Below are 288,358 nucleotides of genomic sequence, written 5' to 3'. Positions count from 1 at the left end.
AGAGCATCTTCATTCCTGTATCCTAGAAATCATGGACCTTTGGGCATGTGTGAGAGGAGCACAGAGAAGGTGAGTACCAAGGGAAGCGTTTACTAGTTATCAATTTGTTACCGCTTAGGTTCAAAGTTCAGCCTTCATTAACTGATAGGCAAAAAATGAAGCTGGTCTACTTTTTTCCTGTCAGCCAGCATTATACTGCTTGTCAGTAGAGGGCGATGAAGAGACGCCACACGAATAAAAAAGCTCGCTCCTGCTGAAGCGTTCCTGCAGTCTAGCATGCTCTTCGAGGCGTCTTCTCCAGCTCGTTCTCAGTCACCACTGGGTGGCTTTTCCCCGCTCCTGAAGTGGAGGCTGGTTCGATAGTGTCCAGCTCTGCCTGGTACACATGCAGTTTTCCCAATACCAGGTTTTACAAAAGCTGCTTCCCACAATGCTCAGCAGCCAGAAGTGCCAGTGGTCAGAGCGCTCCTGTTCTCGCTGTTGGGAAATTTCATGAAAGAGCGGTTTTAACCATATCAGAGTCAGTGGCTCTCAAGATAGCACAGCAGTTTCTCTGCCGCCCGGGAATCTTGGCTGCCCTCCCCAGACCCAGGTCTCTGCTCTGGCAGAGGGGCTCTATTTTGGGTTGCCCTTCTCAGCTCTAAGCAGTAGCTATTGCTTCTCTTGTTTTCTTTTGAGGGGAAGGGGACAGGATTTATCTTTTTTTTAAAAAAAAATTGGATAGTTTATTTGTTTATATTTCAAATGTTATCCCCTTTCCTGGTTTCCCCTCTGTAAACCCCTGTTCCCCTTTACCCTGCTTCTGTGAGGGGGCTCCCCCACCCTTTCCTACCTCACCACCCTAGCATTCCTCTACACTGGGGCATCCAGCCTTCACAGGACCAAGGGCCTCTCCTCCCACTGATGCCAGATAAGACCCCTTCAGCTCCTTCAGTCCTTCCCCTAACTCCTCTATTGTGGTCCCTGTGATCAGTCTGATGGTTGGCTTCGAGCATCCGCATCTGTACTGGTCAGGATCTGACAGAGCCTCTCAGGAGACAGCTGTATCAGGCTCCTGTCGGCATGCACTTCTTGGTATCAGCAATAGGGTCTAGGCTTGGTGTCTGCATGTGGGATGGATCCCCAGCTGGGGCAGTCTCTGAATGGCCTTTCCTTCAGTCTCTGCTCCAAACTTTGTCTCTGTATTTCCTTTAGACAGGAGCAATTCTGGGTTTAATTTTTGGAGATGGGTGAGTGGTCCCATCCCTCAAACAGGGGTTGGGGAGCGCATTCCTAACCTCTGGATATGGTCTGGACAGGTACTCCCTCCTGTTTGTGGGGTATTTCAGCTAATGTCATCCCCATGGGGTCCTGGGAGGCTCTTGCTTTCCTGTCATCTGTGATTTTCTCATTGCTACCCCTAGGGCTACACAGCTCTGTTCAACTTCCCGACCCTCTGTACGTCTTCTCATCTCCTCCCATACTTGATTCTGCCCCCTCTTTTTCCCCTCCCCTTCCTCTCTTCCTCCCAAGTCCCTCCCACCCTCTATTTCCCTTGACTATTTTGTTGCCCCTTCTGAGTAGGACTGAAGCATCCACTCTTTGGTCTTCCTTCCTCTTGAGCTTCCTGTGGTCTGTGAGTTGTATCATGGGTGTTACAAGCTCCTTGCCTAATATCCAGTTATCAGTGAGTGCATACCATGTGTTATTCTGTGACTGGGTTACCTCACTCAGGATGATATTTTCTAGTTCAATCCATTTGCCTATGAATTTCATGAAGTCATTGTTTTTTTTTTTTTTGTTTTTTTTTTTTTTTCTTTTTTTCGGAGCTGGGGATCGAACCCAGGGCCTTGCGCTTCCTAGGTAAGCGCTCTACCGCTGAGCTAAATCCCCAGCCCCGAAGTCATTGTTTTTAATATCTGAGTAGTATTCCATTGTGTAAATGTACCACACTTTCTGTTTCCATTCTGCTGAAGGGCATCTGGGTTCTTTCCAGCTTCTGGCTATTATAAGTAAGGCTGCTATGAACATAGTGGAGCATGTGTCTTTGTTGTATGTTGGAGCATCTTTTGGGTATATGCCCAAGAGAGGTAAGCTGGGTCCTCAGGTAGTTCAATGTCCAATTTTCTGAGGAACCTCCAGACTGATTTCCAGAGTGGTTGTACCAGTTTGCAGTCCCACCAACAATGGAGGAGTGTTCCTCTTCACATCCTCGCCAGCATCTGCTGTCGCCGAAGTTTTTGATCTTAGCCGTTCTGACTGGTGTGAGGTGGAATGTCTCCCTGCTTTATTTTCCTAACTGCAGGGCTTACAGCTTACAACTTTCTTTAAAAATTTTTAATCTTTCTTTAAAAAATGTTTTTGATTATATTTTTTCCCTTTGAACTTACCAGTTTTCTTTATTTCTTTTTTTAAAGATTTATTTATTTATTTCTTTGTGAGTTATATTCAGACATGCTTTTTACAGATGGTTCTCCACCATGTGGTTGCTGGGAATTGAACTTTTTGAAAAGCAGTCACCAGTCCCCCATCTCTCCAGCCCTCTTATTTCTTATTATAGTCCATTAGTTCCTTATTTTTTTTTCCTGCTTAAATTATATGGTTTCTGTGTACTAGTTGGACCCAGGCTAGTCTGTACCTGAGTAGTTCCAGAATTGCTTAGTGGCTCCCCAGTGAGAACTCTGAGGAGAAACAAAACTGAGTTAGGCAGGTGTCAGCAATGCTTCAGTACCCTGGAGGCCCCACTCTCTTTGAGATTGTGCATACAGAATACTCCACCTCCCTTGTAACAATGCACTTGGCAGCCTAGTTCCTTCCCCGTGTGTAACAGGCACATACACCCCTCCGCAAACAACTCAGCGTCTTCAGAAGCCCCTCGACATCCCATCTGTGTCAGAGATACACTTACTCCCGTCTCTGGACAGCGTTTGAGTTCCCTTGCCACTTAGAACAGAGTAAGGCAGCTTCTGTCCAAGTACATTCCTAATATATCCAAATAAAAAGGACATAAGGGGGCTGGAGAGATGGCTAAGGGTTAAGAGCACTGACTGCTCTTCCAGAGGTCCTGAGTTCAATTCCCAGCAACCACATGGTGGCTCACAACCATCTACGTAATGGGATCTGATGCCCTCTTCTGGTGTGTCTGAAAACAGCTACAGTGTGATCATATGAATAAAATAAATCTTAAAAAAAAAAAAAAAAAAAAGAACGTGAGGGCTAAGCTGGCCTGACCTGGTGAGCAAAGCTGTGTTTTATAGTAGAGAGAATCCCCTATTTATTATCTTCTGTCCATGCATAAGTGGGCGTGTGTGTGTGGTTGCAATCAGAGGTATTAAGGGATGGGACAGGCATAGTAGAAAAATGAGTACATAACCTAGACTATCAACTAAAATAGAGAACGCCCAGGGGTTGGGGATTTAGCTCAGTGGTAAAGCGCTTGCCTAGCAAGCGCAAGGCCCTGGGTTCGGTCCCCAGTTCCAAAGAAAAAAAAATAGAGAATGCTTAGAAGTCACCCCTCACTCCCTTAAACCACCTAAAAGGAGACCGGACAATAACTCAGGCCCTGGATACTCCTACTCTTTGAGTGGCTCTGGGTCCATCTTGATAGTGTATATCTCCTTGGTCTGTTTTATCTCTTTGCTCCAAATAAAATTATCTCACTTCTTTTGCAGATCTATGTGAGCCCTTGTTTTCAATTCTTTAGCTAAGAGGCCAAGAAGCTAGAACCACCCAACCCAGATCCCACCACTGCCACAAACAGCCAGTTATCACAATGGTCCTAACCCATCCTTGGCAATGTTTTAAGCCTCCCTTAAGCTTATGCTAAATACACCCTTTATCACAGAGCCACACCCACCCTCCAGTCTCCTTTATGAGAACGGTAATCCCACTTATTCTCTACTCTCAGGAACCCCAAAGGAATCCCAAAGGCCCACTCTTGTCACCCTGGCAATTAGGGGCTCAACACACAAATCAGGGTGAGGGGTAACAGATATCAGGGCTGTGCTGTAGCAATATTTTTATTAGTGTGAAAAACAAGAGAAACAACCTTGATGTCTGAATGAAAGAAAGGAAAAGGAAAAGAAAGGCCGTGACTGCTTCTAGGAATGGCGGAGGAGAAAGTTTCCTGTAGATGTATGGGAGAACACAGTCAGAGGCAGATATGTCTGGGAGAGTCCAGAGTGGTTCCGACCCTGCCTCAACTATGTGGGAGAGGGGACAGGATGGGAGAGAGGGGATCCAAGTCCAGCAGCCCAGAGGCCAAAGGTCTGAAAAGGGGCAGGTAGCTAAATGTCTGGATTTTATATGGAAGAAGCTATGGGAAGGGCAGGTTGGCCCCTGAGCTGGAGAGTTAAGGGTAGAGGGCCGGAAGTGCCAGCCATACCCTACCAAAACAGGTTGGCACTGAGGAACTCTGAGAAAACCTGGAGGCCAGGTCCACTTTGATGTGTTAAACAGGCACCACAGCCACTTGTCCAGGGTTTGAAACTCTATCAACAAAGACATTGCTGAGAACACACCGTGGGGAGGCTAGCCAGGTAAAGACACACATTCGGCGGATTCGTCTGCTTCCGGGAGGCAGTGTGATGAGGACGATGGCAAACAGCCTTTCCCTAGCATAAAATGTAAGACTCTGAAGTGCGCGTGGTTGCTATGTTGTCCGTCCGCTAATGAAAGCCAAGCCGGTGTGAGTAAAGCTGCCCGGCGCAACGCCCTCTACCTACCATCCACAGTCCATCGCTGCCCCTTGAAAACCCTGCTTCCCTTTCTGCTTTCGGAGTCACAGTACGTTCTGCTTGAGAGCAGCTGATGGAGAACAGACCTCAGGGGTTTGGGGGTCCTCAGCTTTGCTTTGTCCCCAAACTTCAGGACTAAAAGGAGAAAGAGATCATTGCCAAGCTGATTAGGTAACCATACCACTAAAGATAACTACCAAACTTCGTATCCGCTAGTGAAAAACAAACCAAGGAGCCTCGGCCTCTTATGACATAAAAGAAAGAAAACTTAAGATTGTAGTAAGACAGCGAGCGGAGCCAGCCATCAATGGAACCCAATGTTTTGGGTCTGGGAAGATTCCTGGCAAACCCTGAGACCTCTAGAGGGCTCGCGTGGGAGCCAGTCCCTGCCAGGATGCACTCCCTGCCACAGCTCTTTTGCTTTTTACGTAGCTCAGGTTAAGACCATGGAAAACAAACAACGGACTCTTAACCTGGCATCGAATTCCCCCACCCCCCACCAGAGGAAATTCCTGCACTTGGTTTCAGCGCCTCTGTTTGGAGTGTGTTTTCTGGTATTTTAATTTTTAAATCTCTTAGGCCTTCCCTTGACTTTTAAGAAAATTACTTGTCGGGCTGGGGATATGGCTCAGAGGTTAAGAGCACTGACTGCTCTTCCAGAGGTTCTGAGTTCAATTCCCAGCAACCACATGGTGGCTCACAACCATCTGTATCTGTAATGGGATCCGATGCCCTCTTCTGTTGCGTCTGAAGTCAGCTACAGTGTACTCGTATACATAAAATAAATAAATCTTTAAAAAAAATTACTTGTCTTTTGTAACTTTACAGACTCCAAGGCTGTAGCCTTTAAAAGTCTCTCTGTGACTTAGGAAACAGGCATGAATGGTAAGGAAATTTTGGCGAGGGAAATTATGTTTTTCTTCATTCAGTGCTGGATGCGTGTAGGTCTGAAATGATGACCTTTCTGTGGCGTTTTATGTTTTGTTATTGTTTACTATTAGATTTCTGTTTTTAAAGGATTTATTTATTTTATGTATGTGAGTACACTGTAGCTGTCCTCAGATATACCAGAAGAGGACATCAGATCTCATTACAGATGGTTGTGAGCCACCATGTAGTTGCTGGGAATTGAACTCAGGACCTTAGGAAGAGCAGTCAGTGCTCTTAACCACTGAGCCATCTCTCCAGCCCCGAGGTTTCTTAATCTTAAGAAATAACCACAAAGCTTTATGTAGGGCTCATCAAGTTAAAGGTCAATATGAACTGTTATGTCTAAAATGGGTTGAGTCAGGGCTGACCACTGGGCAGCACTTCCTGTACCTGCCTATGAGCTCAATGTAGTTTTGTGGGGTTTTTTGGTTTTTTCCTTTATAAGCTGACAGAGAAAGATGCTCATCATTGTAGCCTGAGATAATTCTGAGCTATAACCCTGATAGATCAGTATCAGGGTGTGCATTGAATAAACCATTCCTGTCTGACAGAGATCAGTGTTTGTGTGGTTTGTGGGACAGCTCATGCACCCCCAAGGATTAATAATAATATTGACCTCTTTGCAACACAGTCTCATGTAGCCCAGTCTTGAAATCTCTATGTAGTTGAGGAGGACCTTGAACTTCTGATCTTCCTGCCTCAACCTCCTAAATACTAAGATTCTAGGCTGGTGCTGCCACTCCTAGTTTATGCTGTGCTAGAGATTGAACCCAGGGCCACCCGCGTACCAGACAAGCACCATGCCAACTTCTTGTAGCCCTCTGCCTTGCCTATAACACTAACATTTTAAAAATGTTGTTTATCCTATTTGTGTGTAAGAGTGTTTTGTTCCCACACACCTCTGCCTATCGCCTGACCACTGCTGGTGATGTTTTATATGAGAAGAGAAAGCACATTGCAGGGGCTGAGGAAACAGATCAGGGGGTAAAGTGACTGCTGCACAAGTGTGAGGGCCTCCAGTTAAGGCCTCCCTGGCAAGAGCTAGGAATTGTAGCATGTGTATGGAAATGCAGTGCTGAGTTAGGGGCAAAGACAGGCAGAACCCCAAAGCTAACTGACCAGCCACGCTGACCTGAGCGATGAACTCCATGTTCAATGGAGACCTGGTCTCAACAGGAAGGTGGGAGGCAATTTCTGAAGACCCTGGCTGTCAACCTCTGGCTTCTGTCACACACACACATGCACCTACATACATGCATCCGTACGAACATGAGCATACACACTCAGCACACGCATATGCACCAACAGTATAGCACATAATAAAAGTGCATGTGTGACAAGAGGCTTCTTGTGTGAAGTGCATGGGCGAGTGTGGCGAGCAGTGACTCTCCCAGGATCGTGGGTTGCCGGTTAGTGCCTGCTGTCTTAGTTTCCTTATGTCTCACAGTTTTGAATACGAGAATATATTATTTTCCCAATAGAAAGTTCACTATGAAGAAAGGCAGAGGAGGGAAGAGCTCTATTAACTGGAACAAAAGAAAACGAGCAAGGCTAGGTAATGGTGTCCCATGCCTTTAATCCCAGCATTCTGGAGGCAGAGGCAGGGGGATCTCTGTAAATTAGAGCTACCCTGGTCTACAGAGCAAGTTCCAGGACAGCCAGTGATATACACCCGGGTTTAGAAAACAAAGAAACAAAAACAAACAAACAAACCCAAGACAAGACAAGGAAAGGAATGGAAAGAAAAGAAAATGGGAACAGGGCCATCGACTAACTGATCTAATGTCTGAAATCCTCACTGACCCCCGTCCTCCTCCATGCCCTGAGCACCTGGCTTACAAGCATGCACCACCACACCTGGCTCAGAGGGGTTCTTTCCTCCCTTCTTCCCTTCCTCCTCTCCCTCCTTTTTATAAACATTTACTTATTTTTTGTTGTAAGTGCTTGGGTGTTTTGCGGACATCTGTGCACCACATACATGCAGTACCCAATGAGGCCAGAAGAGGGAGGGTGAGAGCTTCCTTGGGTACGGAGCTAGAGATGGTTGGTAGCCATCTTTTCTGGGAACCAAAAAGAAGAGAAGAGGACCTTAACTGCACTTAACTGCAGAGCTATTTCTTTAGCCCAGAGCAGTTTTGTTTTGTTTTTTTTCTTTTCTTTTTTCGGAGCTGGGGACCGAACCCAGGGCCTTGTGCTTGCTAGGCAAGCGCTCTACCACTGAGCTAAATCCCCACCCCACCCCTCCAGAGCGGTTTTTTATTTCTTTCTTTTTGATGGAAAATCAGATTTATTTTTCCCAGCATAAGACTTTCCGTAGTTTCAACAGAAACCTCGTTTCCTTATCCCACAGGAGGACCTGCCATTTTCCTAGGCTCCTCCTCTTTTCCCTTTTCCTTACTGGCTGATTATTCCTGGATCACTTTCCTGCCTCAAGACCATAGGACCTGGTTGTTCGCTTTGCTCGCACAGCTCTTATCGCAGGTACAGGAGCAGTCTCACGCTTCAGGAGAGCCGCGCATGCGCGTGTGTGCGCATGTATGCGTGCGTGCGTGCGTGCGTGCGTGCGTGCGTGCGTGCGTGCGTGCGTGCGTGTGTACTTACGCGTGTGTGGAAGCCAGAGGTCTATGTGAAGGTTTTCATCAATTGTTCTCCACAGGTCCTCTGTATTCTAACTTGACCTTGAACTTGTTTTACAGCTGAGGTAGATCTTGAACTCCTGATTCTCATTGTAGGAGTGGATCACAACACCTTCCAGTTTACTTTTTGAGACAGTGTTGTTCACTAAACCTGGAGTTCACCAGTTTGGCTGGGCAGGCTGGGCAGTAAGCCCTGCCGATCCATATGCCTCCAGCTTCCCATCTTGGGAATTGGAGACATGCATGCTTCTCTTTCTATGTGGTTTCTGGGGATCCAAATCCAGTGTTTCACGTTCGCTCAGCACCTACTTTACCCACCAAGCCTTCTCCTAGGCCCCAGGAATCTGTAGTTTACATATAGACTCAACATGGTTCTTGTGCTCCGTAGGAGTCTCTTTTAGGGGGGAACTGGGAGTGAATGAGGATTGGTCCTAGGCCCCTCCCCATGCTGGGCAAGTGTTCTAATGCTGTGCTACACGCATTCTGTGACTGTTGGTGAGTTTTTAAGATACAGGGTGATACCTGATTCTTAGTCATGGTTACTGTTGCTGCAATGAAACACCATAACTGAGAAGCAAGTTGGGAAGGAAAGGGTTTATTCAGCTTACACTTCCATGTTGCTGTTCATCACCAAGGGAAGTCAGGACTGGAACTCACACAGGACAGGAACCTGGAGACAGGGGCTGATGCAGAGGCCATGGAGGAGTGCTGCTTACTGACTTCCTTGTCCTACTTTTTTTTTTTTTTCCAGAGCTGGGGAGCGAACCCAGGGCCTTGTGCTTGCTAGGGCAAGGTGCTCACGACTGAGCTAAATCCCCAACCCCTTGTCCTGCTTTTTTATAGAACCCAGGACCACCTGCCCAGGGGTGGCACCATTCACAATGGGCTGGGCTTGATCACTACTTGGGAAAATGACTTACAGCTGGATCTCATACAGACATTTCCTCAACTGAGGCTTCTTTCTCTTTAAGAACTCCAGCCTGTGTCAAGTTAACACACAAAGACAGTCAGTACACCTGGAGACAAAGTAGTCCTCTGGGCCAAGATGTTCCTTAGGACCTGGGTATATAAGCTCACAGAAGAATAGAGCCTAAAGTTCCTCCAACAATGGCCAAGATGGTCTGTGGGTCAGTGGACCATGAGAGTAAGGTTGATCTAGGGGTTGAAGCCCCAGAGACCCACAAGGGGATGGCAAAGCTTCACCTGCTCCTGACTCCAGGCCTCAGTCGCAGAGCCACAGCTTAGGGAAGATTATGGCCGTCAGTCATGGAGGGGCAGCGCCCACAAGTCCCTCTCCATGTAGCTGAAGCATCTCAGGCCAAGCCAATAGGAAGCACCTGCTGTCAGACCCAACGGACTGTATATAAGACCCCAAACTGTATATCCAGAGCCCTGATGTCAGAATAGGGTGTGTGTGAGAATTATTCCATCTGTTGTCTGAGAGCATCTGTCAAAGAGCCGTAACACTGCCTGCGAAGAGAACGCTCTCCTGAAGCTTTTACCACCAGAAGTCTCCAGCACCCCCCTCAGGCTAGACAGCCCTCCACCAGCCCAGCTCGGCCCAGCATAGCCAGTGCAGCATCTCATAGCTGCAGGGGCAGTGGCACCAGCAACAATGGCGGCAGCAGCAGTGGAGGCAACAGAGGCAATACCCCCTCCTTGTTAGTGCTTTTTCCCCTTTGCTTGAACCCTCCCGCCGGGCCGGCCAGAGGTCTCCGTGGATAGCCTCTGGTACACAGACTGACAATGGTCACAATTAGGTGGGAGATATTAGCTATTAATACTAAGTTAAACACACAGCATATGAATTAATTATCCTCTCTTTTAAGGACAGGCTTGAAGACTGAACCAGAAAGCGTTCTATAGCGAGTAGACTCAGACACTTGTCTCAGCGACTTACTGCCTGAGAACGTGTGCTGGGAAGGCCCAGACTGAGGACAGACTGACCCATAGGGGACCACTTTGAAGGTCTTTGGGATTTTAAGTGACAGTCTCTTTTTGTATCAGTTCCTGTGCAACATGGTCCATGGGGGTACATGGCACCAGAAAGTGTGTTCAGGTCTAGCCAGTTGTATGAGGGCTGGCCATCCCCAGAGGAGCTGCTCACAGATCAAAGTGGTCTGTTTGGCTAGGCTTATTCGATATTGTTTGAAAATGTATCCCCGCCTGGGAAGTTTAACCAGAAATCAGGACTTTAGGGAGTCTGCAGCAAGGACAAGCACTGGGTCTCGTTGCTTTCTCTGTGCGCGCGCGGCCTTCCTTCTTTCTGCTTCCTTTTGAAAATCCTGCCCCAATTCCTGTGGTTCCAGAGGCTGCTGGTAAGGTGGTCCGTCTCCCTGGGTGAAGGCTAGTCCACCCTTAGAGCCAGGCATGCTCAAGATGTCCACCAGCAAAGGAGGCCTATGATAACAAAAACAGTGCTCCCTTGAGCTCGGATCCAGGGAGAGCGTAGACCTTCCAAGCAGCCTTCCAGTGTGAGCCTATGGATCTCCTGATGCACCACAAAGGTTCAGCTTGTTTCTCCCCTTGCCTCAGGGAAACATCTGACTCATCCACTGGCCTCAGATGGTTTCTTTGCTATTGTTCCAAGTCTCCAAATAGAAGGTGCCTTTTGGCAGATGATCCTCTTTGTAATTTAAGAGAAAGGCCCAGCTTGGAATGCAGTTCGGCGGTGGAACTCTGCCTAGCATGTGCAAGGCCCTGGCTTCTGTCCACAGCATGGCAAGATTTACGTGAGAGTATGTGCCAAGGTTGGACTGTAGACAGGCAGACACAGAGCTACAGAGCACGAGGCTTCTACGAATGCTAGCCCAAGTACGAGCCCAGTGTCGGCCACCCTCATGTGCTGTTCTAGAGTACGGCATGGCTCTCATCCCGTTCGAGCCGTCCAGTGGTTCACACTAGCCTGCGTTTCCCATACTTCCACACCCGTGAGAAGCCAGCACACAGTCTCCTCAATGTCTCATCGACCTGCGCAAACCTGTAATGCACAGGACAGTTTCAGAATGGCCGATTCGGAAATCGAGCTTACTAACTAGACATAACATTGCATATACATTGAGTAGGGCATCAAACCGAGGGTCCACCAACATTTTAGGTAAGTGATCTGATGCTAGGGCTACGTTCTCAGCACTTACAGTTCTTAATCTTTGAAAGCATTCGTGTGTGTGTGTGTGTGTGTGTGTGTGTGTGTGTGTGTGTGTATGTGCATATGTGTTATATGGAGACTAGAATAGAGTGTTGGATGCCCTGGAGCCAGGGTTGTAAGGCTCCATGTGAGTGCTGGGAAATGAACCTGGATTCTCTGCAAGAGCAGCCATCTTTCCAGCCCAGTGATCTTGACTGGTGTCAGTTTTCCAGTTCCTACTTCTTTATCTTTAATCTGAGTTTCTATAGGCAAAACAGCACCCTAAAGTTCCCTGTGCTGCCTTTTCCACACAATGCATTTGAACTAATCTGAACTTCATTGTCTTTGGTCTTATTTACACTTAAGAGATGAATTCTATTTCTTTTTCTTTTTCTTTCTTTTTTTTTTTTTTTTCCAGGGCTGGAGAAATGGCTCAGCACTTCAGAGCATTGGCTGCTCTTCCAGAGGTCTTTAGTTCCTTCCCAGCAACCACATGGTGGCTCACAACCATCTATGAGGGACTCGATGCCCTCTTCTGACATGCAGGTGTATACACAGATAGAGCACTCAGATAAATAAAATAAATAAAATCTTGGAAGGGGGAGATGTTTTTTCTTTTATCCTCACCTGTAAGTTTGAAACATTGATACAGAGTCTGAGAGTCGTCACAGTTTGTATCATTCGTATGTGCAGGAAAGCTGTCTCTCCTCTCTCCTCTCCCCTGGCCCCAGGCTCCTGCTCCTGACATCAATCTCAACTCCCTCAAGGCGACCAGTCTCATTTCCTGCTTTGTGCTTTTGTGTATCTTTAAATCATAACCAGATATATCTATGCCTTCCTTTCTTGCTTGTCCTTTCCACACTTTAAACATGCACTCTTTAGCACTCTTCTTTGTTCCGTAGAAAAGGATACACCCTGCCGGGGTGGTGGTAGCACATGCATTTACACTCGGGAGGCAGAGGCAAGCAGATCTCTGTGAGTTCGAGGCCAGCCTGGTCTATAGAGTGAGTACAAACAAACGAAAACACCGAGTGGACACCCCGGAGACCACCCACTGTCAGTTATGTAATGTCCTACCATGGGGCTGTTCTAGAATCACTCGATCATGCCGCGCTTGAACATCAGATTGCTTTTGAAAGTTATGCCCCAGTGAACACTCTTATACATAAGGAGTTTTGTGTGTATGGGTATTGGGAATTGAAACTAGGTCCTCATGTATGCCAGACAAGCACTTGGCCACACCCAGCCCTGCATAAGATTTCTGTTCAGTAGAAATATGTTTTTAGAAGAAATCTGCCAGAAGTTGTACTGCCTAATCAAAAGCTGAACAAGTGCCATTTTGTTCAATGTCTTTAGATTTCTCTTCGTGCATGTTTAGCAGTTTGTATGCCAGTATCCATGTATGAGAGTGCAGCTTCCCCACAGGTTTGCCAGCTAAATGTTTTGAGTGAAAGTTGTGAGGCTTGGGTGACACTTTATTTTCGTTTTTGTTTTATTTTTTTAATTTTATGTGCATTGGTGTTTTTTTCTGCATGCATGTCTGTGAGAGGGGGTCAGATCCCCTGGAACTGGAGTTACAGACAGATGTGAGCAACCATGTGGGTGCTGGGACTTGAACCTGGGTCCTCTGGAAGAACAGCCAATGCTCTTAGCCACCGAGCCATCTCTCTAGCCTTCCTCCTGTTTTGTAAACAGCCCTTTGATACAGAAAGTTCTTCGGGAGTTTTGATGGGAATTGTGCTACATTTCACATCGTTTTGTGGATGATTGACATCCTGACCATCCTGAATTTCTAGTGTCTAGACATAGCCGATTACTCCGGGTTACTCACCATCCTTCCTTAGTCCTTTGTAGTGTTTGGTAGATTCTTGGTATGCTTTGTAGAATCAGACTTCTTAAGCGTTCCCCTGAAGAGGGTCCTTTGTTTTTTATGTTTTATTACTCCCCTGAGCCGAGACCAAGCCCAGGACCCTAGACATACTACATGTGTGCTCTACACTAAGCTATCTGCTTATTCGTTCACTACTACATTGTTTTTCAGGGCAGGGTTTTTCTCCATAGCCCTGGCTACCCCGGAACTCGTTCTATAGACCAGGCTGGCCTTGAACTCAGAGATCCACCTGCCTCTGCCCCCCAAGTGCGGGGATTAAGGGCGGCACATGCCACCATCACCCGGCTATTTATTTATTTTTAAAGAAAAGTTCTCATGTAACCCAGGCTGCTCTTGAACTCCCTGTCTAGCTGAGGTTGACCTTCAGGTCCCATCCTTTTGCCTCTACCTTTTGTCTAACTTCTAACTTTGTATCGGGTTAGTATTAGCCTCACCACGTGGATTTTCTGAAGCGTCTCTGTGGAGCTCTCCCAGCAGGCAGCAGGCATGCACTCACCCGCACCTTAGCCTTCTCTTTTACAGCGCTACATAGGATGTGCCAGGGGATACTCTGTGTGCCTGGGGTTTCCCCTTTCAAAGATCTAAAACTATTGTTTCAGGACTACAGTGTTATACATTTTATTCATAATTTATCAAAGAATCTGACTTCCAATTGGCTCCTTTTCTCTAGTACTTGCTGGTCTTTATTACTGTCTTGCTGCTATTTCTGAACGTATGCTTTTTTTCCTTTCCTTCCTTCTTCCTTCCTTCCTTCCTTCCTTCCTTCCTTCCTTCCTTCCCTCCTTCCGTCTTTCTCTTTTTGAGACAGGTTCCGTGTAACTCTGGAGCTCACTCTGTAGACCAGGCTGGCCTCGAACTCAAAAATCTGCCTGCCTCTGCATCCCCAGTGCGGGGACTAAAGATGTGTGGCAACCTTGCCCTTTTCAGTTTCTTTTTGTCTTCATTTGAGACAGGACCTCACTATGCTGCATTGCTTGTCCTGGAACTCGCTGAATTGACAAGGCTGGCTTCAAATCACAGAAATCCACCTACGTCTGTCTCTGTGATCAAAGTCATGCACCACCATGCCCAGGAGGTGCCTATTCTGCCTATATTGCCCCTTGAATTTGTGTTGTTTTTGGCAGTGCTGGAGACTGAGCCCAGGACCTTGCACAGCCTCAGACAAGCACTCAGCCACTGAGCTATAGTCTCTGTCCTCTTAAGGGCAATTTTCTTAAGGTAAACTCTTAATAAAAATGTCATTAGCCTGGAGCGTTATTCTCTTAAGTATTCTGTGGTTGGCTCTCATAAATTTGGATATATTTTATTTTCACTTTTAAGGAGTTTGAAGTATTTTCTAGCTTCTTTTGAGGCTTCTTCTTTGACCTATGTAGATCATTTGGAGGGTTACTTCCCGAGTATCTGGGAGAACTTGATAGATTATCTTTCTGTTACTGATCTCAGTTGAGTGTTTCAGAGAAGTTGGAGTCTCTAAGACCGTTCTCAGAGCCAGCGAATTAGTTTTGATTATTTCTCCTGGTATTCTCATAATTAGACTTTCTACCACAAACAAACAACAACAAAATCCAAAAACCAAAACCAAAACCAAACCAGAGTGAAATCACCAAAGGTGAGGACTGAGGATGAAGGACTTGCCTAGGAAGCACCAAGCCCTAGGTTTGATTTTTAGCACTATACAAAAACAGAATCCTAGCTGCAATCCTAACACTAAGGACCAGAAGTTCAAAGTCATCCTCGGATACTTAGTAAAAGTTCAAGGTCAGACTGGAATATGTGAGATCTCATCTAAAAAGAGAAGAAATCAGCAAAGGTTAAAAGTATATAGGGCAGGGGTTGGGGATTTAGCTCAGTGGTAGAGCGCTTGCCTAGCAAGCGCAAGGCCCTGGGTTCGGTCCCCAGCTCCGAAAAAAAAAGAAAAGGGGGGAAAAAAAGTATATAGGGCAGAATCTAAAAGAAATCAGAAAAAAAAAAAAAAGAAGAAATCAGAAAAGCTTTGAGATAATCTATTCCACAAAGGCTGTACAGACAGTGCCTGAGTCTTCCAGCAATGGGTAGCAAGACGCAAACTGTCAACGGGGGGAGCTTACCGGAGTCCTGGAACCCAGGGTTTATTAGGGTTGGTGGACAGGGACCTTACTTGCTCAGGTTCAGCCCCTTCACAGATGATCCTGCCACAGTGTGCTCTACGACATCACCTTATAGTACCTGGTTTACAGGTCCTGTCTACCATGATCGATACTGGGAATACAAAAGTCCTCTTACCAGGCAGAATGTTGCAAGGGCTCAGAAGTTATCTCTCTCCTAACAAGCCTTCAAGGGCCAGTTCCTTTGGAATGTTCAGGGCTTGAATACTTGAAACTTACTGAGTTAACCTTTCCACTGTAGGTTTGATTCCATACTGGCAGAATCTGTAGTGTTTCGGTTCTTATCGGTCTGTTGGCTCTTACTACCCAGAATGCAAGCACTTGAGATGCTATACATGAGTGGGGTGGGAGAGAAGTGTTGTTCAGCGGTAGAAAGCATTTTCCTAAGTTACATGAGACCCCAGATTTGATACCAGAACCCTCAACCCCAGCACACACAATGGAAGGTGTACTCTGCTTTTGTATTGTAGATGTAACAACTGTATTTGGTGGTGTTCTGTTCTGAACAAGTCACTGCTTTTTTTTTGTTTGTTTGTTTGCTTTTTGTTTTGTTTTGTTTTTTTTGGTTTTTGTTTTGTTTGTTTTTTTGGTCTTGTTTTTTTTGTTTTTTGTTTTGTTTTGTTTTGTTTTTGAGACAGGTTTTCTCTGGGTAACCCTATCTGTTCCAGAACTCACTCTGTAGTAGACCAGGCTGACCTAGAACTCAGAGATCTGCTTGCCTCTGCCTCCTGAGTGCTGGGATTAAAGGAATGCATCAGCACTGCCCGGCCCAGCTTTAGTCTTAATTAGGTTGACTTTATTCTATATTGATGAGGATCCGTGGATATAAGCACACAACTTCTCCCTTTAAGTGTACTAAGATGCTATACTGTATTAATACATTTCCTAGCACTGAGCCAATCTTACATTTCTAGAATAAGCCTATTCTGTGCTGTTCTGTTATAATGGTGTTGGGTTCCGTTAGCTAGTATTCTCTTTGGTATTTTTGCATCAGTGCTGTTCAGTTATAATGGGTAAGATTTTCTTTGCTTTTCTTGCTACATAATAGCAATATAATAATTTAGAAGTGTACCTTCTCTTTCAACATTCTAGAGCAAGTTTTGGTGTGTTTGGTAGAACTAAACCTTTGAAATTGGAGGTTTAGGGCTGGAGAGAGAGTGGTTGAGAGCTGCTGCTCTTCCAGAGGTCCTGAGTTCAGTTCCCAGCAACCACATGGTGGCTCACAACCAACTGTAATGATGCCCTCTTCTGGTGTGTCTGAAGACAGCGACAGTGTACTCATATACATGAGATAGAATAAAATAAATAAAATTGAGATTTAAGGAATTCCCATGGAGCTGGTGTTTTCATGTGAAATAGGTGTTTATTTAAGTAAAATTCTGTTTCTTCTATAAGAATTAGGGATTCAAATTTTCTACTTCTAAGCCTGGTGTAGCTCTAGTCCAGTCGGGGTTAGAAAGTTAGATCAAGTCTCAAACAATAACAACAAAACAAGACAAGACAACACAACCCAGCTAGCTCCAAAGAAAAGAAACTTTGTAAACATGAAATTTTAAAAAATTATTTATTTTTATTTTGTGCCTGCATGTATGTCCGTGTGAAGGTGTCGGAACTCTCCTGGAACTGGAGTTATGGACAGTTGTGAATTTCCATGTGTGTGCTGGGGATTGAACCATGGTCCTCTGGGGGAGTAGCCAATGCTCTTAACCTCTGAGGCACATCTCCAACCTGTAAACCTGGAGTTTTTCAAAACTATTTATTTTTATTTCATGTGTACTAATGTACACCACGTGCATGCCTAGTTTCTTTAGGGATCAGAAAGGGGCCTCAGATGTCCTGGAATTGCTGTTACAGACCCATATGAGCTGCCGTGTAGGTGCTGGGAGTCCAACTCAGGGTCCCTCCGGAAGAGCAGCACATCATCCTAACCCTTGAGCCAGGCCCCTAGCTTCCTTGGAAGTTGTTTTTGTTTCTTAAGATTTATTTATTTATTATATGTACAGTGTATTGCCCATGTATGTCTGCAGGCCAGAAGAGGGCACCAGATCTCATTATGAGATAGTGAGTTGCTGGGGATTGAACTCAGGAGCTCTGGAAGAATAGTCAGTGCTCTAAACCTCTGAGCCACCTCTCCAGCCCCCTTTGGGGGAGGGTGGTTAAAAGGCAATCCTCCCCCCAAGATTTTCAAATGTATTAGTTTAAAGGCCTGAAACACTGTAGCTTTTGCTTTTTCTTCTTCTCCCGAACCAACCTTTATTCAAGCGCTACCACTCTAAATCCCCAACCCCTTTGTTTTTCTTCTAAAAATTTATTCTCTGTCTGTCTCTGTGTGTGTGTGTGTGTGTGTGTGTGTGTGTGTGTGTGTGTGTGTGTGTGTGTGTGTTGGTACTTTCTTCCCACAGCACACATACTGCTTGGTGGATGAGTCTCAGGGAATCCATTCTCTCCTTCTACTTGTTTTTTTTTTTCTTTTTTTCCGGAGCTGGGGACCGAACCAAGGGCCTTGCACTTGCTAGGCAAGCGCTCTACCACTGAGCTAAATCCCCAACCCCTCCATCTACTTGTTAAGAGACTATTTCTTTTTGTTTCTGCCACTCTGGGCACTCCAGGTTAGCCCAGTCGTGAGCACACAGCTGGTTTTCCTGTTTCTGCCTTGGGTCTCTCCTTAGGAGTGCCAGGCTTACAGATCTACATCACTGTATCTCTGGCTTTGTATGTGGAGTATGACCGGTGAGAAAGAGTCTTCTTACTATTTTATCCAGTCTTGAGATCAGACAATCTACCCACCATATATATGTATATATGGTGTGTGTGTGTGTGTGTGTGTGTGTGTGTGTGTGTGTGTGAGAGAGAGAGAGAGAGAGAGAGAGAGAGAGAGAGAGAGAGAGAGAGAGAGAGAGAGAGAACACTCAGGTCCTCATGTATGAGCAAGTCCTTCACTGACTGAGAGGCACCAGCCCGGGTTTGCTTTTCTCATTTCTCTTAGGATTCCTTTAACAGGAAGATTGAAAACATTCAGGTTGAAGAGTCTTTTTGTTTTGAAACTCTATTGAATTTGCAACAAAAGTTGCAAGTAGACCTAAGAGCCCTCAACTAATAATTGTGACAAGCATAACAAATTGTTGGGCAATCGCCAGAGGAAAAGTAGCAAAAACTGACTTCACATTTCTCACAAACAAGACAGAACAAGATACCATGGACCTAAATAACACACATATATAAAATGTTTTCTTTGAGCACAATGGCCTAGTGCTATTCAATAATTTTCTACCTCTTTCCCTACCGTTACCCCCACCTAATTTTATGGTGGGGGAGATGTTTCGCAGTACTGGAGATTGACCCTCGGTTCTATTGGATGTTTGGCTCCAGTTCTCATTGACTACCTTACAGATTCACTAAACACCTGTCATACTGTGCTGGAAAACCATACGGTCCTCATGCTATTTAGTCTTTACAGCAAGACACTCCTCATTAATCTGTGCGTGTGAGACTTAATGAAACACCTTTTGCAGCTGTTGAGCCTAAATGTTGCAAGGACAATTGTCCTAGTTTGGGTTTCCATTGCTGTGAAGAGACACCGTGACCAAGACAACTCTTATAAAGGCAAACATTTAATTGGGGCTGGCTTACAGTTTCAGAGATTCAGTCCTTTATCATCATGGCAGGAAACATGGCAGTGTGCAGGCAGACATGGTGCTGGAAGAGCTGAGAGTTCCTCATCTTGATCCTAGGGCAAATAGGAGAAACACTCTCTCCACACTGGAGGAGCTTGCATAGGACCTCAAGGCCCCACGCCCCCAGTGACACACTTCCTCCAACAAGACCACACCTACTCCAACAAGGCCACACATCTCAGTAGTGCCACTTCCTATGGGCCAAGCATATTCAAACCACCACAACAATATAAAAAGCTTTTCTTTTCCTTAACTCATTCAAAAGTATGACGTCAACTTATGTCTCCAGAACATCCCCACAGTGCAGGCATGAGAACAAGAAAAACCAGCACCACTCCCATTCCTAGTCTGTATCTGGCCCTTGTTCCTTTCTCCCTACCGCAGTCCCTAAGACCACCTCTACCTTCCTTGCCACCCTTTCTCTCTCAGAAGCACTGCTCATCCAGATGCTGCCCAATCCTTCTCTGTAATCCATGCTCCCATATACCAAGCCTTTTGTTTTATTTTGGTTTGGCTTGTTTTTTTGAGACAGAGTTTCTCTGTGTGGCTCTGGCTGTCCTGGAACTCAGGCTGTAGACCAGGTTGGCCTTGAATTCAGAGATCTGCTTGTCTCTGCCTCCCGAGTACTGGGGTTAAAGGTGAGTACCACCACCACCTGGCGTGTCAAGTTCTTGTTTTTTTTTTTTTTTTTTCTGTGTTAAAAAAATAAGAGGAAGAGCTAAGGATGTAGCTTGGGAGCAGAATGCTTGTCTAGTCTTCCTGAAGCCCTGTGTACAATCCCCAAAATTGCTAAAAAAAAATTGAGATAGAATTTATATATCACAAATCCAATATTTGCATGTATACAAGATAGCTATTTTTAGTGTACTATGATAGCAAATTTCACATGTTAACTTGACTACATCATTTATGGCGTCAGGATATCTGGCTAAACATTGTCTAGTTACATCTGTAAAGATACCTGTGGTTCGCTCCTTAAGGTTGGGTTTTGCTCTGTATCCTGGTCGGGAGGGTAGGGGAACAGGAGGAGGTCTGGGGGTGGTGTGTGTGTATGGGGTGCAGATTCTGTCTACCAGGCTTCCCTTGCTGTTTATGCACCTTCCTAAAGGCTCCCGCATCGAATGTTATCACACTGGGATTAGGTTTCACATTTGAATTCTTGGAACTGGAGCGGCCGTAAAATTACAAGGCAAGCATTCAGAAGTAAAGAGAAACGTATGGTCACCACAACTTTACCACACACAAGCTAGTACACATCACCATGAGACTCCCCCGTTCAATAGAGCCGCTGCAGTGCTGATTTTGGAGCTCCTAAAAGAGAGGCTGAAAACTGGCTTCCACATCGGTGGCTTGGCAGGGATTTGGCAGAAGGAGCCAGGCTCAACCATGACTATCTGCTAGCTTAGTGTACACGTGTGTTGTAGTGTTGCGTGCAGATGGTGTGTGGAGGCAAGAGATCCCCATAATTCTATTCCTCAACTGCTCTTTACTGAGTGTGTGTGGGTTCACACAGGCCAGCATGCACGCAACCCGTGCGTTCACGCCATGGTGTTTGCGCGGAGGTCAGAGGACAATTTGTATGAGCAAGGTTCTCTCCTACCATGTCTACCTCCAGGATCAAACTCGGGTCGTCTGTTTTGGTGGTAGGTACTTCTATCCGGTGAGCCAAATCGCCGGCCCTTTCACCTTAGTTTTGAAACAGGTTTTCTCGCCAAACCTGGAGGTCACGGATTCAGCTAGGCTGGCTGGCCAGCAAGCTTCAAGTCTCTCCCGTTTCAGCCCCTATCCAAACCCCATCCAGCAATAGACAGGTCCCCGCTCTGCATTGGTTCCTACATTTGCTGCAGCAGGTACTTAACCAACTGAGCTATCTCTCCGGTCCCATCCAGTCCCTGTTTGTTAGTTTCTGATGTGGCAAAGAGGACATAACCGGCATTGTCATTTAATTTACTGAAATTATCTTGTAAATGTCAGTTAAAGCAGATGGAACCCCCAGTCACCCTAGGAGATTAGAGAGCAGAGGGACGGAGGTGGTTTGGTTCCAAAATGTTAGGGCTTTTACAGCAGGCTGAAGATAGCATAAACTGTTGAGTTTGCAGAGTTCTTTTGTGAGGGGTTCATTTGTGGGACTCATTTCAGTTAAAGCTCACTGACACCAGCAGGCCTGCCAAGGTCCATTAGCATTGAAGGGAGAGACTGAGAAAATAAGAGAAGAAACTGGAAAGGGGGTGACCCTCACAGGGTTGGGTGTCTCCGTGACGCCAGGAGTTGCCGACACTGCCCTGTGTGGGTGCAAAAGGAGACAGAAAATTAATACTAGGCTAAGCCAAGTTTTGTCTAGTTTGGGACTGGGAGAACCGAGACAGCAAGTCCCTGATTATCTCCGTGAGTTGAATTTCACATCACACAAATGGACTAGCTCACCCTCCTTGTTCCCGAGTTCCTGGTTGGCGCTGTGTGCTTGGTTTGGTAGTGGGGGGTTTGTGGCGTTTGTGTGATGTGTGATAAGATGCAAGCGAAGAAAGCTGCTATTAACACTGATTAACCCCAACGCTGACCACCAGCACACACAACCATTGTTCCCACCAGAACCCTTTCCCGACAGGCTTTGTCTGGCTGGCTTTAGGAGGGACAAATGCCATTACAGGAGACCAAATAACTTCATTTGGGTGGAGGCTAGATAATAGAGACGCTGCAGGTATTAGCCTGGTTGCATTAGCTTGATTTGCTACTACTGTTCACCTTGTCCCGAGCTTTACTGGAGACAAAGGCCTGGAATTACCAGCCAAGGAGTTAAGCTGTGGATTAGGGCCTGGCTCTCGAGGGAAAGAGAATTCTACCCCAGCTTTGCATTTCGCTGGTTTTCCCCCTCCTCAAAGTTAACTTCCAGTTTCCCCGCTGAATGTTATTGCATTCTTTACAGATTTTAGCAATTTTAATTCCGAAAGTGTTACTGACTTTCCAGCAGATTTTAGCAATTTTAATTCCGAAAGTGTTACTGTTGTTTCCAGTAACAAAATCAGCCACTACCTTTCAGGTTTCTGAGTGGTCTTAAGGGAAGCACAGTGCCGATCTTGTGTTTTATCCTGCGTCTTGAGTACTCTCATGCAGTATGAGTTTGTTTCCTAAGAGTCATAATGAAACTGATATTATTACTAATGTTTAAAACCAAATGGTTTTATGTATACATCTATTTTTATTTTTATTCATTTTTTCTTTCTTAGTTTCTTTCTTTGTTTCTTTCTTTGTTCCTTTGTTTCTTTCTTTCTTTCTTTTTGATACATAGTTTTTGTGTATGTCTTGGCTGTCTTGGACCTTTCTATAGACCAGGATCCCAACCTCCTCCTTCCTCTTCCTCCATAGTGCTGGGATTAAAGGCATGCGCCACCACCACCCAGCAGATTATTATTATTATTTTTTTAAAGATTTATTTTATTTATTAGCACACTGTAGCTGTCTTCAGACACACCAGAAGAGGGCATCGGATGCCCATTACAGATGGTTGTGAGCCACCATGTGGTTGCTGGGATTTGAACTCAGGACCTCTGGAAGAGCAGTCAGTGCTCTTAACTGCTGAGCCATCTCTCCAGCCCCGCAGATTATTTACTTCAACTACAATGTAGCTTTTCCTGTAGTGCTTGGTATCAAGCTCAGGGTCATACACATGCTAGGTGAGTGCTCTGCTACCGAGCCCAGTGCTCATTCCATCACCATGCATTTGTAATTACTGTGCTACTGTGTTGTTATTTCTGCTACAAAAGCACAGTCCCGTCAGTTCTATGTGATTTAGTTGTAAGCCTTTCTGAGACTTATGGCCCGGGAGTCACTTTTACACATAGCATTGCTCGGGGACATGCAGGGGGAGGACAGTACCGAATCTGCTTCTTATCTTGTCGGACTTGCAGGCACACCAGCCTTTATGCTTTCTTTTTAAAGATCGTTAATCATTGGTTAATGTTTGTGAAGCTGTTTCATTTTCTTTTAGATTGTGAATTTTTTTTTTTTTTTACAGACCCCCTTGGCCTCTCTGTGAGTTTGGTGCAATTATAAACTGTAGTTTGGGTCTGAAGTCAAAATGTATGAAAAACACTACTTCTAAAGTGCTCAAATATTGATACTCAAGAGTAGTTTCTTGTTTTGTTCAAGATGTGAAGTTCCGTAAACTAAGCAGACATGAAGGAGAGAGAATAGTAACAGTGACACTGCAAGATATGCAGATTATGGTCATAATTAAATAAACAATAGCCCAACCAACCAAAAGCCAACTTGCTCATGATCTCTAAGATCTGTATTTAATGGTGGTTCTCTCTGAAGGCTAAGACTCGAGGGGGCTTCTACCTTAGCAGTACTACTAAATAAAAGAAAAACTTACTCATGTCCCATGGCATGCTGTTCCCTCCTCCTGCTCTGTTAGCTTCCAGCCATCAAACCCAACATGTTCATAGGAGCCCAGGGGAGCAAAGAAAGCTGCTAGTGGAGAAATGTTGGCTGGCGTGCTTCACAAGGACTGCTCCAACCATTTACTCCTGGTAGTAACCTGTTACTCTGGCGGGAGTGGCCCAGTCTTGCTCAGAAGCACTTTGACCCCCAGGCCTTCCTAGTGACAGACAGCTCTGCTCACCTCTCTCTTTCTCCGAGATCCTTCCCTGTTTGGGCAATAGTGCAAAAGAATGAGGAGTGTATTGCAGACTGAGTCCTGAAAAACAGAGCTCTCTGCCCCCAGTGTGCTGGCAGCCAATTATTTCACAAAGTTCTGAGTCAAGCTGTTATTCAATTAATAAATAAACAAATGCCCCAGAAACTGTGTAATGGATTTATAATCCAATGAAACCTTCCCTTTGCTGCTCACAGGGAATAGAATGCACAGAGGATTGAGAGATAGAAAAGAGAAGGCAAAATTCAATACAGGCAGAGGAAAGTGGGATCTGGCGGCCCTTGAACAGAGAGAGCATTCAAAGTAGCCTTGCAAAACCAAACTAAACCTACCCAGTTAGAGTTTTCTACTAACTAGAAAATGAACGCCTGGGGGTCTGCCATTGCTGTTTGCTTTCATTTTCAGGATTCCCTTCCTGCTGCATAGTTCTTGTTCCATCTCATGGGGCAGGTATGGTTTGTCCCATAGAAAGCACCCTGGTTATTTCCAGTAACAAGAAGACAGCAGCATGGTACTGAAGTATATAGTTATATACATAACTATACATATATACATGTTTTTGCTATACATATGTATGTATAAATATATAACATTTATACTTATATATAATATACTTTGATATAGGTATGTATAATACTTTTTTTTTTTTCCGGAGCTGAGGATCAAAACCAGGGCCTTGCACTTGCTAGGCAAGCGCTCTACCACTGAGCTAAATCCCCAACCCCTGTATAATACTTATGCTTATATACTTATATAAATTATATATAACTTATACTTATATATACAACTTAAATATAATAGGCATATATACTATATTTATATATGATAAGTATTAATATTAGCAATAAGTCTATGTAAGTATATATAATACTTACACATAAGTATTAGATAAGTATAGATATACACATATACATGCACATATACATATATAATATATATGTATATGAGCACACGCAAAAGACACTAGCATGGTACTGAAGTATATAGTTGATCAGAATCATTAAACTCAAAACAGAAACTAGACAACGACCACTCTCACTTAAAACAACACAAAAAGGTCATATGAAATGAATCTGAAAGCTGTTTGGAAAGTGTGTTTATTTGCAAATTTATTCATTTAAAAATGTTAGATACCCTTATTTATTTGTGTGTATATGCATGTGTGTGTGTGTGTGTGTGCACGCACATGCATGCATGTGTGTTCATGACGCACATGTGGAGATCAGAGGACAGTTTTTCAGTGTTGATTCTCTCTTTCAGCCCTGTGGGATCTGGGGAGTTGATGGAACCTGGGTCACCAGGCTTGGCAGCAATCACCTTTACCTTCTGAGCCATCACACCAGCTCTGCTGCTCAATTCTTTTTTGCAGTACGATACAGTGATGGGAATCTGAGAGTTGACGGTCCTATGTCTGTACTTTGCCATAATAACTTTAAAAAAAAAAAAAAAACAGGGTTGGGATTTAGCTCAGTGGTAGGCTTGCCTAGGGAAGGCAAGGCCCTGGTTCGGTCCCCAGCTCCGAAAAAAAAAAAAAACAACTTGAAATTGGTATGCTGTAGATTTGTCCGAGTGAATGGCCAGAAAATAAACAGAAGATTCCCAAATAACTCATTGTGTAATATAGGTGTGTATAGTTGTGTTTTAAAAATTATTATTATTATTATTATTATTATTATTATTATTATTATTATTATTACATTTTAAAAATACTTTGTAAGTTGTAACCAGCCTATGGAATCATTTAGTTATGAGCTCACTGATTTTAACACACATAGTAACTTATTAGATTAACTTTACTCACTTGAAAATAGTGATTGTTGGAGTTGGGAGGGAGAATGGGGGTGAATCTGGGAAGTGTTAGGGGAAGAAGAGTTAAATATAATTAAAATAGATTGTATATATCTGAAAGTTTCAAAGAAGAAAGTATATTAAAATACCTGTGATTTCTGAGAATGTTTATTAAAAATATATAGGAAAGGGGTTTTCATTATAACTAAAAAGGTCCAGATATAATATGTACTGTGCTAGAATCATAATTATTTGCAATATTTTCACAAAGAATGACAATATCCGGATTAGGCACAGGAGAGAAACCATAACATTTTAAGTACGTGGTATTTCCATAGATTTCTTGTGTTCTACACCTGGAAGAGAAGCCCACATGTATAATTTTCTACCTATTTCAGAAGATCTGGGTTGAAGGGCTTTTTTGCCATTAGAAACTGTGATTCTCTCCGGGACCGTTTCAGCTTTGCTCGACGATTTTGGAACCAAATCTAGAATCAGGGGAAAATAAAACAGTTCTCAGCCACATCACTACGTTATCATCAATGGGAACAACTGTGTTTGAACCCTACCTGGATTCTGTCCTCCTCTAAATTCAGCTTTTGAGCTAGGTCCTCTCTGATATCAATGCCAGGATAGCAGTTCATTCTGAAGACATTTTCCAGTACTTCGATCTAGAATAAAAAAGGAATTCTTTAAAGTGACAATACTCCATATGTCACCAAAATTGGGCTTTCATTCATGCAGATAAAAATGCACTTAAATTTGGGCAGCAATCTAAATGCATTTTAAACAAAATCGATTACCCAGAAACTGTTAAACTGTGAGTCCACCCTTTTGTTCATGCTACTCCTACACTGGGACCCCAGAGAACTGGCTTCTCCACCAGGGTATTGGTTAGAACATTTGTGTTGTCACTATAGGCTGAAAAATCTTCCCACCTGGTTCTGTGTAAAAGCGGTTCTTGGCCTTCGTCCTCTGTACCAACTCAACTCTCTTTTCAAAGAGTGTGTTTCTGAGGCTGAAAAGTAATTTTCATATTTGGGAACCCTTTCTTCTGGCATTGGGTGATCCACTGGGCAAGGAAATGAAGTCTCACTGGGAAGACCTGGGGCATGTAGACGTGGGTTACCATCTTTCTCTAAAATCAGAAGGATAAGATCTGGCTTAGATTGCCTGTGATCCACAACGTTCTGGAAAAAAGTCATTTCACTAACTTATTTTGAATTTTCCTAGGGAATTCTTCATGATTTCACAAAAGAATTGCCTCCCCCATCATCATCATCATCATCATCATCATCATCATCAACATCATCATCAACAACAACAACAACAACAGCAACAAAAGAGAAAAGGGAGGCAGAAGGTGGAAAGAGAGGAAAGGGAGAGAGACTAGGCAGACACACGCAGAGACAGAGACATGCACAGAGAGAGAGAGAGAGAGAGAGAGAGAGAGAGAGAGAGAGAGAGAGAGAGATGCTGCCTTTGTGATAGAGAACATTTTGGACTCTACCATTCATTTTTCAGCCAAGAGAGATTTAGAATGCCTGACATGGCACGTGTACACAGAGGGTCTTCTGAAGCAAATGCTCTTTCTCTCTGGGGGTGAGCCACCTACAGCAGGCATTCCCTTAGGACCCTGTGGGAGGCCTTTTATATTTACAGAACAGAACGAGAACGCGGCTTATAACCCCGTACGGTGTGAAATAAAGAACAAACGAAAAGGGCAAATGAATTTAGAAGTTAAACTGCGGCGTACCTGAGTCGCCGCAGGTGTCTGTCCAGGGTCTGTGGGGTCTTACTGACGTTGCGCAATCTTTTTTCTGGTCCAGTCCTAAAATGCTCTCAATTGAGAAGGAGCAGGGTGAGGGTTTGCTTTCCCGGAGCTGAGCACCTTCCCGAAGGCTGGGAGACATCCTCTTCTGGGTCGTACAGAGCTGGAGGGCTCCTGCCCCACGTGTGCAAAGCCGGGATCTTCCAGCAGTTCACCTTGTAGCTTTGCTGGCTAGGGGGCTGGGTTTCCAACGTCACTAATTAAAATCCTGTTTTAGAAAGTTTTAGCAAGTCAATGAACACTTGCCCAGCCAGCAGCTTAAGGAGTTAATTGTTTATTTGTTTGCAAGTAATTAGCAACTAATGGCTACACCAGGGGGCCACCTACAGGGACAAAAAGTGTTATCTCTCCTAAGCAGAACACAGACTTAACTTTCTTGAAAGAAGTGATGCACAAACACAGCACTCCTCTTTTATTTGAGACCATTAATGTATAAAATCGTGTTTTTATTCGGAAAGTTTGTATTTTCAAGGATTCTAGTTACCTAAATGTACAGGACGGATAGAAGAGCAGTCAAGTAATAAATAATCTGATTTAGTGAATGTTCTTCCAAGGAAACTGGGAAAAATAATAATCTCTTAATGCTATTACAGTAATTCTGATGAAAATGCCTGTTTTCCATATGCATGTGTAATGGGGGATGTTGTCAATGAAAACACCGCACTCTTTGGAGTGCAGCACACTGGAAAAGCCTGGTAATGTTATTAACACAGAGTGTAATTGCCTTCCAAGTGCCTTGGATTAATTCATAGGAACAGTTGCACCAGGTATTTGAAATAATTAATGGGCTAATTCCTTTCTTTCACTCTTTCTTTTAAATGAGAGAGATACATGCTTACATGAGGTTCATATACTACAGAGAATAATTTATTTCTATAAGTTATTTCAAAATAAGGTAAATATACTTTTTTTTTTTTTGAGACCAAGTCTCATTATACAGTTATGGAACTAACTCTGTAGACCAGGCTGGCCTTGAGCTGACAGATCTGTCTCTCTCTGCCTGACGAACACTGAAATTAGGGCTTGTCTGTGTGACTTGCTTTGGCCAGAGAAAGGAATGTAAGCAACAGCTCAAAATGTATCAGCATGATTGGTTTGCCTTGCTTTTTTTTTTTTTTTTTTTTTTTTTTTTTTTTTTTTTTTTTTTTTTCAATGGGGAATCGAACCCAGGACCTTGCGCTTCCCTAGGCAAGTGCTCTGTCTGAGCCAAATCCCCAACCCCTTTGCCTTGCTTTCTGATAATGCCATGACATCATCCTGTGGTAGTTCTCCCTACCCTTCAGCCTTCGGCCTAAGCTTTAACCCATTTTACAGGCTACAGTTAAATCAGCTGAGTCCAGCAAAGCTCAGTCAAATGCCAACTGGCCTGAGTGTCTCTCTTCTCTCTCTCTCTCTCTCTCTCTCTCTCTCTCTCTCTCTCTCTCTCTCTCTCTGTCTCTCTCATTTTTGGTTTTGTTTCTGTTTGTTTGCTTGTTTTTGTTTTTGAGACAAGATTTCTCTGTGTAACAGCCCTGTCTGTCCTGAAACTCCCTTTGTAGACCAGGCTGGCCTCGAAAATCCGCATGCCTTCCTAGTACTGGGTGTACCACCATGCCCAGCCTTGGCCTGATATTTTCTAAACAGGAAAAACAACTAGTTAAAGCCACTGACATTGGTGGGAATTTTTACATGTATGATCTTTTTATCTTTTTCTTAAACAATTAAAAAAATACATGTATTGCATATGTATACGTGTGTGCCTGAATTATGCATGTGCACTATGTGTGTAGATGATGGCTGTGGACGTCCTAAGAGGGCATTGGATCCCCTAGAAACTAGATTTACAGGTAGTCGTGGGCTGCCATGTAGGTACTGGGACTTTAACTTGGATCCTCTGCAAAAACAATAAGGACTTTTCAATGCTGAGCTGTCTCTCTAGTGGGACTCCCAACCCTTTATAGATAGAGTCCTGCCATGTAGCCCAGGCTGGTCCTCGGCCTCGCTAGTACACTAGTCACCACAAGTGAGAACAACCATACCTAGCAATTTAGGAAGAAATGGCTCATTAGCTGGATGTGAAAGTGAAGGAAAGGGGGCATTAAGAATGTTTCTGGCATTCCTGCCTGGCTACAGGAGGTGGCCTCTTCAAGTTCCATATCCCCAGTGCTGTGAGTCACAGCTAAGGCCATCCCCATTAATTCTTGGATGCCTCCCTTATCCCATATCATTGTATCATCCTGGAGATGCCCCCCAACTCCACCGCTGTCAGTTGCAGATTTCAGTTCATTCTCAAGGACATCTCTCCTGTCCTCCCTGATCCTGAACTTCCCATTCCTTCTCCATCCCTCTCCTTTCCAGTTCCTTCCTCTGTCTGCCTCCTTTGTGACTATTGTATTCCCCTGTGGCCCGAGAGTCAAGCATCCATGCTTGGGCGTTCATTCCTTCTTGTTTAGCTTCTTTGGGTCTGTGGAACGTAGCATGGAACCCCAGTGGAACCATAGGGGCACCAATCCACCCACAAAACTTTTGACCTAAAATGTATCCTGTCTGCCAAAAATGCAGGGAAGGGGGATAGAGCAAAGACTGAGGGAATGGCTGACCAATAACTGGCCCAACTTGAGGCCCATCCCATGGGCAAGCACCAATCCCTGACACTATTAATGATACTCTGTTATGCTTACAGATTCCTAGTGTGTCTGTCCTCTGAGAGGCTCCATTCAACCCCTGACATAGACAAATACAGACAACAACAACCAAACAGTGGATGGAGCTTGTGGGCTCTTATAGAATAGGAGGAAGGATTGTGGGTCCCAAAGGGGATAGGAACTCCACAGAAAGGCTAATAGAGTCAACCAACCTGGACCCTTGGTGCTCTCAGAGTCTGAACCACCCACCAAAGAGCATACACAGGCTGGACCTAGGCCTCCCTGTACACATATAGCAGACGCGTAGCTTGGTCTTCATGTGAGTCCCAAATTACTGGAGCGGGGGCTATCTCACAAGCTGTCACTTGTATAGATATGTTCTTTTAGCTGGGATGCTTGTCTGGCCTCGGTGGGAGAGGAAGTGCCTAGCCCCATAGAGACTTGGCTTGCCAGGTGGGGGGATGCCCAGGGGGAGCCCTACCTGCTCGGAGAAGGGGAGGAGGAGGGGGAAAGGACTGTGGGAAGGGGTAACCTGGAGGGGGGCGGTGAGTGGGAAGTAAGATGAATAAGTGATGATGATGATGATGATGATGATGATGATGATGATGATGATGATATAATGAAGAATGTTTCTGGCTGGTGGTCCTTTCACATGCTAATGGTTCCAGCACAGAGAGCTATACACAGAGAACCCCTGTCAAAAAAACAAAAAAACAAACAAAAAACCCCAATAAATCCCCACAAGGCCCCCAAAGACAAAACAACAACAACAAAAAGAAAGAAAAAAGAAAAAGAAAAGAAAGAGAAATAAAGGTTTCTGTCAAATAACCACTGAGTTTATGCTTTAATGGGCCTTATAAGTGACTATAAGTGAATCCATCTTTCTCTCTCTCTCTCTCTCTCTCTCTCTTTAAAGATTTACTTATTTATTATATACACTGTAGCTGTCTTCAGACACACCAGAAGAGGGCATCAAATCTTATTACAAATGATTGTGAACCACCATGTGGTTGCTGGGATTTGAACTCAGGAAGAGCAAGTCAGTAACCACTGAGCTATCTCCCCAGCCCCTGACCTTTTTCTCTTGCTGCTTTTAATATCGTTTCTTTAGCCTTTTTTTTTTTTTTTTAAACAGTATCCATTACTGGAGGTTGAGAAATAAGCTGGGGAAATTAGGAAGAAACAAAGAGCTCCAGTTTGGAAACAAAGTAGTTACTGGATGCAGACCTACGGGTGAGCTCAGGGCAGGAGCTCAAGGCTTGTAATTACCAGAAATGGTGTTGTCTCAAAAGTCATAGATTCATCTGTGATCACCCAGAAACTTGAGGTAGTTACAAGAAAGGACTCAGACTGAGACTAGGCTGCCCACTCTACTACTACTACTACTACTACTACTACTACTACTACTACACAACTACTACTACACTACTACTACTACACTACTACTACCACCACCACCACCACCACCACCACTACTACTACTGTCATGGCGTCTCTGTATGTAGCCCTGGCTCTCTTGTAGTTTACTATGTGGACCAGCCAAGTCTCAGACTCATAGAGATCTGCCTGCCTCTGCTTTCCAAGTGCTGGAATTGAAAGCATATTTGAACCTCATCGAAGATAGTGCTACTGAACCAAAGCAACTCTGCATGAAGCAATGACAAACGTTTGAAGAGACTTTTAAAAGAAAGAATAGAGACAAGAGAGAGAACAGAGCCAGGGACAGGATGCAGGCAATGGCACCCCTAGCAGAGTCTGCTTCCGTTCTGGAACCCCTGTGAGTTTCTCTCCAGCCAGCAGCTAGAAAAATCGTTGAAGACACGTCGGTAACTTCATATTGTCACTCTGCAGGAAGTGCTTTGTCCCTCTCAGTAAGTGTTAGATCTCTAGAAGTAGCCTTGGAGGCTTTTTCTTGCGTATAACTTCCTAAGTCTTCTCCGGTCGTTATAGCCACACACAGCAGGTGCCTCCTCTTCGTGAATGCTCGATGCACAAACCCGGCTTTAGACCTCCGCACGTGTTTTTATCGATATCTGAAATGCTTGTTGCTCCCGACCACTTCCTCCTTTTAGCATCTGCTCCAGTGTCGCCTGTTCAGCGTGGAGCTTTCCCCCACCCCTTCTTTAAGCCACGATCTTCTCCCCAGAGTAGGCTTCTTGCCCGCTCCCGTTTCCAGTCACAGCCCTCAGCCAAAGCAGCTCGTTTATGCATATTGTTTGCTGCCCATCTCTTCTTACTTTAGGACTTTTGTCTGTTCTCTTCAAACCCTGCTTTCAAGGTGCTGTTTGCCTGTGTCAAGGTGGTTAAGGGGTTAAGGCGAAGACAGAGAAGTGTCCATTAAGTTCCTTAACGAGAAAGTTAACTGGTGTGTTTGGCAAGCTTGAAACCCAGGCTTAAAGTGAATGGAATGCGGGGCTGGGGATTTAGCTCAGTGGTAGAGCCCTTACCTAGGAAGCGCAAGGCCCTGGGTTCGGTCCCCAGCTCCCAAAAAAAGAACAAACAAACAAAAAAAAAAAGTGAATGGAATGTATCTGATTTATTGATGTCTGGGCCACACTCCTTGAAAGATCCCCTTTCTAAGAAACCACTAGATCTAAGCAAAACCTACCTTAAGTGCGTTGCTGGGAGCTCAAAAGAGTTAAGGGCACTTCATTTGTTCATTAAATAAAGCCAAAGTCCAGATCCGACGACAGAGCACTGAAGTCCCAACTGGGAACACTGATAGTAAATGTGGGGTCACCTCCAAGGGCAAGTATCTTCAGCACCACTGAAAGTAAGAGCTTTCAGTAGTCCAGCAGTAGGTAAGGAGTTGAACAGAAGACAACCATGTTAGGCCAGAAACATCAACCTCTTGATCCCTGTCAGAAATAGACCAAACCATTTCTGGAGGAAAGTAGCTCTAAATTTAGCTTTCTAAGAGTTTAGGGCTGGGTGGCGGTGGACATGCTTTTAATCCCAGCACAGGGAAGGCAGATCTCTGAGTTCAAGACCAGTCTGGTCTACAGAGTGAGTTCCAGGACAGCCAAGGCTACATTGAACCCTACCTTCTCTCTCTCTCTCTCTCTCTCTCTCTCTCTCTCTCTCTCTCTCTCTCTCTCTCTCTCTCTCTCTCTCTCACACACACACACACACACACACACAAGGAATTAAAAAGTAAGAAAGTATAAACTCATAATTAAAGATTACCAAATGCCTGAGGCCACCCACCATCAGAAATAACCAGCAGAAGTAATGAGATCTTCACCCTCTACAGAGACCACTACTTCTCCGCAAATCCATTTATACGTCCTCAGCTGCAACAGAAGCCTCAAGGGTTAATAACTACATCTCCTAGACCACACTAATAATTCATGTGGTCTTTGGACTTTTCGCCTATCTTGTGAATAGGAGCAGAAGCAATGTGTGTAAAAGTTAAGGCCAGCTATCAGAAGCTAGAGCTCTTTCTATTCTGTCTGTCTGTCCACACTCTAGAGAAGGTAGTGGGAGGTGGTGAATCGTCGGGAGTAGTGTTTAAAGAGAGAGGGAGCTTGGAACTTGGAGTTACAGGCAATTGTGCACTGGTATATGGGGGCTGAGAACTGAAATTAATGTCCTCAGGAAGGGCAGCAAGTGCTTTGAAACACTGAGCCATCTCTCCAACACTTGTTGCTATTTCTTGATCCAGTAAGTGGGTGGTAGTGTCATGCGTTGAATCTGCAACCTTGAACACTCTAAGCATGTATGCATTACTAAGCTGTACCACCAGAGCCAATAAACTTTTGCCTTAGAAATCACATTTTAACATTCAAATATGCTGAGTCTCCTTTATAGTACTAGCATGCCAGGCTTGTTCTTCTCGTATCAGTATTTTAAAATGTTAAAATGTTCAAGGTTGCGGATGCAATGCATGGCATTGATTAATCAATCAATAAAGGTTTAGTTTTTATGGTTTGTGTCTCCTAGAATAATGTGAAGTATACATTCAGTAAATTTTAGCTGAGCTAGTGAATAAAGAGACAGGCGGTTAGATGGATGGGACTAGCAAGAGAATAACATCTGTAAAGTCGACAGGCAAGTTAAATACTGTGGGTGAGCACTTTACAACTGCTCTAATGCGGTAGGGCAGTCTCCGTTTCCTGTTCACCAACCTCCAAGGTTTATGTATTAATACAGGGCAGCTCAAGCATTAAAGGGCTTTGTGGGGCTAGTGAGGGGGCTCAGTGAGTAAAGGTGCTAACCACTCAGGCCTGGAAGCCCATTTGACCTCTGGAATCTCAGTAAAGAAGGAGACAGTTTCCCAGATCTACACACACACACACACACACACACACACACACACACACACACACCATGCATGGTACATACATGCACAACAACAATGTGGTCTTAGAGCACTCTGGAACCAGAACTTAATAAGACATGAAATGGATTCTTAATCTGCAGAATCTGTTGAGCAATTCCTGCCTTTGACATCTTGCAGTTGCTAGGGCTCTGGTCTACCACTTTTTGGTATTGGAGATACAATGTATCTTTTTCAGTGATTACCATCTTCAGAAAATTGGGCCCTGTTTCTTACCTTTATTTCTCCATGTAATCAGCATGGTGCCTACCATACAAAAAGATACTAAATGATCTTTGGAATGAGTTCAACTTACTTCTAATACTGACAAAATATCTTAGTCTTTGGGTTTCTTTGTCTACACGTATATTTATTTACTGTGTGTGTACATGTTTGCCTGCCCACTCCGATGGTGGCGACAGGGTAATTTGCAATAATTGGTTCTCTCCTTTACCGTGCAGATCCCAGGAACCAAGCCAAGCCATCGGGCCTGGTACTTAGTGCCTTTATTTTACTTCTAGCCTGCCCAGCCATTACTTTTCTCAAAACTCAAAAGTAAAGTTTGATATTTTTCATTTTCTTATTTTTTTCTTTGACATGGTCTTATTATATAGCCCAGTCCTGGGGCCTGGAATTCACTGTGGAGACTGACTTCTTCTTTGTAGTGATCCTCTTGCCATCCAGTGCTTGAATTTGCCTAGCTGGATAGTTTCATTCCTCTCTCTCTCTCCCTCCCTCTCCCCATCCCTCCCTCTCCACCCCCCCTTTCTTCTCTCGGATTATAGATAGAAACTTGACATAAAATAATCCAAATCACATGGATTTGGATTTTAAAAATTATCCATACATAAATAATCCAAACCACGTACAAAACTTTACTTTTGAAAAAGATTCATTTTACAGCGTTAAGGAGGACAATTTTTCAAATATCTCACTCCTACTTATTTACAAGTATGCTGCTACTTGTAACTCCCAGCCCTTGACTTTTTAAATGTCCTGATAGAAATAGGAAGATGTCCCCATATCCATGTGTTTTCATCCACATTGACTTTGTACATGTGCTTTTCTTTTCTTTTCTTTTTCTTTTTTTTCGGAGCTGGGGACCGAACCCAGGGCCTTGCACTTGCTAGGCAAGCGCTCTACCACTGAGCTAAATCCCCAACCCATACATGTGCTTTTCTGTGCTATGGCTGCTCTACCCCCGTTTAAGCCTATATGAGTCTGACTGCTGTTTTCAGTAACCATTGGGTACCATACTGACAAGGTGAATCTGTACCTACTGAACTGTACGTGTGATGCTAGCCATACAGGTTGTATATACGTCTTCATACACCTGCAGAGCAGCTTCCGTGGAAATATGCCTCTGAAGAGGAGATTATTTTTGGCGGATGCCTCTACATTTCCTTCTGTGAAGTCTTTACCAATGACCAATGCAGATCTTGCTATGTCCTACCCCAACTGACACTAGGGGCAAGAAATCTCGGGGCTCAACTAAATTAGACTCGGGTTTCTTCAGACTCTAAAGATCAACCAGCTTAGGAATTTTGGCTCCAAGCGGCTCAGGCACATTCGATGTTACTTAATCTAATCAGAGTAGATTAAGTTGGAGTTGTTAGTTAACCTAACCTGATAGTTACTCCTGCATTGTCTCTGTGAGATAAATGTTATGTGGCTTTAAACAACTTAAAAGCAAACCTCCGAATTACAACAAATATTCGTTAAACTCCGTGTTAGGGGTTGTGCGAGGCACTCAGAGCATAAAGACAAAATTATATCTATCTTCAAGAAACTCATGATTAAGCCAGGCACAGTGGCATATGCCTGCAATTCCAGCACTGTGGTAGGAGGAAGCAGAGAGATGACCAAGAACTTGAGGTCGCAAGATTATATAGACAGATCTCAAAAGGAAGCCATGATTAAGAGGATAGTAATTTATATTAGTTTATTAGGTATGATAGTATGTTTATGGTTAGATATTTAAATGCTCTTTTAGGGGATGGGGAGACGGCTCAGATGGGTAAAACATTTGTCACACAAGCATACCCGCGCAAACACAGCACATACATGTGCAATGCACACGTGCTCTTTTAAAATATATCCTACTAAGTATTTATGGTTAACATTTTAGAGCGTTTGGGTTTTGCTTTGAGGTACTTCAGGAAGGTCAGGCCTGGTGGTGGTGCATGTCTTTAATCCCAGAACTCAGGAGGCAAAGGCTGGAGGATCTCTGTGAGCTCCAGGCCAGTCTGGTCTACACAACAAGTTCTAGGACAGTCAGGAGTACATGGAAGATACCCTGTCTGAAAACAAAAATGACGACAGCAGCAGCAGCAGTAGCAGTGGCAGCAACAACAACAGGATACTTCAGGAAGACAAAAAGAAAACTGAGGAAGAAATAATTGAAGCAAATGTTCAAAGTACTGGTAAGCACTGGATCACAGTGATGACGTGTAGGCTTATTTCCTCCAATGAGTAGAGACTCTAATGTGGATTATTGGCTTCACGATTTTTGTATTTTTTGTGTATTTTTGTATTTTTTGTATATTTTATGTTTATATTGTATACATAAATACAACATAAGGAAATAAAGATATATACACAAGAGAGTATAGGAATAGAAAAGAATCCAGTATGCTGTGGTAAAATTAAACAGGATTGAAGGTGGGTCAACAGCCCAACCCTGGGCTGGAGAGATGGCTCAGAGGTTAAAAGCACTGGCTGTTCTTCCAGAGGTCCTGAGTTCAGGTCCCAACAACTTACATGGTGGCTCACAACCATCTGTAATGGGATCTGGTGCCCTCTTCTGGCCTTCAGGTATACATGCAGGCAGGTGGAATGCTGTATACATAATAAATAAATATTTAAAAAAAGAGGCCAACCCTGATGTTAGTTAGAGTTCCATCTAGTTTCAGTGTTATGTCTTTGCATAGATAACTTCCCACTTTCTTCTACAATGAGAAGATAATTGTGTACTTAAATAAAAATTAAATGCAAAAAAAAAATCTCTACAAAACCCTTGGTACAGTTGGCACATAGGAAAAAATTGGTAGTATTTGTTACTGTTACTGATCATGTTTAGAAGGTTTCTCAGAGGTTTATTTGTTTGTTTGTTTGAAGCAGAGATATTTTCTAAAAACATCAGAAACAAACAGCAAAACCTAAGCCCAAGCAGGGATAGAGTGTGTGTGTATGTGCTTCTGTGTGTATACACGTTTCTGTGTGTGTGATCGAATGTGACTGTGCATATGTTCCTGTGTCTGTGATAGAATGTGACCTGTGCATCTGTGCTCCTGTATGTGGATGTGTGTGCATGTGTATGTATACATGTGCTTGTGTGTGCATGCTCATGTATGTGTGTGATCAAATGTGACTGTGCATATGTTCCTTTATGTACATGTGCTTCTGTGTGCATACACGTGTGTGTGTGTGTTCGAATGTGACTGTGCATATGTTCCTGTGTCTGTGATAGAATGTGACCTGTGCATCTGTGCTCCTGTATGTGTATGTATGTGCATGTGTATGTGTACATGTGCTTGTGTGTGCATGCTCATGTATGTGTGTGATCAAATGTGACTGTACATATGTTTCTTTATGTGTGTGCCTGTCCATCTGTGCTTCTCCATGTGGAGGTGTGTGTATGTGTGTATGTGTGCATGTGTGTGTGTACATGTGCTTGTATGTGCATGCACATGCATGTGTGTATGATAGAATGTGACTGTGCATATGTTCCTGTGTGTGAGTGCCTGTGCATCTGTGCTTCTGCATGTGCATGTGTGTATGTGTATGTGTGTACATGTGCTTGCGTGTACACAAGTGTGATGAGCATATTGTGTATAAAAGGGTGAGAAGAAGGAAGCTAATGTAATTTTCATATTTCTCTCTTGGATAGCCAGGTGGGTTGATAGCACTGTTAATAAGGGAATTTGGACAAAGGAAGGATTGTTACCTGAAAATTATATTCTAGATATGTGCTTGCATGTGTGCCACAGCATATGTGTGTGGATGTCAGATCAACGAACAATTTCTGAGATACAGTTCTTTCCATTCACTCTTGGCTCCCAGGACGCAACCTTTTCCCAGCCACCACCTTTTCTCCCGGACCCATCTCACCTGTCCACTACCTGAATTTTGAGTGGTATATAGATCTCCATTCAAAACAGATTCTGTTTGAGGGGCTGGAGACATGACTTAGAGGTGAGGAGCACTGGCTGTTTTTCCAGAGAAGTAGTGGTTGTTGTGGTGGCTTAACAACCACCTGCAGTAACTCCAGGTCCGAAGACTCGGACGCCCTCTTCTGATCTCCACCGGCACTGACTGCATGTGGCAGGCAGACAAGCAGGCAGACACTCACACACATAAATTAAAAGCGAGTGAAATCTCCAAATATAAAAGATACAAGACAGATTACACTGACAGTGTAGAAAGGAAAGAACAGGAAGAATCTTCGGAATATTTAACTTTGAGTGTTCAGAGGACTCACTCTTTCCAGAACTAGCAATGTCTTCTAGAGTCAGGACTTCTGTTTATGACTAATATCTTTTTAAAAAAAGATTTATTTATTTATTATGTTTGAGTACACTGTCGCTATCTTCAGACACACCAGAAGAGGGCATCAGATCCCATTACAGATGGTTGTGAGCCACCATGTGGTTGCTGGGAATTGAACTCATAACCTCTGGAAGAGCAGTCAGTGCTCCTAACCGCTGAACCATCTCTCCAGCCTGACTAATATCTTTAAGAGTGGGAACATCTTAAGAAAAAAAACAACTGTTTAAAATATATCCATCGTTCTATTCATGATCACAGCTATGCATGTTTTCTAATTAGTTTTTGAAGCAATCTAAAATTTAAGGATAAGTTTCAAAAAACCCCTTTTCCTCCTCAACCACACGTGGGCAGTTGCTACCATGATACTTCACCGAGTAGTTGAATGTTTTTCCTGAAGAGACGTTCCTCTCCCACCACAACACAGACATCAAAGGCCGGAAATCAACACCGACACGCCACAGACGTGTAATTATCAAACCCCATGCAGGTTTCATCAACTGCCGTTCACAAATAATAGATCCGATCAGAGTGCGGCACTGAATTCAAGTGTGTGTTGAAGTCTCATTTGATCAGCAAGAGCCTCACCGTTCCTCCACACGCACGTAGGAAATTGCAGTTACTTTTTAGAGAGCCCTTTTGTTAAGACCATCTGATGTCTTCTCGTGATTAGGGTTAGGATGGATACTTGGTAGGACCAACACAGAAGCAATAACGTGTTCTGTTCATATTTCCTATCAGGTAGCATATGTTTCTGATTTGTCCTATTAGTGGGGGCACTAAATGCCGAGGGTTTAAGATGGCTTCTGCTAAAATCCCAGCATGGAGGGGGAGGGGAGCATGAAGATCCATCCCTAGCGGAAAAGCTATTGGCAGCCGCCAACAGCTGCTGGGGGAGCGAAGTCAGTTCTCTTTAAGGATGTGGCCTCCGGCAGGTTGACCATACTCAAGCAGAAGGTCACACATCTCCGAGCATATTGGCAGTACAGATTGGACTTACTGTGCTTCATAAAGAAGGAGTTAGACATGGAGTTGATAGGGAAGGGGTGGGGCTAGAACTTGCAGGAGTTGGGAGACAGGAAGAATATGATTAAAATAGACTGTTTTAAGTTCTCGAAGAATTAAAAAAGAAAACAAATGATGTCCCCCAGGCGTCTTCTCTGTAAAGTCACTGATTATCTTTTTAAACAATAGAGTGTTTCGTAGGGGGGATGCTTTATGGTTTGTACTAGAGATTGAACCCCAGGCTCTGTACTAGACAAGAGCTCCACCACTCAGCTTTTCTGACGCAGTCTCACTATGTAGCCCAGGCTGCCCTTAGCCTAGTCATCCTCCTGTGTATTGGTGAGATTAGCTGTACTGCTTTGTGCTCCCGATGGGTGGAGCGCCTCCAGTCACCCGCCCAAGCACTTTTTGGATCCAAGAATGAAAGACAAACACACGTTAGCTTATTTTCGAAACACCTTCGCTAGCTCAAAGGCTGGCTGTTCAAATCCTCCGTCCAACTATCATAGGTTCCCCCCGGAACTCCTGACTTAACACTCTCTAACTCTATGATCAGTCTTTGCTGCCATGTTCCTTCTGGGCGGCCCCCTCACCTTTGCTGCCCAAGACGCTTCTGGGCAGCCCTTCCAGGGACCGCATTCCTTCTCACCTTCATTTCGGATGATTTTCCTTCTGCAGCTCAATCTGATCGGTCTCCCCCTGAAACCTGGAGATTCTTCTCTCCTTCCTCCCATGTTCTAGCCCACATAAATCTAAGGGTCCCACACCATCTCCCTTTGCCCAGCCATTGGCCTCTGGCATCTTTATTGATCAATTACAAACTAATGGGAAGTCAAGATCTGTATAGATAGTGAATTGATTGTCTGTGTCCCCAAGCGTTCTATGAAAGAGGCAGGACCCATACTATGTGTAAGATATATACGTGGGGATACCTATATCTATTTCTATATACTCACTGGGACCTCTATGTTTACATGGATACTCTATTTTAAATCCAGCACTACAGGGTTTGTTCCAACTTCTCTCCTTTTCACCGTCATCATCATCTTCTCTGACCGTGAAAATCCTGACGTCCTTTTTATTCCCAGTGCATTTATTCAAAAGGTGTATTTGTATTTATTCATTTTTTCTATGCATATAACCCCCTGTCCCCCACCCCTCCCGTGCTCCGAAGCACTCCCCCATCCCACCTCCCACCCTACCCCCGCTGGTGTGAGATGCCTTCCTCCCTCACTTGAGTTAGGATCCGATGTCCTGGGTAGCCTCGCTGAATGGACACTTTCCTTAACTCATGTGAATACCAATAGCCTGGGCTAGCACAAGGTGCTCGGGCGGTTACAAGCCCTTTCTCCGTGTGGCCCTGCAGCCACTCTCTCTGTGGGAGCTCTCTTAGCTCATGTTGAGGCTTAGGGCTCCGATATCCCGTGCCGAGCTACTTTCTTCTGTGGATATTCTCATTCCATCTTGGGTTTTGACATTCTATGTCAGGCGCCTGCTCCCACAAAAGCCCTTCTCTTTTTTTTCAGTGTATGAACTGGAAAATTGCTTTCTCATGTACATTCCTCTCTCGTCCCACTTCGGCACTCATATCCTGCCCAGGCCATCTCTGTTCTGAAAAGGGGTATGTGGGAATACCCTCCTTGTCATAATTGGACTCAAACATCCTGCTTAATTCTACACAGATTTGGGCTGGAGAGATGGCTCAGTGGTTAAGAGCACTGACTGCTCTTCCAGAGATCCTGAGTTCAATTCCCAGCAACCACATGGTGGCTCACAACCATCTGTAATGGGATCCAATGCCCTCTTCTGCTGTGTCTAACACAGCTACAGTGTACTTACATATATAAAATAAATTAATTAATTAAAAAATTCTACACAGATTCCTACTTTATCTGGGCCCCATGTATTGGCTTTGGACTGAATTATGCAGGAAGGGGGAAGTACTATGGGCCCATCCTCAGATCAAACCATTGTCCTCCATTTTTTTTTTTTTTTTAGAGTTAGATTTTTTTTTTTTTTTTTTATTTATTTATTCATTTATTATATATAAGTACACTGTAGCTGTCTTCAGGATACACCAGAAGAGGGCATCAGATCTCTTTTACAGATGGTTGTGAGCCACCATGTGGTTGCTGGGAATTGAACTCATGACCTCTGGAAGAGCAGTCGGGTACTCTTAATCGCTGAGCCATCTCTCCAGCCCCCATTGTCCTCCATTTTTAAGTCACCCACTTTGTCTGTTTTTGGCTAAGCCACTAAAATAAAATTTTCCTTTAGATAAGTATATCCCATAAACTATTAAGTTTATTTAAAACAATATCGATTTCTCCAATTTGATTTCTTGTTTCACTCATTTCTTTCAAGTTACAACTTCTACTGAAGTGGGTTTGTTTTGAAATCAAGGTATATGCTGCTGAAGTCATCACACTGTCCCAGGATTTTACATGATCGAGACTCCTTCCTCTTCCTACCTGTTTCTCAGCCTGCCCGCCTTGATGTTTTCCAGTTTCCTTGACCTGTGCACTATTCCCGAGTCAGGCCAAGCCACTCCCGCCTCAGAGCTTTGGCTTCAGTGCTCACGGTCTCCCCCGTTGGGATGTTCTTTTCTCAGGTGTCCCCATGGCTCACTCTTGTGATTTCATGTTTCTGGTCTGATGTCACCTTCTCAATGAAGGGTACTTTAACAATCTTATTTAACACTGAGAGTGCCTCCCATTCCACTTTCCTGCTCCATTCTCACTGCAGTTTCTAACATAATAGATACTAAGTATCTTTTTTTTTAAAAACAGTCTTTCTTGTCATCACACCTTATAACCTTCTAAATAGTTCCACAAGGGCAGAGATTGTTAATTATGGAACAAATATTTGTTGAATGCGGACAGCCATTCCCTAAGGGAGTTTGAATTCCCAAACTAAACACCACCACCTAGTGCTTAGGCAAGGGTGTGTTCATTAACTCTGAGACTGACTTGCACTAACTGCGTGATGAAAGTTGTACTTTAGTCAATTCTCAGTTACCCTGTTCTGTTTTTAAGCCTCGCTTAGTGTTTTGTGAATCAAGACATTTACAGCTGTGAAACATTCACAGGATATATTGACTTTTCTAGTAGTAACTTCTTCCCCTTTCACCCAGTCTTCCAGAGCTCTGATGCTGGAAAAAGTATCATAAAAAATGCTGTAAAAAGCATCATAAAGGCCAGGACTCTTTTTCTAAACTTTGTATCCGTTCTTTGTGAATTTCACATTATGCCCCCAAATCCCACTCATCTCCTCCTGCCCTGGTACCAGTCCTTCTCTCTTGCAACCTCCCCTCCCCAGCAACAGAGGGGGAAAATCCCATTGTGGGAGCTGTAGTGTGTCACCTTTTGTACAGATTCCTTTGCTTGTAAATGTTCATTGCAGTGAGTCATTGGTCTGTTTTCAGGACTCTCTGACTTCTGTTACACTATCAATACTGGAACCTCACTGGGACTCTTCTCGGATATCCTGTTGTTACCCTGTGTCCTGGAGATCCTGTCATTTTGAATCTGTAGGCCCCTTCAGGTACTCCAGCAGTTTATCAATGAGGTAGATGCTGGTGTTGGTCAATTCAAAGCTCTAGATCTGGGCCTGAGAGGTATCTGAGCTGGTCAGCCTGCCAGCTCTCCTGCACCCACACCACCTAGAGGAGCTCTCCTGCCCTGCTGTGGCTGGCCCATCCAATGCCAGGTCTGCTCTCATGTTCTCGGGACTGGATTACCTGAAACTTGGGCAACCAGGCCAGCAGTTGCCGGGGCGAGGTGCAGGGTCTGATCTCCTGAGTGTTGCAGCTGGTGAATTCTCCCACTCTGGACCATGCATCTTTTTTTTTTTTTTAACTTTGAGGTAATTCCAAACCTCTCCTAAAACAAACAAAGAAAAAACATCAGATAGTCATTGCAGCTTTGCTTGTGGTACAGCCTTTCTCTAGAATATCGAAATTCAAATGCTGTAGTTTGAACATTCTCACCAAAACTCCTGTTGCAATTTAATCCTCATTGTGAGGTATTAAGGAAGGGGAAGGGCTGGTGTCAGCTCAGCAGGTAAAGTACCTGCTCTGCAAGCGAGAGGACCTGACTTTGGATACCTGGGACACACACAAAAGATGGACTTGGTACTTTACGTTTGTAACCATGTCGGTGGGGTGGGGGAAAACCAGATTCTAGATTTGCTTGCCAGCTAGACAAGCCAAAATAGCAAGTGAGAGACGTCATCTCAAAAGTATGGTGGAGGCCAAGAGACACATACTGATTGGACCTTTGGCCTCCATATGGGCTTTTATAAGCAAGGGCAGACATCCCATCCCATGAATGAATACACATAAAAAACACACATAGACTTGGAAGTGGGAAAAAGGAGGAGGAGGAGGAAGAGGAGGAGGGAGAGGAGGAGGATGACAAGGGAAAGGAGAGGAGAGAAAAAAAATTACTTAACTATAGTATTTGATGATGTGATTCTGATAGATTCAATGAGACCCTAAAGGTGAGACACAACTCTAACGGACTCTGGCTTTATAAAATGGGGTTTAGAGACGTGAGCTAGGATGTTCTGCCTCACCATGAATCCTGGGCTGCCGTGGGAACCTCAAGTGGCAGGCAAGGAGGACCTCTCAGACATGGCTGTGTTGAACATCTTAGTCTTCCACGAACCAAATAAATCTTCCTTCTTTACAGATTAATCCAAGGCACTGAGTTGTACCAGGAGAAAACAGACTAAGGCAGACTAAGAAAACCAAGGGTGGTGGTGGTGGACTTCTGTAATCTCAGCTCTCTGCACGTAGAGGTAAAAGGATTAGAAGTCAAGGTTAACCTGGGCTACAAAGGGAACTTGAGGTCAACCTGGGCTGTGTGAGCCCCTGGGGGGGGGGAGAAAAAAAAAAGAAGAAAGAAGAAAGAAAGAAAGACCCAAAAAAACAACCAAAGGAAAGAAAACAGGCTAAATACCTTATTTATTTTCAAATCTTAGTTTTGGCCACAGAAGCTTCTAAGTTACAGCAATAAAACATTAACGATTGCTGTGTTTTATAAAAAGAAAAAGAAGCCAGGGATATGTGTTTGGTAGAGGCGCGGTATTGGGGGGAGAGGGTGCCTCTGTGGGCCCATGTTGAGGCACCCCCCCCCCCAGGTACCAGCCACATGAGGTATAGTATAGAACAGAGTTTATTTAGGGCATGGGGAGGGGAATTGAGGGAGTAGAGTTAGAGAAAGGCAGAGAGAGAGAGAGAGAGAGAGAGAGAGAGAGGGAGAGGGAGAGGGAGGAGAGAGGGAGGGAGGAGGAGGGAGAGGGAGAGGGAGGAGGGAGAGGGAGAGGGAGAGGGAGAGAAGGAGAGGGGAGGAGGGGAGAGGCTGGATATGAGCACATGGATAGATGGGGGGGTTGGGGAGGATGAGGACAGAAAGGGACAGAGGGGGAAGAGGTAAGAGAGCAAAGGAGCAAGAGAGAGAGGAGAGGACGTGCAGCCCCTTTTATTCTGAGTCAGGCACACCTGGCTGTTGCCAGGTAACTGTGGGGGCGGAGCCTAGAAGAAATGCAATAGTTGTTTTGTTTAAAATGGTATTGGAAGTCCCTAAGACAATGAGCACAGTCTTCTGATTCAGAACACATGGTTTCTTTAGATAGGATAAAGGAAAAGTGTAGAAAATTCAAGCTTTGGTGTAAACAAAGCATCTTAATACTGAACAGTAGATATTGAAGAGGACAGGTACCTTTTTTTACTGATTGTTTATTGTGCTAGGTACTGCTTGAAGCTCATTGGTTCTTTTAGCAATTCTACAGTGTAGCTCTCTTTAGAAAGCCTCATTTCTCAGACAGCAGAGCAAAGACACAGGGAAGTTACTCGGCTCAAGTCACAGAACTACTAAGTGCTGGAGACAGGATTTCAAAACAGGTAGGTGGGCTCCATCACACCTAACCAAGAGCTCATAATCCAGGCTCTCTCCTGCCCTCCCTGTGAGAAATGCAAGGCAAAATTCCTGGTCTGAACAAAGAAATGAATTAATACTCTTTTTCTTGAAAGGCAGTTGTTTTTTTAAACCAAGTGGCATGATTTGAGCTTCCAAGTTTCCAATTCATATATCCAGTTCTTGAACTTGGCGTGTTCAGCTCAGCTGTGTGTTAAGGATCTGCCACCATGCCTTGTTGGGGAAACTTGCTATTAAGGTAGCAGTCCCCCAGGCCCGGATGGCTTTCTGAGCTTGTCACAAAATGAGCCTCCCTGTCTCTGCCTGTCTTTGTCTGGAGAGTGTCTCTGAATACAGGTGGCTGGCCTTGTTTGGCCTTGTCTGAAAAGTGACCTTGTACAGAGGTCTCTTCAAGGTGACATAACTTACCACACACGTCCCTCTCTGGCTTCTGGCCCGCATTGTTATTAGGTGCTGTAGTATATCTAATTAGCCCTTCCTGCTTGCTTCATGACATGGCATGACATGACATGATTAGTTCTGTCCGCCTATACTCCTGAAAAAGCCCTTACATACCTCATCCCCGAAACAATAATGTAGACTCATCTTGCTGCAGTGGTCTCTGGAGGTCATTCTGCAGGAATTCATGGTCATCTGAACCCTGGTCTCTGCCTCTGCCGCCTTTCTCCCTTCAGGTTGACCAACAGCCTCCAGGGAGAAAGGAGTGGGCGGGTGGAGGAGCACAATGTCTTATTTTCTGTGGTACCAGAGATGAAGCTCAGGACTTCATGCATGCTAGGCAAGCACATACTCACTAAGCTACATCTTCAGCCTTTTCTGCAGCTAAGGAACAATCTGTAAGTCCCACTACTGTGACACTCAAAAAGGATTTTGTGAGTGTGTGTGTGTAGCACTGGGATTACAGGTGTGCACCACTATGCCTAGCTTATACATTATACTTCCTTTCTTTTTTTTTTTTTTTTGGAGCTGAGGACTGAACCCAGGGCCTTGCCCTTGCTAGGCAAGCGCTCTACCACTGAGCTAAATCCCCAACCCTATACTTCCTTTCTTTAAAGATATATTTATTTACTTTATGTATATGAGTACACTGTAAATTCAGACACACCAGAACAAGGCATCAGATCCCATTACAGGTGGTTGTGAGCCACCATGTTGTTGCTGGGGATTGAACTCAGGACCTCTGGAAGAGCAGTCGCGGTGCTCTTAACTGCTGAGCCATCTCTCCAGCCCCACATTATACTTCTAAAAGGCTCATTAATCCCTTCAAAGTTCAGATGGAGGAGTCTTTGAGAGGCTATCTGTGCATAGACAGTTTCCTGGTTTTCAAGATGATCCCAGAATTGAGGTTCCTTTCACCATTCTGGCCATTGGGAATTACTCTTCTGTCTGTATTCGTGTTTTTTAAATGTTGGGCTGGTGACTGAAACCAAGGCTTTGCATATGCTAGAGACACACTCTGTCATGGAGTTATAACCCTGGTACTGGCTGAATAATTTCTAAACCACAAAGGGCTTATTTTGGGAAGGTGGTCCTGCAAAAGGCTGTTGAGAAGAATCCAACCGTGCTCTTCCTTTGCCGGGCTGAGGTGGGCGCGACATTCGTGTTTTTTAAATGTTGGGCTGGTGACTGAAACCAAGGCTTTGCATATGCTAGAGACACACTCTGTCATGGAGTTATAACCCTGGTACTGGCTGAATAATTTCTAAACCACAAAGTTATTTGGGGAAGAAGAGCTCATGCTCTGTCTCGTCTTTGACAGAAGTTTTCCCACATAGGTTCTCAGGTTTGCTCTGTACCCATAGCAGCAGTTTCTGTCAGGGTTAGGAATTTGTCTGCTAACAACCTTTCAGATGGTTTTTATATGTGCTGTGCTTACATTTGGAAACCACTAACCTAGAGGGATATATTTTGTTGTTGTTGTTATTTTTTTTTTCCAGACAGCATTTCTCTGTGTAATAGCCTTGCCTGTTCTGGAACTTGCTTTGTAGACCAGACTGTCCTTGAACTCACAGAGACCTACCCTCCTCTGCTTCCTAAGTGTGGACTACACACCTGGTTTAAATAATTGTTTTTTTTAGTTTATTATTTCATGTGTATGTGTGTGCCTGAACGCACGTCTGTGTATCGTGTGCTTGCAGAGGCAAAAAGAGGGTGTTGGAGCCCCTGGAAATAGAGTTACAGATGGTTATGAGCCACCATGTGGTTGCTGGGAATTGAACCCAGGTCCTCTGGAAGAGCAGCCTGTGATCTTAACTCCTGAGACATCTCTTCAGTCCCTAGGGGGATTAATTTTTAAAAGTAGAGCCCCAGCACCATTTGAGTTGTTAAATTCTTTCCTATTATAAACTGCAGACCAGCACTTTCAGGACTATCATGTAAAAACCTAATTATAAGAAGACCGAATACAACTTCAGAAGACTAGTAATTAATGAGTCTATTAATGGGATTGTATTTCTTTTTGTTGTAAATTGCATGTGTGAAACGTCTCAATAAATTACATGTGTAAAGTATCTCTAAGAATTCTTTGATGGGTGCTGCTTAATCCCGATTTGCTTTCCATAAAAATTACCAGCTGCCTCAAGTTTCCTAGCATGCATGAAGTTCCGAGCTTCATCTCCAGCACCTCAGGAAAGCAGGCATGCTGGCGATCCTGCTGCCTCAGCACACAGAAGATGGAGGCCAGGCATCAGAAGTCCAAGTTCATCCTTTGTTGTCTAGCAAGTTTAAAGCCAGCTTGGGCTACGAGAGACTTTCTTAAAAAAATAAAACAACTCCTCCCTCCCCCAGAAACTGAACAAAGAACTAACTTTTTGGTTATCAAAAGAAAATACAAAATCTTCAGCCTTAGAGCTGTTTTAAAATAATAAGTGAAAGTATACGTTTGAATGAACGGGTATATAGAGAATTAAAGTTATGGGCACTTTAAGTCTTTCTAATTTTATAATTTTGAAATCTGATTAAACTATGTCTTTTTTTTTTTTTTTTTTTTTTTTTAATTGCATGCGCCAGAAGAGGGCATCAGATCCCATTACAGATGGTTGTGAGCCACCATGTGGTTACTGGGAATTGAACTCATGACCTCTGGAAGAGCAGCCAGTGCTTTTAACTGCTGAGCCATCTCTAATTACATTTCCTAATGTAACTCATCAACAATCTGTTTTTAATTTTATAACCAGCTAGGCTCGGTGAGGATTTCTCGCCCTTTTAAGATAAAAGCATCTTGAGACCTCTCTGTAGAACAGCTCAGAAAGGCTAACAACAACATAAAAAATTATTTAGATATTATCACACTCAGATAATTCAGATGCTAAATATAATCTCTCTTCCTTCCTCTCTCTCTCTCTCTCTCTCTCTCTCTCTCTCTCTCTCTCCTCCCTTCCTCCTTCCTCCTCCTCCTCTTCCTACTCTTCCTCCTCCTCCTCCTTTTGGTTTGACCTCCTCATTATATACCACCACCAGTGTGTTTCTTGTTCTTTGATAATTATCATTCCTAATTATTATCCGTTATCTTCGTGCTCCTTTTTCTTTCTGTTTACAAATCACAGGTTAGTCAAGAAGGTCACGCATCTTGAAAGCTTTCTTTCTCTTTTCCCCCCATCCCCAACCCCTTTCATCTTTCTCTGGCATGGGGTCTCGATGTAGTCCAGGTCTCACTGTGTAGTCCTGGCTGGTCTTCTAGACCAGGCTTTCACCTTGCAAGGATCCTTGACTCTCTGTCTCCTGAATGCAGAGAATACTGGGAACATGGACATGTGTCAACACACCTTACTTGAAAGTTTCGTCTCTTTACAGCCAGGTGCATTGTGCTCATGGTAGCTAAGAAAGAAACATCAAGAATAAAATACCCATACAGTGGAAGAATTGGCTCTAAACTATCTTTCCTCAAAACTAAGGATCTCTTCAGGAGGGTGACTGTTTGATAGAGAATCTAAGGGGCAGGTTCTCATAAAAGGATCATATCACTGAAGATAATTCTGTGGAACTATATAATTGAAGTCTATCATAAGACTCCTGAAACATAGTTTTTAATCTTTCAAGAGATCATGGGGAAAATCGGGTAACTTTAGTCTCAAACATGCAGCCTCATCTTTATTACCATATTTGGATTTGCTCCAGGGTCTGCATTTGGTTCAGAGCAGCTGGAGAGCCAGGAGGCTAATACCCCTCTCTCAGCATATCATACTTTTTGAATGATAGTGGAACGGACTGGTGAATTAATGGGTAGATTTTTTTTTGAGGGGGGAATGTTAGTGATTTTGTCATTTTTCCCCTGTGTATCGATAAATACTACAGAGAAATAAAAAAAAAAACAAAAAAAAAAACCCAAAAAAACAAAAAAAACGTGTGAAGCAGGAGAAAAGGGTCCATCAAGGCTGAATCCATAAAACACAACAAAACAAAACAGGCCAAATCTCCAACTGTGTGTGAATTTCACTCTACAGTCAAGGAGACCATAAAAGCTATTTGAGTCTCTTCCATAATTTTTTTGGTGAAACAGAAATGCCAGTCGGTTTGTGAGAGAAGTGTTTTAACAATGGAGGTAAGTCCTCCAGTAATTGTATCTTTTAAATTTTCATTTAAAAAAAGTTTTCCTTTGTGATCTACAAGAAATAGGGTGATCGTATTTTCAGCACTGTCAAACTTCAAGGCCAGGTAAGAACTAATGATTTGTCAACAAAATCAAGGGTTTTAAACTGATGCTGATAGCCGGGTGTCCAGGGGGAAAAAAAAACAAAAACGGTTTACTACTACTACTACAAATTAACCGTAAACCCTGTTAATGACACAATTGCTGATTTCACAGATTTGTATGTAAGCACCACTTGACAGGAGTTAAGACTGAAAACTTCGAGCAGGTTTGGGAAGGTTATGGAGCCAGGCGTAGGGGTTTTTCTATGGCTGCTGATGAAATACTGTGCAGAAGTAAAACTGCCTCAGGTCCCCTCCAGCCGTAGTCAGTCCAAGCTCAGGTTAGCGGTGCGCCGGCGTGATTCAGACTACGTGCTCAAATACGCGCGCCCGACGATGGAGGTACACGCTCGCACACAGCACGGTCCGCGCGACCACTGCTCAGTGGAAAGCCCGCGGTCGGGGAGGAATTCCCGGCCAGCCCGGTAGCAGTGACAGGCGTCGCAGCGATCCAATGGTGCGCTGGAGGCGGGGCTGATGGGCATAGGGGGGCGGGATTTCCCGCGCGGCGGCCGCTGAGCTCGGGGCTGGGGCGGCGGCGCCTGCGAGAGGGCGGACCGGGTCAGCTGCTACAGGCGGGGCCGCGCGCGGAGCTGTGGGCGGCTGCCGAGTGTCCTGCCGCCGCCCAGCCTTCGCCACGATGCCGGGGATCGACAAGCTGCCCATTGAAGAGACCCTGGAGGACAGTCCGCAGGTGAGGCGCGGGCGGCGGCTGAGGACAGCGCGCGGCCTAGCGCGGGCTTGGAGCCTCAGGTGCCCGCGGCCCAGGTGGACGCCGCCGTTCGGGGTCGCTGTCTGCCGGGGCCTCGCCCTACATTCCCGGGTCGGGCTAGAGGCCCGCGCGTGCTCGCGCGGCTGGGCCACGGGCGGGGCGGAGACCCGGCGGCCGCCGCTGTCTCTGGTGGGGCCTGGCGCTTGAGTCCGCGCCGAGTCTCCTCTGCATTTCACGGGAGGTGCTGTTTTTATCGCGATGATAGGATGTGAGATAAGTCCTGGTCGTGGCGTTTTCGAAGGAGGCCCGGCATTCGGGGGGCCGCAGTGGCTAGTTTTCTTAGGAAGGGGCTGCGAGCAGGAGTGTGCAACGCCGGGTGGACGCAGGAGTGCGCTCCTTGCTCCCCATCGTGTATCCGTGCCCGAGTCTCAGGCTGGTGACTGTCACTTGAGCTGTGCACCGCGGGTGACGGAAGGCGCCTACGCTGCTTCGAGGAGGCTGAGGCTTTGGGTAGCAGATTTGGCCCGAATAAATTCATCAAAATGAAGGCCCCGTTTTTGTGTGTTTAGGGATGATGCTGGTGTGCTTGCTCTGACTGAATACAGTTTGTATTTCTTTTTCTGTACTGAATGAGATCAATTGTGTTTTAAAGGGTGTTGGGGCCTCTAACTTGTGTAAACTTCATCCTTATGCCAACCTTTATATATACTAAGATATAAAACTATGTTGCTGGTAGATTTTTTAAAATATTACTTGCTGAGAAATACATACTTCATATGCATTTGTAGTTTAATATGCCCCCCTCCAACCAAAAAGAAAAAGGAAAAGAAAAGGGCTAGCGTTTGTTTTCCTGGACGGCACTTTTGCCGTGGATTTTGTGCCACTTTTGATTTCCAAGTTGAAATTGTGCTCAGATTGTAGAATTGATTTATTCTTTTCTCTGAAGGCTATCTTTATAGGCCAGTTGCATGAAGGGATTCTTATCAGACTGAAAAAGAGAAGCCACGTTTTGGGTTATCTCGTAGTTTAAATTGTGCTTAATGATTTTCTCAGTGTAAAGTCTTAAGATATATTTATTTCAGATGATCTGCTGCAATTTTGTGGTTGTATTGGTCAGAATTTTATCGTTTTCCTTTTTAAAAATTAAGACTCAGTACGCTGTCTGAACTTCTTTTTCCCAGCTGACTTTTTATAGCTCAATAAAGACTATAAGGAGAATGAGTTATACAGTGCCCTACCTGTGACTTTCGATGTAGAGACAGCCCTGAGTGTAAGTAGTTTACAGCTTGAATCAGTCTTCATTCTGTGTAGCTCAGACTAGCCTCAAACATGAGCTTCCCCCTGCCTCTGTCTCCCTGAGTACTTACTGCAAGCTTGAGCCATAATTACTTTCAGTTGTTATTGTTGTCTTTTAATTTAAAATTTGTTTTTAGGTTTGTAGGTGTTCTATTTGCATGTGTTTAACAGAGATCAGAAGAGGGCGTTGAATCCCTTTTTACTGGAGGTACTGATGGTTGTGAGCCGTCAGTGCTGATAATTGAGCCTGGTTCTCTAGAAGAGCAGTCAATGTTTTAACCACTGATTTATCACTCCAGCCCCTGTTTTTTAATTTAAACAGTGCTTTGTTTGTTACTGGGGACTGGATCCAGGACCTTGCACTTGCTAGGCAAATGCTGTACTACTAAGATAAATCCTCAATTTTGCTTTTATTTACTTAATTTTTGTGTATATGTGTGTATTTGCATCTCTGTGTATATGTGCTTATGTGCATGGAGACCCAAAATTGGTGTAGCTTCCTTGATTGGTTTCTGATTATTTACCGACGACACACTGTCTTCCTCAGAACCCTGAGGGTTTGCAAATTCAACTAGTCTAGTCAACTGGCCCCCGGTATCCTATCTTTGTCTTAGAAGTACTGAGAGTACATGTGATCTCCATACCTGCCTAGTTTTTACAAGGGTTCTAGGGAATCAGGACTCTGGTCTTCAAGTTTGCAAAACCTTTAATCTACTGAGCCATCTGCCCAGCCCTATTAGTATGTGTTTATGTGTGTGCAAGTACTCTTGCATATGCACACGTGTAGAGGCTAGCGGATGACCTCAGGGTAGTTCAGTCTCAGCCTAGCTTGTTTTTTTTTCTTTCTTTTTTTTCTTTCTTTTTTTTTTTTTTTTTTAGATAGTATCTCCCTTTGAGACCTGGGTCTCTCATGGGATCGTGTTGGCTAGGCTGGTTGGGCAATAAGCCCCAAGGATCTGTTTGCCTTCCTGGCATTGGGATTACATGTACGTGCTACTGTAACCAGCTTTTTACATGGGTGCTTTATAGCTTAAATGTCTTCATAGTGTTCTTAAGTTAAAATTCCTAGACTGTATATTTCCTTATGTGAGTTAACAGACTTATCTTTTAAAAATGTTTTTATTAGCACATATTAATAATGAGTCATTATGACATTTCCATATTTATTATATTTGCCTCCCTTCCTTGTTCCCCCTTCCTCTCCCAGCTAGTCCTTTTACTTTCACGTCTTTAAAAAAGATCTTTGTTTTGAGAGGAAAATCTTGTGTTGCTCAGGATAGCTTGAGAGATCTGCCTGCCTCAGCTGCCAGAGTAGTTGCAACTGTTCCCAACTCCAGCATCTCCAGCTCCCAGTGTTGGACTTGGGGAGTTTTTCCAACAAATAGGGCTACAATTAATGCTTTGAATGTATATTCTTGTTTCAGTTTATCAAGAAAATAATCCAATCAGAATAACCAAGAATATGAAAACTCTCAAGCTCCTAATGTACTTTTTTTTTTTTTTTTTTTTTTTTTTTAAATTAGATCTTTCAATCCTAATCAAAGGGGAGCCACTGGGCTGAGGATGTAAGTCAGTGGTAGACCCCTGGTCTAGTAGTTAAGTAGACAGGATTGCTAGTGCTGTAGCTCTTCCAGTCCCAACAAAGTGGCCTGTTAACTTGGTGAGTAAAAAAGTTAGAGCTTGTATAAGACTTGGAAAATCCTGAATTATACTTACCTTTTTAAGATTTGTATTTTATTGTTGGGGCTTGAATTCAGCTATATTTATGGCTTGCTTGTTTGTTTGTTGGGGACAGGGTTTCTCTGTGTATCCCTGGCTGTCCTGGAACTCTTTGTAGATGAGGGTGATCTAGAACTTGGAGATCTCTCTACCTCCAATGCTGGGATTAAAGGTGTGGACCACCACTGCCTGGCTCTCTGGTCCTTTTGTTCATTCATTCATTCATTCATTCATTCATTCATTCATTCACTTTGCATCCTGATTGCAGGTCCCCTTCGTTCTCCTTCCAGAGTCTCCCTCACAAACCAATACTCCCTCCTCCCAATTACCAGAGAGGGGAGGTGCCCCATGGGTACCAACCTGCCCTGGCACATCAAGTCCCAGCAGGACTAAGCACATCATCTCTCTCTGAGGCCTGACAAAGCAGTCCAGCTGGGGAAGGTGCTCCAAAGGCAGGCAACAGAGTAAGAGACAGCCTGGTTTCAGTTGCTAGGGGTCCCACGTGAAGGCCAAGCTGCACATCTGCTACAAATGTAGGGGACCTAGGTCCCCTGAATGCTCTTTGGTTGGTGGTTCATTCTCTGTGAGCCCCCAAATGGGCGCAGGTTGGTTGACTCTGTCGATCTGCTTGCGGAGTCTTTGACTTCACTGACTCCCTCAATCCGATCCCTCACTCCTCCACAAGATCCCTGAGCTCCACGAAGTGTTTGGTCAAGAAACAGGCATGCTAAGCTCCTGTCTGCAAACATAGCAGTGTGTCATTAACAGTGTCAGGGTTGTCTCACCCTCAAGGGATGGGCCTCAAGTTAGGCAGTCAGTAGTCTGCCATTCTCTCATTCTCTGCTCCATCTTTATCCTGAACATCTTTTTGTGTATTTTGGGTCAGAGGTTTTGTGGGTGGGTTGGTGTCCCCCTGCCTCTACTGCAAGTCCCACCTACCTATAGTCTCCATATCCCCAGCTGCTAGGAGTCTCAGCTAGAGCACCCCCATATCTGGCTCTCGTTTTTAAGGTTTTTTTTCCACAATAAAGGTTGCACAGTCCAAATCTAACTAATCTAACTAATCTAACTAATCTAACTTAAGGGTATTTAAAGTTATATACCCCAAACACACCAGATCCGAAGGAGAAAAAAAATGTAAGCTTCTACTAGGATGTGCCTTGTTTGTGTTGTCTTGAAAATAGGCATCATAGTGAATCTTGTTAATTAATTATCAGTCAATCTTATTAATATTTAATTAATTAATTATTATTATTATTACTGATTTTTTTTTGAGGCGGGGTTCTCTGTATCCTTGGCTGTCCTGGAACTTGCTTTGTAGACTAGACTGGCTTCGAACCCAGAAGTCCACCTGCCTCTAGATGTCTCATGCATGCTGGGATTAGCAGCATGCACCACCACACCTAGACAGGGAATAGAACAGGAGAGCGAAGAAGAGTTTGTTACATCTGGCTACTAAGAGCCAGAGGCAGGATGCTGAGAGGGAAAGTAAGTCTTGAGAAGGAGAGTATGGAGACTGTGGACCTCATGTCACAGAAGGTCTTGTGCCATACTCCACACAGCTTACTGCTTAAGTTACTCCTTTGAATGTAAGAAGTTAGTGGATAAGAATATAAAGCCTGTCTTAGCTTACTACATCTGTAGTCTTAGCACCTCAGAGGCTGAAGCAGAAGGATCACTGTGAGTTTGAGGCCAGCTTGACCCTATCTTAAAATGAACAAACTATATGTGTGTATTGGGGTTGGGGGAGAAAGTGTCATCCTTTGGATTTTGAGCTTTAATTGTTCCTTTTTTTTTTCTTTTTTTAAATATGTCCTCCATGCGTTGCTCCTGTTCTTAGGTTTAACTGCAGGACTGCAGCACACCTTTGTTCTTCCTGCTTTTACTGCTACTTCATTGTTTGTTTTGTTTTGTTTTGTCTTTTGAGGCAGTGTTTCTGTGTAGTCCTGGTTATCCTAGAGCTCACTTGTAGACCAGGCTAACCCCAAACTCACAGACCTGAGTGCTGGGATGAAGGGTGTGTGCTACCATCTTTTATTAATAAAATGAAGCAGAATAAATCCTTTGACTTCTTGACATTACTATCAAAAGAGTTTAAATAGATGAAAAGTCAGAATTACTAGAGTTCTAGTATTTTACTGCTTTTAGAAAAAATGTTTTACCAGTTGATTTATATACTGATTTATGTAAACTTTTTTTTTTTTTACAGACAAGGTCTTTACTGGGCGTATTTGAAGAAGATGCTACTGCTATTTCTAATTATATGAACCAGTTGTATCAAGCTATGCATCGGATTTATGATGCACAGGTAAAGAACTAAAGGCTAACACAATACTGCTTAAAAGAGAATCTCAGCACATGAGGACAGACTTACTGCTACAAACTTCACTTGTTCTTAGGCACAGAGTAGTGTCTGTTGAAAGGATGAGTGAATACAAGTATATTACAGAACTCACATTTCAGTTAGATCTGTACTAAAGAGGGACAATATTGACGCATCCGTCCCATCTCTTCAAACATAGTGAGAGCCTTATTATTATTATTATTATTATTATTATTATCATCATCATCATCATCATCATCATCATCATCATCATTCTATGAGTACACTGTAGCTGTTTTTTAGACACACCAGAAGGGCTGGAGAGATGACTCAGCGGTTAGGAGCAATGACTGACTGCTCTTCCAGTGGTCCTGAGTTGAATTCTCACAACCATCTGTAAAGGGATCTGATGCCCTCTTCTGGTGTGTCTGAAGACATCTGCAGTGTACTCTTATAAAAAAAAAAAAAAAATCTTCAGCCTGTGTTCTATTGATGTACTTTATTTGGAATTAGTTAAGTGTATCAATTTTGTTTTCTTCTATTCCTAACTATTGTTATGATAGTTGTTTTTTCCTTCCATTGTGATAAGTTTTACAAGGCTTTATTCTGGCCAAGATGTTCAGTTAATAAGTGAAGTATTATTATATCGTGACTGACTAAAAACCCTGAATTAATCAAAATACCTTTCATCTGGCTTTGTTGCTTTGTTATGTCCTCCGTTAAACACATTGTGATGTTACTGAATGCTCATGTTTTCTAGATTGAAGAATACTCAATCATTCATATAGACTACAAATTTTGTTGACATTTTGTACAGTTTACTTCTAGCTTAAAATATATTTAATATTAGCTTTCACTAGCAGAGACCCTCAAAACAAAAGTCAGGTAAAAAGCACATATCTGAAGCTGGATGTGGTGGTATATGCCTGCAATCTCAGCAGTTGAGAGATACAAGTAGGAAGATCAGGAGTTTGAGGCCATCCTCAGCTACATAGCAAGCTTGAGGCTAGCCTGAACTATGTGAATCCATGTCTTAAAAAATAATACCTGGAACATTGCTTAGTTTTTTGACAGTGCCTCTCTTTTGTTTGCATTTTCTTTTGAAACACTTTTAATGGTAGTTCCTTTTCCATTGCTGAGAATAAAAAAAATGTGTATAGTATGAAGTAATAATAAATGAAGGTGGCTTAGATATTATCAAATAAACTATTTTCCCAGTCTGTAATATTGTGCTCATTTGATCAAATCCTGTTCTTTTTCCTTAGAATGAATTAAGTGCAGCAACTCACCTGACTTCGAAACTTTTGAAAGAATATGAGAAGCAGGTAAGGCTGCAAGGCTTTAAACATGATTCAGCATGGTAGCCATACAGTACACGTGTAGACACACTTTCACATGGTAGCCATACAGTACACGTGTAGACACACTTTCAACATGGTAGCCATACAGTACACGTGTAGACACACTTTCAGCATGGTAGCCATACAGTACATGTGTAGACACACTTTCAGCATGGTAGCCATACAGTACACGTGTAGACACACTTTCAGCATGGTAGCCATACAGTACACGTGTAGACACACTTTCAGCATGGTAGCCGTACAGTATACGTGTAGACACACTTTCAGCATGGTAGCCAGACACAGTACACGTGTAGACACACTTTCAGCATGGTAGCCATACAGTACACGTGTAGACACACTCTCATGCAGATGCTTCTATATTAGTGTTTCAAGCAAGGACCTCACCGTGTAGTCCAGGCTATTCTCAAGCTCAAGGTCCTCCTGCTTTGGCACTGCTTGAGTTTATAAAATACGCCACTGAAATTTCACTAAGTCCTTGTTAGTGACTTAAAGGTTGTCTGCTTTTCTATATTTCTCTTTTTGTAAAAAAAAAAATATGTTTTGAGACAAGGTTTCTCTATGTAGTCCTGGGTGTTCTGGAACTTACTCTGTAGACCAGACTAGGATCAAATTCAGAGATCCCACCTGCCTCCGACTTCCGAGTACTGGGATTAAAGGTGGGCGCCTTACCACCTGGCAGATTTTTCCTTTTGACTTACAAAGACACTGAGTTTTGTTCAACTTACACTGTTAGTTGTTGGAGGACCCTGAGCTTTGAAAGCCAAATCTTTAAACTTCTTCTACTGAGAACATTCCAGTATATGATTGATGTTAGTTGATCACTTAACAGTTATTTTAAACAGTGTATTAATTGCGAAGATTATTTTATTAAAAGGATATTTTTGGAGAATGCTAAAAAATTTAGAAATCTCTAAAGTTATTTAGAAGATTTGTGTTATTAAAAAAAATAGCATTGAGCGTTGATCTGGTCTGTATTTCTCTCTCGTTAGCGTTTTCCTCTGGGGGGTGATGATGAAGTTATGAGCTCTACTTTGCAGCAGTTTTCCAAGGTCATAGATGAGGTAAGCTTTGATCTTGCTTGAGTAGGTGTTTTTTTAACTAAATTATGCCAGTTATTCAGCTTTCTACTGGAAACTCTAAAGCTTTTTATTGCATTTTATTTATTGTGTACATGTGAGTGTGTGTATATTTATGTGGATGTGTTATGCATGTATGTGAGAGTGTGTGTATGTGTGTGTATGTGCATGTGTGAGTTTATTCTCATATACATATCTTTGTCATACATGGGGTTCAACCTGGGGCCTCGAATGAGCTAGATAAGTCCTCTACCACTGAGCTATAACCTAGCCCCACTTTTTCTGACATCATATAATAGCTCACTTTAGCAGAGTATTATCATAGGCAATCAGTGTTAGTAATGGTGTGTGCTGTTTTAGGGAGGGAGCTTAGTGGTAGAGGACTTGACTAGCATGTGAATAAGGGGGTCTGACCCCTTCACTTCAAAAAAACAAATGCTAGGGTTGGGGATTTAGCTCAGTGGTAGAGCGCTTGCCTAGGAAGCGCAAGGCCCTGGGTTCGGTCCCCAACTCCGGAAAAACAAACAAACAAACAAACAAAAAAAATGCTTATAGGAAATGGAATGTTTTCTAGCTTTTAAAAGGATTAAACATTCACAGTGTTTTATTTAGGCCAAGAGCATTTTTATCATCTTAGAAGTCTTTTTCCTTTTTATCTGTCACTTTCCCTGGAGTTTTTCCAGGTTCATGGCAATGATTGCATTTTGCTTTCTGTCTCTAAATTTGCCTGTTGTGGATATTTCATATAAATTAACCTATGTAATTTGTGGATTTCAAGGTGTATCTTCTTTCATTTTGAATATGAGTTTATCTGTGCGAGCTTTGTTGTTGAATAAAATTTCATTATGTTCATTTTGCTTATCAACTTGTGGGCATTCTGTTGTTTTTACCTTTTAGTTATGATGTATTCATATATGTATATATCAACATAAAAGTCTAATCCTTTAAACATTGGTTTTCAGTTCTTTCCTGGTATGTACTCAGAAGTGGGATTGCTTGGTTTTATAGTAATTTTATGTTTAACTTTTTGAGAAATCACCAGATTTTTTGTGTGCGGCCTGTGAACCGTGTAGGAGAGTTCTGTTTTTTTCTTTATCTTTGCTACCAAGTATTTTCATTTTAAAAATGATAACCATCTAGTGGGAGTGAAGTGGTATTTCATTTTCATTTTGACTTGCGGTTTTTGGATAATTAATACTACATTGAACTTTTTTCATGTAATTGTCAACCATTTATAGTCTTTGAGGGAGTGTTTGTTCAAATCCTTTGCCCACTCTTAAGTTGGGCTGTTTGTTGTTATTATTAAATTGTAAGAGTTCACTGCCTCAATGCAGGTTTCTTCTGTGATGGCGGTGTTGGCAAAAGCTTTCTCATTCTGTTTGTCATTTCTCTCTATGGTATCTTCTGCTGCACAGTTTTTTTTTTTTTGTTTTTTTTTTGTTTTTTTTTTTGAGCTGGGGACCAAACTCAGGCCTTAGCTTCCTAGGCAAGCGCCTACCACTGAGCCAAATCCCCAACCCCACAGTTTTATTTTAATAGAGACCATTTTATATTTAATTTTGCTGTTTGTGCTTTTGGTGTTATATCTAAGAAATTGTTGTCAAATAAAAGATCATTCTGAGTTATATTTTAAAAGTATTAGTTGGGGTTGGGGATTTAGCTCAGTGGTAGAGCACTTGCCTAGCAAGCGCAAGGCCCTGGGTTCGGTCCCCAGCTCCGAAAAAAAGAATTAAAAAAAAAAAAAAGTATTAGTCTGGGCATGATGGAACACACCTTTAATCCCAGCACTCGGAGGCAGAGGCCTCTGAAATTGGAGCCAGCCTGGTCTACATAGCTAGTCCTGGGACTACTAGCACTTATGTAGAAAGACCCTGTCTCACAAAACCAAAAAAAAAAAAATTTTTTTTAACCATATAATATTTTGTATTATACTATATAGTTTTGAGTCTCCATGAAGATATAACAAAGGCTATATATATCTAGCCTTTTAAAAGACTAGATTCTAATGTCTATAACATTAGTAAGTAGCTATGTCTAGACATTTATCAGTTGTGCCATCGTTTAGTTATTTGGTCTTTTTGGTCTTTCTTTTACTAGCTTAGTTCTTGTCATGCAGTTCTTTCAACTCAACTCGCTGATGCCATGATGTTCCCCATTTCCCAGTTTAAAGAAAGAGATCTGAAAGGTATTGAAGCCAACCTTATGTTTGTTTTCCTCAGCTGTCAGAAGATCGGTGCTAGTGCAGTCCATTTTATTTCATAGTAAACCAGTTCTGACCACGACATACTTTTACTTTAAGCAGGTACTAAACACTTACAGAAATGCTTGATAGATACTGAATTAGTTTGTAACAAATAATAATGTCCTTTCCTCTAAATGGAGATGGGTTCACACTGTGACAGTTTTTCATAGAGAGTGAGGTGCTATGGGGGCTCAGAGGAAGTGGTCAGAAAGGCTTCACCAAAGACATGACAAGAGCATTGAACAATGCAGGGAAATAAATTAAGAGAAAGCAATTGTTCTGTTAGGGAGAATAGAATGCACAAAGGTATAAGCTGTAGAAAAATATCACGTGTTTTGAGAATAATATAAAATCCAGGGCTGGAGAGATGGCTCAGTCATTAAGAGCACTGACTGCTCTTCCAGAGGTCCCGAGTTCAAATCCCAGCAACCACATGGTGGCTCACAACCATCTGTAATGGGATCTGATGCCCTCTTGTGGTCTGTCTGAAGACAGTGATGGTGTACTCATATACATAAAATGCGTAAATCTTAAAAGAAAGAAAGAAATGCGTTGCTGGATGTGGTGAAGCAAGGCAAGAGATGAATGTAGTAGATAAGATGGAGCTAAAACACGGGTAGGAAGAGGTCGGACCTGAATACGTGAGCAAAAGAAGCCAGTGGATTCTAAGGCTGAAGAGACACGCCCTTTTGTTCTCAGAGGTGGGCATAGAGTGGATTCTCACTAAGAAGTTGTGAGAATACAGTGAGAGAATAAAGAAGGCTGGAGATGATAGAGGCAGAGTAGAGGTTCATATCCAGATAGGCTGGGGAACTGGGCGCGGCACATCTGACACCTGTACTAGTTAGTAGATGTACTAGTTGTTAGGTACATTTGTTCCTTAAGGTTAGTAAGTGAGCAGATGACTGTTTTATAGATCTGGTTCTTTTTATAATTTATAAACTCAAAGCAGATAGAAAAAAAGTGAAGCATATCAGTGAGTGGTAAAGTTCTTAAATTAAAGCAAATGCCTTTTAAAGGTGGAGCTAATAACTGAAATGGTCTTTAAGAATGTCTAGCTTCAAGGTAGAACAAGAATTCACAACCTACGGAGACTGACTGCATGGCATACTCTTACACAGTATTTGATATTATTAGTCATATGTAAAATGAATTAATATGTTAGATTCTAATGTTGTCAGTATTCACATATCTTAGCATTTAAAGTGCATTTTAATATTTGTTTTGCCTCATAATTGTTATAAGTAGATTTTCTGGTAGTGCATTGCTAATTATTTTGAATGTAGACTAGCTGAAACAGTAACCTTTTTCACCTCAAACACAGTAATAGGAATTCTTGCTTGAGTTTAAGTTGTGATTTAAGTTGTGATTAATTAATTTCATAAATATGCTAAACTGAAATTATTTTTGAACTTTTTCAGAAATATTGACACTAAAAGAGGTATTTCAGATTGCTAGTAATGGTAAGCCTTAGATCTTTATACATGACATGAATTTCTTTTATTGATCTTCTTATCAGTATACATCATGGCTGTGTTTTTGTAATAATTTCTAAAAATTAGCTCAATTAAATGGTTAAGATAACATTATGTAAATCAGTGTTAATACTTTGGATATACTTTTAATAAAATTGTTTTATTACATTAAATGTTATATTAGTCTTACAATTTACTATCTTTATAATACCTAAAGAAGTTATAAAATATTTTACTTATTTTCTAAATATTCCGGGTTTCTTTTTTTCTTTCCTTTTCTTTTTCTCTCATTTTTTCTGTGCTAGGTCTTGAAAGTAGGGCCTTGTACATGCCAGACAGGTACTTCACACTGAGATGCTGAGATAAATCCTTAACCTCAGCCCTTTTTTTCCTTCTATTTTTGAGTTTTCCAAATTTGAATTAAAAATATTTTTTTTCCTTTAAACCCAGAACATGGGAGACAGAGGCAGGTGCATCTCTAAAAGTTCAAAGCCAACCTGGTCTACAGAGTGAGTTCCAGGACAGAGAAAACCTGTTTCGAAAAACCAAAAAGAAAAAATTTCCACTTCTCTTTTTATTTATTCTCTCATACAATACATCCCTGCTGTACCCTTCCCTCCTCTTAACTCCCAGTTCTTCTGCCACTGCTCCTCTCTCCCAGACCCACCACCCCTCCACTTCCCTCCAGAGATGAGCAGGCACTTTTAATAGATTCTAGTTTCTTTGGAAGTTAGTGTTTTCCATCAGTTTATACATAGTCACAGAATCAAGGGAAAGTAGGCTCTGGGGGAAGTTTGAACATAGTGATCATGTGGCAGAGAATTCTTACCTAGCTCTAGGATAGGTGTAGTCTTGCCAAGTACTACTGTACTGCTAACACTCATTTCTGTTTTCCAGATCATGATGCCGCAATTAATAGGTACAGCCGGTTGTCAAAAAAGAGAGAAAATGACAAGGTATGTTTATATACTCTTAAGAACATTTTAAAAGTATTTTTAATATGGATAGGTGTTTTGCCTGCATGTATATCTGTGTACTGTGTATATGTACCAGAAAAAGCAAGGAGAGAGAGTCAGATCCCTTGGACCTGGAGTTATAGATGATTGTGAGCCAATTTATTATGTAGGTGCTAGGATTGAACCTGGATCCCCTGGGAAAGCTGTGAGTGCTCTTAACTGCTGAGCCGTTACTGCTCTAGCCTGCATGCACTCTGTCAATATCAAAGATGACGACCATTTTATTAGGTTATTCAGTTTTTCCTATTGAAAAATAGAGCCAACAAACCATTGTCATGGTATTACTCTCATAATTTTTCCTAGATGTTCAAATCATTTCTGGTAATTGGTCTCTTTAAACAAAATGCTTCTCTTCTGCCAATAGTTGATAGTATAATTAAACATAACTATTTTAAAAGGATGACTGGTTCCCAATATATAAAACTGGTTTTTGTTTTACATTTTGATGCTACAGTAAATACATACAGTGACAGTGAACAGTTCAGGCTTATTGGAGGTTTAGGGAGGAAAGGGAGGACGAATGCTGCAATTATAATCTCAAATAGAAAAAGAGATAAAGTTAAGTTTTGTATTTAGTTGTATGGAAGTGTGAATATGAGTGTTTAAATAGGTATTCATGGTAACACTCTATGCTGGAAATTCATTAAAAATCTTGAATAAAACAAGTGAAAGTAAGTCACATATTTCAGTTAATGTCACACATGGAACTCAATGAAATTCTGGTATAAGGCTTTCTCTATTTAAAGGGAACGTTTATATCTTGATATTTTTTCAAAGAATGAAACCCAGAAGTACTACATAATACTTGAGGATGAATGCACTTAAAGATTAAAGAAGAGAATATTTACAAGTTCTGGGTGATTGAAGTCCTGAGTTACAGCTTATACCAATGCTTGCAAATGCGGTGACCTCTGCAGGACTTGGTATTTGCAGCCGTAGTCACAGCTGCTGGTAGAGACACAGTGACTACTTACGGAAGTGGACAACTCAGTAGGATCTACTGTGTAGGAGCCGCTGTGGCAACAAAGGAAATGATTCTCACACAGTGAGTGATCACTCCTCTAAGCTGCTTTCCATTTCTTCTTTTTTTTTTTAAAGAATTATTTATTTATTTAATGTCTATGAGTACACTGTAGCTGTCTTCAGACACACCAGAAGAGGGCATCAGATTTCATTACAGATGGTTATGAGCCACCATGTGGTTGCTGGGAATTGAACTCAGGATCTCTGGAAGAGCAGTCAGTGCTCTTAACCGCTGAGCCATCTCTCCAGCCCTGCTTTCCATTTCTAATTCTAGTTCCCAAGTTAACCAATAAACGTACACAATTTGAGATTTATAGTAGTCATTTTGCCTTAGAGAGGTACTTAAGGGTCTAGGTTATAAAATTTGGCATATTTATATTGCTTTTGGCTATTCCAAGTATTTTAAAAAGAATTAATGTTTTTTTGAATTAGAAAAATTACTGAGCATCTATTTATCAGGCAGTATGCTGAGTTCCTCAGGGAACAGTGTGAGTAGGGACCACTCCGGCTCTCTATTCATTGCACGCTTAGTGTGAATGCGTTCCAGAGTACAAGGAGGAGGATACTGCAGTGACATGACTTAGATGCACTAATAAAGATTTTTCTAGACAGAGTACAGATTGAGCCTGAGGAGATGGCATGTGCAATGTAGTTAAGTAGACAACACTTTGGGGATCGAAAAGGACTTTTTGTTAAAAAAGCCCCAAACCGAACAGCAAAAATTCCCCAAACCAAAATGGTCTCCCTGTAGAGGCATGCTCTGGAGTTTGAACACTGTGAAGGTTTAGAGTACTGGCTATGGAGTGAGATTTGGGGGACGTATCTGAGGCCTGCTCTTCCTTTATTTGAAGCCATGCACTAGTTACTTGGTTCCATGCCTTTCTTCTCTGTGCAGAAGAGGGACCCACAGAGCAGCAGTCGTGATGGTGAAATTAGGCAGTGAATGCAGAGCAGCAGTTTTCACTGAGTTCTATCATTACCTGACAACAGGAGGTGATCACCTCTCAGTTCTCAGGATGGGTTTGGGGAGAGGTGATAAAGTCGTTGGGGGCTGGGTGGTGTGGCTCTCACGTGTGATCCTAGCTTTTGGGAGGCAAAAGAAGGGGGATCCCTGAAACTTTGAGGCCACCCTGGAGTTCAAGATTAACTTGGGTACAGAATGAGACACTATCTTAAAACAGACCAACAAACCCATTTGTCAAAACCTAACAAGGAATAGTTTGGAGCCAGATTGCTGCATTTACCACCTTGAAATTTTGTTAAAGGAAGTGAATAGTCAGGGAAGGATTCTAGGTAGGTTAATAGTGCCATGCAGTTAGTCATGCTGTATAACAAAGCAGTAATAACAGCGTGAAAGGGAGAGTGCTAGAGAGATGCCAGTAGGGATACCAGACCTCCTTGCACAGTCACAAAGAAGATTGTTATAAAAGAATGCTTGGGAGACTTGTTCTTTATCTCTCACTAGGACCTTGTTAATGGTAGGCAAGCACTGAGACTCACTCCTAGCCCTGCTTTGGAAGAGAGAAGTCCTATAGTAGGAGGTGAGATCCACATTGACATTTCCTAGAGAGAGGAAAGAACAATAAGGAAGGACAGCTGCTGAAAGGAAGAAGCTATTTTCAGTCTGTGCATTCCCAGCGCACATAAACACTCATTCTTATATACAAAAGAACCCAGCCTTCCTTTGTCTGGCACTTGGGACAGGGACTGCCAGGGAGGAGGTACAGATTCACACCACCAGGCCAGTGTGCACTGATAATGTCGAAACTTGATAGGTATTCCAAGTAGAGAAGGAAAAGAGCCTACCTAATACATAGTAGGCTCTGTAAATGCTCAAAGAAAAGTCGTTTGGGTGAAATAACTTGGGAGCATATGTATTTTAAGTGTGAGTCAAGAAAAATAAGCAGGTAGAGAAAAAGAGTGGTAAGGAGAAAACCAGGAGGAGAGAATTTGTGCTGTGAGCTGATTCAGATCAGACATCGCTGGCTAAATAGTAACTCATACGGTGACTCTGTCCTGTTAGTGCAGATGCCTACATTTATAGTTGCACGCAGATACGTGTTTTGTAAGTGATATGGTTGGTATACAGAAAAATGACTTGACCTGGTATGTTAATGGGTTTCCAATCGAGTAGAAAACAGGAAGGCTATGTTTAGTAGTTATTGATTCTCCATTTTCCTTGAAAGACTCTTCTCCACTCTACTGAAGATAATTCAAAATTAAATAATATTTTACTCTTTTCATTCAAAGGTAAAATATGAAGTAACAGAGGATGTGTATACTTCCAGGAAAAAGCAACACCAGACCATGATGCATTATTTTTGTGCACTAAATACTCTTCAGTACAAGAAGAAAATAGCTTTGTTAGAACCTCTGCTTGGATACATGCAGGCTCAGGTAAATATGTTTTGGATTATATCTGTCCTAAAAGCCTTGTATTAAGTTTGATTTTTGTATTAACTATAGGGCTATAATAAACTGTTGTCAACAGTTTTGTATTGTGGTTTTACTTTATTTTTTTTAAAGATTTATTTACTTATTTTATGTGAGTACACTGTAGCTGTCTTCAGACACACCAGAAGAGAGAATTGGATCCATTACAGATGGTTGTGAGCCACCATGTGGTTGCTGGGAATTGAACTCAGGACCTCTGGAAGAGCAGTCGGTGCTCTTAACCGCTGAGCCATCCCTCCAGCCCCTGTATTGTGGTTTTAAAAAGTAATTTTAAAGACTGTCATGAGTGTCTTATTTTAAGAAGATTGGGCGAATGTTTTTTCTTGCAAATGAAGATATAAAATGTTTTAAATAAATGGAAGTGCATTGTAGTAAGACTTTTCCCACCTCAGTTGGAGACAGAGAGCAGAAAGCTAGAGGAATTTAATAACTGGAGATTCTTTTCATTAGAAACCTGAGAAAGAATGAACAAGTTTGAATTGGACATGTTGGTGGACAGCTTTAATCCCAGCACTTGGGAGGCAGAGGATCTCTTGAATTCAAGGCCAGCCTGGTCTACAAAGAGAGTTAGTTCTAGGACAGCCAGGGCTACACAGAGAAACCATTTGGAAAAACAAACAAACAAACAAACAAACGGATAAAGAATGAGCAGGTTTGCATCTGTCCCATGTTCCTCACATACTTCCTGAGTCAGAAATAGTAGATGAAGGGATGGAGAGATGTGTAAGAGCACCGATTGCTTTTCTAGAGGACCCACATTCAATTTCCAGTGTCTACATGGTGGGAGATCTGACCTCTAAGGGCATGTGTCACATACATGATGAACAGACATACACACATGCAAAACATCCATGTGCATAAAATATTCAAATGCCCAAAAAAGTATACATTAGGAAAGAGGCTAGAAAATTGAGTTTTGGGGAATATATTAGTTCTTTAAAAACCAAAAATTTGAATATCCTTTTAAGCATAAGAGTACCTTTTTTTTTTTTTTTTTTTTTGTAAAAAAAACTAGTCATGGTAGTCTGAGGTTAGGGAAATATTTGAGGTCACCCTGGATTACAAGTGAGACTTAATGTCAAATACAACAGCAGACGGCCTAAAATGTGAAAGGATATATAGTGGGATTGAATCCTGGTTTCCTTAGCGACTCTGTGTCTGGTAGACATTGTAAACCTCAACCTGTTATTTTACAAATCAAACAACCCACTGTCATTTCTGTGTAATTCTACCCTAGGAATTGTTGGTGTGATTTTTCTCTAAATATTTTTTGTGTGTATGATTGTGTTTTACAACCTTCTGTTCCTCTCCCACCTCAGATAAGTTTCTTTAAGATGGGTTCTGAAAATCTCAATGGACAATTGGAAGAATTTTTAGCTAACATTGGAACAAGTGTACAGAAGTAAGTATTTTGTCTTCACTAAAATGAAGGTGAAATTATGTCAGTAAGTTAATAACTAAATGCCATAAATATTTAGAACTTAATTTCCTGAGGGTTAGTTTTCCTGCCATGGAGTGTGTTTCTCAGCTTTATCGCTAAATTAGGAAATTTCTACTCTCTTTTCCCTAGAATGTAGGCTCTGGCTTTCACCCCACTGTGGAATTTGATGACAGCTTTAATGATAGAAAGTAGCTTTTATGTCTGAGTGATATAAAGACCTAACAGTGATGGTCCATGAGTACATTTTTCTTTAAAATTTCATTTGTCAACCTTGCTTGGAAAATTACTAAGCCAATCCTCTTTTCTAGGCTCTAGTGTTTAGAGAGAGGTCAGGTCCAGTTACCTGTGCTGTGTGGGAGCACTGCTGTTAGTCTGAGGCAAGGGAGAGTAGGGATTGAGGATTTTTCATTTTGTTTTTTGCAGTGCTTAAACACAGGTCAGTGCTATGCCACAGAGAAGTTTGACAAGTAGTCTACAGTTGGGTATCTGGTTACTTTATTACTGTTCAAATTTGATATTGTTCCCAAAATACCTTAAAAATGTTTAAAATGATTTTGTTACTTTAACCATCCTACGGTTGCTTCTTTAAAAAATTAACTCTGTGGACACATAGGATTGATAAGGCATGATTTGTTAGATGTGACTAATGGTAACTAATCTGTTCTCTGTATCAGTGTGCGAAGGGAAATGGATGGGGATGTGGAGACCATGCAACAGACAATAGAAGACTTGGAAGTAGCCAGTGACCCTTTATATCTGCCTGACCCAGATCCCACCAAGTTTCCCGTCAATCGAAATTTAACCAGAAAGGCTGGATACCTAAATGCTAGGAAGTAAGAGAACTATTGTTATTTTCATATTACACGTTGTAATAGCAAATCAATATAATGTATAATTAGTACTGTTTGCTAGATTGTTTTGGTTTTACTAAAGGTTGACACTTTTTAAAAAAATCCATTTTATTTATGTGTGTGTGTGTGTGTGTGTGTGTGTGTGTGTTCATTTTTATTTTGTGTGTATACATGCCATAGCACAGTTTAGGAGTGGAGATACGTGGACACCTTGCTGAAGTTGACCCTCTCTTCCCATCATGTGGGTGTTTGGGATAGAAATCCAATCACCAGGCTTGACAGGAAATGCCTTTAAGCACTATGACATCTTGGCAACTCAAGGTTGAAACATTTTAGTGGTGTTTATATAAGCTTATTGACACATGGAGATACATGAAAACTTTAAAAATCCTACCTTCATGTTTATTGAATTATTTGAATTTATAAAAGGGATGAAACTGATTTGCGTCTAAATAAGCCTATCAGAGCATGTTACTAAATATTAATACTTATATATGTGATTATATCAAGTAAACATTGAGTTTTCATTTGAAAATGTGCCAAGATTCCCCTTCCCCTCTTTATTCTCATCAATTCTCAGTGCTGGGTTGGAACTCAGACCTTTGAGCATCCTGGGCACACACTGTCTCATTGACTTAAATCCCTGGCCTTCACTTGATATGATGGTGAAATAGATTAATTAACTCAAGAAATAAAATTGAATTTTTTCCCTTGCGTACTGAGTGTAACTTGGATTTTTGATGTATCATTGTAACAGTTGAAACTTAAATGAATTCTAGCCTTGTTTTTGAAACTATAAACATTCACACCAGTGAGTCAACATGCCCAAAATCATTTTAGAGTAAGAAAAAGCGACATCTTCTTGACATCCTGGTGCCGTTTTGCAAGTTTTGTTTTCACACACTATTTCTTATGTCTACTAATGACAAGGAATTGTTTAGATGTTGTTACTGAAATTATCAATTACTTTCTTTAGTAAAACAGGCTTGGTGTCATCTACCTGGGATAGACAGTTTTACTTCACGCAGGGTGGAAACTTAATGAGTCAAGCCCGTGGAGATGTGGCAGGAGGCCTAGCCATGGACATAGACAACTGTTCAGTGATGGCTGTGGACTGCGAAGACAGACGATACTGTTTTCAGATCACTTCTTTTGATGGAAAAAAGTTAGTATTTTTCTGCTGCTAATAAGATATACATTTTAAAATGCTGAGTAATTCCTTTTTGTTTCATATAGACATTTAGAACTACTGTGAATTAAGATAATTTGCTTTCTAATACAGTTATTTTTGAAAGCATAAATATAAGTAGGAGAATGGAAAAAAACCAATAATTTTCTTTATAGCATTTTGTTTCCTTCTAGCTTTTATCCTGAGTACATTTTCCTTCCTTTCCCCTTCCCATTCCCTCACTGCTTCCCCTTGAACCCATGTCCTTGAGCAATCTAGGCAAGTCTTTGTCATTGAGCTACAGCCACAAACTTTGTGTAATGCCTTCAATTTGTCATTCTTTTACCTTAGCCTCCAAAGTAGTTTAGCACTGTGTGTTACCATTCCTGGTCTAAGTACATTTTCTTGAATTATCGAAGGATATTTTATATACATAAATTAGATCTGCATCCATTTAAAAAAACATTTTATAGGACTGGAGAAATAGTTCAACAGTTAAGAACAGGTGCTACTCTTACAGAGCATCCAGGCTTGGTTCTGAATACCCACCTCCAGTGGATCAGAACTCCCTGCAGGTCCAGCTCCAGGCCATCTGACACCCTTTTCTGTCCTCCAAGGGCACCTGCACTCGTGTGGTACACAGAAACTCACATATATATAATGAAATATTTTTTCAAAAAGTCATTCATAATGACTGCATTCTAATTTTTTAAAAACCATACAGCATAGTTTAAACATTTTCCTAATGCTAGATATTTAAGTTAGCTGAGGTTGATTTTGACCTTTCAACTTCCTTATTTACTTTTTAAAAGAAACTCTTGGATTCTCTGAAAGTCATTTTTCCTCCATCATATATATGTACATTAAGATTATCTTCTTCATGGGGTTGGGGATTTAGCTCAGCGGAAGAGCGCTTGCCTGAAGCGCAAGGCCTTCTTCCCCAGCTCCAAAAAAAAAAAAAAAAAAAAAAAAAAAAAAAAAAAAAAAAAAAAAAAAAGATTATCTTCTTCATAAAAGATAGCTTTGCTCACTTACCTTAGCTACACGGTTGGTGTTCCTAGTCCTTCTAGACAGACAGTGAATGTCAATGCTGTACATTAGAGTTCCTGTTTTCTGTTAGCACAATTAGTAAATTGCTAATATGTTACTACATTATTTACATCTTTGTATTTTTAGTTTTTGCTAATGCTTGGCATGGTTTCCCGTTTTTCCTGATAAGATAGAAAGTTAGTAAAATTGAAAATTTCTCTTAAAATACGACATTTCTGTAATGGTTCATAGGTTAGAATTTTTATTTAAACCTATTAAGGAAGAAACTATTAATAATGAAGTTAACATTCTTGGTTAGATCGCCAATAGAAATGCAGTAGGTTGAAGTGCTTTCTTCTTTTGTGTTCTGTCTTTTGAGAGTTGGCCTTGCCCTTTGGTTTTGCATGTTGGGCTGTGGATAGCCACTTGGAATCATAAGCCTACGTCCTGCTGCTGCTGCTGGTCTTCTTTCCCTAAAGTAATTATGTCACTTGTGTTTTTAATTTAATTTTAAAGTTGAGGCTAAAACTTTTCATTTTTTTCTTCCTAGATCTTCAATTTTGCAAGCAGAGAGTAAAAAAGACCATGAAGAGGTAAAAGTTTTTTATAAAATTAATTTGTTTTTTTGAGACAGGGTGTCTCTGTGTAGCCTTGACTCTTGTGGAACTCACTCTGTAGACCAGGCTGGAAATCTACCTGCTTCTGCCTCCTGAGTGCTAGTAATAAAGTTATTTTCTTCAGCAACATTTAAAGTTAATTTTATTTTGTGTTTTTTTTTTCTGAGAACAAATCGTATTAATGTATTTATACATTATACATTTATACATTAAAGTTTGGGAAAACCCTAGTTAATTAAAAATGACTTTTTAAGTCCTCTGTTCTCAAGCAGCATTCTTAGTTTTCTAACAGACTTTTATAGCTGGAGGAATCCTAGACACCATCTCTGTGCTGTTACTTGGTGACCTTCCAGTGTCACCTGCTGGCAGGCAGAGCACTGTGCGTTTTGGGAGCTACTTACTGCAGCTAGAACACAGGGGCAGCAGATGTGGTACAAGAGGAAGCAGTGCAGGCTTAGAGCACTTGGAAATGAAAGACAGAAAAACAGAGGTTTGGGAGTCTCTGTTCTTACTCACAAGCCTTTCGGTTTTGGCTCCAGTCTTCTTCTGTTATCTACATGTGGAGGGTAAGGTGCTATCCAGACTGAAACTTTCAAAATGGTTTTCAGAAATAATCTTCATTTTATTTGGTATTACAGTTTTATTGATAAAAGACAGAATTGGAAAGTCTTAGACATGTATTTGTTTCCCATGGGAAAGAGTAGTTTTGGTTTTGAGAGCACAGCTGTCTCTGCTCTCTGCATGGTTTACCAACAGAGAACTAACTTTACAAGACCTGTCAGGCACTGTAATCCAAAGGTGTAATCTATAACAGTGAAATAGAAGATGTGCACTAGTAATCCCTATTTTGAAAAAGGAAGATATATAAGGTACATTCCCCAGAAAGAATTTGTATTTTAATTTTTTACATAGGTATTATGGTAACTGAGTTCAGATTACCATGTTTGGTGGGAATTAAGGGAGGAAATAATATAAAACGATAAATATATGCTATTAAGTTATGATTTAACATGATTACTTTTTATTTTATTGCATAAATACATTTATTTTAAAATAATTCAACCTGAAGGTCTCTTTTTTTTTTTTCTTTTTTTTTTCGGGGCTGGGGACCGAACCCAGGACATTGCGCTTCCTAGGCAAGCGCTCTACCACTGAGCCAAATCCCCAACCCCTACCTGAAGGTCTCTTACATGCATATGTTTATAGTGGGTCTCTTGTTGTTGTTTTGGTTGTGGTGCTGGGGATTGAATCCAGGGACCTCACATGTTTTGTTAAAAGATGTTAAAAAGTATGTGCTCTCCCACTGAGTTATAGCCCCATTCCCAAGATGTTTTCTTGGGAATTATATGGTGCTTCTAATGGAAATTCTGTTTCAATTTAATATTTAATAGCCTTTCTTAATAGAGAGGCTCTATTGGAAAAAAAACAATAATAATGCTTATTTCTTTCCATTTTCAGTGGATCTGTACAATAAACAACATATCTAAACAAATATATTTGAGTGAAAATCCAGAGGTAATATTTTTGTTTTGTTATCCAGGACTATCAAAATGAAATAATTTTGTGGTTTATGTGGCTTAATATTAATTGACTCATTTCTCAAGTTCTGTAACTTCAAGTACAGAATGCATATGATTCTGTTTGGGTAGCTATGATGTACCATGGTGTATTGTCATCACAGAGCTGTTACTTCAAAACGTATTGAGATCAGTTACTCAGCTGGTATAGACAATTACCTTCATGTTGAGTGTTGTGGAGTAGGTAAAAATGTAGGAAAGACTGCATGGCCTCCTCTAGGAGTTACTGTAAGTCAAAGTGGAAGCTGTGTGATATTTTATGTATAATGTGATTAGAAGCACATGGTTAAAAAAAATACATGGTGATTACTTTTAGGCTTACATTTTGAGAATGTTAGGATTAGTGAGGACTTTGTTTTAGAGAAAATTCTGTAGAGATGATGGAATCCTGTGCTAAGATTTGCTTAAGGAAAAAAGGAGACACTGCAGACAATACAGTAAAAACTAAAGCTCAGACAAGGAAGTGACATGTGCATGGAACTAGCAGTGTAAATGAAAGTTTTTGGTGCAAAATAGACAATTAGAGTGTGCACTGAGGTCACGTGGAGATCGTATTCAAATATGCGCTGTGATTTTGGTGCATCTGTAATAATGCACCCTGAGCTTTCAGTCTGCACGTTACTCTTTTGAGTAGCAAGGGTTTCAAACAGAGTGAACCTCTGCTTGTACACTTAGCCATAGCTACAGTTCGAGCATGCAGATACAATCTGAGGGAACCAGTAGCTGTAAGAATGGAGTGAGAGAATGAACTGAGTCTATTTTGTATCCAAAAGGATTTGGTCCTAGACAGGATCTGTCTAGACTCCTGTTAAGATATGGGTTGGCCATGCTGTAAGCTCAGGTGTTTCTCAGAGCCAGGTAGGGATTTATAATTTCAGTTGAAAGTCTTAGTCCTAAGTTCCCCCCAAGCCTCTAAGACAGGGTTTCTTGGATCTGCTTGTCTTTATTGCTCCCAACCCAGATTAATGGCATGTGCCATCATCCTAGTTTAAGTTACTGTTGTTGTAATGGGGGATTTGATAGGCGGCTCTAGACTAGTTAGTAATCGACTGAGTAAAAGGTAAAGAAGAAAATGATAAAGATGACTTCCAGGTTTTAAAAGACTTTTATTTAGGGAAAAAGGAATTCTATTTTTGTTAAAATGCAGTACCATCAAGTATATAATAATGTTATAAATTAATAGTTATATTCTAGAAGAGTTCTTTTATATTTAAATGATTGGTCTACTAAATGTTTTTGTTCTATAAAATATTTTGAATGACTAGGCAGTGTACTAGGTGATAGCAGTACAAACCTTAATCCAAAGTAACTGGTAGTTAAAAATTAATAGAAAAAGAATATATTCCTGTCATGTTAGTAGAAAGAAATTAGAATTACAGGAATTAGAATTATCTTGAATTACAGGAAGTTCACAATGTTTGAAATTAATGTGCCTTACTAGTAAGGTAAGAGAATGGAAATACCTCACTCAGTAGCTTTAGTTTATATTTTAAGCACAACTCAAGAGCTTACTAACAGTTTTGAGAGTTACATCAAACATTTAGTTTCTTTCATTATTAATACTAACTCTTTTTTTTAAAAAAATAAACCAAAATAGGAAACCGCTGCACGAGTGAATCAGTCTGCTCTAGAAGCTGTCACTCCTTCCCCATCTTTCCAGCAGAGACACGAGAGCCTGCGTCCAGGAGGGTGAGTTAGTGTATGGGGTTATTTAAAGTGTTAGCGAACTCTCTGATTTTAACAGTACTACTTAGATAAGTAGTAAATAATTTCTGAATAACAAAAGTGTATTTTCAAATAAATTTACTAATAAGGGCACAGGCCAGAGGTTGATATGATGGAGAATTTTATTTTTAAGACAGAATCACAAACCTGGAGCTCATTGATTTGGTAGGCTGACTGGCCAGTGAGTCCCTGGAATCTGGCTGTCTCTGTACCCCTGTACTGTGGTTGCAGATGCATGCTGCCGTGGGGCAGCTTTCCCCCCCTTTTTAAATTATTATTTATTTATGAGTATTGACGATTAAAACCCAGGTTCTCACTGGGCGTTGGTGGCATACGCTGTTAATCCCAGCATTTGGGAGGCAGATGCAAGTGAGTTTGAGGCCAGCCTGGTCTACAGAGTTGTAAGACAGTAAGGGCTACACAGTAAAACTGTATTGAAAACCCCATCTCCCCAAAAATTTTTGTAAATAGGTTCTCCTGCTTAGACAACAGGCACTTTACCAGCTAAGTCATCTCCCTAGTCTCAGTTTATGTTTTTTTTTTAATTGGAAAGAAAGGAATCCTTTAGTAAATAAACAGCTAGCTGATTTGTGATTAAGTCTTTACTCTTTGAATCAGGGTCTTGTTTTATAGACCAGGCCAGCCCAGAACTTGTGATCCATTGCCTCCACTTCCTGAGTGCAAGGATTACAGAAAGGTAATGTTTTTTATTGGAGTTTGATTTATACTCTCATTGACTTAAAATACTCTTTTCTTGCAGTCTGCTAAGCATTGAACGTTTGAAAGAAAAAACTAAATTCAGTACCTTGTCTTTTTTTTTTTTTTTTTGTGGTTAGACAATCTCGACCACCAACAGCTCGAACCAGCAGTTCAGGATCCTTGGGATCAGAGTCTACAAATTTGGCTGCCCTCTCTCTAGATTCTCTTGTTGCTCCAGATACACCAATACAGTTTGATATAATTTCTCCTGTGTGTGAAGATCAGCCTGGCCAGGCAAAAGCCTTTGGTCAAGGAGGCAGGTGAGTAATGATGTCAGAAAGCCAATGTGCTATGGTCTATAAGATTTGTGGACCCATTTATGATACATTTCTCTATCAACTATGCTCTCTTTTGCATAATTGCCTAACATTTTCATAGTTAGGGTAGAACTATACAGGTTTTTCTGTTGGTCGTCTTTTTCTGTTAAAGGTGTTAGGATAATCAGATATCAAAAAATTTAATTTTGAATTGCTTATCAAGCCTATTACTTGGGCATTTGCCCTGTCAATTGCAGAAGTGGTAGTTTTATCTTTAGGTTGTGACACTATTTTAAAAATTCTGTGTCAGAACAAGGGGTTGGGGCTGTAGCTCACTTGGTAGAGTGCTTGCCTAGTGTGCATATGAAGCCTTGGGTTCAATCTCTAGCGCCACTTAAAACCTGGGCATGGTTACCTTATGCCTGCAACTACAGTTACTTGGGAGTTGAGAGTAGGAGAGTCAAAAGCTTCAAGATTTTTTTGGCTATCTAGCAAATTCAAGTCTGGTTTGAACTCTGAGATCCTTTCTTGCTGCTGCTGCTATTGTTGATGATGAAGTCCTGTCAGACTTAATTTTACTTTAGGGGACTGGGTGAGAAATGGCTCGGAAGTTGGAAGTTGGAAGTGCTCTCTGTTCTGCAGAGTCAGGTTCAGTTCACAGTGCCCAAGTGTGGCAGGCCACAGCTGCTTCTACCTCTGGTTAGATCCAGGGGATCTAAACCATCGTCTGGCCTCCACCAGTTCCTAAACGCATATGGTGCACAGTAACTTACACAGACAAACACACATAAACATAAAGAAATGAATCATTTATTATGGAGGTTGGGCACTTAACACATTAAATTTGGATATGACATAGAATTATGAAAACTCGTGTAAATATATTATGTATGCATAGTATTTGATATAATATGCCAAGCTGATATGAAAGAAATCAGTACTGGGCTGGAGAAATAGCTTGGCAGTTAAGAGCACTTGCTGTTTTAGCAGAGGATCCAGGTCTACTTCCCAGCACCCACATCACATGGTAGCTCACAGCCATCCATAATTCCAACTCTAGGGATCTGAGGCCATTTTTCTCTGCAGGCACTGGACACATAAATAGTGCATATTAATGCCTGTGGGTATTTACTATGCACATACAGTCAGAGTAAATGAATCTGTTTTAAAGAAAAGATCAATCTTTTGTGTGTGTGTGTGTGTGTGTGTGTGTGTGTGTGTGTGTGTGTTGGGAGATTTTATGACAGTGATTCTCTGTGTAGCCCTAGCCATCACTCTGTAGTCTAATTCAGAGTTCCATCTGACTCTGCCTCCCTGGTGCTGGGATTAAAGCCGTGTACCACTATTTTTAGTTGCTTGGCTTTTTTACGTAGGTTTTGGGGGGGGTTGAACTAAGGTTGACTGAACCATGTCCTTAACCCCTGCCCTGTTTTCTTAATGCCATTATTATTTTAGACTGCTTCTTATAAGGCTTCCTTTGAATTGACCCCCACCCCCACCTCATTGTGGTTGTGCAACAAGTGAAGAACAGGAATGGGGAAGTAGCTTTATCTTTGGTTTACTTTTCTTCTTGCGTTGGTGCTAAAACCTTGAGAAATAGAGTTTAGTTTTCTCTCACTTTGTGGTGCTGGGGATCAAACCCAGGCTTTGTGTGCATCATAGGCAAGCCAGTACTTATCTGTTATCTATTCCAGTACTATTATCTGTACCTGTAATACTTACATAGAGACCCAGGAAATACAGTTCATGGAAAAAAAGAAATACATGTTTTGAACTAGACAGTGTTCAGATCTTTATAGTTAACCTGTAATTTGTAAAATCCAGACTTGGGATTTTACAGTTCTAGAAAATTCCTGGCATTTTCTGAAGACTCCAATATTGTCGCCACATTGGTCTTCCTTTCTGTGGATTTGTTGTGTGCAGTTAAGTTTATACCTAATAAATAAAACACAGCAACAAAGGACTGTGGTAGATACATCAGTTAGTGTAGACACTGGGTCTGGCCTCCTACTCAGTATGAGAGTGAAACTATCTTTTTGTTCATTAGCAGAGTGAGACATTCTAGAGCTTTTCTTTGTAAACATGTAAAGTTTTGTGACTCAGTCTTTAATTTTGTTCTCTTCCATGTGGCCTTTGGTGACATTTATTCATTTTTTCCCCTAAACTTTAGGCGTACAAATCCATTTGGAGAATCTGGAGGAAGCACAAAATCAGAAACTGAAGGTAGAACAGACTGCAATATTCATTCTAGAGTGATCCAGTAGTAAGCTTTGAAGTGTGTCATTTGCATTCATTCTGCTGCTGTGCTCAGTTTTGATGTTTTCCTTCAGAATCTTTACTCATAGTATTTATGTATGTGAGTACACTGTTGCTCTCTTCAGACACATCAGAAGAGGGCATCGGATCCCATTACAGATGGTTGTGAGCTACCATGTGGTTGCTGGGAATTGAACACAGTCAGTGTTCTTAACTGCTAAGCCATCTCTCCAGCCCTCTCATAATATTGTTAAGGCAACCAGAACCTAATCCAGCTTGTGACGTAACTCATACGAGATTATAGAGTGTCATAGACATTTGGCCTCATTGTCAAATTCTTAGTACATAATCTATCTCTTAAGCTTTTTTGAAAAAATGTTTGTGTTTTTTTTATCTTCCAACCCCAAGATCCTTGATTTAACTAACTCTTGGCAGTGGCTAGGTTTCCATTACTTGGAGTGCTTTCCCTCTGGTTGAGTGGGTTTTAAGTCCAATTAGAGAACTGTTCCTACCAAGATGTATGTCTGCTGTTGTACATGAGGATTATCGTGCCATGCTGGTAGTGCTTGTGGTTCATAGGCATCAACGCTGGGATGAACTGTTGGTACATTTTGGAAGGAGTCTCTGGGCCGAACATTTAAAGTTGGTGTCTTCAGCAATAGGGGACCCACCTTCCACCTCTCAGGGGCAACCAAAGGCAATGGCATGTAATGTTTTAGTCTTTTGACAATTCTGACCAACAACTTGAAAGAGGGCCTTTCATGCTTGTTGGGGTTTTTGTTAGATGGTCTTTGGCTCTTGGAGGGAGCATTGTCAGCCCAAATGGAAAATTTTTATGTAAACTTTGTATGTGTATTTATGCTTAGACTTAGCAGTTTTATCGAGCTGTGGTTGTTGTTTTGTTAGCTATGTTAATAGTATGTTCCTTATGACATTTTCAGACATCCATATTTTGCCCTCCTCCTTCCATATCTCCTGCCTCTGTGACTAGACCCCCCTCCTTTATTCCCATTTCCCTGATGCTATCTATTAATTAATCCCCTATCTTTTCACCAATGATCCCTTTTTGTTTTCCTTGTTTCTGTAGTTATATATGCTCACCCATGAACATTAGGAGGTAGGAGTGCCAAATGTGAGAAAATGTAATGTTTGTCTTTTTGGGTCTGGGTCTCTTCACTCAATGACCAAGTCAGCTCAGTCAGTCAACAGGTTCTCCAGGGCAGGAGCAAGGATTAAAAAGAAAACAACAAACAAACAAACAACAATTAGACAACACTGTAGCATGACCCCAGTCAGCTTTGAGGCTGAAGAAGGTTTTTTATTTTTCAGTCTGCTTTTATACTACTTTAAGTACATGCAAAATAATGAGATCAGGTCTGGGTCAAGGAACAAGTAAGGCAAAAAACAAAATCCTATAAATACCTTTCTAAGATTAGTCAGGATGACCAAGACAAAAGGAAAGCCACATATGCCTTCACTGAGCCTGCTCTGAGCTTTGCTTTAACTGAAATGTAAATGTTCTTAATCTGGACCTATTTCCTTTGTCCTGGCCCAATGTCAGATTCCTGCCAAGCGTCTAAAAGCAGCCCCTCAAAACTCTCCACTTCGCCCCCTTTTTAATTTAATAGACAAGACTGTGCCTGTCTTAGGTTCTTCTGACAATACCTGTCATGGGCTATGCATTATCAAAAGCAATGCTGTTTATCTTTGGTTGTTAAGGCTCTGTGCAGAACTTAACCATTCTTGGCTGCCAACCTGTTAAATTAATAACTCTGTATGGGGGTCCATTTTTAGTTTCAAGCCATGTATTTTGCTGGCCAACATGCTGCTGTTGTTAAAGGCAGGCTTTATCACAATGGGCAGCAATAAAAGTATTCCCAGGACAAGAAGCGCTAGCGTGATCAAGCTATTTAATCTATCCTTGAAGCTTGACCAAGATGGGAATACTGACCTCAGGCCATGAATAATTTTATCAGTAATCAAAGCTCAGCAGAGCAGCATTCTTTGAATTCATTAACTCAGTATGCAAAGTCAAAACATCTAGAGAGGTGTTAGAATCATGCCAAGTACCCTGCAAGTGTATTTGAACTTTTCCCCAATTATAGTGACTGTCATTGTAAATTTTAGAAGTAAACAAATACATTAATATTTAGCATGACACTGGAGATGGCTTCTTACTCTTAAGCTCTGAACCTCCAATAATTTGAATAGTATCATTAAGAACATCAACCCAAAAATCCAAATGCCTATCTAAATCCTCTTGAATACTCAATAACATGTTTTGCTAAATGATTAACAGAAGTAGCTGCCCTAACTTCCTGTGTCAAAGCAATTGCAGAAACAGTGGTGCTAGCTATTAATGCAATTAAAGCTGCTATACCAGCAATGATCAAGCCCACTACACTCTTACTCCTCACTTCTTCCAGTGTTTGCAAGCCTCTTTCAGAATACCAAGGTCCTGTAATACAGGCAATAAAACAAAAGCTGATTGATAAACCACCATAACAGGCATATCAGATTTCAATACATTAACAAAATTAGAAGTGTACTATCAATACAACTTACATTAAATACTGCAGAAGAAACAAAAGTAATTTTAACATGACCAATTAATAAAAGATTAGGAGCCTTAACACATGCTCTACTACTTGTTCGAAGTCCAGATCATATGCCAATTTTATCCACTACAAATATAACTTCATTACCTGTACCATTATGTGGTACAGGAAGAAATTGAGGACATTGAGGACAAGTCTTTATAATTTGATGTGCACATTCTCTAGAAATACCAAATTGTTGTCTCAAGCTATTATTATTTTGATGATGTAAAGAATGAGATGGTTTGACTAACTGTTCCTGGGTAAGGCCTATAATCTGCCTGGTACACAAATCTGCTGTGGCACTGCCCTCACTAAGGGGTCTGGACAGTCCAGTGTGAGCTCTCAGTTGCCCTATAAGAGAATAGTATGTTCTCTTAAGATGAGTTGTATTTGCATAAGTAATTGCAAAATTTGAGAATTAGCAGTATCTAGAAAAGGAACAGTTTTAAGCAATTGTGAACCATGGGCTATATAATGGCTCTCAATATACAAATTAAAAGCTTGATTTTTTTTTCAGCATTTCAAAAACAGCAACTACAGCATGTAGTTCTGAAGCAAGGGGAAACTCAAGAGAATGAACATGTGATCCAGTTCCATATGCTGCCTTCCCATTAGATGAGCTGTTTGTAAATACAGTAAATGCATTTTCTATGGGCTGCATGGGCAAATTTACAGGAAATACAAAAGCATGTACAGAGGCAAATTGTAACAACTTGTGTCTTTTGGCCAAATATCAGTATTCTGCAATAACCAATTTAATTGCTATTTGGTATAAGGTATAAATATTTTATCAGGTTTTTTTCCCAAAATACTTTGGGAATTCTGTCCTACAATTCTGTATTAACACAGCAACAGCTTCATAATAGGATGTTAAAAGAGCAAAGGCTTGTAGTAAAACTCCTCCAGAGGGCTCAGCTAATAACATACCATCCATATAATAACATACACTGAAGGATTCAAAGTCCTAACTTGTATGAAGCAGTGACAAACTTTTTACATAATGTAGGGCTATTAGCCATTCCTTAGACAAAACTTAGCAGTGATATCTCTTCATGTGCTCTGCAAAATTACAAGCAGGCACACCAAATGCAAACCTCCCACAGTCACCAGGATGCAAAGAAACAGTATATAAAAACAGTGCTCCAAATCCACAATAATTCTATATGCATTTTCTGGATTGGCAGTTGGAGTAAGCAAGCCAGGCTGTAATGCTCCCACAAGTTCTAGTTTCATTAACCTTTCGCAAAACCTGCAACAGCCTCCACCTGCTCGATCACTCCTTTTAATTACAATATATGTGTGAATTAAAATCCCGAGCCTGTGATCGAACTGCAAACAGCAGCCAGTGGAGCACTGGCAGTTCAACCACAATCTTCAAGTTTCCCTTGAAACAGCAGAGCACAAGTATAACTTTGGAAAGCAAAACTCAACCTCCAACAAACAATCCAGTCTCTCCAAAATCCATACCAAGTGCATCATGTTACAAGGTTTGGCTGCCAGTTTCGGCACATGAACTCACAGCAGTGCAGCCTCCAATCCCTCACCAAAGAGACACTGCCCTAGATCCTGTTTTTGTAAGTCTGGTTTCTAGGATAAGAATGACATAAAATGCTATCCTAATTTAGAGATCTCTTTAGAGACCTGTTTGCCTGGGTAAGCTCATGCCGTGTGTTCTGAATGACTCCAACCCTGAGTTACCAGTTTTAAGCCAACTTTCTGTTACCAGTGTTACAGAGATTTTTAATCATACTCAATAACTTATAAGCCAATAATATATAACCAAAACTTAGAGAGCATATTTAAACATTTACAACCAGTCAGAGACAAACATGAAGTGGCTGCACACATCTACTTATTTAGACCAAAAAAAATTCTTACTTTTTCTACCTGTAATATCAAGGGAGGAGCACCCCTTGTAATGTATTATATTGTCACCTTGTATTGTCACCTGCTGAACCCAATAATCACAGAGATTTTTCGAGGAAAAATAGCCATCAGCTCCCTTACCACAGAAGCTCAGAAGCAGCAGTTGGCTCCTTAAGAGCAGCTTGTGCAGACAACCAGCTCCTGGCAAGGCTTCTCCAGCTGGGCTTGGCTCCTGGCTACAGGTGCAGGGCCCCAAAGGCCAATCGAGACTGCTTTTTCAGTTAAAACTAAATCAAGAGTTGAGTGACCAGCAGGTAAAGTTGTAACCATTTTTTCTCTTGAACATGAAACACAGAGCAACAAACAACAAAACGAAAACACAGACTTAACATAAAACAGTCAGTTTTGACAAACGTGGACAGATTAACATGCCAAGGACAGACAGTAGACAGAAAGGGAAGAGAACTAGATGATGTCCCACCAAAGGGACCCATATATCCTACCTAAGAGACCCAGAACCTCCAGTAGGAGGCAGAGAGGAGGCAGTACTTCTCCCATCTCCTCCTGTCCCCAAGAGAGTTCTGAAACAGCCTACATTCATTTTCCTTCTCTTTGGCCAAAGCATCCCCAGATATGTGGGAGGACTGCTTTTCTCAAACCCATTCTTTCATGTCTAGGGTGTAAACTATCTCTAATCAGGGCCCAAAGACTTAAAGCATCTATGAGAATTACCTTTACTTCTCTAAATTTTAGCATAACTCTAAATACATACCTATCTACACACACACACACACACACACACACACACACACACACACACACACACACACACACACACACACATTTTATCATTACCTCAGTTGTGCTTACCATTATGCTCAGTTGAGGAATTGCCTCCATGAGACCCAGCCCATTGTGGGTAGTCCCATTCCTGGGCTGGTGTTCGTGGATGCTATTAAGAAAGCAGGCTGAGCTACCCATGTGAAGCAAGCAATAGGCAATGTCCCCCATGGCCTCTGCATCACCTCCTCTATCCAAGATCTACCTTTTGAGTTCCTTCCTGTCCTGACTTGTTTTGGTGATGAACAGCAATTTGGAAGTTGTAAGCTAAATAAACCCTTTCTTTCCCGAAGGGGTAGGGGAAACATTTTGGTTATGATGTTTGTTGCAGCAGTAGAAGCACCAAGACAATATACGATGGGGTTTTCTTTTCTTGTCTGGTCCAATTGGTATACTGTGTGCCCTCATTTCCCTCTGTGTTGTGTTTTTAATTTTTTTCATATTTCTTGATTATCTGGTCTAAATTCTCTTACTTTATCTTCAAAACCTAATATTCTATTTTTTGCGTTTTACTTGTAAGGTTTTCTCTTAAGTCTCTAGTTGGTTTACTGGGCTTTTCAGATTCATTCTCATTTCATCTGAGTACTCTACAGTGATTCTCTTGATTGAATTCTGTTCTTAAGTCCTGGATTTTCTTCATAATTTCCACCAACTTTGTTTATCTTCTCTTGGTATCCTCAGGTGTTTGTTCTTCTCAAGTTATTTCTCAATTTCATTGAGCTGTTTCTTCTGTCTTAAGGTGTTTATATTATTTGATGTTTATGATCTTTTAAATTCTGTGTCTTGGGGTTCATCTTGGCAGACATTTTCTACAGCACTGGTAGGTTTTGGAGAGGAAATACTGGCTTGATTTTTTTTTTTCATATTGTTTGAATATTTTGCAATAAGATCTGGGCACATGGATTTCTTTTTTTTTTTTTTTTTCTTTTTTTTTTCGGAGCTGGGGACCGAACCCAGGGCCTTGTGCTTCCTAGGTAAGTTTTTTTTCTGAGCTAAATCCCCCCCCCTGGCACATGGATTTTTTTTTTTTTTTTTTTTTTTTTAAGATTTATTCATTTATTATATATAAGTAGGCTGTAGCTGTCTTCAGATACACCAGAAGAGGGCACCAGATCTCTTTACAGATGGTTGTGAGCCACCATGCGGTTGCTGGGAATTGAACTCATGACCTCTGGAAGAGCAGTTGGGTGCTCTTAACTGCTGAGCCATCTCTCCAGCCCTATTTCTTAAGTTTTATGCCAGTTGTGGACAGAGTATGTTGGGACACAAGAAAGAAAGTACAGGCGGTTAGCCCTAGAAGTAAGAGATGGCTTATATAGAAGGAAGTCAGGTAGGTAAAGTGGACTGGGCTGGTGCACAGATGTGTTGTAGTCTAAACCTGGAGTGTGAGGTAGATGCTGCTAGGTGGAGAGGTTAGAGATTGTGTAGGAAGGGCTTATAGGTTGGGATAAACAGGGCAGGTGTTGGTAGGGTCCTAGAGGTTGGTGGAGGCTCACATGGGCATGCCTAGATTAAGGCCACTTGACATGGGACCCAGGTGGGTTGGGTGTGGGGAGAGTATGTGGAAGGGTCTGTACAATTTTCTATTTCTCTTTTTCTTCCTTCATCCTTTTTTCTTTCAAGGTAGTTCTCAAATAACTAGGCTCCCTTCAAATTCACTATGTAACCAAGGATGACCTTGAATTCTAATCTTTCCCCCTTTTCCCCAAGTACTAGGATCACAGGTGTGTGCCACCATACCCAGCCAGTAGTTGTTTTTCTTGTTGCTTTTGGGTGTATTGTGTATGTGTGCATGTATATGAGGTGTGCATATACTCCTCTGTGTGTGTGTACACACTGGGTATCTTCCTCTATCCTTCACCTGTTTTTTGAGACATAGCCCCTCAGTGAATCTGGAGTTTGCTGGCCAGCAATTCTGTCTTTGTGTTATGCCCCTAAGCCCCGGGTTACAGACACCCACTATCTCACCTGCTCTTCCAGCCAGCTTTTATGTAGCTGCCGGGATCTCAACCTCAGGTCCACGTGCTTATGCAGGAAATACTTAACACACAACACACTGAGCCATTGTCCCCAGTCCCAGCAGCTAGTTTTCTTTTCTTTTTCTCCTCCCCCCTTCCCTTTCCCCTCTTCCCCTCTCCTCTTCCCCAACTCTTATAAAGGAAAACATTTAACTGGGACTAGCTTAAAGTTTAGAGGGTTAGTCATTATCATGGCGAGAGGCATGGTGATGTGCAGGCAGACATAGTGCTGGAGAAAGAGCTCAGAGTTCTGGATCCGGATTATTGTCAAGCAGCAGGAAGAGAGAATGAGCCACTGGATCTGGCTTGAGGTTCTGTCACCCCTACTTCCAACAAGGCCACACCTCCAACAGTGCCACTCTCTGAACCTATGGGGGCCATTTTCATTCAAACCACCATAAACCATATCACTGTAACATAACATTTTGCTACTTAAAACTGAGACCTTAATTTTCTAATAACTTGAATACTGGAGTAAGGATTATTTCTAAATTTCCTTTTTAGGTTTATTTTTCAGAGGAAACTTTCCTTTTTTAGGTTTGGGGAACGACAGGGGGTGGGGTTGAAAAATACATAAATCCTGAGGCAGAACGATGCCTGCTGTAGTGGGAGCATCTGGGACACTAAAGCAGGAGCATTGGGAGTTACGGCCGACCTGTGCTGCAGAGACTGAAAAGAGCATCTCTCATCGTGTGCCATGTTCTGTTACAGACTCTATTCTTCATCAGTTGTTTATTGTCCGATTCCTTGGTTCTATGGAGGTAAAGTCAGATGACCATCCAGATGTTGTCTATGAAACAATGCGTCAGATCTTAGCTGCTCGGGCCATCCACAACATCTTCCGTATGACAGAATCACATTTATTAGTCACTTGTGACTGTCTGAAGTAAGTAGTAACTCTCTCCAAACAAAGTTATAGGAAAAGTAATTTTTTAGTTTAGCCTAATTAAAGTTTTCCAAATCTTTAATTATAGGTTAATTGATCCACAGACCCAAGTTACAAGGCTCACAGTGAGTTCTATGTGATTAAAGCTTTATCATTTGTTCATATATACATTTTATAGTTTGATAATAATGTGGTCCTATGTATCCTGGTATGACAGTATCAGTAAGATTGGTCCTTAGGCTGTAGTTACATATGGCAAGTTCCAGAAAGTTACTGAGCACTTGTAAAGAGTCAACATGTTTTGGTGTTAACCCTCAAGATGTTTTTATCCCTAGAGAGTTTATGCACCAAAGAAATTAGCAGCAGTGATCAAAACATGAACATAATTTGTTTATTTTATAAGTATTTTTCTTTGTAGGTGCATTTGTATGTATTTAATCATTTATTGAATAGATCACTTTTTTGTAGTTAAATTTATATTGGTATTATGTTATTGAAAAACTCAGTATTTAATAACCTCTTTTTAATAAATTCCAAACCAAATGTGGCATTTGTCCCTAGATTTTTCTATTGAAAATTTGTCTTTAAAATTCTTGTGTGATAGTTTTAGAATCTATCGTGAGAGTTTATCATATGAATGTTAAAATGATGTGGAAGATCTCATATTTATGGTGTTTTTGTGGCAGTTTCCATTACCATATGTAGTTCTGTATGCTACGCACCAGGAAAATAAACGACTTTTTGGATTTGTTCTCCGGACCTCAGGCGGAAGAAGTGAGAGTAATCTGTCATCAGTCTGCTATATATTTGAGTCCAACAATGAGGGGGAAAAGGTACCTGGTTTTCAGACTGTTCATTTTATAAAGTACTATGAGAGCCGCGGTTTGAACCTCACATTCCTGGGAAAGCTCTTAGTTATGCCTCATCTAGCTGAGCGCTTGATGAGAGCATGCTTCTGCGGGGAGAGCCGAGCTGGCGGTGGAGCCTGTCAGGTGCTGTAGATTATGGACAGCTGATTTGGGCTTGCATCATTAACTTGGGAATGATACATTCCCGTAGTCATTTTTAGGTGTCAGTAATTCATACCAGTGTCATTACCTAAATCCTTCATTCTCTGCATGACCTACTATTTCAGAAATCATGTTTTTAAGTTTTTGTGTTTTTGCTAACTTCATAAATGAAAATGTATTTGCATCATTTCCTCTCCTCTCCCCTTTCCAACTTCTCCTGTGTCTGTCCTTTCTCAAGAATTCATGATTATTATCATTATTTGTGCGTGAGTGCAACTTACCTGGTCCATTTAGTGTTCCTCTTATGTTCATATGTTTAGGTCTGACCACTTAGCACTGGATAACCTACTGGGGCTTGTCTCTGGACAAACAGTCTTTTTCCTGTAGCTCTTCATCTGTGGGTAGGGCCTGTGAAAGTTCCATGTCAGTTGTTAGCAATGTTCAGGTCTTGTTTAGGCAGTCGCACTGCTGACGTTTCATAGATACAGCTTTCTTATGTCTAGCAGGCACTGTCTACCCGCAGGTGTTCTGGTCTCCTGGCTCTCTTACAGTCTTTTCAACTTTCTCCTTTTTAAAACCACTTACAAGTCTTCATTCACTAATGGGGTGATACTTTTCCTTTTCCCATGCTTTTCCTCCCATTGAGCTTAGTATATCATCTGTCAGAGGAAGGTTCTGGTGGCCAGGCACACCTGGTTTGCAGAAGGACCTCATCCCTCTGGGGGTTGCTGGTCTTTGTTGTCGGGAGCAAGGTGGGGAGGGACACTGGCCATCGGCACTCAGACCTCCATGATGTCTCCAGGGAGATGTAGGGTAGTAGGGACTGAGTGTAACCCCCATCCTCAGCAGCCTAGAGGGCCTCAGAGATCAAACTTCCAGGATGATAGCACCAGAGAAGCAATTCTGGGAAAGGGCTCTTGAGTGGTGGCAGGGCCTGGGGAAAGGTAGGGGGAGGAGTCGGTCGTCATTATGTAGGAGGAGGGGTCGTCATTATGTAGGCTGAGTGGGGAGAAGTGGGTGGCTAAATTAAGTGCTCTGAGGCACTGAGGTCTGCACTGGGAGTCACCCAAGTGGTGGCCTGTGGGTTACTATGTTGCGGGATCATTATGGTTTGGGGTCCTGCAGGAAGAGGGTCAACTAAATGATTTTCCCTTAGCCTTAAGTGTAGGGATTGTGCTGTAGATGGCAGGTCTGTCAGCTGGGCCTGGGCCTGCTACAGTTACTTTTGACCAGTAGCGCTCTGGTGATCTCTGTCAGTAGTGAGTCTGCTATAATGAGAAGTAGCGTGGACACATGGTAGGGAGAAAAGCCAGCAGCAGTACAAGGTCATCGATTCTCATCGATTCTGAAAGAAACATGCTGAGATTCTTTGGGGTTGAAATATTAAACTAATTCTTATTTGAAACAGTATATTGTCTTATAAAACTAGTTATGTTATCCATTTGGGTATTTGAAATTTGTAGTGTATATAAAAGTATTTAGTTTAATATAAAGGTTTTACTTTTCCTCCTTTTAGATTTGTGATTCTGTTGGATTGGCAAAACAGATAGCTTTGCATGCTGAACTGGTAAGAATCAAAGCCACTTAATTTCCAAGAATGTCTACGCTAAAGCACTGTAATAAAAGCTTTCATGGGGTTGGGGATTTAGCTCAGTGGTAGAGCGCTTGCCTAGCAAGCGCAAGGCCCTGGGTTCGGTTTCTAGCTCTGAAAAAAAGAAAAAGAAAAAAAAAAACTTTCATAATAGCAGTGAATAAAATTGTTTTGTAAAGAAGATTTAAGTAGGTGCTATTGCTTGCATAGCACTGAGAATCTGGAGCCAGGCAGTGTGTACACCTGTAATACCAGCACTTGGGAGGCAGAGGCAGGTGGATCTCTGTGTTCAAGGGCAGTCTTGTCTACAGAGCGAGTTCCAGGACAGCCAGGGCTATACAGAGAGACCTGTCTCGAAAAAACAAAAACAAAAACAAACACGCCTCAACCAAACAAAAAAAAAAATCTGGACTAATGTGTGTTGTAGAATGAAAATGGTATGCCTAGTAAAAGTACTGAAAAGTTACAAAACTCATTAATTGAAATGTGTAAAATTTAAAGTTACTATTTATCATATTTTATTTACCTCCTCCCCTTTTAGGATCGTAGGGCATCAGAAAAACAAAAGGAAATAGAGAGAGTAAAAGAGAAACAACAGAAAGAACTCAGCAAACAGAAAGAGATCGAGAAGGTATGTATGTAGTCCTTCATGTGGGATTGATGATGGCTAATTGAGCAGTGACTTTCAGATTTTAATTTCCAAATGGAAGTCCATTTCTGCTTGTTGATTCATTGCATAGCTGGAAAGAGCTGACATCCGAATTGTGTGGAAGCCACTGTGGCCTATCCTATAACTTGCTCTTAAAGCAACAAACCAGAATTCTCATATACCAAGTAGGGTTCTGTCTGCATAAGAAGGTCTTTTGAGAGACTTTAAGTAGATGTCATTGTCTGTGGAAAGGAGAAATAGTTATTAGGTATTAGCAAGAGTGTGATGATTATGCGTGTACACATGCACATGCATACATACATACACATAAACATGTGTATGCACACAGCATTCAGCACAGGTTGGTTCTGGAAACCTGACTAGGGCGACAGGAAATGAAGAAAGCCTAGATGCTGAAGACAGACAGCACTCACAGAGAAGCTGGGATGGTTCTCTTTCTGATGGAGGCACCCAACTGCTAGTACACAGCGACCCCCAAACTCAGATTTCCTTCTGTGCAGCTCTGGAGGTGGGGTAGGCGGTCTCGGTAGGTGTGTGTAGGGAGCAGTTTCAGTTGCAGTCGTTCCTGTGGTGGGAGGAGGAGCGGGAAGCTGCAGTTGCTAGTTTCTGCATGCAGTCTCAGCATCTGCACACAGACCAGTGGCTTTGCCACTCGCCATGGGTTTGAGACACTATAGTCCTTGAAAAGGCCATGCTCATGTCAACAGTGCACTCCCTCAGGCCTTCCTCCATTCCTCTACAACACACTTTTAAAGGAGTTTTGGTATTAAGGCTCAAACCTACAGAAGAGTAATTAGAAGTATATAGTGTTCAGAGGTGATCCATGAGATTATAGGAGCCTATCGAGGGGGTGGCGTCAATGATAGGAAAGGAGAGAGAAGGTAACTGGGGAGTGTGTGTGTGAAGAGAGCACTAGGAACTAACTGGGAGAGAGCTGGAAAATGGCCAGGACAGCACAGAAGTGCAGCTTAACTGAGGGAAGTAACACTCGATTTAGCAAGATAAACAGGGCAAGAGTAGAGAAAATCTGCAGGGGAGTGGGGAGTGGGGAGTGGGTGCAGAATGACCATGACACTTGGACTGAGATTACTTCTTACACGGTGTATGAGAGAAGACAACCAGAACTTGGTTATTAGCCAAAAGAAGGGCAGTGGGGGATTAAAAAAAGCTTTTGCTTTTTGGCATCATTCACATGGCGCCAAGATTGATGCTGGTGTCTCATTTGTTGAGTGTAGTCTTTCTTTTCATTAGGTTATCAGAATTAATGCGTGTGACGGGTTAGAGTAGCTCTGAAGCAAGCAAAGCCCAGCAGGGAGCTGCATAGGTTTCATGTGCCTGCTGACAATAACATTAGTTTCTTTTTTGTCTTTCCACCAGGACTTGGAAGAACAGAGTCGGCTGATAGCTGCCTCCAGTAGACCAAGCCAGGCTGGTAGCGAGGGCCAGCTTGTCCTTAGCAGTAGCCAATCAGAGGAGAGTGATTTGGGAGAAGAAGGAAAAAAAAGAGAGTCGGAAGCATGAACTTGTTGCTTTTTGATTTCCCCTTTCCCTGGAATGTGTCACACCGCATCCATGCTAAAGATCAAGGAAGAGATTACACTTTATATTTGCGTGTTCCGGCTTCATTTAAAAAGACTGAACTTAAAACAGGTTATATTGAGCATTTCCCCTTAAAAATAAAATGCTATGCATCATCCTCCAACTCTGCTTTCCTAAACAAGACCCGCTTAATTTCCTGTAGTAGATTACTGAGGAATTACACTTGCTCAAGATATTTTTCCTTTAAATTGTGAACATTTTATTTTACACTGTAATTGGTTGTCTCCATAAGAAATCATTTTTTCTTCAGATTCTGACGTTCATGTGTGTACTTTCTCCCTTTCATTAGGAATGTTTTATTGGTAGTGAGGGAGTGTTCAACTGAATGAGCTTCAAATCCTTTTTGTGGAGAACTCTGCAAGTTTGCAAATGTTCTAACAATATCGAGTGCAATAGCATTTGTATGAAATCATTAGGACGGCAGATGGTGCTGTTGACAGGATGGTTTGTGGCTTGCTCTGTTTCTCTAATGTACTAGATCATGGCAGGAGGAGAGCCCTCACATGTCTGTTGGTGTTGGTGCCGTCCTTGGTGTTTGTTACCGTCGTCTCCGCTCTCAGGTTGGGGCTTGACTCACTGCTGCAGAGCAGTAAGGGTTAGGCTGAGACTAAGAATTTATTGAGATTGTTGTTGTTGTTGTTCAAACATTTTATACTACAATTGACATGTAAAGGGAGTGTTGTAGACTGATACATTGTATTTTCTGTATTGTGAAATAATTTTTAATAAGTGACATTTCAAAAGATGTTCTATAACAATTATGTTTACTGCTTAAATAAAATGTGCAGTTTAGTTTAGAAAACATAATCTTTTAAATTTTAGACTGATAATCCCAGTATTTTCATAATCCCACATTTTGATAATGTATTGAATTGCCACTTTATATCCACAAAGGCAAATAACTAATTTATGAGTGGAGAATAATTTGCACTAATTATTGTAAATACTTTTACTTTTCAAATGAGTAAAAGATCTAATTCCGTGAAAGACTGAAAAGGAATGGAACACCTCATACAATATAGGACCAAGGAAGGAGTTAGCTTGCTACCGAGGTTGACATGTCCCTCCAGTCTGTCTTCTGTCAAGATTTCTTAGATTTTAAACTGTGTTTATAGATTTTATTTTCATGCGTTCTACATGAAAAGGTGTATATATACATATGTATACAAGTTAAATATATTGATTAATATTTTACAGTCATACATTTATAGATTTTCAAGAGGTTAACCACTAATCTCACAAGTAGTTTTCTTTGTTCTGAATTAGAAATGGTTTCTGTTGTAGTTTTCAGCATATAGCTCAGTTTCACACTCTGTACGTCCACTGTTTTCTGTAGGAACACGATAACAGTATATCTAGGATCACGACATTCTTTTTATCCATGTGCCAAATGGGACTGGTTATTTAATACTCTTTAAAGTCTTATGTTACCCAAACATGCAGTTAATAAGTATCAATTTATAGAGTGCATTTGACTAAAAGTCTGTTTGGGCTTACTAAAGGGAATGCTTTCATAGTAGTATTTCCTTCTTGTTAAACTATAAACTGCTGTGGTTAGAATTTGATTAGTGGTGGCAAGTCTTGATTTTAAGACTTTTTTTGAGATTGGTAAGGTTTCTGGTTGTTGTTGTTGCTATTGGTTTTGTTTTGTTTTTGATGATTTTGTCAGTGATAGGGATCAAACCCAGGGTCTCACTAAACTACCACAGAGCCACACCCCCAGCCCAAGTTTGCAGTTTCAGGAAGTCTTTTCTTGATAGAAGATGTCCTACTGACTTCAGAGTGTTGGTTGGTGCTTTGCGTGGCAATAAAAGACTGCTATTTGGATAGGAATTTAGGCCAGAGGTAAAATTTTCTAATTCTTTTTAAGTCGTGTTTCATAGGAATTCCCCCAGTCACATTTATGCCCAGGCGTCAGATGGATATGGGTTCCAATGCCCAGGACACGTCCTGCAAGGACCAGACAGTTTCAGATGATCTGACTTCTGTCCATCCCCATTCAACTGTGGAATTCTGCTTCTCAGCTTTAGTCAGCTCTCCTGCTTGAAGAAGGCGTCCTGTGAACTTCTTCCTAAATGTTAGTGCAGATCTTCTTCTGTTACACTCTCCTCCACAGTCTCTCCCAGCTTTTAGAAACTAACAAAATTGCTTAAAAAAAGAAATGTAGCCTACTAATTATATTCTGCATTCTGTTACCTATATTGACAGTATTTGCTTCACTGTGGTCCTAAACTCAATAGAAATCACTTCTATGTCCTTGCTAGAGACTTGCTATAAACTTGATAGAGATGGAAACCATCCATTTGAACAGAGTCGTTGGATCCCTGAGGAAGTCTTGTTTTGGCCATTATTTAATAATTACTTGGTCTTCTGACATAGGAATGAGATGAAATGAAAAAAATATTTGCTTTTAATAAGAGTCTGAGCATTTATATCACGCTTTTAAATATTTAAACACACCAGTGTATATAGCAAGCAAACTTTTAATTTTGTTTTTAGCAAATTTGTTTTATTTCTGAGATTTTTTTTTTTTTTTTTTTGGTTTTTTTTTTTGGAGCTGGGGACCGAACCCAGGGCCTTGGGCTTCCTAGGCAAGCACTCTTCCACTGAGCTAAATCCCCAACCCCTATTTCTGAGATTTTTATTCTACATTAATAACATAAAGATTTGAAACTAGAATCATACTGAAATTTTTTTTTTTATCCCAGCTCTCCTTTCTCTGACTTTCTGGGCCACTGCTCTAAGTTTCTGTCCATGTTTCTTTCTTTTCTTTTTGAGCCATCTTTCTTTCTACTTGGGCTTGCATTTTCCTGCATCTCTAGCCTTCCGATCAGCAGTGTCTAGCACTTCAGTCAGGCTCAGCTGACTTGGGCCACGTCTTCACTTCTGTGGACCGTCTGAAGCCCTCTTGCAGCAGCCGCCCGTCTCCTGGACTGGCACATACACCCTTAGATTCTTGCACTTGGAAATACAAGGAGGGGTTTCCACTGCTGCTGGTTGGTTACAGCCATCTTCCCAGGAGGAGAGTGCATTACAGGCGCAGGAGGAGAAGGTGGTCCCTGGGGAATTTTCTTAATTTTGGATTTTGGAGGTCCCATTGGATCTTTCTGCACTTCTACTATCTGAATAACCCTCTGATTTGCTCCAGAATTGAATGCTACTCCTTGCTGAGATGGTGTGTCGCTGGTGAGCACCATCTTATCTGAAGGAGGATTGAGACACCTACAAAAGAGGATTCTTTCTGAGATAGGTTTTCTCTGTGTAGCCCTGGGTACCCTGGAACTTTCTATAGACCAGGTTGGTCTAGATCAGATATCTGCTTGCCTCTGCCAAGTCAAAGGCAGCAAGGAGAGACCACTGTCTACACTGAACTGTAGTCTCTGGCTATACTTGTAAGTAAACAGCTTCAGTTACATGAACACTGGGGATTAAATGATAATTTATGTGTAAGACTGCTTTGTATGTTTTGTGATTTTTGTAATGTAAGTAAATTGATATCACTGATATTAACCAACTGTGCAGTGTACAATTAAAAATCATTCAGCATCTCTAAAATTGGATTTGTGATCATGGTGTAGCTTGTGGAGCAGAGGACTTATTTTTTCATTTGTCAAAATAGGTATTTACTGACAAGGCTTCAAGAAATATGTTGTTGGATTTTTTAAATGTATAATAAAAGTCCATGATTTTTACAGTATTTTTGTATGAAATATTTGATAGTTACTCTGAAGTTTTCTCCAAGTAAGTTCAGATGTTTCGGTCTGGGGCTGCGGCGATAGCTCAATGTATGCCTCTTCCAGAGGCCTGAGCTCAGTTCCAGTCCCACAGCGGATGGCCTGCAGCTGCAGCTTCAGTGGACCCATCCCTTCTAACACTGATGGCCACTGTGCTCACATGTACACACCCCACAGACACAAGCATACAGAGAACTAAAAATGCTAATCTTTTGTAGCACATTCTGACCCCATTGCAATTCCACAACAGGCAAAAGGGGAGACACTTATAAAGAAAAGTTTGTTGGCTTTTATAGCAAAGGAAAGAGACTTTAATAATTACTCCACTAACTTACTTATGATCTGTGCTTTATGCAGTTATCCTACTTGAAGAAATTCCCTAGTTAAGAAGGCAGGTTATTGGGTGGGAGAGATGGCTCAGGAGTAAGAGCACTGACTGCTCTTCCAGAGGTCCTCAGTTCAAATCCCAGCAACCGCATGGTGGCTCACAACCATCTGTAATGGGATCTGATGCGCTCTTCTGGTGTGTCTGAAGACAGTTACAGTGTACTTATGTATAATAAACCTTTTATAAAAAAAAGGAAAAAAGGTTATTGTTTGCTCTAGCTTCAGTAGCTTGGACCTTAGGTTTAATACTCATGGGTTTGGGGTTGGGGATTTAGCTCAATGGTAGAGCGCTTGCCTAGCAAGAGCAAGGCCCTGTTCGGTCCCCAGCTCTGAAAAAAAAAAAAAAAAAAAAAAAAAAAAAACCCTCATGGGTTTATTACATGTGCTTTGTGTAGTTTATTACGGAACTAAGCAAGAACTTAGAATTTGTATATTAATTTGAATTTTACAAAAATGTATATATACTTGTAGGTCAAGAGAGTGGATGAACTTAACTAGAATTTTATAATTTACTTAAGTGCATGTATGACCTAAACAAGTCTTCAAGTTTACTAGTATTGCAAAAATGTTAGTGTAAAAAAAGTCTGTGTTTACTCAAGTAGCTAATGTGGCCATGGGTCCCTTTATTGGAAATCAAAGACTGTTGTACCAAGATGGACTATACTGATGCTAAAAGTATTAAGACTGCTATGAGAGCGCCAGTGTGGTGGCTGACTGGGCTATGGCGAAATGGGGGGTGCTACCCTTCTGTGCCGTTTGAACAAGATGTAGATGTGGCCTAATCAGCACCTATATTCCTCAACTTTTTGTAGCAGCCTGTATATATGAGTAAAAAACTTAAGTATCTTTTACTTAAATACACTAGTAAAAGAATAACAACGTACAGACATGTAATACAGTATAGAAATGAAAACTTAAGGCTGGCATCTTCTGTCAGTAGTGAGCCTCCCTGTTGAGTACCAGCCTGTGTTGAGTGTAAAACACGTAAGTTCATTGATTTGAAAACATTTAAACTCCTTTGCTAGGGATCACATTAACTGGTAAGTGGAGAACTAACCAGGAGTTTCCAGAAAGATGGCTAGTGTTTTTCCTATCAGTGATAAAATTTCAATTCAGAGTTCTTAATACCCTGCCTGTGTGCTTAGCCATGAAGAAATGGTGGCAGAAGTTAAGTTGGCGCTGGGATTGTGGTACATGTGATGGGGCTATTTTACTCCGTTGAATCTGTAAGACATACTCTCTAAGATTACAGGCCGTCAGGAGGCGGAGGCAGGTAGATCTGAGTTCCAGGCCAGCAGAGCTGCCTAATGAAGAAGAAAGTGGTCGGAGTGACATTTGTTTTAGCACAAAGAAATTGCATTTATACACTTACTATAAGAGCAGCACGCTATTAGGACTGTGTGTGTTTCAGTTACTTGGAATTTGTATTAGCTCTTAAGCTGTAGTCTTGATTTGAAGTCCTCCCTCCTTACCTCCTAAATAGTTTGGATTCTAGGCATGTGCTGCTGTACTTGGATGAGTCTTGGTTTTGAATTTTAGTCGCCTTACAGTTTTAGCCACTTGTTGAGAAGCTGTGTTCAAAGCCACGTGTTTGTTTGTTTGAGACTGTCTCATACAGCCAAAGCTTCCTTGGATTCCCATGTAGCCATGGGTGACCTTGAACTCTTGATCCTTCGGCCTTGTTTCCCACAAGCTGGGATTATGGGCCACCATGCCTGGCTTCAGAGCTCCTTTAAAATTTTTAAAATTTATTGTTGACGTGGATCTATTTTGATTATATTTACTCCATCCCCATCCCCTTCTATTCCTGCCAAACCCTTTCTTTCCCTGCAGTACCTATCTACCCATCTGTCCAGTTCACTGGGTGGTTAGGGTTGCTTGCGTGACCGTGCAGCCAGGGCAGCACATGTGGCCATTCCATACAAGGGAATGACTTAATGGAGAATGAACAGCGTCCGGCACTGCAACACTGAAGAAAGTGACTCCTTTCCCTTAGCAGCTGCCACTTTCCAGCAGCTCCTCTTCAGGGAATAGTGGGGCCTCATGATCTCGCCAAGATCCATGTGGGATGTTTTTGTTTTATTTATTAGAAAGGGGGTGTGTGTATGTGCCATGGTGTGCACGTGGAGTTCAGAGGACACTTGGAGTTGGTTTTCTCTTGCCAGTGGGGGTCAAATCCTGGTCATGAGGCTGATGTGGCGAGCACATCCCTCTGGCGCTGTGGTGGGGTGGATGTTGATAGCCCAGTCTCGTGCAGTCAGCCACAGTGTTTGTAGTTCATGAGACCACGATGACCATGTCGTGTAGTTTTCATGGCCCTGTCCTCTGGCTCTTAGCAGTTTTTCTGCTCCTCCTGTTATGTGCTCTGAGCCTTGGAGTGGGAGATTCTGAATGTTCTGCTTAAGGCCGAGCACTTACCAGTTCTTTATTCCCGCAGTTGCACCAGTTAGCAGTCTCTGCCTTAATTGACACCACTAATAGTGAAACAAGTCTGTCCAAGGCCGAGATAACTCATGAGTATAACATTTAAAAGGCGGTGTCACGTGTTCATTCAGCAGAGCATCAGGAAGAGCTCCCTCCTAGGACTCAGTACCTTTGCAGCCTGGGGCTCGACACTCCTACTTCACCACAAGCAGGGTCCGAGTACCAGACAGGAGTTCCTCCATGTAGTCTCAGATCCAAGCAGTGTAGTTGATCAGCCCATCACAGTCGGGCACATTTTGCCTGGTAGTGAGTTACTGTAGCATGCGGAGGCCCCAACTGGGTAAGGCAGTGAGGAGTCCCAGCCACTCCCAGATGACTGTAAAACAACTCCCACAACTAGGAAAGCCAGCCGCTGGGAGGCTTCAGCTCCTTTCTTGATCTCTGTGTCCTTCGACCAGAATGTGTGATGTCTTCAGCAGTAGTGCCTCACTGGGCTGTGGTGTGCACTCAAGAACAATGATTTTCTTTTAAAGATGATTTATTTCATGTATGTGAGTACATTGTCACTGTGTTCAGACACAGCAGAAAGGGCATTGGATCCCATTACAGATGGTTGTGAGCCCCCATGTGGTTGCTGGGAATTGAACTCGGGACCTCTGGAAGAGTGGCCAGTGCTCTTAGCCCCTGAGCCATCTCTCCAGCCCCCAAGAACAATGATTATTTGTATTCAATAACAGTTCAGATAATGTATTATTTGAAAGGTTTCTGAAACCTCTGACCAACAGGTCACAGGGAGGTATCCTACATAGAACAGCTTTTGAAACAACGTTGTCTACTCTGAGACTTTAATTACTGAGTGAAGAAAAGGAAAAGCCATTGCCAGCAAGCGAATTGTTAAGAAGGATGTTGCAGCTTATACCTCTCCCTCCAGCAGAGCCCAGTTACCATGTGCCTGTAGAGCTTCCTTGTCCGTAAAGGTCATACTCCTTGTAAAGGACGTAAGCTTTTAAGACATTGGGCAGCGGAAGAAACGACATGAAGACCGGGCAGCGTAGACGTAACCGTCCCATGCACTTCCGGATCTTGAGGCGGCATAAGTGTTGTAGAGAACGGGGGTTTGCTAAAAAAAAAAAAAGGATAGCTTGGTTTTTGCTGACCCGAGGGTTTAGTTAGCAAATGTACTCGATATCTGTGTTAACAAGGTTTATACTTGGCATCCCTATCGGTAGGAAACAGCTCTTCAGTCCTCATCAGGGTCTCTTATATAGACAGTTTCAGAGCTACATTCATTGTGAGTCTGCCTTGTGAGACTCAGATTCTTCAAGTAGTTACATATCAATCTTGGGATTGGTTAAAGCTCAAAGGTCACCCCAGGAGAAACAAGATAGAAGAAAGTCTTAATTTGATCTTAATTTAATGTGGACAAATCCATATGGAAGTGCATCCTTTGATACACTACCGGCTTAGAACTTAGCTTCCCCCTTGCTCTTGCTGTTTCTAGCTTACAGTTCCTGGGTGTAAACTGTTTCATAGCCATAGGTTAAGTCGATCAGAGGGAAAAATGTGTTACCCACCTACAGAGTCATTAGATGTCATTTGCTGGGGAGTAGTAATGATAAGCACACATTAATTGTGGTTATGAATAGTACCATTTTAAAGGAATAATGTTTTTCTATTCTCTTTTAGGTCAACCATCTAATCAGAAAAGTTCTAAAAATAAAATAAAAACACAATTAGTGTTTTGGTAAGAATTTTCTCTAAGAACGATACTCACTCAAGATAACATGTATTTCTGGCCAGAGCTTTTGTTTTTCGAGCACGGCTTTCAATTTTGAACAGATTTGAACTTGGTCAACATAATCAAGCATCACACGAACAACTTTTCCTGAGAGGTGCTGTAGCCATGACAAAGTTATGACTTCGCAAAACTGTGAGGAAAACAAGCAGAAAGCAAATGAAAATCAGCACTGAGCACCGGGGTTGAGCAGGGAGATGAGTGTAAAGTGCCCCGAGCTCAGCTCTTTCACCTGATCTCAGTGTGGCCTCAGGACCTCACACGGGCAGTGAGTGGCAGATTGATCTGCATGTCTGTGGCTTGCCTGGCTACACCCAAGATGCCTTGCCTGGCTGTGGGGAGTCTGAGCAGCTACCCAGAGACTCAAGGAAAAGCAAGACCCAGGCCGGCTTCTGGAACGTGGTGTTTCTCCTGCTGAGCATGAAGTGGCGACTGTCTGCTTGGAAGATTACTCCTGGTTCTATAGGAGAAGAGGATGAAGCACTTTATCTTTTTAAAAACGTTTGTTTATGTGCGTGCGTGCATGTGTGTTCATGTGCTGGCATGTTCCAAGTTGGAGGACAATGTCACAGGGTTGGTTATCTCCTTCCATTGTGGTTCCAGGGATCAAACACAGTGTCAAATACCCTAACTCGGGGAGCCATCTTGCTAACCCTGTCTTTGCTTTTTGAGATAGAGTCTTACTGTGTCATTCAGGCTGGCCTCAAGTAATGACTCCTGAGCAGCTGGGACCACATGTGTGCCTCCTTGCCCAGATGCCACTTTATTAAAGCTTTTGTATTTTTTTTTGCATTTTCTATTATTTATAACCTAGATCTGATCCTGATGTTTGAACAATATGACAATTTCTGTCTTGTGCCCTTAGACAAAATGCCCAAATGAGAATTGAACTGTTTAGAAAATGATACCAGATGGTGTATGTTTAAATGCCAAGTTAGTGCACAAACTTCTGCCCCGATCACGTAAAATAAAACCTTTCACTCCATTTAACTGTTTCAGAGTCTCCCATTCAGCATCCTGTTTTCAAATTTTGGTAATATAAATTCAGGTATGTGTAAAACATCCATTACGTGCTAAGCACAGACCTAAAAGCCTAGAAGCAAGTGAATCAGAGCTGATGCTCATATATCTGTGAGGTGGCAAAAGAATTAAAGTGATAATTCTACATAAATGCTATAAAAGAACCGATCTCCACACTAAAAATGATTGAGAGGGAAGTACTTAAGGTGGCCAGGGAGGGGCCTCTGGGAGAGGACACTTGGAATGAGAGCTGGAGAGGAAGAAGTCATTAAGAGGCCCTGGGCAGGGCCGGGGCTGAGGAAGACGGCCGGCCAAGGAGGTAGGGCAAAGTGAAGAGACTGCTGGGGGGCGGGGGGTCTCTGCACATTAGAAGGATGGCCGGAGGAAATGGGTGATCAGATCTGAGCGCTAAAAGTGATAACCAAAGAGACCCAGTGATCACAGGTATGGGGAACTTAGAAACATTTTAGCTAAATAAATCAGTCAAAGACAAAGTAGCCAGAATGCAAGACTGTATCCATTCCTTAAAGCCTGGCTCTTAGGTTGAACTTGTGAAACATTCGCAGTTATGACTGAAGTCATTTTCTCCTCCGAGTTGTTTCTGTACTTCTTACTTCCCACTGTTGGGTTTAGTTATTTTATGGTATCAGAATCTTCCAAGCACGAGCTTTTCCACGAGCACATCGTGTTTATTGTTACAGTTCTGAGGCTAGAAGATAATAAATGTTTAGGGAGTACCACCAGTACTGTGGGCTTACCATAGTATCTTTAATAACGGTAGATGTCCAGCCTTCAAAAGTACAACAACGATGAACCCTTTCCCCATGAGGACAGTCAAAGCATCGCTCAGTGTCATAGCCATAGTTCAACAGCATCCTGAGCATGACTTCATCTTTCAATGTGTATTGCAGTGCTGATGGGAAATGCAGAGGGTTAACTCGGCAGAAGTAGTTGACGTTGGCCCCATGCCTCAGTAATAGGTTTATGAGCTCATAGTTGCCCATCCTGAGAGCTATCTGTAGGCAGTTGACTGGGTCTTGATTGGGTAGAGCCCCAGCACTCAGAAGCAGCTTAACTGAAGAGAGGTCACCATTTGAAACAGCAAAATACAAGGCTGACTTCCTTTGATCGTCATAATGTTTACGGACTCTCTGATCCAGCATGAAATTCACATCAAATCCAGCCCGAATGAGAAGGTCCAGGCATTGGGGGTGCGCCCCAGCTGCTGCACAGTGAAGCGGGCTGATTCCACTCCTCTTGATGGCTGCTATGTCTGTGACTGGGACCAATTCCTTTAGAGCTCTGAGAAAGGATTTCAAAATACACGTTAGGTTGTTACAGTGCAGAGCTACCCCGTTTATGATACTGTTATTCCTACACTGCATGCTGTCTGTTAATCCGGCAGTATTTGAGACCCCTAATGAAAGTGGGAGTTCCTTCATCAATAAACTCAGATGCCAAGTAAAATTTAGTAGAACTAAATTTTTAACTCTTTAGGTTAAAAACTGAATTAGCTCAGACATCTGAGACTCAAGACTTTCCGTATTTCCCAAGCAGGTCTTTAAAAAAAAAAAAAGCAACTAGTTATTATGATGATTTCCTGTTATTTACAATTACAGAATCGAACTTACAAGAAGTGGCCTTTGTCAGCTGCCACGTGGATGGGCAGGTGGCCTGAACTTTTAGGGATGTTGGCATCAGCTCCATACTCTAGCAAGAGACTCACAGAGTCAGGATCCCCTCCTCTAACAGCTTCAAGGAGAACGGAGGAGGAGTCAGAGGCCTGACTGTGAACGTCAGCTCCTGAAAAAAGAAGCCTCATCAGGCAAAGAATTCTTTTCACTGCATCCCTCAAGCAATCCTAATGCACCACTCCTTCTGCTGGAAAGAGGTTAGGGCTGGGAGAGGCCTCAGCAGTTGAGAGCAGTGGTTGTTCTTCCAGAGGAACAGGGTTTGGTTCCCAGTAACCACATGGTGGTTCACAACCATCAGTAATTCAACCAGTCCTCAACTTTAACTAGGAGGAATTAGGGTCTTCTACTATGAACAGTCTCGAATAACTTAAAATTAAAAAACGCCGGGGTTGGGGATTTAGCTCAGTGGTAGGGTGCTTGCCTGGGAAGCGCAAGGCCCTGGGTTCGGTCCCCAGCTCCGAAAAAAAAAAACCAAAAAAAAAAAAAAAAAAACAAAAAAAACAAAAAAACGCCCCTTTCATCAAAAATACCATTAGAACATGGCAAATATAGTTGCTTACTAGAGCCACTCTCTGTGCAAGGGTGTTACTGGTTAGGGTGGCTTTTACAAGACAGCCTAGAAAGGAAGCTAGCTTTTACCAAGTACTCCTACTGGAGTTCCAAGGGCCAATCGATACTAAATTCCTCTGAAAGCCAACAGAACCGTTATTTAGAACTACTTTTTTTTTTAAAGATTTATTCATTTATTATATATAAGTACACTGTAGCTGTCCTCAGACACACCAGAAGAAGGCATCAGATCTCTTTACAGATGGTTATGAGCCACCATGTGGTTGCTGGGAATTGAACTCAGGACCTCTGGAAGAGCAGTCGGTGCTCTTAACCGCTGAGCCATCTCTCCAGCCCTAGAACTACTTTTATCCCCTGCCTTTCTTCCCTAACTAGTTTATATAGGTAACATGAGAAAAGGGAGCACATATTTTATAGCATCTTTGACTCTTAGTGCTTTAATATAACACATGCTAATTGTTTTTTTATTTACCCATAAGTGTTTCCTCTACATGTATGTGCATCCCATGCATGTATGGTGCCCACAGAGGTCTGAAGAGGGCATGGAATCTCCTGGAACTGGAGTTACTGATGGTTGTGAGTAGGAACCAAATCCTGGTCCTCCAGAAGAGCAACAATTGCTCATAACTGTCGATCCATCTCTCCAGCCCCTAGCTTTGATAGCTGCAAGGGTCAGTGCACCTATGACTGTCAGTTGGAGGGTCAGTGTCCTCTAGATCTAGGGCAGGACTGGGAGGGGGGGCTGGGGGTGAAGAAAAGGAAGCTGTTAGAAGTCGCAGTGAAGCCGAGCACGTTCTGAAGAGCTTTACAACTCCAGGGGAAGGGTGTGCCTTTAGTTTAGAACAGACTCCTTGTCACAAGGGCTGCACAAGACCCTCACTCCTCGGGTGCACTAGGCAATCTAATTAACAGATTTTAATGTTCACTATGTCCTGGTCCCTTTATCTGTGTAAAAATTCCTAAACTGGGCTGGAGAGATAGCTCAGTGGTTAGAAGTGCTTGCTGCTCTTTCAGAAGACCAGAATTCACTTTCCAGTGCCCAGGTTGGGCGGCTCACAACCACCTTTAATTCCAGCTGTGGGGGTTCAGTGCTATCTTTCTAGCTTTCTTTGACACTTACGCACTCATGGAATACAGATAGACACGTAACTAAAAAAAAAAAAAAAAAAAAAAAATCTTAGCCAGGCATCGAGGGGCAGAGACAAGCGGATCTGGGTTTGAGGTCAACCTGGTCTACATGGCAGGCTCCTGGACAGCAAGAGGTACAGAGACCCTGTCTCAAAATCAAAGATAAACAAAAAGAAAGGACTTCTAAACTTTACAACCAAACTCAGAAGTAGGTTCTAATAGCCTCACTTAAAGGTGAAGCAGCTCAGATTTTCAGCTAATAAGCAAGAAAGACAATTAAGACGTGTGTGCATTTCTCCAGACCCAAGCTTACTCTCTTTTTGTTGTTTTGTTTTTGTTTTCTGAGACAGAGTTTTTCTGTGTAACAGTCCTGGCTATCCTAACTAACTGTGTAGACAAGGCTGGCCTTGAACTCAGAGATCTGCCTGCCGATGCCTCCAGAGTACCGGGATTAAAGGTGAGGGCCACGTAACTGCTGTGCCCACACAAGGTAGCAAAACAGTGTGATTTAGAGTCAGGTATGGCTTCGAATCCTGGCTCACTGGCAAATGGGCGCCCACCCAGCAAATGCTAGTTTATCTGAAGGGTACAGGGTTTAAGTTTGCCTTCCCTCCATATCTGTATTTACGTCGGTGACCGTAAGCAAAGGGTAACTCATCGGCTAGGGATGTAGTTTATTAGAGTTCTTGCCTAGAATACAGAAGACTTTGGTTTAACCCCCCCCCAAAAGCACAAGAGAGACAGACACAGGGACATGGAGACAGACAAGACCCCTTTCCTCAAAGACGATGGAGCTCCTGTCTACTTTCTGGTTTCCTAGTGAATAATTTCAGACGTCTCTTAGATCACCCGTTGGGCATCACGCCAAAGCTCAATGACATTAGTTGGAGATCTGCTTCCTGTATAGAAAAGAAGTAAGTGTACAAAGTACAGGACTGGCCTGTAACACAGGGGACTGTCAGGTATTGCAAACATGGACTACATATTACTAAAAAACAAAACTTCAGGACATAAAGATAAAGAAGAAAATTACATTGTTGAGTTTTCCTTAAATCTGGGTATAGGGTAGTTAAAAGCTATAGATACACGGTTTCATTGGGTATGTTAATGATGATTTCAGTGATCTATACATTGTCTGGGTTAAGTATTTACGCTAGTTAAATCACAGTCTAGAGTGGTCATCTTGTAACACAGTGCTGCCGTAAGGGAGAGGGGGTGTTGGAAGAAATGCTCAGCTGGTACAATCTTTGTCCTGATTCCTCAAGCTCAGGAAGGGTTAAAGGACTCACATGTTTAAGGGACTGCATGCAGCACTGCAGACACCTAACTGCCTGCTGGATACAAAGTACTCAGGAAGCATGAATTGTGCTTCCCTTCCCTTGGAGTTGGCTATACTCCAGCAGAGGGTGAGCGCTCAATTCAAAGACGTCAGGAGGGATGTGCTATAATCTTAGCAAGTTAGCAATGGGAGATTTGGTTTTCGTAAGCTGTGAGCAGCTACTGTCTACTGGTGTTTATGTGGCTGAGACAAACGAGGGGTGGTGAGAGGGAGAGGGAAGGGAAAGAACATGGATTGTTGCAGAGATTTTTGCAGGGAAGGAGAAGCAACACAAGAGTTTAAAGTTCTCTTAGTAGATGAGGGAATATTGGGCAAAAGTCATCTGCAGCCTCAATTTTAGTAAGATTGTGTCACAAGAAATTCAGTCTCCATGATGAGTTCAGGCTTTTTAATTACCAACATTCACACACAATTTTGCCAAACATTGGCCTGAATAAAATGTTACCTTCTATTATTTTGAAATACCCCATCACGAGGAACTCCAGGGGTCTGGAGAGATGGCTCAGTGGTTATTAAGAGCACCGGCTGCTCTTCTAGGGACCTGGCTTCCCTTCCCAGCACCCACATGACAGCTCAAAACTGTTTTAACTCCCATTCCAGGGCATCTGACTCATTTTTCTGGCCTCTGTGTGTGTGTGAATAGACAAACCTGCAGGCAAGATACATGCACACACACACACACACACACACACACACACACACACACACACACAGAGAGAGAGAGAGAGAGAGAGAGAGAGAGAGAGAGAGAGAGAGAGAGAGAAGCCCCACCCTTGGATCTCAGTACCCTGTAATAACCGTCGGGTAAGCCTTGCCTTTCTGCAGTAGTAGTTGCATGGTTTCAGTGTGTCCGCCTTGAGCAGCGAGGGCAAGAGGTGTGAATCCGTAGGAGCTCCGTGCATCTGGGTTTGCTCCAGAGCTCAGCATCAGCTTCACCATGTCCTGTCTGCCTAGCTTGGCAGCTTCATGGAGAGCTGTCCTCTCATTGGCACACCGAAGGTTGACATTCGCTCCGTGATTGATCAGCAAGGTGGCCATGTCGTAGGAGTCTTTCAGAACAGCTAGGAGATTGTGAAGTGGGCGTTATGACAGTATGAGGGGAATGCATATTCACTGGTGCCCTTTAGCTTCTTCTTTCTGGTTTTTGGGTGTTTGAGACATGGTCTCTCTGCATAATAGTGATGTTTGTCCTGGACTCTAGACCAGGCTGGCTTCGAACTCACAGAGATCTGCCTGCCTCTGCCTCCCAAGTTCTGGTATAAGGCATGCGCCACTACTGCCCGTTACCTGGCCTGCCTCTCCCCCATGCTCCGGCATTCTGTGTTTAGGAAGCACATTTTAAATGACACAGATACAAAGTGATGTTAGCACTTTTATGTCAATGGGATGTTTGGCTTTTGAAAGCTGTGAGCAGGGGTTGGGGATTTAGCTCAGTGGTAGAGTGCTTGCCCAGTAAGCGCAAGGCCCTGGGTTTGGTCCTCAGCTCTGGAAAACAAAAACAAAAACAGAAACCTGTGAGTAGCTATGTCTACTGGGTGTTTACATGGTTGAGACAAAGTTCAAGTTATTATCTTATTTTCTCTAGAGAATAGGAGCTCAGAGGAGAGGCTCACAAGCTCCGCCCCCAGGATCCTTAGGCAGTTAATGGGCACTGGAGGCTAGGAAATCACACTTCAGTGCTAGACCACTAATAGCTTGTCCATGCTCCTGCAAACACCCTCTCACCTATGGTTCTTTAAGCAACCCTAATCAAATTCATGGATCATCAAAAACAAGGACAGGAAGTGGGGTATCTGAAAAGAGGGAGGGGGTTGGAGGAGTGGGGCAGGAGAGGGTAAGGGGGAGTGAACAGGACAGAAGGACATTAGACAGATGTGAAAAAGTCATAAGATGGCATACTTACGTACAAAGTAAGCCTGCGTCACCACCTAAAGATTCACACACAGTATAAAGCCTTTCACGGTGTAGGAATGTTACAGGGACGCCCAGTGTTATTCGTAAATAATCTATGCTAACCTTTTCTTATTTTCTTCTAAGAATGAAAGAAAAGAGTGAGGCAGCCCGGCGCTTGCCGCCATGCCTGCCAAGCTACATTCCACCCCAGGCTACCCATAGCAGGAGGAGAGAACCAATTTCCTCAAGCTGTCATATGACCTCCCACGTGTGCCATGGCACGTGCACCCCCAACACCCCCACCCACACATGAGTACATACATGTAAAAATATTTTTAAAAAAGGAAAAGAAATGCATGCGAAATGCCTCAAGAGGCTTCAGAAGGACAGGGCACCAGGGCGAACCTAAACTTGACATCGCTGTGAAGTTGCTCCTTCACCGGTGACATGGAGAAGCGGAGACAAGTGTTATTTCCATGTTAATTCTATTTTTGGAATCGTTTCTCTAAACCATCTTTTATAAAAGTGTATTTTCAATGAGAGTCTAAACGAGAGCCTGAGTCTTAAGACACTGGTAGCTGCTGAGAAGGAAAACTTAACAGCAACAGAGCCCATCTCAGCAAACAGTTGGAGGACTTCGATGTAATTTAAATATGCAAAGGAGGATGGCTGAGCTCACAGGAAGTGGGGGTTTGGACCTGGTATCCAAAGTGTGGAGTACAGGATATTCCATGAGGTTCTTTGGGATTAAAACGGCGATGCAGTTAGCAACAACCGAAGCCAACAAGCAGGGTGCAGGGCAGGACGAGCGCAGCACCACGGTCAGGGTGAGTGAACAGAGCGGAAACCAGCTTCCCACCATGGCTGAGCGTCTTCCGAGTCTAACGTGTGCTTGTTTTTAACATGTGACGTTTACGCACGCTGTTATCACACAGGCGCCCGAGGTTTCAAGAGGGTGGCACTGACCCCCAGTTCTTGAACATCCTGTGGGGTACCGCTCTGTGGCTGTACACAGCCTTCTCAGAAGAGGCTCTTGGGCTCCGTGACTCGGAGCCGGGTGAGACAGTGGGCAGCGCTGTACTGAAAAGAATCGCATTTGTGCCAGGTTAAAGGACCAGATTAGATTTCCCTACCTTTCCCAGCTATCTTTGTTCTTACTCGGAGGATTTTTCTGTCTTAAATTTTTCTCCTTGGGACATGTCTTCAAAATGCTTTGACTCACTCTGTGATCCAGACTGGCCTCAAAGTCAAGAATGCTTGATTTTAAGTGTAAGTCACCACATCCAGCCATTTACAAGCTAGAGAGAGGGTTTCTGTGTCTGATCAGTGGGGGCCGAATTGTCAGTGTCACAATAAAAAGCATGTAGGCATGGAAGGGACCAAGAGTCCTGGTCAATGTGCGCATGTACCTGTAAGAAGAGGAGAATTGCCTTCAAAATTCTTAGCATTTGGATCGCAGCCATTGAGAAGGAGAAAATGGGCGTTTTCCAAGAGGCTACTGCTGACAGCCAAAAACAGGGGTGTTTCGCCGTTACGGGTGGTTTGTTCCCACACACTGGGTTTGGAAGCTGAAATAAATTCACCACACCACACAGGTTAAGGTGCACAAATACACTTCTTCCTCAGAAGCATCCCGAGGGCTGAAGAGGAATTTACCATGCAGGGTTACTTCTAAGATGTTCTTGTTTAACTGCACTGCCGCCTTGTGCAGAGGAAGCCAGCCACTCCCGTTGGCTTCATCAAAGGCGGGATGGTACTTGGCAAAGCTTGCCAATGCGTCTTCCTTACCTAGTAACGAGGAAAACAAACAGATTCACATTTGGCACGCACAGGAGCCCGCACCGCTTCTGAAGTCTACAGCCAAAGCCAGTGAGAAAGAGCAGAATCCAAGCACCGTCTTAAACGGAAGGCAAGTTTCAACGTCACAGGGCAAGCACTGAAGCTCTGTACCCAGCATTCCTCACCGCCCAGGCCCAGGAGCACCCCTAGCTCTGTCTAGGCAGGAACGCTGCCATTCTTTGATAAGCCCCTGGGCTGCTGTGGAACCTGTTTCCACGCTTTTGGAAGGAAATGCCATCACTACTGTACCTCACTACAAACTGGGACGGGGATAGGAAGAGTACTTAACTGTCTCGATTGCTTCAACTATCTTCTTATAGTCCTCACTTGAAAAAAGACTGGGATCTGCACAGGTTAAAAAAAAAAAAAAAAAAAAAAGGCAATTTTAAATCTGATGTTCTGATGGGAACCCAAGGTAGCAGCAGGCGCTCGGGTTGTGGTCCTGTCCGAGGCAACCAAGGAGGCCTAAAAGAGCACTCGCTAAAAGGTGGGCGAGCAGCTTAGCGTTAGAGCGCTAGGCTAGCATGCACAACACCTTGGGTTTGATCTCCAGTGCACACATTTTGTGCGCACGCTCACATGACCACGTACACACACGCGATTGTGCATGAGCACGTGGGGTGGAAGAGAGATATTCTATTTGTAAAATGTAGTATGTTGTTCCTCCACATTTTTTAGGAAAACTGCCTCTCCACACCTGCCGTGCCTTATTAGATACAGCTTTTGGGAGGCAAGGAAACAATTCTTCATGGGAGCCTAGTATATTCTGTCAATAAATGTTGCTGACTCAAATCTGTCTGAGATTGAAATATCATTGTACAACATGGAAAAACTGATAGCTACTCTATGATTTAAAAAAAAATACTGCTAAAAAGAATGCATAGCCAGAGTGTGAACTTTAAAATGTCCCCATAGTTGTAATTCTCTCTCAGGAAACAGTGATAGTTTAAATTATATTTTTATGAAAATACCTAAACATTAAAGCTTTGTATATGAAATTTTTAATGTTGAGATGGGGTTCTCACTGTGTAGCCCAGGGCTGCTTCATTTTCCCACCTCATTTCTGCCTCTGCAGGTACCACAGGCATGCACTACTGTCCGAATTCAATATATGAGTCCTAGATTATTATTTTCTCAGATTACTCAATGAATTAGGTCGAAGGGAATGAATTTTCTTAGACTCTGTGTCTTGTTCACAATGTGGTCAGTTGATTCTCTTTAATATTTAAGACTGTGTTAATGGGCTTGGTGCTGTGTTAGTGTCCATACGTTCTGTAAAAAACTACCGCACCCTTACTGACTTACAGGAGCACAAATCTGTTACCTTACAGTTTAGTTTTGGTTCTGGATTCTCCTCTGTGTGTGTGTGTGTGTGTGTGTGTGTGTGTGTTTACATGTATGCATGAATACTCATGCACCAGAGGTCAGCATCTGGTGACTTCCTTTACCAACAAGTGCCTGACCCAACCAGCAATCTTTCCTAGGTATCGTACAAATTTTGAAGTTTAATAAATGAAATTTGTGTAATGACTACAATTTCAACTTCTGTGAAACATTCTTATGCTGTACTTAGGCAAAATCTCTTACACTTTTTGGACTAAAATTATTAATTCAAAATCAATTACTTGGTGCATTTTAAAATCATAATCACAGGACAAGACAACCTAATAAGTCTGATTTCTTTGTAAAACCTTAAGCATTTATGTATTTTTTTAATCATCACCTTAAAGTGAACAGCAATGTATAGGAACAGTGTGGAAAAAAAAAAGCACAGAATTGGTGTCAGATTGCCTGGACTTTCATCGGTTGAGTGAGCTTGAATAAGTTATTCTTGTGCACCTCCCCATAGGGAAGTAATGAGACTTAATGTTTAAGTGAGTTAAGGGTTACACAATACATGGCATACTGTGAGCTCACCACAAGCTTGCCACATTTAGAAAACACAGTAGGATGCCTGGAGATGTGGCTCAATGGCCAAGAGCATGTACTGCTCTCGCAGAGAACCAGGGTTTGGTTCCCAGCACCCACAATGGGCGTTCACCCTTACCCATAAGTCAGCTCCAGGGCCATCTGATGCCTGTGGAAGCCATCTGCACCCACAAACAAAACTCCACACCAGGCACAGACATCCAAAATACAAAGTAAATCTTTAAAAATCCTACAGGTTCCATGTAACCCATCATTTCCATATGTAACTGTAAGATCATTTGAGGTTAGAAAACATCCTGTGGCACTGGGCAGGTAAATAGAGGTTGCCATGCCAACCAAACTGGGCTTGTCAGCCCAGGTGGAAAAAAATGGTTTCACCCTCACGGGCCAATGTGGGTGATTAGAGTGCATGCAAGTGGCTGTGACTGTGAACTGTCCGGACCCAGGTGACAGAGGCTCCTACACCATTTAGAGACCTACTGGCCGTTTCTACTCTAATCCACCCACCAGGCATTAGTCTTTTCTGAGGTTACCATGTGTCCTCTGGATTTGAGGAGATGAAGACTGAGCCCCCCTCGGCCACCTCACACAGAAGATGGTCTACGTGTCTGTCTCACTTAGATTCATGTGTAACTTAGACTCCACGGGACGGTCGTGATATGGTCCTCCTTGGCCCTACAGAGATTGGGTTCATTCCTTTCTCCTGGTTTCAGTGACCGTCTTCTCATCCAGATTGTACCTTCCAGCAACTCTTTATTATCTATACAGTATTCTGCCGGCACGGTTGCCTACGCACCAGAAGAGGGCATCACATCCCAGTACAGATGGTTGTGAGCCGCCATGTGGTTGCTGGGAGCTGAACTCAGGACCTCTAGGGGAACAGCCAGTGCTCTGGACTGCTGAGCCATCTCTCCAGACCTCTTAAAAATTCTTAATTTTCTCCAAGTTTTTTTTTTTTTCCTGTGCATTTGGGCATCATGTTTTCTTTTTTTCTATCTGTTAAGTTACCTGTTAAGTTACAGTTATTCTCTAGGAAGTGTAGCTCAGTGGTACAGTGCATTCCTCGCACTCATGTGGCCTTGGGGTCAGTTCCAATCACTACTGAAAAAGCAAAAGAAGACAATCCCCTGTCTTCTGTCCAACTTTCCCTTCTGCTCTTGTCACATTAACATTAAGGTCACCAGTCCTCTCAGCTGCTGAATACTGCGGAATGCTCACTGCCCGAGAGACAGACATTACCTCTCATCTTCCGGAGTGCGTCCAGTTAGTTCTGGCTTGTACGCATCCAGCAAACTTTGCTGGATGATGATCTGGGTGTCGAAGTCAGCGTCTGCATCCTCGTCACTGCTCTGCTGATCCATGGGACGCTTGGACAGCTTTATTTTCAGGTCAGGAGGAATTAAACTCGTTTTCCAGTCGTGAAAAGTCTTTTTCAACGCTTCAAAAAATAGGTGACATTTAGAAGACTGGAAACTTGATAGGATTGATGACTGCATAAAATACAATTTTTTTTTAAAAACAAAAGATACATTTAAAAATTCTCCATGATTATAAGAGTTTTCTGGATTGCCATAGAGTCAGTATACATTAGAAGTTTCTGTAAATAGACATTCATTTAAAGCTTATTCGAGAAAATCTTCCTTTTATATTAGACTTAGGTCATAAATCATTGCCAATGATATTCCAGAGATTAGTGTCTAAAATATATAAAGAACTGCAAAAATTAAATACCCAACCCCTCAAATGATCTAGATAATTAGTGGCCAATGACGTGTACAGACAGTTCTCAAAGAGAATTTAAAATGGCCAGAACCCTGGTTACATAGTGCAGAAGGTGCTATGCAGGTTTCTGGAGGAGGAAGGACATCAGAGCCTCATCCAGCGCTGGAGGCTGCACATCCCTACGACAGCATGTTAAGGAAGATGCTCTCAGGGGTGCAAGAACAAATCGCTTGCTGACTGGCTATGACGCTCGCACACAGGAAGGAGTTCATGCTTGGTGCCGTCGTTTCGGTCAGCCTGTTTGAGGACACGGATCATAGGTCCTTGGAGGGGCCCCGCTGCTGTTTTAAATGGATGTGCTGTCAAGCTGCTTTCTCAGTATGTTTGTAACACAGAGTTCTGCTGCTCTAATCTTGGCTACAGGAGCTCCTGTTTGCAACGAGTGGCAGTTAATACGGAGACTTAACAAATGGTTTAAGTGAGGGGTGTACGTGACTGTGAGTGCTCAGGAATGGGCGGGTCCTTTGTCCACGTGACTGTGAGTGCTCAGGAATGGGCGGGTCCTGTGTCCCCGTGACTGGGAGTGCTCAGGAATGGGCGGGTCCTGTGTCCACATGACTGTGAGTGCTCAGGTATGGGCGGGTCCTGTGTCCACAGTCCCCTTTAAGGAACATTGAGGAAGAAGGAGCAGAGAGGATATAAGAGCAGGCATTTGGGGAGGAGGGGTGTAAAGGCGACTTTTGGACATGGTATGGTTGTTGCACACATCAATGCATAGCAGGTATGGTTCTAGCACAGGATCTACATAAAATGAAACCAGTCTAAATGCCAGCAGAGGCGCAGGAGAGGCCCTGTGAGCTCCTGCATCTAGTGGAGGAAATTACTCTTTTAGAAATGTCGATTCTGGTAGGTTGCTCATGCTACAGGGGATGGGCCCATACCCATGGACATAGATGGGCAGGACTGATGGTATCTGGCGGGTTTGGGTAGCAGTAAACCAGAGGAGATGAAGTTTCTGGGAAAGGACACAGAGCGGGAGGTCGAAGGAGGGACTGAAGTAGCGGTAGGTGGATATCAAGATGGCTTGATGAAAATTTTAAAGAATAAATGAAAATATTTACAAGCCAAAAATTAACCAAATGAAAATGGTCAGTTACTATCAATTTCCTCAGCCACTGGGTAAACACAAGTTAAAACTGGTTTGTGAGGCTGGGGATAGGGCCCAGTTAGTACACAAACTCGGACCTAAGTTTGGATCCCAGCACCCACATAATAGCCATGTGCAGAAGCGCACATCTCTAACCCTGACATCCAGGGCTCAGGGCTAGAGATGGCCAGACTCCTGGAACTTTCTAGTCAGCCAGTCTAGACAATCGGTGAGCACAGGGTTCAGTGAGGGACCCGGTAACCAAACATCAGGTGAGGTAGATTTCTGTGGCCTCCAAAAGAACACAGGCTGTTGCCATTGACTGTGGACAAGCCCCCAAAACAAGACTCTCACTGCAGTAAAAAACCAAACCAAACCAAAAACCAATCGCAAACCAACCAGTAAAATTCGTCCTCGCTGGCTAGCTTCCACAGTGCCACATGCAGGAATTCACAGCAGCTGTAGAAACCTGCAGAGACGACACAGGATCAAACCCACCAGATCCCATCAGAGGTGCAACAGATGCTGTCTAGGTCCCATCCCTCACTGCAGAATGATTGCAGCTGATATTTTCTAGGGGAGTAGAAGTCATTTTATTAAAGATGTAACTACTGATAGGATTCTCGTGCTCCAGTGGACAGCCTCACCCCGCCCCAAACACTCACACATATGGGCAGTGCCAACTGGACTTGGCATGAAGCTTGGAAGGGGACATGTTGCGGGGGGGGGGGAGATGGACAACCATTTATGGGCATATGCACCTATTAAAAATGCAAAGAATGAAGGAAATTTAAAATAAAGTGGAGCACAATACAGTGTACACCCCACATCAGCCTCCTCCCTTCATACAAGTGCACATGCACACACACACACACACGTGCACAACACACACATGTGAATACACATACACACATGCATACACACATGCACACACACATAGGCTACATAAACGTAGAAAGGGGAGCACAGAGGAAATGGTCTTAAAAGAGGGAGGGGAGAGAAGAGAGCGAAGGGACATAGAATATGAAAGTCAAAAGCAGAACTATATAGGGAAGGAAGGGGCTCACCCAGAGAACAGGGGACAGAGTATAAGGACATGAACATATGAAAATGCTATACTAAAATCCATTTGCCTGCTAACTCCAAAACGTAAAGCAAAGATGTGTGTAAATGATGTAAAATAACAAACAGAAAACTCCCTATTTGTAAATAACTAAATGGAACTTTTAAAGGGATTAAGAAAAGAAGCCCATGTCATTTTTGCAACGTTGAAAGTGTTTATTATTTGTGACTATTGTGAAGGGTGTTGTTTCCCTAATTTCTTTCTCAGCCTGTTTATCCTTTGAGTAGAGGAAGGCTACTGATTTGTTTGAGTTAATTTTCTACCCAGGCACTTTGCTGAGGTTGTTTATCAGGCTTAGGAGTTCTCTGGTGGAACTTTTGCGGTCACTTAAATATGCTATCATATCATCTGCAAATAGTGATATTTTGACTTCTTCCTTTCCAATTTGTATCCCTTTGACCTCCTTTCGTTGTCTGATTGCTCTGGCTAGGAATTTGAATACTATCTTGACTAGGTAGGGAGAGTGTGGGCAGCTTGTCTAGTCCCTGATTTTAGTGGGATTGCTTCAACTTTCTCTCCATTTAGTTTGATGTTGGCTACTGGTTTGCTGTATATGGCTTTTACATGGGCTTGAATTCCTGATCTTTCCAGGACTTTTATCATGAAGGGGTGTTGAATTTTGTCAAATGCTTTCTCAGCATCTAATTAGATGATCATGTGGTTTTTAATCTTTGAGTTTGTTTATATAGTGGTTTATATTGCTGGATTTCTGTATATTAAACCATCCCTGCATCCCTGGGATGAAGCCTACTTGATCATGATGGATGATCATTTTGATGTGTTCTTGAATTTGGTTTGCAAGAATTTTATTGTGTATTTTTGCGTAGATATTCATAAGGGAAATTGGTCTGAAGTTCTTTTCTTTGTTGGGTCTTTGTGTGGTTTAGGTAAGAGTAATTGTGGTTTCATAGAAGGAATTTGGTAGTGCTTCATCTGTTTCTATTTTGTGGAATAGTTTGGACAGTATTGGTATGAGGTCTTCTATGAAGATCTGATGGAATTCTGTACTGAACCCATCTGGTTCTGGGCTCTTTTTGGTTGGGAGACTTGATAACTACTTCTATTTCTTTTGGAGTTATGGAGTTGTTTAGATGGTTTTCTGTTCCTGATTTTACTTTGGTACCTGGTATCTGTCTAGAAAATTGTCCATTTCCTCCAGATTTTCCAGTTTCATTGAATATAGGCTTTTGTAGTAGGATCTGATGACTTTTTGAATTTCCTCAGATTCTGTTGTTACGTCTCCTTTTTCATTTCTGATTTTGTTAATTTGGACACACTCTCTGTGCCCTCTAGTTAGCTTGGCTAAGGGTTTATCTATCTTGTTGATTTTCTCAAAGAACCAACTCCTGGTTTTGTTGATTCTTTGTATAGTCCTTTTTGTTTCTGCTTGGTTGATTTCTGCCCTGAGTTTGATTATTTCCTGCCTTCTACTCCTCATACCTCGGTGTGACTTTAACCAAGCAAGTGAAAGATCTGTTTGACAAGAATTTCAAGTCTCTGAAGAAGGAAATTGAAGAAGATCTCAGAAGATGAAAAGATCTTCCATGCTCATGGATTGGCAGGATTAATATGGTAAAATGGCCATTTTGCCAAAAGCGATCTACAGATTCAATGCAATCCCCATTAAAATTCCAACTCAATTCTTCATAGAGATAGAAAGAGCAATTTGCAAATTTGTTTGTAATAACAAAAAACCCAAGATATTGAAAACTATACCCAACAATAAAAGAACTTCTAGGGGAATCACCATCCCTGACCTCAAGCAGTGTTACAGAGCAATAGTCATAAAAACTGTATGGTATCGGTACAGAGACAGGCAGATAGACCAGTGGAATAGAATTGAAGACCCAGAAACGTACCCACACACCTATGGTCACTTGATCTTTGACAAAGGAGCTAAAACTATCCAGTGGAAAAAAGATAGCATTTTAACAAATGGTGCTGGTTCAACTGGAGGTCAGCATGTAGAAGAATGCAAATCAATCCATTCTTATCACCATGTACAAAGCTTAAGTGCAAGTGGATCAAGGACCTCCACATCAAACCAGACACACTCAAACTAATAGAAGAAAAACTAGAGAAGCATCTGGAACACATGGGCACTGGAAAAAATTTCCTGAACAAAACACCAATGGCTTATGCTCTAAGATCAAGAATCGACAAATGGGATCTCATAAACCTGCAAAGCTTCTGTAAGGCAAAGGACACTGTGGTTAGGACAAAACGGCAACCAAGAGATTGGGAAAAGATCTTTACCAATCCTACAACAGATAGAGGGCTTATATCCAAAATAAACAAGAACTCAAGAAGTTAGACCACAGGGAGACAAATAACCCTATTAAAAATGGGGTTCAGGGGGTTGGGGATTTGGCTCAGTGGTAGAGTGCTTGCCTAGGAAGCGCAAGGCCCTGGGTTCGGTCCCCAGCTCCGAAAAAAAGAATTAAAAAAAATGGGGTTCAGAGCTAAACAAAGAATTCACAGCTGAGGAATGCCGAATGGCTGAGAAACACCTAAAGAAATGTTCAACATCTTTAGTCATAAGGGAAATGCAAATCAAAACAACCCTGAGATTTCACCTCACACCAGTCAGAATGGCTAAGATAAAAAAAACTCAGGTGACAGCAGATGCTGGCAAGGATGCGGAGAAAGAGGAACACTCCTCCATTGTTGGTGGGATTGGAAACTGGTACAACCATTCTGGAAATCAGTCTGGAGGTTCCTCAGAAAATTGGACATTGAACTGCCTGAGGATCCAGCTATACCTCTCCTGGGCATATACCCAAAAGATGTTCCAACATACAAGAAAGACACATGCTCCACTATGTTCATAGCAGCCTTATTTATAATAGCCAGAAGCTGGAATGAACCCAGATGCCCTTCAACAGAGGAATGGATACAGAAAATGTGGTACATTTACACAATGGAGTACTACTCAGCTATCAAAAACAATGACTTTATGAAATTCATAGGCAAATGGATTGAACTAGAAAATACCATCCTGAGAGAGGTAACCCAATCACAGAAAAAACACATGGTATGCACTCATTGATAAGTGGATATTAGCCCAAAAGCTTGAATTACCCAAGATGCAATCCACGGACCACATGAAGCTCAAGAAGGATGACCAAAATGCAGATGCTCCCACTCCTTCTTAAAAGGGGAAAAATATCCATAGGAGGGAATACGGAAGCAAAGTTTAGAGCAGAGACTGAAGGAACGGCCATTCAGAGCCTGCCCCACATGTGGCCCATATATATAAAGCCACCAAAACTGGATAAGATGGATGAAGCTAAGAAGTGCATGCAGACAGGAACCGGATATAGATGTCTTCTGAGACCCAGTCAGAACATGTCAAATACAGAGGTGAATGCTAACAGCAAACCACTGAACTGAGAACGGGACCCCCGTTGGAGGAATTAGAGAAAGGATTGAAGGAGCTGAAGTGGTTTGCAACCCCCTAAGAACAACAATGCCAACCAACCAGAGTTCCAGGGACTAAACCACTGTCCAAAGAGTACACATGGACTGACCCATGGCTCCAGCTGCATACGTAGCAGAGGATGGCCTTGTTGGGTACCCATGAGAGGAGAAGGCCTTGGTCCTGCCAAGGTTGAACCCCCTGTGTAAGAGATTGTCAGGGGATGGGGTGGGAATGGGGGAGTGGTTGAAGAGGGGAGGGGGAGAGGATAAGGGGCTTATGGACAGGAAACTGTGAAAGAGAATAACATTTAAATGTAAAATATCCAATAAAAAAGTTAAAAAAAGTTCATTATTGATTTATTTTAGACACAGCTGGTGAGTTTTTCTCAATGGTTATAGCACCCAACACATGGTCTTTCCTATGCACAGTAAATGTGCTAAAAACACAGCATCGATCTAGTAAAAGCGATCTGAAAGCGACGGTGCTATGGGAAATATACTACCAAGAGTAGGAACGGCAGCAGTTAAAAACAGCAGTGTATTAGGCAAGATCTAAATGATTTATAAAGTATGTTACTCTCTTGATATAGAATAGGTTCCAAAGACAAAATTTTACCTTTTTTATATCCTCTACGGCTGCTCTGAAGTTCCCATGTTGCAGGTGTCTCTGGATCGCCTCTCCCCTCTGGGGACCATTATAAATAGCTTTGCTATAAATACTTGGTCATAAGACAGTCTGGCGTGCTCGCCTTGCTTTTCACATGTGGGCTGTGCTGTTTGGAAACGTGACGTCTTTTCTGCTTTGCTGGATTCGTCAAGTTTAAGAGCTTTTACCCTCTTTGGGAAATACAAAGTGTTTGCTGGGTGTTGCCCACGAAACCGAATCCATGTTTTTAAGACTTAGGCACATAGCCACTGGAAAACAGAATTTCTTAATTAAGAGGAACCAACAATTTTGCTCTGATGGCATTATCAAAAGTGACTTAGCGGCCAACCTTAAGGTGAGTTCATAGTTAGCCTGGGTAACTTAGTGAGACCCTTCCTCAAAATAAAAGTGTGCTGGGGCTGTGTTGTCAATGGCAGAGTGCTTGCCCCGCGTGCATGAGAACCAAGGTTAAATCCCAATGCCATTAAAACAATTAACTGGGCCACAGATTCATGGTGCATCTGCACCTACGTATTCCGAGCTGTAGAACTGCAGCCTTAAGCAACTTCTGAACCCTAAGGAGGGAACCATAATACAACAGAACTTGCTTTTAAAAGTGTGTGTGTGTGTGTGTGTGTGTGTGTGTGTGTGTGTGTGTGTGTGTAGGCATTGCACACATGCATGCACAGTGTGTGGAGGCCAGACATACACCTTGAAGTGTTATTCCTCGGAAGCCACCCACCTTTTAAAAGGTTATTTTATGTGTATACGCCTGCATGTATGTGTGTACCGTGTGTATGTAGGTGCCCTTGGAGGCCAGAAGAGGGGTGATACATGGCTGCTGGTCCACTTCTCCCCTTGGGGTAGCCAGTGGGACAGAAGCTTAGTTAGGCTGGGTGGGTGCAATACAGGCCTTGGTGGTAGTGCTCGGAAAAGAACACGCACGCTCTGGGCCAGCTTCACAGACTGGTTTGTTTATCGGGGGTGGGGAGGATTTATGCCCCCGAGGAGGTGGCCAGGGTCTGTGGGGCCCTGTACAATTGGCCAGGGCAGAGGTGTTGGGAGATACTTCTCATCTGCATACTCAGGGAGAATCTAAGGGGTTAAAAACCTTATAAGGTCAAACAAGGAGTGAGACCCGAAAACTATCGGAGTAATACGTTCTTACTAGGGTTAATGGTTGTGGAGCCCGCTTTCTGGCGCCAGGTTGGAAAAGGGAGCCAGCCACTGCTGTCCTCATTTGAGGTGTCTTGGGTGAAGCTTTCCTCAACTCTTCCTCCTTTAATTCTGGGCCATTAAGGACCCACAATGGATGCCCTAGAACTCCAGGGAGTACCAGGTTTTTGTGAGCCCCTGACGTGAGCACTGAGAACTGAACCCAGTTAGTTTCTCTGCCGGACAGAAAACACTGTTACCCACTGAGGCACGTTTCCGGCCTCCCTCCGCCTTGTTCGCTGAGACCTAGGGCTTGCTGACTATACAGGCTGGCCAGTGAGTCCCACGAGTCTGTTCCTCTGCGCTTTCCCAGCCCTGCAGTTGCAAAGTGCGGGTCACTTCAGTCATGCTTTTAAAAACTTGAGAAAAAAATGTTTTAAATTATGTGTGTATTTGGTCATCTCCGTGTGGGCTTCTGCAAATGAGTGAGCTGCCCACAGAAGCACGAGGGGGTATTCGATCCCTTGGAGCTGGAGTTACAGGCAGTTGTGTGCCGCCGGATGTGGGTGCTGGGAACTAATCTCTGGTCTTCTGCAAAAGCAGTCATGTCTTACTGCTGAGCCTTCTCTCTCCAGCTCCCAATCTAGAGTCTGTATACGGGTTCAGGGGGCTGAACTCAGGTTCTCACGCCTGGATGACAAGCCCTTTACCAACTGAGTGATCTCCCTCGCTCCGCAACATGAAACGATTTTGACTAAATCTTTTTGTTGGAATATTTATGAATTCTCCGTGTGTGTTAGTATTATCAGTGCACGATAAGTGGTAAGAACATCAAGTATTAGCAGCAACATAGGAGAGATGGAGTCACCAAGCTGGCTCAGAGGGGAAAGGTGCTTGGTGTGCAAACTTGATGACCTGAGTCCCAGTCCCCAGGAGGAAGAGGAAGCAGAGTATCAGCTCACACACACACACACACACACACACACACACACACACACACACACACACGCACACGCCACACGCACACTGCACACACTGTGGCATGCACACCCTCCCATATCTCTCTCTCTCTCTCCCTCCCTCCCTCCCTCCCTCCCTCTCTCCGTCCCTCCCTCCCTCCTTCCCTCCCTTTCTCCCTCTCTCTACCCTTTCTCTTTCTCTCCACGTACTACTACTACTACTAGTAATAAAACAAAATGAAAAAAAATGTAAAACACTTGACAGTTCCAATAAAAAAGTGAACTGCCAGGAGGAATGACGTCACTGTAGCCATGGGAACTGCACTAACCACCAGTCTGCTTTGCCATGTCCCTTCACTTCCTTGTTACTCACAAGGATACTTTGAGAAATTAGAATAGTATCTTAGAAGTATGAGAAACAGGCTTTGGCTCTTTGTCTTAGTATTTTCCTCGCCATGCTTCTGAGTGTCCGAGTGTCCGTGCATAGTGACTTCAGGTAGCTGAGAGGATGTGTGCAATGACTGGAGCTGGACAGGTCGGCCCTCGTGAGGGACATGCCCGCTAACATAAGCTCAATTACATCCACCTGATGCCAAGTCTTCCTATGTTTTATCAAGCTTTAAGGAACTAAATGAAATCTATAAAGACTTTCATATGTCTCAATGTAACACTTTGTTCCACATCTCTCTGAAGGCATCCAGCTAAACTCACAAGGGGATCTGGTTATGGAACTTTTCTAGTGAGGGATGAGGGGGCCAGACTGAACGCAGCAAAGACAAGTTCAAAGAAGACACCACAATACTCAGTTTGGGGATTTTTTTTTTAAGTAGGTGAAAAATTAAAAAATGATCAGACACTTTCTAAACTCGCTTGACTTAGTTATCCAACTGACAGAGCAGAGCCACCCCACGCTTGATCCAGTGTTGAGCAGGCAGTTCTGTCCTCAATAGCATTGCAATGACAAAGTTGGTCGAGTGTCCTGTCGTGGAAAGAGTTCCTTTACGTTCGCTTGTCTTGTAGAGGGGACAGACGTAGGCATCTGTCTTCACAATCCTAGTCTTTAGATCTTGAAAAATGAGAAAGAGACAAACATTCTCATTAAAGAATGAGGAAACAACCGTTTCTAAAATAATCCTCTTTACCTTGTAATAGAATGGCCAAGATCTTGAGTGTGATGTTTGGAAGATTTAAATTTAAATATAAACAGTTGTTATATCAAGGCAAGCACTTTCATATGGGACATGAGTCTAGGCCTAGAAACCAGGAGCTGACTGTAAAGTTTTGTCCTCTTATGGGATCGGAGAGGTGGCCCAGTGGTTAAGACACTGACTGCTGTCCTAGAGCCCCCAGTTCAGCTCCCAGCACCTGCATCTGGCAGCTCACAACTTTCTGTAATTCCAGACCTAGGAGATCTGACGCCCTTTCCTGGCTTCACAGGTACACAAAGACATGCACATAACTTAAAAAATAAAATTTTAAGATAATTGTGGGTATATGTGTGCGTTTTGTGTGGGGATGGGAGCACGTGAACATAAGTTCAGTTTCCCACAGAGTCCCGAAGAGGACACTGGGTCCACTGGAACTGGAGTTACGGGCAGTTGTCAGCCACCCAACATGGGTGCGGGGAGATTATTTGAGTCCTCTGGAAGAGCAGGGAGTGCTCTTAACTGCTGAGCCATCTCTCCAGCTACATAAAAACAAATCTTAGAAAAACAGTTTTGATCTCTTAGCAGGCATGAAAAACCTGTAGAGAGGATATGGAGGGAAGGGAAAGGGGACAAGTTGGAGAAGAAGAAGTCAAATATAGTAGTGTGTGGTAGAAGAGATTGAGGGAGAAACGACTTTGAACTCTAATAGGACTCTTTAGAACTGCACTGGACATCTTGATTTACAAATGAAGCAAATGCGAAGAAGTCCAGTGTCCATGCAGGTGTGAAGCCAGTCTACTCACAGCGTTATGCCTTGTCAATTAGAAGCAGCGGCTCGCTGATACGGAGAATATACCAACTCTGTAAACTCACAGCACACCCTGTGGGCCTCTCCTAGAAGCCAGATCTAAGGCATTAGGAGCCTTTCTAAGTGGAAGCCCCACTTGTCATGGTTGAATCCCATTAATAGGAAAGACATTTCATAGGTTGGGTGGTGAGCGTAGGTAGGTTGTGGATGTGTTTACCACTGTTATTTAGAAATAAGGGTGTATCTGCGTCAGTGGTGGAGCACTGGCCTCGTACGTGAGAGGCGCTAGGTCTGACCACATCAAAAAGCTAAAACTAAAAATGAATGAGCCTCGTTATTATTGTCATTAGTTCACTTTTAGAAAAACAATGATGGGCCTTTAACCCCAGCACTTGGGAGGCAGAGGTAGGATCTCTGAGTTCTAGGGCAGTCAGAGCCACACAGAGAAACCCTCTCTCAAAAAACCCAAACAAAACCAACAAAACAGCCAAACAATTAAAAAAAAAAAGAAAGGAAGGAAGGAAGGAAGAAGGGAAGATGAGGATGATGTGAAAGCAAGGGCCTCTCTTAAGAGGTGAAGCCAACCTAATAGAGTAAACAAGGCTATCTCAAGATGATGGTTATTTTTTAATTCACGTCTTATGCGTGTGTGTCTATGTGTATGGGTGCCAGGTGTGAACTTGTGTCTACACAGTGTGTGTAGAACATGCATGTCACATCACCTCGGCTAGAGCTACCAGCAGGCTGGAAGAGAATCTCAGGTCCCTGGAGCTGAGAGTTACAGGCTGTCAGCTGTGGGTGAGGGAACTGAACTCTGGGAAAATGGCAAGCACTCTTAGCTGCTGAGCCATTCTCCAGCCCTTAAAGCCAAGAGCATAAAGAAGCAGAGTGCTGTTCCCAAAACAATAGAAATGCCGCAAAATATGTACAGCACAGACAGTCCATATTTTATAAATCAAAAACTGAATTAAACCCTAAAAGGTTTGAGAAAAACAAGGGGAACAATGACCATTCACCATTGCTCTCTGTAAAACAAATGTACTTGTTACATATTTACTTGGTTTTATCCATATGATGGGCATCAGGTCAAACAGAAGTTTGGGATGTTGTTCAGTCAGCAGTCCACTGAAAAGAGAAATGGATGGACAATGTTAGTTACTGCTGAGGTCTGCTCATTAGAACAGAGTGCTAGCAGGACACTGGCCTTCATTATATGAGAGGACCAGAGATAGGGGGAAGATTAGACAGACAGACAGACAGACAGACGGACAGAGAGGCAGACAGACAGAGAGAGAGATAGACATAGCGAGACAGAGATCAGAAAAGAGACAGAAATGAGCGGTTATCTGGGAATGGGGTTTGAATTTGGAATCTGCCCAGTTGTTTTGGCCCCTGCTTTGCTCAGTCATCCCTCGTCACATCCCTTCCCTACCTAAGAATAGCAATGAATACCCCGTGTACATTGGAAGGAAGGGACCTGCCTTTGACTTTACAGGTAGATACACAGATAGCCATGAGTCTCAGAAGAGCCTCGGAACTGTGGACTCCTCAACAGCGTAGGACTGTGGCAGACTACAGGGACTTTTGAAGTTGGACTGGATACATTTGCATTATGATGTGGTCACAAACCTACGGAGGCCCTGAAGTGGACTGGGCCTCTTCATTACCCTGCCTTGGAATTATCTCTATAGAATTCCTGTATTGCTCCCTCACTGGCAAATCTTCCTGCCTCCAGCTTTTAACCCTGCCTTCGAAAATAGACTGTTTGGATAAATGAATTGTTAAGGACCAGGGTTCTAAGGGAAAAAACCGTTCTGCCTTTTTATCCCTACTTCTTCTAAACCAAGAAAAGCTTAGTGGTTTGCTCTTATGTTTCTCAAAACAAAACGGCAAACCTCTCTCTCTCTCTCTCTCTCTCTCTCTCTCTCTCTCTCTCTCTCTCCCCCTCCCCTGCCCCCCCCACAATCAGATGTAAACAGATTTCCTTTCCATAAATGGGAACTTCATTAATCTGTCATTTGTTTCAAATCGGTTCAGTCCCACACAGTACAGGACGTAAGGGAGCTGTCATCAAGTAGAAGCAGGAGACGACTGGAACATTAGCTAAAGTTGTTAGGACCTAATACAGTCATTCATCAACTGTCCCAGCCTGAACAATGACATTGTGTAAGGATTCTGAGGATCTGTTACTTCTTACAGAAGAGTTCCTTTGGGTTCAAGAAGGCAGGAGAGGGTCTGTCATCTATGGTGGCAGAGAGCCTCTCATTCAAAGTACCAACCTGGTCCTGTTCCAGCGTGCACCATCAAGATACAGTCCATGAATATAAACGCCGTCTTCGGGTGGATTGGTAGCGTTATCGGAAGGAATCACCTGAAGAGGTTAACACTACTATTAATAACCACACTATTAATATTGTTCACTACATACCTTCATGTCACAAGAAAACCCTGGTGGAATAGTCAGGATACATAGAAATAAAACTTGTTAGACTATGAGATTTTTTTTATCCATAATCTATAGGAATATATAATATTGTATAGCTGTTGGTGTGTGTGTGTGTGTGTGTGTGCAGTGTGCATACAAGGGCGTGCATTGGTGTGCACATGCAGGTGCAAGAGCCTGGATGTGCATCCGCGTCTGGAGGCCAGAGGTCATCCTTTGGGTGTCATTCTTCAGGAGACATCCATCTTGGTTGGCTGGCCTGTGAGCCTCAGGGATCCAGCTACCCCCCTCTCTAGGGCTGGGATTACAAACGCATGTCACTGCCCAGTGTTTTTACATGGGTTCTGGTGGCAGAAGTCATGTGCTCAGATTTCTGTGGCAAGCATCTTACTAGCTGAGCTATCTACCCAGCCGTGTACAGTTATTTTGAAGCATTTTATCAGGTTTTATTGTACCCCACATTAATTTTTGTCAACATAAGAATACTGAATTATTTGTATCAAATATTGAGATTATGAAAGTTCTAGATACAGCAAGACAAAATTTACATACTTTATAAAACACGAAGAATAAAAAGTAATTTAATTTGATTATATTTGGCTTTAACATGTACATTTTGCTTATTCTTCTTGCTCAAATATATGACTGATTTAATATCACTTTAACTGTTTAGTTAAAGAAGTGACCTTTTGTACCTCAAATTCGTAGCCTAGCAAATCAATAGGGACGGTGTATTTTCTGGCATAATTCTGCATAGCTCCAGTTAAAAAGGCTTGGGTGAAAAAGAAACCAGAGATCCAAAACACACTGGGTTTCCCCATAGTGAACCAATCCTGTAAAGAAAAACAAAATGCATTATGGCTATGTTTACAAAAGTGCCACTACACACAATTCCTGCTCTCATCTAGGCTGCCCCTACTTTCATTACAAGACTTTCCCTGACATCAAATGTTCTCTTCCCCCCTTGTTTTCTTCTAGTTATTCTTCTTGGAAATTCAAAGTGGTTTCAGCATTAATTTGAGTAACTTTAATTTGAAGGATTCAAATCTTCTACAAAAGAGAAGACGTAATTGTGAGTATTCATTGTGTTGCTTAGCCCAGTAAAGAGCCACCATCTTTAGAAATTTTACCCATCAGCTGAAGCTTTAACCTGTGCTATTCCAGATTGGGAGCCCTGGTGTCCCCGTGTCTGCAGGTGCACTGCCCCTCAGGATTAGGGCTCTCGGTCTTCTTTCTGTGCCAGTGTGCACAGTTCTCTTGCTCCTGTCTACTTAATATCTCAACAATGTCCCTGAAACTCGTCTGACTACATGGCTTGGGCCAGATTTGTCATCTTGTCAGCAGCCCATCAAAGTAAAACCAAACATTCTGGTGTCCTACTCAAGATCCTCTATGATGCGGCCCCAGAGAATATTTTCAAGTGTGCCTTTACTTTCAGGAATTCTTTTCTAATTAGCCAGGACTATATGGTGGTCCTGCCTGTACGGAATGAGCACTGTGTTTCTCTGTCTCTGGGAAGACACTGCTGCCCTTCCTCAGCCCTGCTGTACATCCAGTCCAACTTTCCTAGTGGTAGAACTCTGCCTACCAACTGGAGTGGGACATGTGACTGACATCTGGCCAAAGGCCATTTTCATGGTGGCAGATGACAGAGGGTAAGCCAAAGGTATGGCAGCACTTGGTACAACTTTTGGGGAGCACCCTACTCTCAAAGTATGCCTCTAGTTCTCCCCATATTGTACCTTCGTGTAAACATAGACTATGAAATGAGGAAGCAGAGGGGCCAAGGAAGAAAACCAGTTTCTTACCTTATACTTTCCTGTGCCCTGAACATCCCTGTGTATGTGCTCACACACATGTGCACATGTACATGCATATGCATGTGCACATGCTGGGGAAGGCCTAGGAAGGTAGATTCAAAGGATTTCTCCAATTTTGAGATAAAGTAGAAGAAAAGGCTTTCATTTTTAGACAAAGGACAACATTGTTAAAGTCTCGGGCCATTTTGTATAAAGTCACAAGGTACCATTAAACAGTAGTGTCTGGGAATCACAGACTAAGAACTTTCATAAATATAGATGTCACTTGAGTTTGACTAAAGTAAATGTCCATTTTCTGCTTCAAAGTGTGTGCATCTTATAATATTTGTATACTTGGTTACATAACCAGGAATTATCAATCATGTTCCATTCCACCTGGGGACATTGAAATGACCCCTGGTCAACAGTGGTAAGTCTATATTGTGCTACGTGGTCATTTGGGGCAACATTTGAATACATATTTTTCATTTGAAATAATGTATATTTTAAGCATAAAATGATCTATCTGTTCATCCATCCATCTATCATCTACTTGTCACCTATCTACCTAATACTTTACCTCTAGAAACTTCAGCCGGGTCAGGAAATCTGTGATGTAACTTCCAAGGGGCTTCAGACTTGGGTACGATCGCTGTGCCCACATTTCTGGAACCTTTCCAATAAGCAAGCTGCCAGAAAGTGCTTCCAATGCAGAGTCCATCACAACTACACCTTTAATCGCCTTTTTGAGGTCCCGCAGAGTATTACGGATAGTTATAATTAAACTGCAATGAAAGGAACTTCATCATCAACAGATTTGATAGAACAGTGTACAATCTGCCAAAGAAGAGACAGCAGGAGGCATGCTTTACGGGTGTTTCCCAAAGCATGGCTGTGTGCACTTCATAGGCGGTGAGGTAACTGGAGGTGCCATCTGAACAAGTATTTTTCAGCTATTACATACTTTTTTTGAGACAGGGTCTTACTATGCAGTCCTGGATGATTTGGAATTGGCTATGTAGACCAGATTGATCTTGAACTCACAGAGATCCCCCTGCCTCTGACTCCTGAGTGCTAGGATTAGAGGCATGCACCACCATAAGTGGTAAACCACTTTAAAATATAGACTAATACCAGTTATACCATTATTATTATTATTATTATTATTATTATTATTATTATTATATGTTAGTATCAAATAATATCGAATTAACTTCTGGCTATTATTTCCCAGGACCTAAATAACTCTAAAAATTATATATTGATAACTTGTAATTGTATGTTTATGGAATGCAAGGTGGTATTACAATTTTCAATATAATTGGAAATTTATATTAAACTCACTAACATGTTACTGCAAATATTGTCATGAGAACATTGGAAACTTACAGCTCTTTGGAATTGAAATGAAACACGTGCAAAATTATTATGTTTATTAGGCGTGCTGTGTGACTGATGTGACAGCCCAAGCTTTTCCCTTCTGTGTGGCTGAGCTTTTGCACACCCTGACCCCTATCCTCCATCCTCCCATCTCCCAGCTGCAGATAACCACCTTGTACTCTTTGCTCATATACGATTAGTTCCCGTCCACAAAAAATGAGAGTGTGTACTGTCTGTCTTTCTGGGTCTGGCTTGTTTCACTTAGCAAATGTCCTTCAGTTCTATTACTGCTGTCACGGATGAAAGAATTCCTTTCTTCTTAGGAATAAATACTGCTGTGGGAGTTTCTGCTGGGGGCGGGTTGATTCTATAACACGATAGTTGGGAAGGATGCTGCAGTGGGAGTCGGACCTCGCTTTGACACAGTGATTGAGCATCTTTAGGTGAATACTAGAAACCGAGACAGCTGGGTGGTATGCTAATATTTTTTTGAGGACACGCCATGCTGTTTTCAAGTAACTGCTGTCCTTGTGGGAGTGAGGGATGGCATTTGTTTACTTGCATCTCTAAAAGGTGCTGCTGATGGCCTTTATATGTTGCGTGACAATGTTCAAGATGCTTGCCTGTTGATCAATCACAATGTTTGCCTGATTTCTGTAAGTTGCATGGATTCTTTAGATATGTTTTATATCTCCCACCATTTGATTGCTTCCTTTGATATAGAGAACTTTTGTATTTTCAGACAATTTTATTTGTCTATCTTTGCCACCCACCCTGGGGCGGTGAGGTGGGGTGGGGTGGCATCAGATCTTAAAGAAAAAGAAAAAAATCACATCATCATCCAGACTAGAGTCCTACAATTTCCCTCTGTGTTTTCTTTCAGTCGTTTTATCGTCTCTGGTTGTTGGTTTGTTTGTGGTGTTGGTGACTGCACTCAGGGCCGTACGCATGGCAGGCTTGTAGCCTACAGTGGAACCACAGCCCCAGCATGGCTCCAGCATTGGGTTAAGTCTTGCTGTGTTTTGAGTTAGGTTCGCACTATGCCCGCCAGTCCCCAGCTGCAGCTCCTCCACTGTGTGTCACTGGCAGCAGGTCGCCAGTCGACTGTAAAAGCTTACCTTATGTTTTCTGCGCTCTCTCTTCTGTGCCATGCTTAATGTTGTTTCTGTTTCAACCACTGTATAAGGTACACTGAGTTCAGGCCGTCCCAGCCTTGCTTCTGCCTGTAGCTACATTAAATACTGTGACTCTTCCTAAGTCGCGTGAACTCTAGGACTATTCTCCCTACGGCTGTGAGATGTCACATTTGAACTCCCCTACGGGTTTCTTTGGATTTCTGGACATTTGGGAGGACACAATGGACGCAAGCAAAGAATCACCCAAGGAAAAATAAGGGTGAATGATGTCACAGGTAACGAGGTAATAAGGGTAAATGATGTCATAGGTAACGAGGTAATAAGGGTAAATGATGTCATAGGTAACGTGGTAACATAGAGACAGCTGAAAAGGGTAAGCAAACAGGATATGATGACATACACTGTGCTCTCCATGCATGAACCACTTAGATAGGATTTGTGTTTGAGGCTATACAGTGAGGTCAAAGACAGTCTGTGCTATAGAGCAAGGCCTTGTTTCACAAAAACCAAACAAGTATTATATAATGGCTGAAAATGGAAACCCTGTATTGAAGCATAAAGCACATATTGATTTGTACATTTTCAAACACTGCTTTCTACTCAGGCTCGACAGTTGAAATCACCATTAATATACCTTAGTGGATAAGGAAGCTTGATGAGCTGAGAGATTATGTATATATAATTATTATATTTACATAAGAAATGTTAAATTATGCTTGGAATTGTAGCTCAGTGGGAGTACATCTGGCTAGCATCTATGAGGTCTTAGGATCCAGTTTAACAAAGAGGCAAGGAAACGGACTCCATGCCCTAAAAGATTCCAGAGTTAAGTGGAGCAGCATGGTATTTTAATTACTTTACCTTAATATATTGAAGGGCCCTGGTTCTTACTAAGTGTAAGAGCTATTAACCTGGTAGAAAGTAGGTAGGTTATGGGGATGCTAGGGGCTTTTGCCAGTTTTACACACACCGCCTCAGGTCAAGATTAGGCCAAGTACCAGCTTCCCGCCTCAGGCCAAGGCCAGGCCAAGATCCATTCTCTACCCACAATTCTCAGGAAGAGCAGGGACAGGACATTTTTGAAGAAGCACAGAATGTATTGATGGTCACTTGACCCTCTGGTCCCAGATAAGAGTTCTAATACACGTCATATGCTTGCTAGCCAATAGATTCAAAGGTCAATATGCTTAGCTAATAAGTTTAAACTGTAACCTTGCTGATGCAACCTGTACCTCTAAAAAGTATAAAAACTGCTTGTTATGGCCATTCGCCTTCTAGTCACTTGCCACAAGGGGCTGATTGAAGGTTGTCCCCAACGCGCTGGAAAATAAACCTCTTGCATTTGCATCAAACTCCGTTCTCGTGTCTCACTTGGAGGGTGCGGGGGGAGGTCTCCCGGTAGTTAAGACTCACTTTGAGCCTTATAATATCAACAAGTCCAGAAAACAAGATAAATATAGAAATATTACAGAAAACTCACAACAAAACAACTTTCTATTTCTCGATCCAATATTGAATTACAAAAAAAAAAAAATCAATAGAAGTCAGAACAAATAATTTATTTAGCATGGTATACCTAATCCACTTCAGTAAGAAAAGGGAGCCAAGATTAGGACCACACACCTGTACTTCAGGACCTTCAGAGGTGGAGGCAGAGGATTTAGGAGTTCAAGGCCGGTGGGAGCTAATAGCAAGTTTGAAGTCAACTTGGGCTATGCTGTCTCAAAAACCAACCAAACAACAAATAAATGAGGTCTAATGGCTAATTGATGGCTAATCTGGGCCACAGCTCTTAAAAAAGAGAAAGAAAGCACATGCCAGTGTCAGAAACTGGCAGAAAGGACACAGAGACCCAGCTCAGGTTCACTCTCTTGTTTGTTTTTTTTTTTTTATTTCTCTTTTTAATTATGTGCATGTTTGGTATCTGTGTATGGGTACCGTTGCATGGAGGCCATGGGAGGGAGTTGGAAACCGTGGAACTGGAGCTACAGGTAGTTGTGAGCTGTCTGATGAGGCTGCTGGGAACAGAATTCAGTCTGCTGGAAAAGCAGCAAGCGCTCATAACGCTCATAACTGCTGAGCCATCTCTCCAACCCCATCTTTACTTTGGGAAGAGGGAGGACAGTAACAGATGGGAAGTCACGTGACTAAAGACTGTTTCCAGTCATTGGATCTCTTTGTCATCACCATTTTTACACGATACAGGAATTCCTTGCCTGGCAGTGGAGGCGCACGCCTTTGATCCCAGTACTTGGGAGGCTGAGGCAGGCAGATCTCTCTGAGATGGAGGCCAGTCTGGTCTACAGAGCAAACTCTAGGACAGCCAGGACTATACAGAGACTCTGTCCTGAAACATCCCTCACCCCCAAATTCTCCTGGGGCCCAAGGGTATGGTATTTAAGAAAAAAAACAAAAAACAAAAACAGAAACAAAAAAGACAAAAAAGGAGTGTTTTAATACTTTTAAAAAGATTTTTAAATTCAATACCAGCTTGTCATTTTACCAGTTTTGGTTGGTTGCTCTCTGAATTCCTGGGGATTTACTTACTTGTTGAAGCGTTCCATTTCTTGCACTAACACAGTGTTCATGCTCTCTTCGTACCTCACAGGATAACTCCTTAGTGCTGCTTCAATGTCAAAATCGTTTGGGAGCTGAAAGAACAGATGCTGAAAATCACGAGTTGCTCTCAGAGCAGACAATAGGTTTCATTCCACTCTAAGGTCAATACTAGCTAACACATAGGTGAGCATTGTAATTCCCACTTTACAGATGAAGACATTATATTTCTAAGAGGCTGTACTGTTTCTTTTTTTAAAACTAAGTCTTGTTCCCCACTGATAAAATTTATTCACAATTTTATAACGGTTTTATGTTTACTTATAACCAATTATCACTGGTTAACTTACCCTCCTATCCAATAGCCAATCCTGTAAGTGTAAAAATGCTCTAGGGCACAGGGAGAAAGTAAGGGGTTTCAGTTCATGGACACTCAGGTGACGCGATGACAAGGCCTGTGGAATGTTGACAAGTCCTGAGACATTGGAGCTCATGCTCCTCAAGCAGCCGTGGAGCTTCCCAGCCCGGGAATGGTTGAACTGAGAGTCAAGATGCCTTTCTCGTCCCAAAGTTATATATATATTCTTGGTATTAAAGACTTTGACTCAGCCTACTTCCCTTACCCCAAACAAGTCATAAATCTCCTGCTGGGTCCTTCTTGGGGCTCTTTTTTTTCTCCATCTTTATTAAATTGGGTATTTCTTATTTACATTTCAATTGTTATTCCCTTTCCCGGTTTCCGGGCAAAAATCCCCCTAACCCCCCTCTCCCCTTCTCTTTGGGTGTTCCCTCCCAACCCTCCCCCATTGCCGCCCTCCCCCAACAGTCCTAGTTCACTGGGGGTTCAGTCTTAGCAGGACCAGGGCTTCCCCTTCCACTGGTGCTCTTACTAGGATATTCATTGCTACCTATGCAGGTTGGAGCCCAGGGTCAGTCCGTCTATAGTCTTTGGGTAGTGGCTTAGTCCCTGGAAGCTCTGGTTGGTTGGCATTGTTGTTCATATGGGGTCTCAAGCCCCTTCAAGCTCTTTCAGTCCTTTCTCTGATTCCTTCAACGGGGGTAACAGTTCTTATTGGAGAGAGCACTTGTGAAGTCAACAGCCTTTCACCACAGAGGCAGATTGCAGAGTCAGCAGTGTGGAGGCTCTGACTGACGGTTGTCTTCCCGCAGGGTGGCAAGTAGAGCCATGCCCCTTCCTACTTTAGTGACCATAGCCAGGATTACTGAGGGAATCCTGTGGTGGTACAGCTCATGGAGTCTGGAGGCAAGTGGACTAGGGGCCAGATATGTATGGCCGTATACCCAGTGTTTACATCACAAGGGAACTATAAAGATGGCTGTGAGGGTTATCATCTGCTGGACTTTCCCTCAGGCACTCTATTGACTTGAGACAGAGTAGAGGTGACAACACAGCACCTCTCTGCAGTACCCAGAAGGCTGAGTGCACTGGGCTGTCCTGTGGGATGTAGATGCTGGCCGAGCACTGACATCACCTCCTTGTGCCTTCCACCTCCCCTCCCGAGGTATAGATAAAAACCAGATGCTCCTTGAACCAGCAGGTTCAGAACATTCTATTTCTAAAAAATCTTTTATTTAGAAATAGAAATACACCATACGCACATTAGTTCATCCACAACTGTAGTTACTAAGCACTTGGCTATGTAGTAGGCATTTTACAAACTATTTTAAATTAATTTCTCAAAAAAAAATTAAGTCCTCAAAAAGAAAAGCCCTTACAACAACTGAAATTATTCTCACCACCTAGCAGATTTGGAACTAGTGTTTGGCAAGTAAAGAACTTGCTAATCTTCTCCCGCCATGTCATGGCACTCCCAGGACAGACCACATTTCCATCACAGCACGTGTGCTGCATTTAAGCCAAGCATTACCTGTGTGAGGATATCCTCAGTAATTTCTAACAGGATCTGGTCAGTGCTTCCCGAGGAGCCTGTCTGCTTGACGCCACCCTGGGTGAGGAGCAAGGACTCAAAAAGGAGTTTTGTTTGCTGAAGATCTTTGGAGATATCAACGTTTTCATGTAATCCAAATATCTCGGGTTCCTGAGTAAACGGAAGTTTCTAAGGGAAGACATGAAGCACGCATCACATACTCAGTGGGATCAGGGTGTGTCACTCCACAATACACTGCCTTAGCGGAACAGTCACTTTGAGCTAAAGGTTATTTAATATGAACGGGTTTAGAGTCTTCATCCTGCCCTAATCTGCCTAACAACACGGTGTAAGTTTCCCCTTGTGCTGTGCCAAGAGGAGGAGGGATTTTCTTCTTACTGGAGACAGAAAGCTGTCTATCAGGAGTCTGCAGACTTCACTGAGGTAACATTATTCTCTCTTAGTCATCGTCTCCCCCCCCCCGCCCGTCCCCTGCAAATGTCGAAATCCCTTTCTCATTGTTTAGCACCCTGTAGGAGCCAGGGTTTCCCCTTTGTGTATTCAGTTTTCTATAGTCGCTGTGTATTTAAATGGATTTATAAATGCCAAAGTAAACTGCTTCTTTAGGTTCTCAATCTTTCACTAAAGCTCCTGTATACATCAAATATTAAATTAATACAAATTATGTGATTTTTTTCTCCCATTAAGCTGCCATTCATCCAGATAATGCCACAAGGACAGAGGGAAGCAGGTCCTTTTTTCTTTTCCTACTGAAGCATTAATTCATATGGCAGATATACAAACAATAAGGTGTTAAGAGTCAACTAAGCATCAAGTACCACAAGTTTTAGATTTCCTGATGTCCAGTAATTATACGAACAAAAAAATGAGTCTGAAAGGTCATTAAAATCTTGCTTGCCTAAACTTGTACATTACAGGGTACTACTCACCATTCACTTAAATCTCTCCCCCCCCCCTCCCCTCCCCCCTTCCCCTTTCCCCACCTCCATCTCTCTCCCTCTCCTACCTCTCCTCCCTTCCCCCCCCCTCTCTCTCTCTCTCTCACACACACACACACACACACCTGTCTTATCCAAGCTTCTGGACACAATTTACCTTAATGAATTCAATGTACTCATCATAAGTGCCTTTGGGAGGCGCAAAGTAGTTTCCACTGGGAGAGAACTTGTAGTGAGGGTTTTCAATGATTGATGAGTTGTAAAAGTCAGCCAGCATGGTTAATAGGAGGCGCCGGTCCCAGTCATCTGTCACTCTCCCTCCATAGTTACACTCCCCAGTCAGGTAAGAGATGGCTTCGAATGGGATTGTGTCATATTCGTTTATAAACAACTGAAGCAAAGATAGAAGTGAGAAAAGAAAAATTTAAACCTTTCACTTCATTTCAATGTGAAAATGGCAGTCTTCTTTTCTTTTCCCACCTATGCAGAAATGGGGGGTGAAGAATTATTATGGGAGCTAGGGAATGTCTGGTATTCAGTATTTGATTTGGAATTACTTTTTCTCCATTCCCCATTTTTTCTGATATATAAATCTATTGCTATTTATTTACTCGTATGCTATAGTCCTGGCTGGCCTCAGACTCATGCTAATAGACCTGTTTCAGACATTTATTTGCTGAGATGGCAGGAGTGACCACCATTCCTGGTGTATGTTAATGTATGTGCATATGTGCACGTGTGTGTGTGTGTGTGTGTGTGGGCGCGCGTGTGTGCGTGCTGCAATGCTATGTTACTGGCTGAGAGAGTTTTGCCTGTCTCTGAATTATAGAATAAATGGTTGAGCCCAGTTAAAATAAGTCTTGTTTAAGATTCCCATGTTTGCAGGGGAAGAGAGTTGTGAAGAGATTTGAGAGAGGACTGAGAAAGACAGAAGATTATTCTTTGAGGGAAAGAATTTTGTAATATGTGAAAATATTTTCCCTTTAGGGAAGGACATATGCATGTTTGTTTGGGTCTCCCCAAGAGAACAGAATGTTAAATTTGTACCATATGCAGGAAATGGAGACACTTTCCTGTTGGTTACTCACTCAGCTGTGAGTTCTGGTTCTTTGGAGAGAGGCCCCTGATAGAATGACCAGATGAGGGTGGTTTAGACCAGTCTCTCCCAGTCTCCACCCCTAAAGGTGTGAAGGTGGATCTAGCTGGTGCCTGTGGACTTCAGTGTTGGTGCTGGGGAGATTGACCGCGGGAAACGCTCTCTGCGGCCTGGCAGACGTCCAGTTCTTAGTCGGTTGCTTACAGGTTGGGTGGCAAATATTTTAAGTAAAATATTCTCTGCATTGACCGCTAGTTTCAAAATCAGTGTTGAAGTCAAGGTCTTTCGGCACGTATTGCGATTTGCAAACACAGGTTCCCGATTCAGCCTACATTACAGTTTGAAAGTGGGGATTTCAGCAGCTGTATGGATTCTCACAGTGCAGGACTTAGTTCAGGAAGGTTTCTCATTCGTTATTTTTAAAAGATTTGATAAAATACTAACAATTTATTTTTAACTCTTTTTTCCCCCTCTCAGTGCTGGGGACCAAACTTGGGGCCTCATGTATATTAGGCAAGCATTCTACTACTGAGCTACATCTTCAGCTAAGTATTAATAATTTCTATAAAATAATCTTTATTATAATGTTCGGCATAAATACCGTTAACTGTGGCCAGGGGCTGTTAAGCAGTGATCTTCAGAAGTGCTGGCTCTGTCTTATCTTACCTGCAGCTGCCGGATACTGATGCGTAGGTCAGACTCATTAAATCCATATGGAATATTCCAGCCTAGAGGACCGAATTTCTTTCTCTCTTGAACAAGGGCGTGAAAAAAGCAAACTCCAAAAAGCAATTTCTCCCATGCCTTAATGCAAAAATTGTACAAGAGAAAAATCTGATTAGATTTCCATCAGTAAAACTAGAAAAATAGATGACCTTTTCATTACCAGGGTCTATAGTCAGATGTCCTTTCAGACTTCTATTTTAAAAAGGCATGTATCTAAAGACATACTTTCTATAAAAGCATTCGTCTTATGCTTAATTCAAATATCTAACACTAAGCAAATTATAATAGTAAATGCTACTAAAATACAGATAATTAATATTTTCTAAATGTGTTGGTTAATGGTACCTGATATTCACAGCTGTCTTTAATCCCAGCAGTCAATATTATCTTGTAGATTTGTGGGCATGTGCTTCAGACTATAAGTGCAAAAGAATGACTAGTGAAGAGAATGTGACTAAACTCCAATGTACAGTTCCCAGTGTTGCTTCTTTCCTTTCAGAGAGCCTTGGTGAAAGCATTAGTTGACCTATTCACGCTGTCTTCCAGTATTCATTATGGATGCCAAGTACATGCCTCCTGTACCAGCGCTCTGTGGCATGATCACCATCTCTTTAGAACCCACACAGTAGATTGCAAGCATTTGAAACAGAAACCTAAGGGTTCTTTGGAAAGTCAGTTGAATGGTGTTTTGCTGGGGCAAACATGTGAAGGAATGTTTCATTAAAGTGGACACTGGAGTGACATGCTAGCGACATGCATGTACTGGTCCGCCTTACACTGCATAGTTGAGCTGCATTTGTTAAAGTGGACACTGGTGTGACATGCTAGCGACATGCATGTACTGGTCCACCTTACACTGCATAGCTGAGCTGCATTTGTTAAAGTGGACACTGGAGTGACATGCTAGCGACATGCATGTACTGGTCCGCCTTACACTGCATAGCTGAGCTGCATTTGTTAAAGTGGACACTGGTGTGACATGCTAGCGACATGCATGTACTGGTCTGCCTTACACTGCATAGTTGAGCTGCATTTGTTGGGACTCCATAGAGAGAAACACACCAAAAACTTCCTATGGTGTGGTATAGTTTCTTGCTGCTTCCACAGACTCGGGCTGATGGACAGAGTGATGTCAGCTGAGACAGAATTGTGCCGAGACAAGACACATACTGAGGCAAGACCCAAGGAGGGCACGTGATGTTTACGGGGTATGAATAGGACTTCATGAATAGTACATTGTCCACTGAGCATATTTCCCTCAGACCCCCACTTCTGCTTCCCATGATCCTCCCCAGCCTGTTTTATTCCCTTTTATTTCCCTAGATATCTTTGCTTCTACTTTGATGTCACAATTTATTTTATAAAATAGAGGAGACCAAATTACAGAAAAATTTTGATCTGGCTTAGTTTACTTAGTATGTTTATACATTGTCTATCCATTTTTCTGCAAGTGACACAACCTCACTCTTCGTTATGGCTGAAAAGCCCACTGTGTCTGTGCACTGCAGCTCCACAACTTATCTATTGAGCAGTGTTGCAGTAAACATGTGTGCAGCTGTCTCTGTGATGTGTTGACGTGGAGCCCTTTGAAGAAAGATCCACATGTGTTGTATGGTAGAGCTACTTTTATTTCCTTAAAAAACATTTTTCTTAAAAAAAAAAAGACTTATGTATAATGTACGTGTCTGCTCCCCTGTATGTGCAGTGCCCATGAAGACCGGAAGAGTCCATTGGATCCCCTGCATATGGCAGTACGGGTGGTTGTGAGACACCCTGTGTGGGCGACTCAGTTGTTCCCCAGCCTTTTGTTTGTTTTCTAAATGGCTGCCATTCTAACTTGGGTCAGAGGAACCCCTAATGTAGTTTTAACTTACGTGTCTCTGATAACTAGTGAGGTTGTGCATGTTTTCATCTTTATTGAATGTTTGCATTACACCCTTTGTCCATTAGATCATTGATTGACTGAGTTGTTGAATTTCTTGTTGAGCTTTCTAAGCTGTTTGTATGTTCTAGATTCATTCTGTCAGCTACGTAGTTAGCAAAGGTTTTTCCCACTCTCTAGGCTGTCTCTTCAGTTAGCTGTTTCTTTTCTGCTTTGATTCATTAGGAGTGGGTTTTTGTGGTTGATGTAATTTAAAACTCTTTTGGCCTTTAGTTTATAAACTAAACTATATTCACTCAAAAATTATTTCAGTATTGACTATGTCATAAGCAGAAGGTAGACCATGGGGGATAAAATGATGAATCAGGTAGAAACAATTTCTACTGCACTAGGAAACACACCCAGTTTAGAAAACACACTAAATAAAAACCTTATATCAACATATTTAACTACTATAAGAACAAAACTGGAGAGTGTTGAAGGCTGCACGTTACCAGTTCTTTGCCGGGGCATCCATTGAAAAACTCAGGATCAGAGATTGGATCAGAGAGATATGACTGAAGGAGGTTCAGCCGGAGGCCAGTGGGGGGCTCATTGGTCATCTTCACGCCGTTCTGTAGAATTGTTACTGGGAACTATGACAAAGCAAATGGAGAGTATTATGCAAGACAACCGTCTGGGGCCATAAAAACGCACACACCAGTGCATTAAAAAATAAGTACAGGTTGCGGAATATATGCAAGTCTCTACGGTTACGAGTTTAAAACTTAACTGAGAAATACAGTATAACAGACAGCTAAACAAAGGAACTGGACCTCGTCACAGGAATTAAACATACTTTTGGAGATGGATAGCTTGTGAGCCAAAGCCTAAAGGTTGGATTGCAGATTTCAGGCGAAAAATCTTCACAGATTTTTTCCAATGTGGGCATCCAGGAGACAGCGAGATGACAGTTTTGTAGACAAACCCAAGTTCCTTCTTCTATTGCTGCTGTAATCATTTTTGTTGCTACTGGTCCTTGCCCTTGTCCCAGTGAAATCGCTTGAAATTTATTTCCGGACATAGATTTATCATTTGCAAATTTCAGCAGGCCTGCAAAGGGCAAAAATAGATGACGACTTCTTCTTCCTCTGTTCTGGCTTATAGTTCCTGAAACTTTCTGCCTACCTTTACCTGAACACCACACTTGCTGATGAATTTACAGTCACGTAACAATGTATATTGAACAAAGTATTTTAGTTATATCAAAGACTAGAATATATGCTGCATACACACGGTGCATTTATACAGTCGCATGCAAAACATACACAGAGACTAAACTCTGTGTGTGTGTACGTGTGTGTGCATGTGTATTTATGTGTGTGTGTTTGTGTGTTTTTGTGAGTGCTTGCATGTGTGTTTGTGTGTGTGTGTGTGTGTGTGTGTGTGTGTGTGTGCGTGTGTGTTAATTATAGTACATATACTTACTGGCCATTGGATCTGCTCCAGGAGACAGCACAAAAATTAAAGGGATGGTGCAATTTGAATCCAAATAACTCTTTGTCAAGTCAAATGGTGGAGGCTCTACAAATTTCTTCCCTAGTTTGTCAGTCACATAATTTGTAATAGCTGGGGTTATCTGGGAATAGAGAAGACATGGTCTTTTGAGAATGTTTTGCTGCATAGCAAAGATTTATTGAAAAACTCAAAATGTTAAAATTCAAGCATAATTGCCAAAGGCATGCAATGTACCATAAGAGCACTAATTTCCCTGATGTGAAAAGAAATAATCTGTAGATTGACAGGACGAGGAAGACATTCTAAAGGACAGTGGACAAAGGCGAGAACCTGTTTACAGAGAAAGAAACACTAGTAAATCTCAAACATAGGAAGACCCGTCTCAGGACTGGAGAGATGGCCCACAGTGAAGAGTGCTTGCTTGTCTGCTTGTCTTCCAGAGGACCTGAGTTCTTTTCTAGCATCGACATCTGTCAGTTCACAGCCATCTGTAACTCTAGCTCCTGGGGAGCCAGCACCCTCTCACCCTCTTCTGGTTTCTACAGGCAAACACACGCACACACACACGCACACATACACACACACACACACACACACACACACACACACAGTACACACTCTCTCTCACATACATATGTAAAATATTTTTTAAAAAACCCTTAAAAAATAAGATCTTTTCATTTATGGCAAAAACTGAAAACTCTCAGTCATTTTTGTGTTCTTTAGGTAATAGTGCCCCATGTATTTCTCAGCATTTCTTCTGGCTAATGTCACATATGACTGTTTTAGGTAGAAAGACACAAGTATAAATTACTACTATTGTTTATTTTATTTTATATACTTATGTGTTGTTGTATATGTATTGTGTAGGTTGGAGGATAACTTGTGGGAACTAGCTCTCTCCTTCCACCGGGTGAGTCCTAGAAATCCAACTCAAGAGCACTGGGTTTGGCAGCAAATGCCTTGCATTACTGAGTCATCTCATTAGCCCACAGGTAAAAATTACATATATTATTGCCGGACCATAGTTTTATAAGGATGTTTGCTTCAATGCCTTCTTCTCACAGATGTAGTGTTCATGAGGAAGCTTCAATCTTGCTGACAAAGAGGCTTTTCTAGATGAGCAAAAGAACCTGAATTTCTAGATGATCTTGAAAACAAAGTAAGCCTAGCAGGGTAGCCCCAGAGGCAGGGACCTGCTGCGGTTCCAGAGCAAACAGTCTCAAATAAGAACAAGTAGAGGCAGAGGACTGGCTTAGCAGTTAAAAGGACTTTTCACCTTTGCAGTCTCCTGGGTTTGGTTCCCAGCACATACATGGTGGCTCACAACCACCTGCAACTCTAGTTCCAAAGCATCCAACGCCCTCTTGTGACCTCCATGGGCACCAGGCATGCACACAGTGCAAATTACACATCATACATGCAGGCATGCACACAGTGCAAATTACACATCATACATGCAGGCATGCACACAGTGCAAGTTACACATCATACACCAGGCATGCACACAGTGTAAGTTACACATCATACACCAGGCATGCACACAGTGTAAGTCACACATCATACACCAGGCATGCACACAGTGCAACTTACACATCATACATGCAGGCAACATGCTCATGTGCATAAAATAAATAGGAAGGAAGGAAGAAAAAAAGGAGGGAGCTAAATACAAGCAAGTACATTAAGGGGCCTTTCCATTTGTCCTGGGCTGTAGAGAGAGAAGTTGATCTCTAAGCAGTTGTATTTCGGTGTCTTTGTTAGAGTGGGTTATTTTACACTAATAGTTATTATGATAAAGTATAAATTATAACCATACTTAGATCTATTATTTTGCTTCTCATGCTGCTGCATAAACAAGCAAATGACTTCTTTTAGGGCCATAATACCCAAGCATTGGTCAGATAGTAGTCCACTCTTTGTTACTAGGACATTTAGCAAGATTAAGATTTAAATCCGTAGATTAAATAAAGCTAGCTTCCCACTATAGTGTAACATGGGTAGGCCTCATCCAACCAATGAGATAGATTAGAGGACAGAAAGGCGCGGGGACAGAGATCTTCTCAGACACCTCGTGTGTCCGAGCAGCATGGTCAGTGCCCCCCTGTGTCTTAGTTCTCCCAGGACCCCTGCTGAGCTGCCTGCTTGATCCCCTCCTTAAATTCAACCAGTTTCTCTCCACCCTGTGGGTTCTGTGCTTTCGGAAATTCCTACGTGACACATGTTTTAACTCAACTTTGTTCAACCCAGTTTGTAGAAGTTGATTGACTGTATAATACTCGCCATGCAGCACTCTAAGTCTTGGAGATTTCCAGGAGAACAAGCTGTGGGCTCCCGGCGTCACTAGTTCCCTTGTCTTGCTAGGGAGACCCTAAGAAATAAGCAAGTATTGAGTGTTCTAGGGGGTAAGTTCTAGGATGTGGGACTAACGCCAGTGCCCACCAGAGAGCCAATCAGCTAAGCACAAATGGGTGTGGCCAGAAGAGTCTTACGGGGTCAGTTCAGCAGAGTTTTTTGTTCTTCAAGAAGAAATTGCCCTTAGTTTACTTGTTAGCTTTATGAGTTTACACAACTTTTAAATATCTTAGCACTTAGCTTACATAGACATTGCACAGCATTAAAAGACAAACATTCTAGCACTTAGCTTATGTAGACATTGTACAGCATATAAAGATACTTCCTTTTCCATCCTAATTCTATATGCTTTCTGCATTTAAATTTTATAACATTTCTCTTTTTATTTAGGATTTTCGAAGCAAGGTCTCACTCTGTAGCCCAGGCTAGCCTGGAACACATAGTGGTTTCTCCTGACTCCCTAGTGCTGAAATCACATTTTCTATAAGCAAGACCCAAAAACATGAGTTTTTACCCCCTATTCTTTCAACTCTGGCTAAAACTGTAAAAAATAAAGAAAGAAGGAAAAAAGAAAAGAAAAAGAAAAAATACACTTCCCTTTGCTTATTTCTGTCTAGATTTTCAGTACCAGTAACAGAGGAAGAGTCCAGTTTCACTATTTTTCGGTTAAGAGGCCCACCATAGACTACAGTATCATTACGCAGCACAGAACTACTGTGTCTAGGACTGGGACGTCATAAACTGCATTGTGTCTGGATTTCAAATCTGTTTTTTTACCTTATCAGGCCTTAGACAGCGAAGAATTATTATTTTCTGCAGCTCGTTCAGCGTCTTGTCCATTGATTCTGGAAGTTTCATATTGTGCGGCTCTTTACTGTTGTAAATATCCTCCCACTCATGTATGTGATTACAAAAATGCTCCCTAGTAGGAATAAAAGAGGGCTTGTGTTCCACTGAGAAATATTTTGAGATGATTGAGCAAGGGAAGGAATAAGGCAGCAGGGGCCCATGTTAAAATCACCAGGCTACAGGAGTTGTTTTGAGGGAGGCGGAGAATGACTATCTAGGAACAGACAGACACAAGCTTCCGGGGGAGGAGGAGAGGATGAGGGAACAGAAGCCGGAACCCTTGGATCAGACAACACAGATGTTGAGAGTTAGGGTCTGGGTCTCCGATGGCCTCTGCAGGTCGCTGGCCCCAGGGCTGACAGATTCGGCTGAATGAAGTCAGAGGCACCTCAGGATTGGTTCAGTCCTGAAAAGGACTGCCACTTTTTCCTGCTCTCTGGATATAAGCATTATAATATCCCCACAAAAGAAGAGCATCAGGTTTGAAGAAATGGAGAGAGAGGAGCAGAGAAATAAAATAACCAGAGCGGTTTTGTTTTTGATTTTCATTGTCATCAGTGACTAGCCCCTGTGCTGAGTTAGAAAGGCCCAGAGTCAGATCCCAGGTCCATCTGAACTGGCAAGTGACCAGTTTAACCTCACACTGGCAGACATCACCCCCGACCAGCTTTCCTCAAAGAAGAGACTCCAAGGAGATGACAGTTACCTAAAGAGTTCTATGTTCATCACACGTGTACATCAGCACCTCTGCTTCATCAACTTGGAATGCATTGTGTTCTGGGTGTCACTGGAGCACTTGGATGTCCGTGCTCTATTGTCCTGGCCTTCGCAGATGATGAGGAACTTTACTGCTAACTTGGGATTAAAAACCATAAAAGGGGAGCTGGAGAGATGGCTCAGTGGTTAAGAGCACTGACTGCCCTTCCAGAGGTCCTGAGATCAATTCCCAGCCACAACATGGTGGCTCACAGCCATCCACGGAGGGATCTGATGCCCTCTTCTGGTGTGTCTGACAGTGACAGTATACTCACATATGTATAAAAAAGGGTAAAGCGACTGAAAACAGACAGTCACTCGGGGTTTAACTGAACTGGGTGTGAACTTCCCGCAGCAGTGAGACCATTACAGGTCTGAGAAGTGTTGCCGCTCTAGAAACCAAGAGGTGAGTTATAGTTCTAAACCTGCAGTCCCCTTCTGTGTGATGTGGACTCCTGCCTCCCAGATGAAGGCAATTACCCATGAGGGCCAGGCTGCACGCCGAAACTGAAGTACTCGTTCGTCTCCCAAAAACCCTCATGAAGATTTCTTTGGACCACGTTGCAGGACTGGAGCAATGGTTGGGAAGACACACCTGGACCCACAGTGACAACAGGAGACAGGGGATTGGTCAGGTAGTGTAGGACAGGGACCTTGGTTTCTGTGTACGGTCAGAAGCTGGAAACAGTGTTGGCTCTGCTCTGGCTAGAGGCCAGGAAAAGGAGGGTGGGCTTTCTTCCTGCTTTGGTTTCTTACCTTCTTTTTCCTAAGTGCACACTGTTGCCAGGAAACTGTGAGGCATCTGGAGACACTGAGGCTGAGTGGACTGACCAGCTAATCTCTCACTGTCTCAACATCATTTCTTCTACAAGCCGGATAAAATCCTCCTGGGCTATCAGTCAACAGCAGCCTGTTCCCTGGGGGTCTGCTCCTGCTGTTCAGGAACCCTGCCTTCTTTCTGTTAAGATCCCCACTAGGGTCTCCCCTAAAACTTCTAAGGCCCCTTCTGGGACTAAGGAATTCCATTTTTCAAGTTTACAAGACAAGAACCTGGAACCACTGACTCTGGAGAAGTCTGTGAGCTTATTTACCCTGAGGCTAGGATGCTCTGTCACACTCAAAAACCCTTCCTTTTGACCGGGTGACTGGGTCTTCACCGGCCCAGTGTCACTGGAACTAATTAATTACACACACATCTTGTCCCAAGTCTTCCCCCGTAGACCTAGATCCCGTATCAGTGCTCTGAATAATGACTTGGGAGGGGAGCTACTGGACCCCTTTGTTTCTCTTCCCAGTGTGGCCACACGGTCGGTCAGCTCTCTCTTTCATTGGTATATTGGGATGACAAAGCTGCAGGAGACCATGGCTTTGTGTGTGAAGTGTTACATTATGTGAGGAGCCCGACTTTCTACTATAGCCAGTAAACCAGATAGAATCACGGAAAACTTTTAGAATACAAATTTTTAAGTCACCATTCAAAGCTAAGTGTTGGGAGCCATTTTGCTGATTCTCTGAAGCAGAGAGAGAGAGAGAGAGAGAGAGAGAGAGAGAGAGAGAGAGAGAGAGAGAGAGAGAAGTGTCTGCCTGCCAGGCAGAGCCGAGGCAGGTCAGAGGCATGGAACGACTAGAGGGTGCACGCCTGAGGCTCAGGACGAGGGGCTGAAGATTCTGTTGACCTTGTGGAAGGAACAGAGGCTTTGGGGTGGGAAGGGATGTCTCGGGTACACTTTAGTAAATTGTTTGCTGGCTTTGTGTGGCTTTGTTTTTCAAGACAATGTAAAGCCTAAGAGAATTAAACTCAGGGCTGCAGCAGCACTGACTGGGCAGCCCTCCGGATTTCCAACCTTTGTCTTGGAGTCTTCCTTTCTTTCTTTCCCGTAACCATCCTCACTCCCCCCTCAGAGGACCATTCATTTGGTACTGGCCAGACACAGACAGTTAAGTCACCAAATGCACACGGTTTACCTGAGTCCATGGAAGACTGGGAGTTCACTTGCTCGACAGATCTCCTCCCAGCTTTTATCCTGTAGCCAGTTTGGATCAGGATTCTTTTCAGCACTCTTAAGACTTACTCCTCCAGTTAGAAGAAACATCAGTTCCTGGTATTCAATATCTTTCTTGGCCCTGTGTTCCCAAACAATAAGCTGTTGTAAACTGCTGATGTTCACATGGGACACTATCTTCATTCCTGTGTCAGCCTCAGAAATGCTTTCTGCCAGGGGCCCTCAGTGGCCACACTGGGTTGGGACTCAGTAGGTTTTCACTAGTTCTGGCCCTCTGCTACTCTTAGTCCTATAGCAGCCTGCCTGCGGGAGCCCCTCCTCACCCTACCCCCACACCTCATAGTAGACACTGTGCTTGGCTAGGATCCAGAGAAGGCAGCAGCAACCATGGAACAGAATCAACATCCAACCAAGACTACATACCAACCCAAGTGAAATTAAACCGGAAGTGGGAATTTTAGGATGTCAAAACCAAGAGGAATGGCTCACCAGAGCACAAGACACAGAAGAGAGGATCTCAGGCCTTGTAGGCAAGGTAGAGGGAGGATAGCTCAGCCAAAGAAAATGTCAAATCTAAAGAAACTGAGGCACAAAACATCTAGGAAACATGGGACACGGTGAAAAAACCCAAGCCTGTGACTAACAGGAAGGAGGAATGAGATGAAAAGCAGGTTAAAGGCAGAGAAATACATTATTAACACATAAAAGGAAAACTCCCCAATCTAACAAGGAGGTTACAAGAAGCATACAGAAGGCCAAGTAGACAGGACCAGAGGAGAAATTCCCCAGGACACACCATCATCAAACACTGGGTGTGCAGAGCGAGGAAAGGATGGTGGAACTTGCTAGAGGAAAGCAGCAGCATCTAAAGGCAGAGGAACACCTGACTTTAATGGGTAGCACCATGTGGACTAAGGTAAAGCATGGCGTCTACATAGGTCCTGCCCACAGATCTTTTGCCCCTGGCTTAGTCCTAAATGTAAAGGGAAAATAATGAAGTTTAAAGGTAATTATGATTTTTTTTTATAATAGTTGACTGACGGCAAAGATCTTCAGTAACCAAAGACTATAAACCAGGTAATGTTAAAATTAAGAATTCGTGTTAATTAAGAGAATTAAGAGAATGAAAAGCATTCTAGATACTGAATGACAATGACACATGGTTAGTAGGCTTGGATCTAGATTATATGAAGAACCATGGAAGTCAATTAGACAACAACAAAATCCCAACCGAAACAAAGGAAAGTGATACAAATAAATTTCAAAAAAAAACAAAAAAACAAAAAAACCCAAACCCTATGTGTGTGTGTGTGTGTATGTGTTGTGTTTGTGTGTGTATATGTGTATGTTTGTGTATATGTGTGTTGTGCTGTGTGTATATGTATGTGTTGTGTGTGTATGTGTGTGTTGTGTTGTATATGTGTGTGTGCTGTGTGTGTATGTGTTCTGTGTTGTGTGTATATGTGTATGTGTGTGTGTTGTGTGCATATGTGTGTTGTGTATGTGTGTGTTGTGTTGTGTGTATATGTGTATGTGTGTGTGTTGTGTGCATATGTGTGTTGTGTATGTGTGTTGTGTTGTGTGTGTATGTGTATGTGTATGTGTGTGTTGTGTTGTGTGTATGTGTATGTGTGTGTGCTGTGTGCATATGTGTGTTGTGTATGTGTGTGTGCTGTGTGCATATGTGTGTTGTGTATGTGTGTGTTGTGTTGTGTGTGTATGTATATGACTTGACATCATTAATCATCACAGAGATCATGCTTAAACAACAAGGAACAATGCTTGTCACATACTAATATGTATTTTGAAAATGACAATAGATGACACATACCCATAATTCAGCACTTGGGAGACTGAAGCAGAAAGGTTGAAGGTTCAAGGCCATCTACTTAGGATGAGTATTAAAAAGAGTATTTTGGGTGATATGCACTTTTGGTGCAGACCTACAACAATAGGAGCTTGCACTGTTAATGGGATATAAATGGGAACATCTTGCAAGTTTCTTTCTAACTCACTTCAAAAAAGAAGTGTATGCATGAGAGCCCCAAGGCCTTCATACAGCAGTGTTTGTGGTGCTGTTATTTATAACAGTGCCAAACTGAGAACAGCTCAAATGTCCACCAAAACCTTAATGTATTCTTACAATGGAACACCACAAAAAAAACCAATGCAAACAATAGGTTCCCAGATGAATCTTTTTAAAGTTATGTTGATGGACCAACAAGATGGTTCAGTGGAAAAAGACACTTGCTGCCTAGCCCAGTGACCTGAGAGAGATCTCTAGGTCTCAAGTGATAGAAGGAGAGAAAGAACACACATACACACAAATGTAATAAAAACTTTGAATGATGAGGAAAAAAAACCCCTTCAGACCATCAAAGTCAACCTGGACCCTTGGGGCTTTCAGAGTTTGAACTATCAACCAAAGAACATACCTAGGCTGGACCTAGGCCTCCCGGCACATATGTAGCAGATGTGCAGCTTGTCTTCAGGTGGGTCCTGAACAACTGGAGCCGGGGCTATCCCAAAAGCTGTTGCCTGTCTGTGGAATGTGTTCTTCTAGCTGGGCTGCCTTGTCTGGCCTCAGTGGGAGAGGAAGCATCTAGCCTCTCAAAGACCTGAAGTGCCAGGGTTAGAGAGATACCTGGGGTTGGGGACCAGCTCAGAGGAGAAGGGGAAGGGGAGATGGGGGAAGGGTCGTGGTAGGGGGTGCGTGGGAGGGGGGCAGTGTGCAGAATGTAAAGTGAATAAGTAAAAACAATGAAGTTAATAAGGGAACACAAGTCACTTACAGGAGAAGATTAGCACATAACAAAAAGGAGAACAGCAGCTTGTCTTTCTCGAACAGAGATCGGCATATGTTACAATATAAGTTGTATGTGAAGTGGTCATTTAGATAGCGCAGGCGTTTTTCCAAAATTTTGGATCTGTTGCTAAAAGGCCAAATCAGAAAAATATGTTATTAAACAAGAATAGGGAAAGTAAAGTGACCTAGATTAACCTATAACTGTTCTAATTTTATTCAAGTTTTCATCACTAGAAGCATTTGCAATCACTCACATACAAATGTAAAACTTGCCACATGTGAGTAATTTCTAACTGTTCTAATTCCTCCAAGTCATCATGAAATATGTAAATGACATTTAAATTCCTCAGCCTGACCTTCCTCCATCATTACTCTACCAGGAGCTGACACAAAAAGAGATTTCTCATGGTATACATGTGGGTTCAAGTCACATTTTAATATTCCTTACCAAGGACAGAAGTTACTAAATGCAAGGCATTGTTCTCAACACTTTGAAAACATCTCACTTAATTCTCAGAATTACCAGAGGACATAAGTATAATCATCATTTTTGCTTTTATACAGATGGATACCGAGGCAATTACAGAAAGGGTAACTGACTTTTCTAAAGTCTTGTGGCTGGTATCAGGCAAAATGGAGATTGAGTGATATCAAAATGTGTATACACTCATTGTGACAGTTACACTTGCTGGTTAACTTGATTGACTCAGAATCATGGTTTAAGAATATCTGTGAGGGTTTTTAGATTAGGTTAACTGAAATGGTGGCATCAGTCCGTGGCTAGAGGAGGAAGAACTGAGCACCGGCATCCATCTCTGGCTTCCTCCACTATGGACATAATGTGACTACCCACCTCACACCCTTCCACCATGCCTTCTCCTCGCTGGACCATCTAAGTGAAACAACACAAACTTCCTTTCTTAGGTTGATTTTCCCAGGTGTTTCGTCCTAACAACAAGGAGAGTAACTAATACATTTATTAACCCATTAAAGTGAAAATCTCTAGTGAATGACTATAAATGTGGCACAGCCTTTTAGACACCTTAGAGCTGGAGAAAGACATCAGAATTTCAGCACAAAGAAGTCTTGAGCATCATTGGAGTGTTTAAAAGACAGAAAGAAGAGCCAGGTATGGTGGCACAGAGACAGAAAGATTGCCTCAAGTCTGAGCCTAGCCTGGGCTGATAGCAAGTACTAGGTCATCCAGGACTACACAGTGAGACCATCCCTCCATGCATAAATTTTAGGTATATGAAACAACTTTTTACAGGGGAAACTTTAGTTGTCTTTCCTTTGTTCTGTTTTTCCTTGTTTCCCTCAGTGATCTACCATGGGAACTCTAGAGCACTAACTAGAGACAATAATTACTTTTTCTAGTGGGAAGGATAGTGAAGAATCCAACCTGGGGAGACTGGAGGAAGCTGGGGGTCTGCTCACCTGTCGTGAATGGAGTTGATGTACAGGTTCACAAACCAGGTGAGGGAGTACTGGTACATAGGATCGATGTTGGCCAGGTCTGCAATGCTGAAGAATAACACTGACGAGTGTTTGGCGATGGGTCTGTACCCTTCTCGAGACTCTGCTATTTTGAGCTCTGTTTTTTCTGCAACCTGGCAGCAGAGAAGAGCCAAGGTGAATGAACAGGGATGGTCTCCATTGTGAGCTTTTCTTACAATGAATTTTACACACATTTGAAAAGCCCTTAACGCAACGACAAATTATAAGAACTTAATTCAAGTACATTCTACAGGAGAGGGGTTTCTAGCTAAAAGCTAGGGGGAAAAAAAAAGGAAAATGAAGGCTGAGGAAACTGAGAGGTAGGAAAGAGGGAAGGAAGAAAGACAGATCTTACACTCCTCTCTTGGAATCTTCATTAAATGGTGAAATAAAAATGTAATTTTTTTTTTAATTTTAGCTAGCCTGAATAGAGGTCTGTTCTTTGTGGATAAAATAATCGCAAATGACCTGAAAGTTCTGAACTTCAGCCCTGTCTGTAAGAAGGAAACAAAGTCAGCAGCAACTGAGAATTAATAGTGTTTTGTGGAAACCGTACTACTCCTACTTAAACCTTGGCCCACCTTTCCTTCCTTCCTCCACCCGCCTCTTTCTTTTCAGCGAGGCCACACGTGGGCAGGTGCTCCTGTGTTGTATAAGAAACCAAGCTGAGCAAGCTATGAAGGGTAGGGCACCATGCTCTTGGACTGCAACCTGCGAACCAAATAGACCCTTCTCTTCCCGTGTTGGTTTGAGGCAGTTTCACCACAGTAAGGGAAAGTAACCGGGGGTGTTTCTCCTCTCTCAGGATCATTTTTTTGAGGGTACAATGGGAAGTTCACCAGCGTTTCCTCTGCTCTGATGAACAGGAATTGGGAAGACAGACACCAGAGAGTATCTCAGACACGCTCTCGGGTATGGGCTGCTATAGAGTATTTCTCTAAGACACTGTCTTCTTTGGTTCTTTAAAAATGTCAAAAATGGGGGGGGGGATGACATCTGACAGAGAGGATCTTCACCAACGCATTATTACAAAACTGAATCTCTTAAAATTCTTGTCCCGGAGTGGAGCTGGAGATGCTGAGTGACCGATGCAGCCTCTGTTTTGGTTTCTTTAGATATAAGGATAGAGTGATAGGGGCTGGAGGGGTGGCTCGGTGGTTGTGAGCACTGGCTGCTCTTGCAGAGACCCTATTCCAGTTTCCAGCACCTAGACAGCAGTCCAAAACCATCTAACTCCAGTTCCAGGGCATCTCCTACTTACTTCTTGCCCCAGAAAAACACGAGGCATGCATGCAGTGGACAGATAGATATGCAGACAGAACACTCGTACACTCACGAAAATAAAAACAAAACTTAAAAAATTAAAATCATCAAAAAATATTTTTAAAGGAAAGAGAAAAAAAAAAAAAACAGTGAACGGATCAAGTAGTAAAAGCACTTCCTGCAACCTGGATTCCCTCTCCAGAGCACATGCAAAAAGGCAGCTGAGGTGGCTCCCAGCTGTAAGTCTAGAACGTCTATGGCAAAATGGGAGGCAGAGACAGGAGAGTCAGCTTAACATTTTTTTTTCCAGGAAAGGGTTTATTTGGGTTATGCTTCCATATCACTATTCATCACTGAAGGAAGTCAAAACAGGAACTCAAAACAGGGCAGGAACCTGGAGACAGGAACTAATGCAAAAGCCATAGCAGAATGCTGCTTACTGGCTTGTTGCACATGGCTTGCTCGGTCTGCTTTCTTATAAAATCCTGGACCAGTCAAGGGATTGCACTACCTACCAATAATGGGCTGGGCCATCTCCCATCAACCACTAATTAAGAAAACGTCCTAAAGGCTTGCCTACAGCCTTATCTTATGAATGCATTTTTTTTATCTTTATTAACTTGAGTATTTCTTATTTACATTTCAATTGTTATTCCCTTTCCCGGTTTCCAGGCCAACATCCCCCTAACCCCTCCCGCTCCCCTCAGCTTAACATTTATGTCAGGATGCAGCAGCAGAAAGCAAGGAAGATTTGGCTTCAGTAGGGTGGAAGGAGGGAGCCAGTGCTCAGAAGTTGGCCCCTGACTTCCACATATGCACTGCTGGCCTTTGCTTCATGTCTCATCTCATAAATAAATGTTCAGGGGGGTGGGGAAGAGATGTGCTATAAAAATAGTGCTCGCCTGTTGGATGAGTTTGGAATGTATCATTGGCTGTAGACCATCTGGCACTTATGTCTGTTCTCTTCCCCCTTCCCCTCTCTCCTCTCTCTCTCCCTCCCGTCCCACCTTCTCCAATAAACACACAGATGACAAGCTGGTGTCAGAACATCCCCTAGTGGTCCCAAGAACCACTCGGTGCTCAGGCACTCAGGACTTAATCTCCACACACCTCAGAATCCAAACACTAACTGGGGTAAGACAACTTTCAAAGCGCAGTTTCTAGATGAAGGGTCAACTAAGCAATCCTGACTGTGCTGCCTTCTAGCCAGTCAAGTCATTTCGCTTCTTCCGTGTATAGATAATGTATAGACTGAACTAGACGTAGAGAAATTCAAAGGTAAGACAATTGTCTTCTGAATTTAACATTGGTTTTGCTGTTCTCGAAAGCCTACTGCAGCGTTTCCTCAGGGACTAGAGACAAACTCAGATGCTAGGATCCAAACATTTCTAGGAGTCTTTATTTTCACCTGCTGTTTCTTCGTGATCTCATTCGACATCATTTTGGCAGAGTCTAAGACTTTTATCGCACTTTCATCTTCCAGAATGTTCCCTTCAGAACACGACAGTGTTTCTAAAATCCTTGTCTCGATGTCTTTGAGCTGCTTCTTGTTAGCTGCAGACTGAAGAATGAGAGCATTTCGCTCCTCCTCTAACTCGGGTCTAAAGAAGGATACAAACATTTACTGTAAATATGTGGCCTTCAACCTAACTTCTACCTAAATATTATGTATGACATTTTGTGAATATTTGACCTATTATATAGATGTAAAGAAAATGAATCAATTTTACTACAGTAAGGTGGAAATAGTTACAGCCTGTGATGGTGAGTTTTAATGGTTAACGTGATATAATCTAAACTTGCCTGGGAAGGGATTCTTAGTGAGGGATTATCTAGACCAGGCTGGCTACCACTTTATGGGTGGGCCCCTGAACTGTGACAAGGAGAGAGGGAGCTGAGAGCTGGTACACATATATCTATTGCTCTCTTCCCATAGCAGGTGTCACGTGACCCGTTCTCTCATGCTTGCTCCTGCTGCTGGGACTTCCCTGCTAAGGACTAAAAATGGGAACTGTGGGCTAAAATAAACCCTTTCTCCCACAACTTCTTTTTCGTCAACATATTCAATCACAGCAATAGATAATGAAAAGGCTCATACAAATATTGATTTGAGAAGCTTAAGCAGAGAAAATTCATTTGTATACTTAAAATGCGACAGCAACTCTAAGGACGTGTTGGATTATTCTTGTGGTTTTGCTGGTTATATATTGGAAAATAAAGGACTCCAAGTAGGAGGTTTCTTATCAATTCACAGGCTTTGTCACCAATAACTCTTCTAAAGTAACAGCCACCAGAAGGAAGACTGGTCTGACTGGCTTTTTAAATGAAAAGCAAAATTGACATTGAGCATCGGTGAGCAAAAATGGGGTAAAACTTCAGAGTAACACCATCTGCTATAGAGAGTACTGTAACATAGGTCTGGCTTATTTTTAAATCTTGGAAGTAATAAAGTTACTTTTATAACCTTTTAATTTGATTTCACTTAACAGACCACTTAATAAAGTCATATTAATATTCAACTCAAATCAATTATTTTCTTCCAGAAGCAGTTCTTTCTTGTAGCTTTTCTGGGTTTTGTTATTTTTTTCTCATTTGTAAAACAGTGTATGTTTAGTAATGGAAAAATACAAAACAAACCAATAAAACCATAAAAATTACCTATGCTCTTATATGTTAGGTAAAATAACTGATAATATTCAGGTATATTTCATCTGAATCCTTTCTTTTTTCATTTTGAACACAGATTCACCCATCATTTTTTAATACAACCTTATTTATAGCACATATGTAGTTTTATCTCCTATCTTCATACCCTCTCCTGAGAAGTTTCTAAAGTTAACATTCTGTATAGAAGTCTCTGAATATGCTTCTGATTTTACCCAGGGCCTGTGTTACTGTGGACAAAGTTCCTAGCTCAGTCTGACAGAAGTTATGGCATGTATTGTGAATCTCATTACCCATAATAAAAGACCGAAGTAACAAGACTTGGCTTAAAGGTTATTACTGAATGGCTATTTTTAATGACTACATAATTATCTAATGTATAATAACAAGATATAAAATTTTTCATTTCAATTCATTTCAAAATAGTCCCCAAACAAAAGTATGACTGGCCTGCAGATACTCTAACCCACATGAAGCTTCTGAAAAATACAAACCTCTCCTTGGCAACAACAATGCCTAGTAGCTGATCTTCCAGCCCTTCCGGAGTTATCATGAAATTGAGCAAAGACACTTTTGTAGCCAGTTCTGGCATGTAGTGTGGATTTCTCAGTTTTGTGGTGATATAAAATTTAAAATCAAAAGAATATTCAATAATGACTTCACCAAGTCTGATGCAGTCGATACCACCTATATTCCAGAAAAACAAAATAGATAACAAGTGAACCAAAGTTACTTAGTCTCTCTTCCTGTGCACTTCTAAGCCTTACCTAAGTTATAAGCAAAGAGTCTTAAGTAATTTGAGATAGAAAACCCGCTGTGACAAAAACCACTTCTGCAGAGGCAAATGTGCAAGTACATTCAATAGAACGCACTCTGTTGAAACATAGGACACTGTGTCAAGTGGTCATGGAACTTTAGAATCAAGGTACTTTTTGAGTCTGGCAGTGGTGGCACAGACCTTTAATCCCAGCACTTGGGGGAGGCATTAGTAGGAAGATCTCTGAGTTCCAATCCAGCCTGATCTACAGAGTGAGCTCCAGGATAGCCAAGATGTCACAGAGAAACCCTGTCTTGAAAAACCAAACTAAAACAGCAACAACAAAGAAGATAGCTTTTGAATTTTTTCTATCAGATTTCCAAACTTTGTATGTGATTAAAGCTCACCAAAGTGGCAGAGCTTGACAGAGATCAATGTTCATCAGCAGGAACACATATGTGGGTAAGGTTTACCTAGATTCAACTCTGGCCTGCATTCCTGTTATTATTCATAATTAGTGAACTTTCTGAGATCAGTGATTATAAGACAAGGGGATTTCAGACTGGCTTCAACTGTCTCACACTCTCGACAGAGCTAAATAAAATTCAGGGAGTGGTCAATAGGGCAAAGAGGACCGAGCAAAGTCCTTATCTGAGGATGCTGGATCAAGGTTCAGTTCTGAAAGCTGGCTTCAGATTTCTTCCCATACATAACAATGACATGCCAGTTCTAAGTTATTGTCATCATTATTAAATTTATTTTTCTTTCATACTTCAAGATAATCCAACCATCTTTCAGTTTCTACCTTGTTTAAAAGTTTGTCTGAGTAACAAAGGCTCCAAGGAGGGATCCAAATCTTCACCAACATTTTCCAGGAGAACTGGAGTTCCCAACTGAATGCAGTTTTCCAAGGTTCTCATATAGTCTGAGTCTGATAACTTAATAACACTGAGCTGATTATCTTTCTCAGAGTTTTTGATCCACTTATTTGCTTGACCCTGGGGGTCGATCATTAAAGGCCTGGAAATTAACAGGGAAATTCCAAGAGGGACACATAAATGCTGCAATTTCTTTAAAATATATGCAATTTAAGTGAATGTTCAGTCATCAGTTGTTACAAATGCAAAGTATTTTACATAAAGATTTATCTTTTAAAGGTCCTAGGAATGAATATATATATATTTATGTTATGAAGGGAGGTTACCACTGGAGGAGTTGGGGGGTGAGGGGAGAGTGAGGATAGAAATTGTATAAATACAGTATTCATGCATGCAAGTCTCAAAAATTAGAACTTTAAATTAAAACAAAAAGTTAAAAAAAAAAATTGTTCCACAGAGCAAAAAACAAAAGACATGAAAGTACAGTGGGAACTTGATGGGAGGAAGTAGGGGGTGGGGCTAGGGATGGTGGGAGGAAGTAGTGGGTGGGGCTAGGGATGGTGGGAGGAAGTAGTGGGTGGGGCTAGGGATGGTGGGAGGAAGTAGTGGGTGGGGCTAGGGATGGTGGGAGGAGGCCACAAGAGGGTAAAAGGATGAATCTGACCAGAACACTTTATATACCCACAGGAAACTGTCAAAGGAATAATTTAATTTAAAAAATAAAAAAGAATTTTATTCTTCCAAATGAGGAAACTCAGCTCACATTTTTACCTTAAAAATACATAAACTAAAGTCGATCTTTAGTCAACAATATGCATACTGAAGCGGCTAAGGGGGAAGTGCATGTCTGCCCCTCATCCATAAGCATGCTTAGAAAGATGAGTTGGGGGGTTGGGGATTTAGCTCAGTGGTAGAGCGCTTGCCTAGCAAGCGCAAGGCCCTGGGTTCGGTCCCCAGCTCCGGAAAAAAAAAGAAAAGAAAAGAAAGAAAGATGGGTTGGCAGAGAAGTAGCTGGATCGGTGATTAAGCAGCAAATCGGACACAATACTAACTGCAGAATGTAGGGGAGGCCATTACACTGGTTATTTCTTGTCAGTCTTTCAGCTTTTATATATGCTTGAATAGTTCCAAATGAAACAGGAGGAGACTCTATGTTCCTTACCACCGCCTAGAATTGTTAACGATCACACCATTGTCTATGGAGAACGTGTCTGTTGGTAGCCCAGCAATATTCCAAGCTCTAATTTTGACTGGATCCCCCAAGGTTTTACTCAATGAGAACTCCTCTGAACACGGGAATTTTTTCTCCTGTAAGAAATAAAAGTCCAATTTTTTTCATCTTATTAATTGAAACAATCCTTAAGTTAAAATACATATTTCATTGTCATGACATATTTCAGAAATAAAACTGCATTTTATGTTAGACTTTGGGAGTATTTTACAAGTCAAAGAAGAAGTGGAGGGATGGAGGCTGGGGACAGAGAGGGAAACAAAAGGACTTCCCATTGTTCAGTGTGTTTTCTTTTGATGTTCTCATCACTGCCATATTTTCCAACATACACTTTGAATGTTTTTTTTAATGTTCTAAATCAAATCTTACTACCTGTAAACCACATACCTTGCACAGCTTGCTCCAATCTTCCGTACATTCTTGTCGAAATCCAGAAGTGAAAGCACCAAGGTAAGCTATGACTCCTGCTGACACCAAGACGTCACCAGTTAGGTTTTCATATGTTGCTTGAAGGTCATTTGCAGCTTGAGACCATCTGTGTAACAAACCAAAGGTGAAACAGCAGATGACTGTATGGGAAAGGCCAGCTGGAGGGATGGCTTCATCGTTAAGAGCACCGACTGCTCTTCTAAAGGACTGGGGTTCAGTTTGCAGCACCCACGTGGTGGCTTGCAACTCTCTGTAAAGTTCAGGGATCCAGCATCCTCCTTAGGTCTCCACAGGCACCAGGCATGTAAGTGGTGCACAGACATACATGCGGGCCAACAGTCATATACATAAAACCAAAACAATAGAAAAAGAAAGTGCACGGGCCTTCTTGTCTAAATCCTATAAGAAGAGGCTATGCCATGTTAGGCCTATGTGTAAAATGAGTAGATCAGATCCCTTTAGATCTGCTACTCTGCGGTATATGAATGTCTACACTTCAGTCTTAGGGCAGTAGCTTGTCCAGTAGTATTCTGCCTTTCTAACAACCACAACCCCAGCGTTTTTGCTTCAAAATCTTCTCTAGGATGATTTTGTGCTAGTGTTTGTTTCAGTACTTCTAGATAATAAGAACCGGAAACATTGTAAATTTATTCCAGAAATGCTATTTTGAAGCAAGACTATTTGATACATATTAAGTTACAAAGTTTAGATTCTGCAGAAAAAAAAAGCCATGACAATAGAAATTATTACAAAATCATCTTACCTGGACTAAACTACTACATCATGCAATTCCTGGAATAAACATGATCAATAATGAGATAGCTGGCTGTGCAATCCAGTTTAAAAATATGTAGTAAACTGGGCAAGAATGCCAATAGCACTTTGAGTAAAACACTGCACTCTCTTTTTCTCCTCTTCTCCCTCCTTTTGTTTTCCGTTTTGAAAACAAGTTATCAACTCTATCCTCAACACTAGTCTTGCTCCCTTGAAGAATCCCAGCCATGTGCTTTAGAGAAGGCCTCAGATTCCCAATCAGCCACTGTAAAACCAGATGCAGCTGTGACAAGCAGGCGAGGACAGTCGCATGCTCAAGCCTGTTGCCCTCCGGCCCTCAAGAAGCGGCTGTACCTTGACTTTTCTCCGCCTAGCCCTCCGATTAGCTTGGTGGCTCGTTCTAGCTTCTTAGCGCACAGCTCCACCTGATCCTCCAGAGCTGCCTTTTCCTCCGTCTTCTCTTGAAAAGTCTTCTGTAAGTTTTCCAAATGATGCTCTACTTGGGCCAGTTCAGCCCTCTTCTGATTCAAAAGTTCCATTGTCTCTGCCAAGGACTTCTGGGCCTCCGCTAAACGAGCTTTCTTTGGAGCAACCACCTGTTAGGGGACAATACACAGATGTTTTGTGTTCTGTGGAAAAGATGCTATGGTCAGACATGGGGTTTAACAATAAATTACACATGATAAGCACTCAAATCTTAAGCAAAAACACCTACATAATTCATATGACAGACAAATCATTTGGATTTCTCGACTATGGTATACAAAATAAATTATTCTGGAATAGTATAGTTTAATGTAGAGTAAAAATGTCACAATATGTAGCAAAGTGTTTTAAATTAATGAGAGGTTGCCGTTCAACTGAAAAGGAGGGGTAAAGCCCTGTGGTTCCGTTTCTGCCTTTTGTTTTATTTCACTTGTTCTTTTGAGACAGGCTCTTGTTCTCTAGTCCTGACTGGTCAGGGAGTTCAGGTGCTCATGGATTGGTAGGATAACTATTGTGAAATGGCTATCCAAAGCAAAGCAATCTAAGGACTTACTGCGATCCCCATCAAAAGTCACCATTCCACACTTCAGGTTATACTTACAGAGCTGTGGTAGTAAAGCACTGTGAGACTGCCCTGCAATCAGACCCACTGGTCAATGGAATAGAACACATATGACATACCCATTCTAGAGCCACTTAGTTTTTTTGTTTTTGTTTTTCATTTATCTATTTTGTAAAGATTTACTTATTCATTTTATGTATGTGAGTACACTGTCACTGCCTTCAGACACACCAGAAGGGGGCATCAGATCCCATTACAGAGGGTTCTGAGCCACCATGTGGTTGCTGGGAATTGAACTCAGGACCTCTGGAAGAGCGGTCAGTGGTCTTAACTGCTGAGCCATCTCTCCAGCCCCGTATTCTTTCATTCGCAAATGTTTATGGTGGTACATCAAAACTAACTTTCAGAGACAATGGATGCTATTACTTAAGGTGTCACCAGTCTTTATAAAAGGGAGGCATGGGAATTGTTTAAATGATGAATTACTTGAGAATGTTAGCAGAATAGTTCTTCCATGGGATGCTATTTCAACAGTGGTTTTAGTCTGCATACTTCCAAGAGTGTCACCATCTCCAAATTGTCAGCTAGAGCTACTTTAGCACCCCCTTATTTTAGGAGAGCATTGCCTCCAACTTCCAGGCTAACTGACCGGATTTCCCCACCCTCTCCTTTCATGCCCGACCTCCCAGTACTGTTGCCTGGAGTGCTTTTTCTTGAGATTATTCTGGAGCACGAGGCTACCCTTTGGTTGCAGTTTTGGTTATACTCCTTTCAACCAATACTCTGTCAAAGTTGTCCTACAGTGACACCCCAACACAGCCGGGACACTTGTCATTTGGTTTTTGACAAAGAGGCCAAAAATACACACGGGAGAAAAGACAGAATTTTCAACAAATGATGCTGGTCGAATTGGAGAGCACGTGTGGAGGAATGTCACTCGGTCCGTATCTCTCATCCCACACAACTCCAAATGGGCCAAGGACTGTTACACAGGATCTGCTGCCCTGAGCTGGGTAGAAAACAGAGGAGAGCACACACGTGATCTCACTGGGGCAGGAAAGGGCTTTTGGGACAAACCCTGATCACACAGATATTAACACCAAGAATTAATAAATGGGACCTCCTAAAACTAAAAAGCTAAGGACATCATCACTTGAGCAAAGAAGCAGCCCACAGAATGGGGAAAATCCTGACCAGCAATATGTCCGCTAGAGGGTGAGTATCTAGACTATACAAAGAAGGGAAAGCCCTAAACACCAAGAAACCAAACACTCCAATTACAACATAGGGCACGGAATGAAAGACATTCTCCAACGATGAAAAACAATCCTGAACAACATTAAAAAAAATGTTCAACATCCCTAGCCACCAAGGAAACGTAAATTAAAATTACTTTGAGATTTTTTTTTTGTCTTACTCAAGTCAGAATAGATAAGATTAAAAAAAAAACCCAAATTATGACAAATTCTTAGGTAGAAATATTGCTGGGGGCAGTGAAATCTGGTATATCTGATAAGGAAGTCAGTGGGAAGTTTCTTCAAAAACCTAAAAATGGCTCTCCCACATGGCCCAGCCACACCACGCTTAGACGTCCCCAAAGCTCACTGTGGAGATGCCTGGTCCTCACCAGACTCACTGCTGTGCCACTCACAATAGCAAGGAAATAGACACGGCCTAGATGCCCATCAGTTGATGAGTCAACGAGGAAACTGTGGTGTTATTTACACAGTGGAATAGTATTTGGCTTTTAGGAAAAATGAAGTTATTTAATTCACAGGTAAATGTATGGAGCTGGACACAATCATTCTGAGGAAGGTAACCCAGACACAGAAAAATAAAGGTCACTTGTTTTCCCTCATTTGTGGAGGTTAGCTTTGAATTTTCAGACCTGTATGATTCATTTGGAATACCCACGGGGGTCTAGAAATTGGTGAGGTAGGGTAGGGCTTTCAAAGCAGGGATGTAGAGAGGTTAAGGGGATTAATGAAGAAGGAATATAAGAAGTGATAATTAACTCTAAAAACTTAAAAAAATCATATAGGAACCTTACTACTGTAAAAGCTTACACACACACACACACACACACACACACACACACACACACACACACACTCTTGTGGCTAGACAGATCCTAGGTATTAGGAAGAACCTACTACTATAGTCTGCTAAATGAACAAAGTATTAAACTGACTCCTAATGACTTATTAACATATTCATGGAGTACTGCATCTCTCAGCCTTCAGCTGGGAAGCTTCTATTCACAGTAGACGGTGATTAGCAGATTCACGAATGGCCGTGGTACAGAGAATAAGACCCTGCAGAGTTCCTTGCCCTAAATAGTCATATATACTGACTGTACCTGCCCCCAAAGCTCAGGGATCTAGGCAGAAGAGGGAGTAGAAAGATTCTAAGAGCCAAAGAGGGTGAGCGAGTACAAGCAGACAGTGCCCTCTAGACACAGCAGGGCGGCCGCATCTATGCACTCACAGCCCTGTGGCAGCATGCATAAGCCCACTCAAACTCAAGCAAACCCAGAAAGGACAGGGGAGGTGGAAAGGAAACCCCAGAGCTGAGGAGCTACTGGGAGTCAGGGTTGGGGTTGGGGGTTGGGGTGGGGGGTTGGGGTTGGGGTTTGGGGGGGGGCAGACTGTCAGTTCTCTTTAAGAGTGTTGCCATGACTCACTAACCACTCTCCAGTAGAAGACCACATGTAAGAATGTAGGGGCACCAAGTCCAGATTAGACTTGGTGGGATTAAAATTCAAGGCACAAAGTTGGATGAGTGGGCAGGGAAGTGGGGTGGATCTGGGAGGGACTGGGGAGAAGTGAAAACAGTCAAGTCTCACTGTATGAAATTCTGAAAGAACTAATACAAAATAAATTTAGAAATTTAAGGAATACGGTTTTATTTCTGAGAATATTTTAGTAAGAAATGGATACGCAAATCCTAAAAATACCTTTGCAACTCTGTCATACACTTCCATAGCCATGATCCACTTGCACAGACCCTCAGCAGCAGAAGAGGCTTTAGCGACCTTAGGGGGATCAAATTCAGGGTTCGTCAAATATTCGCTACGAATCTTCTGCATAACAGCCACCTATATAACAAAGATTTAGACTTTAAAACCATAGCATGCATCATATAATCATAAGAAAGTCATATGTAATTTGGAGAAGTTGAGATGATTTATTGGATAAAGACAGCAAGCTTGATAATCTGAGTTCAAACCCTGTGCTCACAAGATGGAAGGAGAGACCAGTTACCCTAAAATGTCCTTTGGTCTCCACCTGAATGCCATGGCACATGCACCTGCACATAACACACACACACACACACACACACACACACACACACACACACACGCATGCACACACATACAAGCTAAATATATGAAATAATTTTTAGTTACGTTGTTTTTAAAACTCAAATATTTTGGGATAGTTTTAAAAGTGCAAAGACACCGATATCACAAATGATCCAATTTTAAAAATGGATGCAAATCTAAACAGTAAATATTTGAAAAGGGAATCTTTAATGGCTAAGAAACACTCAAACATTCAACGTCCTTAACAGTCAGGGAAAAATCAAAACGACTCTGAGATTCCATGTTAGCCATCAGAATGGCTAAAGTCAAAAAATTCAAGTGACAGCGCGTGCTGGAGAGGATGTGGAGTAAGAGGAACACTCCTCCATCGTTGGTGCGAGTACTAACTTGCACAGCCACTTTGGAAATCAGTTTGCCAGTTTCTCAGAAAACTGGTACTTGATCTCAAGACCCAGCTCCACTCCTGGGCATACACCCAAAGGATGCTCCACCACACCACAGGGACATTTGTTCACCTATGTTCACAGTAGCTTTGTTCATATTAGTCAGAAACTGGAAACAATCTAGATGTCCCTCAACCAGAGGATGGATAAAGAAAGTGTAGTACATTTACACAATGTAGTATGACTCCACTGTTAAAAACAACGACATCATAAAATTAGCTGACAAATGGATGGAACTAGAAAGGATGGCCCTGAGTGAGATAACCCAGACCCAGAAAGGCAAACATGGTATGTACTTATTTATAAGTGGATATTATCCATAAAGGATAACCATGCTACAATACATAGACCCAAAGAAGCTAAGTAACAAGAAGGGCCCAAGGGGGATGCTTGTATCTCATTGAGAAGAGGGGGGAAATAGAGAAGACATTGTGGGTGGATGGGAGGGTGGGAGTCAGGGTTGGGAGGCATCTCTGGGATGAGCTAGAAACCTAAGGAAATGAAGCTCCCAGTGTGACCCTAGCTAAGACTCCTAGCAATGGAGGATCTAGAGTCTGAACCCGCCATCTGTAACTAGGTAAGACTTTCAGTGGAGGATTGAGACACCAACCCAGCCACAAAACCTTCAATCTACAATTTGTTCTGTCTACAGGATATTCTGGGATAAAGACAGAGATATCGAGGGAGTGGTCCAGCTTGGGATTCAGGCCATGAGAGGGAGCCTATCCCTGACATTGATGCTAAGGATATTCTGCTATACATCCAGACAAGAGCCTCGCTTGACCATCACCAGAGAGGCTCACCCCAGCAGCTGATGGAAACAGCTCGGGAAATCCAAAGGAATAGGGGGAAGAAGCATTGTCGGAGGCAGAGATGTGAATACACCACAGGAAACCCTACAGAATCAACTGACCTGGGCCCACAGGGGCTCCCAGAGACAGAAACACCAGCTAGACAGTCTGCACGGGACAGACCTAGGCCCTCTGCACATATGTTACAGTTGTGCAGCTTGGTCTTCATTTGGAACTCATGCCAGCAGGAGCAGGGGCTGCGTCTAACCCTGTTGCCTGCCTTTGCGACCCCTTCCCCCTGCCGGGCTGCCTCCTCTAGCCTGAATAGGAAAGGCAGTGCCTAGTCTTACTGCAACATGATTTGCCATGTTCGGTTGATAACCATGGGAGGCCACCCCTTTTCCAAAGAGAAACGGAGGAGGAATGGGGGGGGGATGCTGGGGGTAAGGACTGGGAGGAGAGGATGTAAAGTAAATAAATATTTATTTAATAAGGCAAAATTATAATTATAGAAGAAACAAATATCCCTGATAAAAACCATAAATGTTAAAAAAGACTCCGTGGATTGATAGACTGTTTGAAAATAGAATACAAACAATTACATGTTAATAAGTAGCAATTCACATGAAAAATCTGATACCTTCTTATTTTATGTAAATATGAATAATATTTCCTAGAAAAGAAACTATTACACAAAGATATTTAGAGAACTTTTTCAAGTCAACAGTACACCAAAATAGCAATTTATTAAGTCTCATCTGAAAGCAAGTTTTTATTTTTGCATTATAGCTGTTAGTAAATGACCTTCCATATTGTGACATCACACTTAGAGAAGAAAATCCCACATCACTCACTGGAATGTTCTCCTTGTCATACTCCCTCAAATCTCGGAGAAAATTCATATCTCCCAGGAGTTTTTTGCTAGGTCCCCAGTAATCAAATATCTACAAATGAAATTTAGGGAAAAGTATTAGCTGTAGAATTAAAAGTGCACATTAGTCAGAAAAAAATGTTTATATCTTAAAAATCTTAACTTCTTTCTGAAAACAAAGACTCGTTTCCTGCCAGATGTGGTGACACATGCCTGTAGTTCCAGCATGCTAACTAGAGGAGGTGGACAGATCTCTGTGAGTTCAAAGTTAGCCTGGGTAACTTACAGTGTTCCAGGCCAGTCAGGGAGATATGTGAAACGCTGTCGAGTGGAGAGGAGAGGAGAGGAGAGGAGAGGAGAGGAGAGAAGGGAAGGGAAGAGAAGAGAAAGGAGAAGAGAAGAGACTCCTCTCCTTGAGAATATGTTAAGTAAATAAAATATGAAGTATTTTAAACATGAATAGACATATTAAAATTTTAATCAGTGAAAATAGAGGTGATTATTTCTTTTGACAATTAAAAAAAGCAGTTACTGTGGCCATTATGATAACAGTTTCATGTAAGAAAATACACTTTTATTACTTCAGTCTTTTAAAAACCTTCAACCTGTAATTTGCCCTTCTTGCAAGATGTGCTAAGGTAAAGGTGGCCCAGACTCTGTGGGAGTGGCCAGCCAATGACTGGTATGACTTGAAATCCACGCCTCATGAGCGGGCCACACCTGACACTACCTGGATGACTAGGACCCAGAGATTGGATAACAGCCAGAGACCTAGACTAGAACCACATGACTGAACCAATAAATAAATAGATAAACAAACAAATAAATAAAAGTGATTCCTAAAAATAGTCTACTATACTTGTAGACCAAAGCCTAGTATAATCGTCATCAAAAGAGGCTTCATCCAGTCGAAGAGCAGATGTCAAACATTAGGGAGAGCTTGGGAAATCTTGTGAAAAATGGGGAGGAAGGATTGTAGGAACCAGAGAGGTCAAGGACACCACAAGAAAATGACCCACAGAATCAACTAAGCAGGGCTCACAGGGGCTCACAGAGAATGAAGCCACACTCAGACAGCCTGTATGTCTGACCTAGGCCCTGTGCATCTGTGTTATGGTCGTGTAGCTTGGTGTTTTTGTGGGACTCCTAACAGTGGGAGCCAGGTGTCTCTGACTCTTTTGCCTGCACTTTTCTGAAAGGAAACAGAGGAATAGTGAATTTGGGGAAGAGGGGAGGTGATGGGGGTTACTATGAGAAGAGAAAGGAGGGGAAACTGTAATCAGGATCCAATAATATACAAAAGAAGAATAAAGAAATAAAATTTAAAATTTTTTATTACTTTAATTTTTTAAAAGATTGGTTTTTTGTTTAGTTTTATTAAGTTTATTTAGTGTCTGTGCAAATTTGAATGACTAGACAATGTCTACTTATATGTTATCTTAATGGAAAATATAATTTAAAAATTAATTTAGGAATCCAAGCCCAGGTGGAAAGAAAGTATCTGTGAATTCAGTGTTGAACACCTGCCTTCTGAGGGACTCATGCCTTGAGTTACATTGGCAATGCAGGCCACGTTTATTGTGTGTTTGCTGTTTGTGGGGCTTTCCACAGAAGAACTTGATGTTCCTTAGCCAAGATCCTCTGGCTTTGTGACCTGGATGCTTTGATGATCTTTTGAATAGAGTCACCCAGAGGTGAAGACAATTCGTCTAGAGGTCACGTGGTCACTGGGGCCAAGGGTTAAGAACGTGGATGTTGGGAACCAGAGCCCTTGCTCTTATGTTATTGTTTTACAGACAGACTCACCCTGTGCTCAGGCTGTCTCTCAACTCAACATAGAGCCCAAACAGGCCTGGAGTTCACTTCAGCTTTCCTGCCCCAGCCTCTCACGTGTTAGAATTAGGTCAGACACAACACCCTCCTTCCCCGGCCCCTTTTTTTGAGACAGGTTCTGCACAGGCTGCCCTTGAATGATGACCTTGATCCTTTTGCCTCCCCTCTAGAGAGCTGGGATCACCGGACGTGGTGACACACACTGTGGTGATTTGTTTGTTTGTTTTCTTTTACTTCGATTCTCAAAAACCACATCAGTATGTTGTATGTCACACATTCTTAAAAATCTTAGCTACAGAGCACAGGCCTCAGCACACACAGCACCACAGCAGGGGAAACCAGAAGCAACTGGAACTGAAGATACCTGGCTGGCACTATATTTACTAGAACAGATGCAGACCCTACTCTGGAGAACAGTAAGTACTTTTCCCCTGGATTATAGGCTGTTAGTATTTAATTTGATAACAGTCGCTGCAAACAGGATCTGTGCATTAGTGGATGTGGTTCAAATCAGTTCTTACCTTGCCTCCAGTTCCTGAAGGATCTGAAATCTTTTCTGGTTTTATATCTTTCATGACACAGACAGCAGCCATGACTAGTTTAACCCCAGCTGGAGGATTCTTCATTGATTTTACAATTGTAATATCGGCTGGCTATAGTAAAAGACAACAAGACATCCTTACACAATAGTTTATCTTTAAATAATGAGAATGTAAAAAAGTAATGTCAGGTCCAGGCGTGGGGTTATTCATTAGTCTCAGCACGCAGGAGATGATGGAAAGGGTGATTATGAGCTGTGGCTAGCCTGGGCCACATGGTGAGATGTGATCTCAAAACAAAAAAGGTTATTTGGGGAAATAATGAAAAAAAATGAGTATTTTTGGGTTATAAAAGAGAATTAGGAACAAAGAACTGATCACTGGGCAAGCTTAATTCTCAAATGTTTGAGGGCTCCTAAGTCCTTACAAAGATAACATGTTTTCTCCTTATTAATTTCCTGACATTCTAGGTTATTCTAAGAGATAACAATATCTAAAGATTTGAAACTAACATCCACAACTGAGGGAGAAGATATGATGTTTGTTCTTCTGGGTTTGGATTGCCACTCAGAATGATTGTTTCCAGTTCTATCCATTCCTTCCCTCTGGCCCGCGGGCAGAACGTCTTTGGACTCACAAAGACCATTCATTCCAATCCCACTAAAGTATTCTGAATGAAAATTATACCTGACATAGGAAAAACAAATGTGTAAATATAGCATTGTATCAAAGAAGACCTGTTAGATGCAAGCTTCATTTAACTTGACAACTAAATGACATAGACCACCACAATACAGTGTGTCAGATCAATCAAAGACCTCACATTGTTTCCTTTTCTTGATGAAACCCCAGGGCAAAGCCAACACTTTCCTTAAGGGTGTCTAGTGCAGACAGCGCTGCTTCCAAGGCTGGAATGGCCTCCGCCAGGTCACTCTCACACTCGTTTTTCAGAGCCTGGGCTTCCTCTGCCTTCCCGCTGGCTATTTCTTCATCCAACTTCACAATCTTTCTTTTTGCTTCTACTTGTGCAGATTCTATCTCAATTATCTGAAGAAAAGAAATGTGGGGAAATGGAGACAAAATTTCAAGTAACCCATTGTTTCTTCATGCCTAGAGACAAAAGACTACTTGAATGTTAGGGAATTCAACGTGCGATGGTGCATATTAGAAAGGTTTGTTAAGAAAATTGTTATGAAACTTGAAGGCAAGTGACTAGAGCTGGACACAGTCATTCTGAGTGGCAGTCCAGACCCAGAGAAACAAACGTCAAATCTTCTCGTTTAGTTGTGGATGGTGGCTTTGACTCTTAGATGTGTTTGTCTCAGAATACCCACAGGATCAGAAAATTAATAAGGAGGCAGAGCAGGAACAGGCTTCAAAGGAGGGAAGACCGAACGCAGTGATGTAAATGGGAAAGGGGAGTGATGTGGCAGGAAGGGTTACATGGGATTAGAGGAAGAGATTCAAGGGAGAACAACTAACACTGAAGACTTTCTGAGAAAGAAAATTTTTGCTGCAAAAGCCTCCTCAGATATCTACACACATAGGGAACTTGAGTGGAATTATTCTTAACAATGTCCTACTAGACACTACAAAGAGCCCAGTGTCAGAAATGTGTTACCTCTATCTATAGGACTTGCTGACCAGTAAGTTTCCATAGACACCTAAATATAATAGGCCATGACCATTGCTCTGGGTGACCCTCCAGAACTAAATGATAAGACAGTGTCATTGAAGACATCACACACTGGAGAAGACCTAGATCATGGAGAAATCAAGGTGGCCTTTAACTTGGAAGCTTGACCCCTACTGGCTAGCTGCCATAATGCTGATGCTATGCACGGTACCAGAGGAGAAAAGTAATTATCAGTCTTACCGAGCTGTGAACTGGGCCGGCTGCCATAGAGACCTGCCTGGCCAGAAATCCTCACTGGTGCAATGGTGGAATAGATGGAATAGGGGTAATGAAATACCTTCTAATAAGATTTAAGGCCTCGATCTCAAGATGCAACCCATACTTGACACTGTTTTGTGGGCCAAGAACCACATGGGTTGGTTGTAGGCGAGAACCATTATTCTGCTGAGTCCTAACAATTCCTTGTTATAACCAAAGATTAATGTAGCTCTCAAATCTCATCCAGAAAGCTTCTAGGTCACATCCTTCTCCTCACAGGGTTTGGGATCATGATAGAGGAGGGAGTAGAGAGGCTTTAAGAGGCAGAGGCAGCAGATGACTGCAAGGAAACAGGAGAGCTGAGTATGTGAACCCAACAACTAGGCCAGTATGCAGTGGGCCCCGGGGAAGCCCACACAACAACCATCCCTAGCCGAAGAGCTATTAGGAAGTGATCGCTGTTGGAAGAGAGGGAATTGCTTTCTCTAATGGCACAGCCTCTGGCAGATCTAACATTCTCTAGTATTTAGGAGTATATATGTAACACTAATGGGAATCAACGGGGTAAAAAATGAAGGCCCAAAGTTGGGTGGGTATAGAATGGGGAGTAGACCTGGGAGGAGATTAAAGATGACTAAAATACAGTGTGTGAAATGCTGAAAGAACTAAGAAAATGTTTTAAAACAAAAGGCCAGTTCTAGAATAAAACAAGAGGAAACATAAGTACAAGTCACCTTATTTGGAAATGGGTTTCATGCCACCCTTTAAAAGGGACAAACATGAAGAATCAGCGAGACTCCCAGTCGATAGGAGAGCATAAACTATTTAGGTTCCAGTGACAAAATGTTAAGAGTTACTTTCAAAACTAGTTTTACAGTATTTGATTGTCCCATGAATCAAGAAAACACTGATACCCTACCTGCATCATACGTGCATTTTCAACTTTCGCTGCCTCCAGTTTGGGCTGTAACTCAACCAGCTCCAGTTTCATTTCGCCAACCTACACAGACAGTTTGTCGTTAGGGTTTTAACCTACGCAGACAGTTTGTCGTTAGGCTTTTAACCTTCTGGAATAGCGGATATAGAAATCAGAAACTTAAATGCATCATAAAATTCTGGACATGAAAAATCTTAATCTTCCCAGTTCTTCGCATGGTTAACAGTATCATGAGAGCATATTTGGTTGTCACAAAAGGCTTTGAATCTTTAGGTATTTAACAAGGCACGGGGAAAAGGTGGTGGCCATGGAAGAAACACACAGGCAACCCCATTATTCTACAGTATACAACAACAATAGTAACAACAACAACAATAGTAACAAAACCACTAGTAACTATTAATAGCATTGAACTGGCTAGAAAAAGTCCATTTTATATTTAACATCTGTTAAAATGTATTTATTATACTCTTAAATGACAAGTTGAGAGTTTGTGGTTTGGGCCACCTTAAAGAGTTTCTGTAAAAATAATGTGTTGGTTGATTTTATAATCCAAATAATTTAGTGACTCTCCTCCTTATATTTTTTTCTGGAGCAACTGTAACCCCACCATGGCAGAATTCTTTATGTTACCTTAAACATACTTTCTAAAACATCTCTGTCAAACCAGCCAACAAAATGTCATCCACATAATGATGAATGACAGACCGAGGACTTGCTTTCAAATTGTCTCTAATGCTTGTTGCATAAAATACTGACATGAAGTTGGACTGTTGAGCCTTCCCTGTGGAGGTACAACCCAGCAGTATCATTTTGTTGGTCATTTACTCATCTGTAAAGTGAGGACATGGATGATGAATACCTTGTGTAGTTGCTAAAAGAGTAACTGAAACAGTGCGTATGATATACGGGACACAGGCCGTGTACATAACACACCGTCAGCCAACGCTGCTCTTACATTTCTTACATTCATCACTATGTTTTCTTCTTTTTAATTTTTTCTTTTTTGTTTGTTTTATTTTGGTTTTGGTTTTTGGAGACAGGGTCTTTCTGTGTAGTTCTGGCTGTCCTAGAACTCACTCTGTAGATCAAGCTGGCCTAAAATACACTGAGATCTGCCTGCCTCTGCCTCCTGAGTGCTAGGATTAAAGGCGTGTGCAGCCACCACCCCTCCCCCACCCCCGCTCAGAATATTTTATTATTTTGAACAGCTTATGGGCTTTACCTGAGACTCAGCGAAAGCTAACTGGTCAAGTCCGTTCACATAGCGCTGTTTTGCTTCCATGACAGACTGCCGCTTCTTAGTTAAAAGCTGCCGAAATGAGCCAATCAGTTCAAGGTAAGAAGTAGCAGTAACATAGTTATGTCGTCCCAGCTCTTCTAAGAACCTAAAGGAGTCAGGCAATAGACCACAGCATTAACAATGGATTTCACTATGGTGTTAATTCAGCAAGCACTGAAGATAGGCAATTAGGAATAAAGGTCAAGGGTTATGTAGAACATGCTAAGGATTTAACTTCATGGAACTCTACTAGATATCTACATGCAACCATATCCAAAGTTTTTATCTGAAAAATATCAGACAATAGTGATGTGTTGAAAAAGCACAAATCAAGAGTGCCTATGAAAGGTGAACTACAGCAAACAAAGATACAGTCTTCATTTTTCTATGTGTCATATGCTGGGAGGCTCTAGCCTTGTAAGACACTCGAGCTATTGTATGAGGTAGGCAAGCCTCAGGAAAGGAGACTGCAGATGGGACAAAAATGAGTTATATGGTGTGTTACATGCTGACTGAATGTACAAGACCAGCATGTCGTCTATGTGGAGGGACATACAGGGATATCCAAGTATGCAGACCTCAGCACACCGCTTGTCTCCACTGTCCAAGCCAAGTATGCTGGATAACTGACTCTATGCGGACAACCTAACAAGTCAAGTTCATGACTCTGTGGTACAAGGGTAAAAGATCGGTAGTTTGAACACACACAGCGATGCAGATCAGAAAACAGTTGTGTGTTTTGATCAGAGTCTAACTTCTGCTGCTCATTTTCCAGGTCTTCGTGAGTGAGGCACTCTTGGATCTTCATAATAAATTCTTCCTTTCTCTTGTTAGCTAGCTGAGGGTTTAAATTAATTAAAGTAGCCGGTAAAATTAGAAGACAAAGAAATAACATCAAAACATTGGGCGTATGTGGGAAATACAAGGCATTTAAAATACAAGGAATTTGCATAATTTAAAATATCATCATTATTAACCTTTCTGAAAGATTCATAATGGAAGTGTGAAAGTGTTTACAGATTGGGACTATCTCTTGCCGCTCCACCTCAGTGAGCTCCACGGTTTCTAGGAAATTCACAGCTACACGTTCCAGGGCATCTTCAGGCCACGGCTGGAAAGAGGAAGAAAAAATGGATTAAAGATGAAGCAGCCTCAGTGCAAGCGTGTAAGTTGTGACATCACATAGGGGAAGAGTTTAGGGTTACGAAGTTGAAACTTTTATGAGGAAACAGAATCAAGCAGACTGAGGGCCTGATGTTTAGATTTTTTATACATTAAAATGAAAACAAGCATGCACGGTGAGGACTCATGGCGGGTTGCATATTAAGGACATAACTACCCCCTTCTCCGCCCCTCTGCATGGCCGTCCATTAGGTATCTCGATTTAGCATGTTTGCTGTAGATGATGCTGTCTGTCTGCTCAGTACCTACGAGCCCTTTCTCCCATATGAGGAAAAGGGAAACCCCTTTTTAATTTGGATTTCTGTCACTGGAAAGTGCCTCACAACCCCTATCATAACACACAAAGCTGGCGTTCTGGGTATTTTTTCCACCAAAAGTCCTTTTTGCCCATCTTTCCTGCCTCAGTGGTGCTTTCTCCTGCTTTGTCCTGAACGACGCCAACTGTGATCTTGCTCCTGGGCCATTTTCTTGCTGTTTTCTCTGACCAGAGCAATCTCCTCTCAGACATTGATGTAGTTCCCTTTCTCACTTTCTTTATGTTTATGTCCCAAACTACCATACAGTTCTTCCTAGAATGCTCTTTCTAGAACAACCTTCTTTCTGTTATTATCCTGCCTCTGCTGCGAGAGTCATCTTCGGAACTTACTACTTAACACCGCACATTTCGTTCACTCATTTATCTGTTGCTGGCTTCCGTTCCAGCCTTGACAGAAGAAATAAGAGCCCCGGGAGCGAGGAGTGCCTAAAACGACACTTGACACCAATATTCAAATATCTAAGTAAACAGTTTATGCTTCTTTACTTTCCTTAGAATGTTTCCCAGAGTTCCTTTCACTCATCTTCAACAAGATGCTTGTAATTCTTTCCTTTTAGAGCAGTGCACACTTTAAGATCCTCCTTCTGGGGGTTCTGGAGGTTTCAGGATAGGGTTTCTCTGTGTGGCTCTGGCTACACTCCTCTGCCTCAGCTTCCCAAAGGCACAACCCACCACCCTCACGTCAGCAGGCCTCTTTTAATCAGAAGTCCTGAACTAAAGAAAAATGTTGCCCTTCTTCCAAATGAGGAGCTGTTTACCCTCTCTGACTGCCCTCAGGCTGGAACATTGGCTTTACTGGGAATTCAGAAGATCTCAGATCCTGAGCTCTTCAAGGTCATGACCTTCACGGCCTTCATACTGGAACTGTACCACTGACTCTCCAAGGCCCCAGTTTGTGCACTGAAGATCTTAACAACTGCAAGGCTCCATAATCATGGGGTCCAAACCCATTCATAGTCCTTCTACAACACAGACATACACAGACACACACAGACAGACAGACAGACACACACACACACACACACACACACACACACACAGAGTCACACACAAATACTATCCTATGGTGGTTCCACATCCATCTTTTTATGCAACTGATTCATCTCCCTACTTTATAAACTCTCTTTCTTCCTTAGTGTATATTTTGCATATCAATATTATGCCTTTTCCTTTTCCAGCCTATTGTCTTTCATGTCTTCTAGTCTAGACTATGAACTCTTCCTGGGAAATACATTATCTTATCAGCTCCTAGTAAGTACGTACTATAGCTCCTTCAAGTCCATTATTATACTAACTGATCAATGAATATTAGTCATTGCTAATGACTAATTAGCAACGAATCATTAGCCAACCAGTTGCTGAATATTAGTCAAGCTTAAACAAAATTTTGATAAAATTCTTAGAATTAACAACTCTGTTCCCTCCTTATAAAACAAAACAAAATAAAACAGACCTGAAACCAATCAATAGTACAACAATTGATGAGGGATGGGAATTGTCTCAGACGATTTCGGAAGGCATCTCCTATAGGGCTGAAGGCCACCACGACGTGAAGATTATCTTTGCAACGGTTCACAAAGAAGGCAAACAGGGCTAAGGGACTGAGTTCACCATGTTTATTGCCCACCTGAGCTACTGGACGGACACCCTACAGAAGAGAAATCGAAACCTTGTAAATAAACAGATTTACTATAAGGAGATTATCAGCTACCAGGTATTAATATATCAGTTTTATATTAACTATCATTAAAATTTTATCTTTATATTCATAGGAGGAGATATGGAGACAAAGTTTGGAGCAGAGACTGATGGAAAGACCATTCAGAGCCTGCCCCACCTGGGGATCCATCTCATATGCTGCCACCAAACCCAGAAAATATTGCTGATGCCAAGAAGTGCATGCTGACAGGAGCCTGATACAGCTGTCTCTTGAGAGGTTCTGCCAGAGCATGACAAATACAGAGGCGAATGCTAGCAGCTAAGAAGCAAAGTTTCATAGATGTGAAAAACAAAGCCGTAAAAACAAGGTTCTGGGAGATACATCTGACGTCAGGATGCCCAGTGAGATGACAAACTTGTGACCTTTCTGAGAGATACATCTGACGTCAGGATGCCTATGACAAACTTGTGACCTTTCTGAGAGATACATCTGACGTCAGGATGCCCAGTGAGATGATAAACTTGTGACCTTTCTGAGAGACTAACATCTGGTGGTCAGGTTGCCTAATGATATGACAAAGTTTTGGTGATCAAGGTATTGAGTCAGAGTGACCAGGCTAAGATCAGCTAAAATAATAATAACTGTTCTCAGAAGAACTCTATACCGCTCCCTGTGGTAAATTCCGAAAATAACCACGAGATTTCATCCTGACCCCGCACAACCACCCAGACCCTCCACCCCCCACAAGGGACTTTCCAACTTAGCCCTTTCCCAGTGATTTTTCCAAGGCCAGGTGTAGGGCTAGATGAGGAAATTGACTGACTAAGCCAAGAACAGCCCCTTGAGCAGGGCAGCCAATACCTGACCAGATCCTTTGTCCTGTGTTCCACCAATGAGAATAAGTCAACTAGCCCTGTTGCTGAGGTCTGCCCTCTGTAAAGTATAAAAGTTGTATGCTTTTTGAGTTTGGGATGAGCAACCCCACGTACCTGGATCAATAAACCTCTCGCCATTGCGTTGATCTCTTCGTCAAGCTGTGTTCTGTGGGTTGTGACCTGAGCTAAGACCACCTCGGGGGTATTACAACACAGTCAACCATTGAACTGAGAATGGGGTCCCCATTGGAGGAGTCAGAGAAAGGACTGAAGGAGCTGAAGGGGTTTGCGACCCCATAAGAACAACAATACCAATCAACCAGAGTTCCCAGGGACTAAACCGCCACCCAAAGACTATACATCAACTGACCCATGGCTCCAGCTGCATATGTAGCAGAGGGTGGCCTTGTTGGGCACCAATGGGAGGAGAAGCCCTTGGTCCTGCCAAGGTTGGAAATCTTCCCCCTAGTGTAGGGGAATGCCAGAGTACAGAGGTGGGAAGGGGTAGGTGGTTATGGGGGAAACGCCTTAATAGAAGAAGGGGAGGAGGATGGGACAGAGGTTTTATGGACAGGAAACTGGGAAAGGGATAACATTTGAAATATAAATAAAAAATATCCGATAAAAATTTATTTTTTTATAACAAAGGGATGGTTTCGATACAATTTATGCTTACAAAAATCTCTGCCTGCACTATAATTTTACAGTTTAAAATCAAATATCTGTCAAGAATTTACCAGACAAAGTTAATCAGAAAAATTCATCAAGATTATATCCAGGCCTAAATGCAACATTCAAGAGGAAAAAATAGAAGCTACTGCAATATCCAACAGTAAGGGACTAACTAAACTCATAAAACATCCTTATAACCTTTATTCTGGGTTTCACACAACTTTTTAAACCAGAAATTAAAAGCAAACTCAGAAAGACAAATATTGAATGCATGCTTTCTCTCATAAGCAAAACCAAGATTTTACATACGTGTATATATTATACATATATAATAAATAGATATGATATATATGATATACAATAGAAATGTGGAGAAAGGAGACTACAGAAAGGCTGAGGAGAATGAGAAGACAGTAAGAGGGAAAGGAAACGAGGTCAAATACTGAAAAATTTCTCTCAAATGTAGAACTTAAAGTAGAAAGGAGAGATTCTGGCAGGGAAGAGAAGGTGCAAAAGGAAGGAGATGAGCAAAGTACAATGTCATAAGAAAAGTCTGTTCTTTTGTACGCATACTGAAATAACAAAAACACAACTATCAAGATGTGCTATGGTAAGATCGTCAAAATAAAATGAATGAAAAAACCCAACCAAGTAATGAAAGAATACATAGAATCCAAGTCCCTTGTGTTAAGTTTAAAAATATGAAGGCCAGGTCTGCCTGCTGGTCTAAGAGCAGCATGGCTGATATGGGGGTAACCAGTCACTCTCTGATTGGATCTGAGGCCTGCTGCTCAGGAGGGATTCACTCCTGGTACTTAAACCCGGTCAGAAGCCATGGCTCATGAAACCGTACACCCTGGGGGGAAGCCGGCTGTTTTGTTAAGTGGAACTGTTGTCAAACTACCTTCCAAATATGTATGTTCATTTCCTAAGTCATGGCTGCTTTCGACCTTGATCAGAGAAAGTTCCTTTTGGCAAGATATCACCAAACACATAAAACTGTACTAACAATTTTAAAGTTTTGGTTTCTTTGAAAAATATAGAAATATAAGAATGTGTTTTGGTTTTAGTGCCAGGTGTAGGACATGGAGCTGCTTCAGATTATCCACAGCAGCTGACTGTGATTGGCCCGGTGCTCTAGCAGGAGCGTGATTTTGCCAGATAGTTTCTGCAATTGTGTGATACTGGGAATTCTAGGGACTTTTCAGTGGGTACATAAATGTTAGGGCCCGGAGAAACAGGGTGGGTGGTTGGATGGCTGGTGGTGGTGGTGGTGGTGGTGGTGGTGGTGGTAGTGGTTGCTGTTGGACATGGTTTGTTAAGAACTCATGTGCAAAGAAGAAATAATAAGAAATTAGATATCCTAACAGTGAAGATCAAATTTGCCCCAAGGAACTCGGCACTCCTAACCAGTAGGAAGTTGTCTAACAAATAACATCACCCCCTTTCCATGGTACCCTTTTTCCTTCCCTATCTAGTGTCAGGGGGTGGAAGGTAGAAGAATCTACAAAGTAGCCAAAGCCTGGCTACATAAAACCATTGCTATTTTATGGAGGTAATAACTATAAAACAATTTCTCACAGGTGTGCTAGAATTTAAAATTTACCAAAATGATGTATTAAATTAACATCCTGTAGACCGCGTGAGGTACGTTTAGTTGCGTAGTTGTGTGAGTTATATTTATCCTGAAGAGCAGAACAAGGTTTTCATGATGAAGAAACCCCTGTGCGGAGAGTGGGACCCCACCCCCCGGCCCTCCCACCCCCCAAGGGCGCTCACCTCCATCACTTCTTGCTTCTCGTCTGCTGCAAAAATGTTAGGAACTTCGCCAGTGTTGAGCACACTGTCGATGTCCTCCAGGAAGGCTTCCTCCTTGATCTGAGTGTCTGTGATCAGGAAGACGGTCTTCTGGCCTTTCACACCAACATTTCTCAACAAGGACTTAAAGAGAAAATGTAGTTATGAGAAGAACGCGGCGGGCGCGGGCTGGGTTTGCTTCCCCCTTCTTTTCACCCTTTGATGGAAGGGTGCTTTGATTCTGCTGGGGCTGTCAATTAAGACCTCCATGTCTCCCACTGGTGGGCAATCCATACTACCCTGTGCCCTCAAGTTCAGAAGGCATGGGATCAAGAAGGACTCAAATTGTTAGTTTGAGGACTGAGATGGACTTAAAATACAGTCCTTGTTGTACAGAGAAGGGTGCTTACAAAGGCCAGTGAGTAGTACTAAGTACTACTGTGTTGCCTCATGGAATGAACCAGCTGGAGAAGGAAGACAAATGCAGAACACTGCCAGGGAATGTAGAGAAACTGCTCTTAAATTGAATCCTGTTAAATGACTGTATGAATGAATGGCTTTGGTTTAAATCCTGTAAACCAAAACCTTCCTTTATTTCTTAAGTTAGTTTGAGCTATTTTTGTTTGTTTGTTTGTTTGTTTGTTTTTGGCCAATTGCAAGCAAAATTCCTGAAATAAAAATATGGGCTTAGTAGTATGATAGAGCTGATTTGCTGTCTGTTAAAAATGACTCTTAAAATTTCAACAACTTTTGAGGAGATTGTTAGATACAGGGTTAAAGTTAAGTGACACCACACTGTTCTTCCCAGAAGCCTCAGGTTATTAAACAAAAAGCCCAGTGTCTGGGATGAGTTACCTCCGTTGGAGTTGTCAGGCATGGGCTTCACAGCGATTTCCTACACGCGTGAAGGGGAAAACACAGCAGCACAGGCTGCTGCCACTGCTCTTTAACACTTGCCAGCCCTGACGGCAGCCCTTGTAATGACTGGACGCCCCTCCCCCTGCTAGATAGCCTTCACAGTAATGCCCAGTGCTGCAATGGCATGAATATTATGGGGTGCGGGCAGGGGGACAACCAATCGTTTTATGATTGGTTTCAAGGCCTGATCTACCTGAGGGATCTCATACATGGCACGGTAAACTTGGCCAAGAATCCTTGCTAGGGAAGGTGACTTCTCCTGAGGGAAAACAACCTAAAGGTATTGTTTTTGCTGAGTGGATATAGTGTTCGTGCTGGATAGTTTTATGCCAACTTGACACAAGCAAAGTCATCTGAGAGGAGAGGACCCCAATGAAGAAAATGTCTCCACAAGATCACGCTGTGGCAAACCTGTAGAGCATTTCTTAATTGGTGGTTGATGTGGAAGGGCTTAGTCTATTGTAGGCGGCAGTACCACGGGCTGGTGGTCCTGGTTTGCAGACTGAGCAAACCATGAGAAGCAAGCCCATAAGCAGCAGCCCTTCATGGCCTCTTCATCAACTCCTGTCTCTAGGTTCCTGTCTGTTCGAGTTCCTGTCCTGACCTTTGATGATGGACTATGCTGTAGAAGTGTAAGCCAGATAAACTCTTTCCTCTACAGCTTGCTTTTGGCCATGGTGTCCCGTCATAGCAATAGAAACCCTACCTAAGATGGCATTAAACTTCCTAATAAACACTTACCCTTTACCCACACAGATTAGTCCGACTCTCTTCCCTCATTAGAGGATTTTCTTACTGTTGTGGATGCTCATTAACACAGACTCACAACTAGAAAAGCTGCAGAGAGTCAATGACTGTGTAATGCTCAGCTGCAGACAGAAAACCTTCTCCCCCCCTCTCCCTAGGCTCAGGTACCATCACAGCACAGAGGAGGGATCAGAAAGACTGCAAGAGCCGGAAGTTGGCAATGGCTGGTGAGATACTGTTGTTTTTGGATAAGATAGGGCTGTTGCTCTCATGAACTCAAAGCAGCTGTGGTTGTCTGTACAAGACCTTATGGAAAGCATATAGCCAGGTGAAATATATCTTCTCAGACGAGGATAAAGACAGAGTGAGTGGCCACTGTGATAAGTACTCACTAGACAGTATTAGCACAAGTACTCACTAGACAGTATTAGCACAAGTACTCACTAGACAGTATTAGCACAAGTACTCAGTAGACAGTATTAGCACAAGTACTCACTAGACAGTATTAGCACAAGTACTCAGTAGACAGTATTAGCACAAGTACTCACTAGACAGTATTAGCACAAGTACTCAGTAGACAGTATTAGCACAGTAGACAGTATTAGCACAAGTACTCACTAGACAGTAGCACAAGTACTCAGTAGACAGTATTAGCACAAGTACTCAGTAGACAGTATTAGCACAAGTACTCAGTAGACAGTATTAGCACAAGTACTCACTAGACAGTATTAGCACAAGTACTCAGTAGACAGTATTAGCACAAGTACTCAGTAGACAGTATTAGCACAAGTACTCAGTAGACAGTATTAGCACAAGTACTCAGTAGACAGTATTAGCACAAGTACTCACTAGACAGTATTAGCACAAGTACTCAGTAGACAGTATTAGCACAAGTTATTAGCAACAAGTACCAGTAGTCAGTATTAGCACAAGTACTCACTAGACAGTATTAGCACAAGTACTCAGTAGACAGTATTAGCACAAGTACTCACTAGACAGTATTAGCACAAGTACTCACTAGACAGTATTAGCACAAGTACTCAGTAGACAGTATTAGCACAAGTACTCACTAGACAGTATTAGCACAAGTACTCACTAGACAGTATTAGCACAAGTACTCACTAGACAGTATTAGCACAAGTACTCACTAGACAGTATTAGCACAAGTACTCACTCACTAGACAGTATTAGCACAAGTACTCAGTAGACAGTATTAGCACAAGTACTCACTAGACAGTATTAGCACAAGTACTCACTAGACAGTATTGGCACAAGTACTCACTAGACAGTATTGGCACAAGTACTCAGTAGTCAGTATTGGCACAAGTACTCAGTAGTCAGTATTGGCACAAGTACTCACTAGACAGTATTGGCACAAGTACTCACTAGACAGTATTAGCACAAGTACTCAGTAGTCAGTATTAGCACAAGTACTCAGTAGACAGTATTAGCACAAGTACTCAGTAGACATAGCTACACAGGGCAGCTCCCCTTTACTAGTCAAGGGATCCACTATTTTCATTTTTCACTGAGGTATCTTCATAATTTTACCTTAATATCCTCTCTCCACTCATTCATGCCGTAACTCTTAGAAATTTCTGGTTGGAAAATCTGCATTTTTGCCATAGATGTAGCCAGACTAGTCAGAGACTGCCGGCCGCTTCCTCCAAGCCCAATGAGCAAAGCATTGCCACCAGACTGCTTTAGGATGCGGCATATTCTTGACAAATGTTCCAGAACATACCTGCCAAGAGTAAGGGTTATTATCCATAGCCGAACACATGAAGATTGACCTGTCACTTTATTATACATATTTTACAACATCATGTTCAGTATATAGATACACAAAACTTCCTGAGGGAGTAGACCGTGCAGCAAACCGAACAACTTAAATCTGACTCTCCAGAGCTCATATTCACTTCTAGAGGTAACAATGCAAATGTCTGTGATCCCAGAATGCCTGTGTGGGGGAGGGGAGCCACAGACCTGAGACTCTCCAGAGGCTCATGGGGCCACCTTGCCTGGCTTACCCAGTGGCAGTGAGGTCCTGTTGTAAACAAGTGGAAAGATGTGGACAGGCACCTCAAGGATGCCCTCTGACCTCCATGCTCTGTCTAAAAGCATGGGAGTTTCTTTTTAGTATTACAAACTAAGGAGAGGGCAGACCGAAATAAGAACCTAATAAATTACTGCTATTTTATATGGTAATATGTATGTTTTGTCTTAAATATTTCTTGAAAATTTATAAATAAAAGTTTTGAGCACATACATAAATGTAAAAGAGAGGTACCTAAACACAACAAGATTCATTCTTCTTTTGTGAGTTTGATTATACTCATCTAAACACTGGTCAACAACTTCATTAAACTGGTGAATATTCAGAATTTCAATATAAACCCGATCATCTCCTTCTAGATCAGGATTCATATAATCCCCAAACATGAGGTTTCGTAAGTCTTCTTCATTTATCTGTTGAATAGAAATTAATTAAAAAATAAATTTAAAGAAAAAATATACAAAAACTTATTTTATGTCATAGTTGACTATTATCTAATCTTTTAAACATTGAGATAGAAAATAAAATGATAGGTTTGTATAATAAAAAGGAAGGTTTTATTGCTTTTGCTATAGTCTGGAAATCAAAAGATTTATCTTTATTTTATGAGTGCTTTGCTGGTATGTATACAAGTGTTATCATGTGTGTGCTATGCCCGAAGAGGCCACAAGATGGCGTCAGATCCCCTGGAGCTGGACTTACAGGTGGTTGTGAGCAGCTAGGAGAGTGGTAGGACTCTTAACGCAGGTCCTCTGCAAGAGCAGCCATTGCTTTTAACTGCTGAGCGTCCTCAGACGCCTTTTCTGTTGACTGGAAACTCATCTTTCTGACTTTCTTTGTAAAAGAAGAGTCTCTGAGAAATGGAACCATGCTATGTGCTCTGCACCATCTCATCACTACCTACCACAGAGGGTTTCGTCCTCTGTATCACTTTTTTTCTCCTTCTACAGACTAATCTCAAAATAAGCAGGTGCTCATAAGAAAAGTAAGAGAATATGTTCAATAAAAGCCACGTGCGTTTTTGTAAGTTAAGCTCATTAATTACAACAACTGCGACTGAAATTCTATTCTATCCTGACATGTTTTTAATTTTTAAGCATACTTACGGGGGAGTTCCCTCTCCTCAGATGACTAAAGACATTTTCAAGTGTCTCCTTAAAGTGGTCTTTTATAACATTCTTAATTAATAGGAAGAGCCAATTCCGATCTTCATCATTAATAAGACGATCATAAAACACGCGGAGAACCTCATGCACAAACAGGCGGATCATAGTGTGTTTGGTCTCATGGCCTCTTTATCAATGAGTAAGCAGCCCCGGATGACACGTGAGAAATCACGCAGGTTAAAAGTATAGTGAGATTTTGCAGGAGTGGGCAAAAGATTTCCCATAGATTGTTTATATATCTGTGAAGGAAGAAAAGCGCAGCTCAAAAATAAAATGCTTATGATTAGAGCCCTGACGAAGTGGTATAAACAATATTTCACCCATCCTACTAGATTCTATCACTTTGGGACCACGTATCTACTGAGCATAGCATGGCGTACATGTTCATTTTGCTCTATAGCAGTAAACCAGGTACTGCGATGTTGGGTGAACTTAATAGCCCCTTAACTTGGATTCTGTTCAATCTTACTTTACTCCCCATTTGTTATAATTGTTCCACTACAGATGACCTGAAAGCTAGCAAGCAGCTTAAAATTCACTAGAAATTAAAACCAGGTAGCTCATTCCACAGCACTCCAAATAATGTCTTTTAAATTACAAATAACATTAGCCAGGCTGGTTCCTCGTCTTCCTCCTATCTTAACTGGCATAATATAGAAACAAAGTATATTTTTTCCTGAGTGCTGCAAAGTAAGAAAGTTAATACTCTTTTTAAAGAAGGTTAATTAATTTCAAAATATTCCTGACAAAAAGAATGACATTATTTTTCATTTGGATGAGTTTTATAATTTATCACCTGTCCCAACATCTACTTATGGTAGGTCTCTCCACTGCTCCAACAAGAGAGAAAAAAAAGTATCTTTTCTACCTGGCCAAGGTCCAACAACTCACTCCAAGCAATATCGGAAATATTACATTTTACAAATAAAAGCACTTTCTTGTGGTAGAATAATTCTTCTACCCAGTCATGGTTTGAGTCTGAAATGTCCCCACCCATGGCTGTCATGTTTAAAGGCTTGGATGGCAGAAGAAGGCTTAGATACTGGGAGCTCTGATCTGATGATGGACGCACAGCACAGTGGCATCATCAGGAAGTTAGAGAAATGAGAAGATGTGGCCCAGTTGGAGGCCCATGTGGGCGTGTCCTTGAAAGATATTCCTTGTAGCCAGACCCCCTCGCTATCAAGCTTCCCAAGTTTGGTGAGGTTGCCACTAAATTTCCTTTGGGTGCATTTTCCCTTTTGACACTGGATATGAGGCTGTTCTAGCTTCTGAGTGAGGGCACCTGAGCACATCAGGAGGTCTCTACCATGGGGGTGAGGGTCTTTACTCCCATCCTTGATGCTCTTATATTTCATGGCAATGTGTTGGTCTGAGGAAAAGTAATGTGTATAAAAGCTTAAGCTCTCTCTCTCTCTCTCTCTCTCTCTCTCTCTCTCTCTCTCTCTCTCTCTCTTCCCCTCTCTCTTTAAAATTATGAAGAGCAAGAAGGAAGATAGATAGAAAAGAGAAAATGCAATAACAAATACCACAGTGTAACCTAACCACCAAGGAAATGCTTACGATGTGGCAGGCACTGGCTATGGGCAAATTCCTTACCCATGAATTATATGTCCTTTCAGTGATTAAAAAATTGGGCCTCCAAAAGGAGATCCACCTAGGGACAGCAGCCAGGGCTCAACGCCAGTTAGACTCTCTGCTTCCAAATCCATGCTCTTGCTGCCAGGCTCTCTGAGTGGAAACCACAGATGGCTAAGGGAACAGCGTGTGTGTGTGTGTGTGTGTGTGTGTGTGTGTGTGTGTGTGTGTGTGTGTGTGTTACTTACTCACCTCCATAGTCGCACTGACTATTTGGTGTCCGAGTACAAAGTACTCTGGAGAAAAATCGTGAGTCCTAAGGTAGAACATCATGATTGATGAGAAAATTCGGACCATAGTTTCGTCGCTGAAGGAATTGATGGTGCAGATGTTGAAATGTCGGATGAAACGCGGGGTGACGGCATTCCTTCCGCCGCCTGGAGGCCCCATGGCAGCTATGAGCTCTATATCAACCAGTGTGATTTTGGTGGTGTCCTTAAGGTCATACCTGGAGAGCACAGAGAGAAAGAAAGGGAAGACAAAGGAACACGGCAGCCTGAGACACTCAATCTAGTTTTAGTTCCATAGAAGAGAGCATTTAAGCCACAGCTCCATCCGTCCTCTCACAGACGCTGATCCTGTCTCCCCTCCCTGACTTTCCCTGTATTTCCATGCTTCCTTACAATCTGATTCTGTTAAATTTTCCTTTTCTTCAAGACCAGAATTCTGGACGAGTGTTCCCACAGTGTATTTGTAGCTGGTTATCGTTAGGGGTGACGGTCCCGCTTTGCCTAAAGTGAGCCCGGTCTGTTCAGCTCTGTCTCAGTTTGAATGATACACCACACTGGTTATAGTAAAGCCCTGATCTTACCATCCTAGGTTACATCCTCAGAGTGATTAATAATAATCTAAATATCGCCAACTCATGTTTTACAGAGAGAGAGAGAGAGAGGGGCTCCATTACGGAGAAATAAAACTTCAAAGAAGTTCTAATTAGATATCAAAATGACAAAATTAGGTCGACTATTTTCCACAGGCCATCAAGATCTTTAATATTGAAGCTTTCATACGAAGGTCTGAGGAGTGGGGAGTTGGGTTCAAAGGTCTTGCCCAAAAAAATGGTGTTTTTTTCATCAGGTAGTGCTAGGACATCCGCATGTAGAAAATAAAACACCGACTCTGTACACCTTCTACAGTATTTAATTCAAAGTGGATCACAGACCTCAACATTAAGTGCAAAACCATCAAAGTCTTAAAAGATAACTCTAGCGAGAATTTTGTTTTGTTTTGTTTTTTGAAAAACACAGAAATAGAAGAACATGCTTGTTTCAGTCCCAGGTGTGGGGCATGGGGCTGATTCACACTGTCTCCTGCAGCTGACTATGATTGGCCTGGTGCTCTAGCGGGGGCGTGATTTTGCCAGCTGCAGATAGTTTCTGCAATTGTGTGATGCTGGGGATTCTGGGGACTCTTTTGAAGGTATATATATTTTGGTGAGCTGTTGGCTGCAGTTTAAGTAGTTGTGAACAAAGATGAAACAACAACAAGAAACTAGATATCCTAATGGTGAAGATCAAACTTTCCCAATCAGCAGGAAGTAGTCTAATGGTGACATCACCCCACTTCCCCTCTGCCCTTTTTTCTCACCTAGCTAGTATTAGGGGTTGAAAGGGTGAAAGAAGAGGGGTGGAGAAGGGTGGAAGAAAGAAGAACCTGCAAAAGAATAGCTACAGATAACATTTGAGAAAAATCTAAATTTAGGTACAATAAGTTTTTAAGTTATGATAACAAAAACTCAAATTGTGAAATAATTGAAAAAGAGGTCTTCATTAAAATAAAGACTTCTATTTGTGAAAGTCAGTAAAGAACATAAGGCATAGAACACACACACACACACACACACACACACACACACACACACACACACACACTGGTTTTTACTTTGTAGGCCTCCAGCTTCAGCCTCCTGAACTGCTAGGATTACAGATGTGTTTTACCATACTCATCTTAAAGCTAAACATAATATTACCATAATAATTTATGAAGGCCAGTCTTTTTATTTTGGATAGTACTTGATTTATTTATTAGAAGCACAAAAACCAAAACTGGGTGGGTCCTATATACAAGAATAAGATGGTTTTTTTTTTCCCCCGAGGGTTAAAAGCACTCTAAAAATTTAAGGTAGGAACATGGATGACACAAAGTTGTTTCTCTCAGAAACACATGATCAAATATGCACACAGCTTTATCATGCACAGATCCAGATCATATAGGACCACAATGGGCCCACAGATGCTGTACCACATCAAAGCTCCAACATGGCAGACACGGAGGATGGTGGAAATATGTGTCTGCATTTGGGCATAGAAGTGATTTACAATTCAGACCCAGATGTGTAAAGTAGAAAACTTACTTCCTTGTTACAATTCCAACAGAATTCAGCCACAAAGTAGACACATAGCAATCTGGTATACTGAGTTACAGAACTCAGGGTAAGACAGGTAAATAATCACAACACAGATGTAATCCTCACATCTGGGCTCCAGCACATCCTCAGCCTCCATTTGCCACAGGCACCTCAGCGCCAAGGTGGTATCACTCTGCCTGACTCCCGGGACCCCCGATGCCTGCAGCCTGGCCTCAGCACTGGCCAAGCCCTTCTTTCCTGGGTAGGAGCAGGGTTGCAGAAAGCCATGCAGACTGCTGGTATTATCAGTGGTCACATACAACTGGGCTTTGAGTCACATACAGCAGGAGCGGGGAGGGTTTGTCCTTACTGTTTCCAGGGCTGGGACTCACCATCACAGGTGGCTAAGGTGTTTGGGGAGCAAGCCATCTATCTCACGGCCTCACTACTCACCCATACATACATACATCAAGAATAGGACAGTCAAAATGAATATGTGGAATCACTTTTTAGAGCCATGATTAAAAGCCAGCCTGTAGCTCTCATATGAAGGGGTTTATATGGACGTTAGCATCCCCCAGCAACTGGATCCTAGATGACCTGGGCTCAGCTGAGCTACAGAGCCAGTAGCCAGATTCCCACACCAGACAGGGGTGGTTGGTTAGCCATTTGCTAATTGCTGTGCTTTGGAGTGTTTTCTAATTACAGGCCATGACTACAGCATTCAGAGACAGCGTCTGGCCAGGGACCCCTTGTCCCAGTGGTATCCCAACACACCTCAACCACATTAGCACTTCCAAGGTGGATAGGCCTATCTCCAGGCCTGAATTTGCACTAGAAATCGTTAACAGTGCCAGCCCCTGTCTCTGACTCTCACAGGGATGGTTAGAACCAAGTATTTACTCATCTACCATACATGCACTGAGAGCACAGAATTGTAGCTGCAAGACTGAACGACATTTTCAAAAAGTATTTCTTACAACACTTTTAAAATAATTGACAAAAAAACCTACAGAAAATGATGTACCAGGACACATTCATTAAATAAAAATGTCATTTGAGGTTAGTGTCCATATTTATACAGAGGGACTGCATGGAAGGGACCCAATCTTGCTTTAGGATTCCCTTCTTACACACACACACACAGAGGTATGCATGCACACATGCATGCAGACAGGACATGGACACTGATTCCCATGGCTATGGCAAGAGCCATGACATGCCTATTACAACCTGAGGCCTTTACTGCTCACCGTGGCACTGCCCCCATCCTCCACGGAAGTGTCACTGAATTCACTGGCATCACTACCCAAGGTCTCGTGGTCCTGCTGTTCCCTGCCAACACTGTGCTGACATCTCAGGTCTAGAACTTTGTCCTCAGAGCCAGAATTCCTCCTGTCCTGCTGTCTCAGGGTCGCCTGAGCCTTTGGGCTCGGCCAGTTCAGGTGAAAGCGCCCTCCCCCAAACCCGCACGCACTTCCAACCTCGGCACCCGTTTTGGCACAGCTGGGCACCTGACCCAACACACTTTCTGCTATTGCAGTCTGGGCTCCCTATAGGCCATGGTCTTTGTGAACGTTAGCACTTTTCCTGCTTAGTGGAGAGGCTTTGGCAGAGTCGTTCCCGCTGGTGTTCTTGCATTGGCCCAGGGCAGTGGCCTGCTCAGCACGGAGGGTGCCCCTCCCAGTCTGGCTGGTTGCCGGTGTCTTAGTTCTCTCTGGGCCTCTTCTTCCTTCGGACAACTGAGGGGTGCCGCTGGCTTTTTGGCTCCGTGTGCCCACTCCACGCTGCAACCCCAGAGTTGGCTCTTTCCTACAGGGCATCTCCGGCTTGGCAGGGCCCCCTTGTGGTTCTGTGTTGCGTACAGACTCCTTGGCCTTTTCTGCCAAAAACTTCCTGATCTCCAGCTCAATGCTGTCATCACTGTCCACTGCGCTGTCCTCGGATGTGGGGCTGGAGGCTGAAGGAGGGTGGCCACTGCCTTCTGCGTCCTTAGAGGGAGGACCCCCTTCTGGACTTTCCCTCCTGGGGAGAAAGGTGGGGCTTGCACCCTCGGCCCCTGGGCTGTCTTTGTTGTCCCCTCTGCACTTGGGCAGACAGCTTCGTAGGGCCTGCTGTCTGTGGTCCTCCCAGTCCCCACACCGGGTCTCTGTGCTGCCAAAACTGACCTTACACGAAGCCCGTGAGTCTCGGCACCTCTTCTTAAACTTCCGCTTAGATCTTAACAAGTCCTTGATGGCCATGTCCGAGTCCGTGTCACTGTCCTGAGAACTGTTCTTATCCTCGGAGCTCTCTTCCTCACTGACCTTCCTGAGGGGCCCGTGGCCTTGTGATAGGTGTATATCACTGAGCCCAGCTGTCCTGGAAGGAACAGGCCGGTCCTTGACTCCAGCCTCTCCTCCTTGGGTCTCTGTGATTTTGCCCTGCCTGACAGGTTCCCACCCATCATGGCCAGGCTGAACCTTCCCCCAGATGTGGCCACCGTCCTGGGCACTTTCTCTACCCTCCTTTATTTTCTTGGTCACTGTAGTGCTGTCCCCACCTCTCCATTTCTGTTTGCAGCCCAGAAGGAGATCTGGTGTTTTAGCAAGAGGGGCCTTGGGGACACCAGGATAGTCAATGGGGCCAAGTGAGGACAGTGGACCCTGAGCAGGCTGAGGACTCCCTACTTGTGCCTTGAGGGCCAAAAACCTCTGGATCTCCTGCTCAATGCTGTCATCACTGTCAGCATTGCTGCTGTCACTTTCAGAGCGGAGAAGCGTGGGTTGGGGACAGAAGAGTAGGTTCCTGGATGGTGGCCTGTCACTGCCTTCCATGGGGGCTGACAGGATGGTCTTGGAGATGTCCAGGATTGCTTCTGAACACATCAGTTCGATGGATGTGTGTGCTAGGTGTGAGGCCTGGCGCATAGCTTCACTCTTGGCAGCTGTATGTCCAGGAGGTATGGAGGCTCTTGAATCTGTTAGGAGCTTAGAGAGGGGATCAGGGTTGAGGCCCCCCTGGGTGGTGTCCATAACCTTTGGAACTGCTAGCTTTTTCTTGCTAGGGGGTCTCCTGTGGGCTTCAGGTAAGGCACTTGGCTGGGTACTACCAGGGCTTTCCTCTTTGGGCTGGGCTCTCAGAGGTTGGTCCCCACTGGCCTTCTTCCTGGCTTTCTCTAGCTGGTACAGATGGATGGCTTCCTCAATGCCGTCGTCACTGCTGGAGTCCGATGCCTGGTGCACCGGGGCTGAGCTCCTGATGTGCTTGCTGCGCCGGGCAGGCACGCCTCTCTTCGTCCCACCCCTGCTCTGGACAGCCTCTGGTCTGTGGGCGGCCAGCTTTGTGCTCGCTGGGGTCTCAGGCTCCGTGGTGAGCTTAGGCTGTGAGTTTCTCGACTGTGTGCTCACCTTTGTTAGCCCGGGAGGTTTTCGGAAGATGAACTCCTTACCGGTTCCTATCAGAGCTGCCCTGGCTGAGGCTTCTCGGTTTCCTCTAAGTCTGGCGGGGCTCTCATTTGGGTCTGATTTTTTATCCACAGACCCACTGCACTTCGGGTGTTCACGCTGTCTTTTCTCACGAAGAAACTGTTCTATTTCAGCTCGGATGCTCTGTTCAAAGGAGTCCTCGCTGCTCACGCTAGCTGGGGAGGTGGAGCCCTGGTCTTCACTGGCTCCCACAGGAACACTGCCTGAGCCAGGAGTGAGCTGTGAGGGACACGGGATGGGCAGGGCACTGCTGTGGGCAGGCTCTGGGACACAAGGGACCCCCTGGGACACAGGTTCAGAAGCCCCACCCTTTGCCTTCAGGTACTCTTGGATAGCCTCCTCAATGTCCCGGTCCACCGAGTCATCACTGTCAGAAGTCAGCTCTAAGGGACCATGTCTCCCAGCTTCATCTTTCTCCAGGGTGCCGCGGTTTGCAACAAGACCACAGGTAGGGAACTCTGGCTGCTCTTTGCACACAGCAGGCTTGGGGGCCAGCCTGGTGTCCCGGGACCTCTCTGCACGTCGGCCTCTCTGTGTGACACGCTCATAGGTCACCCCCAGGGCAGCCTTGTCTCTCTGCAGCATGCTGTACCCTTGTACTCACTGAAGCCCTGGAGGTGTCCTGACTCTGAGAAGCAGTCTGGAAAGCAGACTCTCCTGGGCTGACCAAAGGCCTCCTATCTGGATTGGAACTCCACCACTGGAGCAGCGTTCATGAGGAACATCCGAGCAGGCAGGCTGGGTGCTGAGAGGCAGGGCTTATCAGTCAGCCTGTTTCCTAGCCAGCTGCCGGGTATAGCTCTTAATTCTTCCAGGCTTCCTTGATGCCCTCTGCCTCCCAGAGATTGCAGAACACCTGCACGGTTGAAAGTCTCAGGTGCAGGCTGATGTTCCGCAAGGCTTCAGGGATGAGGTCTTCACTGTTTCGCTTGCACTTCAAAACATCTTCCACCAGCTTTTAAAACCTGTGAGGGCTGGACATGGTGGTGCACACTTTTAATCCAAGCACTAGGACAGCCTGGTCTATACATAGTGAGTTCCTGGATAGGTAGGACTGTATGGTGAGACCAAATTGTCTGCTCACAGCTTATAACGATGGACCCAGAGCTGGGTTTCTCTGACAGTCTTAACGGTTGTTGGTCCAACTGCCTGGTCAATCTTGGGAGCTGTCATTCTGGGCCAGACCTGCGCCAGCTGTCTCTTGAGGAACGCAGGGCACGACACGTGCCAGGCAAATGCGTGAGGTGCCTCCAGGGGGCCGTGACCTTCTCCCATGACAGCAACCAGCCCCAGGCACCAACCCAATCCCCCCTCCCACCTCGGCACCGGGGAGGAGGGGAAGCACAGACATAAGTGTGCCTGGCCCTCTCTAATCCAGTGCCCGCAGCCATAGTGGAGTCCCATGGGGACTCAGGGGCCCAGAGGCGCACTGTGGGAGCAACAAGCTGTGAAGGTTAGTCTTAACAATCAAAATCTAGAATTCCCTAGGAGTTGGGCCTTTGAGAATCTCTATGGGAGAGTAACTTAATTGTATTGAGGTTGGAAGACTTGTACATTGTAAGCGGTACCATTTCCTAGGCTGGGAATCCTGAGTTATATAAGGGTAGAGATAGCAAGCTGAGCTGTAGCATGCCTACATTCTCTTCTGACTTAAGACAGACTGTGAATAATTAGTTTTGATGCCCTGGTGTCTTAGTTGGAGTTTTACTACTATGAAGAGACACCATGACCAAGGCAACTCTTATAAGGACAGCATTTAACTGGGGCTGGCTTACAGGTTCAGAGGTTCAGTCCATTATCATCAAGGTGGGAGCACAGCAGCATCCAGGCAGGCTTGGTGCAGGAGGGGCTGAGAATTCTACATCTTCATCTGAAGGCTGCTGGCAGAATACTGGCTTCCAGGCAGCTAGGATGAGGCTCTTAAAGCCCATACCCACAGTGACACCACTCCAGCAGGGCCATTTCTACTCCAACAAGGCCACACCTCTTAATAGTGCCACTCCCTGGGGCCAAGAATATACAATATACAATATACAATATACCAATATACAAACACCCGGTGTCTCTCCATCATGGTAAATTGTGACCTGGAAGAGCTAAAATTAGCTCCTTCTCTGTTGTTGCTTTTGGCAGAGTATTTTATCAAAGCAACAGAAGAAAAAGACACTAATTACACTAGTTATTTTTGTAGTTGGTATTTACCTATGCAGTTTGAAATATATCCACATGAATTTTCATACAACTGTTGATAGCAGTTTTAGAATTAATAGTTGTCAAAATCTGAAAGCAGTCTGAAGGTGTCCTTCAGCAGGAGAGTGGCTAACACAGTATGGAACATGTACACAGAGGGACAGAAACTCAACACCAAGAAGACATGGAAGAAGTTTAAATGTGTGTTGCAAAGTGAAAGAAACCAGTCTAGACATGCCATACATTAACTGATTTCAACGACGTGGTGACTACAATTTAGATCTGGAATGGCCCCCAAAGACCCACAAAGGGAAAGCTTGACAGCCAGCCGAGAAGCAGAACACTGGAGACGAGGTCCAGTGGGAAGCATTCAGGTCCCTGGAGACAGGCTTTGGAGAGGATCGCAGAAACCCAGTCTCTTCTGTTGTGCTTCCCAGTTATAAGATAAGCAGATTTAGTTTCCACAAATTCCCTGCCATGATGTATGGACTTGCCACAAGCCCCAGAACAAGAAGGCCAGCCAGGGTGAGGTGAGTCAGCATGAACTCTTTCTTTTGTAAGTTGATTGTCTCAGGTATTTGTTCGGGCAACTAAACGTTCACTAGCACAGTAATATTATGGGAAAGGCTGAACTGTAGAAACACTATAAGGATCATTGGCTGCCAGGGGCCTGTGAGTGTCAGGGGAAGTGGAAAACAGTGCAGAGCATAAAGCTGTAGAGAATTCTCCAAATTATGGCATCAAAATTATGAGTGAGTGACACCGTACATTTTCTACATTCATAGACCATATTAAACAAAAAGCGAGCTCTATACTAAGAACTCCGACTTACAATGGAGTATCGATTCATGCTTAGGAACTGGGAGGCGCCTGCCATCTGCAGAGAAGGGTGGTGAGCAATGCATTTGTGAGGGCAAAAGATACACGAGAAAAATCTCTGCACTCTCCCAGGATGTATTATGAAGCTGAGACTCAGCTATAAGCAGTTTCACAAGTGTAGAAGAAATCCTTCCACATTTTCTATATATACAATCTGACCAATAATCACTTTCTGTAAATAACTTGGGAAACATCATTTTGCTTTGAAAAACTAAAGTACAGAATGAGCTATGACTTTAGCATGGCTTATTAAAACTTTAAATTATTTACCAATGTCCACAGTCAAAAAACTGGCGTAATAACTCGATAGGAGGTTGGGCTCCATACTTCTCCAGTGAAGGCATATTCATATCATCTATGAACACTACACACTTCTTTCCCATAGGTGGTCCAAATACTCCCTTACGCCTTTTGTCCAATCTAGCCATAATAATGTTCTAAAAATGTAAAAAGACAGAGGCATAGTTACGTATGACAGTGTGACAGCCTCGCTGTTGTTTCTATTGTCTAAGACAATATCGGAACAGTGTCCACGGCATGGAGTCAGTAACTGAGCACAAGCATTGTTACGTGTGTGTTCCTTATGAGTTACTCTTACTTGATACTAAATTGTAAACCCAGCATCATTTTAGATGGCATCTGTTGAAACCCTTCTCTGCACTTTGAATTGTTGTGCCTCCCAAGTGCTAGGATTTGGGCGTGTGCATTATTCCAGATATTTTTTTAAAAAAGCTTGCTTGTCCATTGTAAAACTGAATACCAAAAGTCTTTACTTAAAAAATTCTACAGTATTGTAACTTTGCAAGACTTTGTAGTTAGGGCAAATCTATTGGCTGGGATCAAGAGAAATTGAGCTGGACCAATCCTGTGAGCAGCAAGTGCCCCTAAAAGCCATAGAGTAGAGTATAGAAGGAAGTGACAAATATTAATTAAGTGCTAATATAAAAGTGTTATCTTTTGATTCACAGATTTATAAAGTTTCGTGGTTAATGTGGAGCTTTGAATGCTTTAATATTTATCAAATAAGATAAAGTATAATAACTATAAGCCCAATTTTCTGGCTTTATACTCACCTGAACCTGATTGGCACTGGTCCGTGCGGAGAAATTAACATAGAAAGGAAAGTACTTTCCCTTTTCCAAGTGATTCATTAGCTTATCCTTCACGTACACTGACTTTCCTGTGCCAGTGGGACCCACAAAAAGCAGCGGCCTTTATGGAAACAGTAAGTGACATAGTCCAAAATGGTAGAAAAGCATTTTTATGGAAGGAAACTCAAATACATATTTTAAAAACCTTAAACAGTAGTCAAGTCATTTCTTTCTAATACTCCCCATGCTTACAGCAGTGCATGAGAGACCAGTAAAAGAAGGGCCCAGGAGATGGCTCAGCAGGTAAAAGCACTCGCCATGCAAGCCTGAGGCCACTGCCCTCCTAGCCTGGAGGCACTGAACCCGTATGTAAAATATATAAACTTGTGGTGTGAGTGGGTGCGTGTGCATGTGTGTGTGTGTGTGAGTGGGTGTGTGTGTGTGTGCACGTGTGTGTGCACGTGTGTGCACGCTCCTGTCTGTGCACCCTTCTGTGTAAGTGTATATTGATGAGTAGGTAGGCACGGGTATAACATGTATGGAGCTCAGAGATAACTTTGGTGATATCCTAGGCATTTCCTCCTTTTGTTTGAAACAGGGTTCTTCCCTGGAAGTTTGTCTAGGAGCTACAAGAAGCTAGCTGGCCCATACGCCTGTCTGTCTCCCGTCTCGCTATGGCTGTGATTACAAGTGTGCACCATGCTTCTGGCTTTATACCAACCTGAACTCACTGTTTTTTATATGGAGTCTGGTTCCACATGCTTATGAAATAAGGATTTTCCTGACTGAGCCATGTCCTACCCAAAAGTATAAAGCTTTTCAGTAATAGCACTGCAAGTGAGTTTTGGTGACTTCAGAGGCAATGAACTATCGTTCTGTTAAAATCTTGGAGTAATAAAAAAAAAAAGCTGAATTCTAGGTTCTCCAATAACACTAGATGTCATTTAAAACATGTTAATTAGCTCCCAGACCCTGTCTCAGCTGCCTGAAACTCAGTAACCATGACTTCAAAGTTTGCTCTAAAACAGGCTGACGTTTTATTGGAAAGGCACTGTTACATTTAGAACTCATGTTTAGAGTTTCTTACTTTGCATGGGAAATGCTCAAATCCATTAGGAAAGTATATCTAATCGTGTCCATTGTAGGGACTATAATATCTTGAATCTTGGTACGTCTGTCTTCTATATCAGAACTTTTAATTAAGTCATTCCAATGGATCCAGCGACCTCGGTTTCTTAACTAGAAGAGAATATGTTTTGAATACTGTAACTGTACAGTTGTTACATCTGAAAGAATCTTTCCAACATTTAGACCATTTGCTATCTAAAGCTTGAGCCTTAGATAAAACTTGGCATCTATAGCACACAATGAGTTTTTATCAATTGACGAGGAAAAGTTAACTTAGTTGAAAGATGGGGAAAGGAAAAAACGTGTAGTTTGTAGAGGGATAGATCCAAATGGGCAACAGGCAGCTGCTCAGTAAAAACCTGCAGCTTGAGACAACATGGAGAGGACATACACTCATAACCAGAGCCGATGTTCCTGGATCATTAGCACTGGAAAAGGGACTTACTGTGGCTTTGAAAAGTTAAGTTTTATCAGAAATCCTAAATCAGGGAGAGATGGCTCAGCAGATAAGACCTCTGGCTGTTCTCCCAGAGGACCCAGATTCATTTTTCAGAGCTCATCCGTTGGCTCACAACTGTAACTCCAGTCCCAGGGGATCTGTTGCTCTCCCTTTACTTCTGCAGACACCAGGCACGCACACAGCACGTACACATTCGTCAGGCAAAACGCCAGTACACGTAAAAACTTTAAAATATTGTAAATGAACCCTCAAATTAAAAATGTTAGTGTTTTCCTCCTTTATAATGAAGTATCATAAGCCATATAAAATATAAGTAATATCTTAAGTCACAAAGCAGATTAATAGATAAGCATGAATCTACTACTCAATTAATACAATTTTAATGATAATTCAAAGAATATAAATATCAGTCTATCACAATTCAAAGAATTTAAATATCAGTTTATCATAAACTCAACAAACCTAATTATGTGTCCTTTAGGCTTTGAGATAGCCCTGCTATGTAGACCAGGCTGGCCTTGAACTCAGAGATCCACCTGACTCTGCCTTCTGATTGCTGGGACAAAAGGCATGCACCACAATGGCTGGCTGAATTTATATCCTCTTACTATCTAATCATCCCTAAATGCCTTTAATATGGTCTTTTGCATATACTGAGTACTTCAAAGTCATCCTAGTGTAACTTAAGTTACAACTTGCTAGATTTTGGTTTGTATCTTTCGTGTTTTTTGGAGTAAATGAACAGCACTCTAAGTAAAAATAAAACATCATTTGAGAACTCTGTTTGTTTGCCATTTTGTTTCTTTGATCTAGGCTGCTGTTCAGCTAAGGTAATCAGCAGATGGAATTAACAAGGAAAGTCTTGAGGTTCTCTTGAACTACCGGCTGACTGTGCTGCGTGCTTTCTCGTCAGTAACAGCTTCAACTGTTATTTGTCTCTCCTGAAAGTCTTCTCTTCCCCCTGTCGATGCCCAGGTCACCTATCAAATTATAAGAGTTAATTCCTGGCAAAGCAGTAGGTGTCTAGCACCTGCTCCTGGGTTATAGCTGGCGCTAAGAATTTATTTCTGGTGTTCTATCAGACGCCATGACATGCATGTGAAGATTCGAGGACAGTTCTGGGGAATCCATCCTGGACGTCCTCTGTGGGACACACAGGGCAGAACTCGGATATTCAAGCTTGTGTGCCAAGTGGTTCTACTCATTGGCTTCTCATTGGCCGCCTAGTAACTCATTAAAAAAAAAAAAAAACTTTTAGGGTCATACTAAAGTTTTAGAAACATGTATTTTCGAGTTAAAAGTTTTATTAATTCAAGAAAATGATACCAGGTGTGGTGCATGCAGGTAGATCTCTGAGTTTAAGGCCAGCCTGGTCTACCAAGTAAGCTCCAGGATAGCCAGGGCTACACAGAGAAACTCAGTCTCGAATAACAAAACAATATAGGTTAAGAAAACGAATAGTTCTCCACTTCCACTTTCTCTTTCTCAGTGGCAATTACCTATTTAAACTGGATTTTGATATTTACTTTCAGTTTTTAGAAAACATGCTTGTGCTACTGAAATATTCACTGTTTAGAGATTATTTCACTGACTTTCTACTAGCACTAATCAAGATAAACTTTCTGATCAAATTCTTAAAATTCTGTGTTTGCAGGTGAACGAGTTAGTTCTCCACTGCTGGTTGGGTTTGAGTTCTGCCTCCAGATTTCTTTAATTCAGGTAGAATTATAACCGAGGTTCTACTTAAATCTTATGGTTGTAAAATTTAATTTGCATGAATAAGATGACAGGTGAAATGTTTTCTGTTTGAAAGAAGGCTTTGATGAATTCTTTTGGAGTGGAAAAGTGCTCTAAAATTGCACACGGCATCATAAAATACAAGTACGAGTTCTACAAGGAGACGTAAGGAGACTGGACTAAGCGTCTCTCCATGAGAGTCCTAACCCTCTGATGAAATCCCAGATGCTGGGCATGCAGGCGCTGTGCATGCAGGCGCTGTGCATGCTGGCGCTGTGCAAGTCGACCCAGACTTTCGTGGTTCACATTTTATCTTAATACATATTTAGGTCATACCTCATACATGTAGTCGTAGACCAGGCCCTTTTCATCAAATGGGCATTCCCATTTATTGATGGAGACTGGCATTGGGGCTTTGTCATTTTTTCCTGTTACAAGTAACCGTAGGAAATTATCAAAAGCAAGACGACCATCTGTATCACAACTTGCTCCAACTGACCAAATCAAAGAGAATACAAAGGTGGCCTGTTGGTGGAAAAGATTATAGCAATTACTTTTCAAAGAACATTTAGGAGAAACAGCTAAAATTTAATATATTAAGACCTGTTTAAAGTACTTGACAAGGTCATGCAGAGACAAAAAAAAATAGAACTGAGTATAGATAAGTCTTATAAAGAATTGTTTCTTTGGCAATAGTGCTAGAAAACTTAAATGCCTACACAAATGGCCTAGGGACGTTTATTTAATTTATCCTCAAATAAATTTCTACTAGTGACAATGACATATGCATAAAATATTTGTTACATTACTATTTCTTCAACAGGCATTCTGGTACTTAGAGTATGCTACACACACTCTATAATGTATATACAGCTCTAAAAAATGATGTAACTATCATGCTGACATGGAAAAATCAAGATACACAGCAAGTAAGGTGCAAATTAGTAAATATAGTAAATTGGCACATATAAAGTACACACACAGGAAAGACTATATATGTAAAATGTCATTACAGGGCTATGTGAGGCTCTAACAATAGTTGCCTTGAGGGTGGCTGGAGGACTGCTTTGACTGGAAAATATCCCTTTTGCCTTGTATTCAATGTATATGGTAAAAAAAAATCTGGCTAAAAATTATCCTCAAATTTTCATTCATGGATCCATCTACATAAGTCATAAAATGATTCTGAACCATTGTTGGGGGGTTCAGGTTTATCAAGAGAACAAAAACTTTCTGGAGGTACAGAAATTTACATATAGACAGACTATTCCTGGAACAATTATATAAAAGCAAACAATGATAATGTAGAAGAATGTGAAAAGAAAATTCTGAAACGACAACTCCAAACATAAGGAGAAAAGGGATAAACCAACCTGACATAACACCTTGGTGAAGGGTGGAAGGAGAGAAGGCAGGCAGAAAGCAGGAGGTTAGATTTGGCTGGAAGTCGGGGACAGGAGATGTCTGAGACAGAGTTCTAGAGTTAAAAAATCATATTACATTTTAGTTATCTGTTTGCATATAAGTGTGTGTGTGTGTGTGTGTGTATGTGTATGTGTGTGTGTGTGTGTGTGTGTGTGTGTGTGTGTGTGTGTGTGTGTGTGTGTGTGTGTGTGTGTGTGTGTGTGTGTGTGTGTGTGTGTGTGTGTGTGTGTGTGTATGTGTGTGTGTGTGTGTGTGTGTGTGTGTATGTGTGTGTATGTGTGTGTGTGTGTGTGTGTGTGTGTGTGTGTATGTGTGTGTGTGTGTGTGTGTGTGTGTGTGTGTGTGTGTGTGTATGTGTGTGTGTGTGTGTGTGTGTGTGTGTGTGTGTGTGTGTGTGTGTGTGTGTGTGTGTGTGTGTGTGTGTGTGTGTGTGTGTGTGTGTGTGTGTATGTGTGTGTATGTGTGTTTATGTGTGTGTGTGTGTGTGTATGTGTGTGTGTGTATGTGTGTGTGTGTGTGTGTGTGTGTGTGTGTGTGTGTGTGTGTGTGTGTGTGTGTGTGTGTGTGTGTGTGTGTGTGTGTGTGTGTGTGTGTGTGTGTGTGTGTGTGTGTGTGTGTGTGTGTGTGTGTGTGTGTGTGTGTGCAGAAACAACTTCCTGAACAAAACACCAATGGCTCAGGGTCTAAGATCAGCAACTGATACATGGCACCTCATGAAACTGAAAAGCTTCTGTAAGGCAAAAGACAATGTCAATAGGACAAAGGGGCAGTCTGCAGATTGGGAAAGGATCTTCACCAACCCTATATCTGGCAGAGGACTAATATCCAAGATATACAAAGAACTCAAGAAGATAGACTCAACAAATGGCCCAATTTAAAAAATGGGGTTCAGAATTAAACAGTGAATTCTCAACAGAGGAATCTCAAATGGCTGAGAAGCACTTAAAGGGATGTTCAATGTCCTTAGTCATTGGGGAAATGCAAATCAAAACAACCCTAAGATTCCACCTTATACCAATCATAATGGCTAAGATCAAAAACTCAAGCAACAGCAGATGCTGGCAAAGATGTGGAGAAAGGAGAAATACTCTTCCATTGCTGGTGGGATTGCAAACTGGTATCTGGCAGTTTCTCAGAAAATTGGAAATAGTTCTACCTGAAGACTCAGCTATACTGCTCCTAGGTATATACACAAAAGATGCTCCACCATACCACAAAGACGTGTGCTCCACTCACCATGTTCATAGCAGTCTTATTTGTAATAGCCAGAAACTGGAAACAACCTAGATATCTCTCAACCGAAGAGTGGATACAGAAAATGTGGTTCATTTACGCATGAATACTATTCAACTATTAAAAACAAGGACATAATAAATTTTGCAGGCAAATGAATGGAACTAGAAAATATCATCCCGAGTGAGGTAACCCAGACCCTAAAGGACTCACTGATATGTGGATATTAGCCATAAAGTACAGGATATCCATGAAACACCCGGCAGACTCAAAGTAGTTCAAGAAGAAGGAAGACCCAGTCAAAGATGCTTGAATCACCCTTGGGGGAGGGACAAAATAGTCACAGGAGGCAGAGGAAGGAAGGGAACTGGTGGGAGAGGGGAGGGTGTAGAAACAGGTATGGGGAAAGACAGGAGCGAGCGCCGGAAGGCCAAGAGAATGACTTGAAATCTGAAGCTGCCGGGGCCAGGCATGGGGGATAGGGATCTCGGGAAAGTCCCAGAGACCTGGGATGGGGGAGGCTCCCAGGAGTCAATGTGGCTGACCTCAGCCGAGATGCCTAACAGTGGGGACTTGGAACCTGGAGAGGCCACCTCCTGTAGCCAGGGAAGACCCCCTAGTGGAGGGAAAAGGATACCCCCCCCACAAAACTTTCAATTCAAAATGTGTCCTGTCTAAAGGAAATGTAGGGACCAAGATGGGGCCAAGACTGAGGGAATGGTAAACCAGTAACTGTCCCAGCCTGAAACCCATCCCACGCGCAGGCGCTAACCCCTGACACGATTACTGATGCTCCATGGTGCTTGCAGACAGGAGCTAGCATGGCTGTCCTCTGAGAGGCTCTACCCAGCAGCTGACTGAGACAGACGCAGATGCCCACAGCCAAACACTGGATAGAGGCTGTGTGCTCTCACGGGAGAGTTGGGCGAAGGAACTGAAGCCCCTGAAAGGGATGGAAACCCCACAGGAGGACAACAGAGTCAACTGACCTGACCCTGGGAGCCCTCAGGGACTGAGACGCCAGCCAGAGAGCACACGTGGGACAGAACAAGGCCTGACGTGCAGCTCGGTCCCCATGTGGGGCCTCCCAGCAACTGGAGCAGGGGCTCTCTCTTAGGCTGTAGCCCGACTGAGGTGTTCATTCCCCTTGTCTGGGGGCTCCCTTGTCTGACCTCAGTGGGAGAGGATGCACCGGGTTCGGGGGATACTCAGGGGGGCTCACTGTCTCAGAGAAGAAGGAGAGGGGGAGATGGAGGGAGGACAGAGTTTGGTATGTAAATTAATTAATTAATTTTTTAAAAGATGTGGAACTAAAGCAAAACATTTTTTTCTCTCTCCTTGGTAGCTTCTGTGCAGTACTGCCATTGTCTTTGGTCTTCTTTGAACTCCAGGCATTAACTAACAAAGACTACTGCTGCTGTGTCCTAAAGAATTCTCCATGGGTTCTGCTGGTATCCACCTATCTGGTTGGATATCTTCCCCCAGTCTTTCATGGGTAGTTTCTAGGCTGCCTATATTTCTGCTTAGCACTAAGACAAAAATCAATTACCCCAAAGCAAGTGAGTTTAATCCTGTGCCACCTCATCAAGGACAGCCCCCATACGGCATTCCATAAAGAATAGCACAGTTTGATCCACTCTGACATTCTTTACTTTCTTTAGAGTTGCTTTAGACTCAGAATACCAGCTTGGGCCAACCTAGTGCCCTCAGCTGCTCTTTAGCGGTCATCAGAACCTGCTCTGGGTCTTTCTGCACACAAACATTATTTTCTATAACCATACTTTATTTTGTGTTTAAAACTACTTGAAATATAAAACCAACCATAATCCAGACACGGATGTGCTTGCTACTGGGATCATTTTCCACCACAGTACAGAGCAGGATTTCAATGAGGCGCGTGAGTGCCACAACCGCATTGATGTTACCTGTAGGGATCAATTCCTGCAAAGGGAAAATAATGAAATTTTTTAAAGTTTTTCCATCTTACTTGGAGGAGAAATGAATGAAAATATTTCACTTAATAAAAATAAATAAGAACATATACAGTATTGATATGTTTTTAATGACATCTAAACTTACAGAAAATAAACTGTGGGCACAATAAAAACATTTCTCAAAGATTTTGAGTTTGGTTTAGTGTATAATAAAGTTGTACATGATGTATTCTTATCCTCAGTCCTCTGACAAATGGTAACATGGTTTACAAGAGAATAAATGATGTTCTAAGAGTAGCAGAAATGAAGCCTCTTAGAGCCATCCATTCAGTTATTTATTCTATTGATGAAAGACTAATCATATACTTAGTCATAGAGCAAGCTGGGAGAAGTAGACATACGAGACACGGTCCCTGAAAAGGAGTGGCTCTAAGACAAAACAGGAAAAGCATAAGTGGGATTATTATATAAAGGAGCCGGTCTCAGAAGAGATATGTTGCTGTAGCACTTGGGGTAGAAATAGGCCCAGAAATTAGTTTCAGGGAACCTGAGAAAAGAGAAGCAGCAGCAGCTGAACTGAATGTTCAAGGTAAATAAAGGTTAAGTAAATAGAGGTGGGCAGAATGTGTAAGGCAGGGTATGTCGATACAGACTCCTCAGGAGATCCTGCAGGATGTGAAGGCGGGTGACGACGTGGGCTGCAGTGCATTCATTTTAGAAAGAAACCTCCAAAGGACGACTGTAAGGTAGGGAATAAGCAGGACGGGTGAGCACTTAGTCTTCACTCTCATTGTAAGATGTAGACTGCACCAGATCAATGCTCTCCAACGATTCAGGCAGGGGATGAGGTCAGAACTGAGGCTACTCTACAGGAAAGGCTGAGGTGAGGAGATGGTTGGAGAACAATGGAAAGACACATAAAACCATCACCGGGGAGAAAATAAACCATGTGCACTTTAGAACTGGCCACATATAGAAATCCTGACAGCTGTGAAAAGAGAATCCATCACCTCACCTGTTACCTGCAAAGATGGAGTTATTTTGCATTATTTATTTCTACAGTATTAGAGATTTAAAACTGATATACTGCTAAGAACTTTTATTTTCTCTATGAAGTCACCATAAATAATCTTTGTAATCTGAACTGTCTAGTTTGGTAAATTCCATAGCTTTCCTCTTTTTAAAACCATATTTTAAGATGAGAAGCTATTGAGTATCTTTCTGCATCCAGTATATTATTTTAAATCTGGCTAAGTGTGTTCACTGTTGCGGAATGCTGGTCTTTCAAGACTCTTCTATATTATAATACCAAGAATTTATGACGAAAGATCTATGAAGATGTGGTTGAGAATCTGGAGATGAGGACATCATTATGTACTATCCAACTGGTAGGAAATGCTAGACCCCAAGTGCCACAGAGAAATGCCATGGAGAGAAGGCATGAGAAGTGGAAGGAGGGATTGGAGTTACGTAGCCATGAGCCACAGAATGGAGCCACCAGAAGACTTTTTTCTTAGTATTTCCAAGGAAGCACAGCTCTGCCAACACCTTGATGCCAGTTCTAATCTCCAGAACCACGACAAAGTAAGGTTCTGTTATTTAAGACTCCACATTTGTAGTAATTTGTTTTGAAAGCCTTAATAAAATAGCACAGCATAAAGAGAGTTTGTAAAATACCAAACATTCATGTGAGTGTATAAAGACATGTGTTTAAGATATTTTAAAATCTATGTATGCTATAGTACGTGTTGCTAGTATCTGAGTGTAGGTGAGCATCAGAACCCCTGGGGCTGGAGTTATAAACAGTTGTGAGCCACGCAATATGGCTGCTGGGAACTGAATGTAGGTCCTCTATAAGAGCAGTGTGTATTCTTGACCACTGAGCATCTCTCTAGCACTTAAACATTTTATAAAATATAGGAAGGATCATCCTTCTGGTCTATACCTCCACCAGAACAGAACATATGCCAAATACAATGCCTGCTCCCTACCCCACAGCCTACCTGACTCCCATGAGGTCTGCCATAACCAAGAACACAAGTGAGGTGGAAGACAGAATCTCAGGCATAGAAGATGCCATAGAAGATAAGATACCAAGCAAATGGTCCCCACAAAACCAGCTGGAGTAGCCATATTCTAATATCCAATAAAATACTTTCAACCAAAAGTTATCAAAAGAGATGGGGAAGGACACTTCATACTCATAAAAGAAAAAAAATCCACCAAGATGAACTCTCAATTCTGAACATCTATGCCCCAAATGCAGGGGCGCCCACATTTAGAAAAGAAACATTACTAAAGGTCAAAACACACATCGAACCTCACACAATAATAGTGGGAGATTTCAACACCCCACTCTCATCAATGGATAGATCATGGAAACAGAAATTAAACAGAGATGTAGAGAAACTAACAGAAGTTATGAACCAAATGTATTTAACAAATATCTACAGAACATTTCACCCTAAGACAAAAGAATATATCTTCTTCTTAGAACCTCATGGTACCTGTCCAAAATTGACCATATAATCAGTCTTGTATCAACAGATACAAGAAAATTGAAATTATCCTGTGCATTCTATCAGATCACTACAGACTAAGGCTGGTCTTCAATAAAAACAAAAGCAATAGAAAGCCAATATACTTATGGAAGCTGAACAATTCTCTACTCAATGATAACTTGGTCAGACAAGAAATAAAGAAATTAAAGACTTTCTAGAATCTAATGAAAATGAAGGCACAGCATACCCAAACTTACGGGACACGATGAAAGCAGTGCTGAGAGGAAACTCATAGTACTGAGTGCCTGCATAAAAACATTGGGGAGATCCTACAACAGCAACTTAACAGCACACCCGAGACCTCTAGAACAGAAAGAATCAAACACACCCAGGAGGAGTAGACCGTAGGAAACAACCAAACTCGGCTGAAAGCAACCAATTAGAAACAAAGAGAACACTACAAAGAATCAATAAAATTAAGAGCTGTTTCTTTGAGAAAACCAACAAGATAGATAAACCCTTAGCCAAACTAAAGGGCACAGAGTCAGAATCCTAGCTAACAAAATCAGAAATGAAAAGGGAGACATAACAGAAACTGACGAAAATAAAAAAAAAATTACCACATCTTACTACAAAAGCCAACCACTGGATTGAAGTCAGGGATCCCTACTGAAAAGTTTGGGGGAAGGACTGAAGGAGCTGAAGGGGATGGCAACCCCATAGGAAGACCAACAGTACAACTAACCTGGAGCTCTGAGAGCTCCCAGAGACTAAACCACCAGCCAAAGAACATACATGGGCAGGTCTGTGGCCCTGGCACATATGTAGCGGAGGGCTGCCTTGTCTGTCCTCAGTGGGAGAGGATACACCTAATCCTATAAGGCTTGATGCCCCAGGGAAGGGGGATACTGGGAGTGTGTGTGAAGGGGGTCAGAGGGGAGTATTCTCCCAGAGGCAAAGGGGAGGTAGATGAAATGGAAATTCTGGGAGGAGGGAACAACATTTGGAAATAAAAATATAATAAATAAAATAATTAAAAATGTATAGAAGTATTTGGGATTTTTAAAGGTCCAGAAACTATGATTTAATACAAATATTCTAGCTAAATTTAAGCTTTTAAGATATTTGTAATTTAAGCATTATAAAAGCAAAGAAGGCTGGGTAGATGGAAGGAAGGAAGATGCTTATGACCTGGAGTTCGGGAGGTGGGGGCAGGAGGATCAGAAGGTCAAGTTCTTCCTCAGTTACATAGTGGGCTCAAGGCCAAAGTCAATGAACAAACAAATAGTAAATAAGTAAATAAATAAAAAACAAAGATAGAGAAAAACTGACTTTGTTCATCCCAGCGTCGTGACTGTAAATTTAATTGAGTAGAACAGAATCTTCAGAAGATAGAGTCAGACAGAGAATTACCTTGCATTTCTTCCTGCGAAATTCTAGAGAAGGCTGCACCAGCCAGTTGAAAAGCTCTTTCAGCAGACTCTGGTGCTCTAGTTCATTTAGAGGCTCGTTCAGTGAGTTCAACCATGAGGCCACAATTGGTTCCCATCCTAACTGTGAAGGCTCCAGATAAATCATGCCGCAGCGACTCACGGTGGCTGGCTGCAGAAGAAGCACGCATTTCCTTTTCCATTTGCAAAAACGATCGCTTTTCCATGAGTGGTCCCTGACCAGTGTAGCGAGTACGTCCACGTCCTTTCAGGATGTTGGTCATACGTGCCTGTTTTTAATACTCTAAAACATGCTACGTGTTTCCAGTACACAAAACTATTTCTCGTCAGGTCCCTAGGCATCTTGTACCTATTCGTGTTTAGACATCTTCCGATCATGATTTGAAATAGCCAAACCTAACTAATCTCCCTGAAGAAGTCTTGAATCTTCTGCAAAACTAGGTCCAGCAAAACATCTTCTGAGGTCTTCCTGTTGCCATGGCTCCCATGGATACTCAGTCCCCGCCCCATGCTCTGAGCACACTTACATGTAACTGTGTGTTCAGATTATTCATTAGCATGTGCTCCTCCTTCTTAAACATACACCATCCTAGCCATCTGTCTATCCAGTGCTAAGTCCATCTTAGGACACAAAATAAAATACTTTGATTCAATAAACGAATAAACAAACTATAAACTGAATATTATATATATATTACGAACTTACCGAAGCCTGTGAAAGGTCCATTGTTTCAAAGATGAGGCTCATTTGAGGGGACATTTGAATGATTTCTCCGCTCATAAGGCAAAGCTAAAGGCAAATATTTTTCAAATATTTTAAAATTTAGATAGAATTGATCTGTTTACAGATAAAAGATGTGTTGAGATGTAAAGGCATGAATGGATGGAAGCCAGAAAAAATCCTAGTCTAGCCCTGTGTTTATGATGCCTCCCTAACTTCTTTACTCTAAAACATTTCCTGTTCTATCAAATATGTTCAAAACCTGAATTTACCAATTACATCCTATCTCTCAAATTCTTTTCTTTTCCTCCTCCATCATCATCATCATCATCATCATCATCACCATTAAAACTACCTTATCTCAAGTTCCTTGGCTTAGAGATCATTACATTTAATACTATTAGTGACTATTATTATTGACTATTCTTGTAACAAATTAATTTCACTACAAAGTCTCAACCACCCCCCTTTCTCTCTTGTTTCCTCTCTGCTCCTATAATCTTCATTCTAGACTTGTGTTTACTCTGTTTAGTCATATGCCAACAATGAAGCAGCTAACATTTCTGGATTCAGCTCTTTAGGTATAAAATAGAGTGGCAAAGAGTTGTATTGCATAATACGACAGCTGCTAGCTGTACAGGGCTATTCGGATTTAACTCACCAATGTAAAATTAAACACAGTTCCATTCTTCAACACCTTTGTTTCCTTGCTGCACAAGATGAAGCAAGGGCCTTATTCATGCATGCCAGCCAGCACCCTACTTCTAAGCTATCTCCCTACCCCAAGTTCCGTTCTTCAACTACACTAAGCAATTCTGCAAATGTGTTGACAAGCCACAAGTGACTGAATGATGTCTACCTTAACAGTGCAGAGTTTCCAGAATTGTAGAAAGTACCACTTGAGAGAAGTAATCCAGAATACTTTTAAATGTGTATCGGATGACACTGTGAACACTGTTCTACTTGCTCTGGAGTTAGGAAGTCACACCAGCATCACCCTCACTCTGCTGCGCTGCCACTATCAAACGCCGATCGTGGCAAGCCTCGCTTTTGCTGCCGCCTGCTAGGCCTGGAGGATTTTCTCACCAAAGTACTCCATTCCTGGCCCAGTTTCAGACTGGGCCAGTGTTCGTGAGGTAAGCGTTTCAGAGGAATAGCATCTTATGGTCCTAACCATCCTGTCTTCACTTATTTTGACTTACTCTGCTCCAGACATTCATTCCATATATCTGGAAATTTATCTCTGCGGGGAAAAAACCCTACGTAGTTCTGAACGATTCGATTCAAGCATCTTAGCTCTGCCCACAGCTCCATCCAGTTCTCTTGCCCGTTAACATCGGATACTCCTTTTTTCCTGTTATTAGAGAAGGGTTTTCCTCCTAATGCATCCTGATTACGGGTCTCACCCCCTCTTGCCTCATCTTGCTGAGAAATGTATTCTCACAGCTGCTTTTACTTCCTTCCTTCGGTAAGTTCTGCTGTGCGCACAGTGCTTCTACTATGCTCATGCCGTTAGCTTGAGAGTCTGGGTGTATTTTCAGGATCACACCATTCCTCTACCTATGCCCAGGCTGCTTGTGTGCAGCGAATATTTAGCAAAGGCAGCCCTTGGTAGAATGGTGTGATTCTAGCCTTTTAAATTAACCCGGTCCTCAGTGCTACCTACATATGCTTCTGTGTTCAGTAAGCCAGAAGTTCTCAGCCTTCCTAAGGCTGCAGTCCTCTAACACAGCACCTCATGTTGTGGTGGGCCCTCAACCATAAAATTATTTTGTTGCTACTTCATGACCATAATTTTGCTACTGTTATGATGCTATGTAATACACATTTCTGATAGGCAGGATCTCTGATAAGTGACCCCAAAGGGGTCTCAAGTTGAACCCACAGCTTGAGAAGCACCGCTAAGCAGATCTACTTCCCAGCTTTCACCTTGGCTAATTAAAATGGCTTCGTTTCTTCTGAACAGAACTGAGGCTCACCACTTCATGAACACAAGTCAGTAGAAGGACTGTATTTTATTTGTCACCACCAACTCTGTGTAGCCAAACTGTGTATCAGATGACACTCCCTGCATCTGATGTGAGAGCAGCCGTCTGTGTGAGTTTAAATTCTTACATTTCATTCTGCGGATTAAGCCTCCTTTCTGAATCATCAACACCTGTCTGTTTACTTTTCTCTCTCACTGCGATCAATACTACTATGCGATCAATGACAACTATGACCACAATGATAAAGTGCTTAAACATACATTTGAGTACTAATTAAATGAACTCACTATTTAATAAGATAGTCTTTTCATATATTTATTTAAAAAATCTTGGGTGGGGGAAATGGCCCAATGGTAGAGTTCTTGCTCAAACGTCTGCCCAAGGATTCAGTCCTTAATGCTACAAACTTAGTACGGAAATAAACGGAGACATCACAGAGTAGATACTAATACAGACATAAGAGAGAATAAGGAATAAAGTAGCAAACAGCACAGACACCTTATGTACATAGATCAAATCAGGAGAGAACTAAAGAATGAGTCCACTAACATGAAATTCAAAATGCGCTAAAACCAGTTATTACTTATTAAGCGATGACTTCTAGAAAATATACTGACTTGTAAGGTCCATGAGAAACCTTTGGGTGCAGAGAATTTTCCGCATCTTTATTTTGGTAACAGCTGTGAAAATGTTCAAATCCATTAAAATCATAGCATCCAGGTTTTGGAATTTTATGTCCACTTATTCTCAATTAAAAGAAACATCATAAGACTTCCACTGTCAAGTTTTTGTATACCTCTCATGTCCCAGGGTAGCATTGTACAGATAAACACTAAAGTAGTATTTAATGTTTTTTAAAAGAAGAAATGAGACTTTATGTTCTTCTCACTTCTATAAGCGTCTATCTGAAATTATTGGGTTGAAGTAACTTGAATTACTCTTTTTCACGTGTCTGAGGTTTATGCTCACATGAGCATCTGTCACCACATGTGCAGTGACAGTGAGTGAGCAGCAGATCAGGCGGGTGCTGGAAATTGAACACTGATCCTGAGTCCTCAGTCCTCTGAAGAGTTGCCAGTGTTCTTAACAGCTAAGCAATCTCCCCAGCCCAACTTAATATTTTAGTGGATTACTATGGTGGTTTGATTAAGAATGGCTCCCATAGGCTCATATATTTCAATGCTCACTTACATATATTTGAATGACTGTGTCACCAGGCTCTATTTGAAATGATTAAAAGGGTTAAGTGTGGCCTTGTTGGAGGAAGTGTGTCACTGGATGTGGGCTTTGAGATTTCAAAATCCCACGTCAAGCACAGAGTGTATCTCTCCCCCCCACTCCCGTCAAAGATCACTGTGCAGTTCTCAGCTATGGCTCCAGTGCCTGCCCACCTCCACTCTCTCTGTCACAATGATAATGGTCCAGCCCTCTGAAACTGTAAGCAAGACCCCAATCAAATGCCTTCTTTTCTAAGAGCTGCCTTGGTCCTGTTGTCCCTTCCCAGCAATAGAGCAGGGACTAGCACAATTATCTTGTTAACACGGTAGCTTTAATATAACACGCATGTATTCCATGAAAAACAGAAGACTACGGCATAATCTTTGCTGAGAAGATAATTAATAAACGTATTCAGTTTTTATACACTTTAGTTTAAATATCTAATCCTACAATGGCTTAGTTTTATGTGAACAAGCTGTGCTTTAAGTAATAGCGATTTACCTTTTTGTTATCATCCAGTACTGTATTCATGCTCTCTATCCACAGAGTATCAATGGGGCCATCAAACACAACCCATTTCCGGTCAGGTGATTCCGCTAAGGCAAATTCTCTAAACGTGTTTGCCACGATACCATCCGTCCACTGAGGAGACAGAGGAAAAGCTGAAAAGCTTCCTTCATAAAATAAATTGGATTTACCTCTTTTAAACATAGAAATACTTCTAACTACTTGCTTTAACATGCACTGTTTATAGAAAAGGTTAGCTTGTAGATTACCTCATGAGACACTGGGTCAAACTGCCCAAAAAGTTGGCCCATAGTAATTGATTTGGGGTTTACAGTCCTATACATGACCTTTTCTTCGTCTCCATAGTTGCGTTCATTCATAAGAGTTAAAGTGTCAGCCAGAATATGCAGCACTTCTGTCTTAGCAGCAAAAGGCTCTCCTACCAACATGAAACTATGAGAGAGAATTATACGGGCAGATGGTAAAAATATGACCAACCAAATTATTTGTACCCACATAGAAAACATCACTCTGTGGTAATCCCCATATTTTTTTTTTAATTTCTAAAATGTTTCCCCAGATATGATGAAAATATGTCTAACTTCTAAACTGATCAAGTCTACACTAAATTTTCCACATTCATAACCCTCAAAGATGGCATATAATAGAATCTCTCTAAATGACAGTAAAATTTTATTATCTCTATATTCTTAAAATAAAAGCCATGAGAAGAATTGTTTCTAAAGCTTTCGATGGCTATGGTGATTACAAGTGCTCTTTGCCATAGATTTCCAGACCTCCTCCTGCCACACAGGCCTCTTTGCCACTCCTATAGAAACATCAGGTGTCTAATTCCAACCAAGGTCATTCCCGGTAGATAATTGCCAGGAAGGGAACCCACAGAGCTGTCTCCCCTCTGGCAAGAAGGGGACCGGCGGGATTGAGATGTGGCTACCTTTTGTGACTAGGATAAACAGAGTGCGCCCTGCTAACCTATGAATGGACATACAGAACGAATGACAGATCAGCCTTGGCATTGTAAATAACAGTGTCGCTTAGCACATCAGGGAAGAAAACTGAGACATAACGCACTGGCTTAGAAGCCAGGGCAAATTAACCGTCCCCAAAGGACAAATGATTGACCATTTTGTGCAATGGTAGAATGTTTGATAAATCTAATCATTCAGGTAAATTGGAAGACATGATCTAGCTGGGGAAGGGGAAAGGGTAGTGAATACAGTGCTGTTAGGCACACTGGAAAGACACCTGCATTTTAACAGGAAACTGTAAAGATGGAGCCCAGGGGCCATGAGGGACAGGTCTGTCCGCAAGTGGGCGTGGAGGAGAAGGAAGGGAACCTGTGGGGTCCTCATCTACGCCGGCAAACAAGAAAACTTCCAACAATGAAAATCTAGAAGGTATGAAGGATCAAATCAAGGACAGGGCTATTTTATCACAGTATTAAAATCTGTGAAGGATTAATATGGGTCTCAGGATCGAAGCCCCCATCCTCTGGGAGTTGGCCAGTAGATACCCCAAACCACGAGCACTATAGAAGTGCATGTACTACTGTGTCTTTTCTTGCACATTCAAAACTATGACGAAGGCTAATTTATAAATCAGACATAGTAAGAGACTAGCGGTAGCTGGTCATAAAATGGAATAATTATAATAATGTACTTTGAGAGGATTTTATGATAGTGCTCTCTCTCCAAACGTGAAATTGTCCCTTTGTGTTTTCAGACCGCGGTTGATCGACTGTGGTAACCTAAGTGTAGAAATGGGAAGTGCAGGTAAGGAGGGCTGCCACAGCCATTTCGGGAGGAAACAAGACTCCACGCAAACTGGCTGGGGGTGTAGAGTCGACTAAGCCGGTAGGGCTAAGGTTACCTCAAGGATTTAGAGAAGCAAAGCTGTACTTAGGGCAGATGGAGGATAAAACACATAAAAGCTGACTATAATTCTTGGAAGATGGTGACTGGTTTCTACCTCCTGAGTCTGGGCTAACAGCGCATATGTGTGCTCAACCCGGGATGCATGAGGACTGGTTTACTATTCCCTCCTTTTAGTATGTGTTTCCAATTTTGCATAATACAAATGTTTTTATTTTAACTTTTCAAAAACAGTGATTATTAGACCCCCCAACTTTCAGAAAACAGGAAATGGCTGGAATCATTCTTCAGATACTAAAAATAACATTTTTTTCTTGTTACTATATGCATATTGAGGAAAAAGACATAAATAGGAAGAACGACCTTCCAAATGTTAAGTCAAGTCCTGTGGAAAACAGCTGATTAGAAAGACCCTCCAGGAAACAAAAATCAAGCAGAATCAGGTCCATGATATTATGAAGAACATCAAGTTTACACATTTTAAGAGTTCTTTTAAGAAAAAATATTCATATAGTTATGAATACAAAATTACATATCCACCTTACAAAATAAGTTATATACATATTATAGCTGCTTGGATGGTTCCCTATAAAGACAAGGTCCTAAAGTTTATACGGCATTAGTTTCACAGTAAAACCATCTCTGAAAATGGGACTATCAGGTGCCCAAGTGGATTTCAGAATTGTTACCTAACAATGTAAGCTCTGTTTGCTTCAGTTTCTGAGACAGGATCTTCATATACAGGCCAACCTGGCCTGGAATTCAGGACCCCTGCCTTGATGCTCACAAGTAGGAGTACAAGTGTGCATGTCCTCTCCCACTGCTTTGTTTTTTCCTGTAAGCTCCTGAGAAGCAGCTCCCTAGCCTTCCTAAAAAGTTTATCGCTTCTTTTTGTTCTTTAGTTTAAAACAACACTAAACTACGACAGATAATCAATAGTCTTACCCATGTCGAACAATCATCATTTCATATGTCTGAATAATTTTTTCAAGAAAAAATTTAACAGGCTGAAGATTTTGTGTTTCGCAGGCTTCATATGCACATTCCAAAAATTCCTGAAATAAAATAAAAATGTGTTTTATAAAGTGTTATTATCATACAGGAAGAATTTTTCAAATTAAAAAGAATAAATAAAACTGAAATGCTTTTAATATAACAATAAGTTATTAATGATCGTCGCGTTGGATATTTGTTTAAATAAGAACCATTCTTTTTAATGGTGTTTGCCAAAATCTGTTTTTGGTTCAGAAACAAAAGAATATGTTAGATAACCCCTCACACCATAGCAGCTATGAATAAGCAGAGAAGCTAAAATATCGGTAGAAGTTAAAAAGCCACAGGCACTATTGCTGCAAATCATCCTGATGGGACTTAAGTCAGAAATGGGTTAGTCTCTCCTGAATGTCTCGGCAGGCTTCATGTCAACTCAACTCAACCCAAACTAGTCATCTGAGAGGAGGGAACCGCAATTGAGAAAATGCCGCTATAGGACCAGGCTGCAGGCATGCCTGAAGGGCATGTTCTTACTTAGTGATTGATATGAGAGGGCCCAGCCCACTGTAGGTGGTATTGCCCCTGGGCTAGTGGTCCTGGGTTCTATAAGAAAGCAGGCTGAACAAGCTGTTGGGAGCAAGCCAGCAAGCAGCAGCCATGGCCTCTGCATCAGCTCCCGCCTTCAGGTTCCTGTCCTGTTTGAGTTTTTGGTCATGACTTTCTTTTGATGGTGAATTCTGATATTAAATGTAGGTTAAAGAAATCCTTTCCAGCTAGATGTGGTGGTGCATACCTTTTATCCCAGAACTCAGGAGACAGAGGCAGGCAGATCTGAGTTTGGGATCAGCCTGGTCTACAGAGTTCCAGAATAGCCAGGGCCACACAAAGAAACCGTGTCTGAAACAAACAAACAAACAAATCCTTTCCTCCCCAAGTTGATTTTGGTCATGATGTTTCATCACAGCAATAAAAACCCTCACAAGATACTGGGCAAACACAACTACAACTATGTTATGTGATATCATGTCATGACATGTGATATGATGTCATGTTATGTCATGCTAGTATGGCCTCTTTAATGTTCATACTTTTAATCCCAGCACTTATGAACAAAAGCACATAGATATAAATCTATGAGTTTTAGGCCAGTCTGCTCTACATAGTGAGATCCAAACCAGCCAGGGATACACTGTGAGACCCTGTCTCAACCTACCTCTCCTCCCTTCTGTTGAAGGAAAGGACCTATAATATAGCTGGATCGCACACAACACAAGGAAAAAGAAACCAATACCCCAAGATCAAGCTATGCCACTCTTGGGCATATACCTGGATACTTCGTTCTATCACAGAGACATCTGCTCAACCATGTTTATTGCTGCTCTGTTCATAATGGCTAGAAACAGAAACAACTTAGATGTCCCTCAACAGAAGAATGGATAAAGAAAATGGGGTACATTTACACAGTGGAGTATTTTTAAAAAATGAGATCATGAAATTCATAGGTAAATAGAACTAGAAACTAATCATCCTGAGGGAGGGATCCCAGACACGGAAAGACAGCGATGGTACTGTGCCCATCTGCTTATATGTGGATGTTAGCTGCTAAGCAAGGTTGCTACCAACTTTAAAGAGCAAGCTATAAATATGTTTTATGCAAATCCCAGTATATCGCCTTCAAACAACAAAGAAAACAAGGGAAAAAAAACAAATTGCAAAGAAAACAATGAAAATAACATGAGTTACACCTTACATATCAATAATTGATTTGGGTCTGACTCAGCAGATAAGGCACCTGACACCCACCAAGCCTAACAACTTGAGTTCAGTCCCTGAGAGCCACGTGCTGGAGGAAGAGAACTGACTTCTGCAAGCTGTTCTCCAATCTCCACGTGAGAGCCGTGGCATGCATGTTCGCATGTGCACACACATGCACATACAAAAAGTAATTTTTAATGGCTTTGAATGCAAATGGATTACACGGTCCAATAAAAATGCATCAAAGGACTGAACTGATTAACAAACACAAGACCAAAGTATTCACTGTGTGTTTCATCTTATAGGGCACTCACAGAGCAAAACCACGTGGATGAGAAAGATAAGCTGTGAAAATAAAAACACTTATTATAAATAGTAAATAAATATTTACAAATAGTAAAAGGCCAAAAAGACAAAATAAGCTGAAAACTATAAAAATATTTAAAAATTAGAAAATAATAAAAAATAATAAAACATACAAAGTGTTCGACAATGACAAAGAGGATAGATTTTCAAAAACAAAACAAAACAAAACAAAACAAAACAAAATGCCAAGGCAGTTATAAAAGTACAGCCAGCGCTGGGCACCTAGTCATACACAGCAAACACTAAGGTTTGCAGCAGGCGTGGATTACGAGACACCGATAGTAAAGGGTGCTAGCATTCTCCTTCCATTATTTACCAGACAAGCCACATCAATTGGATTCAGAAACAAACTGAATTACACTTGAGTCCAAGTAAAGCTAATAGATCTCAACACTCTTCCCAAGTAGCAATAGAATACAAATTCTTAGGCATACATGGAAACTTACAAAATGGACCATGTATTAAGCTACAAACTAAATCTTAACAGATTCAAAATAAAAGCATACTAAGTATCTTTAAAATTTTTCCCATTTCAAGTTTGGTTTAAATTTTGTGTACTTCTGTGGTCATAATAATCACAGGGGTTTTGCTAAATCTTTTAAAAACTAATATTAATGCTTCTCAAACTCTTCCAGAAGTTTTTGAAAAATAAGGAATGACTGCAAAGTCCCCTCCAAGACCATCCACACAGACTGAGGCCCCAACTTAATATCAGTTTGTAAATAATCGCACTATCGGTTGGATTTCTGTACGGAGTAAATGATTCTCATGGGTTCACTTACTTGGTAGTCAGCTTCAGGAAGCTTAATACCAGGAAATAAATCACTAGTTATTCCATTAAATAAAGGTATGTCGTGTGAGAGAAACTTTGGTTCATTTACATCTTTAATTGATCGAAGAAGCTAAAATCACAAAAGGACAATGTAATTAATCGCCTGCACTTACACACACTTAGCCAAAGTCGGTTGATTTTACATTGCTCCTAGAATCCCCACAATCAGAAACCTTGCTTATCAGAGCCAAGGGCCGTTACACAAAGCATAAAGTACACTAGACAACCCAACTTACCATTTCAGTCTCACCTCTCAATTGCTTGTCACAGCTCTTGGGTGATCTCACTAGGGTCAGCTTCCCACCCAGGTGGCCACAGTGCACACACGTGGTTAATACTCACCAGTATGTCCTCGTTTTCATTGGGGTATTTCAATTTTAGGTTCCCAGCTGCCACTAACACGGCTTTCACTGCTCGCATCCCATAGTCGTAATGGAACTGCGAGGACAGCTGCTCGGAGCACAGCCGGTAGGTCATCACTATCTTCACAGACAGAGGCTTTGCGTTTAGAAACCCATAGGAGTAGAGGGAGATTTCTGCGATGAGGGCGTAGTTTGGAACCATCATAGCTACTGTTCTGAAAAGAACCTGAGGCATATGATAAATGCAATACATTACTGATGTAAAAGAGGCCATTTTTAAAGCTGAGCAGAAGCAGGATCCAAGGGGGTGGACAGTCAATTTTATTCTCTAAATGCAACATCTACTTAGGAAGGATTTTTTTCAGCAGTAGTTAAAATTTGTTTTTGTGTACTCGATAGTTTGGGACGTCTAAAACCACTTTTGGAAGCTGGGCACAGAAGCACAAATGTGGAACGATGGCTGCTCTAGAGACGGACACAGGAGGATTACAAGTCCAGTGCCAGCCTTGGCCATTTAGTGAGACTGTCTCAAGACTGTGAGGGCTGCTTAGTGTGTGTGAGTCCAAGCCCCTGCATCACCAAACAAACAAGGGCTTGGAGCTTAACTTATACCACATGGGAAAGGGAAGAAGGAAATGACCAACAAACAAACTTATACTCCCAAAAAATCACCTTGAGGTTGTCTGGCAATTCAGAACGTCCTGCATAGCCAGGATTCATGGTGATGGCCACAAAACAGTTTGGGTTGAGCCTAAGTTCTGTCCCTTCAAAGACAAACACTTCCAGTTTCTGCTGAATAGCTCTCTGGATGCAAAGGATCTGCTGTGCCACCACGGACAGCACTTCCAGTTCAATGCGGTTAAATTCATCAAAGCAAGCCCAGGCGCCTGAAGAAGCCAGGCCTTTAAAAAACTAAGGAGACAGGAGGCAGATGGTGAATTTTTTTTTTTTAAAGACATTTGACCTTCTAACTCAAAATTAAAATTAAGCCTAAAAGACTCCAAGAGGAAAAGGCTCCAAGGATATTCATTATCTCACCACTAAAATCAAAGCTCAAGTACCACATAAAATACAATCCAGGACTATTGGCATGGGGACTGGCTCAGTGTGCCCGACAGACCTAGCTGGAAGCCTGTGACATGTGATATTACCTTTCCCATTGCTAGATAGTCCAGCCCGTCGGAGCAGTTGAACACGACACACTGCACAGCAAGGGCTTTCGCCAGGTCCTTGGTGGTCTCCGTTTTTCCTGTGCCCGCTGGCCCTTCTGGAGCACCTCCAAGGTTTAAATAGAAGGCACCTATCTGGAAAAGAAAACAGTTTGGGTGAAAAGAATGCATGATTAGCTAAAACAAGTAAACAAACCAGACAGCCATTGGCCACGTGACGTTATTTGTATTTGTAGCTTCGGGGAAGCCAGGTGTTACTATATTGTTATCTTTTTAACATAGAATTTTATGACTATACAAACAGAAAGTTTAAAGGGCCCACAGCTAGTAAAATGTAACGGAATCTCTTTGTTATGTAATTCTTCACATGTACTAGTTCCCCCTTCAAGAACAGAGAGTCTAGCTCTGAGGCAGTAAAATTAACTCCGGATAGTTTTCTCCAGAAAGTAGATGTGGAGGTTTGGGTAGAAGATAAGGAAGACCCTCTCCTGAGGGCCAGTCACAAGGAGGGTAAGTGCCTGGCACAGTGGCTGTCTACCATTTCTCTGGACTGTGCCCTTTACAGTATGTTCTCTACTCTCTGCATCTTCAAAGGACTGCTCTGTGTTTCTCTGACCACTGCCGTGGCTTTCTACTTTGTCTATAGTTGGTACGCATTCTCCTTCCTCGTTAGTCAGAGTTTTACCTCAGCAAGTGTATGAGTCATTTCTCTAATCACATGCACAATAATCCTCATGTCATCTGCTCGCCTTTGCACTTTAACTGCTCGGCATTTAGGGAGCTGCTGTTTCTTCACACCTGCCTCAGTTCCCGGGTTGGGTTGGCAGATGCGGCCAATGAAAATGCACAGGGAAACTTAAATTTCAGATGAACAATGGATGGTTTGTTAAAAGTTCCGTCGCTTCTTCCCTTAGAGAACACACACACACACACACACACACACACACACACACACACACACACTAAATGGTTAGGGAAGGATAAGTGCATTTGGCTATTAAAGATAAGTTAATAAAAGAGGGGCTGGAGAGACAACAAAGCAAGTAAAGGTATTTAGTACCAAACCTAACAAGCTGAGTTTACTCCCCAGATCCCATAAGGTAGGAGAGAACAGACTCCTGGAAGTTGTTCTATGACCTGGGTACAGGCAGCACCCCACTCTCACACACATGCACACATAAATAATTGTAAAAAAAATGTTTTAAACAAATGATAGCGTATATTAAATTTGGAGAAGAAAATTTTCTGTACCAAAAACTAATGTTTAACATGTGAACAACGTAACATAAGTGCATACCAATGTTCTGTAACATCTGTCAGTTAAAGGAGTTATGACAAGTCGTGGTGAGTTACCAAGATACTCATAAGCGTATTTGACATTGCAGTTGACAATACGAACTCGAGCGTTCTCATATTCCCAGTAATAACGAAGTTGAGCGAGCCACTGGAAATCTGTATCATGTGAGACACCTAGAAAGAATGCAATAAAATTATCAAGTGAAAATAATTTGAAAAGTAATATTTTATTGTAACAGCAAGTATTAAAATAATTTGTTTTCAAATTAAGGAAAAGATCATTCACCAAGAAATTGTGGTGACTGCCTTTAATCCGAGCAATCAGAGGCATCAGAGACAGGCTATCCTGTGAGTCTGAGCCAAGCCTAGTCTACATAGCTACCTCCAGAACAACCAGGACCACACAGAGAAACCCTGCCTTGAAAAACAAAAAGAAAGCAAACCAAAGAGTATTCAAAAAAAATCTTAAGAAAAAACCCATGTCTTGGTTTCTTAGTCACTATCAATTCTTTACATTTTATATTAAAGAAATGGTCACCTACCCATATCAATCATATCCATGACAACATCTCTAGCGTGGACATCAATCGTAACCAAAGCCCCCAGAGTGATCCTGGTCTGCTTAGATAACTTCCCTCTCACCAGCTCCACAATGTCATTTAGTTGATACTGGAGTTCCTTGTAGTACTTCTTTAACCCCTACAAAATGGCAGCAGTTTCATTGGCATTGCACACACACACACACACACACACACACACATACACACACACACACAACACACACACACACACACACATACATACATACACACATACACACACATACACACGCACACACACACAGCTATGCCTAGAACATATATCTTATGCATATACTTATTTATGGAATAACTTTGACTTCACAGTCTACTTCAAAATATAAGTGAGTTACAGAGTGGATTTGTGAAAGCCTAGTAAAAAATAACAAGCTTTCAAAAATGTTAATGCTACATATAGAAGTTGCAGATTACTGACAAGAAAATGAAAAAATATGGAACGAGAAAAAGAATGCTGTTGTTTTAAATCAAATGATACTTTACCTCTTTTCCACCACTTATGACTTCCTGCGTCTCAGAAGTCCAGAACATCTGCGACACACAAAGAACAACCTGGCCAGGCCACTCTCTGACCCAGTCTTTCCTTGCAGATTCTGGGTAAGCCTGAATAATTAAAATAAATTTCTGTTTTAAAAGGTTACAAGAGGAAGGGGAGCTGAAAACATCTAACAAATTTTAAATTCTTTTGCTGGGTTAGTTGTCCAGTTTTTGGTGAACAATACAAATTATTTCTATTATAAAGAACATATAAAGTTTCACTAAACCATTTGAAAAGTCATACATAAAGAGGGTGAAAGTTATGAGATGGGTTTATGTTTAAGTATAGTTTATGAATGTACAAAGGCTTGAAAAACAAATCAAAGATACATATTGATGTCAAATTATAATTAAAAAGGAAAATTGCTGGTTAATGTTATCAACTAGAATCACCAGGGAGACAGGCCTCTGGTGTAACTATGGGGTATAACTTGATTACAACCCATCTTAGCTGTGGGTGGGACTATTCACTGGGCAGATGACTCTGATGTGTATACAGAAAGAAAGCTAATCACTAGCAAGCACTCATGGCTCTCTTCCTCCTCGCTATGGCTGTAGTGTGGCAGCTGCTCTTGGCTCCTGCTGTCTGGACTCCCTTGTCACAATGGACTACATCTTGAATTGTGAGCTAAAATAGACACTTCCTTCCTTAAGTCGTTTAGATGAGGTTATTTTTATCATAGCAACATAGCAACTAAGACAAAGATCACATAGTATGTTAAAAAAAAAAAAACTGGGCTAGTAGGTAGAAGGTTTATGTCACTTATCTATAACTTTTCCAAAAACTCATGTAACCAGGATATACAATTACACTTATTAAATTATATGCACCGTAATAATCTGTACACTTGAATTTGAAATATGCTTCTTTCTATTCCTAATACTTTCATGTTTCAAAGCTTTAAATGTATTTTGGAAGGAAGATTTGATAGTTTAAAAGTAGCTTGCTTTCACCTAAAAGCTCTAGAACAAAAAAGAAGCAAATACACCCAGGAGGAGTAGAAGGCAGGAAATAATCAAACTCAGAGCTGAAATCAACCAAGTAGAAACAAAAAGGACCATAGAAAGAATCAACAGAACCAAAAAGTTGGTTCTTTGAGAAAAATCAACAAGATAGATAAACCCTTAGCCAGACTAACGAGGACACAGAAAGTGTGTCCAAATTAACAAAATCAGAAATGAAAAGGGAGACATAACTACAGATTCAGAGGAAATTCAAAAAATCATCAGATCTTACTATAAAAGCCTATATTCAACAAAACTTGAAAATCTACAGGAAATGGACAATTTCCTAGACAGATACCAGGTACCGAAGTTCAATCAGGAACAGATAAACCAGATAAACAACCCCATAACTCCTAAGGAAATAGAAGCAGTCATTAAAGGTCTCCCAACCAAAAAGAGCCCAGGTCCAGACGGGTTTAGTGCAGAATTCTATCAGACCTTCATAGAAGACCTCATACCAATATTATCCAAACTATTCCACAAAATTGAAACAGATGGAGCACTACCGAATTCCTTCTATGAAGCCACAATTACTCTTATACCTAAACCACACAAAGACCCAACAAAGAAAGAGAACTTCAGACCAATTTCCCTTATGAACATCGACGCTTAAAAATACTCAACAAAATTCTGGCAAACCGAATCCAAGAGCACATCAAAACAATCATCCACCATGATCAAGTAGGCTTCATCCCAGGCATGCAGGGATGGTTTAATATCTGAAAAACCATCAACGTGATCCATTATATAAAACAAACTGAAAGAACAAAACCACATGATCATTTCATTAGATGCTGAGAAAGCATTTGACAAAATTCAACACCCTTCATGATAAAAAGTCCTGGAAAGAATAGGAATTCAAGGCCCATACCTAAACATAGTAAAAGCCATATACAGCAAACCAGTTGCTAACATTAAACTAAATGGAGAGAAACTTGAAGCAATCCCACTAAAATCAGGGACTAACAAGGCTGCCCACTCTCCCTACTTATTCAATATAGTTCTTGAAGTTCTAGCCAGAGCAATCAGACAACAAAAAGGAAGTCAAGGGAATACAGATCGGAAAAGAAGAAGTCAAAATATCACTATTTGCAGATGATATGATAGTATATTTAAGTGATCCCAAAAGTTCCACCAGAGAACTACTAAAGCTGATAAACAACTTCAGCAAAGTGGCTGGGTATAAAATTAACTCAAATAAATCAGTAGCCTTCCTCTACACAAGAGAGAAACAAGCCGAGAAAGAAATTAGGGAAACGACACCCTTCATAATAGACCCAAATAATATAAAAGTACCTCGGTGTGACTTTTTAACCAAGCAAGTAAAAGATCTGTACAATAAGAACTTCAAGACACTGAAGAAAGAAATTGAAGAAGACCTCAGAAGATGGAAAGATCTCCCATGCTCATGGATTGGCAGGATTAATATAGTAAAAATGGCCATTTTACCAAAAAGCGATCTACAGATTCAATGCAATCCCCATCAAAATACCAATCCAATTCTTCAAAGAGTTAGACAGAACAATTTGCAAATTCATCTGGAATAACAAAAACCCAGGATAGCTAAAACTATCCTCAACAATAAAAGGACTTCAGGGGAATCACTATCCTGAACTCAAGCAGTATTACAGAGCAATAGTGATAAAAACTGCATGGTATTGGTACAGAGACAGACAGATAGACCAATGGAATAGAATTGAAGACCCAGAAATGAACCCACACACCTATGGTCACTTGATTTTTGACAAAGGAGCCAAATCCATCCAATGGAAAAAAAGATAGCATTTTCAGCAAATGGTGCTGGTTCAACTGGAGGTCAACATGTAGAAGAATGCAGATCGATCCATGCTTATCACCCTGTACAAAGCTTAAGTCCAAGTGGATCAAGGACCTCCACATCAAACCAGACACACTCAAACTAATAGAAAAAACTAGGAAGCATCTGGAACACATGGGCACTGGAAAAAAATTTCCTGAACAAAACACCAATGGCTTATGCTCTAAGATCAAGAATCGACAAATGGGATCTCATAAAACTACAAAGCTTCTGTAAGGCAAAGGACACTGTGGTTAGGACAAAAGCGGCAACCAACAGATTGGGAAAAAGATCTTTACCAATCCTACAACAGATAGAGGCCTTATATCCAAAATATACAAAGAACTAAAAAGTTAGGACCGCAGGGGAGACAAATAACCCTATTAAAAATGGGGTTCAGAGCTAAACAAAGAATTTACAGCTGAGGAATGCCGAATGGCTGAGAAACACCTAAAGAAATGTTCAACATCTTTAGTCATAAGGGAAATGCAAATCAAAACAACCCTGAGATTTCACCTCACACCAGTGAGAATGGCTAAGATCAAAAACTCAGGTGACAGCAAATGCTGGCGAGGATGCGGAGAAAGAGAAACACTCCTCCATTGTTGGTGGGATTGCAGACTGATACAACCATTCTGGAAATCAGTCTGGAGGTTCCTCAGAAAATTGGACATTGAACTGCCTGAGGATCCAGCTATACCTCTCTTGGGCATATACCCAAAAGATGCCCCAACATATAAAAAAGACACGTGCTCCACTATGTTCATCGCAGCCTTATTTATAATAGCCAGAAGCTGGAAAGAACCCAGATGCCCTTCAACAGAGGAATGGATACAGAAAATGTGGTACATCTACACAATGGAATATTACTCAGCTATCAAAAAACAATGACTTTATGAAATTCAGAGGCAAAAATGGTTGGAACTGGAAAATATCATCCTGAGTGAGCTAACCTAATCACAGAAAGACATACATGGTATGCACTCATTGATAAGTGGCTATTAGCCCAAATGCTTGAATTACCCTAGATGCCTAGAACAAATGAAACTCAAGACGGAGGATCAAAATGTGAATGCTTCACTCCTTCTTTAAAAGGGGAACAAGAATACCCTTGGCAGGGAAGAGAGAGGCAAAGATAAAAACAGAGACTGAAGGGACACCCATTCAGAGCCTGCCCCACATGTGGCCCATATATATATAGCCACCCAATTAGACAAGATGGATGAAGCAAAGAAGTGCAGAAGTGTAGATCGCTACTGAGAGACACAGCCAGAATACAGCAAATACAGAGGCGAATGCCAGCAGCAAACCACTGAACTGAGAATAGGACCCCCGTTGAAGGAATCAGAGAAAGAACTGGAAGAGCTTGAAGGGGCTCGAGACCCCACATGTACAACAATGCCAAGCAACCAGAGCTTCCAGGGACTAAGCCACTACCTAAAGACTATACATGGACTGACCCTGGACTCTGACCTCATAGGTAGCAATGAATATCCTAGTAAGAGCACCAGTGGAAGGGGAAGCCCTGGGTCCTGCTAAGACTGAACCCCCCAGTGAACCAGACTGTTGGGGGGAGGGCGGCAATGGGGGGGGAGGGTGGGGAGGAACACCCATAAGGAAGGGGAGGGGGAAGGGGATGTTTGCCGAAACCGAAAGGGAATAACACTTTCGAAATGTATATAAGAAATATTCAAGTTAATAAAAAAAAAAAAAAAAAAAAGTAGCTTGCTTTGATAACAAAGTGGGAACAGCAAATACAAATTATAAATTAAAAAACTTTATAGAATGTATTTTCGAGGTGATGCTAATGAAAAATATTCATTAAAAATACATTAAACATAAGAATATAGAGATATTATTTATGAGATGTTTCTTATTGAGATACTTATAGCTACATTCAAATAACAAAGTAATGTAAGCGATAAGTAAAAGTAGTGATTGCCAGATGTGTGGCTGGTACACTTCTCTGCCAATGAAGCCATTCCATCGTAGGCAATGTTGATGCTTTCCTACATGTTTTTAGTTTGTTTGGAATCACAGAGAAAGGAGAAGAAATAAGATTCAATTGTAAAAAAGCAATGATGCTGCAGAAAAGCCAGTCAAGAAAATGAGCCCTGGGCTAGAGAGGTTACGCAGTGTAAACACTCTTCCAGAGGGCCAGCGTCCAGTTCCCAGCACCCATGTCTGGCAGCTCGCACCTGGCAGTGTCTCCAGGTCCAAAGGGATGTGATGTCTCTGGCCTCCGTGGGCACTTGCACTGATGTGCACATACTCTCACACGGAGACACATAAATACTACACATAATTAAAATAATGATAATTTTGAAAGAGACGCTTCACAGGGCCCTTTAAGAGAAAGCTGCCTCACTCTTGCGGTGACTTCCTGGAATTAGGTAGCAAGGGCTTTCAAAACTACTCCCAGGGCACAACTGCTCCTTTGTGGTGTTAAAAGCAGAACGAAGTAATGCATGCATTTCAAGATTAGAATATTTTGATTAGCGTTAAGTGAGGTACATAAAAGTATCCAGGTGCTATATTTCCTTCAATTCGTAATGTTCATCTCATGAGTGTTCATCTCATTTAGAGTTTTAAGTCGTTAAGCCTCAAAAGCAACAATGGACTGAATAATTTATTTAACACCATGTTTGAGAGGGTCTGATCAGCAAATATTAAAGCACATGGCTGTCTGCCTACTAGAAATGTGTAAGTAACACTGCAGGATTCTATTTGCTGTGTTTTGAAAGGGTTTGACTCACTATGGTGGGGGCAGGGATAAATGCCAAAGTGCAGGTGTGAAGATCAATAGGCAACACATGGGAATCAGCTCCCCTTTTCCATCCTGTGGATTTTAGGAACACAAGTCAGACCATCAGGCCCCAGCAAGACCCATCACGTGGTCAGCCAGTCCTGTGGTTTTGTTTGTTTGTGTTGTTGTGAGATAGAGTTACTTTGTAGTTGTTGTGTTGTAGTTACTTTGTGTTGTTGTGAGATAGAGTTACTTTGTAGTTGTTGTGTTGTAGTTACTTTGTGTTGTTGTGAGATAGAGTTACTTTGTAGCCTGAATTGCAACTGTGGAAAGCAGGTTGGCCTTTAACTCTGAGCTGCACACCATCCTCAGCTTCTCCAGTGCTGACACTGTAGCTGTGAGCTGATGTGTCTGGTACATTTCAGTTTTGACATTTATAAAATAAAATTCTCATCTTTCACAAGCGTCCACAGACCTACTTCTCAGCATTCCCTCAGAATAAATCTCCCCTATACACTCCCAGTAATTCTTGAGACCTCCTTCCCCTTTTACTGTGCAATCGAGTTCAGACCTGTTAAAATTGGATACAAGTAGATTTCTCTAATAGTGTCTAGTTCCCTCCATGTCTCCACCATCTATCTTCTAGGCTCTCCTAATTTGTCTTCCTGTTCTGATAGTCTACTAATCCGTTCTTTATACCATAGTCCAAGTGGTATAAAAATATAAACCAGAGTATGGCTTTCTCCTGACAGAAACACTCCTGACCTTCATGTGTAAACAAAATGACCCCCTGTGCATCTTCCTTCCTTCCTCCCTCGATCTTCATTCTCCGTTACACTCACTCTTCTGTTCCGCACACAGAAGTCTTCTGATGGTTTCTCATGAAACCATTTTTGTGTTTAGGGCCTTTACACGATATGTCTACTCTTTATTGAGCTATTTTCTCTTTTCTTTCATATCTCAAACTCGGGCTAACTTCCTTTGTAAGCCTATCCCTGCCCTCCCCCATTCTAAACAGATATACTTTACTTCTCTCTGCTAATACATTTTCCTTTTATAACATACTGTTGTATGTGTTATGAAGTATACTGTCTCGTCAATTCTTACTCGTAATGTTAGAAACACAGAGGAAAAATAATGTTCAGCAAATGAACAAACGGCAGCATCTGTAGAATACAGATCATCCATTTAATCCTAGGAAGCATACCAGTCTAGATAGATCATCCATTTAATCCTAGGAAGCGTACCAGTCTAGATGCAGCAATCACATCATGGATACTTCTGAGCATTAGGTCTTCTACTTGAATGAGCCATTTCTCTACGGCGCCCCTCGCTGCAGACGTAGAAATCACTGAAATCAGCTCCACTCGTTCACCCTCAGAGCTGTACATTGCTTTAATATCCAGATTACTCAGGAACTCCAACTTAGCGATGCCCTCAAAGCATTTTTTTAAGTGTGGCTGAACTCTGAGTGGATCTTTGGTCTCTGACAAAATCTCTAGCATTTCATCATTAGATAAAAAGAAAAAGCTAGAAAAGAATATGGGAATAAAAAAAAAAAAAACAACCCTTAGTGGCAACTCATCACGCAGCAGACATGTTCAGTGATAGCACAGTTGACCATCTACCATACCGAGGGAAGAAAAGTCGCTTCTTCTCAAGGTATGCATTCAGTCCTTTCATGATTTTATCCAGAAGATCATTGCAATTCTGTAGTTTTTCCAACAAGCCTGTTAAAGAAGTAGCAGCAAGAACCTAAAAGACACAGATTCATATGAGACATACCTATGTACTTCACAGAAGACATAAACACTAATGGAAAATGGAAAATGTTAACTTTTTTGAAGCTTTATAAAATTAGTAGTGAAATATTCCCTCCCCTTCCTTTTTGAAACAGGTCTCACTATAGCCCAGGCTGGCCATGGATTTGTAATTCTCTTTTTGCTCTAGCCCCCCAAATGCCGGGATTATAGGAACCACATCCAGCTTTGAAATTCTTTTATAATATAAAAATTACAAATTCACTACATCATACATATTATAATCCAATAACATTAGTTATTATGCATATTATTATTAGTTATGTGCATATTTTATGATTATTCATTCATTATTTTAGGTTTTATAACTGTGAATTTTAAACTTGATTGACAGCAGGCTTTAGCAATCTACATCTCACCAACAAAATCTAGCTGGCTGCTAGCTTCTGTGTAGTCCTCAAACCAAGAATGGTTTTTTATACTTTCAGAAGGTTAAAAAATTAAAAGAGGACTAGGGAAGCAGCTCAGTGGCAGCATGCTCGCCTAGCATGAGTGAGGCCTAGGATTCTATTGCCAGCACCATGTGTAAGCTGAGCGTGCTGGCCCACGGCTGCAACCCCAGGCGGGAGGATGAGAAGTTCAAGGTCATTTCAGCTACGTGGAGAATTTGAAGCAACTTGGGCTAGAGGCCCTGCCTAAGTAACAATGTTGTCTGTGTCTATAAGCAATATTTTGTTATGGTAGAAACATACCCATTCGTTAAATGTTAGTTCTGGCTGCGTTTTACTATATGATGGGCGAACAAAGGATTGAAAAATAGACTGCATGCTTCACACAGCCTAAAGAAATGTGTTAACTGGCTATTCACAGAAGACTGCTGACCTCTAATCTACAAGACATCATGTGCAAGCTCCTAAATCAAAAAGGAAGATAAATTTCCTTGAAATCCATACATTTCTCTAATTAACGCTCAATAAATCTAGTATGCATTTAGCTTTTCTCTCAGCATTGAAAAAACTTATTCCTTAAGTTGAATGCATTTTAAAAGTCGATGCATAGCTGTGGTTTATGCTAAATGCATGGAAAAAACTGATTTTCAACATTAGAATCCTGTACAAGGTACTCTTAATAGGAAAGGCACACAGGAACCGAGACCAATCGAGGTCTCAATTGTATTCCCTGATTAACAATTGCAAGCAAACACAGTCACTTGTGCTGATCACACATCCTCCGTCCTCTGCTTTATCTCATTGTTTTATGTATCTGTTTACTTTCTGAGGTGGTTGAATATAGTGGGAGTCAATTCAGTTAACTGTTCATCTAAAGTAGTTACACTGTGTGTGTGTGTGTGTGTGTGTGTGTGTGTGTGTGTTGCAAGTAGTACTTTTATGAAGTGAAAAATAAAATTATTTTGATACTTTCAAACTTACATTTATGAGCTTACATTTTATGGTCTTTCCAATTTGTATACAATGCATGAGTTGTGTTTTAATAATCAGAAGAAAGTCAAATGCTTTCTTTAAGGTTCACCTGTCACAAGAAAGAAAACAAACCCTTCACCTTTGGATCTTTAGCACAGAACTTCATGATATCCTTCCAGTGTCTGTCTACTGTCTGAAACTGCCGCCCTTCCTCTGGCATCTGCTGCATGATGTCCTCAGAACAGAAGATGGGCTCTAAGTACAGCCACTGAGCTTGCACTTTCAACCACTCATCAATGGTCTCCTGGATTCGAATCAGACGGTCTTCCCAGGCCTTAATAAAAAGCACACTGTACTCAATTCCAGGTTGAAAGGGAGAAACTATAAATTACAGGGGGAAAGTATTTAGAACTCGCTATTGTTTTAATAGTAAAATTTAGCAAATTACCCCTACTTAGCTTTCTTATCTATTCAGACATATAATAATGCCTACCATGAAGGTCTGCTTACAGATTAAATGAGTTAGTAAATATGAAGCCACTAAACCGGTGACCAACATAGTAAACATCAGTCAAAACTGGAATCAAACAGTCAGTGGTTTCTCTTTTCCTCAGTTTATATAGCCCCCAGTTAGAGCTCGGATATTATATTATTATATTATTGTTAGTTACTTAGTGGAAACTTACAGGGGTGACACAGTTCTTGAGTTGGAGAAGAGAGCTTTTGACTACAAACATCCTGTCAGGTTGGTTCTTTGTTTCAAATAAAACTGAGGAACAAGGTACAATCAGCCAAGGTTACCCAGCTCCTCTTCCAGGTCATGTAGAATTTTTTTAATGATGTATAGAGGAATTTCTCTCTGCCACCTTCGAATATTCAATGTATTTCAAAGCATGACATTTGTTTGTTTGCTTGTTTGTTTGTTTGCTTGTTTTTTGTTTGTTTTGAGATAAGGCTTTGTCACACATTCCAGGCTAGCCTCTAACTCTCTAGGTAGCCTAGGTTAGATTGGAATACATGCTGATTTCCCTGCCTCAGGTTCCTGAGTCTAGGATTACAAGCTTTGCTAGGAGCAGCTAAAAACTAATGTCTAATTGTGCATGGACAAGAATCTGCCTACCTGACTACATTAGAGACATTTACCTCCTCAGTATAAATGTCATCACACACACACATGCACACTTGTACACTCACATGTACATGCACACATACACATGCATGCATGCATGCATACATGCACATGCATACATGTGTGTCAACCCTTACTTTCTTTTTTTTAATTGTCTAATTTTTTTCTTTCATATATTCAGTTCATATATAATGATAATGGTTAGCCTTTTAGTATATATACATATATTTACTTCTTTTGTTTTTTTCTTTTTGTTCCATCTTTATTAAATTGGGTTATTTCTTATTTACATTTCAAATGCTATTCCCTTTCCTGGTTTCTAGGCCAACATCCCCCTAACCCCTACCCCTCTCCTTCCACATGGGTGTTCCCCTCCCCATCGGCCCCATTACCACCCCCCCCAGCAATCCCATTCACTGGGGGTCCAGCCTTGGCAGGACCAAGGGCTTCCCCTTCCACTGGTGCTCTGACAAGGCTGTTCATTGCTATCTATGCAGCTTGGAGCCCAGGGTCAGTGCATGTATAGTCTTTGGGTAGTGGCTTAGTCCCTGGAAGCTCTGGTTGCTTGGCATTGTTGTTCATATGGGGTCTCAAGCCCCTTCAAGCTCTTTCAGTCCTTTCTCTGATTCCTTCAACGGGGGTCCCGTTCTCAGTTCAGTGGTTTGCTGCTGGCATTCGCCCATGTATTTGCTGTATTCTGGCTGTGTCTCAGGAGAGATCTACATCCGGTTCCTGTCAGCCTGCACCTCTTTGCTTCATCCATCTTATCTAGTTTGGTGGTTGTGTATGCATGGGCCACATGTGGGGCAGGCTCTGAATGGCCATTCCTTCAGCCTCTGTTCTAAACTTTGCCTCTCTATCCCCTCCTAAGGGTATTCTTGTTCCCCCCCCCTTTTTTTTATTGTGTGTTCTTTCTTTCTTTCTTTTTTTTTTTTATTAACTTGAGTATTTCTTATATACATTTCGAGTGTTATTTCCTTTCCCGGTTTCCGGCAAACATCCCCCTCCCCTCCCTTCTTCCCTCCCCATCCTCCCCCGTTGCCACCCTCCCCCAACAATCTAGTTCACTGGGGGTTCAGTCTTAGCAGGACCCAGGGCTTCCCTTCCACTGGTGATCTTACTAGGATATTCATTGCTACCTATGAGGTCAGAGTCCAGGGTCAGTCCATGTATAGTCTTTAGGTAGTGGCTTAGTCCCTGGAAGCTCTGGTTGCTTGGCATTGTTGTACATATGGGGTCTTGTTCCTCTTTTAAAGAAGGAGTGAAGCATTTGGTCAACCTTCTTGAGTTTCATGTGTTCTGTGCATCCAGGGTAATTCAAGCATTTGGGCTAATATCCATTTATCAAAGAGAGCGTATTAGAAATACACTCACTCAGGATGTTATTTTCTAGTTCATTCCATTTGCCTATGAATTTCATGAAGTCATTGTTTTTGATAGCTGAGTAGTACTCCATTGTGTAAATGTACCACATTTTCTGTATCCATTCCTCTGTTGAAAGGCATCTGGGATCTTTCCAGCTTCTGAAGGCTGCTATGAACATAGTGGAGCACGTGTCTTTGTTATATGTTAGAGCATCTTTTGGGTATATGCCCAGGAGTGGTATAGCTGGGTCCGCAGGTAGTACTATGTCCAATTTTCTGAGAAATCTCCAGACTGATTTCCAGAGTGGTTGTACCAGTTTGCAATCCCACCAACTCTGAAGGAGTGTTCCTCTTTCTCAATATCCTTGCCAGCATCTGCTGTCACCTGAGTTTTTGATCTTAGCCATTCTGATTGGTTTGAAGTGGAATCTCAAACTTTTTCTTAATCTTTTATCTCCTGGTTGAACTTTTTGGCTTTGTACTCACTAAGGGGCAAAAGCACTGAACTTCATTAAACTATGAAGGTATTGTCATAATTTGTATTTTTCCATAGTTACCCATATCAACAATAAGAGATATCATTTATTTTTTTCTGAAGTGAACAGTAATTCATTTATTACCCTCCTGCTTGTTGTTCACAAATAGAATTTTTTTTCTTTTTTTTTCAGAGCTGGGGACCGAACCTAGGGCCTTGTACTTGCTAGGCAAGCGCTCTACCACTGAGCTAAATCCCCAACCCCTTCACAAATAGAATTAAACAGTGACCCAGAGAACTTTACTACAAGGATACAGTGTAATATGTGATCTGAGCTTTCTAAAATTAGAAATTAGCTATATTTAAAAATTCCTAAGAATTAAGTTTTTAAATTCTATTTGCTATAAAAATCTGCTTGTCAGTCTACAGTGTGCACTTAAAAAGTGTGAGGTCCTATTACAGGAAGAAGGCAGGTAAGGAATGAGGAAAGAAGAGAAGGAGTGAGAGGAGACATGAAAACAGAGCCAGGTGTGGTGGCTCATGCTATAATTCCAAAACAGCCTCTGATGCAGAACAATTATGGCTAGTCAGATAGGAGATGAGGGAGAGGAGAAGGAAGGCAAGAGAAGGGAAGGGAAGGGAAAGGGAAAGGGAAGGGAAGGGAAGGGAAGGGAAGGGAAGGGAAGGGAAGGGAAAGGGAAGGAAGGGAAGGGAAAGAAGGAGAAACTCTTTTCCTACTGTCACATCATTTGTTCAGGATAATGAAAGGGGAAACAAATTCACAGGAGGAAATATGGAGACAAAGTTTGGAGGAGAGACTGAAGGAAAGGCCATTCAGAAACTGCCCCACCTGGGGATCCATTCCATTTGGAGACACCAAACCCAGACACTATTGCTGATGCCAAGAAGTGCATGCTGACAGGAGCCTGATATAGCTGTCTCCTGCCAGAGCCTGACAAATACAGAGGCGGATGCTCACAGCCAACAATTGGACTGAGAACAGGGTCTCCAATGGAAGAGTTAGAGAAAGAATTGAAGGAGCTGAAGGGGTTTGCAACCGTATAGGAAGAACAACAATATCAACCAACTAGACCTCCTACAACTCCCAGGAACTAAACACCAACCAAAGAGTACACACAGAGGGACCTATGGTTCCAGCTTCATATGTAGCAGAGGATGGCCTTGTTGGGCGTCAACAGGAGGAGAGGCCCTTGGTACTGTGAAGGCTTGATGCTCCAGAGTAGGGGAATGCCAGGGTGAGGAGGCAGGAAGGAGTGGGTTATGGGGTGAGGGGAGCACTAGGAGCTGGGGTGGGGGGGTGGGATACGGGGATTTCCAGAGGGGAAACTGGGAAAGGGGATAACATTTGAAATGGAAATAAAGAAAATACCCAATAAAAGAAAAGAAAAAAATGATCACACTGTGAACCCTGAGACTATGTTGTTTACTGGAAAAACCTGTTTCTAGTTGTGGTGTCTCAGCCTTAGCACATACCTTTAATCCCAAATAATGAAGGTAAAGTTAGTTTGTAGAAGCAAGCACCCATATTTAAAAGTGATGCTTAATTGAGTGTCTGACAAAGTGACAAATGAGAGAAAGATTTGACAGAATAGGATGTGCCCAACTCTGACAAAAACAGAGAGGGAAGGGAGGCTACTTAAAAGAGAGCAGCAATATACAGCAAACCAGTAGCTATCATCAAACTAAATGGAGAGAAACTTGAAGCAATCCCACTAAAATCAGGGACTAGACAAGGCTACCCACTCTCTCCCTATTTATTCAATATAGTACTTGAAGTCCTAGCCAGAGCAATCAGACAGCGAAAGAAGGTCAAAGGGATACAAATTGGAAGGGAAGAAGTCAAAATATCACTATTTGCAGATGATAAGATAGTATACTTAAGCAACCCCAAAAGTTCCATCAGAGAACTACCTAACCTGATAAACAACTTCAGCAAAGTGTCAGTGTATAAAATTAACTCAAATAAATCAGTAGCCTTCGTCTACTCAAAGGATAAACAGGCTGAGAAAGAAATTAAGGCAATGAGACCTTTCACAATAGTCCCAAATAACATAAAATATCTTGGTGTGACTTTAACCAAGCAAGTGAAAGATCTGTATGACAAGAACTTCAAGTCTCTGAAGAAAGAAATTGAGGAAGATCTCAGAAGATGGAAAGACCTTCCATGCTCATGGGTTGGCAGGATTAATATAGTAAAGATGGCCACTTTTCCAAAAGCAATCTACAGATTCAATGCAATTCCCATCAAAATTCCAACTCAATTCTTCATAGAGATAGAAAGAGCAATTTGCAAATTCATTTGGAATAACAAAAAAACCCAGGATATCGAAAACTATACTCAACAATAAAAGAACTTCTGGGGGAATCACTATCCCTGAACTCAAGCAATATTACAGAGCAATAGTCATAAAAAGCTGTATGGTATTGGTACAGAGACAGGCAAATAGATCAGTGGAACAGAATTGAAGACCCAGAAACGTACCCACACACCTATGGTCACTTGATCTTTGACAAAAGAGCTAAACTATCCAATGGAAGAAAGATAGCATTTTCAACAAATGGTGATGGTTTAACTGGATGTCAGCATGTAGAAGAATGCAGATCAACACATTCTTATCACCCTGTACAAAGCTTAAGTCCAAGTGGATCAAGGACCTCCACATCAAACCAGATACACTCAAACTAATAGAAGAAAAAGTGGGGAACAGTCTCATACACATGGGCACTGGGGAAAATTTCCTGAACAAAACACCAATGGCTTATGCTCTAAGATCAAGAATTGACAAATGGGACCTCACAAAACTGCAAAGCTTCTGTAAGGCAAAGGACACTGTGGTTAGGACAAAACAGCAACCAACAGATTGGGAAAAGATCTTTACCAATCCTACAACTGATAGAGGGCTTATATCCAAAGTATACAAAGAACTCAAGAAGTTAGACCACAGGGAGACAAATAACCCTATTAAAAATGGGGTTCAGAGCTAAACAAAGAATTCACAGCTGAGGATTATTGAATGGCTGAGAAACACCTAAAGAAATGTTCAACATCTTTAGTCATAAGGGAAATGCAAATCAAAACAACTCTGAGATTTCACCTCACTCCAGGGAGAATAGCTAAGATCAAAAACTCAGGTGACAGCAAATGCTGGAGAGGATGTGGAGAAAGAGAAACACTCCTCCATTGTTGGTGGGATTGCAGACTGGTACAACCATTCTGGAAATCAGTCTGGAGGTTCCTCAGAAAATTGGACATTGACTGCCTGAGGATCCAGCTATACCTCTCTTGGGCATATACCCAAAAGATGCCCCAACATATAAAAAAGACACATGCTCCACTATGTTCATAGCAGCCTTATTTATAATAGCCAGAAGCTGGAAAGAACCTAGATGCCCTTCAACAGAGGAATGGATACAGAAAATGTGGTACATCTACACAAGGGAATACTACTCAGCTATCAAAAACAATGACTTCATGAAATTCATAGGCAAATGGAATGAACTAGAAAATATCATCCTGAGTGAGGTTACTCAATCACAGAAAAACACACCTGGTATGCACTCATTGATAAGTGGAGATTAGGCCAAAAGCTCAAATTACCCAAGATGCAATCCACAGACCACAGGAAGCTCAAGAAGAAGGACGACCAAAGTGCAGATGCTCCCATTCCTTCTTAAAAGGGGGAAAATATCCATAGAAGGGGATATGGAAGCAAAGTTTAGAGCAGTGACTCAAGGAATGGCCATTCAGAGCCTGACCCACATGTGGCCCATATATATACAGCCGTCAAAACTAGATAAGATTGATGAAGCTAGAAAATGCATGAGGAAAGGGGCCGGATATAGATCTCTCCTGAGAGACACATCCAGAGCATGTCCAATACAGAGGTCAATGCTAGCAGCAAACCACTGAACTGAGAATAGGGCCCCTTTGGGGGAAATTAGAGGAAGGATTGAAAGAGTTGAAGGAGCTTGCAACCCCATAAAAACAACAATGCCAAGCAACCAGAGCTTCCAGGGACTAAACCACTACCAAAAAACTATACATGGACTGACCCAGGGCTCCAACTGCATGTGTAGCAGAGAACAGTCTTGTTGGAGCACCAGTGGAAGGGGAAGCCCTTGGTCCTACCAAGGTTGGACCCCCAGTGCAGGGGAATACAGGGGGGGCAATAAGGGGGATGTATAGGTGGAATACCCATATGGGCGAGGGGGAGGGGGAGGGGATGGGGTGGCTTATGGACAGGTAGCCAGGAAGGGGAATAACTTTTGAAATGTAAATAAAGAAATATATCTAATAAATTTTTTTAAAAAAGAGAGAGAGGGGCTGGGGATTTAGCTCAGTGGTAGAGCGCTTGCCTAGCAAACGCAAGGCCCTGGGTTCGGTCTCCAGCTCCAAAAAAAAAAAAAAAAAGAGAAGAGAGAGAAGAGAGAGAGAGAGAGAGAGAGAGAGAGAGAGAGAGAGAGAGAGAGAGAGAGAGAGAGAGAGAAGCACAGAGAGAGCAAGCAAGGGGGCAGTTTTACCAGAAGAGTTTTGCAGAGACAAGTTGTGGAGAGAACAAGCTAGACACAGGTAAACACAGAAGGAATCACAAGATTAGAACAGATTGATGGAGTTAGTTTGAATTGAGCAGAGCAATTCAGTCAAAGGCTGAGAGCAAAGCCGGATTGAATCAGTCAGTTTGAAGAGGAATTTGAGCCAGAACAGCTGAGTTGAACCAGCCAGCCAGAGTTCAGAAAGAGCTAGGAAAGTGTGAGCATATTGGGCAGTAAGTCTCTCTAGGCCTAGATAAGATTGTATGGAGGCTAGAAGCTTCCAGGACTAGGCCTAGGCAGTGAGCCTCAGAGACAATAGTTACATCAGGAGAATAAAAGTTACATTTATAATTGTTGAATAAAAATCTTGTATAATGTGATTTTCTTCTCAAAAATATTAATGTCTCAAATCTATTGCATACCGTTTTCTTGTTTATTTTTTAATTTTCATACATGTGGGTGTTTTGCCTTTTATTATTTAGCATGTGCATACAGTACCCACTGGGGCCAGGAGAGGGCATCAGATCCTCTGAAACTGCAGTTACAGATGGTTATTAACAATCTTGTGGGGTTTGGGGCTTTAGCTCAGTGGTAGAGCGCTTGCCTAGAAAGCGCAAGGCCCTGGGTTTGGGCCTCAGCTCCGGGGAGGAAAAAAAAATCTTGTGGATGCTGGGAACCAAGCAAGTGCTCTTATCACCACACCCTCTCCTCAGCCTCCTATTGCATGGTAATCTCCAAATGTGTATTTCTACATCTGACCACATAAAACACCAATGTTCACTTGAATAGACACTTTAAAAAGCCATACAAAATATGTACATGAGAACATGTATGAATTCAGATTTTATAGATGACTAGGAGCTATCTATCATAGTTAACATACCTTGATTTCATTTTCAAATGGTTTGATAAAAGGTGAACCTCTCATTGTCTGTGTTTTTATAATCTGATCATCAAGAATTGCCTGAATCTCGTCCACTGAAGAAAGGATATAGACTCCAGTATCACGATATAGACTTATATGAAAAGAAATATCATCCCAAGTTGCTATCATAGCATTCATGGCCCTCTCTAAGGAAAATTCCTGAAAGGGAGAAATGCAAAAAAGAATAGGATGAGTAAAATGGAAGTGGGGTGGGGTGGGGTGGGGACATGGGATGATGTAAAAAGGAACTTATTTATGTTATTCACCTCCTCTGGATAACTCAGTAAACATAGCGCATATACCATAACTGTCTATGTCTATCTCCCTATAATATGATATGTCCTATCATATCAAGGAGGGAGTCTTTTCTAATGATTTAAAAGTTCTTTTGTGAGGCCATGGGCCTAGGATAGAACCAGCCACTGCTATTTTGCTGAAGGAATATGACAATAAAATGACGTAGGCCAGTGCCTTGCTCAGCTGCCATCAGAGAAGCTCCCTCCTGCAGTAGGTCAGAACAAACTCCAAGACCTACACCTGGACCTGAGAGACTGTGGAACACTCAGTCCTAAATGAGATGTAGCCATCAAATTCCTCCTCTCTCAGGGAACCCTGTGGAAGAGGAAGTGGAAAGACCGTACAAGCCAGAGGGGTTGGAGGACAAAGGAATCAATCAAGACCTTCCAAACACAGCAAGACTAATGCACATGTGAACTCACAGAGAATGTGTTAGCGTGCAGAAACCATGCATGGGATGTCACCTGTTGCAGTTCCAGTGCTGGGAGGGGAACCCAGAAGGCATCACAAGGGTAGCTCACGAAGGAGAAGTCAGTTTTTTTCCGGTGGACTCTCACTGGGTAAACCGCTCTTAAGGGCAGGCACCATGCCTAGCATCAGATGTCCAGCAAACCTTAGAGGTATTTTGCATATTATATGCTATGGCTTCTAGTTTTGCATTTCTATGGGATTCCTGTGTGTGTGTGTGTGTGGGTGTGTGTGTGTGTGTGTGTGTGTGTGTGTGTAAACAAGCCAGTTGTTGCATTGATATGTTTCTTGTGCTTTTCTTCAGCCCTTCTGTTTGTTTTGTCCTATTCTGGTTTGTTTGGTTTCGCTTTATTTTATTATTTCTTAGATGCCTGTCTGATTTCTAATGGAGGGGAGGTAGGGAAGGAGTGGGAGGAGAAGCCACAATAAGAATACATTATATGAAAATTTTCTATTTTCAATTAAAAGTAGAAAAAATCCTAATTTTGGTTGCTATGAAAACTGCTGAAATGGACAACTGAATAAAACACTCATTGGACTATCTCTGAAGCGGCCTTTAGCAGATAGCCTGTAGCTTGAAGTTTTCTGCTTATTTCAAGAACCTTCTCGAAGGCCATACTGATTTTGTTGGAACACACACACACACACACACACACACACACACACACACACACACACACAGTATAATACATACATATCCATCCACCCAGGATTCTTAATGGAAATGGAATAACTATACACCAATGCTAATATCAACCACCCACTGTATACACACCCACTGTATCAGAATGTGGCAGAATTAGGAAGATGTCAAAGGAACAGTTTCTAGTCTGCATTTCAGAGAGGCGAGCACATGTTTATGCCACAAAAGGGTGGTCTTCAATCATCATCTACTTCCTATATCTTCCCATTGCTATCCTGTACTATATACATCACACCAAAACAAAACTATGACTATCAGAGAACAAACCAATCAAGTGTTCCATTTTCTCCACGTTTACCTTACTCGCACCAGCACTTATAACTTCAAAACTGTCTAAATATGGTGTAAGGTTTAATTTCAAAACTTTTCTCAGCGTAGTTCCAGAATCTGGAGTCAAGTCATAGCCCACAATTTCTGACATCTGTTTCCAGTGACGAGCTCTCATTCCTGGGTTGCACAGGATGGAGACTGTAGGGATATATTCCTAGGAATGAAAGCACAAACAATAACGTCATTTGACTTCCACACAGATGGGTTCTATAAATCAAACCTTCATAATAGCAAGATTGGATTTCTTCAAATTACCTGAGCACAATCAAAGCATCAACTAGATTTTTAGAGGAAAGGAAGAAAGAACAAAAGTATTACAAAGTTCACCTGCAATGTTAGACATGTAAGATAAATCAATAAATTACCAAAGTAAGAATTGTAAGAAAAAAAATTCCATGAAACTTAGTATCACAAAAATAAACTTAGTATCATTAAAAATAATTTTTAATAACAAATTTAAGAAATGTGGGGGGGGATTGGGGATTTAGCTCAGTGGTAGAGCGCTTGCCTAGGAAGGCGCCAAGGCCCTGAGTTCGGTCCCCAGCTCGAAAAAAAAGAACCAAAAAAAAAAAAAAAAAAAAGAAATGTGGGGGGACTACATAGTAAACATTACAAATATAATTTTAAAAGAAATAGAGATCTAAATAACTGGAAAGGTGCTAACATACTGGAAGAATAAATCACGTTAAGAACAGAGTAGAGGAGGGATATCAGGAAAGGATAATCAGTACTACAGACCTTTTGAAAGTCACCTAAAAACCTACGCCACTGTGTGGGCTTTCTAAAATATATACAGAGATATATTTAAAGAGTTTAGATGTAGTTACTCCATATCAGGGTGACAATGACCCTACTAAACACCACAGGTCAAAACATGAAAAGCCGGGCTGGAGAGATGGCTCAGTGGTTAGGAGCACTGACTGCTCTACCAAGTTCCTGAGTTCAAATCCCAGCAACCACATGGTAGCTCATAGCCATCTGTAATGATATCTGATGCCCTCTTCTGGTGTGTCTGAAGACAGCTACAGTGTACATACAGATAATAAGTAAATAAGTAAACAAATAAATAAATAAATCTTTAAAAAAAAAACCATGAAAAGCCAGGAAATGAGTTACTTCTGTTGGAGTAAAGTACTATAGACACCCTCCCCCCCCAAATATTGCAGTGTCTTAGTTTGAGTTTTACTGCTGTGAACAGACACCATGACCAAGGCAACACTTATAAGGACAACATTTAATTGGGGCTGGCTTACAGGTTCAGAGGTCCAGTCCATCATCATCATCATCAAGGAGGGGGCATAGCAGCATCCAGGCAGGCATGGGGCAAGAAGAACTGAGAGTTCTACAACTTCATCCAAAAGCAGCCAAGAGAAGACTGGCTTCTAGGGAACTAGGATGAGGGTCTTAAAGCCCATACCCACAATGACACACTTCCTCCAACAGGGCCATACCTCCTAATAATGCCACTCCCTGGGCAAAGCATATTCAAACCATCACAACAGGCCATTGCTGTTGCTCTTATTTACCATTCAGATATCACACACTTGAGTAACCGAACATGGAGAAACCAAGAAGATACTGGCCTGGATAAATCATACCTAATGGCTAGTTTTTCTAATTCTGGAAGACGCTAATGTATGCTACCAGAGGACAAAAGTAATCCAGTCTGGCAAGATAAGCCCTCTTGCGCAATAGTAACATTTAAATGTTATGGGAGTTGTCAACCACTTTATGACTGAACATAATGCCCCCTGTACAAGATGGAAACCATGCTTGGTACTGGCTAGAGAGGACATAGGCCCTGGGGGAGAGAACATACTATTGTTACTCTGCAAAATGGGCACAGTATTAGACTGAGTCCTAAGACTTTACTGTTACTTACATCCATAGAGTCATGGCGCTCTCAAACCTCATCAGAGAAGCTTCTTTTTGCTGTAGATGATAATTAACACAGAGACTACAACTGGACAAGGTGCAGAGAGTGAAGACTGGAGTAATCACCCCTAAATGGGGTATCACTGTCACACCCTACCTTCCCAAAGCTCCAAGGTCATAACAGAAGAGCAGGTAGAAAGATCGCAAGAACCAGAGGTAGTGGTTGTCTGTAAGGAAACACAGTTTTCTGGACATAACAAGAAGGTAGTTGCATGTATGAACTCATAGTAGCTGTGATAGCATGCACAAGATCCATGCAAGACCAAGTCAGACAAAATCCCACCCGTGGATGAGATGGTGACCATGAAGCCTCATTTCTAGATTAGGAGCTATTGTTTATAAATGACTGAGAGAGAGAGAGAGAGAGAGAGAGAGAGAGAGAGAGAGAGAGAGAGAGAGAATGAATTTTCTTTAAAGTCACAGCCCTGGTAGGTCAATCTTGCTGTATCGGATGGGCACACACCCAAAAGTATACGGGCAGCACAAATTGCACACTATGAGGGCACAAAGTTGGATGGGTATGGAAGGGGAAAGAATGGATCTGGAAGGATCTGGGGTGAATGTAATCAAAATACAAGGTCTGACTGTTCTAATACGTTCTCTGCTTTATGATAAACCAATGACCAAAAAATATCGGGGAGGAAAGAGTTTGTTTGGCTTACAGGATACAGACCATCATTGAGGGAAGCCAAGACGTGAGCCTAGAGGCGGGAACTGAAGCAGAGCTCGTGGGAAAATGCTGCTTGCTGGCTTGTTCTTCTTGACCTGCTCAGCTACTTTCTTTTGCAGCCTAGGCTTACCTACAGGTTGGCTTACTTACAAGGTTGGTGCCCCCTACAGTGGTCAGGACCCTCCTATACCAATTATCTGTCAAGGTAATGCCCCCACAATCATGCCTACATGCCAGTCTGATGGAGGCTCCTCAACTGACATTCCTTCTTCCCAAACACATGTAGATTTGTGTCAAGTGAACAAAATCTAATCAGAACAACTAAATTCTCAAATATTAATAAAACTATTCATAAAAGAATAAATGGTCTTAAATGATAGTACTACACAAATTGGTCTATAAATTTAATCTGTGTTAGTTACTTTCCTATTGCTGTGAAAAAAAACACCGCAACCAAGGCAACTTATAAAAGAAAACACTTAATTCAGGTGCAGTTTCAGAGAATTAAGAGTCTGAGGCAGCAGAGTGAAGGAACAGCTAAGAGCTCCCATCTTGATTCACAACCAGGAGCAGAGAGAGAGCTTGGGGAATCCCAGGAGTGTTCTGAAACCTGAAAACCTACCCCCCATGGCATACCTCCTCCAACAAGGCCATATCTCCTAAACCTTCCCAAAGGGTTCCACTAACTGGGGACCAACTGTTTTACTATATGAACCTATGGGCTATTCTTATTCAAACTACCATAATCCCCACTCAAACCCCAGTTGCCTTTCTAGCAGAAATCCACAAGCTGATTGGGAAAATGCTGGTTATCAGAATAACCAGCCAAGCAAGGGAGCCAGCAAAGCAGGTCCAGCTATGGATCTTCTCTCTCCATCCTTTCCTCCAGAGCCAAGCCTCCAGTCTCAATCCCAGCTCTGTAGCAAACTACCTATTGTGGCCCCTCCTCATTCTCTGTCACCACTCCCAGGAAATTTAAGAGATCCTGGTGGAACACCCTACTTTCCTCTCTGTTGTGGACATCCTCAGACCCTGATCTCTTAGCCTGCTTACCATTCCTAAGTATTAGCTCCCAATACCTAGGAACACATTTTACACACAATCCCCAGTGCCTAAACCTATTAGGATCCCAGGTGACTTTCCTACCAGACAACACACAGCTACCCCACTTTCTTAAGAAATAGAGAGGGCAACAGAAACCAAGGAACAAAACACTCACCCACCAAAGACAAGACCAGATATCAGCACCTTGAATTACAGTTCTCCCAGATGCAGATGCCTAGATGTAAGCATAAAAACACAATAACAACAAGGACGATATGTCTTCAGGAAAGCCCAGCAACCTTACCACAGTATGCTTCAATTACTGCAATATAATTGAAGCAGAAGATAGAGAACTTAAATTAGCCTTTATGATAGAATATTCTGAATAAATCTCTTAAAGAAATCTATGAAACACAAACGGTAAAAGAAAATAAACAAAACAGTTCAAGACCTGAAAGTGGAAATGGAATCGATAAAGAAAACCAAAAGTGGGGTTGGGGATTTAGCTCAGTGGTAGAGCGCTTGCCTAGCACAAGGCCCTGGGTTAGGTCCTCAGCTCCAAAAACAAAACAAAAAAAAACAAACAAACAAACAAAAAAAACCTGAGGGAAATCTGGACATGAAAGATTTAGGATTTCAAACAGGACCCTTAAAGACAAGCCTCACCAACACAACATGAGAGATGAAAAATGAATCCTAAGCATTGAAGACATGATAGAAGAAATGGATACCTTTGTCAAAGAAAACATAAAGTCATTTAAAAAAATTCTGTCACAAAACATCCACAAAATCTGGACACTATGAAAAGACCATAATCTAAGAATGACAGAAATGGAGGAAAGAGAAGAAAACCAGTGAAAGGCACAGAAAATATTTTCAACAAAATCATAGACAAAAAAAAAATGTTCTAACTTAAAGAAGGAGATGCCTCTCAAGGTACAAGAAGCATACAGAGCACCAAAACTGCTAGATCAGAAAGGCCCTGCTCCTCGGCACATAATAACCAAATAGCAAGTAGACAGAATGGAGAAGAGCTATATTAAGAGAACAAGAAAATATAGATGTGGTAGACCCATTAGAATTAGGTCTTCTCAATGGAGACTAAAAGCCAGAAGGGGCTGGACAGATGTCCTTCAGCCTCTAAGAGGCTACAAATGCCAGCTCAGACTACTCCACCCAGCAAGACGTTCAGCCACAGTAGATGAAGACAATAAAACACTCCATGATAAAACAAACTTTAAGCAATATCTATTTATAAATCCAGCCCTGGGTTGGGGATTTGGCTCAGTGGTAGAGCACTTGCCTAGGAAGTGCAAGGCCCTGGGTTCGGTCCCCAGCTCCGAAGAAAAAAAAAATATATATATAAATCCAGCCCTACAAGAGGCAGCAAAAGAAAAATTTCAACCTAAGAGGTAAAACACACACACACACACACACACACACACACACACACACACACACAAATATATCACAAAAAGAAGGGAACACATGGGGTTGGGGATTTAGCTCAGTGGTAGAGCACTTGCCTAGGAATCGCAAGGCCCTGGGTTCGGTCCCCAGCTCCGAAAAAAAGAACCAAAAAAAAAAAAAAAAAAAAAAGAAGGGAAACACATACACATAAACACACAAACACAAAACAACAGGAATCAACAAACACTGCTCGCTGATACCTCTCAGCACCAGTCAATGAACTATGCTGCAACTCTAAGGTGCTAGATCAAAATACCCTGCAAAACTCTCAGTCACCATAGATGGAGAAAATAAGATAGTCTATAGCCTAATTTGAACAATATCTCCCTACAGATGCAGCCATACAGAGGTTTTTCTAAGAGAAAAACTACAACCCTAGGAGAGTACAGACTAACAGAATGAATGCAAAAACAGGATCCATTCTGATGCTGCATCCAAGAAACACACTTCAACATCAAAGATAGACATTACCTCAGGGAAAAGGGTAAGAAAGAGATATTCAAAGCTAATGGACCCAAGAAGCAAGCTGGTACAGCCACTTTAATATCTAACAAAATAGACTCCAAAACCAAAACTAATCAAAGAAATAGGGAAGAACCCTACAAACTCATCAGAGGAAAAATCTACCAAGACGACATTTCAATTCTTAACATCCATGCCTCAAACACAGGGGCACCCAAGTTTGTTAAAGAAACACTTCCACAGTTTAAATCACATATTGGCCTGCACACACTGATAGTAGGAGATTACCCAGACAAAATCTAAACAGAGAAATTGCTAGAGCTAACTGATGTTGTTAAAAAAAGGGGGGGGGACCTAACAGATATTTACAGAACATTTCACACAAATGCAAAAAAGAAATTGAAAGAGGTATCTAGAAATGGAACGATCTCCCGTGCTCATAGTCTGATGGGAATAATACAGTAAAAATGGCAATCCTGCCAAAAGCAATCTACAAGTTCAATGCAGCCCTCACCATAACTTCAACATGATTCTTCGCAGATTGTGGAAGGCCGATTTTCAGTGTCACGATAAGACCTTACTGCTGAAGACACAAAGCATTTTGGTTGTAGGATACATAATCAAGTTGAAACTGATCAGAAAATTTCCTCCATGCTGGCTAGCTTTCATAGTGATGGAAAGTACTATGCAGGCTGCTGGGGAAGAGAAGACATTGGTGGTGTCACCTAGTGCTGGACCCTGCATGCTACAATACAGACCTACCAGGCAAGATGTGCTTAAGGTGCAATGGCGACATGAAGGTTATTGGGATAATCAACTACTTTCTGACTGGATCGAAGGCATGCTTCACAGAAGGGAACCAACCAATGCCTGGTACTGTAAATGTAGTGACAAGCCCATGGTTCAGGAGGTCATGGGCCTTTGTGGGGGAACACACTACTGTCGTTCCATTAAATATGCAGGTCAAACTGCCTTCTAAATAGCTATGCATAGACTCGTAGATTAGCACTGCTCTCATCTAGGCGAAGAAGCTTCTGTCTTTGGTGGGCAGCAGTTCGTGCAGAGACTCCCAGAGTGCTAAGAATAAGTCCCTATTGAGTACCTAGAGCTAAATGAGACCTCTATATCACATGGCTGCTTGGGCTCCGGGAACGTCGTAGAAAGGCAAGTGTTAAGAATATAAGAGCCAGGGGTGGAAAGAAGTCTGTGAAATACTGTCTTCCAGACATGACGTAACTGTCGTGAATTGCCATAGCTACGTGGTGCCAGTTCGAGGCCTGCTCAGTATTGAGTGAACAAGATCAGATAACATTCCAGCAGCCATCACCGGTTGGATTTTTTTTTTTTTCGGAGCTGGGGACCGAACCCAGGGCCTTGTGCTTGCTAGGCAAGCGCTCTACCACTGAGCTAAATCCCCAGCCCCGGATTTTTTTTTTAAAGGAGAAGATATGAAGGGGTGAGAAAAGGAAGAATATGGACCAGGAGCCAGGAGTAGGAGTAGGAGCTTATACCTGTAATCACAGCACTGCCACTTTGAGACCAGTCCGTGCTACACGGTGAACAAGCTAAGCAGGGGCATAGAGAATGAGCTAGTCTCAGTAAAAAGGGAGAAAGATCTAAAAAGGCATTTCTCCAAGGAAGGCATGAAAATGGCCAATGAGCTTGTGAGAAAATATTCAGCCTTCAGGTAGATTCAAGTCAAAACCATGAGATTCCACTTCATACTCACTAGAGTGGTCAAAGCCACCAAAGATGATCATGGCAAGTGTAAAGTGTGTTACCCAGCAAGCACCAAGCTCCTTTGTTCTCTCATGTGACCTGTGGGAATACTTCTATGCTCACTCCACAGTCCTGGAGGGACTGTGGGAACAGGTAAAGCACAGAAAACCCAGAGGAGAAGCAGAAGTTACATAAAAAAATAGATGTTATCAACAGTCTTATAGTAAGTTTTAACAACATGATATTCAGGGTAAATTAAGCAAAAAAAGGGGGTCACATTAACACATGCTACATGTTACGGAAAGTAAGACAATATATTCACAGTTGTATTTGTAATAGAAGTCTGAAAATATTGTAGAAAGTGCTAACACTGACCATCTGAGTAACAGAGATGAGAGCTACGAGAGGAGAGTTTGCAGATATTAATTTTTGGACCATAAACTGTATCAAAGATTGAAAGTAATCCTTAAGTAGTTTACTACTTTTTTTAATGAGGCAACTCCTTCAATCATTGGAAGAGTATGACGTGGATAGGGCAGAACTTCACAGACCTGTAGCCTGGACATGCTAGCTACACACGTGTCATCTCCAGTAGAACCACTGGTGCACAGCCCACTTTATAAAAGAAGGAAGTGACGCTAGTGTGGTGGTCTGTGTCTGCAGTTCTAGTGCTGGAGGTAGAAGTAGGAGGATCACGAAGTTGAGGGCGGCCTGAGTTCCATGAGTTCCCAGCCAGGTTGGGCTACATGATAAAATGGAAGACATGGGTTCAATTCCAAGGCCTGCATGGAGGAGGGAGAAAACTCACTTGTGTGCAGTTCTCTGACGTCTACGCACACGTAGGCATGCATGTGCATGCACAGGAAGATGGACCTGAGCAATGGCAGCTCCACACACACGTGCATGGATGGATACCTGTACATAAACATGCTTCTCCATACACGAACGCATAGTAAACACATGTGCATGTACATGTGCATACACATGAATATTTCTGCCTAGAATAAAGGTGGGAATTTGACCCAAAACTGAGGCAAAAAATATTTTCAAACTGCACTGATGATGTAGATCTCAATGTCCATCTTTCTTTTGTTTTGGGTTTTTTGAGATCTTACTAGATGGCCCAGCTAGCCTGGAACTTGTAATCCCTCTACCTCAGCCTCTAGGTGTTAGGAGGAAAGGCATGTGCCACCCTATCAACCTCCGTAGTTCCCTTTTTCTTTAGGTATCAATGTTATCCTCTCAAAACAGCCATCTTAGAGCTACAGGAAACTCACAGCTTACCCTTAAAATCCTGTAAATATAAGCAGGATCCAAATTGGAACCAATTTGAATAAATCTTCCATTTTTGAATAGGGGTCAAGAAAAGTTTAAGTTCCCAAGGTTGGCAAGTTGACACATGGATGCTGGGCAAGTGTCCTGTCTCAGTTGAGCACAGCAACCAGTGAGAACAGATAAGTGTGCCACAAAGAAATGTTCCTAGGTGGAAAATGTAACTGTAACTTGGCAAAGATGTTTGTGGCTTTTTGTGATTTGCATGCTTAAAAGCTCTAGAGCATTCTGGCTTGGGGTTGCAGTGACCCCTAACAGTGAGGAGGAAGGGGGGAGGGAGAGGGAAAAGGAGATGGAGAGGGAGAGGGGGAGAGAGACAGAGAGGGAGAGGGGGAGGGAGAAGGAGAGGGAGAGGGAGGGAAAGGGAGAGAGACTCTTTTTACAGAGGCAGTTTTAAAATGCCAAGGAGGAATACTATTAGCCCAGTATGGGCTGTATGCTTATCCCTGAACCAATCACCACAGCCCCACGAATGACGAAGTAGGACTAGCTCATCTTGCATCAGGCACTCAGAGGAGAAGACTGGTTATTTATTAATTAAACCCTTTTTACATGGAGCTGGACTAATGACATATACAAAGCCTAAGATCAGAGGATGGATTTTATATTTTATATACTATACAACTTACTGTTGAGAAGAGATGTATAATATTTAAGTGCCATTTGAGCACACGTATACCTTAAAGACCTTTATCTGCTCCATTACTGTAGCACACATTGTAATTGTAGGACTCTCCTTTGGTTCTTCTTCAGGTTTCTCTTCCATCAAAGATCGCTTTCTTGCCGCCTTTCTTTTTTCTTGTAATTCTTTCTTTTGCTTAGTTTGGAAGAACTTCAGTGTCTTAAAAACTTCTCGGGAAAACTCATCTATATCAGCTTCCATGCTTTCTCCGTTAAGGTCCAGAAACCCTCCATCCATCCACCTGAATTTAAAGGAGAGTCATTTAAAACTCACATTTTTTTAAGTGTGCAGAAGTATTAAGAAACTTTTGCATAGATTCCTCTTTTTTTTTCTTTTTTCTGTAAGAGAGACAACTGAGGCACACAACTAGAGCTGATGGTAAAAAATAGATTTAACAGCATCATTCAGTGACAAGGCCTGTGTAGAAACACCAATTACAAGGAGGCAATAACACTATCCAGGTAAATACAAACTTCACCCTACATCTGATTTTGTGAACCAGCTACATAGAATGCAAACCGATTAAGAACACTGTTTATATCATTTGCTTACTGTTTTTACTGTGTTACCAAAAAATTACCGTTTTTCTGTTCGCTGCCACTTCAGAACAAAATTGAAAAACTTCTGGTAGGGTTCAATGGTGACTTTTAATTTTTCCAGTTCAGGATACTTTGTCAATTCCCATTTGAAAAGTTCCTCTTCTTTATTAATAAACTGGACAGCTTCTTCCGATTCCTGAATACGTTTCTGTAGATGTCTTACATCTGTCACATACTAAAAGCAAACAAATGTTCATTCTAGAAATATCCAGATGATATTATAACAAGATTGAATAATACTTCATCAGGTATGTTCTTTTATTTATACAATGACTTTAAGTATTAACATAACTATGATGAGGAGTAAGATACCATTACTCACGCTAGATGATAATAAGTCACACAGTATTAGGCTAAAGTACCGAGTAAACCTTTTTTGACGTGGTAAATTCATGCTTGCTCTATATTTTGAAACCAGTGTTAATCTGCCTATATTAACTAAGCTATAGCCAGCCACAGTCCCAGCCCTACATGTATCTGACCTGTTGCATGCGGTCCAGTTCTGCAAACTCTGTGAACTCCTCCATGCGACGCGATTCTTTTTCTATTTCCAAAATCAGTTTCTCTCTCTTGGCTATTAGTTCATTTTCTTTCGTACGTTTAGAATTCTCAATGAGCTTTTTAAAAAGATAATTTAATGATGTTAAATAATGTAGTAAAAAGAAAGGAATTTTCAAAGGAAAACACGGACATTTTATAGTAATTTAGAGAAAAATGGAGACAGAATCATTGTCTGTCCATGACTGACGTAAAAATGCAAAGAGAAAATCACAGTGACAAACTTTCCAAGGGTTTTCAAAACACAACTATATAATATATATTAATCATTTGGTATAATATTAAAAGCCAACATTTTTTGAGTATACACATGCCATATATCAAGAGCTGTTAAGTGCCCTTTCTATGTTGCTATTATTTTCTCTTCAAAGAAAAAGGGCTTTGTGGAAGTCGAGAGGGATACCAAAGTTACAGGGTCACACAAGAAAAAGCAGGCTTGTCCCGTGCTCTTTGTTATTGTTCTACTTGGTCTCTACTTTGTCCATTTTATTCAGGATAAAGCCACTGATTACTTTTGGGGATTTTAAATTACATTCAATATGGTCTAAAATCCTAAGTCTTCTACTTCCAATCTCTGTGAACTTGAATAAGTGAATCGACTTCTGACATGAAGTTCTTAAAAATCAGTGGCAAGTTGGTATGAAAATGAAACGTCCTCACGGTACTTAAAATGCCAGAATGTGGAGAGAGTGTGTGATGGCTCAGCCAGTAAAGGTGACTGAGGCTAAGTCTGACAGCCTGAGTTCAATGTTCAATACCCAGGCCCCACAGTAGAAGTGAGGGGGGAGGGGAGAGGGGAGAGGGGAGAGGGAGAGGGGAGAGGGGGAGGGGAGGAGAGGGAGAGAGGGAGAGAGGGAGAGAGAGAGAGAGAGAGAGGAGAGAGAGAGAGAGAGAGAGAGAGAGAGAGAGAGAGAGAGAGAGAGGAGGAGGAGGAGGAGGAGGAGGAGGAGGAGGAGGGGGAGGAGGGGGAGGGTGTAGGGGAATGAGACTAAAATGCCAGAGCACAAATTTTACACTTAAAATAGACTTACATCATCATTCTCATCAAAGACGGGGTTAATTTTACTAGGCCACAAGAGGACACTTGCATTTAAATTTAAATCTTCTTGAGACAATAGAAAAGTATCTAAAAAGTAACCCATTTGGCGTTTAGATTCCTACAAAAGAAAACAATAGAGCCAACAATTTCTAATATTCTTTCAAACAGTATTTTATCCACTGTATAACTCACATGGCTATTTCAACAGTTTATTTCATATGTTTATTTGGCTTCAAGTCACACACCTACAACTTAATGTAAGTTTTAAAGCACTTTAAATGTGCTAGTGGCACATGCCCATAGGATGTGCTGAAGGAGGCAGAGGCAGGAGGACCACGAGGTTGAGGCCAGCCTGGGCTAGACCTTTTTAGCAGGGCATGGTGGAGCATGCCTTTAATCCCAGCACTCAGGAAGTAGAGGCAGAGGCAGGTAGATCTCTGTAAGTTCGAAGCCAGTCTAGTCTACCAAGTGAGTTCCAGGACAGCTAAGGGATACACAGAGAAACCCTGTCTCAAAAACAAAACACGAAACGACAGCAACAGCAAAAACAAAACAAAGAAGGCTCAGCGTGCAATACCCTGCTGCACAAGACCTGAGTGTCACCCCCCAACGCTAAACAGTAATCAGGGGCAGGGGCGTGTGCCTGTGATGCCAGCATGTCCAAGGTGGAGGCAGGCCGACCTGAGGGACTTCCCACCAGAAAGACTGAGCGAGTGAGCCAGCCCCAGATTCAGTGAGAGAAACCCTAACCAAACGAACAATCGAGCTGGAGAGAGAGAGAGAGAAGAAAGACACCCAATGCTGACTTCTGCCCTCCACACACAAAACCCACATGCACCTCCCCCACAAACACACTTCCATCTGCAGAGTTATTTCTCACTCACTGTTGACGTGATATCAAGGTAACTCTCTGACGTCCTTGGACATGATTTTAAAGGGAAATCAAATGTTTGGCAACCTTCGAAACTTTTTATTTTAAAATGTCTTGAACTACCCTTGTTCTGATTTGTTTTTTAATCTTTGATGACACTTTCATCGTCATTTGTCTTAAATCCTGCATCTCCATAATCTTATCTTTTTGACGATTTAGCATAACGACAGACATCTCCAGTAGCCTTATCATCTGTTTGACTATCTAACTTAATGACAGTAGCCCAGAAAGCACTGTGGTGTGAAGGGCAAAGGGAAACACTCAGTACTGCAGATAGATCTAATTGGAGAGGCAGGATATGTTAGGCTTGAAGAAAGACTCTCATGGGCTTGCATCGGAGTTGTGGTTCCTGGTGGTCCCTATAGGTCTCATTGAATCATATGCTGTGCTACAGTGCTGTAACACTTAAAAAGTTGGGGATGGTAAGATAGTCTAATAGGAAAAGCACGCCAACCTCCCTAGGAACCACACAAAGGGTAAGAACTGACCGACTCCCTTGGGCTGTTCTCTGACCTCCACACACAGGTCCTACCATGTGCACGCTCGCACATGGATTCATTAACCCATTCGTTTTAATGTAATTTTTAAAAAGTTGGGTCTGGTGGTATACTAGGGAGTTCAGAAAGGAAGATGGTTAAGTTCAAGGCATGCCTAGGTTACACTGTACAATTAGCAAGACTCTCCAGTCTCCTCCTCCTCCTCCTCCCTCTCTCCTCTCCAGTCTCCTCCTCCTCCCTCTCTCCTCTCCAGTCCCTCCTCCTCCTCCTCCCTCCTCCTCCAGTCCCTCCTCCTCCTCCTCCCTCCAGTCTCCTCCTCCTCCTCCTCCTCTCTCCTCTCCAGTCCCTCCTCCTCCTCCCTCCTCTCTCCTCTCCAGTCTCCTCCTCCTCCCTCTCTCCTCTCCAGTCTCCTCCTCCTCCTCCTCCCTCTCTCCTCTCCAGTCTCCTCCTCCTCCTCCTCCCTCTCCAGTCTCCTCCTCCTCCTCCTCCCTCTCCCTCTCCAGTCTCCTCCTCCTCCTCCTCCCTCTCTCCTCTCCAGTCTCCTCCACACACTGAGAGAAATGCACAAATGCAGTCTCCAGGATCAATGCACAGAAATGTTCTCTGCTGCATGCTCATTAATAACAACAAATAATAATCAAACATCCAGAATATTAAAATTTAAAAATGCTTTTGTGTTTGCAGATATGCATACGTGTGTGTGTCCATGTGCTGTGGAGGCCAGAGGTCAATCTCTGGTGTCACTCCTTAGGAGCTGTCTATATTATTTATTAATTGGCTTTGGTTTTGTGAAACAACCAAAGCTCTGTCTGTGTAGCTCTGAAAGGACTGAGGTAGCAAAATAAACTCCATTTTGTTCTTAAGACTCCATTCTAAGTTAACTTGCCCTTAGGGAGGCATGGCCCCAACCTTTGAGGTCTGAGAAAAATCATGAAATGTCCCTGGCAGTGGCAAAACAGACACAGCAGCTGCAGATGGCTGATAACAACAGAGGGGGCTAAGGAAACCTAAGTCTTTCCCAGGTCGAGGTGCTCTTTTTGACGTAGGCTCCCTCCTTGTGGTTTAACCAGGTGTTGTAAACCAATTGGCTGAAAGACGAACATTCCTTTACCTCCCATATAATGCCAAGGTTTGGAAACCCCAGCTTGAGGTTTTTCCCTTTATAAACTCCCTTCCCCTAGACCTTGGGGATGCTCTCCTATCCTGTTCCATCATCAGGAAGGTTCCTGGCCCAAGCTTGCAAGCTTGAAGAAAGACTCTCATGGGCTTGCATCAGAGTTGTGGTTCCTGGTGGTCCCTTTGGGGTTTTTTGCAATATGGACACAACATGTCCTGGGAAATCGCCATGTACACAAGGCTGGCAGTGAATTCACACAGATCCTCCTGCCTCTACCTCTAGAGTGCCCACCTGCCCACCTTGTTTTTTCAGAGAGCCTCTCCCTGGCTCAGGGCTCAGTGATGAAATGGGTGAGCTTTCCCAGCAAGCTCAGGCTCCTCCCCTGCCCGCATCACAAGCATGCAACACCAGGCCCAGCTTTTTAGGTGGACATTGGGGATCAAGCTCAGGTCCTTGTGCTTGTGCAGTCGATTTAGAAGCTAAATTATTGCACGCTGATGTAATATCAGAAAAGGACTAGGTTTCAAGGAGATTGAGATGAAAGGGGTGACATTCACTGATATTAACACTGGTAATGGGCAAAGGCATACAAACAAGATGACTGCTCTTTAATAGATATCAAAGCCAGGCAAACTGCATGAAGTAGAAATACACACTTAGTTGGCAAAGCTATAAAGAAGAGTAAGAAAGTGGTAATCAAAATGAGGACAGTGTTCACACACTGACAGGATGGGCTGTGATGATGGGCATCTGTGGTGTTCCTTCTATTCTTTCCCTGGGTAGGAATTACTCAGCTTTAAAACATCCTAAAGTGGGGGGACACCCAGAGTGGGTCCCCACCCTCTCAGAAAAGAAGGGGAGGGAGGAGGGGGAGGGTTAGGGTGGGAGAGGGTGACCGGGAGGGGGCAGTGAGTAGGGTGTAAAGTGAATAAGTTAAAAAAAAATACAAGGGGCTGGGGATTTAGCTCAGTGGTAGAGCGCTTGCCTAGCAAGCGCAAGGCCCTGGGTTCGGTCCCCAGCTCCGAAAAAAAGAACCAAAAAAAAAAAAAAATACAAACAGGATGAAAGTTAAATATTTTAAATGCATATAGAATCTTTTTTAAATTTACTTATTTATTATATAAGTACACTGTCGCTGTCTTCAGACACACCAGGAGAGGGCATCAGATCTCATTACAGATGGTTGTGAGCCTCCATGTGGTTGCTGGAATTTGAACTCAGGACCTCTGGAAGAGCAGTCAGTGCTCTTAACCACTGAGCCATCTCTCCAGCCCAGTCTTGTTCAACTTTTTAAGACTACTTTTAGATGGAGATAGTCAAAAACGTTTTCTTAACTCTGTTTAAGAATATGCACATAATTGGTGAAAAGACAGAACATCAAACACATCATTTCAGAGAAAATCACATAGAAGTCTACAGGGGAGGAGAAGAAAGAGCAATGACATGACCAGAAGAACTCACGGAAGTCTTCTGAGTTGTTCTGCTTTTTGACCCGGGCATGACAGTGCTCATAATTCACCTCATGATCAATTCTCAGTTTTCATTTTTGGTTTGTTTGTTTGTTTGTTTGTTTGTTTTACCTGGATCCTTTGAGCCAAGTTCTGAATTCCTGTGGTTCGAGCTTTTTCTATGAAAGCAATTAGTTCCATCATTTCTTCTGTTGTCTCAGGAACTCGTAGAGCATGCTCTTTAATTGTTTCAAACTCACTGCAAATACTGACAGAACATTCTGACTTACTATAATATGGTAAGTAATCTGTAGCATATTTAATAAATATGTGATATTGTTACGAAACAGGAAATCTCTATGCTGAAATCAACTGGCTGGCTCATTAAGATATCGTATAATATTTGAGCTTAGCTTGTCTGAGGTCACCATAGATCATATCAATAAAAATCAAGCTAATATTTTCAAATGAAAGTCTAGTGATCTTTTAAACTCTCCAAGACTAAGGTAAGCAATGTAGCAGACGTAAGTCTAACAGTCCTAATATAACCCTGCTTCAGCTACTACAAGAGTGTTGTTCAGTTTTGCCAATTTGACACAAGCTGCGGTCTAATGAGAGGAGACCTCAATAAAGGACATGCTTCCATCAGACTGCCCTGGGGCATGTTGATTGATGTGGGAGAGCCCAGACCACTGTGGATCGAGCCACCGCTGGGCAATAGTCCTGAGCAAGTCAAGGGGAACAAGTCAACCTCTTAGGTAACCTTTTTCTGTGTTGCTTCTTTACTTCCTGGATCAAGGAAGTAAAGAAGCCTTGAGTTTGAGTCCTGACTTCTCTCAATGATGGAGTATGATCTGAGTGTGTAAGCCATATAAACCCTTTTCTCCCCAAAGTTGTTCTTGGCCATGGTGTTTATCACAGCATGGTGTTTTATTACGAGTCATGAGTTTAGACCAACCTTCAAGATCCAGTTTCTGTATTTATAAAATGAAGCTATTAATCCATCCTGCTGAAATATGTGATACAAGAATAAATGAATGTATGAATGAATGAATGTAGCATAGTTCATGGCCGTGTGAAATGAAACAGTGTAGCAAATAATAAGATCAAATTCTTGTTTAAATATTCTAAACTCTATGATACTATGTAGAGAAGTATGAATACCTCTCTCTGTCATTATTTAACAAAACCTGTATTTTTCAGATTTGCCTTTCTATGCCTTAAAATGTTTGTATTGTTATGCCATCACTAGAAATATCAGAAAAAAAATCCAGCTAGGTTGGAAAACATACACATATATGTTTAATCTTTTGTTTTTGAACAAGAGTAATTTTGGTGAAATGTTTCTTTGGCCCTGTTATTCTGAATACAGTAATTAATTTTTTTACTTACGATTCATTTTCTTGTCTATGTTTTGAAGCGATGTCATTTAATAAAATGTTTGCAAAGGCTTTTGCTTTATTTGTCAAGCCTGTCTTCAAGTCTTCACAGTCCAAACGAACCATAGGATAATGAGCCCACTGAGGCAAAAGCATTATTTCTGAAGCAAGACTGAAAAATCTTTCTATAAACTTTAAAAAAAAAAGTGTTTAGAAAAAAGTTAGAATTTTATAATTAGTGATTTTATAGAACTATATTATAAAGAAATACTTAATCATGTAATATATTATTCTTGCTAAATGACTCCTATTCCTTTTGATACACAAACTTTTTTTTTTTTTTTGGTTCTTTTTTTCGGAGCTGGGGACCGAACCCAGGGCCTTGCGCTTCCTAGGTAAGCGCTCTACCACTGAGCTAAATCCCCAACCCCAATACACAAACTTTTTTCTCTTGGTGCCAAGACTAAACCCAAGGCCTGAAGATTCTGGGCATATGAACTTCACAGCCAGTGCCCAAACATTCTTGTTTTTTTGTGAAATTCAATCTACTAGTAAATACCAAGTGTGCTATAACCTAAAATCTGCATATTTTGCAATGTTTCCTCAATTAAAAAAATATGCTGACTCACCTCATTTCTGTTTGGAAACAAACTTATACAACAATGTTTATAGTTGCATATATTTGTTTTGCCATTATTGAATACCTCTCTGATAGTTCTAATTTAATTTTTAGGAAAAGAAATATAAGAAACATTTTGTTTTGTGCTAAAGTAGGCATTGCCAAAGATCTGAGATCTTGGAATTTATATCAACTTCCCAATACTTAAACACTGGGATGATTTTCAAAAATGAAACAAAGTAGTATAAAACATTGACAACACATGTTACATTTTTGTGCAAGAGAAACAGGCTTGCAAACTCTCAGCAGTCTTTGACTTAAAGTCACAGCCCACCTCAATGCTCCCTCACCTTCCCTCCTTGTCATCCCTATTCCACCCACAGCCAAACAGCCTGCTCCTTTTGTTCATTTGGGAAAGATTTTCCTTCATTTTTGTCTCAAAGTTATCCTATTCTCCTACAGTTTGCAATATGTGATGAATTGAATTTAACCTTTTCATTGTCTAATTGATCAGGGGGCATTAACTGATTTAACGATTGTCTTGAATACCTGCTTTTTGTTAGCTGGAAAAATAATAGCCAAAAAGTAAATAGTGCCGATGTTAACAGAGAATAGTGAGCGCTGATTAATTTAACAACGAAGGGGGGAAACCATAAAACAAGCCATCACTTTAGTGTAGGTCATGTAAAGTTGTCATGAGACAAAATTAAACAACTCTAGGTTTATGTAACACAAAGATGCTGGGGCAGGGGATGAAAAGCCCTTATATGATACAGACAATCTCCCTGTGCTCTACTATACATACATATGTTCATGAACGTATTCAAGAAAATAAAGGAAATAGAAGGAAAAGTGAAACTCATTAAGAAAGCCTGTGGAACACAGAGTCTGAAATGAGAATACCACTTTACTGTCAGAGAGGGGCATAGAGAACACAACAGAACTAGAAAACCAGTTACCATACAGCTATCATAAGACCTCATCGATCAGTAATTAATCATTAATTAGTTAACATGTTAGATTCTATGAGGACCTGACTGTGATCCCTAGCATGGAAGGCTGGGTGTGACGGTGTTGCTCATATACCTTCCCTTTCTTCTCATAGTGATAGCATGAATCATACGAACAGACCACACAGCAAAGCCCAACCAACTTTGAAAACTTGGAATCATATAGAATATGCAACAAAACTAGAAATCTATAAAGAATACTATGGAAACTATACAAATACATGGAAATTAAATAACTTACTTTTAAATAACAAGTGGAACAACAAATACATAAATAAGGAAACTCAGATTTTCTTTTTTCTTCTAAGTCAGTGAGATGGCTCAGTGGGCACTTGTCACCAAACCTGATGACCTGAGATTGATCCCTAGAAACCACATGGTAGAGATAGAACTAACTTCCACAGAAATGCTACAGTAACACACACACACACACACACACACACACACACACACACACACACACACACAATGTAAAAAGAATATTCCTTTTTCCTTCCCTCTCTGTTTTCTTTTTCTCTGTTGTTGCTTGTTGCCCAGCAGGCAGTCTGCCATCAGCCACCTTTCTACTTTCTCTTTTGAGGCAGGGTCTCTCTTAGCGGCACCCGTCTGTAGCCCAGGCAGCTCTTGAACTTACTATCTGTTTGCCAACATCTTACAGTCGCCCAGGTACAAAGAAGTGGCTCGGTAGATGCACATTAGTAAGCGCGACACAGAATATCAGGATGAAGAGCAAGACCCTGCGGTCAGCTCGGCGTCTGCATGAGCGGACTTGACAAGGCCGGGCGAAGTGTGGCGGCAATGCCTATCTTCTACAGTCGGCAAGAAAGGAATGCGAGGTCGACTTAAACGTGTTCTCTTCTATATCTGTACTATTGTGCTCCCCTACATGACTTTCTCATACATTGCCCCATGTTACTTCCCTGTCCCTTTTTCCATTTATTATTTTTGTTTGGGGTGGGAAGGGGAAAACTATAGGCAAGAAAAAGACTTAAGAACAGGTAACTTTTTTTTTTAAATTCCCAAATAAAAAGTACTGTCAAATAAACAGATGAATAACTAAAGAACTCAATTCCAATGGTGAGAAAATCATCAGTGTGGATTAGAAATTCAGGTAAGAGATAAATATTACAAAAAAAAATTGGAGACCTTAGAAATTAAGAACTCACTAAAACAATTTAAGAAATTTGGTAAAAAGAATGACCCCCATAGACTGTATCAAACAGACATATGGTTTCTGTAGCTTCTCTTGCTTTCTATTACTAATTATATTAAATTTTGATTTGTTAACATATAAGAAACTTTCAGTCTCCTAAAAAATTCCTTTAGTTTTTGAAATAATTTTTTTTTTTTGGTTCTTTTTTTTTCGGAGCTGGGGACCGAACCCAGGGCCTTGCGCTTCCTAGGCAAGCGCCCTACCTCTGAGCTAAATCCCCAGCCCTAGTTTTTGAAATTTTAATTACACTATTTCCCCTTTTTTCTTTCATCCCTACAATCCTTCCACAAATCCTTTCTTGTTCTATTTCAGATTGATGGCCTCTCTTTTTTTAATCAAACATCATTTGTTTCTTCTCTGTTCTCTTCTATCTCCAGATAAACATCTGCTTCAGATCAGAGCTCAGCTGGGCATGGTACTGTGTTCCTGTGCTTCTTGCATTTGAGAAGTAGGGACAAGAGGGTCAGGCGTATAACACAGGCCAGCCTGGGTCACACACTGAGTTTCAGATTAGCCTCAAGTTTAATTTTACCAACTACTCTCTGACTTCCACATGCGCACATACTCTCTCTATAAATAATAGATAAATCCATCCTATCTTAAAATGTTTTAATAAAATTTTATTAACTTAATATATGACTGAATTAACAATTAAAATAGTTATGAGGTAAATCAACTTAATAAAATGATGCTTTGGATAAGAAATTCTATTTATGGGTTGGGGATTTAGCTCAGTAGCGCAAGGCCCTGGGTTCGGTCCTCAGCTCCTAAAAAAAAAAGAAAGAAAAAAAAAAAAAAAAGAAAAATTCTATTTACATTATTTGAAGCATTTATACCTAGAACAGAAATATCCTAATTAAATAAAATTCCAAAAGTATTCATTAAAAATAAACAGAATTATCCTTCTGAGAACTATCCTATCCAAGTTAGCATGTCTATTCACACTGTGATTGGCTGGGTCTTGCTTCTGTGGTGACTTCTAGGAGAGACAGTCTCAAGGCATGTTGTATGACATTGTGGCTCTTACGCTCTACTGAGAGAGGGAAAACTAGAACTGAGCCCCTATTGGCTATCCAAGATAACATGCTCAGTCCCGGAACCATATACTACAAACAACAAAAAGAAATCAGTGGAGAGGGGGAAGGGGGTTGGGGATGTCGAGGGGGCTAGAAGGAGGAAAGAGAAGGGGAGAATAAGGTAATTATATTTTAATTAAAATGCATTTTTAAAAAACCAGTTGTCTGTAATGGTCTTAGTTGGTTGAAGTGCAGAGAACAATTGTGAGATGCCTAGCCTCGGTGGATACATTTATAACACAAACACTGCATCTGAGGCTCAGATGTGAAAGAGAGGCGGAAGAGATTGTAGAGCCAGAGGACCAGGAACTCTGCTGTGAGATTATGTCTCCTAAGTGACAGGGAAGGTACACCCAGGAAATTGCAACAACAAGGCCTACAAAAGAACAACACCAATAGATATGCTTATGTGAAAAGGGAAAATCTCAAGGGAGAGCAGAGCCCCACAGTCAAGGAATAACAGGCAACTGAGGACTGCTGAGAGAAGGGGATTAATCTTCCCAGAGGATAAACCCCCTAATTGGTTATCCAATACCAATTTATCAGCCCTAAAATTATATACAAGCAAACAACATTAAATGGAGTCAGAGTATTGTATGTATATATTTAGATATATATATTACATATATAATATATGTTATATACACATATATGCTTATATATTACATATATGCCTAAATATATCAATATACATATATATTTAACATTAACAAAGAAAAGACGGCCATGAATTTGAAAGGGAATGAGGGATATGTGGTGGGGGGCTGGAGAAAGGAAAGGGCAGGAGGCAAATGCTGTAATTATAATTAAAAATATGAGCAAATATGAAAAAAAGAATTACCACTTACTTCTGTGTATTCATCAAAAGTATGGTTTTCTGACTGAAATTTCTCTATCATCTTTGCTGCTGTCCCATCAAGGAGCCAGTTGTAGTTTGTAACTGAAAATTAATATTCCAATTAAAATATGAATAACATTTTAATATAGTAAATGCATTTTGTATTATCAAAGAGTAGCCTACTCAACTGTGAACATATGTAGATTACTACATTTAAAGAAATAAGTAAAAAAGATTTAATAGCCATTGCTTTGTATGATAACCTAAAAAAGTTAATAAAAGGCCTGGAGAGATGGCTTAGTGGTTAAGAGCACCGACTGCTCTTCCAGAGGTCGTGAATTCAATACCCAGCAACCACATGGTGGCTCACAACCATCTGTAATGGGGTCCAATGCCCTCTTCTGGTGTGTCTGAAGACAGCTACAGTGGACATACATAAAATAAATACATCTTTTTTTTAAAGTTAATAAAAAAATTTTAGAGATTTAAGAGGCAAACCAAGTTAAATACATTTTGAAGCTAAAAAGACAAGTTTATTCAGTACATTGCAAAGAGAGAATAGAACTGTCTGCCTAGACACATTTTTTAAAAAATTGTATTTATTTATGTATGAGCACACTGTTGCTGTCTTCAGACACACCAGAAGAGGGCACCAGATCTCATTACAGATGGTTGTGAGTTACCATGTGATTGCTGGGAATTGATCAGGATCTCTGGAAGAGCAGCCAGTGCTCTTAACCGCTGAACTATCTCTCCAGTCCCTGCCTAGACACATCTTAATTGTTAAATGTAGTACAATACTTATATTTTTGGTTGTGAGCCTACCCTTTAACAGCCATCTCTCCAGCCCTGTAGTACGAACCTTGAAGCTTTGAAAATAGTTTAGAGGAATAGATTACGTTAGATAGCAGACTTTAGTCAAGAGCCTGTCAAAGGACAACTATCCATTCCGATATCCGATATACTTGTGCAGTAAAACTGAACGTCAGGCTTTTCAAACTGTTTTCAGAAATTAACTTGGGTCACCCTGCTTTAGCTAGTTTATAACTCCAACAACTCTTCTTGTCCCTAACTCTTAACTCTATCACCTTACTTCCATTAGTAGTCACCCTGCAGCCCAGATGATAAAACTCAAGTTTCTCAGGTCTGATCCATGCCTCATGATCCATGCTACTGCCTATCTCTGGCTCTTTCAAAACAGCAGCAGAAACCCAGATAGCTGACCAAATTCTAGCTAAAGCGTAGAATGATAAAAATATAGTTCATATGTACCGTATGTTTTATAATGTGCTCTTACACCTTCTAAGTTCTGGTGTACTGCTATCCTCAGTGTGCCGAGAGCCCAGTACATCACATGTTCTGGAAGTTCTGTATCAAGATTGACAGGCGATGTAGTTCCTGACAGCCAAGAAGGCACTGTTTGGACAGTCTAACAGAAATAAAACCAAAAGTGAATGTAATAAATATCTAACTGAACTGATCAATAACATTTTCTTTAAATTTCTGTGGTCCAAGAAAAAAGCCACTGAATGAAAATAATAATTTAAGAACTTATAATACAATATAAAAACTTAAATTGGAGCTGAGCTTCATACATGTCTGAATTCCAGCAGATTGTCTATAGAGGCTAAAATAGGAGCACATACAGCTCCGGGCCAGTCTAGGCTACAAAGTAACATCATGTTTCAAAATGTAAAAACTCACAAACAAAAGAACAACCTCAAAAAAAAAAAAGCACCTTAGGTTTAGTTAGTTTTCTATCATTTTACAAGTATTTATTAACTGTATCGAGGTGTGGTAATACTTAAAAAGCATTAGAAAGGAGAAATATGACTCAGATATTGCTTTGTTTTTATTCGTTTTTGAGACAGAATTTCTCTATGTATCCCTGTTTGTCTGGGAATTCTCTTTGTAGACCAAACTGGTCTCAAAGTCATAGATCTGCCTACCTCTGCAAGTAATCTACCCAAGTGTTGAGATTAAGAGCATATGCCATCATGCCTTAGATTTCTTTTAAACCGTTCACAATTTAGTACCAAGACACATGCAAAGGTGTTAGTTCAGAGCAATAGGAAAAGGTCAAAAGAAGAGAAACATCTCCAATTAACATTTTTTGAAGAAAAAAATTAATAAATTAAAATAGCTGGGAGGGGAATAAAGTGCCATGGTATTTTACCTTTATACAGAGTACAGTGACACTCAATTCAAATACTGACATAGCAACATAAGGACACAGGGGTTAGGACAGAAGTGATACCTGCAGAGTTTCAGATATCCGTTCTATCAAACCCAAGACAACGTCTTCCAAATCTTGAAAGGTGGGATAAAATTCCATTTTATCGTCATCAAATGTCAATTCCATCTTGAATATTGGAAGCCTGAGTATATATCTTGAATCAAAGAGTCTTACAAATTCTTCTACAGTTCTCCATAAGAGATCTTTTAGCTACATGATATCAAAAATTACCATTATTTCAGAAAGTTTAAATTCAATCTTTATCTAAAGTGAATTATTGTGTATAATTACATGAACTCTATAAACTTTGTTACTCCTGGAGTCATAACCATTCTTATAAATGTCTAAACAGTAAATAAAAGTCAGGCAGTGGTAGCACGTGCCTATCCCAGCACTCTGGAGGCAAAAGCAGATGGATCTTTGTGTGGAGGCCAGCCTGGTCTACAGACCGAGTTCCAGGACAGCCAGAGCTACTCAGAGAAACCTTGTCTTTTAAAAAGACAAACCAAATCAAAGTAAACATAAAAATAAATAAACAGTAAATAGAACAATATTTGCAAACCAAAGTTTTGTAGTAGAATATCAGCACTCTAAAATTGGCTGTGTAGAATTTCCACATTTATTAGTAAGTTTGTCCCTGGCACATAAAACATTTCAAAAGACCAAACAATATGGAGAAGCCTGGTGATTAGAAAGGCTTCCATATGAAGGCAAGAGTGGGCAACGGCCTGATACTAAAGACAGCTCCTACTGTCAGAAGGGCCAACTATCAAATAATCACAACTTCGAGGTGTTGCTAAACTTTGAGAAACTTAAATTCCACATGATGAAAATGTTTATATGGCAGAAATCAGTAAATAGAAGAACCGGGATACTTTTCCTTCTGGAGAGTCGGATTTCTAGCACACTACCCTTCTACATCCATGGCAGAGCCATGGAAACTTAGAAATGTGCACAATGCTTCTGAGTATGAAAAGTGCATTGTTACTTAGAATCAACTGTTGGATAGTTAGCCCAGAAGACTTGCATGGATCTGAGCAATCTTCCAAGTGTGCTTCACCTTTTCTTACCCAGTAACCATGGTCCCCAGGAGAGTGAGGCAGGGGAAAGGAAACTATGACTACTGTGTTGGACAGATCTGCCAATTAAGTACTGTGCCCTATTAAAGAAGCAAGGCAGAAGCAAGAACAACATGTGAACTTAGAGCTCTTCACTGAAAGGAATGTTTTCACAAAACTAATTTTTTAGAGTTGTATGTCTAAAGTATTAGATATGTAAGGGGTCCATAAAGCAACTGTACAAGATTAATGTTCTCTTTATGCTTATTAACTAAAGATGACCAGAAACAATTTGAAATAACCCTTTCATGAGAGTTCAGTGAAGGATTAATTCTTAGAATTTAATCAAAAATGTATTTACTAGGCTAGTCTTTTTGTTAACATATTGCTGTAAAACTAGAGACTGCCTGCTCTTCCAGAGGACCCAGGTTCAATTCCCAGCACCCACATGGCAGCTCACGGCTGCCTGTAACTCCAGGATCCAACACCTACACACATGCAGGCAAACACCAATACACATTAAACAAACAAACAAATAATTTGTGTGTGATATGTATATGAAGATAGTCATGTGCTTGACATGGTATATGTATGTGCCATGGTACTCGGGTCAGAAGTCAACTTTTTGGGAGTCAGATCTTGTCCTTCACCTTGCTGAGGCAGAGCCTCTCTCGATTCTGTTGGGGCACAGACTGTGTAAGCTTCTGAGCAGTTCTCTCGTCTCCTCATCGTCTTGAGTAGGATGGCAGATGGAATGGACCCTGGGTGGCTGTGTGCCCAGTTGTTTGACCTACTGAGCCATTTCCTTGGTCTTCCTTAATCTACTTTTAGAAAACTGCTTAGCGCTCTGCTTAAATTGATTTTATTTAAAGCATTGAATTTTAAGTATTCAAGATACATGTATAACACGTATATACCTGATTTGACATAAGTATTGAAACACAGTTATAAAAGGAGTCCACTTTTTCAGGCTTGATGCCTTCTAGTGCCTCCTTCTTAGTAAAGAGATTTATGACCTTTGGATACCACGTGTTCATTATCCTCTCTTCTGCCTTTCTCGCTTGAATTGACAGATCATTTCTCAGTGCTTCACAGTCAATTGGGCCTCTATCTCTACGATGAACGAAAGAAAATAATTCAGACAAATTACAAATTGCTCTCGATACAGTTGTTGAATCAGATGAGATATAATTTTAAAGTTCTCAAATATAAAGAAAGGCTTAGAGGTGTATAAACAGTTTTAAAATTGTATAATAAAATATGCCAAACAAAAAGTCATTCAACTTTTAAGTTTTAACTAATATATATATGTATATATATAAAATTTTACCGAATTCCTGTTAAGTCCAGCAGAATCATCTTAGAAAATGTTGTATAACCAAGCTCCAGTAATATTTTCATAGTTGGATGAACAATGTGCAAATTAGCTAATATTTGACTTCTTGCCTGCACAAAGTTAGAATGCCAAGGATTGGAATAATCTAGTCCTCTGGAAAGGCAAAGCACCACATCAGACATGATTGAAATAACATACCACATGAGTTGTGAAATTAATGTTACAGGGAAAAACTGGGGGCTTGGAATAAGCAATTATGGTCGGGAAAGGAAGTGTCATAATCTTTCGAGAATGATTGAATTTTGAAACTGCGCATTATCTTCAGAGGAGAGAGATAATTTGTGGCTGACACAGACTCGTGGCTTAACTTTTACTTTGCTTTAGATCGGCTACTCAAAATACAAAAGTAAGAACATTTTAGGTGTATGGAAAAATCTGTCCAGCATACATCAAAGATTACTCAAAGGTAAGTTAGATTTGCTTCTTGCTTTATTATTATTATTAGATCAAGTTTCATGTAAGTCCCTGCATAGCCGAGGTTGGCTTTGAACTCCTGATTCTCCTGCCTCCATATCTGAGCTCTAGGATTACAGGTGTAAGGTACCTCACAATGTACATTAGGTTACATTGAAGTATTTTTCACATAGCTCCTCCTCCTACTGTAAGCAGAACTAGGTGATGAATGTGGAGAATGTCTTTGGAGATTTTTTTTTTTAAATATCCTTGACCTACTGAGCCATTTCCTTGGCCTTCCTTAATCTACTTAATCTTCCTTAATTCACGATTGTAGACTTGAATGTAAGATCAGTTGATTTTTAAATTGTATCCAAAGCTAGACGTTATACCATTTTTAAAAATAGTTTACTCACTCAGGAGATTCAGGCAAAGGGCCCCATTCATCTTCAAGCCATTTAACTGGAGGTTTCACAAGAACACTCTGTACTAAAATACGCATAAGTGTTAATATGTCCTGAAAATCCTTGTAAGATCTATTCTCTAATTAAGTTAGTTTTTGTAATCTAAGTCTCTAACTTGATATTATAAGGTAGAGTTTGTTGTACATTAAAATACATACGAGGGAAAACTCCCTTTCTTGCACAAAAGCAAGCTCTTAGCATTATTTTGGCCTTCCTTTGAAGGTGACTTCCAATACAGAGACACTCCTTAGGTCTCAGTCCTTTTCATTCTATCTGCTCAAAGATCATTGGCATGGCCATTTAAGAAATTCATTCTAAGATAGCTACCAGGGATTGGGGGAGATGGGATTGCAGAAATGTTAGTAAAAGGTTAGAGAATTTCAGCTGGCTAGGAGGAAAACACTGGAGCACTATTATACAATATTATGAAGATAAAAAAAAAACACACTGTTTACAAATACTTAACAGTACTTTTAAGCATTTTCAGCACATAGATGATGTTAACTGGTTCACCTTAAAATGTTTAATTTAGTTTAACTAATTTAATGCATACATTATTTTGAAGCGTTATTATGGCTGAGAAGTGATACTCTGTCTCACAAGCAACAACAACATTCCAATAAAAATTACAAAGATTAAAATACATTAATGTTTTCTGACAATTATAAAAATAGGATATCTCAAACCATAGGGACAAAGTGAAAAATCAAATAGCAATAAATATTAGCTGATAAATACAAAAGGTACCCTTAAATTACAAAGTCTTTAGATTGTAATGTCAAAAATAAAATGTAGGTAGAAATTATATTGAAGAAACACATGCATTTAAAATATGTATTGCTCAATATTCAACTTACTTCTACTATTTTGTTGTATTTTGGTTTCTGTTTGTTTTGCTTTTAGTATTTTCTAAACAGGGTTTCTCTGTGTAGCTTTGGCTGTCCTGGAACTCACTGGGTAGATAAGGCTAGCCTTGAACTCAGAATCTGCCTGCTTCTGCTTTCCAAATTCTGGGGTTAAAGGTGTGTGCCTCCACTGCCAGGGTTGTTTTGCTTTTCTGAGACAAGATCTCATGTAGCCCAGGCTGGTCTCAAACTCACTCCAGCTGAGGATGACCTTCAACTCTTTTCCCCCAACTTTAGCTCTCAAGGGCTGGTATTACAGATGTGCGCATGGGCAGCGGTAAAAGAAGCTTGGTGTGTGCCAAATGTTACTTACCCAAATATCTCTTCATGCTTTTTTCAAAGTCCATTGACACCTCATTTATGAGACTTCCGAGCAGTTCTTCTCTTTTTTTCCCTTCCTTTAGGTGCTCAGGTATCAGCATTAACATGTGGTCCAGCCACTGTGGCTGAATCGGTACTATAGGGCTACTCTCTACACAGTGCTTCATGAATATGTAGTTTAACTTGCAAACATTAAAAGAACAAGCCAAATGGTCAGAGTGATTTAGCATTTCAGTCTAGCACCTAAATTCTGTTTTCTAAAACAACATTCTTTCAGAATAAAAAATATTCAAAAAGTCTCTCTCACACACATACACACAGTAAATAATAAATGTAATGTTTTTTTAATTAGATAAAATAAACCAAAAATCTTGACTACTAAAAAAAGGTTCTTCCATAATATTCTCAGTTCACAAGGAGGTTATGTCTTCAAGCCTCTACCCCACTCAAATCTTAATGGACTTAGAAAATGTATAGCCCATCTGCAAACTGCTTCACAGTTTCCCACTCCTGGATCCTTTACTAGTAAATAACTCTTACATGTTGTCTTGTGTCTGCCAATCATTTCCCAGCCTGTGCTGTTACTCATGCAGTATCTCTAAGACAAAGTGCATAGCACCTGGCACATAGCTAATACATAGTAACTCTCAGTAAGTACTTGCTAGGTGCAAATAAACATTATAGCAACAGTAGGATAATTATTATACCAATTCTATGAGGGAGATGCATTTCTTTTATAACTGCTATTTTGAATATTTTTTCAATAGTTTGGAATTGGAATAAGAACTAAAATATTTATACACATTATCTTCAAATAAGGGATGGCATCACAAATAGAACTCTTTAAAATTTCATTTGTTGTCTGCAACATGCTTGCTCCTTTGGATAGAGAAATATATATCTGTTTAGACATCTTCCCTAGGAGGAGACTTGGTAGGTAGTCTTAGAAGAATACTTTGTGGTAATTATTTTGAACATTTTCAAGACAAAAAAAATTCAACTCACTCCTTTTTTTTTAATTTCACTTGTCATCTGTCAAAACAAAAAACAAAAGCAAACAATGAGGACGTTTAAAACATTTTAATCAAATAAAATCTTAAATATACCCATTCTTTTAAAAGTGAGTTCAAAGCTGGGCGGTAATAGCACATGCCTTTAATCCCAGCATTTGGGAGGCAGAGGCAAGAGAATCTCTGAGTTCAAGGCCAGCCTGGTCTACACAGAGAAATCCTGTCTCTAAAAACAAACCAAACAAAGACTGCTATTGAGATTCCCATAAGGCATAAAACTGTACAGGGCTTTCAGGTGAGAACTCACCGTTGGAGGGAAGTCTGGCTCCGGTAACGGGGGAATTCTTTTATCCAGGGTTTTATCTAGACTTTTTTTAGCTGCAGAAATTCTGAAATTTACAATTAGAAATTTTTATGATAAAAATGAGCATTAATCACTAAAATACTATAAGTTGAACATTTTAGACATCTATTAATACTAAACAGAGAAATCTTCAAGAGAACTTTACCTTATTTATTTATTTACTTACTTACTTATTTTCACACTTGAACTCACTGTGTAGTTGAGGCAGGTCTGCAATTCATGGCACTCCTACTGTATCAGCTTGCCAGGGTGTTGAGATTACAGGTATGAGTCATTATGACTGCCTCTGACTCAACTTTTTATGAGAAATAAATCCTAGTGGCTATTACCAATGATATCTTAAATTTTACATTATTTAAGAATACCATAAAGAAGTAATACTGAAAAAGAAAACCTTTTCACTCATAACTTAGAGATAGCTTACAAATGAACCCTGAGATAGACTAAGCCATCCTCTGTTCAAATGTCAACGAATCAGAGAAAGCTTTCCTTATGCCCTGTGTTAATATCTCTTGAAGACATCACAAAGCTTCTCTCAGCTGACATGCCATCGAGACTGAGGAGACAAGGAAAACAGACTGGGGTCACGTGAGGCACAGTCACATGAAGAGCGCCAGAGATACTCAAGAGGCCATCGCAATGCTGGTGGCATGACTGAAGTTGTGGTAGGTAAATAAATCACGTTTAACTCCGGTCCTTTTTTTTTTTTTTTGGAAAGAAATACATGGAAGCTCTACTTTCATCGTTGTTAATATGGTCCTATGGTTGGGAACTTTTGGGAACTTTGAGGCAGTATATTTTATCAAGCAGCAAATGAAAGTGGTATAGATCTGAAAGACTCTTGTCTTGAAAACACAAAACAAAACAAAACAAAAACTGTCTTGTCGTCCATGCAAGCAGTACCACCTTCCCCTTTTGCTGCTTATTAAAATATCTCTAATAATTTCCTGTCGTGTTCCTGTTTACAATATTTGGCTGCCCTTCCTTCCTCCTTCCTTCCTTACTCATTCACTCACTTCCTCCCCTCCCCCTTCCCCTTCTCTCCCCTTCCCTCTTCTCACTATGTTCCTGGCTGATCTGGAACTTGATGTGTACACCTATTGGTCTTGAAGTTACAGAGATCCACCTGCCTCTGCCCCTTAGGTGCTAGGATTGACGTATGCACCACCATACCTGGCTTATTTGGAATATTTTAAAGGCATCCACTACTCTAAAATACATCTTGAGTTCTTTATCATGGCCTATAAAGCCCTGCTTCCATTTCCTCTTCACCTTCTACAGTCTTCCCCAGGCTTACCGTACCTTCCTGACACTGGCAGTTGTCAGCTCCTGTTTCCTGACTTTGGTGGTTGCTATCCATGTCCCTGGATTGACTTTCTCCTGTTTGTTTAAGTGGAAGGTTTCTTCTCATTCCTTCGTTATCTATTAAATATTGTCTCCACCAGCCGTTCCTGCCATGCTTCTGGGAGAATGCTCTATTATGTTATCTTATCATTTATTTCTTATTCACACAGGATCCCACTATTATCAACCCAGGCTAGCCTGAACTCACAATCCTCCTGCCCTAGCTTTCTCAGTATTGAGATTACAGGCATGTACCCCACACCATGCTTTCTATATCTTGTTTCTTCAAAGGTCATCATCATCTTCCCAGGCAGAGGTGGTGCATCTTTAATCCCAGCACTAGGGAGGCAGAAGCAGGCAAATCTCTGAGTTTGAAGCAAGCCTGGTCTATACAGTGAGTTCCAGAACAGCTAGGACTACACAAAGAAATCCTGCCTCAAAAAAAAAAAATTTAAAAAGCACTCATCCTCTAAAGCACTGGTCCCTAACCTTCCTAATGCTGCAATGATTTAAAACAGTATTTCATGTAGTGGTGACTCCTAACCACAAAATTATTCTTGTAGCTACTTCATAGCTGTAATTTTGCTATTGTGATGAGTGGTAATCTAAATATCTGTGTCTTCCGGTGGTCTTAGGTGATCCCTGAGAAAGGGTCAGTCAATCCTCAAAGGGGTCCTGACCCATGGGTTGAGAACCACTGATAGAAGGAGTTCCTATAACTTGTTTTTTATATGTTTACTGTTTTATCCTGTTGGCAAGCAAACTTGTTAAAAACACAGTCTTTTACTATTGTTTTCTATGCTCTTCCTAGTAACAGGCACAATGTAATCAGGGAATTAGTATCGCCACACGAAATGATATAAATTTGTAGAAAGGATTAAAGCAATGTGTGGAAGGGATTCAAACACTTTCTAGACATGGTAATCCATAAACTAAATCTTAATTACAAAGCATATCTTTAAACAGAGGAATATACAGTATGTTTGGAACCGTGAGTGGCTCCTGACAGCAAAAATAATAAAAAGCTGCTAAATAATATCCTGAGAACTCTCGTCTAAGTCTTCTAAAAGATTAAGTGGTCTTCAGAATGAATCAGATAAGAGGCTAGAGAGATACCTCAGAAGTTTGGTTCCCAGCCCCCATGTTGGGCAGTTCACAACTACACAAATAGATAGGGTGTCCTCTTATGACCTCTGTGGGCACTTACAGGTACATTTGCAGACACACACACACACACCTACACACACACACAGCTACACACACACATTAAAGAGTTTTTAAAAGAATGAAGAGGACATGGGACCTCTAACAACATATATAGTAATATAAGTTAAAATTCCTCATAAATTTAGCTTTAAATATGAGTAAGTGAATGATAGGATAATAATTATATAAATCCAAGAAGTTATTTGATTCTAGACCTGTTAACTATAAAACGTAACTTTCAAAGCTTAATTGACAATATGACTGTCAACAATGTAACAGTAAAACTTAACTCACTTGTAAAACCTCTTATAAAAGAGTTTGACCAAGAAGGGAAATTCCTGATTTGTTTTCAAATATCAGTACAGTTGCTAGTATAATAGCAGACATAATAACAAGATACTTGAACTTCAGAAACAGGCCACTTGGGTCTAAACCTCAGGGGCGTGAGCAAACTACTTCTCTGCTCCTTAATTCACTCATTTAAAAACTATAGCTTGGGGCTGGATAAATGGCTCGGGACCTAAGTTTGACTTCCAGCACCCACATGGCAGCTCACAACTCTAGTTCCTTTTCTGACTTCCCTGGGCTCTTGTATATACATACTACACACACATAAACTCAGGTGCCACGCGCACACGCATGCACACACACACATGTAATGGTTTTAAAATAAAAAATATAAAAATAGTTTAATAATAGTATTTATTTCATCAAGGTGCTGTGAGAAATACTGATAAAGTAATAGGAACATTATCTGAATAAGCAGGCACTCTACAAAACTGGTTATCATTATGATTAATTCTCAATTGCTTTTCTAATTAATTTTAATTTTAATCCTTATTTTACCCATGGACCACCTCGATAGTCTTCTAAAGTTTTGAGTCTAGAACACTAATCATTAAGCCAAAGCAATAATTACTTACTAATATGCTACTTACACTAATTGATTGATTTTCTTCTGCTGTTCCTTAGATCTTCGGTAATTTAGCAACTCACTTTGTTTTGGTGTGTCAACACCTATGTTTTTGGGGGGATGAACAATAGGGGGTAACTTCAAGTTCAAAGCTTCCTTTTCTACCGAAATGGCAGTTGTGTTAGGATCTGACATCTTGGTCTCCTAAGGATCTAAATACTCTATACTCTGCAAAGAGAAAGTTCATAAAGCCATTATTGTATGAAATTAAGCCTGAATATATCCAGTGTATGTTACACACCGGTACAGTAACTAAAACCCACAGCTGTTCAGATTTACTTACCAAGTGCGGTAGTGGTTAAAGAATGGCAGTTGAGAGGAGTGGGCAGGAATTCTAAACACAGCTCTGCTAGCCACTTGCTATGAAGAAATGAAGCCAAATTATTTCGCTTTTAAAATCTGAAATTAAGGAACTGAATTAGACATGCTTTAAACAGCCTTTCAACTCTAAACTCCTGGGTTTGTTGTTTTCCCCTAGATGCAAACCACAAAAAAATACAACAAAGTTGCCCCTCCCCCAAACTGGTATTTAATATCATTAATATTTTTTAAAACATTATTGAATCAGACTGTCTAACATCCTAGAAATTGATAATTGACAAAAAATAGTCATAGTTAATGCAAAGCAAATGGCAATCATAAACACTCAACACTGTAACTATGGTTTCAACTACATTTGCCCCAAATGCCCCCAGGTTTGGAGATTTTCCACAGACACCCAAGTCATAGATCTTAGAGGGAAAGGAAGAGAAATGCAGAGAACTGGTACCTATCTGATTCTTCTCGTTTGCCACTCAGAGACAGACAAGAGTTTCTCTCCTGAAGGGCTACAGCAATCCAGTAGAAACAACATAGTCACCATGGAAACTGTCTGGCCTACCAGAAGGGCTGGATGAAGGTTGCTAGGAGAGGCCGTTGCTGAACTAAGACAGACTCAAGATAAACAGTTACACTGTTTTTAACTCAAGCAAATTGAGGCCAAGTTGGTTTTTGTTGCTGTTGTTGCTGTTTAACTAACTGCCTTACCTTGAAAGGAGTCCAGGAAATCAAGATTTTCAAATTACAGGAAAAGGCATGAGTAGAAAATTGGATCCATTGGAGAATATATAGATTTATATAAATATTCATTGTCAATGAAGAATAGTCTTCAAGTGTCCCCAAAGTGACTTTATGAAACTACTGTAACCAAGCTTCAATACAATTTATCTTGTTCTTATATTTGCTGTTTGTTTATACGACACTTTCAGGAGGTCCTTACCAAAAATCAAACAGGTTAAGGTATGCAAACTTTGCATCTATGTTTAAGGAAGGAATGTTGTAACTTGAAACACCAATGTATAGTCCAAGAAGATTATGAGGGACGAATAAAATATTGTGGAATATTTTGTGTCTGTTTGCATACCTAATGGTTTCACTCTGAGACTTCTGTCACTCCTGTACTCACTCTCTCCTGTGCCCTCCCCACACTGGCTCCTTTGCTCCACTCAGCTATTGTCTTTTCTACTTTATCACTGTGTTTGCATTCAAATAAAACCCCTGCCAGGAGAACCCATGAGATCCATGTCTGGCTTGTTTCATCAGACATGACCTGCCACATTTAACATCCATTGTCTTGCCACACGCTACATCCATTCCTCTGGCGTTCCAGGGATAGCTGGAACTATCGATCTTAAGTTGGTAATTTTCAAAGGCCAGGCCAAGAGTGGGGAATAGTGTTTAAACACTTTCCTTCTTCCCGGGCCTTATTTCTCCCACCAAGTCCCCACAGCTTTTCCCCTGAGTATATTTGCATCAGTGATTTTGTCAGGATTAGCTCATTTTTCCTATTTGCAAGGTTGTCCACTCTGAGGAACTGCTAGGTACTGAAGGTTTTGGAGGTTATAGTGCTAAATTTTCTTCTCTCCCTGGCAGAACAGCAAAGCAACAGGGTTTGTTCTCAAAAACACCCTTCTCACCCCAGCCTTGGAGGAAAGGAGGCATAGCAGACCACAATTTAGTTCAGAGAGTGCTTCCCAGGCCCAGTGCAGATATCTCCTCTAAAGCTGATTTTTTTTTTCAGTTTCCAGATGGTAAATTTATTGATTTTTTTAAGCAACATTTGAGTATCTTCTGTGTGCTAGTTGCCATCTCAGATATTGTTTAATGATGAAGCATCATGTATTCCCGTGTCTTGCACACAGTAAGTGCTCCATATGTGTAACTTCAGTAAGAGAATGAACGTTATAGAACTCTGTAGCATGTTAAACCAAGTATCTATGTGCATAAAACAAAATACTTGTATGTTTATGTGATAGGGCTTTTCATGCTACTTTCACTAGGCCAAAACACAAGGACAAAAGGGAAGGCAAACACGAATTAATTTAATGATCCAGTGAAGAGATTTTATAGATATAAATCAAATCATCAGTAAACCGACGTTAATCTATGAAGAACATCCTTGGACAACCTGTCTCCATCAGTAGTCTCTTTTTAAAAGTTTTTTTTTTATTAAATACCTATTCAAACCCTTTGCCAGTTAGCAAATTTGGTCATTTAACTGAAAAAAATTATTTGATGTGTGTGATGGAGTCAATGCCACTATTACCCTAATCCAAAACCACGCAAGGACACCCCCAAAAAGAGAATTACAGACCAATATTCCTTATGAACATAGATGTAAAACGTTTCAGTAAAATATTTGTCTATGAAGAAGCATGACCATGACCACAGCGACTCTTATCAAGGAAAGCATTTACCAATTTCACAGGTTTAGCTCTGTCACGAGGGCAGAGGGGCAGGCAGTAGTTGACACCTCTACATCCAGATCCACAGGCGGCAGGAAGAAAGAGAATCTGAGCTTGGGAAGTACTTTTTGGAACCTCAAAGCCTACTGCCATTGACCTCCAACTAGGCCATACTCCCTAATCTTTGCAAATAGTGCCATTCTGGTGACCAAGGATTCACATCTATTAGCCTATAGGAGCCATTCTCATTCAAACCACCATAACGTTAAAAAGATTATACACCATGGTCAAGTTGGCTTCATCCTAGAAATGCAGATATAGTTCAACATCCATAAATCAATGAACACAAACCACCACATAAACAAACTGAAGGATAAAAGTCACATGACCGTCTCATTTCATGCAGAAAAGGCCTTTGACAAAATCCAACATCTCTTCATGATGGGCAGACGAGAGATACAAGGGACATACCTCAACATATAAGGGCAATTTAAAGCAAGCCATCATCAACATCATCCTAAATGAAGAGAAATGCAAAGCAATTTTATTAAAATTTAAAAAACAAGACAAGAATGCCCATCCTTTCCACCCCTATTCAATATACCACTTGAAGTCTTAGAGAAAGAAGACAACTGAGGGAGATCAAGGGGACAGGGACAGGAAAGAAAGAAGTCAAAATGTTTTCATTTGCAGGTGACAGGATTTTATATATAAAAGACCATAAAGACTATACCAGGAAACTTTTATAGCTAATAAACACTTTCATCAATGAAGCAGGATAGCAAATTAATACACAAAAATCATAGCCTTCCTATATACAAATGACAGACATACCAAGAAAGAAATTAAGGAAACAATACTTTTCATAATAGCCTCAAACAAACAAACTAACAAACTTCGGAAAAACTCTAATCAAGCAAGTGAAAGACTTGTTTAATAAAAACAATAGGAGCCAATCAGTGGTGGTGTATGTCTTTATCCCAGTATGGAGAGGCACAGAGGTGGAGAGGCAGAGAGGCAGGGAGGCAGGGAGGCAGGGAGGCAGGGAGGCAGAGAGGCAGGGAGGCAGGGAGGCGGGAGGCAGGGAGGCAGGGAGGCAGGGAGGCAGGGAGGCAGGGAGGCAGGGAGGCAGGGAGGCAGGGAGGCAGGCAGATCTCTGAATTTGAGGCCAGCCTGGTCTACAGAGTGGGTTTCAGGACAGTTATGGCTTAACAGAGAAACCATGTCTTGAAAAAAAAATGAAGGAAATCAAATAAAACGAAAACCAAAAACCTTTAGGACATTGAAGCAGGAAAAAGAAGAAGAAGAAGAAAGAAGAAGAAGAAGAAGAAGAAGAAGAAGAAGAAGAAGAAGAAGAAGAGGAAGAGGAAGAGGAAGAGGAAGAGGAAGAGGAAGAGGAAGAGGAAGAGGAAGAAGAAAGAAGAAGAGGAAGAAGAAAGAAGAAAGAAGAAGAAAGAAGGAAGAAGAAGAAAAAAGAAGGAAGAAGAAGAAAAAGAGAAAGAGAAAGAGAAAGAGAGAAGGAAGAAGAAAGAAGAAGAAAGAAGAAAGAAGAAGAAGGAAGAAAGAAGAAGAAGAAGAAGAAGAAGAAGAAGAAGAAGAAGAAGAAGAAGAAGAAGAAGAAGAAGAAGAAGAAGAAGAAGAAGAAGAAGAAGAAGAGAGACCAAGCCATAGAATGATGCTGTGGATCGGTAGCATTAGTTTTGTGAAAATGGCCATCTTACCAAAAGCAACCTACAAATCAATACAATACTCATCAAAATTCCTGCACAATTCTTTACAGAAATTGAAAAGAAATTTTAAAATACCATCTTCAACTCCATATGAACACACAAGAAACTCAGGATTGCTAAAAACAGAAAACAAAAACAAAATTCTGAATAATAAAAGAATTACTATAGATATCACCATGCCAGGTTTCACGTTATATTACAGAGCCATAGTAGAACAGCATGGTATTAATATAAAAGCACATACATTAATCAATGGAATCAAATTGAATGCCCAGGCATAAGTCCACACATCTATGATTTTTTTTTTACAAAGAAGCCAAGAATACATATTTCAGAAAAGACAGCATCCTTAACAAATGGTGCTGTTCAAACTGGATAGTTGAATATAGAAGAATGAAAATAGATGGGGCTGGAAAGATGGCTCAGCGGTTAAGAGCACTGACTGTTCTTCCAGAGGTCCTGAGTTTAATTCCCAGAAACCACATGGTGGCTCACAACCATCTGTAATGGGACCTGGTGTATCTGAAGACAGCTACAGTGTACTCATATACATAAAATAAAGCTTTTTTACAAAAAGGAAATAGATCCATATCTATAAACTTACACAAAACTCAACTCCAAATCAATCTAGGACCTCAACATAAGATTAGATATCCTGGATCTGATATAAGAGACAGTAGGGAATGAGTTTGAACTCATTGGCGCAAGAAAGGATACCACTCACATAGGTGCTAAGACCAACAATTAATAAATGAATCTTCATGAAGCTAAAAGACTTCTGTACAGCAAAGACAGATTTGAACAAAATGGCATCCTACAGAAGGAGAAAAAAAATCTTTACCAATTATATATCTGATAAAGAGGTAGTATCTGAGAAGCAGATGCAGAGACCCACAGTCAGACATTAGGTGGAGCTCTGGGAAGCCTGCAGAACACTAGGAAGTATTGCAGGGGCCAAACAAGTCAAGGATAGCATGAGAAAATGGACCACAGAATAACTAACTAGGGCTCATAGGGGCTCACAGAGACTGGACAGAGACTTGGAGAGCCTGCATGGGTCTGACCTAGGTTCTCTGCATTTATGTTATGGTTGTGTAGGTCGGTGTTCTTATGGGACTCCTAACAGTGGGAGCCGGAGCTGTCTCTGCCTCTTTTGCTTGCTTGTGGGACCCTCTTCCTCCTACTGGGCTGCCTTGTCAAGGGATGCCTTGATAGAAAGGTACGTGCCTAATTATGCCATGTTTGGTTGGCATCCCTGGAGGCCTGCTCATTCTGAAGGGAAAGAGAGGAGTGGATCTGGAGGAGAGCAAAGGGGCTGGGAGGAGAATAGGGAAGAAAAACTGCAGTCGAGATGTAATATAAAAAAGAAAAAGACACCTCCTCATCTCTTTCAGGTAGCCCCACTCTCTAATGATCATGCATCCAACTTTATTTGAGCCTACGGAGGTTGCTCCTATTCAAACCACTACAGAGATCTACTCAGAAGGGATGGAAAGATTTTAAGAGTCAGAGGCAGTAGATGGTACCAAGGAAACAGTGTCTATTTGTCATAACAGTACTGATTGAACTCACATGCACAAGCTCTGTGCAGGTTTAAACCAGACAAAATCCTAGCACTGAAAGGAAGAGCTGAACAAAGTCTCACCTCTACTGAAGAAGGTCTTTGCAATTGATACATACTGGAAAAGGGAAAACGAGTTTTTTCAGTTGATTATCACTGGGTATATCAACTATACTCCCGAGCAGGCCTCATGGAGCTGGCCAACAAATTCCATGAGTTTTTTTAGTTCCGTTTTGATATTTTTGTCTCACTAAGTTTTTTAATTAATTTTTATTTTGGGGAGAGAGAGAACATGAAGTTGGGTGGGTGGGGAGTTTGGGAGGAGAAGAAAAAATGAATAAAAATATATCATAAGAAAAACTTTAAGTAAATTAATCATTATTATACATGTGTCTGACTGGGGTGAGGGTGACATGTCATAGCAATCCTGTGGAGCCAAAGGACAACTTCAGGAATCATATTTTCCTTCTACCTTTACATGGGTTCCAGGGATTAAACTCAGGCTAAGATTTCATAGCTTTTTTGTCAGCTGAGCTATCTCACCAGACTAGGTGATAACTAGATACACACACACACACACACACACACACACACACACACACACTATCTTCTTAACACTGAGTTTTAAGAGTTCCTTGTATATTCTAAATGCAAACCTTACATTAGACATTTTGCAAATATATACATAATCATCCCTGCTCTGTATTTTGTCTTATCCTTAATGGTGTCCTTGAAGAGCAATCATGTCTAACCTCAACAAAGCCAATGTGTATTTTGAGGTCATTTATGAAAGGTAGATACTCCTATGAAGAGTTTCTGTTTTCTTCTAATTTTGTGTTTTACTCCATTGTATCTTTACATGGTTACAAGTTAATGTTTTGCATAAGAATATACAAATGCAAGGGCTGGATGGCACAGCAATTTAGACCACTTGTTGCTGTTGCAGAGGACACAGATTGGATTCCCAGCATCCACATGGTGGCTCACAACCAGCCTTAACTACAGTTCCGTGGAGTCTAATGACTCTTCTTAGACTTCTTGGGCACCAGGCACAAACATGGCATATACACATGCATGCAGGCAAAACATATGTATAAAGTAAAATAAATCTTTTTTTTTTAAAAAAGAAAATACAAACACCCCAGTATCACTTGCTGAAAAAGACTGTCTTTTTGACATTGATGTGCATTGGCATCTTTATTTTTTAAAAAAATCACTTGAGTATCCAGAGATTGTAGTGCACACAGGTCTATGGTTTCAGGTACTCAGGAGGCTGAAATTGGAATTTATGAGGTCAAGGCCAGCTTGTACAATATGGTGAGATCCTATCTCAAAATAAAACAAAAATCCCTCATTTGATATAATGTAACTGTAGGGTTTTGTTTCTGGACTCTCAGTTGTATTCCTTTGATTTGAATGCCTGCCTGTGGGTGATGTAACATTGTCTCGATCACTATGATTTAGTAAAACAATTACAGTCTTAGAACCACATAGTTTTGGTCTTCTTTGCTCTTTTATGAAAGACTTCTTTGCTCTTTGATGAAGAAAATCAGTTTTTCTGTTGTAGGCCCTTTGTATTTCCATATGAAGTTTAGATTTTTGTAAATGTCTTTTTCCTTCTAGACAAGGTCTCACCACTATGTAGCTTTGGCTTCAGTTTGTACATTGTACATTTCTGTAAATTTTTTTCTTATTTTTAATTACATGTTTTTCTAATAGCTTTCAATAGTTTGTTTATATTTAGGATTTTAACTAGATGATGGAGGGAGATTCTTTGCTGGTCATAACTGTTCTAAAGGCCTTATGCACATGGGTGAGCATCCTTCCCTTGATTTGGGAAATCTGCTTTTACTGGTGTTTTTTATTGTTTTAGCATAAAATTCTTCTTTCATTCCCATAATTAATTTGTTTGTTTTTTCATAGTGTCTTACAGATCTCAAATGTTCATACTTTGTCAGTGTATGAATGTTCCAATTCCTCTCCTTGTCTCCAAGCTCTGACATTTCCTTCCCATGATCCTTTCTGTTGGTGACACTTGAGGTATTGGGGCTTTTGTTTCCAGTATTTCAGTTTGATTTTGCTTCAGTATTTTCAATTTTTATATCGTGTATTGATTTCCTTATTTCACCCAGCTGTATGTTGTCTTGGAACACATTTCACGAATGTGCATCCTTTTTAATTTCTGTGAGCATACTTGGGATCATTCTTTTGTGCTCTTTATGATTTCATCAAACTTATTGCAATTAGAAGCCAGTATTTAAGGATCAGTAACTTGTGGAGCAGTCATGCTGCCTCTCAGTTTTATGGGAACTGAATATCTGGTGTTACTTTTTTATTTTACATTTTCTTATTTAGCTTATGCCTCTCTCTCTCTCTCTCTCTCTCTCTCTCTCTCTCTCTCTCTCTCTCTGTGAGTGTGTGTGTGTGTGTGTGTGTGTGTGTGTGTGTGTGTGGGTCAGAGGACAACCTGTAGGAACTGGTTCTCTCCTTTAACCACGCAGGTCCTAGGTATTCAGCTCCACACTTCAACTGTGGAAACAGGTGCCTTTACCCATTGAGGCATCTTGCTAGCCCAGGCTGAATTTTTTTTTAAAGATTTACTTATTTATTTTATGTATGAGGACACTGTTGCTGTCTTTAGACACACCAGAAAAGGGCATTGGATCCTATTAAGATGGTTGTAAGCCACCACGTGGTTACTGGGAATTGAACTCAGAACCTCTGGAAGAACAGTCAGTGCTCTTAACCTCTGAGCCATCTCTCCAGCCCCAGGTTGAACTTTTTTAAAACCTTCTTATTCTTTAATTGGAAATATCTGCAATATTCAAGAATGAGTAGGTTGTAGTAGAGTTGGTGTCATTTTCCTCTGTTGCATGTTTGTTCACGGGACCAGGCTGATCACCAGTACTTCCCCATAGAGAATACTGTCTGCAAAATAACCATACTCAAGGAATAGGAATGGTATGAAAACAGTGACGGTACAGAAAAATAGTCATGTCTTAGTTGCCAGTCACTGTAAGAAGGGACACTGATAGAAGGGTGTATGCAGTAATATATTATTGTGGGTGTGAGTGGGATGCACTAAAAGATTGAGAATTAGGGGAACACAAATAGAAGTGACAAGGGAAGGAAGGTGAGACATTTTTGCCTAACAGTAGAATGAAAAAAATGAGAGGCAAAGAAATGTAATCAGATTAAAACAGTTATATCTCTCAGGAGGCATAGACACAAACCTCATGAAGCAAGCCAACCTCTAGTCTTTGGGAAAGCCTAGTAGACGGAAAAAAGGGAGGATATGAATGAAAAACAAGACTGAAGAACAGAGCAAGACAGAGCTGATTTGCTTCTCTGACATTGGACATTGTCCTAGTTTGCCTTTTATTGCTATGATAAAACACTGAACAGTACTGCAGAGGTAAGCAGATCTCTGACAGAGCTAGTTCCAGGACAGCCAAGATTACCTAGAGAAATCCTGTCTCAGAAAACAAAACAAAAGATTGTGACAAAAAGGTTTTGTCCTGGAAAAAACAAGAACCAAGCAAAATACAACTTGGGGAGTGTCTTGGTTTGGGTTTCCATTAATGTGAAGAGATACCATGACCAAGGCAACTCATAAAAGACAACATTTAATTGGGGCTGGCTTACAGGTTCTAAGGTTCATTCCATTATCATCATGGTGGGAAGCATGGTAGTGTTCAGGCAGAAATGGTGGTGGAAAGGAGCTGAAATCTACATCTTGTTCTGAAAGCAAATAGAAGACTGGCATCCTGAGGCAGTTTGGAGGAAGCTCTCAAAGCCCATCCCCAACAATGACACCCTTCCTCCAACAAGGCCACACCTATTCCAACAAGGACATACCTCTGGCTTACAGGTCTATCACAAATGGAAGCCAGGGGAAGAACTCAAGGCACAGGGCCTTCACAGTTCTGTACCAGTTGAGGTCATAGAGTTGAAAAGAGAAGTGAACATATACCCCCATCCCTAACCCAAAAGCTAGCTCCAATTGATAACAACTTGCAAATAAAAATTTAGTTTTCTCCAAGGGAATCTCACCAGGAAAACAAACTACTCTTAAGGGCTGATTGCATGCCTGTTGCCCTAGCCTTCCCCCCACCCCCCACCCCCCACCCCCCCAGACAATCCTTGGGTGTAGAGGGTAAGAAGGCACTGAATCAATGATACAGATTCTGGGAATCAGGTGAGAAGCCGAAGCAGACTCATTTACTGAAATAGTGAGGAGTGCCTTTATACCTTTCCCCTCAGTCCATAACAGCTGGTCACACAGCTGGCACCAGCCGATTGGCTGCCACAGTTGCACACTCTTTCTTTGTTGTCTCTGGGTGTCAGGCAGGTTCCAGGATTGGTGAATGCGCCTCCTTGGGTCATTGGAGATGCTAGTCTGAACAATGCTGACTCACTCCTCCTCCACAGGGCCACGAATAGAATTGGTTCAGTTTGGGGTGTTTGCTTCTTCCAATGAGAGCTCATATTAACAAGACTCTTAGAGGAACCTAGAAACAGGAACCGAAGCAGAAGAAAGCTGTCCCACTCGCACCTAGTACTGTCCTTGGTCTGGTCGTTCCACAGTCTTGCCAGCTCCCCTATACTAGAATCTCCACGGCAACCGAGACTGTCCCCTCACCAGTGGTCTCCTGGCTTCTCTTCAGGAATTCCAACACTGCCATGCGGTGCAAACTCTCAGCTTTTTTCCATGACCCCTGCAATCCTGCAGTTTTCCTGCTGCCAAACCAGTTCCACAAGGAAACATTTACATATTAACAAGTTTAGTTAATAGCCTTGGCTCCCTCCCAAAGCTTCTAAGTGCTAACTCTGAGGAAATAGTTCCCAAAAGTGTTCCTGGTCTTTTGTTAATCACTGGTATTTTGTTTGTTTGTTTGTTGTTCTTTTTCAAACCCAGAAAACCAGCATCTATTGTACCAGTTAAGTAAAAGGTTCATTTCCCAGATTCTTAGTTCAATTATATCACAAGATTGAATCTTTGAGAACTCTTAAATGTGAGGAGTGAAGGAAGCCCTGAGGGTGTGAAGTCCTGAATTGAGTGTGTTGTTGATATGAGCTCTCATTGGAAGAAGGGAACAGCCCAAATTGAGCCAATTCTATTGCTGGGCAGGCAACCCACTCTTAAGAGTAATTTGTTTTCCCTGTGAGATTCCCTTGGAGAGACTAACATTTTATTTGTAAGTTGTTACCAACTGGAGATAGCTTCTGGGTTAAGGATGGGGCATGTGTCCACTTCTCCTTTCAACCCTAGGACCCCGTCTGGTACGGAGCTGTACCCTGTGCATGCTGCCTCAGTCTCTGTGAGTTCATGTGTGTGCTAGCCCTGTTGTTTCTGGAAGGCTTCGGTTCCTCGGTGTTCTCCATCCCCTCTGGCCCTTACTCTCCACCTCTTCTTCCCCAGTGTTCCCGAAGTGGAGGAGTTTTTGATGGAGACATTCCATTTAGTTTTGAGTGTTCCAAGGTTCTCACTCTGCAATAATGTCTGGTTGTGGATCTCTCTGTTTGTTCCCAACTGCTGCAGGGGTGGACAAACTCTAGTTCTGGCCCATGAATACAACTGGAAAAATCCAATAAACGTATTTTCCAAAGCCTAGATTATTTAAAAGGGGTTTATGGATCCTCTACTAAGCCTAGTTGCACACATGATGTAATTCCAGCATTGAGTAGCTGAGACAGGGAGACTGTAAATCTGAGACCAACGTGAGAGCCTATATCAAATGAAACAAAACAAAAACACACCAAAAAAAGTCATCCTCTAATATACATTTCTTCTTTAAAAGAACATTTTATGTGTATGGGTGTTTTGCCTGCATGTCTTTCTGTGCCCATGGAGGCTAAAAGAATGTGTTGGATATTGTGAAACTGGAGTGCTAGGCGGTTGAAAGCCATCATGTGAGTATTAGGAATGAAACTGGTTCTCTGGAAGAGCAAGCTAGTGTCTTGACCATCAGACCATCAAGTTTCTTCTTTACAAAAGAAATACTGAAAATACTAAGATTTCATAAGATGAATTTAAAGTGCAGGATTAAAAAAACAATGATCGGGGCTGGTGAGATGGCTCAGTGGTTAAGAGCACTGACTGCTCTTCCAGAGGTCCTGAGTTCAAATCCCAGCAACCACATGGTGGCTCACAACCATCTGTAATGCAATCCGATGCCCTCTTCTGGTGTGTCTGAAGACAGCGACAGTGTACTCATATACATAAAATAAATAAATCTTTAAAAAAAAAAAACAATGGTCAAGAATTCTTGTATGGCTCTAAACTTACATAATTTTTTTTACATTTTATGTATGCATGTTGTATGTGTTGGGAGCACGCATATATCACATAGCTTGTGTGAGGTCAAGGGACAATTTGGTTGTGGGATTTGTTTTCTCCTTTGACATTTATGTGGATTCTAGAGATCAAACTCAAGTTACAGGGCTTGTATGGCAAGTGCTTTTTTCCTGCTCTAAGCCATCTCACTGACTGCTAAATTTGAACAGATTTTACATAAGCGCTTCACGTTTTTCTTCAAACTAATTTTGATTGCTATTAGATAGAGCTATAATGAATAGCATATATAGCATGTCACAAATATTATAAAAGCACAAAACCTTAAAGAAACAAACTAGTTATCATGATAGTGCACATTTGTAATGCCGGGACTGAGGAAACTGAGGTGAAAAGCTGTGGGTTCAAGCCAGCCTGGGACGTACACAGTGAAACCCTATTTCAGAAAGAAAAGAAAAAGAAGAAAGAAAAGGGAAAAAAAGAAAAGGGAAAAAAAGAAAAAGGAAGGGTTGGGAAGGAAAGATAATAGATAAAAGGAAAAGACAGATAAGTTGGCCCTTTGAATGTTTATAAAAAAGCAAATGGAGGGGTTGGGGATTTAGCTCAGTGGTAGAGCACTTGCCTAGCAAGCGCAAGGCCCTGGGTTCGGTCCCCAGCTCCGAAAAAAAAAGAAAATAAAAAAGCAAATGGAAATCATTTTGAATGCAATGCCGCACCCCTTTCTCAGTACTGGAGATTGAACCGAGTGCCTTGTGCCTGTTAGGCCAACACTCTACCACAAGCCTGACTTTTGAATTACATGGGGAAATTACTCAAACTGATGACAAGTACTACTCAAAACTTCCGAGTGCTATCGCCCAAAACTACAGTATCATTTTGTTATTAAGTATAGATAGGATATAAGTGATTTGTGTGGTTTACTTCCAACATCACCTATCAGAATGAATGTGAGCATTGGGAGATTTATAAATGATACACAGGCAGACGTACTCTGATTGGTATGTTTCTTTTGCACTGCTTTATTTATTTATTTATTTTGAGCTAGCACTACTAGCCCAGGCTGGTCTAGAATACATGATTCTCCCAAATGATCGGATTATAGGTGTGTGCCACTGTGCCTAGCTTAATTTTGTAGGTTTCCTTTTAAAACTTAAAAGAAAATCATGTGTCTACGTTGGCACATGTGTTGTGTGTGTGTGTGTGTGGCAGGGGGTGAACATGCACATGTATGCTTGTATGTAGAAGTCAGATGTCAGCTTCCAGTGTCTTTCCTCAGGCATGACCACCTTGGGTTTTGAGACAGGGTCTCTCATTAGGGTAGGCTGTATGGCCCAGAACCCTGAGGCTCCAACCTGTAATCCCAGAGCTGGGGTTACAAGCACATACCACTCTGCCTAGCATTTTCATCTGGGTTCAGGGGATCAAACTTAAATCCTCTTTCTAGCATGGCAAACACTATACCACCTATGCTATCTCACCAACAGTGCAGACTTTCTTTCTCTATGGCCTTCTTAAATCCTCACACTTGCTAGCCAAGTCCTCTACCACTGAACTGTACCCTTAGTTTGTTTCTTCTTTTTATTGATATTTATCTGTATGAGTACACTGTTGCTGTCTTCAGACACACCACAAGAGGGCACTGGAACCCATTACAGATGATTGTGAGCCACCATGTGGTTGCTGGGAATTGAACTCAGGACTTGTCAGAACAGTCAAGTGCTCTTAATCACTGAGCCACCTCTCCAGCCCAGATTGTATTTCTTGACATGGATTAAGAATAAAATTATTCCTAGTCATTTCATCCCCAGTATGTATTATCAAAATCATACTATTGCTTAATCGCTCAATGTCAAGTTTCAACTACATAATTACAAATGGACTATAAATCAATTTAATAAAAATATAGCTTCAATAATGGCATTTACAGCTGAGCATGGTGGTGCACACCCTTAATCCCAGCACTTGGAAGGCAGACGGGCAGATCTCCAGAGTTCCAGGACACCCAGGAATACACAAAGCAAGCCTGTTTCGAAAAACAAAAACAACAAAAAGGCATTTACTCATTACTTTCAAGCTTGTGGATTAAAAAACAAGCTTTCAGTAAGATTTGACATTTTCAGAATATTTCTTGAAAAATAAAAGATCATGCAAACCAAAGGCCTGGGCTGGCGAAACGGCTCAGTGAGTTTATAAAGGTGTTTATTGCCA

At 41.7% G+C, this 288,358-nt stretch overlaps 5 protein-coding genes and 1 pseudogene across 5 annotated transcripts; 1 reads left to right on the top strand and 5 right to left on the bottom strand.

The window, feature by feature from the left end:
• Nucleotides 1-25,717: 25,717 nt before the first annotated feature.
• Nucleotides 25,718-27,830, bottom strand: Hesx1 (HESX homeobox 1). The gene is made up of 4 exons (XM_032919475.1): nt 27,316-27,830; nt 26,498-26,697; nt 26,129-26,230; nt 25,718-26,047 (listed from the first exon to the last, which is right to left on the bottom strand). The coding sequence occupies exons 1-4, from the start codon at nt 27,470-27,472 to the stop codon at nt 25,949-25,951; spliced, it is 558 nt and encodes a 185-aa protein (XP_032775366.1). The 5' UTR covers nt 27,473-27,830; the 3' UTR covers nt 25,718-25,948.
• A 23,195-nt stretch (nt 27,831-51,025) lies between these two features.
• On the top strand, nt 51,026-92,772 carry Appl1 (adaptor protein, phosphotyrosine interacting with PH domain and leucine zipper 1). The gene is made up of 22 exons (XM_032918418.1): nt 51,026-51,204; nt 56,447-56,545; nt 57,826-57,885; nt 58,914-58,985; nt 61,098-61,185; nt 62,664-62,705; nt 63,615-63,673; nt 67,007-67,153; nt 68,530-68,612; nt 69,326-69,484; nt 70,479-70,667; nt 72,250-72,292; nt 73,775-73,831; nt 75,491-75,582; nt 76,455-76,637; nt 78,805-78,857; nt 86,926-87,100; nt 87,189-87,225; nt 87,787-87,933; nt 89,627-89,677; nt 90,243-90,332; nt 91,749-92,772. The coding sequence occupies exons 1-22, from the start codon at nt 51,151-51,153 to the stop codon at nt 91,890-91,892; spliced, it is 2,124 nt and encodes a 707-aa protein (XP_032774309.1). The 5' UTR covers nt 51,026-51,150; the 3' UTR covers nt 91,893-92,772.
• On the bottom strand, nt 88,890-89,450 carry LOC116914906 (annotated as a pseudogene).
• Nucleotides 92,773-99,205: 6,433 nt separating the features above from the next.
• Nucleotides 99,206-113,180, bottom strand: Asb14 (ankyrin repeat and SOCS box containing 14). Its single transcript, XM_032919247.1, is given in 9 exon segments — nt 99,206-99,635; nt 100,290-100,443; nt 102,089-102,632; nt 102,962-103,133; nt 106,877-107,122; nt 109,364-109,522; nt 109,611-109,744; nt 110,084-110,131; nt 112,941-113,180. Coding segments are annotated over 9 exon segments (1,779 nt in total). The 5' UTR covers nt 113,084-113,180; the 3' UTR covers nt 99,206-99,456.
• Nucleotides 113,181-122,696: 9,516 nt separating this feature from the next.
• Dnah12 (dynein axonemal heavy chain 12) lies at nt 122,697-274,658 on the bottom strand. Its single transcript, XM_032919024.1, is given in 76 exon segments — nt 122,697-122,960; nt 124,908-124,975; nt 126,130-126,221; nt 126,989-127,126; nt 128,673-128,877; nt 133,156-133,259; nt 135,054-135,242; nt 136,170-136,403; nt 137,775-137,912; nt 140,211-140,351; nt 140,555-140,808; nt 141,184-141,334; nt 144,346-144,490; nt 147,139-147,297; nt 149,969-150,109; nt 151,420-151,592; nt 154,151-154,343; nt 155,901-156,093; nt 156,969-157,183; nt 158,204-158,349; nt 158,660-158,807; nt 159,830-160,071; nt 163,480-163,620; nt 165,937-166,026; nt 168,308-168,439; nt 169,190-169,372; nt 171,139-171,219; nt 172,382-172,544; nt 173,416-173,549; nt 175,390-175,584; nt 178,923-179,084; nt 182,157-182,349; nt 182,896-183,074; nt 183,768-183,946; nt 183,949-184,066; nt 185,658-185,913; nt 194,619-194,785; nt 195,422-195,560; nt 196,527-196,678; nt 199,101-199,289; nt 203,244-203,363; nt 207,271-207,459; nt 208,015-208,098; nt 211,737-211,877; nt 212,012-212,195; nt 214,580-214,689; nt 217,531-217,650; nt 217,923-218,168; nt 218,615-218,854; nt 219,094-219,246; nt 220,409-220,581; nt 220,950-221,106; nt 221,487-221,606; nt 228,355-228,637; nt 228,741-228,862; nt 230,428-230,622; nt 238,694-238,894; nt 240,502-240,687; nt 249,845-250,088; nt 250,428-250,621; nt 250,929-251,063; nt 252,036-252,161; nt 256,169-256,304; nt 257,429-257,607; nt 262,182-262,273; nt 263,444-263,600; nt 264,429-264,617; nt 266,383-266,578; nt 266,796-266,954; nt 267,671-267,743; nt 268,937-269,126; nt 269,950-269,976; nt 270,262-270,343; nt 273,807-274,009; nt 274,125-274,201; nt 274,611-274,658. Coding segments are annotated over 74 exon segments (11,886 nt in total). The 5' UTR covers nt 273,977-274,009; nt 274,125-274,201; nt 274,611-274,658; the 3' UTR covers nt 122,697-122,769.
• Nucleotides 189,039-192,019, bottom strand: LOC116914510 (protein phosphatase 1 regulatory subunit 26-like). The gene is given in 3 exon segments (XM_032918834.1): nt 189,039-191,865; nt 191,867-191,905; nt 191,907-192,019. Coding segments are annotated over 3 exon segments (2,964 nt in total). The 5' UTR covers nt 192,005-192,019.
• Nucleotides 274,659-288,358: the final 13,700 nt, after the last annotated feature.

The sequence above is a fragment of the Rattus rattus genome, chromosome 13 (genome assembly GCF_011064425.1).
Source record: "Rattus rattus isolate New Zealand chromosome 13, Rrattus_CSIRO_v1, whole genome shotgun sequence".
Lineage (NCBI taxonomy): Eukaryota > Metazoa > Chordata > Mammalia > Rodentia > Muridae > Rattus > Rattus rattus.
This window is presented reverse-complemented; position numbering and strand designations above follow the sequence as displayed.

Coding starts and splice junctions, on each gene's coding strand:
- Hesx1 (XM_032919475.1), bottom strand. CDS start 27,472: ATGTCTCCCAGCCTTCGGGAAGGTGCTCAGCTCCGGGAAAGCAAACCC. Junction 26,698..27,315: donor AGACACCTGCGGCGACTCAG/GTACGCCGCAGT, acceptor TTCTGATTTTAG/AGAAAGATGGTAACCCACGT. Junction 26,048..26,128: donor TAGAGGAGGACAGAATCCAG/GTAGGGTTCAAA, acceptor CCCTGATTCTAG/ATTTGGTTCCAAAATCGTCG.
- Appl1 (XM_032918418.1), top strand. CDS start 51,151: ATGCCGGGGATCGACAAGCTGCCCATTGAAGAGACCCTGGAGGACAGT. Junction 87,101..87,188: donor GTCACTTGTGACTGTCTGAA/GTAAGTAGTAAC, acceptor CTTTAATTATAG/GTTAATTGATCCACAGACCC. Junction 89,678..90,242: donor TAGCTTTGCATGCTGAACTG/GTAAGAATCAAA, acceptor CTCCCCTTTTAG/GATCGTAGGGCATCAGAAAA.